The 259,083-nt window shown below is 41.6% G+C and overlaps 2 protein-coding genes across 2 annotated transcripts; one reads left to right on the top strand and one right to left on the bottom strand.

The window, feature by feature from the left end:
• Positions 1–52,682: 52,682 nt before the first annotated feature.
• On the top strand, positions 52,683–223,177 carry LOC104364630 (ras and Rab interactor 3). Its single transcript, XM_042790979.1, has 27 exons — positions 52,683–53,522; positions 55,932–56,042; positions 108,154–108,230; positions 109,431–109,505; positions 111,466–111,550; positions 115,539–115,642; positions 116,389–116,463; positions 117,475–117,500; positions 118,188–118,241; positions 119,294–119,436; positions 124,255–124,424; positions 126,427–126,571; positions 137,808–137,974; positions 140,272–140,386; positions 142,542–142,654; positions 143,287–143,352; positions 145,111–145,260; positions 155,525–155,610; positions 175,372–175,558; positions 179,525–179,639; positions 197,667–197,739; positions 200,772–200,863; positions 205,428–206,900; positions 209,205–209,513; positions 216,105–216,236; positions 219,813–219,976; positions 221,898–223,177. Exons 1-27 carry the CDS (start codon positions 52,838–52,840, stop codon positions 222,204–222,206), a joined length of 5,301 nt encoding a protein of 1,766 aa, XP_042646913.1. The 5' UTR covers positions 52,683–52,837; the 3' UTR covers positions 222,207–223,177.
• Positions 223,178–229,810: 6,633 nt separating this feature from the next.
• LGMN (legumain) lies at positions 229,811–257,061 on the bottom strand. The gene is made up of 14 exons (XM_042791164.1): positions 256,930–257,061; positions 250,440–250,619; positions 242,535–242,632; positions 241,586–241,667; positions 240,967–241,052; positions 238,273–238,348; positions 237,731–237,793; positions 236,764–236,830; positions 235,009–235,127; positions 234,236–234,325; positions 233,374–233,571; positions 232,536–232,706; positions 231,371–231,438; positions 229,811–230,575 (listed from the first exon to the last, which is right to left on the bottom strand). The coding sequence occupies exons 2-14, from the start codon at positions 250,575–250,577 to the stop codon at positions 230,536–230,538; spliced, it is 1,296 nt and encodes a 431-aa protein (XP_042647098.1). The 5' UTR covers positions 250,578–250,619; positions 256,930–257,061; the 3' UTR covers positions 229,811–230,535.
• Positions 257,062–259,083: the final 2,022 nt, after the last annotated feature.

Genomic DNA, 259,083 nt, shown 5'->3' on the forward strand with positions numbered 1-259,083 from the left:
AGGAGAGCTCCTCATGGGTGTGTTTATGCTTCTCCCCCCCTCTTCCCTGCCAGTGTTCAGATCGGTGATCAGAAGCTGGTGTTAATTGGCAATAAGTTAAACTAAGAAAGCATCTCCGGGTCCCCAGGCTGTTCCGCCTGTGGCTGCCGGCCTGGAGAGGGTCCCTTGAGGCCCACTGACCCGCTGCTGGGCGGGAGGGTTGGCGACCGGCACGTGTAAACGTTCAAAACGATGTTAGCCATTAGTCATTGATTAGCAACAGTACAGACCTCATCAAACATCACGTCGTTTGCTGTGGGTAGCTTTAAAAGGCTTATGCAGTGTATGATTTTTCACCAGATAAGTAAATTACATGGAATGTGGAATTTCTTGGAACCAAAATGCTGATGGGTTAGTTGTGTTGCTTGCGGTATGGTTAGGCAGGCGTGAGCCAGCTAGCATCAAAGCAACAGATAAACTTGTCATTTAGGAACAGACGCTAACAAAGTGTGAGCTGCAGCCATATGTGGAATAAACATCTTTATAGTGTCAGTCGTGACTTACTCCTTGCTCTTGTTGAGCTCAGCGCTGCGGAGCACCGTGTGCTCTGGGGGAGGCACATGGAGGGATCCTGGCTCAGTTAAGCAGTTAGAACAAAGCACTGAAAGTTAAGAGTTAGCACTGAAGTTTTGGGAGACGCGGGGTTTCTGATAGTTAAGAGAGAAAGATCTCTCTTTCTCATCTGGTGCTTACAGCCTCAAACATAAAGGTGCATTTCTGTGTGTCTAAATTTGTGTTATAGTGTGTCTTACTGATTTTTAGAATTGCATTGCCTACCATATTGTTAAACGGAATACATTTAACTACACATCTCTTGCATCTTCCATGATACTGATGCTTCTCTTTGCTATTGTTTTACCATTTGCAGTTGTGCTACTATTTATACCTGTTGGACAAAAGCCTAACAATTTCTTGGGATGGTGGACAGGGGAGAGAGTATGTTTATGTGGGGTGGGAGATGTTAATCTGGCTGCTGGAAAGCCAGGGCCTGTTCCAGGGAGACAGCAAGGTGAAATGGTGTTGGATGTGAGAGTCCCCCCACCCCTGGTGTGAACAAAATTCCTCCTTTACCTTTACTCACAGCGGAGCAGTCATATCGGTTCTAGCAGCTGGCTGAAGAAAGGGAAGAACCCTACCTGGTCAGGGAGAGAAGGCAGGGGCGAGGCCCACTGTCAGCCTACTAGCTTCTGTCTATATTAGCACCCTAGCTAGAGGGAGGTGGTGTCAGACTTTTTGGACTAGGTAATACAGAAATTTAGGTACTGTGATACAGTCACAAGCTCATAATTTTGGTATTGTGTATGCTTAGGCTTCAGGTATTGTCAGTCTAGTAGAGTATTGACTGTTGGTTGTGAGCTACATGCTTTGATGAATTACTTGATGAGAATCTACAGATGTTTTTTCTCTGTTGCTGCAGTTGATGTTTTAAACTAGCGAGTCTGGGAGGCCAGGGCTGGATAACTGTGGCCAGATACTTATCCAGCTTTTTGACTGCATTTTCCAACCCCTCCCAAGTTTTGTGTTCAGCATTAAAATTCTCACTTGGGTACAAAGTAATTACTTCTAGGACTAGTTGGCTGCAGCTATAAGGGTAACAACTAGTGATGTTCCATGCTGCTGTGGATACTAATGTGGTCACGTGTCAGTCTCTGAATATGTCCCACTGTGATACTAAAGCTGGATTTGATCAAGACGTATGAATGAATGTCAGCCTTAATGTAAGCAAACTGGACAGGAGCTGCAGACTTGTGATGGGTTAGTGATAAAATAAATGAGTTGTATTGACAGAAGGGGCCTGCCTGCTACTGCATTTAACATTGGTGGGACAGGAATGAAGTATGTGTCAAATGATTTAATCTAGCTTTTAGTGTGGAGCTGTTCAACTTCATTTTTATCTTGGGATATAATCTGGGCTCATAGGGCCTTGGGTTGGTGGAATTGTAAAGGTGGCTTTAAGTGACAGATGGGCCAAGAAACAGGGCGTGGACTGAGGAAAGAGCAGCATTTTCTGTTTGCTTTGGTGGTTTTTAGGGTTTTCTTTAATTTTATTCAGTGTACACAGACATGTAGCTCCAAAGTTCCTTCTGGGATATGTACTAAATTTGGATAGAAATGGGGGAAACAAGAGTTAATAGAAGAGTTGCACATACACTTTACTTCCTTGACTGACTTTCACATAAATAAAATGTGAATAAGAGACGCTGTTATACAAGATGTGATTCTGAGCTACTCTGTAAATCTTCCCAGCATGTCAGGAGTTCAGGAATCTTCTGACATGCACAGTCTTAATATTCACCTGACTTGGACTTGAGTGGTGAGTGAATTACTGGCACTTATGCATTAGTGTAGGTCATATGGAGAAACTCTGGATTTTTAGAGTGTATTAAATTCTGTAGCCATGGCCTTTGTAAATGGCCTTCACAGATCAGCAATTTGATAGTGCAGCATAAATATAACTCCTTATAATGATCACAGAAAAAATATCAGATGGTGAAAATTGGCCTCATCAAAGTAATTATAGTGATGGGATACAAGCATATTTTTTATTTTTTTAGCATGTAAATGGATTGCTTTCTCAATTTCTCTGCTTGTTTTTAATTCCACAAGACTTCAAAATCAGATATTCATTCTGATGGAACAAGTTATCAAACCTTGTTACAGTGACTATGTAGCGAATCATTCACTGGGGACCCACATGGATGAGTTACAGCAAGGTTAGAGTATCACTGTTGTCCCTGATCCCCCTTGTCATAGCAGGGAATTAAAATTAGGTTTGATGAGTGAGTTCAAAGGGATAGCCTCTGACAAAGCAGGCATCTCGCTGCAACTAGTGCCTAGAGCCATACGTGTAGATGAGATGAAGAACTGAACTGGGAGCATGAGCCCTTTCCCCAATAAATTGTTACGTGATGGCTCACATGGTGTCAGTGATATCACTTTGATTATGCGTTGATGTATGAAACAATTTTTTTTTTTTTTTTTTTTTTACCTAACTTTTCTCTTAAAGTGGTAGGAGAACTTGTAGACAGCAAAACAAGTCAGCTGGCCGAACTTTCCTTAGCTTTGCAATCAGAGGCTTTAAAACTAGGATGGGCATGGCATACAGGGGCATTTCCTCAGCAGAAAGTAGACATTTGTCTGTTCACCCCTAAGGGGATAAGGGAAGTTGTTAGGGAAAGAGAAATAATGAAATATTGAAGAACAAGGCCACACAGTGTGCAGGGAGTGGACTTAATTGATTGCACTGGGAAATCATCAAGAGAAGTCCCTCTTTTGATTTGACTGACTCCAGACTGTCTCTCTTCAGTTGTCACTTGCCTGTGTGTGTGGTAGATTAAATGGCATCTGCTTCATTTTGCTGTAGAAGTATGCCTGAACATATGAAGTGAAGTGTTTGGCTGATCACTTTTTTTTTTTTGTAGTGCAAGGTCTCCAAGGGATCATCCAATAAAAGCAGGAAAGTGCTACTGCTGGAAATAAAAGCAGAGCCCTCGAAATCAAGTGAAGCTTACATGTAATTATAAAACCCACATGGAGACAGAAAAGCAAAGCCAATTAGCAAAGGGTATCATTTGCCTGTCTCTGTGATTTTTAGCTTACAGTTTCCGCTCTTTGTTAATACCAAACATGACTGAAGATTTGATCGTCAGTAATGCTATACAGTTTTGCCTTAAGAAATAAGACACTGCATACTTCTGTGTGCCTATTTCAGAGACAGAAGTTTTCAACATCCTGGTGTGGTGGGTTGATCTCAGCCAGCAGTTAAGCACCCCCACAGCTGCTTGTTCACCACCTCCCCCAGTGGGATGGGGGAGAGAATTGGAAGAAAAAAATGCAAAAAAATGCCCGGGTCAAGGTAAAGACAGTTTAAAATTGAAGGAAAGAGGGTAAGAGGAAAGAGCTGCAAAGGTGCGCTCGCCATCTCATGATCAGAATGATGCACAGCCAATCTCTAAGAAATGGCTATGTTGGAAGATGCTCCACCTCCCTACCCCAAGTTTTTTATCACTGAGCATAACGTCATACACTATGAAATATCCCTGCGGTTGGTTTGGGTCAGCTGTTCCAGCTGTGTCTCCTCCCAGATCCTTGCCCACCCCTAGCCTACCTGCTCGGGAAGGCAGAGCGACAAACAAGAAAGTCTTGATGCTGTGCAAGCACTGTTCAGCAATAGCCAAAACCACTGGGGTGTCACCAACACTGTTTTAGTCACAAACTCAAACGCAGCAGGGCATGGTCTGCTATAAAGAAAGCAAACTCCGTTCTAGGCAGACCTGGTGCACCACATTTGGATGCCATCTCTCAAAATGAAGCACGCCTTCCTTGTTAGATGAATTAGGTGCTGCAGGTCTGATGACTGATGAGGATATTGGTGTTTCTGGCTATCTGGAGCAAGGTAAAATAAGAACAGTCTGGAAATGGGTGAAGTACCAAAAAAAGACTCAAAATGTTAGGTAAACCTTTACCTAAACTTAGGTTAAAAGTTTCACTGATATTTTTTTTCCCCCCCCTTCAAATGTGTAACATTTTTGTGGAAATAGCTTACAGATGGGCCTTAATCAAATGCCATGATGATTAATAGGAGGCTTTCTGATACATTTCCAAGGATAAACTCCAAAGAGATGAGGTAACATATGAGCACTGAGAAGAGGGAAGGACTCTTTATTGCTTAAAAATTAAAGCTGATGGGTGGCAAAAGGAAAAAAAAGAAGGTGAGAGAGAGAAGGAAAAAAGGCTTTTCTGATGAAATCTTACTAAACTTTCTGAAAGTGTGGCAAAATATCTAATGAAAAAACAGTGTCTGTAGGGAACAGAAGATCGGATTGACTGGGAGATCTAATACTAATTTTCATCCAAAGGTGGCACTAGTCTTTTGCAGTTGGAGTTTTTGTTGAGAGGTGGGAAATGCAGATACCAAGAAGGCCTCAACTAATCCAATGCTTACCATTAATCCCAAAGAAGCCATCATTAGTATCTGGTTTTATCCTGCTTAGTCCTTGCTGGTTAGTGAATTATGTAACCTTTGTTTTATTAACATTTAATGGAAGCTTATTATCAGGTAGGTTACCTCCAAAAAATGAGAGGGGGGGAAAAAAAATGCAAATTTTCTGCTTTCTGTTCTTTATTGTTTGTTCGAGGGATTTTCAATGACTTAAAGGAGTGGCTACTTCATGATAGTTCCATAAATAAACTGACTTAAAACTCACTGAGCACATTGCTTGGCAAAAAGCAACTGTTTGACAGATTACATGGTCTTTTCCTACTTAACTAGCAGATATTGTTGTCAAGCATAACTTAGAGAAGGACTGTAAAAACATATCTTTATGTCACACAAGAATTTGATCTGATATTTAGGTGCAAAAATAGATACTGATATTTAGGTGCGAAAATATATACTTTAAAGTCTTTTCAATGAATGCCTGTTCTTGTGTCCTCATACATTGTTGCAGACTGATTTTTAGTAGGTATAGTATGAATAAAATGACAGGATTTCCACGGGTGTGAAGTATGGCTCATTATGCCCAAGATCTTGGCCCTTTTTTAGGGGGAGGAGTTGGTGCTGGAGTTGTAAAAGGAAGTCACTAGGTGAGCATTGCAGGGTTTTGAGCTAAAGAATGTGAAAGAAAAAATTGTCCAGTGCCACAGGATGTTAGGATTTTGGCATATATATGACACAGTATTGCAGTGGCTGGTAAGCAAATAATTTCAGAGGATTTATCAGAGTTGCATCAGAATAAATGCTGGTAAAAAAGGAGAAAAAAAGTTTTGTAACCCGTGATGGAAACATGTATGCTGAGCAGCAGGCCTGCAGCAGGTACTCTGTGCGATTTGAGCACTTATAATTTGTGATAAGAAAATACGTTTAATTCCATTAGCCAGATGTTTACTTTGAATCTCTCATTTTTTCCCAAATGATAATGGTTCATTATCAAATTGTCAACATTTTCTCAGTATTGATATAACTCCAGAGACGGGAGAAGTCCCAGCAGTCCATGTATATAATTACTTCATGCCCACACTGAAAGAGATGCAGTAAGAGACTTTACTATGGCAGGTGTTGCTACAGTGCTCTCACCAAAACCATAAGCTGAGAAGTCCTGACTTGATGTGAAACCTGTAGAAGCTCACTGAGGATCTCCCTGAAGTGCACTTTCAGCTGTTGAGTCTTTTGTGTCCTCCTGAGCTCACTCACATAGCACTTCAGCTCCTGCAAAAGGCTGAAGATTTTAATTGTTGGAGCAAAATGTAAAAAGCCCTTTCCCTGCATATGTGAGGTGTTGCATCAAAGTTATGCCTGCTGTTGATTGCCACATCTGATATTATCACCTGACACACCTTGATAAAGCTTAAATGCCTTTCCAAAAGTGACAGATTAATCAAAAGGAAATTTATTTTTAAAGCTGCTCTTGGGAGGTTTCAGGTTTGGGGTTGTGTGGTTTTGTTTGTTTGTTTTGTTTTGTTGTTTTTTTTGTGTGTGTGTGTGGTTTTTTTTTGTTTTTTGTTTTTTTTTTTAATAAAAAAAAAAAGCTAGTTATTCTACTCACATAGTAAATGGATGACATCTTCAGTGTTGATGACAGACTGCTACAACTGTAGATAATTGTTCCTAATACTGAGTCACACTTACAGCCTGTGTCTTCTAGGAAATGTAGCACGTTGAGAATAGTATAAGGTTAGAGGAACTTCCATATCCTTTTGAAAGCAAAGTTTGATATAAACAGAGGTAGAAATGTTCTGAGGAATATGTTTGCAAGATGTTTTGTGATATTTGAATGATGAGAAACTGACTCAAGACATTTTGAAAATTTGCTAGAAAGAGAGCAGCTCTTTTATTAAATTGTATTTTCAAAAGATATCACAAACTTTTTTTTTTCATAAATATATCATTTTTTCTAATAAAAGATTCTGCTTTTAACAACAAATTTTATCTCTGGTATTGTTAGACCATCATAGCTACAGTAATGGTATATAGCCATGAGAAAAACTTTGAATCATACAGAATGCTGAGGAAGGTGTTTTGATAGTATCTTCAGAAAGTATTAGTTTAATCTGTCTATTGCAAAAAAAAAGTATACTAGGAATATCAAATCACTGAATTATTGGGAAAAATGCCAGTGATTTCACGAATTAAATAACACATAATTACATGAACTTTCCTGTGTTTGTTTTTATCTGTGAGCATTGGGTGTTTATTTAGTTTATTTTGAAAAGCTGAGAACAAAAAATTAAATTAGGTATTTTCCAGACACTCCCGATGACTGAATGCATTTAATTTCAGCAAGTGTGTTGTAGGACACCTAGAAAATGGTAGATTCAGCACACTAGATGATTTTGAAAACACTGGTGTTACTGTTGATTCTTAGATTAGATGAATCAAAGAATTGTTTCTGCAAATAATTCACTTTGATTTGATAATAATATGCAGTAAAACTCATAATGACCATTTCTTATCCTTTGAATCACAAGATACCTTTGCATTAGTTCATCTGAGCGAACAGTTTCCTAGCTGTCTAAAATACTGTTTTTATGATGGGTGTGTTCTTCTATGATCTTGCACTCTGTATGCTCAGAATTTCCAACACGTACCGACTTGCTGTGTTGCTGTTAAATAGTATTGGGAGAGAAGCAGAAATGTCAGTTTGTTCTTAAAAGAAACTAGTGTCAGGGACAGGAGTTTGAGCGTTGAGATCCTGCAAGGCATGCTTGACTCTGCTATTGCCCTGTTTAGGTTTCAGCCGTATCCCTTTTTCCTCTATTGGAAAATAGGAATGCAAGAGCGATAAAAGTATGGCTAGCTTAAAGGGAAGGTTAAGTGATAATTTATTCAGCTGATAAACATCCACATTGTGACACTTCTACTAATAGAGTGTGCTTTGCTTGGCAGCCGAAGGGATGATAATAGACCGTCATCTCTTGAAAATGAAATTACACTGGAGGTAAGATGCGAAACATTAACAGTGAAGGTAATTAACAATTGAGTGTAATGGCAGTTGACAGTGTAGTTTCCCCACTGGGTAGAATTTCAAATTGAAGCTGAGTATGTTGTGAAGGCTTGCTTCAACTCAGATTTCTGAGCCTTGTAAGTAGTGGATTCAGAACTGGAACAGTCATGTGAAATCCTCTGTGCTGAGTACTTGTACGTAAGATGATGGTATCGTGGGCACCTGATCATCCCTTAATAGGGAACTGTGAGCATGAATTATTATGCATGATGCTTGTAATGTGTTCTAGGACCCTTTGCTGAGATACAAATAATCATTTGTTGCAATTATTTAATCTACTTGATATCAAGTTAGATAAACTAAGTAAGCTTGAATTCATTCTGTCTTTTAAAATTATCTAAAAACTGAGAGTGTAGAATAAACTTTCTATTTTTGACATATTTTTTATTTCTGATATACCTGGATACAGGGGTGAATTATAAAGAACATGGACAGAGTTAAGCCACTGCATTAAAACAAGGATTGACTTCTGATCAGTTAAGGTTTCGTATCTTTCTGAATTAAAGCACCAGGAACTCATTGATCCTGGGAGGTAATATTGAGAAATCGCCAAGGATGTTAGCAGAGTCAAATTCTCTAATATAGGAATTGCATTCTGGAAACTTGGATTCAGCTGGGTTAGGTTATTCCCAGCAGGTGGAGTTGGTGCCAGCAGCATGTTGAGATGGCAGTGTGCTTGGAGTGGCTGGCAGCATGCAGTACTCTTTGGGTACCGGTGAAAACAGCGTCGTCTTATGCCAAATCTTGCAAAGGTCTGTGTGTGCCAATGTTCTGACATCCCCCAAAATGTGGGAATTCCTTTGGTTTTAAACAATTCAACAAGTTGCCAGCAGAAGTGCTAAAATATGGGGTTTATTTCTGCTCCCCACACCTCCTTTCTTTACTACAGGAATTACAGTAATGGAGAGAGATGTCCCATAGAATTCAGAATCCTCCTCCAGGTGGTTTTGACACCCTAGTGAAATACAGGAGACATTTAGTCTCTGGCATGGACTTCCAGACAAGAGGTTCAGCAAAAGAAACCCACTCTCTTGTAATTTGTATAAATACTCAATTAACTTTCTACAGATGTTGTTAAGCTTCCCTAAGAGTCAGCTCTATTATGTTTTTAGGGAGTTGTGCTGTACTCTATTACTTTATTTTCTGAATATCAGGTATCCTCTGCCCCAGATTTGACATGTTGGAATAATGCTGCAACTGGAGAGAGTCCTAAGGTGAAATACTCAGGCAGAGTGGAGAGCAATGGCTTCTTCACTAGCACTGGTTATATGCAGGCTGTGCTAGGTAGTGGCAAAGAGGTAAGTGTGCAGCCCGCTGCAGCTGCCGTCAACAGGATGGGTGACTCTGTTAAGAGATGTGTACTGAGCAACAAATACACGTGAAGTAGCAGGTGGTTGTCTGAGCCAAGTTAAGAACAATGTGCCTAGGCACATTAAATCCAGCTCAAATAATCTTCAACAGTGAGGACAGCAGATTTATGTTCCTATGAGCAGGCTGTGTCTGAAATAGCGGACACGGCTCCCAGAAGGGATTTTCACAGGCTTTGGCAGGCAGCCTCCGGAGGGATTTTCACTGGGTGGGTGTTCCCAGAACAGATCGTGTGCATTATTTTAAGGGAAAGTGAAGAAATGAAAGCGTTTCCCCTCTACCTGAACAGTTGGCCAAGTTTGAGACCCTTCCTTGTCACGTTCCTGCTCTCCTGACCTGGCTGCAAGATGTCTGTCAAGCGTAGATGAGGCTGGGAAAAGCTCTCCCAGTCTAATGTCCTTGCGTTAGGTGTCTGGGGACTGTCCTATGCCTATATGCCTGTGTGTAGGCCCAGTAAAGCTGAATCGAGGGAACTGGACGATGCTGGAGGAATGGGAGGGTGCTTTGCTCCCCCGACCATGAACTGGGTGCACACCCAGCTATCCTGCGAGCACTGCGTGGTGACTCTTTTCTAAGCCAGCCAGCACGACCAGCCGGGTGGCTGAGCAGAGGGGAAGCAATCAAGCAGCAGCACCAGGCACAGAAGCAGCAGAAAGGGAGGGCGTCTGGCTGAAGGCCACAGCCTTCCTCCTCTGCCCCTAGCACACGGGGAAACTTTCTCTGCCAGTAGCTGCTCCTCATGGCTCTGTGCCTAGTAGCAGACAATCCCCTGTGCTGACCACTGAGAAATCAGCTGCTAGCCAGTTTTACTGAGTGTCCTCCTCGCCAGACCCGGAGCTCCCGTTGTATCCACGTGCCGTCAGGCCAGCCCGGGCTCTGCATCTTTACTGGGCAAAATTGGATCTTGCCCTGGCAAGTTAATGCGATTGATCTGGCAGGTGATTTTCTGGGTCAGTTCTGATAACGCCAGGTAGGTGAGGCAGTGCAGACTGGGCAGCCAGTAGCGCTTGGGAATTATAGTGGTTTGTTTTGGTTTGGTTTGGTTTTTTTTTCCAGGGCCTGGGGAAATTTGTGAAAAACTCTTGGGTCCTTTGGCATTTAAGAAAGCTGCTTTACACTGACTGGCAAAAAGATGTATAACATTTCAGACATTAATAGCCACAGGCACAGACATTTTAAATTCTCAGTGATCATTGGAAGTAAGATGAGAGAGCTTGTCCTACTCTTGCATTCATTTTATCTAAATTCAGCGCCACTGGGTGCAGTAGCACTACCCCAGTTTTGTAAGTGTGTGAGTGGACACGGGGGCTTCTGTTCTGCCCCATGACATTTGGTGATGTTTGTACCTTACTTTCACCCATTTAAATCCTGATCAGAAACTGGGGAAGCAGTGGCAGACTGTTGCACTGTACTGCCCACTGGTGTGGTTTCTTACAATAGTTTTATGCCCTGTTCAGTTCAGGACATAGCTAACTGCTATTTAAGTGAGATTTGTTTTGGACACACTGTTGCTTGGAAAGCACCTCTGGATAATCAAGTAAATAAAAAAAAAATAATTGTCAGACTTCTGATAACTGACTGAAAGTCTCTCATAACAGTGGCTTTCCAGTTTAGCTAACTGGAAATACTAGAAAGCCTCTACACTCCTACAAAACGATACTCAAGTTTTTAATTAGTTCAGTATTTAATAGTTGCCTTTGTATGTAGCATTCTTTTTTTTTCTCTGTGATAACACAGAAAATGGGCCTTATGGTCTATTATCTATACTAGAAGACTCTTCTTGATGGTATCCATGCCAGGTGTTTGTGTTAAAAATCATAAATCAAGATTGGAAAATACATGGTTTGGGTTCTTTTATGTCTGCATTTTGGCTTCTGAACATGCTGCCCATGGAGGTTGTATAATCTCCAAATTTGGAGGCTTTCAAGCCCCAGCTAAACAAATCCATGGCTGACCTGATCCAGTGTTGGAAATGATCCTCCTTCAAGTGGGAGATTAGACAAGAGCTGTCCAACGGGCATTTCTGTTATTTTGAATCTGAATTATGTTTATCAGCTTTTTCCACAGTCATGAAAACTTAAAATTAACTTTTACAATTACATGAAGCCACGAAAGCATAAAGACAGTGCTAAAGGAGAGTGGTGCCTGAGATTCATTTCATAACAGACTCAAACACAGTCTCAGCAAGTTTCTAATTTGACCTTGAGAACTAGCCCAAAAAAGACACTTTCATACCTTATTTTAGGAACATTGGACTTGACAAAGTGACTGTCTGTCTTTAACATATCTGGTGTGATAATAAAGATCTATCCCAGCTGCATAACCTCAGGACTCTGTCCAGCAGGGGTTCAGTAAAAGTAATTCCCTGAGTAACACAAATACAAGCACCTTCCTCTTTATATACCCAAGAGGCATTCTTTCCCACATACTTCAATAATGTGCTGCGGAATCACCTGTGTAACAATTCTGATCAAAGCTGACACCTCCCATCTGTTTCTATATGCAGTCTGTTCAGCATAAATCACAAACAGATGGTGTCATGGTGTCAGTGTCTCACAAGTCATGCTGCAGTCACTGGGTGTTAGCTAGGGCTCAGTCACTGCCTAACTTTGCCACTTTACCCTTAATTGTTGAGTGTGTTTCATCCATTGAAATAACCTTTTATCCATCCAAAGCCAACTGCTTGCTGGTTTCCATGGTGTGGGTGGCCAGAGAACAGGTTTTTCCACCAGCCAAGCTGTTCATCTTCCAAAGCTGCCTAGCTGCAGTACCATTGTCAACAAGTTTTGCAGAGGATCAGGGGCTGGTAATGCGTACTGACTCCCTCCAACCCATTTCCCATCTCTTTGCCACCCACATAGTTAGCCTGATTCTCAGAGCAACACATGCTTTCACTCTCTCATCCTACTAATTTGTTAGATGGGGTAGCTAGTCATCTTGCTTTACTCCACTCAATCTCGCAAGCTAGGCAGAATGTTGGAAGAATAGCCTACCTTCACATAAAAAGCCTCCCATCAGTCAATGATTTTGAAGGATTGGATAATGGTGATGTAGGACTTAACCCTTATTATTTGTGACTACTGTAGAACATCTGGCACTTTAGTAGGAGTTGTTTATGGCTCAAAATCCAATCATCTAAATTCTTCCTCTCTAATTTCTCCCTGAAGTTGCAGCTGAGCATATTCAACTACATTTGAATGACTGAAATTAGTTTTTATCCTTTGTGGTTTCCTCTTTGGCCATATCAAGGATCGAGTTTGAAATTCATCTCTCTATTGCTCTGATTTAGAGCCCAATCAGCAAAGCTGGAGCAAACTCCAAAGTTTAATTCTCCTTGATATTGTTGAGATCCAGAGTCTTGGCTATGTCCTGTTCAGAGAGAGGTCGATGCTTCAAAGTTTGGATGTAAGTCCAAGCCTGTTGAGCTCGAATGGCTGAGAATCATCTGCTCCTCAGTTTAACTGATACCTCTATCAGACAACTGGGCAACCACTTTTAGCAATGCATCCTGCAATCTGATGTGGCGTTCACTAATGATGGCTCTGTCCATGGGATGGACCTTGTCCAAAGAGTAATGAATTATAGTTTACAGAGGTAAAGCTCCAGGAAATTAATTCCTCACCTCAGCAGCAGTTCTCCAAAGCCTATGAGGAAACCACCCTCTGAGTGTCAACAACACCTGAATGTCTTGCAAATCAAAACAGCCAAAGTTCAGGTGCTGTCCTCTCGCTTTGACATGTGTGTCTGTGTTCAGAAGTGAGGCGCCACATCAGTGATTTATTTCAAATAAAACAACAGCAGACAAAAATCCAAAGCAATTTTCAGCCTGAGTAATCACTGCAAATTTGCTCCAAATGTTGAACAGATGGCATCTGTATATGACTTCTCTGAGTATAAACACAAGCACCCTGTCATATTTCAATTGCTGATGTAACAACACAATGTGGCTCTTTCTAAAGGGAAAGTACATGAATTTGGGGGTCTGATTATTTGTTTTCTCAGTGCAGTAAAAGATCTGGTGTATTCACTTGCAAATAACACATGACAATTGCCAATTGGTTCCACTCCATTCAAATATTTGCTCAGCAAAGTGGTAGTATGAGCTCTCTGCAAAAGGTGTATCCTTCATGTCAAAACCAATTTATGCTTAATTTGGATCTGCTATTGCCACATTTGGTCACTTCCGATATGCAAACTGGCATGAGAACAGAAGTGGAAGAGAGGGTCTTTTCCTGAGTTGTGTCCTCCTCCCTGGTTGAAGAGGAAGGAGGCCTGGCAGTCCCCAAACAGGGTTCTCCTACTGTCTCCTCACTTGCTGTCTGGCTTTAGGAAGGTCTCTTACTAATTCATGCCTGTGTCTGTGAACTGAGGACAGGTGGTTGTTTTCCTTCCATAAAATGTTTTGAGATCTGTTGATGAAAAATACACAAGTTAATATTCTTACTGTTACGGCTTAGAAGATGGGGATTTCAAAGGGGGAGATTGAAGCTCTGCTCTACCTCTGCTGCTGGTGTTTGTGACCCTGCATAACCACTGTTGTAGCAGAGGACGAACAGGGGTAAGACCCCAGCTACTTCTCAAAGGAATGACTGGAGACTCTCTAGGCTGATGCTAGGTTGTCTGGGGCAGATTGTCCTGACCTTCCACGGGTGTTCCCCAGAAGGGACCTGTGCCCACCTCCCCAGTGCCTCCGTGGGTGACTGGGATCACAGTTTCCCTATGTTTGTGTGGAAACTGTTGCGGTTCCCTCCCTTGATGCCTGGCTTTAACCTCTCCGCGTTTTCCTTCTACTCCAAAGAATTAGCTGGGATATTCCTCCTACCTTCTTCCCCTCCACTGTGGTGGGTATCCTAGTGCTGTTTTCACCCTCTGAGCCCCTGGGATTGCCACCCCTTTCCCTCTTCCCCCTCTGCCAGCTCCAGGCCTGTGAGCGATGGGACGCATCCCAATACCACCCTCCTTGCTGTATCACCAGTGCAGCAGGACTCTTCCTTCAGAAAACTTACGCTGCTGCAGACAAGTCCCCTGAGCTTTCCCTGACACCTTTTTCCCAATCACATAAATTTATTACAGCCGAAACATATCCTGAATGGAAGAGAGGCCAAGCAGCCAGATGATTGCTGTAGCTGATTGCAGCGTCTGCTAGAGCCTCGTTAGTATTTTAGCTGTTGGATGTAGTTGTGAGATCGATTTGCTAGCTTCGTTTGCTTCCAGCAAAAGCTGCTTTAGGCTTACACATGTGAGGCCAGGTACCCCGAGGGAGGATTTAACATGGCAGGCCTATGTGTTAATGTTTTACATAATGTTTAATAAGAAAACCAGCTGTCATTTACTCTTTGTCAGTTGACTGGATCTTCAGCAGTTTCCAATACTTAACGGCAAACTTCTTTCCTGCTGGAAATGCTAAAGGCGTCAAAACCTCACACGTACTATAATGTTTGGGAATGTGCAATATTCTGAAATGTGTTCAGGAATTTCCAGCTTCCACTCTTTCTTTTTAGATCCTGCTAATATAATCTATATAAATACACAGACATGCAGATTTTCACACCTCAAACTTCCTTTCACTTCTCTGTTAGCCTCCTCCTCTCCTTTTTAATAGAAGTCCTAAATCTCTTTGCCGTTGGCAGGTTCTCATCACCAGCCTCCACTCTGGATCCAGTTATATCTGCCTGACTTTTTTTAAAATATTTTCCAGCTTTTTCCCTCCATTAGAAAAAGAGAGAAGGGAATGGAGGGTTAGAGCAGTGGTCCCAGTACAGCTATCCCAAGGGACATCTCCTCTTGCCGCTAGAACCTCTCAGCTCTGCCAGTGCTGTCACAAAGTGCAGAAGTTGGTTTGTGAGTTTCCTCAGTATCACTTGCTGACTCTGCTACCTTGTTTGTGAGCTCTGGCTGATCTGATATTTATGACTGGGGCTTGTTCTCTCTCCTTTGAAATCTATCGTACTGAAGAGCTGTCAAAATATTTATCAATAATATTGGTAACTGAGAAGCATTTAGTATAGGAGCTAAACAGCAATTGAAATTTTTTTTTTTCACCTCTGCTATTCCAAGTCTGTCCTCTGTGTGTGTGTTCCCTCTGACATGTGAGCAATTACTTTCAAGCATACAGATTCAGTCAGGTTTATTCTTGATCTGAATTGGTTTTTTGCTGTTTTTCAGTGATGGGTGCTGTGTCACGGCTCACAAGTCACAGGATGGTCTCCTGATTCTCATATGATCAAGTCAAGGAAATGTATTTTAGTGCCGCGAAGCCCCTACTAGTCCCTGCTTGCTCTCTGTCTTTTTCAGTTATGTTCTGAGTGGCTGCATAAACCTTTTCAGGCCACACCATTGCTGAGCTTCAACATCCTTTAACTGGAACTTCATCACCATAAATGCTCTTTGATCCTTGCTGGCTTGTTTCCATTTGACACTCTGCCACTGTGAATTGGGAACAGCTGAGTTTCATCCCACTGTTGCTACTGGGTGGATTTAATAACACTTTGCAATCTAATACGGCACCTTCCCAATACTAAGCTAGGTAATTCTATGTATGAGAATTAAATGAAAGCACATTCAAAGATCCAGTTATCTTCCAAGTGACAGAAAAGGATAGTCCTGTTTTTCACTTCACTCCCTGCTAGAGAAAGCAACAATTGCAGAAGATTAAGACTTTGGAAAATCAGTGATAAAATCTTTTTGAAAAAATTATCATTTATATGTTCGTGCCTAAGCTTTGTCTTGGACCTTGTGTAATGAATTCTGTGGGGAAGGTAGTACCAAATATTACTGGTCTGATGCTATGCTTTAGAGCTTTATGCCCCTTAATATCACTGTCCAGGGGCAGTCTCCAATACCATGGATCTAACTCATACTGCTTGCAACAGGAACAGTCTTTAACCCTGCATGTTTTTTACCCTGCTCCTAGGGAGGGGGCTTGGCTTGGTGGATTGATCTGGTTTAATTTTTCAAGACCCAGGTCATGAGCAAATATTTTTTCTCTTCATTAGTGCCAATGAGAAAGCATTCGCTTTTTCTTTTACGGTTTGGTATCAGATGGAAGATGCTTTACTGAAGAAAGAGCAAGGAATGGCATGCCCTGGGGACCTGACATCAGCCAGGATGTGATACTGCAGATGCTGCTGAAAGAGAGACTGACCACTTGACAGATCATGAGATTTGTGTGATGTTTCATAAGCTATCCGCTTGTTCATCCACGTGAAACATAGGTAAAAAGATCATGTTGTATTTTATTATATTGCTCTTCCAAAATCAGAGTGTTGTTTCCCAGGCTATGTAAGTTGCTCTACATGTGTTTTGTCATCTGAACACTATTTAGCCCCATTGGCACTTTTTAACTTTCTGCATATTTTAAACTGCTGCAGATTTTTAAATCCTTCCTACTTTATATAGTTTTCACTGTTTGAATCCTTGAAAAATACTTGAAGTTCCCTGTACTCACACTTTAGAGAGATGAAGCTGTGCCAGAATGCCTTCACAGATCCTGCAAATGGTAAATACAGAAATGGAAGTCACACGTATGCACCAGGAACCTGGAGAGCTGAGATGTTTATAGCTGCAAATAGATGGATGGCCTAGGAAAGTTTAGCGTGATGACTTGGTAACAGAGTGGCAAGTAAGAAATGTGGACCAAAGCAAGTACTTTTAAGTGCTTTTCTTTCTTTTCCCATTAATATTGTTATTTTCAGTATTACTTTTGGTCACACGTGGTTTCTCAGAGGAAAGCCCCCACTTAAGTCTCTTACTGGTCTCTACTCCCTAGAAGTTTATGTGACAATCTTAGCTGAGGAAGAAGAAGAGAAAGAGGGGCTATAATGGGGAGAACAGGACCAGAAAGCTGCTGGGTAAAATTCCAACTTAGACGTGATGAGAATTTCTCTTTCCTCTGTGGAAAATGCTAATTAAAAATAAAATTCATAAAAATCAGTGAATTTTTTCATTCTCAGCAATGGAGCTCCAGGAAACTGTCAGGTTCTGACTAGTTATCTATATTCTGGCTTTCCAAAGAAAAATATGTTTTTTAGAAGAGCTTTACTCAGAAAAGTGATTGGCTGAAACGTGCTTTAGTTTCTCTTCAGATCATATCAAACTTTCATATAAATCGTATACCGTCTGTTGAAAAAAAGTTTTCAAGTAAAATTTCTGGCCAGCTTCAATCTCTCTATGCAGCACTGCAGCTGGCCTGAGGCCTCGAATCAGACCGAGCGTGGATTGCAGCGATGCGGCAAACGACTTTCCTCCAGCATTTCTGAAGGCTGCTGGTTTTTCACCAAATATTTTTGTCTTGGTAGCTCCTGGCACGTGGCGGCTTTGCGCGTTACCAAAGCGTCTCTCCTGTGCTGTACCTAGCTAGCGCTGGAAGCGCTGTGTCTGGGGGTAAGAAAGCAGGCTGCCTTGGAGGATGAAAACCTAACGCCCAGGCAGCGGGCTGAGTTGTACTCGGTAGAGGAATCTAGAGTGCACAGAGAGGGCCCAGCACAGCTTTTGTGATTCCCAGGGTGTTGCTGTTCTCCCAGCAAGTGTTACAGCAGCCTCAGTGCTGCTCTGACTTGGCCTGGCTCATGACGGCTCCCAGCAGAACGCCTGTGCTGGGTAGATCTCCCCAGGGCCCTTCTGCAAGCACTTTCTCCCTACAGGGCGTGTGCCTTGGGCATTAGCAGCACACAGAGCTTATCTTGTCTTCTCAACACTACCTGAAGACTTCTCCGTGCAGAGGCAATGTGTACCTGCTTCCCAGAACAGGTTTACAGCTTCTTTGTGTTCCTGGAGCTGTGCACAGGTACTGTTTTGACAGCCAGGACCCAGTCTAGAGGAACTCACTAAGAGCCATTAGGTCAGCTTCTCTCATTAGTGAGGAATTTATATTAATGTTTGTATTCTCATCAAATACGTGATTTAGAGTAAAAGGACACATTTAGCTTGTGGTGTCCAGAAACACAATCCTGTCTTTGTTGAGTTGTGATGTCACTGGTGATGAAGGTCTTGCATCACTGATTTCAAACAAGAACATTTTCTGCAGCTAAATTTTGAATAGATGAGCAGATCCTCTAACAGACACCCTGAAGACATTTCCATATATTCTGAAACAAATTTAGTAGCTTGATAATTTTCCTAACAAATGATGAAATATTTATGATAATTAAAGTAATTGTTTTATTCTTTTTTTCGCCCATCATCTTGTTGTAAATCATTTCTTTAATCCATCACAAATCTATTGAGAGCATTCAAAGAAAAATTAAAACTTAAAAAGCCATGGCACCCAAAGTGCTGTGCTGCGTCACTGATCGTTCTCACAGCCGCTAGCTACTCACTGCCCCAGTTCAGTGGAGATGGCCTCTGAAAAGATTCCGGTTGTTTTCTAGAAACCTTTTTTTGTAAGAACAGTATCAAAAAGATGACAGGGAACATCCACATATATTATTCAGTTAATACCAATACCCTCTTTTGGTCTTTTTATAAGTGACACCAGGTGAAGAAATCTGTGACGACCTGCAACAGAGCAACCTACTTAGCCCTGCTTTGAGGTGGGCCTGTTCTTAAATAAAGGACAGCTCAAAACTTTTTGCAAACACTATTCAGGAACTTCTTTTTTTTTTTTTTTTTTTTTTTTTAATCACAGAGTCAGCATTGGGTTTTGTAAATGCCTTCCTTGCCTGCAATTGCTAAATTTCTCAGATTATGGAAAATGGGATTGTATAAGGAACTTTCCCTTGCTTTCCTCTGATCACCTTTTACATTTTGCCTGGAAATAATCTAATAAATTTCTTTGATTTTTTAAAATAGCCTTGCTGCTGCCAGTTTCCTTTGTAGGGCCATATACACTGGCACATTCATGTACAGCATGCTGCTGGCTCTGCATCACTGAGCTATGGCCCTTCTCAAAAAAACAACCTGAAAAGATAATTTAAATTGCAAAATCAACCCTTCGCTTCTAGATTCATCCTTCTCCACTGTAGCTAACTAGCCTAATTGAGGTTTTGTGTGAATCTTACAAAGTTGTGTCTCATTTCTCTTCATTAGCAGTAGAAGCCAGGGGTGACTGAGCTCCTAACTTGTTTAGTTCAAGTTGCATGACTGAAGTGTGGTGGGATGAACCCAGGTTACTGCCCCATGCCCTTTGTGCATCTGTAGTGGAGTTAAAAAACAGCACTGCAGAGCACCTGACCCAGTCTCGTGTGTTGGAGGCTGCTCTTGCTATTCACAGCAGGATTTGAAGCAGTAGTATTTCCTGTGTGCTCTTCGAGTCCCCTCTGAAAGCAGAAGTAGTGTTTTCTGGTCAGTCTTTTTCTTGACGCTTCTTGCCCTCTCCATGCCCTGTGGACTACAGCAAATTGATTGTCCCATCCCTGGTTTGCTATTATCCACTTTACACTGATGGGAAATTGAGGGAAGAAGAAAGTAAGGGCAAACATATCCATGAGATTGGGGCTCTTGGGGTAGCAAGGTTAGCCTCACTTTAAGGGCTAGTCCTTCTCCTGCTGAGATACAGCCTTTTTCTGGGCAAGTGTTTGGGTATATGACTCTGTGTCCATATAGCTAAATAAAACAACACCCAGTAGTGAACTTAAGCACTGGACAGTAATTATCCATATGACTTAGTTGGCACAATACTCCCTGCCATGGCCGGGCTATGCCAGCTGTCAGCCTGTTGAGGATAAGGGGAGATGGTGCTCCAGAGACCACCCCTCACAGGCAGGGTGGAAGACACTGGGCAGCATCTGACTCCCTCCTCAGTCCCCTCACACACTCCATCAAGGCTTGCTTCCTCAAACACTCCTGTATGCCCTTACGCCATGCCGCATGGCACATACATTTCACATGTGCTTGCTACAAAATTATCACTCTGCTGAAATCTCATGATGCGATCAAGTCCCATGATTTCAGGCATTTTGAATTAAATACCACGCCCTGTCCCACTGATGTCTTAGGGCCCCAAAGCATTACATGGGCCCCAGAGGTCGTTCAGGGCCAAGTTAAGCAGTGTGGATGTGACCCAGTGTGGTTCCTGTTGTTTAGCAGTACAGACACAGGCAGGGAGGCTGCAGGTCTGAGGCCAGGCACCTCTGTGGGGAAAGGGCAGGTGATGGGGTGCTAAGACCTGGAGCTGAGGGAGTTCCTGGTGTTTAGGACAACTGGGGAAGAGCCATCTGCAGCACAGAGGCACTGGCCAAAGGCTCTTCTTTGGGCCAGCAGTAATGTCATTTTGAGATTTATGCAAGCTGATGGTGCAGCCAGAAAGTGGTGCCCTGAAGGGAACGTTGAAACAGTCGTTGCCTGTTGGGATTTATCTGTGCTAGTCGTCCAGGTCTTCAGTCTAGGGTAAAAGTCACATGATTCATATGTCTTATTTTAAGCGTCTAAAAAGATCTTTAGATCTTAGTGAAGTGAAACACACCCAGAAATCAGGTAGACAGCTACACCTGGATGAATGACTCTCCCCTTTGTGCTGGGGCTTCTGGGGAAAGTCGACAGCCTGAGCCGTTTATTTATTTATTTTTTTTCTCCCCAACACTATTTGGTACCAGAGTTCAATGCAGCAGAATTTGATCCCAGTGGGAACTTCTGCACATTTGATGCTTCTCCAAGCTCTGGTACTAACAGCTAGGACAAAGCTAGGATGAATGGACTTGATCACAGGGGTAAATATCTGCCCCTATCAGAATATCGAAAAGAAAAAGGCAGTTATTTCTGATCATTTTCCTTCATGCAAGTCTGCAAGGCTTTTTCCCCACAGAAATAAAAAATGGGAAGTACTTTTTGGTCTGGCATGTCCTCTGTAAATTCTGTGGTTTGTGCTCCTTACAACTGTAGTTACTGACTAACAACAAGTGGTTACTATTTTCTATTGTTATTGTTAGAACCTAGATATAAATGGTGCAATAAAAGTAGAGGGGGAAAAAATAACATAGTGCTTCAGACTTGCAATGTTTTGTAACCAGCTACTTGAGTCAGAGGCTCATGCACTAAGCTCTGGTATACCTGGTAATACTGGCAGGAGTTGGGTATATATGTCTGAAATGTGGGGAGTTAACAGAAAATCTCAGGTGTCAAGTCTTGCAAATAAACCAGACATGACACCTGTAGATCACAACCTGTACCAAGCCCAGTGGCTGCATTTCATAAGGCTCACTAGGAGGCATAAGTCTGAAATTTTCAGTAGTAAGCCACCCACCTGAGGCCCTAACAGCTGCAAATTAGGGAGAATGTTACCAATCAGTGAATGCCCTGTCAACAGATCGCTGAATGCTAACACTTTGCTCCTGGCTTTGCCCTTGCAATGTTGGTCAGTGGTGAAGGTCCTTCCGTAACTAATTTAACCTTTGTAACTCCATTTCCTTGTCTGCAAAATAGGACAGTGGGTGATCGTGTTTGCAGAAAACATCCACTGATGAGAATAACTAGATTACAGATTTGGGGTATGGTGGTTTGTCCACATGCTGAGGAAGCCTTTTCTTTGTTCTTGTTTTGTAATGGCCTGCTTGTCCTTTCCTTCATCTTGCGTGTGGTGTTCCTCTAAAGGGAACCAAGTGGGAAGGGCAATATGAGACAGCCTTGGCTGCATCTGTATTCCTGTGCTGAGTATTATCTGTTAGCTGACTCCAGAAGGGTTTCCACTCAGCCCAGTGATAAGCTCAGCAAATCACCCTTTGGATGTGCCTTGTTCTCTTCACTGCCTAGATACTTTTGCCATGGCTGAACTAGGAAATATCTTTACTTCATTAGCTCAGTGGATTATCATATTTACTTACAATCACACACAGATGTGAACTTAGGTTTGGGAAATGGCTATATTTTATGTGGAAGGGTTAAACTGAATCAGTTCTTCCTGCAGAGTAGCCAGATGTGGTTATTTTCCTCTCCAGGCAGAAAAGCCTGGCAGTAGCCCTATGAGGATATAAATCACTGTGAAGACTCTGTGAAACTCATCAGTGTGGGCTGATATAATCCCAGCTTCATCCTTCTTTGATCAGCTGTGAAGCCAAGTCTGGTGAGGATATGGTCTTGTGCTACCTACAGGCTTGTTTGAGTTATTGGGGTGATTTTTCACTTCTTTATGTCTTAGTTCCAAGATCCTAAGTCTAGTTTAGTTGTTGACTGTAGACCATTACTTGCAGTAGTAAGTGTATGAATTGGACAGTAAAGCAGCTAGCACTGGAAAAAATACCCAGAGTCCCAGGTGCTACTTATAGACTCTTCAGATTAATTTTTGAAGTTGTCTTTTTAGCAATTATCAATTATTCAGATACTAACAAAACCCATAAAACATATTTTGAAGTATTGAGTTTTCTGCCTGTTCAGCAGCAATAGCTCTCTGTGCATAAAAACCCAGAGAGATTGAGTGGAAACAAGTGCAAACAACGTTACTTTTCAGCCAGTAGTGACTGATCAGATGAGCATGAGCAGTTGGTCCATCTCTGCTGTCATTTTCTCAGCAGTAACGTATCTGACTAAAAACTGTGTTCTCAGATTTTGCGTATGACTTGAGTCCCTCTCTCTGGGAACATGCAGTGCTGAGCAATACAGCTAATTTTTTGCATGAATCCAGTCATATTTACTACACCCTAATCTGTCCTAGTGGCATCTGTACCTGTTCTGGGGCCATCATGCCCTTTTGCTCGACTCTGATCAGGCACACAAGCTGCTACATAAGGATCAGCAAACATAGCACTTCCGGACCCTCAGCTCAAACTTGTGTTCTGTTCTCTTCTAATTTGGGAATTTTGGAGAAAAAATAAACCTCTGTGACATTAACTTGGTGAATACTCTTGATTAAGTTGAATTATCTTGAAAGGCGGAAGTAGGCTGGAACTGAAACTTCACAGCTGAAATTCTTCTATTATATCTATTTTGTTGGGCTGTACCTTGCTTGAAGGTAGCTTCGACCCACTGCATCTTTAGTTGATACTTAGAGAATTAGAGTTACAGCTATCTTGTGGAAACACAGATTTGATTCATACGTTAGTAATAGTTCTCTTTCATCTTCTCCACCTCTTGCTTGGTTGAAAACTTCTGTTATTGATATGTATGTGTCAGATGATACAAAATTTCTTTGGCACATCCACATGAAGGTTGTGGATGATGTTTATGGCTCCTCAGGCTGTAACAGTAATGCATCAAATGGCAGAGTGAAGCCTCTAGAGATTGGAAATTCCTTTAAAATATGAAGCTGGTGACAATGCTGTCCACTTTCTAATCATGTACTAATTACCTGTGTACACATAAACTTCTCCCTAATTTTATTTATGTGTTAAAAACATAATTTTTATTAAATCTTGTTCTGATTTAAGCACTAGTCTTTAAATGCCATTTTTAGATGTCAGTGATTTAATCCTCACCACACAAGAAGATGCTTTTATCCCAAAGTACAGATGGGAACCCTGCAGCAGAGAACTCCTATGTGGCTGCCAATAGGGAGGACTTGGTGAATAAGAGGCAGAGGAAGGCCCTGTGGGCGTACGGCTGTGCTTGAGTCCTGTCTGCCCAAGCACAGCTAGTGGGTTTTGCATTGTGGTGTGGGGCAATCATTGGTTCTCATACCTCTTACAACAGGGGAAACCAGGGGCCCTCACTCTCTGCTCTTCAGTGCCACCTTGTAAACAGAGCTTGAGGACCTGGGTAGTGCAGAGCCCGGATGATTTAAATTCATTATTTAAGGAGATGTAGTGATTATCTTATTGAATCTCAATGAACTGTTTATGTGTGAACCTCTGTTTGAAATGTTACCCCTAATCAAACACCAGGAAAAAAGCCTTAATGTTTTCATTGAGCCCAATGTTTCATTTTATCTCATAGTAACAGTTTCCCTATTTTATTTCCTTTGTATTGAGCCTGAGATCAACGCAGTAACTTCGTTTAAAAGCAATCAATTCTAATCAATTTAATAAACAGCAAAGGAATGGCTTTGACTAAATAAAAAGCTTTTAGCCAGGTCTCTGTGGCTATCAGACTGTGCTTGCTGGCATTGCTCTGTGCTGTGTGTCTCAGCTTCCCCTGGTCCCTGCCCCATTCACTCTCGGGCAGTACAGGGTCTGCCTTGCAGAGCTGCAGGTATCTGCGTGATTTTCCCTCTCTGGGAGTATGAGCAGCTTTAGTCTATTCAGCTCACATGAGAGAGGCCTGAATAATTACACCCTGGAGACTTTCCTGGACCTGAGGGTAAATAGCAGGCAAACAGAATTTTATTCACTTCTAATCTAAGCAAAATTTACCCAGCTCTTGGTATCCAGCATGGAACATTTCAGTTTATTACTTTTTTCACTTACCACTGCCCAGTCCAAAACCAAGTAAGTTGGTGCGTGTACTCAGGTCATTTACTTCCTGGGGGTTTCACATACCAGGGCCACATTTCTGGAATTCCTCCTATTCTTTATAACATACAGCTCCAGTTATCTGCAAGCTTCTGGTGTTAACTACCTTCCAGGCACCAAACTTTACCTTTTTGCAGACCGGTTAGGACAAGACATTCCTCCTCTAGAGGAGGCTTCTGTGAGCAAGGTAGACCAAAGTTCAACAACTTAATTTACTGTTCAAATTGTGCAGCTGATCTGGAATGCCAGGCAAGAAGGCGATGACTGACACTTGCATTAGCACTAGCTTCAGGATGGGAAGCAGCCTTTGCTGACTGGTTCTGCCTATTCTCTCCCAAAGGCTATTTCTGACATGCACAAGCCTGCAAAGAGGAGCAAGGTAGAAAAAGGAGGGAAGAGCAAATTAAATACACAAGACAAAGGCTGAAGCATCAAAAAAACATAGCTGTAGCCACAATTCAGATTAGCCAGTCATGCAGGACACTGGCAGCACCACAAAGAGATGCACTCTTTGCCACAGGCAATGCAGATATTGCACCAATGTATATATCCTGCTTACATCGGTAAAAAATTATGTAAAAACGGTAAGCATTTTTATTGCATGGCGTCAAAATCTCCTACAGAAATGCACCCTCAAAAATCCTTTCAGGTCTCAAATCTGACAAGAACAAAACTTTTACTTTTGTCTTTTTAAAATTAGAACAGCCTCAGATATCTTTGGTACAAAAGCACTATTTTAATAGCTTTAAAATTATAAAATCTGACAAAAACCTAGTAGAAAATGTCTTTATAATGTATTCTCACATGATCTTGGCAAGACACTTAAGAATGATTATAATGATCTATGGAGCTCGTACTCAGATTTAAAAGCAATAAATGATTGTAGTTCTTGAGCAGTGAGCAGCCAGCATTGTATCCTTGAAGGAAGCCAGAGAAGTGTTTTAAATGCTGTCAGTGGGAGTGTTAAATCCACTTAGGACTTTGTTAGTGTTTGCATGTTTTGTAAGACATTCAGATACTACTAAAGTGATGAGCAGCAAGACAAAACCACACACCGGAGTGGTAGTAATAGCTACCACTGTAATAGCTGTAGCTGGGTCAAGGACAGACTAAGTCCATTTGTCAGAAGCAAATTGTTAAGAGTTTACATTCACCTGGATTTATTTGATCTAATAGATTTTTGTGGTGAGCTGCCAGTAAGATTAACTCTCAGAAAGTGGATGTTAATGCAGAGTCTGTAGATTGCTTTGCCAGTGAGGTAGAAGTCCCAACTGTTTTGTGTTACCAACAGGGATTTCAGAAAAGCTTATCATGACCTGTATATATTTCCATTACACAAACAGATCTCAGACACACACAAGAAGCAAGTGTCTTGTAAAATGCTTTTTTTGTTCATTACATAATAATCTTTCAAAAAAAAAGTATATAAATAATGGAGAGATTCAATCACATTGAAGATATAGGTTGTAAAAATCCTATTCCTACCTCTCGATCTTAGTGCTACAGACTTCAAAGCACTACTTATTTAAGAACCATCCCTTACCCCCAAGGTGAATTGGTGGTAACTGTGCTTTAGGAGTTGCCTAATTACGTATTTAACTGTGAGTCTGGAAGTCTTCTGTCTCTTGGGTGAAAAACCTGCCTAAAATACATACTGACCCAAGATACAGTCTCTTAAGTAAATGAAAGACTGCTTAAAAATTTTCACATTGGATATTTGCCCTTGAGACTAGAATAGCTCACATGGGTCTTGTGGAGAGCATAGCAATGGCATGGAAGATTTGAGAACAGAACTGAATGCAAGAAAAGGAAATGTGTTTATTAAAGGGCCTGATCCAGCTATACTGTTGAAGGAAAGTGTTTTACAAATGCTTTTGAAAGAAAATTGGCTTGGACGAGATTTGAGAAGTTGCTGATGGATTCTGATACTGCTATTATAATTTTTAATCCCATATGTAGGCTGCTCTGACAAGCAGGTGATCGGGTGCAGTCAGCATGGCTACACCATGGGGAAGTCATGCTTGAGCAACCTGATAACCTTCTATGATGAAATGACTGTCCTGGTAGATGATTGTCAAGAGCAATGAATATTGTCTACCTTGACTTCAGCTGTTGACACTGTCTCCCAGAAGATCCACGTAGAAAAGCTGATGAAGTACAGGCTGAGTAAGTAGACAGTGAGGGGGATTAAAAATTGGCTGAATGGCCAGGCCCAGAGTGTGGTGATCAGTGGAACAAAGTTGGAAACCAGTAACTAGTGGTTTATGTGAGAGGTCAGCACTGTGTCCAATCCTGTTTAACATTTCATTAATGATCTGGCTGATAAGGCAGAGTATACCCTCAGCAAAACTGGGAAGAGTGGCTGATATACTTGAGGGTCATGCTGTCATCCAGAGCGACCTCCAGAGGCTGGAGAAGGTGGCTGACAAGAACCTCATCAAGTTCAACAGGGAGAAGAGCAAAGTCTGGCACCTGGGGACAAACAACCTCAGGCACCAACATATCCTGGGGGTCACCCAGCTGGAAAGCAGCTTGGGAGAAAAGAACCTGGGGGTCCTGGTGGACACCAAGTTGAACAGGAGCCAGGAATGTGCCCCCGTGGCAAAGATGGGCTAATGGTCTCCTGGGCTGCAGTAGGCAAAGTATTGTCAGCAGGTCCAGGGAGGTGATCCCTCCCTTCTACTCAGCACTGGTGAGGCCACACCTGAAGTACAGAACAGAGATGGACACACTGGAGAGTCCAGCAATGGGCCATTAAGTTGATTAAGGGATTGGAGTGTGTCTCCTACAAGGAAAGACTGAGAGAGGTGGGACTGTTCAGCCTGGAGGAGAGAAGGCTTGGGGTGGGGCTGACAGGTCTTATCAATGTACATAAATAGCTAAAGAGAATGGAGCCAGGCTCTTTTCAGTGGTGCCCAGTGACAGGGCCAGAGGCAATGGGCACAAACTGAAATATGGGAGGTTCCCTCTGAACATCAGGAAACACTGTTTTGCTGCGAGAGTGACTGAGCACTGGCACAGGTTGCCCCGAGAGGCTGTGGAGTCTCCAGCCTTGGAGATATTCAAAAGCCATCTAGACATGGTCCTGGGCAACCAGCTCTAGGTGGCCTTGCTTGAGCAAGAGGGTTGGATATTATGACTTCCAGAGATCCTTCCGACCTGGACCATCCTGCGATTCTGTGATTCTGCAGCCTTTCCCTGTAATGGGCTGTGAAGGCAGAGGATGAAATTATCATTTGATTAAAATTTAATTTTGAGCATCTCTGCTCTAGATAACTTAATATATGAGAACAATTTCTTGGTCTAATTACTTTCCCTGATCAAACAGTTTGAACTGGAGTATATTAAAGGAATCATTTACCTGAGACCTTTGGGAGTGAAGGAAGCACCCACATGAAGACGAAAGACTAAAAATAGCTGTGGCAGATGAACATGAGCATTTCTGGGTGCCAGATTACATGTTATATAATCATGCTCATCCTTTGCCACCTACGATTTCCTCTGGACACACACCTTATCTTGGGCAACACGAAAACAGCAGTGGGGATCTTGCATCCTTCTTCTTCAAAAGTATAAGGTGTAAAGAATTCAGCAAAAGGTGAATCTCAGACAGCTGATGACCGGGCAGGCCCAGGTAAAACAGGGTATTGTGAGGCAGTCTTACAGAGGGCAGAACTGTACACAGGCACTAACTAGTTCTTTACACTGTTAAAAGTCTCATGACGTGGCACTTGGACTGTGTTTTTCAAAGTACACTCTGCGTAATTGTATTTTTCATCGCAAAGCTGTATAGAGCTTTAGTACAAAAGTGTAATCAATCACTACTGTGTTTTCTGATGTTTGCTGGTGATCAGCTGTGATGTTATTTAATATGAAAGCAGGAAGTGTCTGCATTATTTCTACTATAGATTGACACTGAATAACCTGGCAAATATATTAACCCGTTCATTTGACTTTAGTTTGTCTAAATGCTTCAATCTAGACTGTGAATTATTTTACTTGGAGAGCATTCATCCCTTCTGAAATAGAGTATCCTACTTGCCTTCCCTTTTAAATACCTCTACTATCAAACAATTGCAAACACTAAAGTCAAACCAGCAAAACATTGTGAGAATCATCAGGTGAATACTCTTATTTTAAATTTACTTTCAGGTACTTTTTCAAATATCAGGGATATGCTTCTTGTATTTGGTAATACACAGCTTGCTGATAAGCCAGGTGTTATTTAACATACCCTGCATTTAAGATTCCCTAGTGGCAATCAAAGAACAAAGGTCTTGGGAATGATTAACAATCAAAGCTAAAGATAACAACTTCAGATCAATCTGATCTTTACCAGAATGCATTTGGCTACAAAGACATGAAGTAACCCCTGTAATCCTTTAAGTGAGGTTACTCCAATCATAAAGAGGCCATAAAAATAGCACTTGAAATTTAAGAGGTTTATGGTGGTCAGCACCCTAGACTAGTAGTTCTGAAGAAACACCAAAGGAAAATATTCATTATACATAAAGCCTGCTTAGGCTCGGAAGGCCATTTAACACCTATAGCACAGTTTTCAAGCCAGGGAAAATGCACTTCTCTTTCCTGTCCTCTGCACAATCAGTTAACTCTCAGTGCTATCTCTCCCTCTGCCCCCTCACCTTCAATAAATGCAAGAGATCTTCTTTTATACAACATTTAGGTGACTCTCTTTGGACTGTGCTGTTACACTCCCCTGTAAATATGTTCAACTCTTTGCTTTTTCACCTTAATGTTCTGCTTTAACCATGATGAATCCTAAAGCATACTCTATTTTGGGAGCATCCTAGCTTTCTGCATGCTTATATATCAAGTCCTCAGCAACCTGAAAGTAAAGTGATGGTTAGTGTCCAAGGCTGCAAATCAGCTTAGCTTGGTTACTGATAGGTATGACAGAAACATGTGTCTGCAACTACTGATTTTCTCTTGCCAGGACGTTTTTAGGGACAAAAAGGAAGATTTTAACACGTCCAATTGTAAATCTCTCTCTGATGCATTATCTACATATTCTTAACATACTGTTCTGGGTCTGTTCATGTAGAAAGAGCAGGAAGAACAATTTAAACCTTACTGAAATTGAGCAAATTGGATTGTGTTCGCTAAATTCAAGTGAAAGCTTCTTGTATATGAAGAGCTTACAGCTATTTGGCTGGCAGAAAGCCATGGGATGTTACTCTTATAATTAGGAGACTTCTAGATGGTGACAATTCCTACTGCTCCGCTGGCTGCACGTGTACAGTTGCAGAATCACAGAGGTACCGAAATGAATAGTGAGGGATGAACAGCAAGAAGGGAAGGCAGGATGCCACTGGTCTGTTGTCAGTGCTGCCACTTGCTCTCCCTATGACAATTCTGTCGCTGAAATTTCCCCTCTTACATATCACCATAATGCCAAAGACTCAGGAATGACGGACTTAGTTCCCAGTGTGGTAGATACACTGCAAACACAGGCCAAAAAGGCAATTTCTCTCTCTAACCCCCAGCTTGCCATCTAAGAATAAGATACGATCCAGCAGGATGCAGACAGCTAATTGGCAATACAAGGGATCCAGTGGAGACATAATGCTTAGTATCAGAGGCAGGAGGCTCCAGCTACCAGCAGTCTAGCTAGCTGGTAGCATTTTGGTGACATCATGGAAAAAGAGAATTTAAGAAGTATTAGAGGGTGCACATAAACATCTCTGTGGAAATTTATAGAGCACCTATTTTGTGTGAGGGACAAGATAAAGAGAGATGATGCGTGTTAGGGCTCCAAATCAGTGTGTCCTGACACATAGTGTGATTAGAAGCATGTTTTGATCCCTATGAGAATGACTACAAGACAAGAGCTAGGATAGGGTGGAGAGTTGAGGAGCTGGAAGTGGAAAGATGAGAAAGACACACGTGCAATGCAAGAGAAGAAGAAAGTGAAGGATCCAGGCAGCAGCACAGGAAAATTATCTTCTAGAATGATTTTGAATAAGACAAGTAGATAGCAGGGAGGCTGGTAAAAACGACTTACCAGTCTGAGATGTTGCCTGGATATGGGGACATATGAGAAGATGAGACACAGAGTGGCAGGGTGGAGAGGATGACAGTGTTATCCCAACTGAGCTAGTGAAGAGGAAGGAGACATGGTGGGATAGACTGTAGCCCTGTTGACTTTGTGTTAGAGATCACATATGTATAAGGAAGTACTAGAGAGACAGATTTGCATGCAAGTGAAAGACAGGCCCAGATGGAATAGAGCAATAGATCTGTCAAATATCTACACACAGACAGCATGTTGGCTAGTAACTGGTGAGATTACCAGGGAATAAGTATTGCTGGAGAGTAGGCAATCAGGGATGCAGTTCTGAGAAGGGTGGTCAAGTGACTGTTGATGCAGAGGGTGCAAAGGATGAGCAACTAGTGAGAGGAGAACCAGAAGTCACTGAAGCAAAGTTATGAAGTGAAGTGTGGTCAGCAGGAGCTGGCAGGTTGCAGGTGAGGAGGAGGCTGGTTCAGAGCTACTCCTTGAGCTGTGCTTTGAACCAGGTTGTTAGACAACCCAGTGAGCATAGCGCTGTCATTTTTTTTCCTCCATCACCCTCTCTTTCCTGACACACCAAGTTCTGCTGGGTGTGTTTTAGCAGGAACAGGCATCTGGTGAAGCCTTTTTCCATGCAGAGAGGAGGTGCTGTCCCAAGGGCATGAGCTCGGCCAGCCACAGTAGGCAGCAGATGTTTTGTGGGAGTTGTCACAGTGAAGCCCTTGCACTTTCCTGCCACCAGCAGTACCTGTTATCCCTTTCTTTTCTTCTCCATCTAACTTCTAGAATGAGACAGTGGAAGAAGAGAGGGATCAGATGCAGAGTCTGTCCAAAACAGAGCTGCTTCCTGGCAAGTTTGCACACAGAAAACAGCTGTGTTGAGTAGGACGAAGGTGAGAGAGGGTTGAGTGGGCAGAAGTGTTTGTGGAGAAGTTTTACTGAAGTGCTACAGAAGGAGAGCATCATTTTTATGGACAGAGGGCCAGGAGGAGAGGTTGGGGACTTCTGGTTTTAGTCCAAGTCCAGATCATGGTGTGAGTTTGAGTGAGTGTCCTACCCTCCTCTACACTCCCTGTCATTCAGCTACCTGTATAAGAGAAGGGTAGTGTTAATTGGATAGTATGAGGTTTAACTGATACATATACAGTGCTTAGAAATCTCTTCGTGATCCTGTTCTCAAAGAGCAAAATATTATTTACCCCAATCTTGCAAATACATTCTTCCCACTTTTCACAAGTTATTTTGGTAACTAGAGATCCTTCCACTTCCAAACACCCATTGTTGTTTCATTGCAGGTAGGAAAAAAAAAAAACAAAAAACCAAACCAACAACCAAACCAAAAACCTAGCTCCATGAATTTCAAGAAACTTTGCTAGTCTAAAGGATCAGTCTGAAGACCATGAGGCTGTGGGGAATGAAGATCTCATCGGTTTCCTTTATGAAGGACACCTTAATCCAGCCCAACTTCTCTCATGCATTAAGCCAACAGACCTTCAGTGGTTTCCCAGGTTACAGTTCATTAGTGTCTGTATTACAGAGAACCAAGAAGCACATTGAAATAAGGACACTGCAGATTTTATTGTTGCGTGGTGCTAACAGAGAACTCACTTCTCATATAGATGATTAGACAGGCTGTGATACTTCAAGTATTTTTAACTTGTGATCTGATGAGAGTTTTAGAAATAGGAGAGCTAGCATAAAGGATCACACATAAATCCACAGCTTGGAGCATAAGGTGGTGCTCTTCCAAGCTTATGGCATCTAACAGCCACTATAATATAAATGATAACCGTGGGTGGGGAGGATTAGTTTACTGAACATTGCTGGACTCCTCTTTCTAGAACCTGCATGCTGGCAGGTTTTCTGGCTACAGGAGGGATGGCTTGAAGCCTGGGGGACTGCTGGAAAACTGGCACTGTGGGCTATGACACCTACCCAAGCGTGTGGTCACAGAAAATAAACACACTTAGCACTCTCCCCACCCCAGTCCAAGGAAACACCTCCTTCAGCAACATGACAAACAAAGTGCCATTCAAAGGTCATGGGGAGACTGGGGAGATTTTCTGCATTTTTGTGAATTTAGAGGACCCAGTCTTGGAAGGTGCTTCCTGTGGGAAGACCACGGCATCTGCACAGGGCTCCAGCAACCTCAGTGGCCACCTTGTAGATGCAGTGATCCAGGCACACAGAGCATCCTCCAAGGACCAGGGCCATCAGTAGTCAGTCTAGGAGTTGGGACTGCTCATCTGCTCGGATCAGTGCTTGTCATACTAACTAGTGCTGCTTCCTTGGTCCCTGTATTCTGCTCCCTGGGTGTATCTCACCAGATGTCTTGTTCTAGCTCCTAATGACGTGCAGCTTTGATGGTCAGTGTTTAATAGTTCCCAACACCACAGGCTCCAGCACAGTATTGCCATAGAGTAACAGCAGTAACAGAAACAGACAGGAGGGGACAGTGCACCTTTTGTGCTTGATGCTGTTTCGAAATAACTAAATAGCTCAAGTCTGACTTCAAAGACAATAATAACTAAGCTTCATAGTGATTAAAAGCTACTGAAGGAAAAGATGAGGCTGGAAAATGAAAACAGGCTTCCTCAATCCCTTTTCCAACTGTCTTGCGAAGGAGGAAAAGGGATCTTGGTAGAAACTTTTAAACCAGTTTACTTTCCTGGATTTGCTGATGGATGGCACAGCTCACTGCAGAGGTTATTGGTACATTCAGACATCAGTTTCCTAGGCCTATTATTACTAGAATCTGTGGGCTAATTAATGCTTGTATGAGAAGTTAATGAAGGACAAAGATTCTTTACTGCTGATGGTCTCAGGGAAACAACTGTCTGGAACATACGAAAAAGCTATTGTCGGTAGCAAATTACCATTACAAGAACCACATGAATATAAATCTCTCAGAAAAGGTGGCATGCTCTTTATTTTGTGGCTCTTATTTTAATAGTTGCCCTATGGTCCATGTGCAGTATCTCCCTGACACACCCATCTGGCTTCTTGGTGGGCGTCTGTATAGTTCAACGTCTCATCATTCTGCAGTTCTGGCAGAGTCCTGTTGACCTGCCACCTGAGACTTTTTCTTCTGTCTAAAAACTCCTTGACTCTTCTCAGCCCAATTTAACTGCATCATGACTCATGTGATCCCTGAGCAAAATGCCCACATTTAACACCAGCATTTTAAGCAACATTAATGTCACTGTGTCACTGAGCAAACAAGTGTCATGTGCCCTTCACCTGTGCAAGGTACTTCTGTACGGTGTTGCTAACTTGAACTTTCATTTGGGTGGTAGCTTTATCTCTCTAATGGGTAAGTGCCAGCAAATCCTTGGACATGAGACTTGGAGGTACCTTAACTTCTATCTGCTAAATCAGACTGGATGGGAGTGTGCATTAGAGCATAAATCCTGTTTGAATTCAGGCAAACTAAGAGTAACAGGATAGAAGAATGTAGGTCTGGTTAACAGTGTTAACATCATCCTCAGAAGGGATCATTTCTGCTACTCAGTTTAGAAGAAATGTGACATACAAGCTGGATGTCACCAAAAGCTACTATATTTTCAGTTCTTTTTGTCCTCTCTTGCACATTTAAGAAAATGCTATATAAAACAGAATTGCTTTTCATTCCAAGAAAAAAAATCATAATTTCTGCTGAGTTCTACTTGGCTGGTTGATGAAATTACTTTCCACGTGGGACATGATTATCTGGCTGGCTGGGTATGAGCTGTTCCTCATCCCATCAGGCTGTGATTCTTCTGAGATTTCTACAAATCCCATGAAAATCCCTAAACTCTGAGTTTTATCATTATATTTAAGTTAGCTTAAAGACATGTAAAGCTGCCAGGGGAAAGGGACCTCCTTGTTCATTTGGCTGCTTGGGAAGTTCTTGTACATTATTTATCCCTTCTGGTACTTGAAATGATTTGCAAAGACAAATTGGTGCACGGTTTTACTCCGGTTGTCTGTGTGTTACTCAGAGTTAAACCCTGAAAATGCATACTAGCTAGGAAAAATGCCTTGAATGTGGCCAGTCAAGCTCTTTCACATAAAACTAAGCTTACAATAGAGAAAACTGGCTCATTCCACAAAAACTGTCTGCTACTTGAGGCTATAAGTGACCTTATGAGCATCCGACTTATTCTGTTTTGGAGGGTGGTTCATGTGTGGGCCTGCATTCTGGATCAAACCTTTATGGTGTCACTTCTGCTGCTCATTCTTCATTGATCTTGCTAAGACAGGAGCCTGTACTTTCTTCACAGAGAGGTTATTTTCATGTAATTAATTCACAGTTGTTACAGTTAAAGGAAACAGTGTTTTTACTGAAGAGGAAGGGAAGGGCTGCAATGCTTCTGTTATCATCTTCAGCCAGGTAAAGGCACACAATGTGCCCACACCGTCCCACCTGTATGGACCATTCTTATAGATATATACACACACATGAACTGCATCCAAGTCTGGTTGAAGGTTTATTAAAAGCTTATTTTGAAAATATCTTCAACATCGTAGAGAGAAAAACTGGCTTGATCTCTGTGTAGCCTTGAGGAGGAAGAAGGGAAACAATAGAAAGATTTTTTTTTTTCTGTCCTGTAATGGATCTGATTCGGCTTGAGGGGTAAGATACTGGTGACTCCTCTGATGCAAGCTTTCTTGACTTCATAACGGTCCCTGTGCATCTGTATCACTGTGGAACAGTCATTTTTGGCATAAATATCACAATTAAATATTTAGTAATCTCGGTGCAGACAAGACGATTGACTCGTCAAAGGTCATGCAGGAGGTGTAGAGCTGACCTCTGGTTTTCAATAGCCACTATTCCATATGGAAGCTGTTGAATGATTATACCTCAGAGGTCAGGGAATTCTACTTTCAGGAAGCGTTAGATGAGAGGACAAAGTAGTTGGATAAAGGACCAGACTGTTGCATGGCCTGGGATATCTGTCTGAATTAATACTATATAGCACAAAGGAAAAGAAGCAAAAAAAATAATCAAAGAAACCTGATTATAGCAACACCGTAGCTTTTCTACCCCTGCAGGGCTGGACTTAAGGGAAGATCACTTTAGTAGCACCAGTATTTAGGTACAATGCAAACCAGAGTAAGCTCAGCTACACCATCAGCTGCAATTGGTAAAAACTGCTACGTGTGTTTGCAGGAGCATTGATCCAAGACAAACTGTGTAAAATCCTAGTGACGCATTAAAAAACATTTAATCTTTCAAAAGATGTCATAAATAAAAGGTTTGTTTATGAGAGAAGATCTGGAGAAACAATAGACCAGCATATCACAAAATAGTCAGCTCCTGGATTGTCACTTCTAAAAAGGTGAATGAGTCAGAAATGATAGGGACAAGATGACTAAGACTGTTCAGGGAGCTCACATTAGCTTTACTAAGAGCCGTAGATATGTACACATGAATACATTAATCTGCAAATGCAGACAGTAAGTGGTGAAGACACTGAGGTAATTAGTTTGCTCATGAAAAGCAAGGAAAACATACCAATATTTGTGTAAATGCAAAAGGCGGAGCAAACAATTGAATAGAAAGGAAAACATGAAGATATGATGGAGAGTGGAAAATGGTAGTGGAATATATCCTGCATATTGGGTCATGTGCAGTAATTGTGGCGGAGTTTACAAATAACTAAAATGAAAAATAAAAAAGCACCATACCAAGGCAAAAAGCAGAAAATCCAAACGTGAGATTTGATACATCTATGATATGATGGAAGGTAAATAATTTTCAAACATCTGACTGATCTTAACTGCAGAGGTCAGGCAGTGATACACAAGCAAAAGTAGCCCAACATCAAAAGATGGTAAACAGTTTCCTTAAGATCAAGAGGAGAAACTGGAATTGTCACACAGCAAAAATGAGTCATGTAATGGAGATAACAGAGTGGAGATAGATTTTGGACCACAGAGAGGATGGGTAGCTTTCACATCAAAGTCAAGTAAAAGCCATCTATTAAGAGTGCTCAGAAAACTTATATGAACTCAGTAGAGAGCTGTAGACATCAGATTCTGTATTGCCAACAGCATAAAACTAGCCTGGACACAAAGGAGGGTATCCCACAATAGTATATTTTCATGTTAGGACTTAGACTCAGAAATCTAAGGACAAGGAGCAATTCAAAGCACTTCAGTGTTGCCACGAGGAACCCCAATTGTTTTTGGTGAATGCTATTGGAACTGCAACTCTGATCTACATTACAATAAAAGGAATGATGGGTGGGACAGATAGACAACTGTTGTCTTATCTAGAGCAGCCTTCTAGTATGGAAAGACAGCAACAGAAAATAAACTATGCAAACACTGCAGACACCACTTTCTTGTGAAACATCAATGAAACAGCAAGATAAATATAATATCTGTGCAAACCCAACTGAATCTACATACCCAGGTGATTCTTTCAAGTCTACCTCCGAATCACTCAAACACTGATACTTGGAAAATGAGCTATCAATTTTCCAGGTACATTGGTACGTTGGTACATTGGTACCTGGAAAATGAGAAAAGTTCTTTGCTGAAGCAAGATGAGAAAATATAGCAGAGATCTAACGAGCTAGGGTAAAGATATCTGGCAAAATATTAAGGCATTTTTAATTGCAAAAGATTAAGTAGCAAAGATACCCCACATTTCCAAAGCAATGATGTTGTCTCAAGAATGGGCAAAACTGAACAGGTAGGTAAAATTGCTAAGATTTTTAAAGAGTGCTCTAAAAACAAAGAAAATTGTCAATAAGCTGTTCACAGATAGAGGAACGTGTTGAATAGTTCTCAGTAAAAATAACTCAGCAAAATGGCAGCTGGTACTGTAGCTGGGCCTACAGCACCAGCACTGCTCCAGCTTGCAAAGATTTGAGACACTTGCTGATCAGTAAACTAAAGCACTCAGAACTGTGGGGTCAGGTAAGGATCTTACTGTTTGGGGGAAAAGGGATACACTTACATTTCATGAAGCCATGAATACATATAGTCACTACAAACACGAGGCAAAAACATGATGGGGGAAGATGGTGACTGTCTTGAGATTTGAGCACCAGGTCTTCGAAAGGACTTAGAAAGGACGTAGGCCAAACAACAGCTGATGGAGGGACCACTCAAACCAGAACTGCAGAGGCAGGACCAAGTGCCAGGGATTTCCTGCAGTTCCTGGGGACATGCACTCTTGCCACAAGTAACGTCTTTGGAAAACTATGTGGTAATAAATCATGAAGGAGCTACTGTTCTAAACTGGGAGGAAAATATTCTCTGTTGCTAAGGGAAGACAGGGCTTAGCTAACTTCACTTTTTTTATAGCGGATGCACATATATATGGATACAGAATATACCTCATGAGACACATTCATGGAATGGTTGCTATATGAATTTATTAATTCCTTTCATATATAACTCCTTTCATAGACATCAACTTCATGTTTAGTTTTGCTATTTACATTCTAGTAACTGCCATTCTTGACTGCAGTGTGTGGAGAAGTTCCTTTTCTAGCTTTGGGCACTGGATACTCTTAGCAACCCAGTGTAATGTTTGGTGGTGGCATGCGATCTGGGTATTTACATGGCTTCTTATGCATGTGACATTTAGCCACTGGGCTGTTCTTTTCACTGACATCCCTTCTTTAATTCGATATTCATAGAGACAGACAAGAATTCTGCATTTTGTATTTTGCAAATATGCCCATTTTAGGTAACAATTTAGCTCTTCCTGGGATAACAAAGTATCATCTGGTGTAGCGAAAAGTCCAAAGCACCAGTACTGTGATAACTGAATATTTTTGGCTACTAGTCTTGGATTTTCACTCCCAGGCAAAATGTACACACATCACAAATATAACTACAATGTAATGGCAACACTTGTCTTCTGCCTCCTTGGTACCAAGGAGTTTGAGGCTTAAAATAGTGATGTGCATGCCGCATGGATAGTATTAGACAGATGGTACGCTATTCTCACTTTGTAATCACACAACCCATATTTCCACGGACCTACGTAGACAAACACATATCACCTACTGCCTGGTAGTCAGCATGTGAGTACAAAAAGTTAACTTGCTAGGTGTGCCCCAGTAATTAGAGAATTGTCAAGTGTTTTCTGCACTGCTGAGCACATTGGTGCATGCTGATGATATTCTAGGCTTTATTTAATGTATCTTTCTCTTTCTGTTCTTTTATTAATTCCTGCTGGAATGGAAAAATGTAACAGAAACTGATGTGCACGCAAAAGAGACTTCCTTCTCCCTTACTGTTTATAAATATGCAGCTTGGAAAGTCATGTTCCCCTCATGCATTGTAGTTGATGGCTTAATTAGTGGTGTATCCTATAAATGAGGTCCAGTTTTCAGGGGAATTGTTACATTTACTTTAAGGCTCCTTCTCACACAGAGACTCACATTGTAAGTGTCCTAGTTTGTTCTTTGTTATTCTTTTTTTTGCATTAAAAAATTCAATCTGTTTTGTAAGTCATTCTCAATAGCAGCTGCAGCGATATCACTGTTTGGTTTAAGCACCTTTTCCCATTTAACTTTGCCAGGATTATACAACTTTCTATTCCAACTGTGTAAGCTCTGTAGCAGCTGTTTTGGTCCCTTTATTTGTAGCTAAGCTTATCTCAATGTGATTTCTATTTCTTTATTTCTGAAATGTTACCTTTATTAAACTTTCGCTTTCTTAGCTAAAATATGAAACAAGCATTGCAGAGGTGCTTAGGGAAATCTATCGTATAAACATGCAGTATCTTTTTCTGCAGATACAGAAAAATTCTGTTTAGGGAATTCCTCAGATATACGAAGGAAATGAAACTCTGCAGTTACTCTCCACACACACTCTGTTGGTTTTCCTGGGGTTTCTCCAAATAAAAAAAGCAAATTTTAATACTGGGTCATTACCCAGAAATATGTTGCCAGGGCTCTACAGAAGAGTTTTCCTTAATTCCCAGTTCTCTGAAATAGTCTTGTTATACAAGCCACAAAAATGCTCAAACAGAGCACTGGGAAGACTTGGTGAGGTATATTATCTCTGACTTTTTATGCCTTGTGTACAAGTTTATCTAATGAGGTGGTGATTTCAGAAGCCTGGATCCATCACAGTTATTAACATCAACTGAGGTTTGCTGAGTATTTCCTTTCATCTCTCTCAGCTTGTCCGCAGAGAGCAGTTTCCAAATTGATACAAAGCAGCTATCCTTCCAGGAATGACTATAAGGAATAGTTGGATAATGATGACTGGGCAGAATTAATTTATTAGTCTTATTCTTTTATGCAGAGTCAACTCTTTTCTATGGCTTGCTATGGTGTAAGGAAATGATCTGATTCATATTAAGAAAAAAAATAAAATCCCATCGATTTCTCTAGGTGCTGATTCAGATTCTGTGCCCCATTTTAGTCATAACCTTGTTCAGGGTCCTGTTCACAACAATTGGTGCATTGAACAATACAAATAACTTTCAAATGCTGAGCGCTGGAACAGTTGCTGAACTGACAAATGAATCCTCAGTTTTTATGTTCTTCAAAAATTTTGTAATATAGGGCTGGGAGCCATTCAAAGCTTCAAAGTTTTTCTGGCTAATGAGAGCTTTTTATACCTATATGTTTGCATATATGTGACAGTATGGACCAAGGAAAAATATCAGCCTTTTTAGTGACTCTTGAGTCCCATCTGTATTCTGCAGCACACAGCTCTTGTTCTCTATGTGTCTTCTGTAGGAAAGTATTTTAATTCCTACTGGAATTCCTACTGTGAAATCACTTTTGGAGAAGCAGAGAAACTGATACTGATGCAGAGGCTAATGCATCTGCCTTGAGGCTGTTCTTTGTTTTTCTTTTTTCTTTTAGGCCAGCCAGCCTAGCCCAGCAAAGGGAAATAAGATGTTAGAAAACTTAAATGCTTTCTTCATATCTTTGTTTTCATAAACAAACCAAAAGGACTACTGAAGAATCAAACTCCTCCACGTGTCATGATTTCAACTAATCTCCAGCTACCTGGCATTAAAAATGAGACTTCTTGATGAGACTCAATTTCCTCAACCTTCTTTTGCAACCTCCAGTACTAATTGGTGCTCAAGACACATGCTGGACTAGCTGCATTGTGTATTTGTTTCCACCTGCAAAGCCTCTCCCTATTTTTAATAAATTACACACTTCAGTCCTTTGCATGGATTGATGATTATTAATACTGATTCTCACTAAGCTTCTACATACACACATATATATTTGCAATGTGCAAATTACTTTCATTTTACTTGATGGAGTTATAGGGTGATCTATTGAGACATGACAGTGTGTGCATGTTGTAAATAATTCAAGAGTGAAAGAAGCTGCATGAGCCTTCAGAATAAATATTGCACATCACCTAAAATCAGATAGACATTTGATTTCACTTCCTTAAAATTCCTCAGGTAGCAAAACAGATATGACTGGGAAGTTGAAAAGTACAATTGAGCTAGAACTAAAACGTTTTATCTCCCTCCTCTCTACGCCCGCTTCGTAGCAAAAGTCTGAGACTGTAGGATGTTTTACTTGCTTAATAGCATTAGATTTTTAAAAGTGCGATGATGCCTTAGTACTTTTGAGTTCACCAGAGAAATCATGAGCATTCATACTAGCCAGATACTTTATCCAGGCAAAGAAAAGATCGTCAGTGTTCTGGATTCTGTGGTAATCATTGTCTTGTTATGGTTGTATCAACAGCCTGTAAGTAAGAAAAACAGCAGCTAGGGTACTTACCTGTTGTAAGTTAGCATTTGAAAATCACTGGTGAGAGTGTCAATGCTCCGTGTCTGTGGGTCACGAGTAACTCAGTGTAATTCCCGCCTCCCCCCCCCCCAAAGCTCTGAGCCAGGGGCACTGGGCCAGTGACAGCAAAACCCAGTCTGGGTTTCATGTAGCTCTGCTCAAATTAATTGGTTTGTCTGCCTCTTGAAACATGGAAAAAAAACTATCAGACCCTGGGCAGGATTATTATTCTGTGAGTGACTTTGAGTGTGTTTTTTCTGGATGACTGGCTTGTTCAGACTTGACAATGAGCTGCAAGATTTTTCTTCTCTTCGGAGTTGGTCCAGGGTCCATCGGAATCAATGAGCAGCAACTCAGACAGAAACACTGAGAAAAGCAGAAGGGTAAAAAGATTTTTCAGACAACAGACGTATTGGGTCTTTGTTCAGGAAGGGTGCTTGTTGTAAACACTCAAGAAAGAGTAGCAGGGTACACGCTTATTAGCTTCCACAAACCAGGCAGCAGTGCAAATCCCCGAGGCTGGGGGCTGCTGCGTTCCCACCTCGCGCACGGGGGGTCTGGCACGGCAGCTAACGTGCGCGGCGGCTGTCCCAGGCACCGAGCGGAAGGAAAGAGGGAGGCAGCCTGGCTCTGGAAGCTTCTGGTCTGTTCTAGGGGGGGACATAAACAACAAAAACAAAGCTGTGCCCTTTTGCTCGGTTTTTATGGAGAAGTCACAGCTAAGCCTCTGGAGATTTTGTGGTTTTGCTTTGCATATAATTAAAAATTCATTAATAACAGTTAATTTAAAAACTGAAAGTCAAATTGTAAGGCTAGTTAAGTCTTCCAGAATACTTGCCTTCTTTTTTTTTTTTTTTTAATTAATTTGTTAGAGTTTGGAAGGCTAAGATAGGAAATACAGTTCAGCTACAGAATATCTTGCTATGTAACATTCACCTCAGTGATCTGATTTATTTCCAGCTTATCAACCATCTTGATAATTTGGGCAGGAAAAGTAAGATAGATTTCCAACAGTGAGAAAAACAAATTGCATAAAACACAGCCCATCTCTTCTTTTCCTTTGCACAGTCAATGCCATCAGCATAACTAATTCTGTGAGACTATCAGTCACAAGGCTAAATGCAACTCAGTACTTTTTTTGCAAGATGGTGAAATGGACAGAAGATCAGTTTTCCCCAGACAAACATTTATTTAGCTGTATTGTTATAGTAGTTCAAAGAGATTTGATTTATTTATTCATTTTGAGTAGAGAATTGTATAAATTTTCTTTTATCAAAAGCTGTCAAGTGAATATATTTTATGATGGCCATTACAACCTGTCTGATGCCCTGATGCTCTGCCAACCTGTTGTGAACTGGCCTGGCTGTTCGCTTCCACCTGCTCCCAAGACATCTGGGTATGGATAGGATCTGGTCCTCGAGGTTTGCTGGTAGCAAGGTCCCACCAGTGTCCCAAGCCTCAGTAGACCAGTCCCCTCATGTTCCCTCACAGTTTAGTTAAGGTGTGGGTTATGTGGATATCTCACTTACCATCTGACCACCTGCCCAACACTCCAGGAGTAAGACACTCTCAACAGTGCGTGGTTAAATCAGTGTTTTAGGCTCATAGGATCTGGTCTGCCCTCTTCCTCCTCACGGGGCTCCTAACGTGCAGTGGCAGCTGTTTACTTGCGCAGAGTAGACTGCCAAGTCTCTGAACAAGGAGCTCCACCAGTAATGCTTCCATTTCCTTGTGGATCTATGTGAAGAAGAAGACTGTTGTTCCAAGGAGAAAGACCCTCGATAAAGCGAAAGTTGGTAAAATCTCAGTTGGTCCCAGGGGTGACCCTTTGAGCAGGTGCTGGGCACCCTCCCTGAAGAGGACCACTGGGGAGTGGGTGCTGTAGGCCACCCTGGGCACCGCCAGCCAGGTGCTCGGCATACAAGTCAAACCAGAGCTGTTGGTTTGCTAGAGAGGTATCCTACTCTGCCAGTCTACAATGATAGGATTTTTATAGTGGCCAGTGATGGTAGGAATGATTCTTCTTTTAATCCTCAAAAGAAGTTCCAGCCCTAGGGAGAAGTTTTAGACATCTCCCAGGACTCTTCCTTTGCCCACAAGTGAAAGTACGATGGTTTTAAGCATGATCTAAAGGGTTATGAAGAGCAACTAAAGCTTAAGTCTCTAATGTTCTGTTTCTGAATCTGTTCTGAACAGAACATTTTGTGTGGCATATTTAAATGTATTAAGTGTTTCTGCTATCAATTTGCCTGTGTGTGAAGTGAATATAATCTTCATTACCGGGCTGTTTTTGAGCTTGCCTGTCTAACGCATAGATGAAACATTGCATTTTCCTTTCTTACCTTCACTACAGGCAACATACAGTTCAGTAAAACTAAGGCTGTGTAAAGTTGTGGGAAATCGTTTTATGATGTGAGCACAGGCAATAGCCAAGATTTGTTCCTTCGCATGCTTGAGAGAGGTAATTATGGTATTTTAGGATATATGGTGACAGATTGACAAAGGTATGCTTTTATATTTATGCACAAGGATAATTTAATACCCACTTCTGAGCAGAATGGCTCTGTGTAGTCATTTGTATAATTGGAGGGGGCTTGCCATATCTAGCTGCATTTTTACTTCCACTAATGCTAATCTTCTTTTTCCCGTAGTCTGATTAAACTTTGCAAATATCTTGGATCACAACTCTCCAATGCTCACAGCCCACTGCTATCAGTAAGGATTGATTTGTTTGTGGCAGCTGGTGTTGCTGACCCTTGATACCATTTCAGTTGCCTGACCTTGCTGATAACTAACTCCAGTGGTCATCTCAAAAGACTGGTATTATCTCTTGTGTCAAAAAGGACCTTAGGTACTGAAAATTCTGCACAGGGAAATTTTATTTTTCCTTCGCAAGCAAAAAGGTGGCCTCTTGTCACTTACAAGAAAGCAGTAAGTACAAACACATGCTCAGCAGCAGCCCAATTAATTCTACATTTTTTAATTTCAAGTTACCCCAAAGCATGTCTCTGGGTTTACTGTTGGATGACTTTCTTTCATGTTTAGCTGCCTCCTCACTCCATCGTTTCCATGGTAACACCTCTGAAACATTGCTTCTTTCTGAGGAGGTGAAATGCAAAGTGGCTGGAATATTTCAGTGTTTAAATATTTAAATGAAAACAACAAAAAGATGGTGGGGTGAGTCAGGCATGACAGGTAAGTGACACCCACAATGGCTGCTATTAAACTGGGCTATGGGGTAGCGCTACCTGTTCTGTTCTCCTACTACAAGCTCAGAGGAGCTGTGCAGAACCTGAGGGGCAGCTGAGCACATTTATGACCGAGGCTAGCTGAAATAGCCTGCTGCTAACCTCTACAGGGAGTTAGGAATAGCAAAGTAATTAATTTGCAAGAGTGCTGTATTTATTATTTGCCAGTGATAAACACTTCTTGTTAAAATCGACAATAACTACTAGTTGTCTTAGCGATGTACTGTGAAGTCTGTTAGGAAGTTAACATGGAAATAAGAGTAATAAGTGTTCCTGCCACTGCTTGAAAGTACGCTGTTTGCTTTGACCATGACTTTTCATTAACAGTAACGAACATCAGCTATCTGGGTTTGGGGGAGGCTGTGCTGCAGATGTGGCAGTTTTTGTAAACTTAAAGGGGGCTTTTAGGGAGGACGTTCTTCTTAATGTACTGCAGCTACAGTGACGTCTCCTTCTCCTGCTACACCGACCCCGTTCAAATTCACAGTACAAGACTTGGCCTTCAAAGCAGATGTAGTGGTGCTCATTTCCCCATTTCAGTTCGTTTCACTTGCCCTTCCGATTCACGTTGTCTGCTCCCACGGATGGCTGTTCCTAGCTCACTTGCTTCAAACCATCTCCCTGTTCTTGTGTACCAAAGCCCTCCCTTCCTTCTCTTAAATGCCTCCTTAGAGAAACACATTTCCCCTTGCTGTTCTGAACCTGGACTCTGAAGCAGCCTTCTCTGTTCTCCCCTCTCTTGTCTGATCATAATGGGGAGAAAATTAACCCTTCTTTCTTATCCCTTCCACAGGAGACAACATGAAACAGCAATGAAATAAATGACCTGAATTCCTCATACAAAACACTCAATTGAGCACTGTTCCTACTCACTTGATTTCTCTGATTGCCATTCCCTGTAGACTATCCTTTTACATGATTTTATACACTGCATTTATCTTCCCAGGGCAAGGTTGTTTTCTGCCTACTGTCTATAAAGGAACATGATTTCCACTAGCTTTACAGAAATAAATGGTAAGAATATTCTTCACCTTCTGTGATTGACAGCTACGATTCCTCTTAGCTTTAACATGATAGGTATTCAATAGAATAAATTTTCTTTTATGAAAATCTGTGGTCAGATGAGGGAGAAAATTCCCAGAACTCTCTGAGCTCTGCTCACTAACGGTGTTAAAAAAAGATGCCAGCCAAAGTAGGAGGTGTAAATTTTCTTATTCACCATCATCTTATTTTAAAAGCTTTGATAGGCAGTCAAACAGTAATCGCAGTATCAAGATGGGTATTAAGTTTCAGAGCAAGCCCACTTAACATTAGGGAGAGTTGATAATGCCTCAGAAGAAGGGAATGAACAGAATGACCTCTCCGGGTTCCTTCAAGCATATGTTCTACAAGTCCCTGAATAAAGACAGCTCTCACCTTTTCAATATTGTTGTTTCAAGGACATCAGTTGCCAGGACATACATTCCTGCACTTGCTTATATAGCATTTGGAGCCTGCAGTTTGTTTTTTCCAGTCACTGAGGATGAATGCTTGTTCTTCTTTTCTTAATGATTTTGATGGACTAATCTAATGAGGGAAGGGAGCTGCCCTGTTGAATCTCTCTCTCAGCTGCCACAATAGGACGTTCACTGAACCTCTTCGGCCTCCAGGCTTTCAAGCCCTGACATCATCTGGGGCTTTTTCTGTGTGAGAATTCTCCACGGCTTCCTCCTGTGCATTCATAAAATCACAGCAGTCTGCGGCTTGGGCTAACAACACGTAGCTGTTGAAAGTTTTTCTCACTGTAATGAATCAATTTTTGCTTAGTTAATGATCCTTCTCATTCTGAGGGACTAGCAAAGGGTTTTGGAAACAGATCTCAGTAGGTATGAAAGCTGAACAAAAGTGTAGTTGATTGAGGTGTGTGAAGATGTCTCCTCAGTAACTGTTCTGAATTTCACTTATTTCACAGACATACAAAAACTTTCCAGAAAGAAAACAAATGGAGAGCATTTTACAGAACTAAATTTAGTTTCTTTATCTGGGAGAGGAATGAGATTATGGAGAGCAAACAAAGGTGCTGTATAGTGATGGAAGAGAGTGCTGCAGTTAACCTGCAGAGCTTTGACCAGCCAGAATCCCTCACATTTAGCATCATGTCAGCTAACCTCATTTCTCACAGTTATGGGTAAGCACAGTCAAATTTCCTCAAGCCTCTGGGAATAGGGTTTAGAGTCAATACTAAGCTCAAACCCATGCGTAGATTTAAGGGGAGATCTGAAGAGGAGGAAGGAATTCTGTTTACAGAAAGTGGAACAAATGAAAAGTTTACACTGGGCCTAGAAGATCAAGAAGTGGGGAACAAAGTCATGTGGAGCAAACAGAGGGAAAGAACAGGGGAAGCAGAGAAGTAGGCAGGAAAGATTGTGAGGACAGAGAGGAATAGAAAATCACGGGCAAAATGTAGAAAAATCAATTTGCAGTAAAATCAGTTGAGGCTGGGATTCATTGGAGGTAGCAGGCTTGAGAAACTGAGAAAGACAGAAATGGTATGTGTGTAGGGGAGGATATGCTGTGTAACAAGAGTGCCTGTAATTTAACCTCCATTTCAGCATGACTTTATGCATGTGCATCAGTTCTTCAAAGCTGGCAAGCATTTAAGCAGATGCCTATATCCCTGAAAAATCTAGTGGGCGTTAAACATAGATGCTGTAATGAATCTGGAGGGCTTAGACAATGCTGATTTAAGGAGACAAATATTGAGGTTTTTCTAACAAACTCTTTTTTAGGTAGATATTGACTGAAACCTTACGGGCAGAAGAAAAACACATTGGAATCTATTGATATGCATGTCTCTCATTCTGTCCTGCAGGAAGACATTTTGGTGGGCTTAGAAAAATTAATAGAGCCAATGCACCTAAATAAAAATGTGCTAACAGCACGCGTGGGACATCAGAATTCAACTGATCTTATTTCTTGTAGCTTAAAGCAGATCACATCAAGAGCCTAGATCTGGTTGGTACCATTTATTCTTATTGCATAGCAAGAAGGTTATATGTAGCAGCCTGACCTCCTTCCTGGGCTTATGTGAGGTTGTTTGTGGCATGTAGGATACGAGGAATCCTTGCTTGTAGCATTCCTGCATGCTGTGGGAGAATCCTACTATTGTTAAGTGACTATTGTTAAACTCCCAAGTAGGGACCAGGGGACTGCATGTAGCTGCTAGCTAGTGTAGGTTTTAAGGAGAGATGCTCATCAGAAATAGAAAGTAACATTACCCAAGATTATTAAAGATAAATGATCAGTAGAAAGACTGCAAGATATAAATGACAAGGGAGGAGTTGGGTAAGTTAAAGGAAGATGCAGCTCCATATGACGGTGTGAGACTGACTTCTTCATAGCGTTTAAATTCCAGTTCAGGGTTGAGTTTTTTATAGCCCTGGAAGCAAAACAAAGGTCTGACTTAAACTACAAAAATAACTCTGTATTAAGGAAAACTTCTGCCTTTGAAGTATGTAAAAATACAATATGATAATACGGCTGGCAACTGTCCACTAGAACTGGAAAATGGATGGGAGATAAACATCTAGAATGAGTAAAAAGACCTTGAGGACATTAGCACAAGGATGAGCCCTTTGATGGGTCCTACAGCTGGAGTTTCTCTGTAAATGCAGTGGTTCCTGTTCAGGGTTTACCCATCACAGAAATGCTGGTGGAACCCTCAGTGCTGATGCCAATGATGGATCTGCTTTCTAAATTTCAAGTATGGTTCAGCAAGCACCTTTCACCAATGCTTATAGAGCCACCTGGCTATATACCTAAGGATGTACGGTGTCCTGAGTTACGGTTCAACATTTAAATATTGATGTGCTAATATTTGCTTTCTGCAAGTTTGTATTGTCAAGTCATATTTGTGTGTGCTCCTTTTCCACAGACCAGGTCCTAAATAAGCAGAGGATTGCCCTCTTCTTAACAGGCGGGTGACTATGGACAGCACCAAGCTAAGGTTTTTTTTTTCTCCGTGGCTCCCTCATATAAACCACCTTGTCCAACGAACAAAAGCAGGATCCCACACTCCTCCTTCGCCAATGCCTTTCTTCTCAGTTGAGTTTTTATAGCTTAGGGGAGATTTTCTGGTCCTTTTTGAGGGAACGTTGTTGGCTTTTCTTTGGTATTACCTCTTGACCGTGTGGACTGAGATGCTGGTTATATCAGTTGGAAAAGCCGGACTTGAACAGGCTCCTAGGGCTGGTTGGGTACATGGCACAAACGATCACCTCCTAATCCTCTGGGTTTCTCAGCTCATGCACTCACCTCTCCTGTGCTGGAACAGCCTTCGTGGCCAGCTAACAGGGTCTCAGTTGCCAGTTACTCTGCTGTGCTGCTGCTGCTTTTCCTGCTCCTTTTAAGGGGGGCCACAGAGGAATAATCCAAACATGATACTTCTCCTTTGACTCTCAACAGCACTGATATTTTCTTCTCAGATTAGCTGCTTTCATGGATCTCCTGTGAGACACTTCCCTAATTCAAAGCCTTTTGACTGTTACTCAGTTCAAGATACTAATTGTGCTTGAGATGAAAAACAAGCAAATTTGGTGGTGCTAGCTGAAGCTAGCATTAGTCGGTGCTTCCAGTGGGACGTTATTAGCATGGGACATACACGAAAGTTAAAGGATCACAATGATAAGCACAGAAATAAGAAAGAAAGATTGTTTCTTGCGTCTGGCTCAGTTTAAGACAAGTGCTATTTAATATTTTCTTCCTCTACACTTTCTTTGATGATAATTGTCAAATACCTCTAATTTCCAAAATGTAATTCTTTCAGGAGAATCACTAGATCTAGTCTGGAAAACATTTTGTTTTGATTATAATGAAAGCAGAGAACATCTGGAGTATCACCAAACCACTCAATGTAGAGGTGCATCACTCAGAAAACCATGTGTGTCCTATTTTTTATCTTTTTTTTATTTTATTTTTTTTAGATTATTAATGGAAAGACCCCGTTGAATTTATATACGGTTGTTCTGGGTCCAGTAAGAGACAGCAATAATTTGAGATTTAAAAAATCAAATTTCTCTAATGCCTCCTTATGCAGAACACATTTGCTTTTTTTTTTGCCTCTGACATTTTACCACCACTGTATCATACGCAGCATGGATGTCTGAAAGCAGAAGAAAGCATTGGGACATCATTCCAGTAATGACCTTTGTGTGAATGGCTTGAATGTACACAAACAGACCCTCCAGGTGTGGGTCCTGCCCGCTGATGGGGTTGAGGTAACTGGAGCTGAATTCTGCAGCGCACCACTTCCCTTTGAGACATCCTACGCAAATAGTTACCTGACACATTTTCACAGGAAACCACAATAAAAGTGATCTGGCACTTTGCTCTGAAAGTTTAGTATTCAAGAACAATTTTGAGGCTGCCCTGTGATCACCAGACTGATTAAAAATGCTAATCAGAAGCTTGTATGATTAGGAGATTAGTGCTGTCTGAGCTTTGATCTGCCTCATTTGTGTACACGGAGAGGGAGAGACACACACAATCTCTCTGAGAACTGCTTTCGTGGGTAGCAGATTTCTTCACAAAAGATCTCTTCACTTTTTTGGTTTTTGTTTCTCACTTTCAGTTCCTCACAGGAATGGCCCACGGGTTCCTATCGTTACTAACTGTTACCTCTAAAACAGACAACTTCTTAACAGCCAGAAAAAGGAAAAACGCTATGTCAAAAAAGGCAATATTATACTTGCATTCCTGTAACTAACCATGTGTTTTGGTTTGATCCATGTGATGTTCATAGAACCTGACAGAATTAATGAAAATCCCTCACATGTGAAACTCAGGACCTCTAACAATGCTTCAATTCCATGGTCTTTGTGTAAACTACCTATAGACACAAATTAGGAGTATTTGTGAATCACAGACTCATCTCCAGACCCAAATTTACCTCGATTCCAGGCAAACTTGTCATTGCATGTCTTAACATCAGTAACTCCTCAGATCAGGAGTGACATGGCTTTGAAAATGTCTTCAGTGTAAAGAACAAGTAAGAGAATAAACCTGGTAGATATAAAAATTACAAGCAACTTCCATCAGCTGTGGGGAGAGACCCAGTCATCAGGACAGCCTCTCCGAAGCCATGGCCCTGGTCTGCCTTATCAGTGAAAAAGATTATAAACTTATGGCAAGTGGAATAGTGAAAAAATGATAAATCTCTGCAATCTCTTCCAGTGTCACCATTCTTCTATTGCTAGATAAAATCTTCATACAGAAAACTACAGTCTGGCCAGCACTGAAGCTCTTATTAAACACAGAACAAGAGGATGGCAGACTGATATTTGCATTACCAGTTTGAGTGGAAGGGGAGGCTTCAGTCCCACAAATGAGGTGATAAAAAGCCACAGGAAGAATTAGCTCTCAGGCGTTATGACAGCTGACGGAGTATGCAGTGGCATCTCTACTGACATGGCCAACCAACAACTTCACTGGAGCTTGAAGATCTTCAACAAAAAAACCAGTTGGCTATAAATAATGGTCCTGGTCTAAAGGGCTTCAGTTGCCTTTACCCAGCTTCCCACGCCTCTGCATCTAATTAGCCTGATAGTTCTTTCAGTCAGGGATGGCTTTTATCTTTCTGGGTTCACCCACGAGATTCCCTACATGGCCATGGAGAGAAATAAAGGGACACGAGCTGACTTGTAATCTTCTCTATTACCTTTTTTTGTAGTAGGCAAAAGCTTTCAGAGTTACATTTCCTCTCTCAGCAGCTGTAAAGGGAATGAAAGAGAAGCGGCTGGGGCATGTCTTAGTGCTATTCTTCTATCAGGCAGTTGTTTTCCTGCTTTAATGTAAATCAGAAGGTGAAAGGCCCATCAGTGCCTCGGTGCCCCTGGAGCTTGAACAGTTAAGGCACACAAATTTTTGTAGCTGTGTGCATGCAGGCAAGCAAGAAGGCTAACATAACTGCTTTTCTTTGGTTCTCCAGCTTGAGTAATCCCTTTTGCACTTGAGACAAGTAGGCAGCCTTCAGCATGAATCTAGAGCAATTTCACATGCGGTGTGTACCAGAGCGCCCTGAATGCTGCTGCTGCCACCTTAGTAGAGCAGATATAATTCATAAGCATAAGAAAAGGCCCACGTTTGCACAAAGATGGGGAAACACAGAGGATTAGTGATATTTTATTTGCGAAGATTTCCTTTAGCAGGCTAGGATATTTGTATTACAATCATGACCCCATTAGAAACAATGCCAGATATGAACACGTTGTATGTTTTGACGTACAAAGACAGACGTCCAGAGGGAATCACCTGAAACACCTTCCACGGTAAACCAAATGCTGTACTGAAAAGAAGATCGGATGAACTAATTCTGGTTTGTCTACGTGCGCTTCCTGACACGCACAGCATTTCTGGATACCTGGAAGGAATACAGAACCGGTGCCTGTGCTGTTGTAGGAAGTTCCCAAAACTGTTCTCCTTGGCTAACAGTAACCACTTAATTACCGTAAATACCAAATTTTAGTTAAATATATATATATAAAATCTGCTTTGTGGCAGTCTGGAACTAAACCGCTGTTTCACAAAACGGGTCATTCACTTTGTCATCCTGAACACCACGCGCTGGTTGCGGTGCAAACTAGTTACCGTGGGGATCGGAGCAAGTGCCATTTCCCCCCCGTGGAAGTCCATGCCGAAACGCCTCTCCTGCAGACCGGTGGAAGAACCCAGGTGCCATCAACACCCGGCCCCACGCACCCCCTCAGCCCCGCACCCCCTCCCCTCAGCCCCGCACCCCCTCAGCCCCGCACCCCCTCAGCCCCGCACCCCCTCCCCTCAGCCCCGCACCCCCTCAGCCCCGCACCCCCTCAGCCCCGCACCCCCTCCCCTCAGCCCCGCACCTCAGGCAGCTCTCGCCGAGCCCTGTCCTCCCCCTCGCCAGCGGCCCCCGCACCTCCGGCGGCGTCCCGCCGACCCCCGGCCCGCTCCCCGCCTCACGCCACACCGAGAGCGGGCGATTCCCGCGCCGTTTAGGGGAAAAAAAAAAAAAAAGATCGATTTAGCCGGTTAATTCCGCACCCCACCCCTCCACCGCAAAGAGGTGGGGGGCGGGTACCTGCGCGTTGCCATGGGTGCCGGAGGAGCACCCAGAAAGTTGCGGGAGAGAGGCGGGGAGAAGGGGGGCGGTCGGTCGGTAGGTCGGGGGGAGCTCCCGCCGCTCGGCACGGCGCTGGGAGCCCGCCTGCCGCCGGCGGGAGGGGGGGAAAGGGGTAAACTTCAAACTTGGAGCCCTCATGGATGCCGCCGTCCCCCGGCGCTGACTCGCAGCCCGCGGCGAGCTGCGGGGCGGGAGCGCGGGGCGCTGCCGCGGCGCCTCCTCCGCCGCCGGCCATGGGGCGTGTGGGGCGCGGGGCCCGGCCCGGCCCCTGAGAGCCGCCCTCCCGCCTCTCCGGCCTGCCGCCGCCGCCGCCTTCCCCCCGCCCGCCTCCGCCTCCCTCCCCGCTCCGCCGCCGCCGACCCGAGGCGCTGGGCAGCGGCTTCTCTCCGCGCTGCAGCCCGCCCGGCATGGAGCGGTCTGCGGGAAGCCGCCGGGAGTGATCCCCCGCTGGCCCGAGCGACCTGCCGGCCGTCCCCTCGGGCGCCCGCCCCTGCTCCGATGGAGCCGGACGAGACGCCGCTCGCCCCGCCGAAGACCATGCTGCTGATGCTGAGGAAAGTTCGCAAGAGGCGGGAGATGCTGCTGCCGCAGCTGGGCTTCATCTGCGCCATCCTCTTCTTCGCCTGGTGCATGTCCAGCCTGCTCTCCAGGCTGGGTGAGTGGCTGCGGCGGCGGGACCGGCGGGCCCCGGCAGGCTTGGGGGGGGGCCCCGGGGGCTGCCCGCCCCCCCGGGGGTCGGCGCGGTCAAAGCCGTTCCCGTTTCTGGGTGGAAGCGCCGAGGCGGGGGAGCGGCGCGGGTTCCTCAGGAGAAACCCCCGGGGCTGGCGCCCGGTGACCGAGGGCTTCCCGGCTCCGGGCCGGGGATGGAAGGGGACCCCCGGGGCAGCCGCGGGACCGGGAACGGCCCGGGAGCGGTTTCCCCCCCCCGGCCGCTGCGCCAGGGCTCCGTCCTCTCCAGCCCGTCGTGGTGCCCGCCGCAACTTCGGGCCACCTTTCGTTTTTATCCTTCGGTTGTAAACCTCCGTCAGCTAAAGCTGCTCCTTTTCTCCATCCTTTCCCTCTCACGCACCTCCTAAATTACAGTGTGGATTTGACAGAAAATTCTGTGTTCTAGGCAAGGAACAGTGCTAATCTCATGTTTTACAGAGAGAGTCTGTTGCATCCTCTGTGTTGGTAAACCGATGCATTTATAATTAACTACATAATCCCCATACGTGTTGTTTTTTTTTTTTTTTTTGTTTTGTTTGTTTGTTTGTTTGTTTTTTGTTTTTTTGTTTTTTGTTTTTTTTTCCCGCCTGCTGGCACAGTTTGGGCTGCAAGTGTGCAGCTTCAGGCCCTCTTCCTGCAATATTCTTTGCATCCCTCAGATACGAAGTCTAAGGTTGCTGGGACAGCACATGGGACTCGGCGTAGGACTGCCAGCAGTGCTTGAGGAATTAAGAACAAAATCAAACTCAGCCCTGGTCCTACGTCCGCGTTTAATATAAAACAATCAGATTTCAGCAAAATTAGGAAGGGTTGTATGCTTAAATCAAAGCTGAAGTTACAATGTGTGCTTTAGGGAAGAAAAATCTGGTGGAACTTGTCATACTTTCTAATGCTGTTGTGCTCAAATTATTGCCTGGGTTGTTTGAGATATATCTAGGATGGCAACAAGCCATCCATATAAGAATTCAATGTCTTAGACCATATTAGCATATTGCTCATCTTAGAACTTTCAATTTTTTTTTTAAATTGTGGTTTTAGAATATGCTGTTGCTTGCTTTATTTAGAACTGTTTGTCATACTTATGCCTTTTTTTTTTTTTTTTTTTTTCTTGCACCAGTACCTATTTTAATAAACTTACTGGTTTGTGAAAGCAAGTAATTGGGGTACACAGTTTGAGGTGTTGGGGTTTTTTTTGTTGCAGATAACAGTTTTCCTGAACTTTTTTAGGTTTACATGAAAAACGTCATGACTAATGAAAGTTCTTAATCTCCTGGGTTATCAGATAAATCCCTCATAACCTAATTTTTGATGGTATGCTCCATGAGGTAGTTTTTTTTCAGCTAACTAATTTACGGTATATTGTATCCATAAACACTGACCATGTGTTCTCTATGTTTCTTATAATTGTGGCATCAGAATACTTTAGCAAATAGTCTAGCCAAACTAACTTCCAAGCTAGATTTTTTTTTTTTTTTTGCAAGAGTCACTGTAACAAAGCACAGGCATTACATTATGACTGAATATAAACACTAAGATCAACTGTGGAAGAATTTTTGTTATTCTAATATGTGCATTTGAAATGGATAAGGTTGAGACAGAAGTGATTTAATTAAGAGGTTCTGTTCTTCCTTTGATTATTATAATTGCATATCCTGCATTATCACAAGTGCTCCATCTGTACTCTGTTCGGCAAGTTCCACCGAGAATGCTTCTGGAACATGAGTTTGGGCAAAAGCTGCAGTGACTTCTAAAGAAACTTGTTTTTCTTAAGACTTGTGGGGATCCACAGTACAGTTATTTTCCGTTTTGTTGGACAAGTTATTTAGGGATTGATATTATTGAGTATACTCAACACTGAAAAGATCAGCCCCTAGACTCAGAATAAACCAAAATGTAACAGGAACACGTCCATATGCGTTTTTGTTTTTTGAGAAATCAGTAATGTAATATGTGCAAGTGCAGATGACTAAATGGAAGTGTGATTGTTGCTCATGTCAGCATAGCTGGGCTGGTTTTATCTACAGGAACCAAGTGCTAAGTGTTGAGTTTCACAGGTGCAGGCTTCAGCATTTGCTTGCTGCAGAATATTTTCCCGTTGTGGGTCGCAGCCGGGTATTCTGATAGCCAGAACATGAGATCAGCTCTGACTCTGCACCTTCACAGCTAGTTTCACCCTTTGTAGCTAGGAGCACCTACTGTACATACGTTGGCATGTGCCCCAGTCACACCTTGATTTTGCCACGTTCACATACTGATGCGTGTCCGTGCTCTTTGCTGATGGGGGCGTATAGTCCAGTTGAGATGGTGCAAGAAAAAATTAATGACAGTAGGCATAACCTCTTTCTATTTAATATAGGACAAGAATCAGCTGTTGTAGACAGAAGCATTTTGTCAGAAATATGGAGGAATAGAAGGTTGATGGCATCACCTAATGGGACACATGAAGAAAAGAACTGTACAGAACCAGGTAAGATGGGAAAATTTTTCCATGTCTTAAAAGCTCTCAAGATGTATTGCGTAGTGCTGTCATGACCAAGCTGCAGTGATATGTTAGGGTAAACATAAAAGTGTCAAACTTAAAAAAAAAAGCAGGACTGTTCAGTGTAGAAATAAGGTTTATTGTGCCATATAATGCCGTGACTTTATCTATCAGAGGTAGAAGTTCAGCTATAAGAATGTTTTGGGGTCATTTTGAGACTCGTGCTGACAATTTGATTTCTCTAATTTGGTTCCTTTTGGTGATTATTCCTATCTAGTTGATGCTCTGAGTATCACACTGGTAATGAAAGGTGTACCCTTCTTGAAACTATGGGTAGCTAAGCATGCAGTGTTTGAGATACCACCTGAGCACAGTAATTTGTGTTCATTACCATTATACATTTAATCATGTTTTGATAGTTTAATGATAAACTATGTATTCAGAGTAGGATTTTATATTGTGTGGAGGAGGATGATGAGGTAAGTAGTATGGAAACCCTGGAATCCATTTTACTTCAGGATACCTAGCCTGGCCAGGCAATAATAATTGATTGAGAGCAGGGATAGATGACGCATTTTAATATCAGTGTTAGTCCACAATGCTTTCATCTTCCCATCTGTCTTTCCAGTGTGTATTTCCTTTCTCTCTCTCCTTGCCTCTCGGTGGTTTACAGTGTGTGGGAGATGAGACATTTTGCCAATGGCACTAGCCAGATTAATTTAAAGTTCAGATTTTATTTATTTTTTTTTAATTTTTTTTTTTTTTAAATATGACTCTCTGATCATCTCTTTGATCACAGCAGAGTCTGTGCGTTCTTGCAAACAGTGACAGCCTGACTTCTGGGATACTGTCAGCCCCAGGCACTGGAAGAGTTTGGAGCAGTACTCCCCCCACACCCCCCTTGGTTACATGTTTGTTGTAATGCTGAGGCCACTGTTGTACAGATTGAGGATCACTTCTGAGAGAGGAGTGGAAGAACATTGCGCAAAGTATGTAGTCCAAAAGCTTTAACTGTATCCTCTTGATGTCCAAGAGTTCCCCTGTGCTTCTGCTAAGAACTTCATGGGTTAGTTTGCTGTTGTCTGCATTCGTACCTTTATGATGATGTTGATTTGTCTGTCAGAATTGTTTACAGACAAGAAAGAAGACAAAACTGACCTTCTGGAAACATGTAATTATTCTTGACGAACAGTCAGAAAATACTATATTTTCCCAATCCTCTTCCATTTTTCTCCACATATGTGGGTGCATCAATGTGATCATGTCTGAACACATACTTGACTGCACATTTGGAGCCAAGCTAACAAAGGCCACAAAATTGCAGAAGCTGAATCAGAAAGATGCCCATCAAAGTTCTTGATGGGGATTTCCATTTAGTATGAATGAGAACTTTTTTACAATGATATGATACAGCTGCCAAGGGAAAATGTATGCTTATGTGCAAATTGGAATACCAGGAGCAGTGCTCATTTTTCCAGATATTTAGAACAAATGGCTCAGCTTCCTCCATTCCTCTAAAATTGTAAGAGTAGCTTAAGAACAATTGGAATAAATAAATACAGTTGGGTCATTTTGATATGCTTTCTGAAATTCAGGTTGTTGAGGTGCACTTTTCTCTGTAACCGCAAGAGCTAGACACAAGAGAGACCCAAATATCCCTTAGGATGCTGAGGTTTTAAGCATTAAATTAATGATTTCTAGCCACAGTGCTGGAATTATCCTTCTTTTTTTTTTTTTTTTAAAGGTGTTTCTTCTGTTAGAACACAGATTTACAGATCAAATGTGTCACAGGATTGCAATTCTAGCTTTTTTTTTTTAGTCACTTCCTGTTATTCTACAGTTACGTACAGCTTATCTTTGTATCTTCTGCAGCTGAAGGAGGGATTTAGATGCTGCAAGAGTGGCTAGATGTAAGATAGCTGCAAGTGAAGGAAGCTGAAAACGTCTGAAATTGATGTTTGTTGGATGGGAATGGGTCTATAAGAACCCATAATTGTTGTTGCTCAGTAACAACTTCTGTAGATTTGGTTGAGGTTTTTTGCTTGTGTGTGTGTGTATTTGTTTTTCCCTCCTCCATTCGTGTTTGGTAGCCAGAGATTGACATTTGCCCTGTAATGAGAAGAAGGTACAATGACCTAAAACCTATCAAAAAGAAGTAAGTAGCATTGCTCATTTCCATGAGCTTGTGTAACCCCATGACTACCTCTGGAGAAAGTAGTCCCGGGAAAGATCAAGAGACTTGATCAAGATTGCATAGCAAATTGGTGAGAGTGTGGATTTTTGGTTGAAATACGCAAGCTTTCAGTCATGCACTTATCCCAGTGTAATGAAAATCTCAGGAATGTGCTGTCAAACACATTAAATGTGTCGACTTTATTTTTGGGTTGTTGTTTTTGTCTTTTTTTGTGTTGTTTTTTTTTTTTTTTTCCTTCTAAATCTTAAGAACAGATAGTTAATATGCACGTGTTGTATGAATAGAGTGCTCTCTGTAGGGTCCTTTATGAGAAGTACTTTTTTCTACCTACGTAATTTCTGTATTTGCCTTAAGCACTAGGAGCCCTACAAATGCATGGGTATGTATATGGGTATGGTATATCACAGTTTTCTTATATTATGTGGATGTTTTTCTATGTGTGTTTAGGATACAAGAACTTTATAATATCTTGGGAAATGAAAGTTCTTGCTGAGAGCCTGTTAATCCTTTGTGTCATTGCAGCGCTACTGCTGTGCTCCCTCTTTATTAGCTTCCCACACAAGTCTGCAGCTTTACTTCTCTTTTCCCAAAGGCTTTCAACGAAGTTAATTTATTTACCACTTCACCCCCTTTTCTTACTTTCATGCAAATAAAAAAAAAATTCCCGAATGTCAGAAACTGCAGCTATAGAAGTTTATAAGACCATGAGATCTTTGCAGTTCATGACAGTAGTAAGAAAGGCTCACCCTTGGTAATATATCTTGGGAGAAAAACCTCCATAAGCTTCTGGAGGTAACGTTAGAAGCTTGTGGAAGCTGCTGCCTGCTAGAAGCCCACATAGCATACACTGTCTGAGATTGTGTAATTTACTGAGGAAGATCTTTTTGTATTGTGTTCTTCTGGAAACATTATTAATGCTTCTGGGGCCATTGTATCAGAACAGAAAAAACCTTGAAGTCTTGGCAATGCTGCTTTAAAAAAGAACCCCGAGGCTCTGACAAAGGAAAGGAAAAAATATATATGTGTGTCCTCTAGTGAAAACTAGAGGAGAAAAGTTTTTCTAACATTTGGAGGTTAGAGGGACTGATATTCATGAATATCTTAAGAAGTGCTACACATTTTTTCTGATACTAACTATTCTGCAGTCATAAGAAGTTATAGATGCTACCTATCCCATAACAGCATCAAAGGAACTGTAAGTCAGCTGCAGGAAGGAGGTGGAGCATTTGTGAGCATAAAGCCAACCTCAGTTCTAGTCTGGACTAAGACCAAATCCTCACCAAAGTTAACATGTTGTGTAACATTTTTCCATTAAAGATCTTTCCTGTCTTGAATCTTCCCCTTTGTTGTAAGCTCCTCTGCCATGATAAGGTACAAGTCTTTATACTGTCCTGGAGCCAGGCTGCAGGGCTTACAGATTGTGTGTAGAAGGCTCTGGACTTCAAAAATTTCATGAGAACCTGGGATTTTTGAATTATGAATTTTATGCTTATTTTGTATTGAGTAACTCTCTGGCTGGCTGCGGTATGTATCTCTCTGAGGGAAACCAAGCCGCCTTTTCTTTATGGCTCTGAAAACTTTTCCTGGGTAAATTTCTGTGGGAGGAGGGGTTGATCTGACCCTCAGTTAAAGCAGAGCTATCAGAAAGGGAGAGTAGTTGTCTCTAGCATCTTAACAAATCTCATTAGTTTGCAAAACCAATTTTTTTGCCTTATCCTAGCTCTCACTTCCATCTGCCATCAGTTCCCTAGCTTGCAGTGCCATCTGCCCAGCAAGTCTGATTTATAGCTTCTCTGATCCAATGGCTTGCCTCTTGTTTCAAAATGTTCCCATGTCTCCATGTCCTCCAGAACTCTGAGTAACGTTTCCAGAGCAATTACAAGCTGAGGGGACTGGGTGGTGCGATGTTTCTTGTGACTTCTCTGGGTTCTGCTAGGCTGTTAAAGCAGCTGATCTGGACTCCTTTCTGTTGCAAATATTTTCAAGTAATCTGTGTATACAGTACAGAGAATATTTAAACTACTTCTTGTGAATTAGAAATGTATCAGAATATATTTCTGTAAGCTCAGTGGGCAGTGAACTGCCTTGGAACTGAAAGAATCGGCAGGGTTTTCTGTCCAGTGGTTTGTCAGTCGTGGACAGTTCATGAGCTACATTGATTTTAAATAGCTGGGGATTTGGTTCAAATGTGCTCCTCCCATTGTTACCAGCGGGTAAAGATGAATGGTGCATTGGGGGAAAGGCAGGGGTTAGCATTTCCTTCTGAGCCATTCTGCCTTTTTACTTTCGAATTAAAAGGCACATTGTAGCAATGCTTTTTGCTCTTGCAGTGAGAGAGAAAGAATCAGTCCTCTACAGTGAAATAAAGCACATTTCCCAGCAGCATGTGTATAACTGAGTTCTGAGTCAGGATCAAAAGTCATTAAGTCTGTGTATATTTTACACTCTTAGTTATAACCTTGGGGACTCATGTAGGATGTGATGCATTGTAAAGAAACTACAGTCTTAGACAGTTTTGTTAACATACCGTAGAGGGTACAAGAGCCTGTTACTTTTTCTACAAAAATCGATGATGGTGTTTTCACTGATTAGAGAACACAGGCCTGACACTTCAAAGTAATTTTCCAGAAGGATAGAAAAAGCTATTTCTTGTACATTTGTAGTAAAGACACTATAGGAAGCATCAGTTTTATTTAACAAACACAATGCTTAGTTAAATACATCGTTCTCAGTATGCTAGGTTGTGATGTATCCTCTTTTTCTTAATCCTTACAGACACCTTAACACACAAGATCGTAAACTCAGTGTAACAAATGGGGATCTAAACATACTTTAGGTGGTGGTGGAGCATGTCATTTTGTACTGATGTAAATTGCCTTTAAACAATGTGATAATATGTATTTCTTTTAAACTGTGTTCTCATGATCTTCCTTAGATCAAAATTCCATTTTGTAGCAGGGATAAATGCCTTCGACCCTCACTTTTAAGGAGGTGGTAATAATAATTTCACTGTAACTCTTTGTTTCATGAACAGTCTAAACTGGTAATAAAAAAATTTTTAGTTGCTTTATGCATATGGTATTCGCATAACATGTAGACACCGTGTCCAATGAATGTGTGTGTGTATATATGCACAGATGCTTGTATTTATGTAGTGGAGAGACTTACTAACCAGCTAGCATGTAGTGTACTTCCCTAGCCACTAGTCACATGCTTGTGTGAGGCTTTGTTGGTTTTGGGTTGATCCCTGCCTGCACCCTGCCCCCCTCAGTGTCTCTGGACTCACTCTTGTCCCTGCAGGTGCTGAGCAGTAAACTTTATTGATTGTCATCTCACTTGGATGGTTTCTGTTTCCAGGGGGAGATAGACATGTGAAAATTTAAAACCACTTTTAGTGGACTTGTTGAAGGCAAATGACAAACATTTAATGTCAAGTTTTTCTTGTGTGGCTCCCAAGGTCTCCTAATGAGAATTCACACCTAGATTTAGTTTGAACTTCTGACACCCTTTGCCTGGCTTATTGATGTGGGTATTAAAAGGATTGACAGGTAGATGTCATTAAAGTTAATTGGGAAAAGCGTTCAGTTTATTTTTTTGTGAACCAGTTTAGGAAATGTGCTTTGTTTTGAATCCAGAATTTAAAAAATAACCAACCTTCTCTCTGAGCTGTTAATTTTCTAGCAGTGTACTAATACTGGCATCCAAAATAGTAGAAAGAAATGAGACAAACATCTCTCTGTGCTTCAGCTCAACCTGCCAGCGGCATCCCCTGGAGAGTTGAGAACAGAAAACGAACTCCAGGGTAATTTATCCATTTCCCCAGGTCTAGGTGCCAAGGTTGCAGGAAGTAGTTTAACACACAGTAAATAACTGTCTGACTAAAACACCATTTAGAGGTGTAGTAAACAAGGGCAAATGAAACGAAAATAAATGCTATTTAATATATTGCTGTATATTCTTAAACCTAATAAAAATGTTACTTGATATAATCTTTATTTCATATGACTCAGATATATTTACAGTTGGGTTTGGTCTAGTTGAAGCACACTGTGGATAAGGACTTCTACAAAATAGGTCTTTGCTCTGAAACCAAGAAGCAGGCTTGAAACAAAAATCAGATTTTCTAAAATGTAGCAACTTCAGAACCAAACTGATCATCTATGGACACAGGCCCTTACTTTCTTTGAATGGAACAAAACACCCAGGTTGAACGCTCTGGAGTGCTAGACTAAGATCTAAAGTTTCCCGTATTAGCCCAGCTCTTTTACATGTCTGATTGCCTTATTTCAAACCATGTTACCTAAGCATTTCTCAAATGTAAACGTAGCAATAGTACAGCATCTCTTTTTCTGTGGCTGCAGAAAACTCAGGCAGACACCAGCTGTGTAAATTAGTGACTTTAGGTCAAAGAGGAAATATGTGGTAGAACAAAGAATCAAATGCAGATGCCTCAGTCCTGGTCTGGGCTCCTGCAGAGATGATGTGTGAACAGAAGTTTGGACTAATATGACCTCCTGAGGTTCCATCCAACTTGAGTTTCCCGTGATCTGGTATGGAAACCAAATGAATTACATTTAACTCAGGACATAGTTGAAATCCTGAATTGAGGATTTCAAAATCAAAGTTAATGAGACTTGAGCATGCAGGTCTCCATGGTATTGCTGACTGTCTTATCCTTAGTGTAGGATAACGTGTGTATATTTAGATTTGATCTTCACTAGTATGACCATGCAGGTAGACCTTTCTGTGTGGAAATCTGCTCTGTTTTCCACTCACAAAATTGTGCTGTTGGTATAAAAGCCGGGTTTAAATTTACCCATCCTTATTCATAGCAATTTAATTTTCACTCCTCGCTTTTTATCTTACTGTCTGTGACATGTCACAGTGTACTGCAGTTGAGACAGAAAATGCTGCTGTCTTGCTTTACATCATGCACAGTTGTTACAACACCTCACTTACTGTTGTAGGAAGTGAGTTGAAAAGACATTGTAAATCAGTCTGTGAGCATTATTCCCTACTCTTGGGGTCAGTCTAGGACAGAGTCTTTATGAGGTACTGGACTGATAAGAAGTATGAAAAATCAAAATTGATTTTTTTGTATATGTATATAATAAGAGGTATGAAAAAAATCTCAAAGTGAGAGATTTGTTTTTGGTTGGGCAAGGAATCTAGAATGAAAAACAAAGGAAGTCTCTGAAAATGGCTTAGGTTACAAAAGAGCTACCTTTTAGCCTTGTGTTTGGCACATAAAACTGGAAGCATTAACAATTGATATAAAATTTTTGCTTTATTTTTTAGTTTGTTTTTTTGTTAGCATGTATTAGGTATCAATGAAGAACATTTTAAGAGGTTGTACTAATGACACCGTCTAGATATAAAGCAATTTAAAAGGCTTCACCAAAACCAGACCCTCATGGGGCTCAACTCTCTGAATCTCAGTGTTTGTTTTGAGGGTCAGAATAACAGATTTAAAATACATTTAGCCACAGTGTGCAATTTCATTACAGTAAATTAATTTTAAACTTTGTTCTGCTAATATTTCTGATAAGAAACCTCATAATTATTTTCTCAGAAGTTACAAAATTTTATTATACATATCGATTTCTGTATTCATTAGCACCAGTGACTTTTTACAGAATAGATGTGGTTATCCACCTAACAGGCTGAAAATATTCCATGAACCTGCTGACAATTAAACTGGCATCACTTCTGTTCTACTGGAAGGCAAGACCTTCAGGCAATGAAGAGTGATGGTTTTCTTTATTTTTTAAAGTTGACAGACATTGAAGACATTATAGTAGAAAATGTAATAGCCTTAGAAACTGAGTCAGGTTCCTTCCTGCTGAGACTCTACTGATCAGTTGAAGTACAGCAGAGCAGACACTGCAGGTAGAACACAGGCCACATGTATATGTACTCATTCAATTGTTTCCTTTTTTGCAACATTAAATTAATGGTTTAATGTTAATGACAGGCGCTGCATTAATGATCTCGAGAGAGTGACATTCTCTACCCTTAGTGGGGAGCAGTGACGAATGTCCCTTCCTGTGAGCAAGAAGATAATTTAGACTCTGCCTGCTCAGTTTCTGTACAAGCTTGTTTGCTGGACCGTTCTCAGAGATTGCTGAAATCTGATGAATTATTTTTCCCCTGCATATGATGCACTCACTTGTTCAGTGGGTTGAGGGTAATGTGACTGGATCTATTTCACAGAGGTATTTAAACCTTTGAATAGCAAGATGTAAATATTCACAGATGGTGGGAAACATTTAAACTTTGGGAACGGTAAAGATACAATGGATGAAACTTATGGTTAGAAGCTCAAAGAGACTGAAATGGGAAAAATAGATTTTTTTTTTCTTTGTTTTTTCATTTACTGTGAATCACCATGTGCTTTGAATTTTGTGAGTTCCTAGCCCACAACATAGACTCTTGAAGAGAGAGGTATTTGTTCTTTGGGGCTTCTGGGACTATGTCTGTGCTGATGTACACTGCCTTAACTCCACTATGATGTTACAGCCATGACAGTTTACAGCAGCTGAGGTTCTGCCCTGCAGATTTGATGCTGGATGGCATGATGCTGTTTCTGGTTTAGTTCTTTGGTGAGAATCTTCTTGCTTCAGGTACTTTTCATGCCTTCGTAAAGGTTGCATTCTTTGTCTGATATGTCACGTTTCTTTAAATCCCTCCACGGCATCTTTGGCTACTGTTGCCTAAAATTGTAAGCCTTTTTCTTACCTTCCTAAGACTTTCACAAACCTTCCCCTTCCCTCTTGCTGCTAGCCTTTGTCAGCTTCCTTTACCTGCACTGAAACTTGGAGATGAGTTTCCAGTGTCCATTTGCCTTGTTATTTTTACGTGTTCCCTTGCAGATTAGTATGTGAAGGAAACTATCTGGAATATGACAATTCCTTCCTTTTTTGAATCTCACTTTACGAGCCACGAGTATCATGGGACTCTCAGGAGATTGGCCAGCCAGGATTGGTTAGAGAGGGAAGAAGTCAAAGCTGACATATTAATTAGTTCTGTTTCAGCCATGCGCAGAGGCTTTGCTAGCTGAGGGTGGAGGAGGAAGAGAAGGGTCCCTATAGAGCTCGTCTGTCCTTGTTGTGAGATGCAATGGCAGCCTAAGAGAGCCTAATGGAAATGGAAAAGGAAAGATGTCTGAAAAAGGCAAAGTGACTTGCCCAAAATCTGCAGAGAGGGTCAGTAGCTAGGCTGCATTCCCCACACCCCTAAATTCTAGCCATACTATGTTCACTGAGCCTGGAGCTGTTGCTGCTACTACCTTCACCTCTCTGCTCTCCTTCCTGATCAGCTCATAATGACTTGACTCTCTTACTGTGTCTTTTTTTTTTTTTTTTTAAATGAGAAATATAACTCTTCACAATAGAAATGTGTTTTCCCCCACTGTATGTTTTTACAAAGCCTAACATGGGACACCAAGACTAATTACTACTATAAATGGGGCAAGGATATGCCCAAAACTGCTTCAGTATGGTGAATGTTTTTGATTTATAGTAATACATAAAAGTTGTCAAATGAAGTATCCAGCTTGCCTCTAGGAAGTAAAGTGGTTACCACTTCCCAGCCAGATATAGCAGGTAGCTGAATGCTACATTACAGAACAATTACCATTTCTCCTTCTCCTCCACTTAGAGGGAGAAGGACTGATGGAAGAACCTTGGAACGGTTGCAGGTCTCTGCTGTGGTGATGGTTCTACCACTGGGAAATGTATTTTTTGGGACTGCTGTGTGAGAGGGACTGTATAAAATACCAGCACTGATTTACCATACCAGGGATAAAAACGAACATCTCTTCTCGCTTGCAGGCTCAAAAAGGAAAGAAAGAGTTCAGTAGTATTTTCTCATGTGTGAGCAAATGCATGCTTGTGCCTGACACAAAGTTGTTTTTTTTTTTTTTTTATATTTGGGATTTTTTTTTTATTTGATTGGGGGCTGGGGAGTATCTTTATCTTGGCCGTAACTGACTTTTGAGTGAGGAACAAGTACTTCAGATTTAATGTTAAACATGTTTTTTAATTCTGCATAGGTTTACTATAGTTATTCGGTTGTCCAGGATTGATTAGTAACAGCACCTGATGGGAGAGTTCTTACTTGGAAAGACTATCTGGGATCATCTCCAGAACTGCTTTAATCTGTGGATATTCAGGGCAACTAAGTTTAGTAAGTACTACTTAGATAATTAAAGGTTGGAGCTGGGCTGCTTTCTGGGTAAGACAACGGATTGGTAAAGGGAAGTTAGTCAACTTGATTCAGTGTTATTTTCTGTATAGCACAGAGTCTGGTGCCGCTCAATTCAGTTTGATTGTCTAGTGTGTTATGGGGTTTTGACAGTAGAAATAATATTACTCTTCATGTAGTCTTGGAGGTAGGAAAACTAGCACAAATTGCTTGTGCTGAAAGGGGTATTTATAACTGTTTATGGAACAATCATGATACCTATTCTGCACTCTGGACTCAAATTTGTTTTAAATAAAAAAGAAAATACTGACTGACTAAGGAACAATTAAGTCCATGCTAAACAACTACTTGTGAAATTCTCTTTACTTTGTATCTGTTTCACCAGTTTGTACTCACAGATGTAGGTACAAGACCAATCAGTGGGTATAAGAGAGACGTTACATTGAAAAAAGGACAGTTGCCCTCATCCTACAAGCACTTCAGCACCCTAAAAAGTACTTTGTTTCTATTAGCTCAGTGGCTTTTGAAATTGGTCAGGTTCGGTGGAATGCATGAAATAATTTGCAGAATCTTTCGGTTTTGTTGACACTTTCAAAATTCTATGTTTTCTCCCCCATTCCAGCCCCTGCAGGGTTGAATGCTAGACAAATGCTACTAGCATTACTTTTCTAGTGCAAGGAGATTGCAGATGGGTTGGGAAGAGGGATGTGTGTACTATAGGCTTCTTAATGAATAAAATTATCATCTTCACAACTAAAATTCTTCCTTTCCATCCAGTAGCTGATTCCAAATATTTTGATCCTACCATGTGGCTGACTCCAGACTGGACTCTTACAGGTGAGCACTGCTGAGCAGCTCTGAGGAGGAGACATTGCCCCCCTGCCAGATACTTTTTGGCAGTGGCCCAGCTGTGGTCTGGGGGTCAATTCTGCCCATCTCCCAAGGCTTTTCAGCGGTGAGGGGCAGCACATCTGATAACTTGCAGGAGATGAGGACCTCCTGTGTTGAAAGTGTAGGGTGGAAAATGGCTGTGTTGGACAACGTTGGCTCTGTGCCTGTCTGTGCTAAGGCACTTAGCCCTGTGACATCTTTCTGTGCCCAGGCTGTGGCAGGGGGTGATACCTTACATGACCCCAAACTGACATTTTGATCAATATTATAAAAAACAGATTATCATCTGTTTTGTATAGAAAAATAAGTTCAGTTACCGTACTAAGTGGAGAGAGTTTTTTGTTCATCTAGTCTGGAGTTTCTATGACAAAATCTTGCTTCTCTTTTTGTAAATTACAGATAAGTTTATCTTTTGCTTTAATGACTATTTTAATGTAGTAGCTGAAGTTTGTGTTCAGTAGTTCTGTGCCTTGACACGAAATGCACAGGGCTGCATAATAACCTTATATCACCGATCTTTACTGCAAGAGACCCAGATCCAGTGTTTTAGCATGGCATGAGGACCAGGAAATCCTCAATTCTAGCTGTGACTGCAGCAGTGACTGCCTTTTGTGATTTTCCCCTGTATTTCTTCACAAAAAGTACTATTTTCTTTTTTTTTCCTTTTTCCTTTTTCCTTTTTTCCTTTTTTTCCTTTTTTCCTTTTTTCCTTTTTTCCTTTTTTCCTTTTTTCCTTTTTTCCTTTTTTCCTTTTTTCCTTTTTTCCTTTTTTCCTTTTTTCCTTTTTTCCTTTTTCCTTTTTTCCTTTTTTTCCTTTTTTCCTTTTTTCCTTTTTTCCTTTTTTTCCTTTTTTCCTTTTTTCCTTTTTTCCTTTTTTCCTTTTTTCCTTTTTTCCTTTTTTCCTTTTTTCCTTTTTTCCTTTTTTCCTTTTTTCCTTTTTTCCTTTTTTCCTTTTTTCCTTTTTTCCTTTTTTTCCTTTTTTCCTTTTTTCCTTTTTTTCCTTTTTTCCTTTTTTCCTTTTTTCCTTTTTCCTTTTTTCCTTTTTCCTTTTTTCCTTTTTTCCTTTTTTCCTTTTTTCCTTTTTTCCTTTTTTCCTTTTTCCTTTTTTCCTTTTTTTCCTTTTTTCCTTTTTTCCTTTTTTCCTTTTTCCTTTTTTCCTTTTTTTCCTTTTTTTCCTTTTTTCCTTTTTTCCTTTTTTCCTTTTTTCCTTTTTTCCTTTTTTTTCCTTTTTTCCTTTTTTCCTTTTTTCCTTTTTTCCTTTTTTCCTTTTTTCCCTTTCCTTTTCTCTTCCCTCTCCTCCCCCCTTTCCCTTTCCCTTTCCCTTTCCCTTTCCCTTTCCCTTTCCCTTTCCCTTTCCCTTTCCCTTTCCCTTTCCCTTTCCCTTTCCCTTTCCCTTTCCCTTTCCCTTTCCCTTTCCCTTTCCCTTTCCCTTTCCCTTTCCCTTTCCCTTTCCCTTTCCCTTTCCCTTTCCCTTTCCCTTTCCCTTTCCCTTTCCCTTTCCCTTTCCCTTTCCCTTTTTCATTCCCTCCACAGGGAACAAAAAATTAATTGAAGTCCAGTGGGAAACCTAGATAGATCCCTTTATCCCTTCAACAAATATTACTCAGATTGGGCTCTGAACATGAAAAGCATCTTTCTAATAGGAAGCCTTGTTCTCTGTAGAGGATGAAGATGATCCTGGCTTTCCCAATGGTAGATCTGCACCTACTTAGGTGCCACAGTATAAATTCTGGTTTAGAATGAGTGTAAATGCAGTGTAGCTTGTCAGTGAGACACCTGTTTCTTATCCACAGATTATTCAGTTCATTGCTCTGCTTATTTATTTTTTTTCCACTGAAAAAATACCTTTCCTTCTTTTCTGCCTATAAAATTTATCTTTAATATGTGAAAAACAAATGGATTGCTTGTTTTAAAATAGTGTATCAGATTAGGCATTTACAGAAGTAAAAATTCAAAGTTTTACAGCCATCATGTTCGCAATGAATACATTTATATTCTGCTAGTAAATATATTTGTGTGTTAAGGAAACAACAGTAATTCTTTTACAAGGGTAATTACCAAAAATGACCTTTCTGTTCTTTATGTAAATGGTGTAGCATACCCTTCAGTGACTTACTATTTTAGTTGCACAGTGACTTTATACACTTGGAGAGGCAATTTGAATTGTATTATTTAACGGCCATGGATAAAAGCCTCTTGCAATTATGAGATTAACCAGAGTTACACTATGCTTTAATTCTTACTGGAGTTTGATATGTGAATACATGTGTGCTTTGACTGGACATGCGTTTGACTTTTTTATTTTCTCTCTTGCTCCCTCCTCCTCCCTCCTTTTTTCTTTTTGCTTTAGAGAAAAATTATTACCTGAAAGATTTTAGAAGAATTTAAAAGGCTTAAATTCCATGGGTGTTCCTTCAGATGCTGCTATGAGTGTCAGGCAGCTTTACCACTGTAAAATACCAAAAAACAAGAATAGAAATTTGTCTTTACTGGCTATTGACCTGTATGTTTTATGAGAATATAATTCAGATAATTTAATTTTACTTGAAACAAACTCAGGAAATGAGTATGCTTTTTCTCACTTCTGGGAAAATGTTCACTCTGCGATATACGAAGATAGAAACACACAGTTAAAGTTATGACAAAAATCATACTGTTGTGAGTTATTAATTGATGATAAAAATATCTCAAATATTTTTTTTTTTTATTTTTTTTCGGTTTATTTTGTCTGTCCCCTCCTCCCCCCCCTCCCCTCTCCCCTTCTCCCAGCTTACGAAAAGTTAATGCTAGCTGTAAAATAGCTCTGGCTTTTTAGACCATGGTGCATCATTGTAATTATTTGTTCTTAATTAAAACATTTAACTTTATGATGTAAAATTATTTTATGGGGGAAAATATTTGTTGATTCAGATGCTTGAAAATAGGGCCATGTTGGCTTTCACAAATCAGCACAGTTTGTATTTCTTGATGTTGTGTAACAGCTATTGATGCGATGCTAGAATTTAACTTCTGAAAAAGCTGATTAGTGTAAACCTCCTACATAGTGTTGAGGACAGGAATGATATCTCTGCTAAAGTGAAATGACCCACACAAACATGCTTGCAATTCAGTATTACAGAAATAGTCTTATCTCTCAAAGTTAGTTTAAATGTATGGCTAGATTTAGAGGTTTGAATTTATTTACCTCTGGTGTTTGGATTACTTTTTCATTTAATTGACACTTTTTTTGTCCACTTTTTGGAAACAGAGACTATGGAATGGAGTTTTGCAGTTGAGGTACTAGCACAGAAACAGCAGTCCCTGGAGGGGACCACTTTTGCCTCAGGACAAAGCTGTCTAGAACTGGAAGTTTGTTATAATACCCCATACTACAGTACATTGATTTCAGTTTGAAAGACAGATTTTACAGTATACTCACAGTGGATCTAATTCATTATTTCACTTGGCTCACTTAAGCAAACATTCTGATTTAGTACAGAATTTATACACAACTTCAAGTTGACTACATGTTTAATTTTAAAGTTGTTGATCTTTCTCGAACTGAGACATTTCCAGTGCCTTGATCATCCATCAGGAAGGATCATTCATGTTTTAGCCTGTGTTAAGGTGAAATGGGGACTTAGACTTATGTAGGAATCAAGGGGTTTGAGTTTGGTTTTTGAGTTTATCTTGTTTTTTTTTCAAAGGAACATTTGAGTATTGTGGCCCCACTGGCCCTTCCTAAGCCACTGTTTACATCAGTAGGACTTCTCCATGCACAGCAAGTGCAGCATTGGACTGCTTCATCTCGTGGAAGATAGGATTTTGCTATTATTACCTGCATGTAGGTTCTCTGATTTACATCAAGGATGATACACTCCTAAGAAGCACTGCTACTTGAAATGGGGAATGGAGATTTTATGTGTCTTCGTCTATTATATTTACATGATCTTTAAAACTAGTGTGTGAGATGACCGTATAATGACCTTTAAAAATGCAGCCTTTGGAGAGATGACTACTGATTTGTTAGTTGGCAGATTTGTGCTAGCAAGCTCCAAGTTATTTACCAAGGTCTGGAATTCTGTGCTCTTGGATTTAAAGAATACTGTGTAATTCAGATCAAAGGCAAAGTAGTAAAATCTTAATTCCACTGAGAGAAATATCCTTTATTTTGGCATTCTCGGAGACACTATTTTTAATTCGTGTTACTACTGCACCTTATAAAAGACAAAAAATTTAAAGTTTTCTCTTAATTTATTGTGAAACTATTTTTCTTTCACAGCAGGTCTATGAGGTTTATTCATGTAACTTTAAACAGTGAAACTCTTTTGTGATATTAAATCATACAGGATCACAGAGTTTGCTGTCAGGTGTTTATTTCCTACATTAATTACATAGCAAAACCACTGACATGCTCAATTTTATTGTTAAAGTACTAAAATATCCCTGTGTCATCAAAATAATTAGAGAGCATATAGATAAGTAGGAGAAAGGAGGGGGAGCTAAGGGGAAGGACATTGCAAAACAGTTATTGTTGCTGTTCAAGAAGAGTGTTTAAATCAGTACAGATAGAAGAAGTTAAACTGGGTTTCTGTGGACTTTTACAACCAACTTAAAATTCATGGGTTGTACATCTGAAAAAGATTGCAGTGAAACTGATTTGTCTGGTGGTAAGCAAAGTAGCCGTTGCTTGAAGTACTTCCCTCTCAGAGAGGGAGATGATGAAAATGAATTACTTCCAGGCAATCTTCTGGTGCTATCTTTTGCATAGAAGTGCTTTGAATCATGGTAGATGACTTTGAGTGGTAGAGCAGAAACTGTAAATCTCCATGCTTGAGGCTGCTTGTTGTCCTTGGCCTGTGGAAAAGCTCCAGATGACATTAGCAAGTGTTGCATGTGGTCCAAAAGTACCGTGTCCCCCTTAAAAATTAATTTCTTTACCCATTTCTGTACATCCAAAGCTATGCAACTGATACTGGCAGCTTAATAAAGCAAAGTATTATTCTAGTGTGAGTTGTACCCCTGTCCATAGAAATTGTTTCTCTGACAGTGAAATAACTGGATATGTTACTAAAAAATAATTGATTCCATTCTCACTAAAGTCAGTAAGGAAAATTCCCTAGAACAGGAGAAAGAAATGTGGTATAGAGTAGGATTTTAAGGGCCTCAATACTTAGATATAGACAGATTCTCCGTGAAATCTTTGGAGTAAAGTTCCTCAGTTCTCTGCATCTTAGTTGGAGTTAGATATCTGTGGCAGTTTCACTAAGCCCATCCTTAGGTACCTGGACATCTTATCACTTCAACAATAGGGGAAAAGTTAAAGAAAACTTTCTGCCATGTTTTAGAACTGCATTTCCTCTGGAGTGCTGTAGGTCTCTAACCCCAAATCATACCTGCAGCACTCCCAGTGAAGTTGTGAGGACTTCTGAATACAGAATGGGTTTTTGACATGTACCTCAGGTAGGATCGGATGAATTGCCCTCAGAACAGAATCTTTCACACTAAACACAAGGAGCTGTTGACGTGGGGGGGTAGAGAAGCAGCTGAGAGCAAAGGTCTGACTATAGGAGAAGACTCATGTACAGAAGTTAGCAGTTCTCATGGAGCAGGTTGTGAACTGTAGAGCTGTTTTGCCTTGCTAGCAACACTTTCTCATTTTGGACTGACTTCCTAGTAAATATGCAAAGATGCAGAACTGTTATACTGTTACAGGTTTGTAGTTGAGAGAGTTATAATCCATATCTTTTGTTTTAGGGAGAGGTTGTACTTTCTTGAATTAGCAACCTGGGAGATGTGAGAGTGCTAGACTGGAAACTGAAGGACTTAGATTTAACTTTTTTTTTTTTTAAATTAAAACGGCCATTGTAACTGTGGTTTGTACTGAATTCAGTCTTACTGAGATGTGAAAGGAGTACTTGGAGCATACCTAGTTGATCTAGCCTCTCTAGGGGCTTTGGCAGATTTTAATGCTGTTTTACCTTGTTACTGGAGAGCAGTGTTGCTCAGGTATAAGCTAGTTGCCTCTTTTCCCAGCTGAAAGTAGCTCTGCGCAGGTGAAATTGTCTGGGGAACCTGCAAAATAAACAGGGAGGTGCTGAATTCCTGCTTTCTCCAGGGACAGGTAACTGCTAGTGCAGACTTTCTGAATTATTTCTTTAGACGTACTCATTCGTGTTCTGTATTAGTCCTGTTTTAGCCCTAAATTGGGTGGTTCTGTTCTAACCTTCTGTGTTGCAGGTGCCATTTATGGAGTTTGACTAAAAATACTTTTTTGTCTCGCAAAAGTACAATGAAGCTGCATGCATTAGACTGAGATGCTATGCTACAGTAATGCAAGCTGCAGAATACTACAAACAGACAGTTATAACCACAGAATACTTGACACTACACAGTTATGCATAGACAAGATACACTTAAATTGTTTCTCAAATTGAACATTGCATTTGAAATAACTCCTCCCTGAAAATATTTAATGACAAAATTACAGACCTTTCAAACAACATATCAAATCTTATGCTACAGCTATTGTATCTGCAAATTTAAAATAATATTCACCCATTCAAAAATAGTGATGACAGTGTTGTTTTTTTTTTTTAAACTGTTGAATATTTGGCTCTGTAGACAGTAGTGAACACTTCCCATTGAAAGTTTAGTTCCCTATAATGCACATCATGTTGGTTGTTTACGATGAGAGTAACTTCCATGTGACACTGGCCAGTTAAAATTCAGAATTCTAGTCATGTAGACCATGTTTATCCTCAGTGGAGACAGGCATCCCAAATAAATTGCACGCTCAGGGTTGGATGAATTTGGTGTATCTTACTTTTCTGTTCTAAAACAAGCATCCCTCATAGTCAGTGTTGTGAGACAAATTCAGTCTCCAGAGACACAATTCTAAATATGTTTTGGTAAAGGCCCAGTTAAGATGGCAGAATCATGACTAACTTATTTCTTAATTTGCTATTGCATTGTAGTTATTTACATTTTGCCTATGACTTCATTTTGGTTTACTTTGTCTTGGGCTTTTGTGAATTGCTTTCATTAAGAGACCCTTCTATTACCAATATGATTTTGGAAGAACTTGTGTATGTGTCACTTTGAAGGACATTTAGTTGTCTCGTTTGTGTTGCTGCAGGGGTTACTGCTCTGTCCCATAGAACCCAGGACAAACAAGTAACGAGATGTACAGTGTAACTTAGACTTTTCCATTATTCATTTCTTATTGTTTACATGTAGTAAAGGAATAGAGTTTAGAAAGTAAAAATTAGGATATTGTGCTTACTGTCACAACCTGCATATGGAAAATGTGATTTCAAAATGCCAGCTGATTCTTTCTCCCAGAGTCTGGCTCTCAGATAGGCCACTGGGAGTATTTTAGGACTCTTGTCCTTTTCTTGCTCTTCCAGGACTGGCAATTTACCCCCTAAGTGGGCTAATTAATATACAGTCCTGCAAATCTAATTTTCCCACCCGCTAGGCTGCACTAGAAGATGCAATTCTTCAGAAGCCCAAGTCTACAGAAGCCGAGCCTGTTCCTTAGACACTAATGTTGTACATCATCTTACTGGTTGTTATCTTCTACAGTGTAGCTCTGAGGGCTTTTTTAATAGATTTCTTTATTTCATCTACTGAGCATGGACACACGATCTATCAGTAGCAGCACTGTATATCTTGTTCATGCAATATATTTTTAAATTCTGTATTTAAATAATTGCCAGTCTTTGTATCCTCACTGTTATATTATCACTGTCTCCTGTGTGGAGTGCCACTAAAACATGGCAGGCTTTCTGCATGTCTCACTTGCAAAGTACATTACAGCTGAGTAGCTGAAGTAGTAATTAGATTTCATACTTTTTGGTCATGTATAGTGATGCTTCTTCCATCCAAAGAACACAAACTGTAGTAAACTCGGGGTACTTATTGTAGTGCGGATCTCTTTTTAACTAGAGGAGTTGAAGTGAGCATATTTCATGGAGATCGTGAGGAAATTGGGCCATCACCAGAGACTGAGGTGGTTGTGCCTCTCTCCTGCTGCACTTACAGCTCCCCCTCGTGTTCACTTATCCCTTTTTTGGGGAATGTCCATAACCTCCCAGTGCCACGTATGAATACCAACATGTAGTAAGTATGTTCTGATTGACTGTATTTGACCAGAAAACAAAGATTGTATTTTTTTTTCTGTAGGTAAGTATGCATGTTTGCTGAAACATCAAAGCTGAAATATTTTGTCCCCTTTCTTTATAGTTCTACCATGTTCTGTGTTCTCCCCTTTTTGTGAAAAGCAAGTCCACTTCCTACCAGTCAGGTGGGGTTGGTGTAGCACAGGAAACGGAAATTTGGCTGACCAGCCAAATTCATAAAAATAAATGGAAACATACAGCATCTGAGTAGATACATTCAAGAACAGTGCTCCACAGCCATGTTCCTCTGCTATAGCAGAGCATTTCCATTATGTCCTGTTACCTTTGGAACAGCAACCAAGCCTGTCCTTTTCAGGCACTCAGTGGTCAACATTAGTTTATGATTTAAGACACTTGTATGTAAATCATATGCCCTAGAGCACTTGTTAAATACAGTTTTCTTCAGGGAAGCACTCTGAATTTTGAACTCTGAGAAACAAGATTGCAAGGGCAAGTCATGTTACTCTGGCATAATTATCTAAAAACCCAAGGGCTAAAATGCCCAGTTGAGAGATCCTGTGATGTGTGTTACATGCCCACGATCACTGACTGTGCATGTGTGGCAAGTCACTGAAGCAGGAGCAGAATACACACTTGTGTTTTGTCATGTGAACATTTTGTTAGTGTTTCCAGTGTTTGAATATGCTAGTGAGTAATAGAGGCCATCCCAAATGAATTCTAATGAAACCTGTATAGTATACCTTATCCTACTCTGGTTTTGTTTACTTTAGATATTAAAGCAAAATTGCTCTTAAGTAAAATGTTTAGAAGGTTGTATTTTTTTCACAAAGGTGTTGTTTCCTGTCCTTCTCTACTAAGACAGGCTGCCTTAGCAACCATAAGTCCAACAGCACAAGCTTACACGTGGCAAATTAGTATTAGTACATTTTTGCAACCTCATTAAATGATCTAAAATAGCTTAATTATATAATTCTACATCTGTAGATGTTTTAAGGAAAAATTTTTAAATCAACTGCCAGCTTGATCTCATGCAATACATAATTTGATTATGTCCCGAATTCAGGAGAGCATTTAAGCACATTGTTTACAGGCTCTGCTGAAGGTAGAAATTTTGAGTGTTTTTAAACAAAGACCTCAGAGAAAATTTCTTATTTTTGAACTGGTATTACTGTGGTAGAGGGATGCCTTTTCAAAAATTGTGAAATTATACTATTGGAAAGAAAGATTGCTTGTATAAAAAGAAACAAAATCTATTTTATAATTAATACCTGTTCCATGCATACATTAGACTAAGCTCAAGATCAACACAGAGCAGTGCTTTGAATCTTAAGGAGTGAACATCGTGTCACTATTTCTTGTGTTCTGAGTTTACAACCAAAGCTGGAGGTTTCTTCTTGCATGATCTATTGATCTCATTCCAACTATTCCCCTCCAAGTCCCTCTACAGATCATGTAGCATCTGCAGAACTGATCAGCAGACATTGCTCCAGACTGAGAGCTCAGTGAAATATATGCTGTGTTAAAGTACCTTTTCTACATAGGTGACCTACAGCGTTCTCATATGTAAGCCCCTCACTTAATATTACTCCTTACTGTTAGATCTATTAAGTAATTTATTCTTACAACCTCTCTTCTCCCTAGAGCCAGAGAATGATTACTGGGCCCATTTTATAGACAGAGAACTGAGCTCAGAAACAAATTTAAGCACATAAAGGACTCAGGCTATGCAGAAGTTGAAACCAGAAGGGTTCAGACAGGATGTAAGGCAAAGGGTTTTCACCATGAGGGAAGCCAGGTGCTGGACCAGGTTGCCCAGAGAACTCATGTGGTGTCCATCCTCGGAGATTTCTCAAGATGTGACTGTATAAGCACTGAGCAATCTGGTCTGATTTCACAGCTCACGCCTGCTTTGAGCAGGAGGTTGGACTGAAGACCCCATGAGGTCCCTTCCAGACCAAGTTTTGCTATGATCTTGTGATCCACAACACGGATTGAAAGAAAGAGGCACTGAAATTTACATCAGAGTTCTGGTGTGCACCACGGGTATTGCCCATGTTCCGTTTCCAGGTGCCAACACTATTTGCAAACCCGAATTTCCCCAGCAGAAGCGGTGTAACCGTGTGCTTGGAGAGTATCGTTTCACTGAGCTTAGCCCAAAATAGGGAAACTATGGACATTTTCTCTCAAAGCTGTGGCTGAAGGAGAGCCAACAGTGCTTGCGTTTTGTGTAGCAGTCTAGGAGCCGAGAGGCTTGCTTGGGGAATTCGGACTGAGTCCCATTGCTTCCATCACAGCCTGAGTGGGTTCCGAGCCGCATTTCCTGGGAGCGTGCCCTAATGACAAGACTGTCGAGCAGTCTGGCTGAGAGCATGGTCCACCCTTCTGGCTGAAACTGGATGATTGTGCAGCCAAGGAAGTGGCACTAGTGTGCCCCAGGGTAAGCACAAGTAAAAGGAGTTTATTAATTTCTGCTTTGCATAGTTTACCACTTCTTGTCTCTCCTGGAAGTGACAGATTAATCTTTGATTAAGAAAGGGGCGCCTTACTCTGTAGCCTCTTGATTCAGCTGGCGAGTTGGATGGGATAGGTATAAAGGGAATTATTTGCACGTATCCTAGGTGCTACCTCAGCCAGCTGTTTTTCAACATCTGCATCCAGAACAGAGACAGACTATAAAACTCAGGAAAGAGGGGTGATTATTTTACTGATCCCTTTTGGCATACCACTGCTTCACTACCTCTGTTTCTAGGGCTGGTACCTAACAGATTAGCAGGCTGACGTTTAGTGTCATACCACCTAAGCATCTTTACAGCTGTTAGTTTAAGTAACTGAATTTCTTCATTTAGGCCATAAGCTCTTAGCCTAGAGCTATTCTTTGGCCAAAAATGAAAGCTTACAAAGTCTTTTTCTTATATTTTAAACAAAATGAAATAATTTCATGTGCTGTACGTTCAAATACAGGAGGAACTACTAACGTTTTACCCTGACTTCTTTTTGAAGTGTCTTCAAAACATTCCGCTTGGCAAAACCAGAAGCAGTTTTTTGCCAAGACGTTATTTTAGTGGATCTGTAGCCCTTTTAAATACATCTCTTAAATTCTTAGTGTATTAAAAATGGAAATTACACCTACCCAATCCATGATACGAAATGGGCAGTCAGCAAATCAAACATTTGGAGCTAGCAGAAAGCAAAGCAAAGAATTAAAAGAGTATGTACCTTACACTTATTATGGATCTCCCATCAGTATTTTCCCATTTTTCTCACTGTTTTTTCTATTAGCAAAAGCATTAAATAAGTATTTGTCAGAAAATCGAGTCATCTGTGAACACATGCTTAAAAGAGAAGAAATTGCAAAGTACATTTTGATCTAAAAAGCATTGTAATTGTGAACCACCAAAAGGTTTTCCAAATGTCTCTTGAAACAGCATGCCTACTGTACTGTAAGCAAGATAATGCCTGCTGTTTGATACTACTACAGATTACTAAATGTGCTATCTTACAGTATTAAAGCATCTAGCTGAAATTTTGTTCCCAACATAATATTTTTCACCTGATAAAGGGGGTGTTGTGATTCCGTTCGTATAGCGCTTTCTGGTCATATATACATGAGAAGTGCTGATAGCATAAGAAAATGGAGTGCAAGATGCTCATACACACAATTACTGAAATATGCATTTATTGCATACACAGGCATGGATGTCACATATCTGTTACACAGTTATGCCTCACACATATGACACAATTAAATGAGAGAAGAAATTCCAGTTAACCTCATAAAGGAAGATAGGGGGATCTGCAGCAGACCCTACTTTCATTTTTTGCAGTATTTGTGTCTGTGTGGGTGAGTGAAAGGATGTGTACAGCTTCCCCTATGCCAGTACAGGCAATCTGTCAGAATCCGGCCTTAGGCAAGAGTAGCAGTGCTAGGCTGCTACTTCTGGTGCTGTGCAGCTGGGTAGCAATAGTCTGGAAGTATGTGAAATCTTTAAGCTCCTTCTGTGAGATGCTGGCTATGGTGATAAAACTGACTTAAGAAGACCTAACCTTTGACGTTTTCTTTCTGATTCATTACTCCCATTTATTGTTACTGTTGTGCTGTAAAGCAGCTCAGGTAGAGCTCTAGGTGAAGAACTGGCTTTATTTGAAGGCACCTCAGAATAGATGTACACGCACAGCTTAGGTGATGGGGAGGACAAAAGTGGGAAAAAATTGTGTGGCAGGGCAGATACAAGACAGGAACTTCTTACTCCAGCTTTGTCACCACCTGAGACTTGGGGTTTTTTTAGTTGCCTGTAGAGTTATAGCCTTGGTGCAGCACCATCTGAGAAGGTGAATCTGCTTCCCGGGCCTGCCCAGCTCTGCACTGTGCAATACTGAAATGCCCATAGTGTGTCCACAAAAGTGCTTTGCCGATTCAGGGACTTACAAAAAAAAAATCTGAGCCTATAAGTGATTCTTCTTCTAGCGAGAAAATACCCCCTCCCCCTGCCCCAGGTAAACCAAGGACTGGGGGACACTTCCTGCTCTGAGATGTAAATCCAGAGCCATGAAAAAAATAGAATGACTTTAGCTTTTTAGAAGGAGAGTAGATACTGAGTGTAGATCTGATAACTACTGTAATTTGAAATCTGAGCAATGGTCATGAGTCTCTGATTCCTACCTTAATCCTGGGCAATACAAATATGAACTGTTCCTTACTGGGGATGTATTTTTTAAGGTTAAATATTCTTTCAACAGCTGTGATAAACACAACAGTGCAGTAGTGTTTATCACAGATCACATCAAGTGACCAGGTAGGTAGTAAAACAGAGCTGTTTCTCTGTCCCTCGTTGCTATGATATTTTCTTCTCTTTTTTTCTTCTACTTAGTGAATGCAGTTTGCAAGCACTATTTAGTCTTCTGTAGTAGCTAGAGTTTTGAAAGGTTGTTCTTGTCTTGAAGAAATTATCAATTTTTAAGGGCATAAATAATACCGACTAATTACTTTCTGTGCCACATTGAAAAAAGAATTAGTAGTCTTGCAGATAATTTCTTTCTGATGACACGGGTATTAAAATTTTCTAGTTGAAATACCTCCATGACAATTTGAGGAAGCTCTGAATATTAAACAGCAAAAAGTTTGTAGATGTGAGCAGGTAGGTGTGTGATTTAGTTGAGGCCAATGTTGCTATTTTGAAAATGAATATAAGAATTATGTTGGACTGGGAAGTAGCCTACTGTGTCTTTTGATGCTAGATATGGGCCTTCTCTACTCATCGGGACTGCCTTAGGGCCCAATTCAAAAAAGCTTCTAGACATTATTTAGGCTACTGGTATGTGCAAATTTAAGTGCTTTGTTGAAATGGCGTAAGAAAGAAATGCAAGCATAAAAGTTATACACAGCTGTTTATACTCAACATTTTATCACTGAAAACTACCATTAGATTATTAGTTCCTTCTGTCGATTCAGCTCAAAATGCTGTATCAGTTGTAACAGAGTCAGTCAAATGCAACTCTTCATTTTGTTGTAGGTTGGTACACTGATTATAACATATTTGTCTTCTGGGGAATGACAATGCATTTCAGAGGCCGCTTTAGAAAATGCTAAAATCACTATACTATATCTCAGGACCACTTAGTTTCCTTTCTTTTACTGACCAGATTAAGTGTAATGTGTTGGCTCTTCCCTCACAGCGCTTAAGGATTTCTCCATCTAAGCAGAATTTTAAAAATCTGCTCAGTTGCATGAATCAAACTTTCCTTGGCATCCATCATACGAAAGCCACTGGAACCAAAGAATTAAAGCTGAGACAGAACTCTTCTTTCTGCTCTCCACATGGCTAAGGGTTACGATTATATACAGTGCCTTCAGCATTAAATGGTGTTTGTCTTGTACAGTTGTTTCTCTTGTGCTCATTAGAAAGAACTTGGAGTTCATTGTTTAGGAAATTTGGTCTATTTCATATTGAATCAGAGCTCTGTTTGGCGACAGTCAGACAAGGTTTAGTGTGGATTTTCATTTTAGGACAAAGGTATGGCATTGTTGGGGCTTTCAGATGAAACTCAGTTTGTAACTAAGGAACATTACAGAGGTATTTTGTTGTGGCATTACTGGCTTTACCACTGTTCGCCACACTGTGGCTCTCACTTATTTGGTCATATGTAATAACTGAGGTGCATAAGCATTTTGTGCAAGGAAACAACTTGATTTTTATTGTTAGTAGAATGCCAGTACTCCAATAGTGATAAGGAGTAATGCTGGTCTACTTGATACATGTTTTCTTTGCACTTAAAAGTATTTTTATTCTCTAGAATTACCTTGGCTTCAATGCTGTAGGTATGTTCAACTCTTACTAAAAAGCATAACTTTTGTTTAAATCCATGAGTATTTTGTTTAGGCATTCTAGTAGCTATTCAAGCTTACGTATTTCTCTCTCAAGCCCACAAGTACTCCTCAGAGTGGTCTCGTCACAGTAGTGCCTAGTTCTCACGGCGCACTCAGGAAGTGATTAAAGAGAATTCCTGTACATCCATCTGAAGAAATTGTAAAGGGTGTCAGTGCATGAGGAGTGAAGAGAAGGATCTCTGCACCTATTGCTCTTTTAAATGCACTCATTTAAAGGATCTTCTCACAACATGTAAATAAAATGGGGTTTAGGTGTTTTTTTTTTTTTTTTTTTTGTTCATTTTGAAGCACTGTTAATGCCAGGTTTTTTTTTGAAAGTCATGTGTCACTGCTGTCTTCCTTTGGGATCCCTCAGGTGTCTGCCATTGGAATTCTTTTTTCTCTTCACTTTTTCACTGCCATTTTTGTGGCAGTGACTCTCACATCTTTCTTTTTGAGTTGTCCTCTGACTGTCACCAAAACCAAGCTGCTCCTAAGCTGTCTCTTCTCCAAATGCATTGGAAAATTTCCTTTTGTTCTGGCTATTGGCTTTGGTGAGATCTCAGGAGAGAGACAGCTTATAACTTCATCTCATGGCTTGTAGCCAAACACTTTTTTTTTTTTTTTGGTAACATTCTTATTAGGTAACAATAAGGAATGTGTGTGTGTGTGTACACACGCCACCGAATGTGTTTGGAAAGGTCTGTTTGGAACTGCATGCTCCTTAGCAAATCTCTGGTTCTTCTTTTTTTCCCACTCAGTCTTTTCTTCACTCTCTATTTTCCCCTCTAATGTAGATACTAGTTCCGAGTTGCTGAATTTGACCATTTCCCCATTATCTCTAAATTTTATCCTTCCTTTCATTCCCAATTTGCATTACTCCTGTACTCCTCCTGGGTCTGATACCATTCATGCATGCAACTTCAGTACTGTTACTTTCAGATAAGGAAAAGAGCTGAAATGTGTAAATACAACAGTCACCTGTTGTATGTGCACCTTTTTGATTTATATGCTTATTAGTAATGAGTAAATGCTAATTCAGATATATTTTTTTCTCTCGACATTGAAATCCTCTCTTTTAAAATGTTTTTGATATGGAGAATTTTGCTTATGTTGTATGATCTAGCCTATGGCTTCATTTTTCTTATTGAAATTATTCATGTGTATGTGCTTGATGGCAGAATTTGACCTTTTATTAAAATTAAGATCTTTTAAAATGCGCTATCGTCACACCAGCCTGAGATGACTCTGAGTACACACAGGAGCTCTCTGGATTCACCCGTTTTCTTCATTTTCCACAGTACAGTTTCACAGCAGTCTAGACTGTTTCGCAGTTCTGACAGGTGAGTGGTGCAGCTGGGGGTCCCCACCTCACCAGCAGCCCCACAGGGATCATGCGGTGTAAGCATCAGCCCCTCATCTCAGGCCACAAGCAAAGGACTCTTTCCAGCCTAAGTCACTGCAGCCATTTAACTGTGGTTAGCCTTCATATCTAAGCTGCAAATTACAGTTGTCCAGCTGAGGGAGGATTTTGGGGGTGTTCTGAAAAGACGTGGAGTGGGATGGTGCTTTCACTAAACAGGGTGCAGCAGGTGTTTACCTCTGGTTAGAATACCAAGGAATAGTGTCAGTCTTCCTCATGATCACTTTGTGCTATAATAGTACTGGTGTGGGCACATAAGCCTAGCAATCTCTCTTGTGAAACAATGAAGAAAACCGCAGATAAACGATCCTGCTTCATGTATATAAGACCTGGGTAACTGTTATTTTGCCTAAATAAGAAGTGAATTAACTTGCTGCATTTGGTAATCGCTTTATGTTTGTACAATGATGTCTAAATATGCGTCTGCAACTAACATATCCTGGGGTAATAGGATTTTACAGCACTAAATATAATACTTTATGTGTCTATAATTTGTAGATATATTACATTAGCCACTAAAACCCCCTGTCAGGAATAGAACCTGCTTTTTACAAACATTTATGGAGATAAGCTTGTGTTTGTGGCTCAGGGACACAGGAACAGCCATCCCTGCCAAAATAGCCCATCATCTTTTTTCTCGTTACAGAACTGAATGCCTCAATGACTATGTGCTTATCAGCAATTTGAAATAATTTATTAGATAAGTTGTTGAAAACCTTGTAGTTTTATATCTCATCATGTCTTAAGCAGTAATGATGCAGAACTGTACCCTGGGATATGAGATTCTTACTGGATATAAACCAGTATAACTGTCCTGAAGTCTTTGAAAAACTGACATTTTCATCCAGCAGGAAATGGAAATCACAAGCAAGTCTATGATAATTTCACAGTAAAAAGCCAATGAATGTTTTAACTATGAGTGCAATCCAGCTTCAAAAAAGATTACTTAGCGACATAATATTTTATCTTCAAATCCAGAGTGGATTAATATACAGATGATTATCATAGAATCACAGAATGGTTTGGGTTGGAATGGATCTTAAAGACCATCCAGTTCCACCCCCCCTGCCCCGGGCAGGGCCCCCTTCCCCCAGCCCAGGGGGCTCCCAGCCCCGTCCAACCTGGCCTGGAACCCTTCCAGGGAGGGGGCAGCCACAGCTGCTCTGGGCACCCTGGGCCAGCGCCTCACCACCCTCAATAGTGAAGAATTTCTTCCTTATATCTAACCCAAATCTACCCTCTTTCAGTTTAAAACCGTTACCCCTCTGCCTATCACTACTCTCCCTGACAAAGAGTCCCTCCCCACCTTTCCTGTAGCCCCCTTTAAATACTGGAAGGACGCTATCGGGTCTCCACAGAGCTTTGTCTCCTCCAGAGGACAACAATATTGCATTTCTGATTTGAACACTGGGAGAGCACTGAAGAAATGATCCCCTATCAAGCGGACCATTTAAAAGAAACCACACCAGTTGCTCTTTGGAAAAATAGTAGTTAACATTTAGAAACTGGATGTTTAGAAAGATCTTGCCCAATGTGTGAAAGAGGATCACTGCTGGATATTTTGTCTTTTTTTTTTTTTAGTTTTTTGTTTTTTGGTTTGTTGTTTTTTTTTTTTTTTTTTTTTTTTTTTTAATTTTCAACTTGGTTCCTAGGAAATGGGAAAGGAAAACACACTGAAATCCAATTTAAGAGTAGCTGAGAAAATAGGCACCTTCTCTCTTCATTTTTGGTGACTGCGGATGTTCAGATTCTTGGACACATGACCAGTCCCAGTTGAGTCTTTTTGTTTAAAGATTTCAGCCTTCCTGAAGCAGAACTGCTCACAAATGAAGAATGTAATTCTAATAATAGACTAAATGGTTTGTTTCTCCTTTCTAACATCAAAAACAGTGGGTCAGTAATCTGGAAGGCGTTTTTCCAAGATCCCTGTGTGCTAAGAGTTGCCAAGATGTTTCATATAGACCAGTTTAAATAAATAGGCAAAATGTTATATCACAGCAAGCTGGACACCTTATAGATTTAGCAGTTCCCAAGGACTGTGAGATTTCGCTAACCCGATTTTCACACATAATTGGTGTTATTAGGTAAATGTTTAGATTCCGATGATAGTTAAGTAGAATGGAGGTCATAATTTAAACCACCTTTCTGGCAGCTTGTAATGTTTTTAGTAAAAAAGCATCTTCAAGTTATTTTTATGGTAACATTGAAGGTGTGTTTGTTAAAATTAGGCATTAATGTTTAGATTTAGAAAATTTATACTATGGTTGGAATAGTGGTATACATTATTCATTAGTACAAGTCCAAAAGCACTTGATCTTTCCTTTTTTTTTTTTTTTTCTTTTTTGCTTTGTATTCGGATGAATCACATGTGACACACCAAAAGAGAAATTCGAAATTTCCAAGGCAAATTTGATCTTACTGAAGAGGTGAAAGGTTCTTGTCAGCTTACTTTATCAAAAGCATAGACCTAATTAGTTTTTCAGGGTGCTGACAAGGGGTTACAGATACTTTGCTCACTTAATTTTCTTGCAGAGAGTAGTTTCTTTGAAAATGATTTTCAAAATTGCCTGATATTGTTTTACCTGATTTAATTGCTGACAGTTGATGATATTTTGGTGATGCATATTTTCAACCTCAAAGAAAAGAAGCTGAAAAAATAAGCATAGACTGGTCCTAAGGGAAACTTTAATGACTTATATAGACATAAAATGCGAAATGAAGAGGAGAAACAAACAGCAAAATGAATTTTCAATTACCACTTGAGCATTGTATGTATTTGTGACTAACATTCATGCTTTTTTTTTCCTCTGAAACATACCCTTCTGTATTTCAGAAGAACTTGGCAGGTGGCATCGTTTGGATAACACAACTTCGAAATTAAAAATTTAATAAAGGAGATTTACTGGTTCCTTTAGGCTGTTTCAGCTTGAGTGACAGTGTTAATAGTCCATTTTTAGGGCGTTATCTTACGGGATAATGGGTGTTGTGTGTGCACAAACTTTTTGCATATAGACTCAGAACTTATGGATGTGATTTGGCTTACCGGATTCCTTTTTGTAAGGGCTTTGCAATTACAAAAAGACTATTTAAAAATTGCCAAAAGTGTCTGGCAGAATTTGAGAGGTAATTAGAAACTTAGCAAGCTTTTGATTGTAAAGAAAGGCCTGCCTGCAAGTTGCTTGGCCGTTATCCAAACTTGTGACAATGACATAGCAATAGTGTAGATAATATTACGATTGAGTGTTTTAGAAAGCAGCTGCATCCATCCTTCAGCGTTAGTTTCACCTTTTCTTTAGTACACATTTATAGTGAGATATGCCAGCTTATTCATGAAAGTTGTATTGTGATTTGTTGTCAAGAATGCTCTTCTCTTTGCAGAATGGAGGACAGTGGGTTATCGTGTACACAAAAATCAGTTTCACAGAATATTTAGCCACCAGAATTTGGCAGGATTAAATAAGATTTCCATGTTATGTTCTAAGTTTCAGCACTTCTGTGTGACTAGACAGACGCTGGCATGTTCTGTACCTAGCCAGAGATGCACCTTCCTACCCGCAGCCTGGGACAAAAAAGTAAACAGAAACACTCTAATATCTCTGTGTTAAAGAGAATCGGTGTAGCTGAGCACACCAACTCCTTTCTTGTCTCTGACAAGAGAAAGGTCTGGCTAACGGAGTAGGGGCTTTTGGGTCAGATTTTCTGCTAATCTATACCAGTTCACATTCTACTGGCTTTCATACAGTTATTCTTCATTTTTGACAGCACAAGAGATAAACAAGGCCCTTTGCTTTTTGGATTCTATGTGTCATAAAAGAACTTTTATTTTGTAACAAAGTAGGGAGGAAATAGACCGCTTTATAAAGCAGTGCATAGGGTGCCTGTGACCCAGACACGTAGATGTTTTATAGTGTTCCAAACATGCTTTACTAAGGCTGTTTATCCTAATATTGATAGAATAATGAAAGAATTAATTTCTGATTTATAATTTGCCAAGCAGCTAAACATGTAAACAGCTAAGCACAATGCAGCTGTGAGCTGTATCTGTGTAATCTCAGCAGAGTGCCCCTTTATCACCTGATAGAAAGACCTGCTCTCGTAGAATCTGAGGGGTGATGCTGCTTTGTATCTTGATCTTTGCTAATCCACCTTATGTTTTCATATTGGGTTTTCCTATTTTTCTGCTTGAAACACTTAATAAAGTTAAAGTTCTAAGAAGACAGTGGCATGTTTTCTTGCTTGCTTGACAGTCAACATGATGTGGGAGGTCATGGGGTTTACCAACAACGTATTTATTAATTAAAACTCAACTCTCAGTCTTGTAACTGGAATTTTATAAGCCACTTCAGATTTCTGCACAATATTTGATGCAGATTAGATATGGACTATGTCTTCCAAAACAAATAATTCAAAATGAAAAAGAAAATAAAACGCACCAAATGTATGTTATGGTGATGAATTCTGCACTTGTTGATGGGTAAATTAGATGACCCGGTAAGGTTTTGTCCACTTAGAGTTTGTATCCATGGTAAGACACACCAGGTGGTGCTGTAATACATAAGCTTGGCAATTCTTATTCCTAGCAAGTTAATGCTTTATTGGGAAGATAAACTGTATATTGGCACTTTATTTTTTTGTTCCAAATTCTCTCAAAAGGGAATAGTGCAAAGAGTAAGGGACTCATCTGGAGCCTTGATCTGATTATTCTTGAAGCATAATTTCTGAAAGAATAGATTTCTTAACATTCAGTTTGACTACCTCATTTTGCAAGCGGTATGTTTGGTCTGAATACATGTTTTAAATTTAGCATATATTAGTTATTAATAGAAACTATTTCTTCTCCTCTTCTAAGCACCCAGAAAGAGCTGGAAGGTCTGCCTTTGGCCTTGTAACAGATAGCTATAGAAACCTCAGAAAAGAGTGCTTCATATACAGCCAGGTAGTACTAATCACACCTTTCATGACTGAAAAAGTTTTCCAGGGTTCTGTTTACTGTATTTTCATCTCCTTTCTTTCTTTCTTCTTCTTTATCACTTTCTTCTCATCTTTTATATATTTTATTGTTCATTTGCTCCTTTTTTGATGAAGAAATGGAGCAACCTGCAAAAATTTTCTAAGTCTCTGATTCTTTACATACAGCGCTAGGAGCCAAACTCATAGGCTGTCAATATGGCAGCTTTTCAGCTGGAGATAATTATTCTGTTTTACATAACATTTGCAACTGGATTCTAAGGTAATTGGCCTGTTAAAAATGTTTAATTTGGTTACTTTACTTGAAAACATTCAAAGTACAATCTTAATGGCATTTCTTGTTAGATCCACTGAGTGTAGTATCTCTTGTATTACACTGCACATGGAACCCAGAATTTTCTATATAATTCCTCTAGTATCATAGATTCTGAACTTCCTAGCTGAAGATTTCACAGCTGATTAAGGGATTTGGATACACAGTTTCAATACAATCAAAATAGGACTAAATCCTCCAGTCATCTTTGAAAACTTACATCTTCATTCTTTTGCTACTAAGCATTCCTCTTTTGTGCTGCAGTTTTGTAAGACCAAGAATGATGCTTCTGGCTTCTTAATTGCTTCCTTTCATTGCAGGGGATAAAAGCTGTTTATCTTAGTCCTTCTGTATCCTGTTGTGACCAGAGTTACCTTAAAATAACTGGGTTTGAGACTTTTTCAAAGATGGGAATAGAAGGAGAGGGGGAATTATTAGCTATTTAGGGCTATATTGTAATACAGAAGAGAGCTGTATATTGAAAAGACTAGGAAGACCATATAGGAAAATTATATACACTCTTGCTCTTGCCAACAATCTCTTAAAATAAAAAGCCCCAAACACAAAAACCTCAACACAGTCTTGATTGTTTTCTTACAGCTGTGCTTTATTACCAGTTTTAAATATTCTAATTCAGTAAATTAAAAGGAACCTGAAATATTGTTCCCTCCTGTATTTTTCTTATTTCTAGGTGTCTGTAATTTTACAAGATGCCAAACAGGATAACTAGAAAGATATTTATTGCAACTGAAAAAAAAAAAAAACACCCTAGCTTCTAATAGGAAGCACAGCCCCAGACCTTGACTTAGTACAGCATGTGTTAATGTCTGTCTGTATTTGAGAAAGCACGCTTGCCCATGGTTTAAGGTGCTTCCCTAGATTAGGGCCTAAAATAAAATATAGAAAAGTGACTGAGATGGAAGAAGGTCCTGCGAATGCTGGACCTGAGACAGGAAGGCTGTGGATTAGAAGTGCAGTTTAAAAATAGCAAATTTGGTGCAAAGAGAGTAGGAATCTGGGGTAAGCTTGAGTGGCAAGATGGAATTGCGAAGCTGAGAGCTGGAGAAGTGACATCAAATGATCAGGTTGGGTTATTCCTTAGAAATAGGCATCTGGTTCTGATGCTCAGACTTTGTTTGGGGCACCTGCACTTGAATAAATCAGCCAGATGGAGCTTCTGCACCTCCAGTCAGAGAAACATAGAGACGGAAGAAGAATTTTGGGTCATCTAGATTCATTCTCCTTTGGGTCAGAACTGGAACAAACACTCGTATAGGAGATTCAGGTCTTAAAACTCCCAGTCTAAATACCTTCTGCCCTGTGGGCCCCCCCCCCCCCCCCCCAAGTTTTATTTGAATCAGTGTTATAATGGAATTTAGGGGCTGTTTCTTTGTAAATATAACTACAAGCTTTCTAATAGTTGGAACTTTGAAAGTGATGTTTGATGGTCTTTAAAAATTTGCACCCTATCCCTAATGCTGGGTTCTTCCTTTCTTAGTTTTGATAGAGTTGCTTTTAAGCATAGCTGTTCAGCACAGCACTGTCTTCTAATATGTCTTTGGTAACCCATTAGATTGCTTGCTTTATGTTTTAATAAAAGCTAGAGAGTGCAAGTTATCTTACATTGAACACAATTTGATCTCAGCTGATGAAATTCTTCTTTTTCTATTTTCCCTTCTTCAGGTGGGCTATATAATTTATATGGTTGAATGAGAGAGGGAAGATGTTATTAGTGGATTGAGTTAAGTGGGAGTTTACTTGTACATGGTAGCACAAGTGTTTCAAACCTGAGCTAACATGCTGTTTTACCTGGCTATGCAATTCAGGGAAGTCCAAGTAGAAGAGGATGCTTCCAGTTCATTCAACCTCATTTTTTGCTCAGCGTGGTCAGTGTCTGCTTCAACTCACCTGATAAAAAGCAGTATTGTTTTTGCTGTTGCAGTTCAGTGGCTTTTTGCTAGTAGAAAGGCAGGTGCTAACAGGATCAGATACTCTCAGAGTTTGTAGAGTTTAACAATTCAAAGCATGAAATGTAGCGTTGTCTAAACTTGTTTTCTCTGAGAAAATAATGGCTATTTTGTGCCTTTGCACATCATGTACTTACATTACAGTGCATTTTTTTCCTTTGACGAATTTCTATTTAAGAAAGAGGCAAAATCTTGAGACCATTATGTTTGGTATCACTAAAGTCTGGTGATTTTTCTGGAAATACTTCAAAACAAGATACACACATAAGCATATCTAGACACATATATGAAAAGCAGAAAAACACACCTAGCTCATGTGTGTTTGATATTGTTAACTAAGCTTTTACAGATAAAAAGCTTGAAGTAATAGCAAGTCCAGCTAACAAATATCTAAATAATCCACGTCTCCTACATCTCAGTAGATGTCTCAAAATTGTATTCTTTATTCTTACTGGTATGTTTATTTCTGATAACAAGGAAAATATTTTTTTAGCTTGCTATTTAATGTAGATACTATTATTTACCAGATCTTCAGTTGAAAAACCTCTTTGTATCCCTGTTGTCAGAAGAAACAAAATGGTGAGAAGGGAAACAGGTGATTCGAATCAAAGTGGTTTATTCAGGGTCATATGTCACGGTATTGCCTGACTTGAGAATAGAATAGTAGCCCAAGAGTTATTAATACTGTTCAAATGTCAGCCAAAAAGTAATTAGATTTTGGCAGAGAAAAGATTCTTAAATCTAAAGAAATATTATGCCGAGATGGGCCAAAATGTGCAGTCATTTTTCAGGTAAAAGCTACCATGAAAATAAATGGGCGTAAGTAAATACTGCTGTGCTTACTTTACTGTGTTTTAGAATTCAGTATTGCAAATTATTGAAGTCTTACAGATTACCTGCCCTGAACTCCTCTTTAGATGTTATTTATTTTTGTGCATTCTTTGATGACAATTACAGTTTGACTGTTTTGGTTAAAATGTTTTCAACATCTGTGATTCCCACAGCTATTGGATATCTCCTGCTTTGCTCATAGGTCCCTTGCCTCCTTTTTATATTTCTTTTGGCATAATTCATGTTTCTTTCTTCTGATGCCTCCTCTTCTTTATAACACCTTTATCTCTGATGGGTTCAATCATAACTTCTCTGATGGCAATTTCCAAGTATGTGTATCTGTGCTGGCTTCTTGCACGTTTTTCTCAGATCTTGAACCTTCAGGCATTTCTTCTGAGATGTCCTTGTGTCTCATTAGCACATCCCTGAATGTTTAGTCAAATATGGTACATCATTTTGCCTCTCAGTAGTTATTCCTTACTGTGCATGTTTTGTGTAATTTCCCACTCATTTTATTTTCTGTATTTCTCTCAATATGCTCTGTACTTGTTTCAGTCCTCTCTTTCTCAGGTCTTTGTGTCTTCAGAAAAAGTCTTTTTTTTTGTCCCTGTTACGTGCTCTTTTTTCCTTAAAACATTTTACTCCCATAGCAATTCCTTTATCAGTAATGTCTTCATCCTGTGCACTATTGTCTATGATTTCTTCTTGGTTTTATAACATTAACCATTGTGTTTAGTTGTATTATTATATATGTACCTTTTACAAATAGTCTATATGTAATAATGAATTTTAAAAATATTGTGAAGATAATACATGACTCCAGCTTCTCCTAACAAGGTGAATATGCCATAGTGATGACATGACTTTTGTGTGAACTGATTTGCAGCTCTACTTCGTTGAATTTGAATTGTGGGAAATTGCTTGTAAAATTAGGCTATTATTTTGATTTTTTTTAACATATACAGGTCTGTCATTTCACTTTCATGTCTCTAGGATGTCACTATGGTAGCATTGAGAGGCTAACTAGAAGTGCAGTTGGCATTTAAGACACATGCATGGAAACTGACTTTGTGGAATCTCCTCCAAACACTTCCCTCCTGCAGTCTGTATCCCTTAACACAGAGCTATGCCAATTGGGGTGGATTTTTTTTGTTTGAGGAAAAATGAAATATTTGATTGCATATCAGATGTGTGGAGAAATGTGACTTTTTAAAGTCTGTGCATGTATATTTTTTTTCCCATAGGCATTAACATTAATCTGTGTCCTATATCTAGTTTTCCTACAGTGCTCTTGCTGTCACTACCTTTAACAGTGCTTTATTCACTGAAGGTTAGTCAACGTTCTGATGCCTTTATGTGGCTGCATTATATTAGCAGGGAAAGATTCAACTCGGCTTGTGATTGTTCATGTCAGTTATTCATGGGTACAGTGTTCCTCCTTTAAATGTTAATTTTAGACAATTAACATCCCCTCCTCAGCTTCTTCCAGCTGCCACTGACACCTCCTCGGCCTGCTGGCACAGCAGTGCCATCCTTCTTCTCTTGGAAGCTGAGCCTGCTTTTGGGTTTCAAACAAATTTCTTCCCACTTGATGTTTTGGCAGAGGAGCCCTGTGGACAGTACTCCCTCACTCCTCCTTGCTTTCTTTGTCATTACTTTGTATTGCTGGTATTTGTTAAGGTCTACAGTTATTACTGTATGTATCAGCATCTGTGATTTCCCTACATTTCCACCATTCACAGCCCGGTCTTAAGTGTGTTGTACATCATCCAAAAACCAGGGCAGGCCTCTTCCAGTGTGAAATATCACTTGTGTCTTTAAGTCCTTTGATGATCTCTTGTGTTCCAAATATTTCCACAAAAAATTGAGTTTATTTCAGTCTGGTAATCACATTCCTTACTACCACAGAATCCCTTGAGTGAAAGGGGTGAGGCTTAGCTTGGGATGTTATCAGTGTATGTTACTGTATATGGCTGAAGTTCGCTAGCACTTGGACATTATCCCTGCTTCCTTAAGGGGTTATATTCTGATTGCTTTCTACAAGGAATTTGACTTAGGTGAGGCAGCTCTTTTGGCATCTCATTTTAAGAGAGTGCCTAAGTAGTTCAGATCATGTCTATCCAGGACTACCACTGGTTCACCACACAGTTAGCAGAGCGGTGCCCCCAATGCCTAGATTACACACCGGAATAAGGAGCCCGGCCTGACATAGGTGTCTCAGAACTTTTGCCCATCAATTGTGTAGAAAGCAGTACCTGGTGGTTCTGAAACATTTTAGCAGAGCCTGTGTGCTAGCTCAGCTTTATTTTGCCTGTGCTGTTTTTATAGCAGTTGCATGAACTGGACTTCTGTTAACCTTACTTGTGTGAATCCATTAGAAAAGGGCATCAGTGCCATTGATTGTAATTAATGGCTAAAATGTCAACATATGTTTCTCAATATGTAGGATTATGTTTGCTTATCAGTGATAATTCCTTATAATTATTCCTCAGTGTAAATAGTACTGTAGTCTAGTAGAATGTAGTTTTGCTGTTTAGTTACAACTTGGACTGTCTTCAGTGAAATAAACTGCAAAGGCAAATATGTCTTTGCATGGTGACTTTTTTTAGATCAGATCATCACAGGAGCTTTATCAGAGTACTTAAACAGGTGCTTGACTCAAAAAACCAAGAAGTCTAATTGAAATGGGACCAATATTAATTGTAATTGCTGTAAGAGGTGAGCAGGGTTTGTGCTGATGACCTTACAGGGACACAGCACTCATAGCCCGTTAAGGAATCCAGGTCCTTGATTTGTGCCTTGTAGTTGTTATGAAAAGCCATGAAAACTATGTTTCTCTCGTTTTTGAAATACATCATCTACACATTTTTTCTACTTCAGAATTCTTTTGTCTATTTCTAAACTCATACTTGAGAACAACATCATGCACTTATAGTGTTTGCACTGTTTATGCCTCTGAACCTTTCTAATTAAAGAAAAACACGTGGGCTGGAATCTCAAGCTGATGTAAATCAGCAAAGCCCCATTAACTTCTGTAGAGCCATCCTTCTTAATTTCAATATTAGCCTTTCAGCAGAAATATGGTGAAGAAATTAGAGTTAAGGAGAACAGAAATTGGAACCGAAATGAGTTTTAGTCAGATTTGTTATGTCTGCCAAGTGCAAATATGTTAAAATCCCCATGTTGACAAAAAAAAAATATCCATACAATTATTTTGCTCACTGAACCTTTTAAGCTGTTGATTCATCTGCAGACACATTCAAAATCTCCCAACTGTTAAATTTAGGAAAAAAACCTCGAACTGAAGAAAACAAGCTGTTACTTGGTCAAGTGCCCGGTCTTGTATTAAACCACAACCTATGCTTTCACAGTAAGAATGGGAAGAGGTCTGTCTAGCGGATGGAACAACTGCTGGAAATCAAACTACTACGTATCATTCCCAACTGTGGCATTAACTGCACCATGCAGTTGGGAGAATCATATTCTCTCATTCAGCTTGTGTCTTCACTTCAAAATTAACTTGAATGATCTATCTCGGATTAATTTAACAAAAATGAGAGCAACTGCACTGGAAAATAACTCAAGAGCTTCACACAGTGACTGAATGACTGCAGAGTGGTTGTGTTAGTGGCCGATGAGATCTGCTAATGTAAGCTGTAACCAGTGCTTTCTGACAGGCTAGCCAACTTGAATTGAAGCACCACTATGCTCAAATTAAGGATTTTAGAAGGTATAATCCATTATTAAACAAGAAAGATTTACCAGGCCTTACTGTTTTACAAACCAGGTACAACATTTTATGCCCAGTATTTGGTGACTGCAAGGTAACAGAAGCATTTTCACAGGACAGAAGACTAGAAAAATGTTACTCATCCGGTAATGTCCGTTGGTGTTTGTAACTGGTTTGCAAATTCTTGAATCCAAGCGTATCCAAATATACAGACAAGTCAGTCAGCTTGCTGCATTCATCAGCTATATTCAGCCAGACTGTTGAAGGGAGGTACAAACAGTATGAGGCATTTTCATACATTTAATCTTCCCTCTGACTATTAAAGAGATTGGCATTACATGACACAGTGACACTTGTAAGTTAAGTTAATAGATATAGTAATTCAAAATGGGCATATAAATAACTTTTGAAATGCCCTCTCTGGACAGGTGAGATAGTATTGATCAGATCAGCAGTTTAAAGCCATGACTCCTGCTCTGCTCTCCTTACATCAGCTGAAAGCAGATGAAGTTTGTGGTGAGGCTCTGCTATCTTTGAGTACTTACTGTCCTAGTCCATATTTCTTGTTCTTGTGATCACGCTGGTCTTTTAGCACCCTTCTGCTTCTGCAGCCATATTATCATTCTGGCTCTGTTTTCTGGTGCACAGCAGGAATACAAGCAACCACCTTATTTCTACATAGCAGGTTATTTTTGCCTAACATTTTGAGGCAAACCAAAATAGATATTTGTATAGAGAATATAAATAGAATAAGTATATATTTTTGTGTGTGTGTGTGTATTTCTAATATATATTGGGAAAGTGAGTTTTCCTCTACAGTTCATCTAAACAAATGGTAAGAGAGCAAAAACATCTTTTGAACCAGCTGATGCAATGAGACGAAGATGATACAATCTTATTTTAAGACAGAAGAGTAATGCAGTATTATTCCTATATGGGCAGATGTGAAAGCATTCTGTATGTTTTGTGGCTAGCTGTGTCTAGTGTGGTCCTACTGCATTGGGTGGCACTGTAAAGTATGATGTGGGTAACACTGGAGTCTAGCCTCATTCAGACCAGACTGAAAAAGGTCCCTTGAATCAGCTATTTCTAACTACATGTATTTTGCTGGGCACCATCTTGGTATGATGCTTCTTTGGAATATTGTAGATGGTGCACCTAGAGATTTTTTTAATTTGCTGTATACAGTCTCAGAAAGTGCTTTATAATGTATCTGTCTTAAATACCTGCTACTGTTTGGTATGATTAGATGTGTATGTAATTTTCCTATTTCTTCTCTTTCTAAGAACTTAGTGCATGTATTTAACTGATTTTTTTTTCCTTCCTTAGCTTTGAGACATTGATTCTTTTCCTGTCATGTTCTGAGATTCCCCATAATTCTTTGTCTTCATTTATATAGTTACCTCAGTGATATTTATACACAGTGATTGTTTCCCATGGGTGTCTTTCTGAGACTCCAGATAAATGTATCTTTTTTGCCTCTCAAGGCCAATGTAGTTTGGTGCCTGTTGAGCCAAGTGCAAATGTCCGTTGGGTACAAATACATTTCTGACATGCTGATTTGTGATTTTCTGCTGAGGGTTACACCATAGTCTATATGAATGCTGTGTAGTGAACCAGTGCAGAGTAAGCTGGAGAGAACTCTAGGTATCACTTCCATCAATTTGCTGGTCAGACAATGAAGTTTGGAAATAAATTTAAATAAAATCTGCGAGCACTCCTTAAATTGTTAGCACTGCTGATGGCTGCTTTGGCACGAGAGTGCTGTTCTCCGACTTGTTTTCAGACAGTGTATGTGCACGCAGGATTGTGGCAGTGTGTTGCTTGTTTTTAGAAAGCAACACTCCAAATTTACAGAGTATTTTTGCAGTAATGGAGAAATACCTGAGTGTAAGTGAACTAGCTGTGGTTCCAGCAGCAGTGAAGCAGAAGCTCCAGCTATGACCTATGTACCCAGGCTTCCAGCTGAGCTTGTACCATACGTGCTGAAGCCTGTGTGACAGTAGTTCTCCTGTTATTGGCAGTTGACCTGGTTAGAATAAAGAGATGTGTGTTGTATTAAACTATACATTCTTCTACACTTAACTTCTAAAGTCTAAAAAAACCCTACACTAATCTTTCATGACTGGGCTGTGACATCACTAAATCAATGTACTTTTTTTTCCCTCTTTCTTTCTTTTTGCTGATTTCACTTCTGTGGCCTTTGGCCTTGTACTCAGCTTTGTATATGCACTGCTCAAAGTGAAGATTATGTCTCTCCTTCTTCATGTGAATAGATATGAGCTTCATTACAACATTCATTTACAGATACTAAATAATCATGAAAGAGAATTTCACGTGGGCAAAGACAATGTGTGAGAGGGACTATAAATTTGGATTGTGGAATTATGGCAGTGTTTATCTTTTTACCTTCCATCAGTGGACTCTCCTGTATGTCTCTATTCTGGAGTCAGATCGCTATTATTCTGGAATAATTACTATGCATTTAGGAAAAAAATCACTTACCCTCCCTCAAATTTAAGTGGTGTTTAAGATGCTGCTAAATATGGGAAGTCTCCAAATCTTTTCAGAAGCTGTTTTTTACTTATCAGATTTCATATCAAATGTGAGGCTGCTGAAGCATATAGTAGAGGCTAGGATTTGAAAAGAGATTATTCCTGAAGTAATCCAGTAGTATTTACAGCTCCTTATTGAATTTCTAGAGTCAGGAGAAAATGCCCGAAGGGATATTGTCTGGGGAAAAATAGCAGAGAACTGTGCAAATATGCCATGTAAAAAATTATATATATAGTAAATGAATCATGACATAGGAGCTGGAGTATTAAATCTCGGTTTCTTTAGGTGGGATTACTTGTGTGGAGAAGGTGAAGTATGCTGTAGCCTATTGTATAAGAAACATGTTGGCATCATTTTATATCATTGGGCAGAAACTGCATGCTGGAAGGTGCATGTATTTGTGACTTTGAGCTGAAGCATATGAACTGAGGAGTAATGCTAGTCATCCTGTGTGCTCAGAAAGTGTAAACCTGGACCTGGAAAACTGGGATGTTTGTTTAAAAGATAAACAACAAGTCTGTGTCTCTTTTTTGTTTGTCTTCTGGGTTTTGTCAGTCTTTTAGATTTTTGGGCTTGGACCGTCTTTTACAAACACAAAGACCAGAAGCAGATTTTTTGTTTTAAGTGAAAGCTGATGTTCTTACATAATTGCATGATTCCAGGACCATGGCTTCAGGAAAAGTAAAAACCAAATATCACATGGTTTACAATGAAGTAATGAGAACTGGTTATGCCATATGCACACGGCTCACAGAGAGAAACTGTTGTGCTTCTGTTTGTCCATATGAAAATGAGTTTTTCAAAACACCAGGGGGTACATGGAACAAAAAATTGTCCTAAATACATGACTCCGAAACCTGACTTCATTATAGATCCAGTGTGTTTTTAACACTGTTTTTCTGAGAGCTTAGTATGTGCAATTTGAAACAATTTTTCAAAATTCAGCTTCCTTCCAAAATGAAGGTAAAATTCAGAGAATTAATCAGCTGATCTGAGCTGTGAACAGCCCGTTTTTTATAAGGGCTGGTCATGGGGTCTGTGGTGAGCTGAGTTCCTTTAAAACCTTGGCCTGCCTGTGCTGAACCCTCTTGGGAATTCTGGCCCCAGAAAGGTCACCTTAATGAAGAGCCTTGAGGGGCTTCCTCTGCCTTATTGTCGTGTCTGTGTATTTTACCTGTTCCCTCTTGACTGATGGAGCTTTTTGGACAAAGCACAAGAAAAGTCACTGTTGGAAACAATGCTGAATTGGCAGGGAGTAGAATAAATGTTCGAGCAGGTTTTTGTACTGCTGCCTTCCAGCATTTTCCTTCTATATCCAGAAAGAAAAACTTCTGAGTAAAGAAAGTTCAAGCAATGCCCATGCCTGAGTTTATTTTATGCCTTTCTCTGTTTGATCTCTGCAGGCCTGCTGTTGCTCTGCTACCTCGTGCTCATTTGTTTCTAGAAAATGTTTCTAGAAAACCAGTGTATTTAACTTAATTTTAGCCTGGTAGAAGATATCATCTATTGTTTTTGTGCCGTTTCAACTTGGAGATTAAAACAATTTTCCCAGATACTACTTGTATTTGGTATCAGAAATACAGTAGAAATACATATATTTTAAATATTGAATTTAATTTTCTTTTCCCTGCTTTTGGGAAAAAGGAATGATGTGTGCCAATACAGCTGCTTTTATATGAGCTGTACCGCAGCTTTGGCTGAAGTACAAGGGATTCAAAAGCCTATTATTATGCATTAACTGTGCTGGAGGCACAATATCACAGTTTCATTTAAAGTACGCTTCTCTTCTGAAGGATAGCTGCTCTGGCAGTTCTTGCCGTTGCTTGTTTCTTCCTTCTCAGGGTTTTCTACCTGTAATCTGTTCAGTTTTCAAGTAACCTGGTAGCTCTTTTCTGGCTGCCAGCAGTTCAAACTTAATCTGTGATTTCACTTTGATCAAGTCAAATTTTGCCAGTCGTTTTGCAGTTTGAATGGGGTTGTCACTTCTACTGAGGATGTACCAGGCAGGAAATAGCCTCGTATTCTGTGTTATTTGAGGTCTCTCTCCCGCAGGTGTAAGAAGGTAGTAACGCCTTATTTTATTCACTAAAGAAAGCTGGGAAGAAGGAATGGTGGGAAGTAATGAACGATTTCTTTGTTTTGCTTTACGTTGCATAGAAAAATATTTTTATAGTCAGTTTGCAAGCATAGTTCATTAAATAGTATCAGTGATATTTTCTAAGAAAAACTGTTATTTCCTGCAACTCCATCTATATCCATTCATAAATGTGATCATCTTTCATATTAGCTCTGTCACTGGTAGCCAGCTTTTCGTCTTTGAAGGGCAGTCTTGATCCCAGTGTTATGTGACATTAATGGATTAATAATGCATCCCAGTTCTGAAATGATTGACATCTGCCAGATGAGCTTTTCAGATGTGCTGGTTTTGGCTGGGATAGAGTTAGTTTTCTTCACAGTAGCTAGCATAGGGCTAGGTTTTGAATTTGTGCTGAAAACAGTGTTGATAACACTGAAGCTCAAAGTGAGAAACCAGAGGGAAATTCCATGTAGAAGACATTAGTTTTTATCGGTGACTGATGTCTGTGTTTAATTTACAGAACAATGAGGTAAAACAATTTAAACCTGTTCACATTGTTGCACAATAATTATTCAGTCCTGAATGGAGGATGAACCATATTATTCCCCCTAAGTTAGGAAATGACACGTCTGAATAAGCCACACCAGTGCTGGACCTTGCTTGTGTTTGAACTGCTCTGGTGACCTTGGCTCAGAGTAGCGTAAACATAGCTGAGGCCATATGAGACAGTAAGTAAAAAAGGAGAGGTGAAAAATGTTTTAGTATCCTGGTTTAGAAATCTGAGGCGTACAATAAAAGAGTTGGTGTCCTCGGATGGGGTTTTGAAGAATACACATGTACTTTGTGGAAAACCAGTATCATAATCATGGAAGATGTTAGCAAAGTTCAGAAATTCTGTGACTGGTCACCGAGACCAACAGCTTATTTCACTTAAGGACAGGGAGCTGTCAAACGGAGGCAGACTTAAGGCACTGCATGACACTGAATTCAAATCTTTTAATGTAGGTTGTTCTTAGACTGTAATAAAACCAGGTGTTAGTAATTTCAGGTCTGTTCAGCACTGATTTAGAAATGTTCGTGTCCTCATTCTTTGTTAATATGAGTGGATTTCACAGTTTGATAGCTGTACTGAAATCCTGGATTGTGGTAGAGGCGTTCCAGTCAGGTTCCAGCTGTCTTCTGTGGAACTGCTACTTTGCAGTAATAAGGTTGAGATACAGCTGTATGAAAGCATGAGGCAAGAGCTATCTGTATGAGAAAATAATGTGGAAAAACTAACTGTCATCAGAAAGAAAACTCATCATGAGGTTCTTGATCTCTAGCTCTTTTAAGGCAGTTTCTAGAGAGTGTATCAGCTGGAGGCCAGGGATACAAAAAAAATCTATGTTCCCAAACCCTTGGGGTCCTTTTAGAGTCATCTTGAGGACTTTGAAATGATTAACACAAAGCCCAGTACACGTGAAACGCTGCACTCTGATATGCTGATGTATCCCTATGTTGCAGTACGTGTGCAATCCATGTGTCGTCACTGACTCCCTAGATCGGGAGATGAGCTTTCATCATGCCTTTGAATTTTCTTTTTGTTGGCAGATGACTGTTAATGCCTTTTTATTTGATTGTCTGACATTGCTTTAATGAGTGCAAATACCTTTCTTTTTTATAAAAGAGAAAAGAAACTAAATGTAAGTCCGGGGTTTAATAAAGTATTAATGTTACTCTTTGCTGTAGCTAATCCAGTTTTGTATAGGTATTTTCAACATTTTGTACTGCTGGAAGGAGAGTTTTGAAGGCTATTTCATTAATACACCATCCTTTACAATACATACATTCAATGGATTTAATAGTTTAGAGTTGAGTCAGTTTTTTGCTTCACGAGCTGCCTCTTACCATTACACAGATAGTTGCATTTGGCAGTCCTCTTTTGGTTGAGCAATGTAAATTGAATTATTATCCAGCAGAGGTAGAATTTGCTCATAATTCTACTATTTTTAAGGTGAGAGCTATGAATAAAGGTGCTTACTGTGCCTCCTGCTATACGGTACTTTGCCTGCAAATAGAAAGCTTGACCTTTGGCATCACACAGTGTCACACTGGTGCACAAATGTCTCTCAGAGAAGTTGGGTGGTATTTGATATTGTTTCATTGCACTTCATTCGAATGCTCTGTTGCTGTCTAGGTGGTATAATCCATGAAACCAGTTTACTAAAGAGTTTATCTCTGAAGGAATTTCCTTGCAGAATTTTTCAAGTAAACATGTACGTTTCTTCGAATTGCCCATTCGTGATTTGTTTTAACATTGGTGCTTAGATTAGTATCCAGCAGAAGCTGAGCTCAGTATTTGAGGGACAATCCACATCATCCTGCTATAGAAAACTGGAAACAGCTGTCTAATAGGAATAGGATCTTAAAGGTTGGTAATTCTTATTTTTTCCAGATGTCATCCAGGATTATTACCAAATTGTTCGTTTTTTCCTTCTTTGGTCCTTGTAAGATTTTTAAGTTACCAGCATTCATGTATAAAACCATTTGCTGAGTATATATTTTTTTTCCACTGACAATTCAGAGTTAAGGGCATATTAGCTTGTGGTGTTAGAAAGGGATATTTTAAAATTTGAGATTTATGTGATTTTTTTTTGTTTGTTTGTTTGGTTTTTTTGTTTGTTTGTTTGTTTTTTGTTTTTTTGTTTTTTTTTGTCATTAATTTAGGCTTTCTGTAATTCTGTAAAAAATAGAGCTTTAATGTACTATGGCACATTTATTATTTTCTAATGACTTAGAATTTATTATATCTGATTTGGGAAGTAGTATTAAAAAGGAGGATTTTCATATGACATATTTTATATATGAGCAATCTAGTTTCACTGTGATAATATCATCTTCGAGTTGACTTTATTTCCAATGTTAACACTGGCATACATAACTAAAGTCAATCTTCTATGAGCAAAAGCAACCCTACTTTTCTTTTCTAGAGTACACAATTGCTGTCACAATACTGACAGTGCACAGGTTATGCAAGAGGATCAGATGAGTGTATTATGCTCTTCACCAAGACTGCCTACGTGTCTGGCTGTACTGAGCTCACCACAGTCATTTCTGGGGCTGTCACCACTTTAGCACCAGAGCTAATATGTGAAGCGTGACAGGGCACTGATCCCCTTGACATCAGTTTTAAAGAAGATACGGGAGGAATTTCTTCCATTGCCATCAGGATGCTTTCAAAGTGGCCAACCTTCTTTCTGTAAAGATCTTCCCAGGGCACTGATTTTGAAGAATAGTATGGGCCAAAGCCACAAATGTTTTGAAGGCAAAGGTGATTCTAAGATGTACTTATCCCATTCATTGCAACTCAGCTCATGTAGGACCCCTGGATTCAGAGAGATGTGGTTGGAAGGAGTGATGATTTTTTGACACTCACTCAAACCTTCTAACAGATTTTTTAGTACAGAATTATAAGTTAGTGCAAGTTGCAGTACTGTGAAGGCTGTTGCAAGTTCAACTCTTGATGCACAAACTGCTGGCATTTTACTGCTGACATCAGGTAACAATGCAGGCATTTGCTTGACAGGTATAAAGAAGGTAATTTCTGCACACGGTGAGGAGTTTGCTTTGCTATCACTAAGACACAAATACATGTGCGTGAATGCAACACCAGGCCTTGGGAAGATGGGGCTCTGCAATGTGAAAAGGGAATTGCACATAAGCAGAAATACACTAAGTACAGAGGTGCCTAAAGCTGCTGGAAGTGCTTAAACAAATGACACAAATTTGAAGTATTCAGTCTGGCTTGTCAGTATGATTATAGAGGGAGTAAAAGTAGAAGTATGTAATTGTGTCTTCTGTCTGCCCTTCTTCCCCTTATACCTCTGCCCTGGGTGAGTCTGACAATCAACAACTCCTGAATGCCGGGACAAAGTGGTAGGTATTGCAATCTGTAGATGTAGGATGTCCTGAAGGGACAGAACATGGGCAGAGGAATGAGATGCAGACATGAAAAGCAGAAGTGGGCTTCTGTGTACCTCATTGCCTAACCCCCTTCCTGCAAAGGCAGAGTGGAGCTGATTGCATGTGTCCTTTCAAAGAGCTACAGCTCCTTTCTTCCTATGAGGAGAAATTTAAGAGTTGTAACAGGCTTGAACACTTAGCAGGTATTAAGAGTTGTCACGTTTGCTGCCTCTGTGAGTAAATCAACTGCTGATAAGGTGAAGAAATCACGTGTCAAGGTAGGTTATAAAACCACAGTTTTTGAGATGTTCTGTCAGGCTTAGGAGATTTTGAAACTTAACTTCACTGGTGGGGTGCCTGCCACAGTATGGCCAGGGCACGTGGGAACAGTGCTCTGACGGTACCCAGCAGTAATCCGGTAACAGCCTGTGCTGGGGCAGGTGTCACTGGCATGCCTGGGTTACCCCGGCTGCTGCGTATCAGATCTCACTCCAGAGCCATGCAGACACCTTAAGTTGTGCAGCTGCTGTTATATTCTGTTCTGAGGCATGCTAGCTGCATGCCTTGTGTAGCTTTTTAGCCACAGAGAGCTCAGCCAGAGCTTTTCAAAGGTGAATCATCCTTTCTGATATGGCATAATCGAGGATTTTTTGTTTCCATGACTCAGAGAGAAAGGTGCTGGTGTCTCCTCCAAGTCGTGCCTGGATAAGCTGCTTTTGTTTCTCCACTCATTTATGTTTGGGGAGAGGGAATGAACTGTGGAATGATGACAGTTCCAATATAGACTTGGCTTTCTCAATGCCCTCCCTTCTCCCTCAATAAATCTGTGCTTGATAAGATGATCTGCAGGAGCCATGGGTTTGCAACAGTACCAGCAGGATAAATATTTCTGTATTTCTAGCTGATTTTAAGATGATTGGTGTATGTTCCCCTCCTTTTTTTGGCAAAGGTTAGCCCCATTAGATGTACCGCTCTTCATTTAATCTCCTTCTCCCATCTGTTCTGTCTCTTTTCAGTAGCAACCAAGGAGATGTAGCTCCCACTCAGGCTGCCAAATATCTCTGTCTCCCATACATGAGAAAATATCTCTGTGTGAAGTAGAGTGGTACCCTGCTGTGGACACACATCAGATTGTACCATGGGGGCAGACCTTGCTCTCTCAAACTCCGTGATAATGTCATATCCCCTCCATCAGCTCATACAGATGAGGGAATACCACTGCCCTCCTCAGTTAAGTGATGCTGATTCCCAGGCCTAAGCTAGGAGACAAGGGAATCCAAACAGTGTTTTCCTGACCAACCAGGTTATCATAGAAATAGGTAAGAAAACTAAATCTTTGTTTAAAATATTAAAACCATGATATAGCGAGTAAATAAAGAACAGTGCATGTAGATACGGTATACAGAGTTTATAGATGGCAGTTATACAAAACCTATGATTGTCTGGATAATAAAGCCATAAACACAGCAAATGCTTATACTGAAAAACTCCAGGCCTTACCTTGGAACTCAGTGGTAGGTGCCCATTTCATTAAGGAATAAATCTTACTTACCAACCTTCAGAGCCTTGCTTCATTTTCCTGGCTTTTAAAGAAGATTTTTCAGTGTCTCTATGTGAGAACAGTTGCATGCCATGAGTTCTGTGTAGAGAGGAGCATTATCTTTGAGAAAAGCTGTCTTCATGTTAATTCATTTGAAATTACCTGTGTGAGGCCAGCAGATATTTATTACAAGTAGTGATTTATTATGAATACTACATCATCAGACTATATACGAAGCAAGATGGTTTGCAGTGAAGCTGGTTTGCTTTTGCTTGGTGATCAGATGCCTGGGCTCATTTCTATCGTCTGGCTCTTATCTTTGACATGTGCTGGTCTTCTGATGTCCTATTTAGTATTAACTTCAAATAAGTAAAGTCACATTAGAAGGATTAGAAAGATAGTGACTTTTATCCATACTTCTTGGAACTTCAGTTTATACTGACAAATATGTCTTGCAGATTAATGCATCTTGATCAGTAGTTTGTGAATTATCCTGCACTGTCTTCCAGTAAATGAGTTTGAATGTCAACTGTAAATACACAGTGTCTCAAAACTACAATGCAACAAGTTTTCTCCCAGTTCACACATTTCCACTATCCCTTTCCATGTTTGAGGGTAACAGTGATGAAAACCAAACAGAAAGAAAGATGGCTTATTCACATATTTTGATTTTAGGAGTAGGTGAATTTGTTTGAGTCAACAGGTAGATGTCTTTTATGTATGGTGTGGTTTACATTTGTATAACAATACTATTTCCTCAGACTGTTTCGTTTGGTCACAAATCTCTTTACAGTGCAAATCACGGCCCTTGAAGACTGTGGAGTTCTGTAGCACCCCAGACCCACTTTCTTGAAGCTGGTCCTGCTAAACACTGGTGTGCTGATGGTCTTTAGTCACTGAAGTACTCTGCATACCCTTGAATGGTATTCCATAATCCAATGAGTGATTGGCTGTTGTGCTTTATTGTGCTGATGCATTTGTGTATTTATATCCCCTGTTGCTTTCATTTTTCCTGGTGATTACAGAAGAAAGACCAGGAATAGAACATTTACCTAGAAAAAGGAAATCGCATTCAGGTGCACCTAAGCAAAATTTAGTATAGCTTTATATAGTTTTTGTTGTCTGAAATTTAAAAGAAAATATGCACCTATATCTTGGGAAAGCTCTATTCAACATACCAAGTGCTGGTATTGATTCCAGTCAGAATAAAACAATAAGAATAGGTCTTATTGAAAACCTAATGAAAATCAGTAAAGGAACTGCAGTCAGTCATTGTTGATGAATTTTTATTTTATGCTAAATATTTTATAGACCCCTAGTAGTTTTAAACAAAACTTTAGTGGCTTTCAAATATTAGATTGGAGGATTTAGAGATTTCATAAAATGGTAACTTTGACTTTTGTAAGGTACAATTTATGTATATAAGGTTTTAAACACTGTCTGCTGCCCGTGTATTAATTAAAAAATAATACGTTTATGGCAGTCTAAGGAAAAGACAGAGGTATGGGGTGTTCAACTTTGCATGGAGACACATGTCAATTCTTTGTCAAGCTAGACATATGCAACTTCTGTAGGTGTGTATAGTACAGATGCGAAAAGTCATTCCTGTATTTATATAAAACTCAAAGATTAAGGAGATGAGAAGTCATTCAGATCTTTGAAACTAGATTGTCCTCTCACTGCAGCTAAGATTTTCAAGTGTGCTTGATGATTATAGGTAACACAAATTTAAGATACTCTAGGAAGTGTAATCTTCAAAGATTTACAGTGCAACATTTCCTGAAAATAAGTCTGGTTTAGAGTAGTTGAAGCTTAGTAGCTAAAAACATCAACCATACCTCAAACTACTGGTTTCTATGTTCATGGTTATTGTTTGCAGAATTATATTGAGAAATTGAGAAAATATGCCGTTGAGATTGAAAATGGAACAGCATAAATATCATGTATTTTGCTCTTAAGCATTTCTTTAAACTGGCAGACTTGAATATGGGGAAGATGATTGTATATTCCCTCTGTTTCCTTCCCTCAGTTTCAGTATATTATGGTAAATTCTTAAGAACCTTCTGTAGCCTATCATGTTGTCAACCTACACCTACAACTTTTTGCGGAAAGGAACACCTCTTTCTGAATAATAATTTAATAACTTCAGTTCATTTGGATTCCAGTGGCTCAAATACAGTGCCTCCTGTCTGAGGCACTGTAGATCTCTATCCCTGCCTGTCTTGTCAGTCTGGATGTTTTAAATCTCATATATTCCTTCAGGCCTTTGATTTAGTTGCTGTCTTTGTCTCTACCATCTGGAATATATTTTTCACTCTGTTGCCTTTGTGTGGAACATAGATCCCTTAAATGAGCTCCAGACAACTTCACTGTCACCCAGAAATAATCCCCAAACTCATATCTTTGCACATTCCTATCATCCACCTACCATTTCTGTTTCATTCCTTCCTTTGCCAGGTGTAGATCATAGACTTTCTGGAGAAAGTACTCGGAATCCCTTTAATCTTTCTGAAATGATTTGCAAGACTGTGGAGCCCTATAAGAGTTTGTAGTTAAGAACATGATGGAAGTTTACAACCATTGCATAATATTTCAGGCAAGGTACACTTAAAGCCAGGAATATTATTTCAGGATGAATTTTTGTGCCTGTGCCTATCCCTTTGGAAGTGTATTTAGAGGAGACACTGAGAAGATGATAGTAGAAATAAGGCATTAAGAATGTAAAACTCTTAGTACAGTGGAGGTTGGTTTAAGTCACTGGAATTACGATAATTAATAACACATAAGTATCAGTCCTCTGTTCTTCCTACAGAGCAGACAAGAGAATCTGAGGTGGCAAGCTATAATATAATATATTGGAAGATACTTTCACATATGGTCATATATTTCTACAGATGATCCTTATTTTTCAGTCATCCATTTATAAATGCTGTAAAATGAAAAAAAAAAAAAAAAGTAGTGTATTTCTCTTTCAGCCATTAATGAATTTCCTGAAGATGTATTTACAAATAAAGAACGGCAGCAAGGAGGAGTTCTGCTTCATATCACTGGCGTAAGTTTTCCTCTACTGTGCTTCATTTTTCTTTTCCTTTTATTTGTCTTGTAAGATGTTAATCATCTTAGTGGCCTTACTAAATAGAGCTCTGTATATATATCAGTGTGTTTCTAATACTTTGATCTCAGTATTTCTAATATGTCTATACGGGTACAAATGCTCTAAAGGTAACATCTTAGGGACATGGTCTAGTGGTGGACTTGGTAGTGTTAGGTTAATGCTTTGACTCAATGATCTTAAGGGTCTTTTCCAACCTGAGTGATTCTCTGATTCTATGATTTACTTAAGACAATGGTGCAGGTCTGAATTTGCAGTTCCTGTGCATTCATCCTCTTGGACATAAAATCCTGGCTGCATGGATCACCGACTTGTATTTGTTTGTATTTCATCCTGTATAAGCACAGTTTGGGATTCCTTTGTTGATAACCTCAAGCATGATGTGGAAGATTCTTGATTCTCTTTCTTTCCCATTGTGCCTCTATGCAAAAGGCGCAATTGTTATTATAAAAATAAATCCAACCCTGAAGAAATATAGAAAGTGTCATGTAGAGTTTTACATTTTATTGTAGGAAAACCAAAGCCAGTAATGCCTAAGGGCTCCAGTTTTCCATTTCCAACTCAGGGAAAGTAAAGTAAAAAAGAACTGTGTCTGATGAACAGCAGCAGGATTAGGCCCACTGCGTGAGCACACAACATAAAACCACATAAGACAGTGGGAGAATCACGTGTACGCAGGGAACCAGGATCATTCCTGAGAAGTTGGGTGCACTGAGGCATGGTCAGGCTCTGCTTATTTCCAGATGTGATTATTTCTTTAGTATTGTTAATCAACATGGTGTTACTTTCTATTTCATTACTTGGTCTGATAATTGAAAATATAGATGATGACTATGTAGCTTTTTAAGCTTACCCATTACTTTCCTTCATATATAATCTGTTGTGGCACCTTATTCTATCAAACTGTGGTACCTTTCATATTCTAGGGTCTGGCAAACATTCTTGGGTCTAAAGTCAATCTTACATTCAATAATCTGTTTTAATGCCATAAATTGATCAGCAGAAGAATTTTTATTTGGAATTGAATAAAAAATGAAGCTATATATTTCTGCTATTCTGGATAAATATAGCATTGAATTCTTTCCTCTTTTCATGTACAGGAAAAATCTGAAGTATTTCCTGAATCTATTCTCTTTACAGGCTCTTTATATGTTCTATGCTTTGGCTATAGTATGTGATGACTTCTTTGTTCCATCCTTAGAGAAAATTTGTGAGGTATGTTAAAGAACTTTATTCTCTTTTGGAAATTTATTTAGAGAATATTATAGAATCAGACATTTTGTGCCATTGTTGTATGGAGTTCATTCCTGTCAACTTTTGGCCTTGATCCTCTTCAAACGATTTGAGGTTTCCATCAAAAAATGTATCTATGGTCTGGGCACATTGATCCCTCTGGCCACACTCAAGGAGAAAAAATGAAAGATTTAATGAGATCAGATGGCAAAAATGACTCTTAAATATCTGAATCATGTAGCTAGAATGGATATGACATATGGATAAATTTTATTTATTAATGTACTCCTAGATTTAAAAAACAAATTAATGTGTTGGCTCTGCACATCTACCACTGTATCAGCAAGGAGAAAGCAAGTATATGTGGTCCTAGCGTAAGTGGAGAAACGTGAGAAGAGGGAGAATGCATGAGAAAAGTATGCACCTTGGTTTGATATGGACATAAAATACATGTTTTATATGCAAAAAATTAGTAAAGGAATGTAATTCTTGTTGAGAAGACTTTGCAAAATTCCATGTAGGATTCTAATTGAGTTGATCGGGGCAGGGTAGAATGTATACTTGGCATGAAAACGTTGTGTTAGGTAGGGCTTTGGTGAACGACTACAAAATGAATACAAAACACAAAAACAGATTTTAATTCCATTTTGAGGGAAAAATGAAAATTTCATCTCCTTTGCTTTTTAACAAAAATGTGTGACCATTTTTTGAAAAGCTACTGTAGCTAGTTAAAAAGACTATTTTCCTATGGATATGTGTACTGAATTCCTATTAGTGTTATTCAGAGCTATGTACTTACACTTATCAATAGAAGAACAAATAGAAGAATAAGGGAGGTGGCCAATAATAGGAAAATACTCAATAGGGATCTTTTCTTTCCCTTTTCAGATGTTCCGCCTTCAGCATGCACCTTATACATGATATTTAAGTTGTACCAGTTGGGTTGTACCAATTAAGTTGTCACTGATCTCATAAAATCTTTGCCTCTTGTCTCATGACAAGATAAGAAGTCAGATAGCACACTTACGTTTGAGCTTCTGCAACAGTATGACTGGTAATAGTTCCCATGGTACTGCAAGGGCTTGTGTTAATGTTTTGTCAAGTTCTGTAGGATGCCATTTTCATCAGCTCAAAATGTTGCATACTGCCTGAAAAATACCCAATTGCTCTACTGGTCCATTCGTCACTAATTGCTTTTCTATGCTTGGAAGAAAAATAAGTTACTAAAGATGAGTCTAGAGACTCAAAAAGGAAAAAAGCTCCTCCATAAAACCTTTCTAGATCAAGGGAAAGATCTTCAGACAGTATTAAATGATGCAGCCCACTTGTGGAGCTACACGTTTCTGCTGGTCTGAGAACTCTGTTATCTATATCCTATTAGAACTTAAGAGACACTGTCATAAAAATAGATTTGTCTACAGTACACAGGCCTCTCTGTGTCTAATTGGACTACTTTTGTCTGTGTCATTGGACTCGCTTTTGATTAACACAGTTGTAAAGTGAAGCCAGAATTAGGCATGCTGCTTGTATTTATTCCCAGAGGTTGTACTTTCCTCTTACAGATTTTTATTTTGAAATTTTAGAAGCCCCAAGAATCGCCCTTAATTCTTGAATGATTGTGTCTAGAGTTCCAAAAATAAATGAATGAAAACAATTTGAGAAGTTTACAATCTTTTTGAATCTGCAGAGATGCTTTTTAATTGGTTATTCAGTTATATATAAGTAGGTAATTTTATCTGACACTGCACTGAGTTAGGGTATAAACATTTTACTTGCCCAAAGTATATTTGCCTTCTCAAAAGGCAGTGTCTAATTTTGTATCAACTGTTCAACCTTTAGCAACACTGTGGCCAGAAAATGAAGCGCTTCTATCTTTGCAACTGTAGAACTGCGCAATGTAAATACAGTAGCAGTGATGAAATTAGCAATGCTTTTCTTCCAGAAACTACATTTGAGTGAAGATGTTGCTGGAGCCACATTCATGGCAGCAGGGAGCTCCACTCCAGAACTATTTGCATCTGTTATAGGTATGGAGCCCACACACTAGCTTTTATGAGACCTGCTGTTAAAAATTCAGCAGATCAAGCAGAGGTATCCAAAAGCGATACCATTCTTCTGTCAATTTATAATCAGCAATTGCAGCTGTCAGCTAGTCTGTGGTTCATGGTATAATTAAATACTCAAAATATCTCATGAAACTGTGAATCTCCTCTCAAAACACAGAGGGGAATGGCTGATTTTGAACATAGGAAGTAAAAGAATAGATTTATTGCAGTCCCCTGAGAGAGAATTTGAGATATTTGATGCCTCTTTGTCTTCTTTCTTCACAAATGAAGGGAATTAATTTTAGCAAGGAAGTAGGAGAACAGGGAACATGGGGAAAAGAACAAATTCATGTATAGATAAGTCAGATCTGTTAAAGGCAGAAGGACTTAATGTGCATTACTGACAGAATTATTTTAAGTAATCTCTGAAATATTAAAGATTATTGATATAGAGAGGAGGTCTAAATGGCAAAAGCAGTGCCTACTAAAAGAAGGAAGGATGCGGGATTATACCAATAGAGAAGTAGAAAAGCAGCAAATTTCATAGATTCATAGAAACATAGAATAGTTTGGGTTGGAAGGGACCTTTAAAGGTCATCTAGTCCAACTCCCCTGCAATGAGCAGGGACACCATCAACTAGATCAGACTGCTCAGAGCCCTGTCCAACCTGGCCTTGAATACTTCCAAGGATGAGGCATCTACCACCTCTTTGGGCAACCTGTTCCAGTGTTTCACTACCCTCATTGTAAAAAATTTCTTCCTTATATCTCATCTAAATCTACCCTCTTTTAGTTTAAAACCATTACCCCTTGTCCTTTCACAACAGGCCATACTAAAAAGTTTGTCTCTGTCTTTCTTATAAGCCCCCTTTAAGTATTTAAAGGCCTTGATAAAGTCTTCTTGGAGCCTGCTATTATCCAGGTTGAACAACCCCAATCTCTCAGCCTGTCTTCATAAGAGAGGTGTTCCATCCCTCTGATCACTTTTGTGGCATCCTCTGGATCTGCTCCAGCAGGTCCATGTCTTTCCTGTGCTGAGGGCTCCAGAGCTGGACACAGTACTCCACGTGGGGTCTCACCACAGTGGAATAGAGGGGCAGAATCACCTCCCTTGACCTGCTGGCCATGCTTCTTTTGATGAAGGGTATGGTTGGCTTGCTGGACTGTGAATGCACATTGGCAGCTCATGTCCAGCTTTTCATCCACCAGTACCCCCAAGTCCTCCACAGGACTCCTCTCAATCCCTTCATCCCCCAGCTTGTATTGATATTAGGGGTTGCAAGGACCTTGCACTTGGCCTTGTTGATCCTCATGAGGCTCACACAGGCCCACTTCTTGAGTTTGTCCAGGTTCTTCTAGATGGCATCCCATCTCTCAGGTATGTCAACCACACCACTCAGCTTGGTGTCATCTGAAAACTTGCTGAGGGTGCACTCAATCCCACTGTCTATGTCACTGATGAAGATATCACTCATTAGTTATCCCAGTATGGACCCTTGAGGGATACCACTTGTCACCGATATCCATGTGGACATTGAGCCGTTGACCACTACCCTCTGGCTGTGACCAGCCAGCCAATTCCTCATCCACCGAACAGTCCACCTACCAAATCCATATCTGTTCAATTTAGAGAGAAGGATGTTGTGGGGAGCCATGTCAAAGGCCTTACTGAAGTCCAGATAGATGACATCTGTAGCTCTTCCCTTGTCCACTAATGTAGTCACTTCATCACAGAAGGCCACTAGGTTGGTCAGGCAGGACTTGCCCTTGGTGAAGCCATGCTGGCTGTCTTGAATCACCTCCCTGTCCTCCATGTGCCTTAGCATAGCTTCTAGGAGGATATGTTCCATGATCTTCGCAGGCACAGAGGTGAGGCTGACTAATCAGGAGTTCCAAGGCTCCTCCTTTCTACCTTTTTTTAAAAATGGGTGCAATGTTTTCCTTTTCTAGTCTCTAGGGATTTCACCCAACTGCCATGACTTTTCAATTATTGTGGAGAGTGGCTTGGCAACTACATCAGCCAGTTGCATCAGGACTATGGGATGCTTCTCATCAGGTCCTATAGACTTATGTATGTTCAGGTTCCTCAGGTGGTCACAAACCTGATCTTCTTTTACAGTGGGAGGGACGTTGCTCTTCCACTCCCTGTCTTGCAGTCCATCCCTTTGAGGGGTATGGGAAGAGAGACTGCCAGTGGAGATTGAGGGCAAAAAGTTGTTGAGTACCTCAACCTTCTCCTTGTCTGTTGTTACCAGTTTGCCAGTCTTGCTCATTGGGGTGGTACACTTTTTTTGAACCTTCCTTTTCTGGGTGACATACCTGTAGAAGCCCTTCTTATTATTCTTTGTGTCCCTTGCCAAGTTCAGCTCCAGCCATGCCTTGGCCTCCCTGATGCCAGCCCTGCACAGCTGGGCAGTGCCCCTACACTGTTCCCAGGATAAGCAGTTTCCCAGGGGGTCCTACCGACCCACTCCTTGAACAGCTGGAAGTGTGCTTTTCTAGAATCCAGGGCCCAGACTTTACTCCTTGCCTGACCTATATTCCTCAGGACTGCAAACTCCACCAGTGCATGATCACTGCAGCCCAAGCTGCCTCCAAGCTTGATGTCACCAATTAGCTCACTTGTGTTGGTGACCAACAGGTCCAGCATCACATCCATCCCCTCTGGTAGGGCTGTCTATTACCTGGTTGAAGAAGTTATCCTCAGTGCACTCCAGGAGTCTCCTGGATTGTCTAAAGCTCATCATGCTACTTTTCCAGCTCATGTCAGATGGTTGAAGTCCTCCAGCAGGACGAGAACCAGTAAGTCTGATGCGTCCTGTAGGCCTCGTCAAGAGACTCCTCTTGATTGGGTGGCCTGTAGTAGACACCAACCACAAGGTTCCCTTTGTTACCTCTGCCTCTAATTCTTACCCATAAGCTTTCGATCAGCTCATAGGTATTCTTCAGAGACTTCCACCCCTCTTTCCTTGCCTGTCCCTTCTGAACAGCCCGTAGCCATCGATAGCCACACTCTAGTCATGGGATTTGTCCCACCAAGCTTCAGCAGTGGCAACTAGGTCGTAGCTTTCTAGCAGCACGGTAGCTAGAAATTTGATATATCTGTCTTTAGTAAAACCTTAGTAGGCTTTCTGCTACTATCCTGACTGACATTTTTACAAACTTTAGGGAAATACAGTCTAAAGGAATGCACTATAACCTCACATCCAACTTATTAAAAAGCAGGGAGTGTAAGCCTTTACTGCTCCCTTTAGAGAAAAATTTACAGTACAAGTAGACGCAGCTCTGCAGTACATTCACATTGTCTTTGTTTCTGTCTCAGTGCTGAAGATTACATTGGAAAATCCTCGGAATTCCACTCCAGCCACTAATTTTTCTCATTCTGAAACAATTATGTTACAGATAGATACCTGAGGTATAGAGGGATTCATTACTAAGGGAAATCTGAAAGTCGGTACAAGAACAGGTTAAGTCTGAGTGCTGGTTGTCTGTTTGAGTCATCAGGCACACATTACTGCATCCAAAGCAGCTACCACTTTTTGAGGGAAGAATCTCTTAATCCCATGAGGCATTGCAAGGAAGAACACAATATTAGGGCTCCTGTGCTCTATTATACTGCTTGAAATAAATTCCATGCTCCTGATGTGACTGGAGATGTTTTATACTCATTTGAATGGATTACTGCACCACTAACAACCAAGCTGTGAAATACAGGGCTTACTGTAGAGCTATCTAAGAAATCATTTACTTTTAATAAAAATATATATGTAGAGATGTTAAGCCAAAAATAGGGAGCTGCTAGTTAGACTAAAAGCACAAAATATTCCACAGAGATGTGAGCATTTATTATGAAACACGTTTTGGTTAAACTTTCAATCTCTTGTTCTCAGATAGTACATATTCTAAGTAATTATCTGTGACCTAAAATGAAATGACAGAGGTAGCAATGCATGTTTTGCTCCCTCTGCAGGTGTATTTATCACTCATGGAGATGTAGGAGTAGGGACCATTGTTGGTTCAGCAGTTTTCAACATTCTCTGCATTGTTGGTGTCTGCGGAATGTTTGCAGGACAGGTGAGTAAGAAAACTTTATGGAGATAAATTGCTTACAATTTAGAGGTTTCCATGAGCAAATGTTAAAAAAAAAAAAAAACCAAAACAAACGAGTATTAGTCAAAACCAAAAAATGAGCAGGCATTGTAACAAATGTCAAATATTGGAAAGAATTTACAAATACTTTACAAATAGCAAATGTTTCCAAAAAGTTCAGCTGTAGTTTCAGCACTCTGAACATGTAGCATACAGAGGAAACTGGTTCCGGATCCTCTTCATACAATACTGTATTCATAGTCAACTGATCAGTGGCATCTGCTAATCCTTCCTGGTACTGATGGTGATCAAAGAATGTAGGACACAAGCATCAGATTTGCTCCATCTTCTCAATAGATGTTTAGACTGTGTCATATTTTTTCAGGTATTAAGTCTGATATATCCACAAATATAATGAAGTGGGATCCACTGATTTGCTGCAGTACAATGAATTCTACTTTACAATTGAAATTATGACCAAATAAAATATCTTTAATAGGAAATGTATTTCATTAATGGAAGTTTCTATGTGATTTTTATTACTGGTAGTTATTATAGATCCATTTTCTAACAGACATATATGCCTTCCTGATAGCATAAAATTGCGATTGGTTCCAGGATTGTTGCTAATCATAATTCTACTCACACACCTAAGTGATTGCGAGGTAGAGGCTTTTGATTTGTCTTTAAAATTGCGTGGCTTTGTTGGCTGAAGGTGTGATATTTTTCAGGTGGTTTCTCTCACCCGGTGGGCTGTGTTCCGGGACTCTCTGTACTACACAGTATCTGTGATCGTACTTATTGTTGTAAGTAGTTCTCTTGCCAATTAATGTGTTTCATTGCTTAAATTTTTGGAGGAACAGCTTGGTAAGCACTGATATACATTGGTAAACAATTATTTTTGTAGCTAGTTCTAGTGACATCTGGAAGTGAGGGCTCAGCTCCACAGTATGGTCCAAATATGAAAACTTCATACAGCCCCACAGAATATGTGTCCATCATGTCCATCAATGTCCATTCATTTTGTACCTACACCCTGAAAAATTCTGCAGGCTACTGTTACACAGTGCAGTTAGCCCTCTCTTCTGACCTAGGGGACTGCTTGTTGTGGAGATGAAAAATTTTGATCTGCATTTCTATTTTAAATAGGAAAGGTGGCGGTTACTTGCTTCCGCACAGTAATTTTGTTTCATAGATTCTGGGCAAACTTTTCTAAATAGAGCACAGGTGAGATACCACTTTGTTCATCTAGAGCAGTGTAGTAATTCATGAACGTATGCATTTACTATGTTTGGTGGCAAGGAGGGGTGGAATCCACTTTGTTTTATAATAAATATGGAACACTGGCTGCTCACTCAGTTACAGGAGTTACATAGGGTGGAGGAAAGTGTGTATAACCACCCGGCCTAAGAGCAGAAGTAAAATGGCTGTCTTTTGTCTTTTCTGCTGAAACTAGGCTAGCTGTTAAAAGGACTCAGAGCTAGGTCTCTTCAGAATACATGACTTTGCTGTCATTTACACAGCACAGTGTGTTCTATACACAGGTGTGCATATTTGTCTGTCTGTCACACGCTCACACTGTTTTATTAAATAGTGTTTATAACAGTCACTGAGAGGGATCCAAGCCTTGTTCACAAGGTTTGTGCTTTTGTGAGGGGCACAATCCATACAATGAAAATTCTGGTTTGAAAGGGTCAAAACTCAAGTAGCTTCTGGCTAGGTATGACTGATGTTTATTAAATAACTTCTGTTTTTCAAGCTAGATCAGATAAATGGTTGATTTATGTATTTTTTTTTTTTTTCTTTCCTTCTTCTAGTTCATATATGATGAGAAAATAGAATGGTAAGTTTTGTAAATTAGCCCCTACAGTCCCATATTTGCCATGAGACTGATCAGTAAATAGATTTGCAGTGTAATTAGCTTTCATTCATACATGCTGGGAGTATGAGCTGGATTTGACAACTAGGAAATCCTATGGATTCACTTTGGTTATATTTTTTATGATGATCATGGAAAACTAAAATAAAATTTAAGAACCTGGAAACATTAGCAAAGTAAATAGGCTATATGTAAGGCCTAAAGACTCACATGTGCAGAGAGGTTAAGCAAAGTTCAGCTGCTCTGATTATGGCTATTAACATTTATGGGCGTGCTAGGTGTCCCAAAGAACAGTCCAAGGTGGGATCCTAGTGGAAGATCATAAGCATCTTCTAAAAGACTCCTCTCAGAGTGCCCGGCTTGTGCTTCAGCACTGAAATGACAAAAAGCCTTGTCATTATGATCCTCAGAGGGTAGCTGTGGTTTCAGTCTGCATAGCACATTCCTGAAATATTTTATTCGCATGTTTATTGGAACTTGAGTGTCTGCTTTCCCCCCATTCTGCTGAGACACCATCTAATCTTAATGATGTGAATCCCGTGCACACAAATGTGACTTGTGCCAGTTGTTTAATGCACTCCTACATAAAACTTGTAAAGCATACAGCCATTTGCATAGCCTTTTAACACTCTTTTTTTTTGTCTCTTTGAGGTGGGAAAGCCTTGTACTCATCATTATGTATTCCTTCTACATACTTATCATGAAGTAAGTGCTTTTCTCCTCTGTATGCTCTCTAGGTATTAATTGACCATCATTCTTCTGGCATGGTTTTGACCTTGGCCTTCCTGCTGAGGACAATACAGCCAGTCATGTTTCTGTGGAAGATCCCTCACTTTTTTGTGCTTACTCAGTTTCGCTCTAGATTTGTGCTCAGTCAACAGCAAATATTTTCATGCATCCTTTTTGCAGTACACTGAGGTAGAGTAGCTTTCAGAAAAAGTTGAGAGAAAATGTCATTTATGCAAAGATATATGAAAGAGTCCACTGGATACTCTGGATTGTAAGCACACAGCATGTCAGCTATTACACGTATTTTGTAACCTCTGGAGAACAAGGTCAATGAACATTAGACAGGCTGCTAAGCATGTGTTTATCTTCAGACCATCTCATACCAGATTGTACACTGACATCCTTCTGCAGTGCCACTGCCTCTGACAGGAGAGTCAGAGGTCTGACTGTTACTGCAAGGGTCTGTGAGTCCACCCTTCTACTGCAAGTTGCTTAGACTTATCCCTTGGTGCCCTCCCGTCACAAATCAGCCTTTTTGGAACTTCAGCCTCCCTTTCCTCCTGCATCAGGTCTTAGCAGAGTTCATTGACAGCCCGTTTCTTAGATCCCACCATAGTGCTAAAATAGATGCATTCTTTCTTTAGAACGGTATGATCAACAGTCCTAGAAATGCTCAAGCACCTGCCATGGGGAACACAGTACTGAGAGAAACAGTGAGGGGGATTGCGAGCTGCTGCAGGAGGAAAGAAGCCGTTGTACAGTGAATGTCCTGGCTCCAAAATCCACAGCTTCGGTGTTTTGCCTTCACCGAATCTGCTCTGGTGTCTTTTTAGTTTGCAGCATCTCATGAGAGATGGGTGCAGTCCCTGCTTTCCACTGAATTGGATAGTCTTTTTTTTTTAAACTTCCTGTTGTCAGACAACATGCATCTAGGCTTATACTGCTTGCCTGTATAAGTTAGACACTTAAAAGTTTGATGTGGAAATGCAACAGTCCAATCTTTTCAGATCTTTCCTTTACACTTTCAGGTACAATGTGAAGATGCAGAATTTCTTCACCCTTAAAAGCAAGAATGTTGGAAATGGTGACACAGTAAACAATGAGCTGGAAGATGGTAATAAATGTTATGCCTCTAGTTGTGATGACCCATCCATTCCATTACTATGGAAAGGTAAGGCTGAGCAGACAGGACTTGGAAAAAGAGTAGTTCACAGGATATCCTTTTTATTTCCTTAATGCAGATCAAAAGAGTGTTACTGTTCAATCATAAGCAAGAAGTTTTGTTGGGTTAACTTGACAATTCAGCAGTCAAACTGCGAGATGAAGAAAACCCAATCAAAAAATTTTTTTGATATTCTGAAAACAAGCTGCTTTGCACATTGGCAATTTTGCTCCCTTTTTATCTCCTGTTCAATGATGACCTACAACACTGTGAAGGAATTTTTTTTTTTTTTTTTTTTTGCCAGAAAGAAGGTAATTTTCACTTCAAAAATTAGTTTGGAACTAGAAGCTGAGACTTGGGTGTTGAAGATGGGCAGATCAGTGAGCAAGAGAGATTACATGCTGAGTTCATATCCTTAGAAGACTGGCTTTCACATGCCTAAATAGCTCTGCATACATTGCCAAGCATATATGTAAATTTGAGAAATGCAGGTTCTTTGCTTTCTATGTCTTTGTTATAAAGGGGAAGAAGATGATACCCAGCTTCTGGTACTGAAGGTAAGCAAATGTACCAGGATATTTTGGGCTTTTTTGTAAGCCTGTTTTTATCATTGTCTTATCCCTCTTCTCTTCCATTCCCTCTTTTCTCTGTAGAGCAAAATCATTCCTACTTTGAAAGCACAAACCATATAATTTAGTGAGCTCTTGGGCTACTCTTAACAAGTGAGGTCTCCTTGCTTCGTTCTTTGCAGACATCTCCCATTCTAGAAGACTGAGCTCAGCAGGATGTAGGTAGCATATGGAAAGGTCCTCATGTAATAACAGATAGTGACAAACAGGAATTTAGAGCAGCCTCAGAGAATCCCACTCTTTTCTGCTTTTAGTGTTTAGGCTGGTATCTCTTCAAGGTACTGTCACTTACTACAGGTCTGTGCAATGACACTGATACTCTGGTCTCAGATATGGTGTTTAGACAATAGTTCAATAGACATTTAAAATTACTTCTCACAGGACATTGTAGCATGATTAAATGAAGATGCCTTTGAAATACCTTGATCTCATTTTACAATTAATTTTTGTGAACATTGACTATGATATAGAGAAATTTGTTACTTTTACGTGGAGGTACATACATACAAGGTTCAGAGTATACTTACTAGGGCAGTTGTTACTGATGTGTTCGAGCAGGAACACAGGAAAAGGGTCATCCAGTGAAAGAACATAGATATTAGTGGGTTTTATTTCTGAGGCACTTGTTGGGTTCTGATGTTGTCTTCCTGCATGCTCTCGTCTCTAGCCACTGTGTGATAAAGAGATGATAGCACAGGGTACCTGCCTGTCCAACTATTTCCTTTTCAGGAACTGTGAAGACTATTTGATGCAGAGCTTTTAGGAAAAGGTGCAAGAAAGCTAATAAAAAAAACCTGGACTCATGAGAATGGTGTCTCCACTAGCAACTGTCCATAGCAGATACTTCTCCAGTTTCCCTCAAAGATGTGCTGATACTGCAGTTTCAGTCAGATTCCCTTTGCCTTCTCCAGCACCTGTTACACAAATACATGCGGCATTAGAGGGGTCATTGTTCAAAGTGTGAGAGTGTAGCTATTACAGCAAGCAGACCTACCTGGGAAGAGAGAGGATATGAAGAAGAGATTGAGGTGGCAGGGTTAGGAGCGAGCTGTGGGGGAGGAGGACAGCAGTGTTAGCCTAGCTGCTTTGTAGGTGGATGCTTTATATGTCAAGAAGTTGTCCTAGAAAACCATCACATGACTGCCCGTCGCATCTCTCCCTCCCGTTGAGTCAAAATACCAGTGACTTGCTGTTAGGTTCACAAGCTGAGCTGCACCTTCTCCAGCAGCAGCCTTCAGAAACAGGAGCACAGCTAGTAGCAGGGAGAGAACCAGAGCTGGCCTCTGCCTCACCTCCAACCAGTGGTTAGCAAGTTCCAGGATTCACTGAAAAACCTCCCTTGGCTTCACCAATGTGTAGGTCTAACATTAATCTGATTTTCCACAGGAGGAAAGTCTGATTACTTCCCAAAAAAAGAACAGCTGCTTTGAGTGAGGAACTTTCTTCCTACCAAGAATGGTTAGTCTGTTGTTCAAGGTGCAGATAGAAGGGCAGTTCGCATGTTGCACAGCGTTCTTTTATGCTTGTAAGTTTTACCACTTTTAAGAGCTTCCAGTGGTACAGTATAAAAGCTTCCATTACTCAAGTTTCAGAGAGAAAAAGGAGAGCTTTCCACCATAAGATAAGTTAAATTTCCAGGGCAAGTTCTACACACACAGGTAAAGGCCAAATATTTGTAGTTTGCGAATAATGCTTCTGTTTTAAAAGTACAAACATGTGGCTCACTGCCCTTGGCTTTTATTATGTTGACTTAAATTTCCAGCAGGTGGCATGATTTGATTCCTGCCTAAAACCATAAACTTGAAAAAAATGGGTTTCTGAGCCTGATCAGGAGTCAACTGAGGTCAGCAAGAAGCTTTCTGTTGATTGCAACAGGGTTGTTGGTGACCCTTCCTGGTGAGCAGGAAGTTTAGGTAGTTTGTTAAAAGGAAAAGCTGTTCTCAGAAGATATTTTTCTAAGGAATATCACAAAGGAGAAGCAAAAAAGGCTTTTCTCTGTCTCACATTTGTGAAAATCACCTTTGCAACTTTTAGGTGTAGCCTGTTTGTACCCTGTGGGGTCAAGGTATGTATGTTTATAGGCATAGGGATTGAGACTGAAGAGCTGTTATGAAAATATAAGAGCAATGTGCTGCAATCAATCAAAACAGCTGCAATTAGTTATATATATATATTTATAGTGGTGTATTCTACATCAGTACTGAGTGTTTTTATCATGGTATTTCATCAAAGCTGAGTATGTTTGGTCACTGTCTCCTTAGTGCTCTAAGGAACAGTTCTAGAGTAATTGCAGGGCTTCCATGTTTTTCATGACGCTGTAAGATAAAGAAGCACTTTGAACACTTCACTGGAGAAACTCACTTGAGGGCAGTTAATCTGATGAGACTGTTAAAAAGATATCTGGCCTTTTTGCCTTACCAGGATTGCTGTCAAACAATTCTTTTTCTTTGTCTAGCTAAAGCAAATGTTAAGCTACTGTGGTTGTGTCCTCTTCTGTGAGGACTGGTTCCTAGGTAGCCTGTTCTGAGAATTGGTTCCTAGGAAGCTTGTCTGGCTATATATTCCTTCACAGAAAAGCTGCTATACTCTAACTATAAGAGTCCTTGGAATGGATGTGCTCCTTATTTGAGTCATCAGCTGCAGTACTCAGCAAGGTTAATTTGTTTTAGATGTCTGGGTGGGGGTACAATAATTGCTCCTTTATGTTTACCGAATGCAATATTACTGCTGGTTCTATTCTCCATTGGTGATATTCAGCTGCAAGACAAGGCTACAGGATGAATTCTTTGAGTAGGGCATATTTCTGTGTGAAACCAAAGGTCTCTTTGTGTCACTTCAGGTGACCTCAGTGTACTCACTGACAACTTGTTTTAGTGAAAGGAAGCAAGGCACTCAAATGCTAAAGGATAAAACATACAGCTATTTGCTAGTGATCTACAGGCTTGCTAGGTTTTTCTTGTTGAATGATAATGGAAGGGTATATTTCTTCAACTTCAAATATGTTAGAAGATGCTTGAGACAGCAAGGTCTTTATTGCATGATGTGATTTACATGCATGAATGAATCCTGTCTTCTTTCTGAAAAACAAAAATATTTCAACACTGTAACAATGTAAAAAAAAAAAAAATATTTCTGTGTGTTTAGAAGAGGTCCATTTTAATTACTTTGTTTGAGTTGAATGTTTTCTTAGATTTCCTTTGCTTCCTGACTGGAACCATGCACTAATAATTATCTTTCACTTCTACCTCCTAAATTCTCTTCCTCTTCTTAATGTAAGTAACTTTATGCAAAAAGGGAGTGGGAGGGTGAAGCCAAGCTAAGCAAAGCAGAAAACAAGCAGCAAATAATTTTGTTGTTTTTTTCCCTCCATACATATAATTACATGTAATAATTAATATTTATTACAGTCATATGCATATTTCTTGCCCTGCTTTCTAACACCACATGGGTATGTCTCCTGTCTGCTGAGCCTTGCTCTGCTTGCTATGTGTAGTCTGTAGCATTTGTGAGAATATTAGTTTGTTGTTGAGCTCTGAAAGTCCTCACCTGTGCTTGTGTTGATTCCCAGTATGATTTTGTCTCTCTGTGTTCTTAACATGGTAGAACAAAACTCTTAACCTTGGTACAAGTTTCTTTATATTAACAAAGGCTTACTTATAACATACATTTGTTGTTGACAATTGTTTTTCATCATTTCAAATCTTGTCATGGTAGAGATATTGATAATAGTCTGTAAAAGCAAAGTGAAGATTTCCAAAAGGAGTGAGCAGAACATTAGGGACTTCTGGATGTGCAGGATGTTGATCCAATGGGATAGCTTTAGATGTTTCAGGAGCTCTGTCTACACTGCCACAGTTCAACTGCTTTTAGAGAAGGCTTACAAAACCATAGTGGGACATAAGCAAAGAAAACTGGTACTACAGCATGAGTGGCTGGGTAAAAACCGCTCCCACTCATCTCAGAGTGGGTTGGTGGCTACCTTAGCAGAGTGAAATCCCTTTTCAGCATGTAATCTAAACCAAGTGCGCAACTGATGAGCAGATTAGCTAGGCTGCAGAAATATTACAGGAATGTAATTTGTAAATTCAAGCATTCAGATGAATATTACCCCCACCTGAGCCTGAAAAGAATGACTCTGGGTGATGGGAAGTATGGTAAGATCAATTCCACAACTAACTCTGTCCATTATGATTATTAGTGAAGGGGATGCAGCAGTATGGCAAAAACAATGTTGTGATGGTGGATGAGATCATCTGCTCCAGTCCCCCCAAATACCGGTTCCCTGAAGCTGGATTACGAATTATGATTACAAATAAATTTGGACCACGCACCAGGATGCGGATGGCAAGCCGCCTCATCATTAACGAGGTAGGTTCATTAAGAAAATAATGAATGACTGCGAGGCAGAGACATTGCCAAAGAACTGTGCTCATAGTGATTCTGGAGTTCAGATTCTCCCATGTTGCTAAGGATGGGCTAGAACTCTGTCTTTCTCTAGCAGGTATGTCACAGCAGATTTGAAGATGGATTCCCAGTTGGTGATGCTGCCTGTCTTAACGGGAGGGCAGTCACCAAGGAGAGGCTCCCTTATCTCCCTGACAGAAGATGTTTCTCTGTGTGTGTGTGTGTGTGTGCACATTTGGATTTTATCTGCAGCAGAAGAATTGGTTTTAATCATTACAAAAGTGGTCAGGCTAAGAAAGGATAACAGACAGGGCAACCAAAGATCTGTTAGAACCACTTTTACATTAGCAGCACATCAGGTTCACATCACATATTTGCCCTCTTTAGACTTCATTGTAGACCTCAGCTCAAAATGAAAACGAACCAAAATATTTTAATGAGGGGACTTTGCCCTGGATGGTTTCAGTTAACTCTTACCTGATACATTGTCAGCACCATATATTGCTTGTTTCATACCCTGCAGCTGAAGTGACAGGGCTGGCCAACTGACACTGTTATGTGCTTATATGAAGTACTTGGGGTGAAATCTTTGGCCTGCCATCCTTGGCTTCTATGAAGACAGGATTTTATCCTTTCCCCCCTGCAGTGTCAAATATGAGAGGTTTTAACACTGGCAACTAAATTAATTGCAGTAGTTTAAGAAATGCAAGCTTTAGCAACTTCCTAGAATTTGAACATCATAACACAGGTCGTGTGTCTACCCAGCATTGTGAATACCCCAATGAAAGAAAGCAGCACTAATATATTTGTAGCAAAAGTTCAGTTTAACAGTAAAATAGCGAAATGTTTATTACCAAGTCAACTTGGTGGCATGCAGGCAAGAGCAGAAGATCAGATAGGGCACACAGGAGCAGTTGACTCTGTAGGAGTTTACTTTGAAGGCAATTCATTGATCAGAAAAAAATTCTTCCTTAATGGATATGTGCAGAGACCTGATACTTCCTAGTTCAACATCTGCAAAAAAACCTTCTCCTAAACAGAGCATTTTGAATCTATGTTCTTAGGTATTCTCACCGCCAAAGTTCTGCAAAGTATTCAGATATTAGTTTTCTCTATTTTTAATTACAGTATGTTAATACTAGTTTCAGAATTTTTTTGCATGTTGTGCAATTACTTTATTCTTCAAGGCATTTCAGAGCACTTTTTGGGAAGTTGCAACAATTTGTCATGAAAAAGAGAACACTTACCAACCCTGCATTATCTAACAAACTAAAAATAATTATTTTTTTTTTATAAAAGTAGGAAATTACTGTTACATCTCACATTCTCCAGTGTATTAATGGGTATATATACTGATGTTTAAAACCTATCCCTGTAATTGTTGTACTATCTATTGGAACTGTAGCAGTCATACGTGTCTGCAGGGACACTTACGAGCTTCATGAAAGTACATACTCAGACAAGGGTGACAGGAGGAGTCTTCCTTTTGGAATTATAAGTAGGATCTTTAAATGTACCTCAAGAAATGGGGATGTGAAGGGGGAAAAAGAGTTAGACTGGAGTAGGAGAGATCCTGGTTAGTGAGTCATTCATAAACCAGCTCTAATAGTGTGGAAATGTCTTGAGTGCTACCACCAGATTAAGGTGCTACTTCTGGTTTGAGTGTGAACTGTTGAGTGAGAAGTGCTTCAGAATAACCATGCTCATTAAAACATGGTGCAGAAGAACAGATGTGACAACTTTCTCCATCACGGCTTGAAAGACTCCCACCAGTAATTTTGAGGTCAACAGTGCCCTGATGAAGACAGGTAGGCCACAGACAGATTTGTTTGTTGCTGACTGGAAGGAAGGCTTTGTGGAGAAACGTCATGGCTCACGTGACTGGGGCTGGACAGGCAGTGAAACCCAGGTTTAACAAAGTCAATATTTTCCAAACTATGGCAGTTTTGTCTTTGACACTGTGCAGCGTCAGCGGTTAATCCAGTCTGCCAATGGCTCAAGCAAACCACTTCAGAACGGGAGACATGAGAATATTGAAAATGGGAACATACCTGTGGTGAACCAAGAGGAGGAAAATGAACAGGACAATCTATCTCCCTTTTCATTGCCAGGTAAGGTTTACTTTCCAGGTGTTTATAGTAAGGAAAAAAAAAGACAATTAAAACGCCTAACACTGGGTTGTAAGAAAAGACAAGATGTGGGGAGTGAGGAGGAAGGGGATTGATTTGACTGTCTGAAGGCTGGAATTGATACAGTAAAACTGGGATGGAGGCTGCATGGCTAAAAGCAGATCTTAGTAAAGTGTTTTCCAGTCATCATGCGCAAAACTGGTAGAAGTGCTGGTTTGCCAGAGGCAAAGGGAAAGCAGGTAAGGTAGTTTTATATTAAAAAAACATGTCATACCAATTGAATGAGCACTGCTGTCGTGGTTTAGGCCTGGTTGGCAGCCAACCACAATGCAGCAGCTCTCTCTCCCTTCCCCTCCGGCAATGAGAAGGGACAGAGAGCCAGGCTTGGGGTTCGAGATAGGACTGGGATGGGGAAAAATTTCCCCTTTATGATCACGAGCAAAAGGCAGACTCGTTAGGGGAAGAAAAAAACCCATATATTTATTACAGACACTAACAACACATAACAGAGTAGGACAGTGAGAAGCATTGCCACATCTTGAGAACACCTTCCCCCCACTCCTCCCTTCTTCCCGGGCTTAGCTCTGCTCCCGATATCTCTACCTCCTCCCCCAGTGGCGCAGGGGCAGGGAATGGGGGGTGCAGTCAGTGCTGCCACTTTCTCCATCTTCAGTGGAGGGAGCTTCTGGAACTTCTTCCCCCTGCTCCATCGTGGTCCCCCTCTCACAGGAGACAGCCCTCCACAAACTTTCTCCGACATGAGTCCCTCCCACGGGCCGCAGCGTTCCCCACACTGCTCCGTCATGGGTCACTAACTTCCTCCGACTGGATTCCCTCCCACGGCTGCAGCCCTTCCCGAGCTGCTCCGGCGTGGGACACCCCCACAGGCTGCAATCCTCCCAGCACTGAATTACAGCAGCGGGGCTGCCTTTTCCCATGAGACCCCGGCCTTCTTCGGGCACAGCACCTTGATTATACCAGGCAGAAGCCACAGGCCATAAATCAATGTCTGCTCCACCGTAGATCTTCATGGGTGGCAGGGGGGGGCTGCCCTGCCGTCTCCCCACAGGATACAGGGGGGTCTCTGCTCCGGCACACCTCCCCCCTCCTTTCTTCCTCCGTTCCTCCACTGACCTTGGTGTTCACGCAGCTGCAGCAACTCCTCCTCACCAGTCCCACTGCCCGTCACCACGTCCCTTCTTACATACGTTATCGCAGAGGCGCAGCCGATTGGCTCAATTTTCCAAACAGAAGTGGAGCTGGCTTGGAGCTGGGGGAGCTTCGAGAAGCTTCTCACAGGGGGCCGCCCCCATAGCCCCCTCCCCTGCCACCAAAAAAACTCCACCGCTCACTCAACCCAGGACAACTGCACTGCTAGTAATTTTGAAGTCAATAGTTAATAATGGCCAGCTGAAGATTGCTAGGCCAGAGGCAGCTAGAAGTATAAATATATAACTTGATTTAGTGACTGTAGGGAAGGCTTCTTGGATGAAGAGGAAGAAAGGTTTAGGGGGAGAAAGCCTGTTTAATGTCTTTGACAGTGTTTAAAATTCTTAGAATAGCAGTATGTAATAATATTCACCTTTTGAAATATTTTGGAAACTCTTTGGCTATATACAACCAACCTTATTATGTTGGTGCCCATAGCACATTGCAGGTTGACTGTCCCCCAAATGCTTTGGAGATTAGACAACAGAGATCAGCTCACCCCTCATAGACATGTAGTCAGTAGTCATCTGTCACACAGTTACTGTTTAATGCAAATATTACTTGGCATAAGTGAACATCACATGCAATGAAAAAGAAAGAAGAATTTTCCATGTTGTGTGAGATTCTATTTTCTTAGAGATCCCATTGCTTCATTTGCTATCATTTTAGAAGAGATGCTTGTGACTGAACTAACATTGAAGCATATTATGTGAAGACTGGATAAAACAGTATGTTTTCATATGTTACTGTACTGTGTGCTCTTACAGGAGCTTCTTGCAGTCAGCAGTTACAGACTTTTGTTGGGGGTAAAGAAAGGAAACAAACTGATTCACTGAAGATAGGCCCGCTAAATGGGCTCATGATAATCAATGAGATAACGAAAAAAAATGTTTTTATTGTATGGCGATATAAGTGGATCCAAGTCAGCAATATGCTTATGCACATGTTAATAACAACAACAGTCATAACAGAAATAGTAATAAACAACTTCTAAAAATCAAAGATGTCTCCCTAAACCATCTTAAAAATGCGGGACTCAATACATGTACTGGCAAAGAGTATGTTTTTAACTGAGTTGTTTTTAACAAGTTTTTGGATTCAGGTTTTAAATAGGGCGATCATGCATTTCTTCTTACATTTCAGGACAATGCAGAAATCTTAATATGTGGAAAATATTACCCAGAGATCATATTTGGATTTGTTCAAGACTCAGACAATTTTTTTTTATGCATAAAAAGTAGATTTCAGAGTAGATCTTCCTAAGTGTGTGACATTCACAATAGACAAAATGCATTGAACTAAGGAGAGAGTTATTAGTTATGCCATTAGCCTTTTTTAAATGCAGTTTTTCTGCATTTTTGAGAAAGTCTTTAAAGATAATTGAGGTGTAGCAGGCCAAAGTGGAACCACTGATGATACAATTCATAGTGGAATGGAGCCAAAGTTCAATATGAACTCGAGGAGTTGTGTAAAAGCCGTAGAGTGATTGTTTAAAATCCTGATCATTACCTTCAGGTTTTGTTATTCCTGTTGTCTCGAGATGATTATCTGTTGGTTGGATTCTCATTGCTTGACTCGTATATTCTGAAGGAATTCTCTATGTTTGCTTCCAGAAGTACCACTCTAATAACTTTGGAAAAAATGCAAAGAACCAGCACCATGCTTTGTTGTTGTTTAAGTACTGTGGCACAATCAGTAGCCTAAAAAAATCCGGACATTTAAAACTGGCTTTAGGGAAAAGGTAATTTGCAGTTTCCCAGAATCCCCTCTGTTTTTCTTTTGATATATTTTCAGGCCAGGAATAAGGCACATGCATTTTCTAAAGATCAGAAGTTCATGTGTTCTTTCAGTACTATAAAGAGCTCTGTGATGAATAGGCTTTCACTTTCCAATAGGACTTTCCAAGTCAACTCCTTGCAGTGTCCTAAATTGAAAATTCACTCCAGCATTTTAAGAGCTGCAATGGAAACTGCTATGAATTGGCCCAAACTCCTTTTTCTGCTGTTTTGCCATCACCTTTTTTGGCCTAGTTTGGGGTTTGACTTTCCTCTTTCAAACTGCATATTCTAGATCCTTTTGCAAGAACAAGTTTTTTCTGAAACAAAAATAAATGTCAGTGAAGTTTAAAGCACTACATCATCTCAGAGCGATTCTCAGTAATTGTTTGCCATCTATAAGTTTTGCTTATTGTTCTCTTTTATCCTCTATCGATGGCAGTGCTGAGCAATAGATGTAGAGCTTTAGCACATAGCCAATAAAATTATTACATGAAAACAGTTTCAAACTACAGCATCCAGTCTAGATCTCGTATGTCAAACATCCAGAGAGATTCACCCCCAGGGTGTGGTTCAGGCCACAGGAAACAGGAGACAACACACAGATTTTATGGAATTTACATATGGTATCATACAAATCAGACTTTGCCTTTGGTTTCTCTGTGGGAAGAAACATTAGTTTTAAAAGAGGAATTTCTTTCTTGACCTAATCTTTAGGCCATGGTGATTATCTTCCAAGAGAAAGGCTCATTTGATGCTTTATAATTTGATTACTTGGCAGTTGTTTGGAAACAGGTCTTAAACTTAAAAAACCCACACACAGATCAGAATAAAGCAGGATGACACTGAGCAGGCACATGCTATGAACAAAATGATGTGTAAAAGCCCTTGAATAGCTCGGTAGTTTTTTAGAGCCCAGGCTCAGAAAAGCACTTCTGTGCAGCTCTTAATGGATGCTTAAATCCCGTTCACTGTCACATGTACAGGATCTTTTAAAATGCTCATTGTTCTCAGATCCTGCTGGTTTCACAGAAATGAAGAACTCCTTCTCTTACAGGATTGGACCATGGATGCTTTATATAAGTTGATGGCGTTAGCTAAAATAGGAATAATAATTCCCAGAGCTAAAATGAGATGGCAATAAAGGAGATTAGCAATCCTACCCATTTTTTTATGGATCCAAAATACAAAGATAACATGTTAGGCTATAAGCAAAAAGGAATTAACAGTATATACTGAAAACATAAAAAATGTTTTTACTTGGTCAGACCAAATGTTTGTCTTCCTGATATTCTGTCTCCAGCCATGGCCTTATGAAGAAGCCTGGGGAAGAATGAGACACCGCAAGTTGGCCTTCAGCTATTTTCAGCTCAAGAAACTTTCCAGACTGGGTTTAATATCTGAGTATTTAAAAATCCTTAATGTATTTCTTCTTCATTAACCTGTCTAATTCTCAGTGAATCTTTGCAAACATTTAACACCCACAACATCACATGGTTGTGTGAAGAACCATCTCCTTTTACTTGCTTTGAACCTGGCTCCTACCAGCTTCATTTGATGTCTTCTTTTGTTGGAAAACACAGAGTGAACAAAGCAAACCCCATGTGTCTCACTTGAACACTCAGCATGCTGTAGCTCTTCATTATGTCCCCTATGGAGCCATATGTCCTCAAGGCTGAGCTAGAGACAGAGAAGAGTTCCATGTAGAAATCTCTATAATATCTGTCTCTGCAAACGCTGACGCAGAGTTCTCTGCAATGTCCCTATCTTCTCTCAGTGCTCCTTTATACTTTGATCACTAGTGGACCCAGCAGACTTCCCGCTCCTAATATAAGTAAGATTTATTGTGAATTTTGATTCCTCTTTGTAGCTGTTCTTCAGACTCTCTTTTTGGCCTGCTTTATGATGCTTTTGCCAAAGTTCAGAAACATGACTTATGTGGCTGAGTCGGGAAGAGAGCTAGTTTCTGTAGTGTCTTTGATGTTGCAGGAGAAAAGTTCTTCCAAGAAGGTAGTTCAGAGCAGGACCTAACTGGAGTATTCCAAAATGCTTTTTTGGAAGAGCTTCCTCTTGCCACCGCCTATGTAACGGCGCATCTACCTTAGAATTTTATTTCAGAACAGAAGTGTGCTTGTGAGGCACATCTCACTGTTGTCTTCATGTACTGAACTTTGATTTGCATAGTGTTCTTGTGGAAGTCATGAACCAGAATCCTTTCGTAGAAAAATAAACTGGAAAATGTGCTCCATAAGAGCAATGAGTGTGCTCTATCTTGGAGGAGGATACACATGATAAATTGGAAGAGAGGTGGGCAAGAATTTAATTTAGTAACTCATCACTTCATTCTGAAAGGGCAAAGAGGGACTTGAGGAAGTCTATAAATCCCAGTTCTTCTTAAAAAAAAAAAAAAAAAAAAAAAGATAAAGTAGATAGCAAGGTTAAAACATACAAAATAAACCTTGCCAAAATCCAGCCAAGTCAAACAAGATATGGGGAGTACCTCTGCTCGGTTACATTTTATTTTTATTGAACAATGTCCTGTGTAAACCTATAGTAACTATGAGAAGAAAGCTTGTTTCTGCATACTGGCACAAGATCTTTTTTCCGGAGCAGTTTGCACTGTAGCAAAAATGTGTCTTTAAGAAAAAATTATTGGCATAAATCCAAATATGCAAAGTGCGGTAAAGGCACAGGCTGAAAATAGAAATCTGAGTTGTTTTGCACAGATCTCATGGTCTGGAATTTGGAACTTGTATTCTGGAAAATGGAACTTCTGAGAAAAGTGTCAGTAGTTTGGAAAATAGTCTGTTTTGGATGAGGGTGAGAAGTAAAACCTCAGTATTTTCCACAGGAAAAGAAAAAAAAAAAAAAAAAAAAAAAAAGAATTGTTTTCAAAGCTCTGTTGCAGGAGTATTGCAATAAAAATGTTTTAATGTCAACTACCCACTTGGAAGGCTGTCAAAGGTTGGGCTGTCTTGGATACCCTTTTGCACACTACATAGCCTGTCTCTAGTGTGGTAACACAGAGAGTCTCTTGCTTCCACAATTCCTAGGGAAAATTGCAGAGCTAAAATCAATAAGGATTTTCCAAGAGGGTGGAGAGGCAGCTGCTGTGTTAATTTTCCTAACAGCAAGTTGAAAACCATTTTCTCGGAAATTTTTTATTTTGCAACAAGGGCATTTTACAGTGGAAAATAATTCTGATGGAAAATTCACAATGGATCTAGTTTGTTATATCTTTTTCGGTTGTTTCTATATTGAGTCCCATACTCAGGACAAAAATTTATATTCTTCTGTTGTGTTTTGGATACTGCATGTGCTCAGAAATTAATTAGGTTTTCAGATTGTCTAATTTACATATATTAAGGTTTACTAATCAGTCTCAACTCTGATGAACAACAGCACTTTCTAGCAGAAATTTACTTGCTGTCTGGGTTATTAGAAAGGTCCCAGTGTGGAGGCGTTTATGGTACTGTTACACATTTCGAGATCAAGATGTGAATTAATATTGGTAATGATATGTGGGTGTAAATATATCTTTGTAAATATACAGCCTAATTAGGACCAAGGGGACAGGTGATTTAAAAATCAGTTTTCACTGGGGGGAAAACCCGTTGGAGTTTTTATTTCAAATTAAAAATGGTAGAGAAATTTAAAAATTATAAAGTGGAGCACCAAAAAAATCTGCAGCAATATTCTTCCTAGACCAGACTGAACGTGCCTTATTTTTCTTCTGAGTTTACTACTGTCAAAATCAAAAGCAGAAAAATAGAAATCAATAGTAAATTCCAGGAAGCCTTTCTCATTTTGCAGCGAGACTTAAAGTAGAAGAAACATCTTCTGTTTTTTCAACTTACCTTACATTAGAGATTTATATCAATTCATAATAATACAGTTATGAAAAACCTGTGTGCCAATTAGATTCATGCTTTTCAGGGATGTCATAATTTTTTTTAGATCTGTCAGCTGCTTTGCTTTGTGTAAAGAGATACTTTTTTTACATGTGAAGATTTAGGCGTGTTCTGAAGTAGCTAATGTGCGGAGTGGTGGTCTATGCCCGACTGCTATATTTTTAAAGGGAAGACTAAGCGGAAAAGCTATGAGATTTAACTAACTACAATAACTTAGGTCTCACTCCTGATGGTGTAACTGCAGACTCCAGCTTGTCTAAACTCAAAAAAGTGTTTTCTATGCAGCTCCTTGACTAGGACATGTAGGCTGTCTGCACTACATGCGTTTGGAAGTTCTGTTTCAGACTAGCTCTGGCTTGGTCCCATGGACTAAATGACCATTATTATTTGGAGAAATTTTAAGTTTGTGCCTCTGGTTCAGCTTTATACCAGGGGGATCTCACTGGTGTGATGCAAGGCTGCTCCGTGTTACAAACCGAAATACAGTAAATTGCGAATGAAAATACAACAAAGGGGGGACAATCATGAGATTTACTTCAACGGTACACTCCTGGTCTGAATGAAAACACAAATGTAGTTTCACACTTTCATACTGAGCTTCTCTCAACTCTGTGAATGTTGCGAATAGGACAGTATTTTTTCTGTAAAAGGCACTTTCTTTAGGGCTTTAAGGAAATATTTGTTTCCTCTCAGTTCTGTGATGTGTGGTGTTGACTTCATTCACCAGGACACTGTCTGTATGTGAAAGTAATTATTGTGAGCATAACATCTGGAATGATGACAAGCCCAGAAATATACTGAAAATTAGCAAAGGGCTCTTTGTTGTAGGGCTGCTGCTTCGTTTTTGGAAACACTGTAATCAGGCTTTTCTGTAATGATACCTCTCTGAAATACTTGGCATGGTTGGCTGCCAAATATCTGAAGAAACAGAAGAATGGATGTATAAATTAGGAAGAACAACTTAATGCAAAAAAACCTCATCTTTCTGTTTTACAGCAGAGTGAAGTGACCAGAATATAGAACCAGTGTTGCTTTCTGTAATAAAGCAATATTCTTTAATTATTGTTGGGGGGGGGGGGGGGGGGTTGTGCAACAAACAAAATACACCTTTCCTCAGCTGTGTGGGTTGCTGCAGGAGCCTTCAGACCTGGGGCTCACAGGAGTGGCTGGTACTGCTATTAAAACAACTGAGCTAAGGTCTTGTAATGGGACTGTTTGTCTGTTTTTGCAGAACAGCTACGTATTGAATAATAGCCTTAATGAGGATGATCATTTTCTTCCTTGCAGATGTACTAGGGAGCTAAGCAACAATCATAAAACAATTTGTCATGAACTAAAGGCATACCCCAATTTAACAAATTTATCACTAAATCATTTTAATGATTATTTTAGAGTGGGTGGTGAAAAACTAAACAACAGAGCAGCACAAGAAGTAATTTTCAAAGAACTAAAAAAAAAAATAAAATAAAAATTCTCCAGCTGTATATGGTTTGTGCATTCATCGAAGCCAGGTGAAATTAATGAAGTAATTTGCTTCCTGAGGAAATAAAGTCTCACTTTAGTGAGGTTGCTGCTAAACTTACTTACTAAATTCTTACAAAACTATCAAGTTACAGCATAAGAATAGACTTCTTTAGCACCGGGTACCATACAAGTTCCATGACCCGGCATAGTAGGAGCTGAAGAAAATGGGCCAAGGCAGGACTGAGGCAAGATATATTTATGGCTGTATATAAAAGCTGGCAAACCCAGACTCAAAAGAGAAGCCAGTGTAGAGCGTGTCAAGTAGTCTGCCTTGGCCATGGTGGTTCAGAACTGTTCCAGGCTCACTGCAAATGGCCAGTCAGCTTCTCTGTTAACCCAGCAAACCCCAGAATTACATGCAGTTGTTCCCTGAAGTCTCAAGCGTGGTTGCCATGTAATGTATGCAAATGCCACTTCCAGAAACCATCTAGCTGTAAAAAACAGTTCTGACTCATGACGTTGTGTGGGTAAAGCATCACCACTAATAGAACCAGGAATTTTAATCTGACACACATCCATTCAAACTGAGCAAAGAGAAGGAAAAGGCCGGTCCTCCTCCATTAATATTTTGGTTTCCTGGAACTGAGCAAGCATAGCAATGCCAGTGAATTCTTACAGTTAAACATTTGTTTAAGTAATTCAGGGCACTAGACAGGATCCCTGACAAGATACATATTCCCCAGCATAGGCTGAGTGCATCTATTTATTCTCTGTTTGTTTTCCAGGCAATTTTATTCCTTTTATTCATATTATTGAAAAGAGAAATGGGACTGAATCTCCCGTGTGTAGCAGCAAAGTCAGTCAGATTACACCCACATCAGATCAGAATCAGATCCATAATTTTTCTCCTGTCAACCAGTCACCCACTCACCCTGCATTTGGAATTACACACTGAGGAAATTACTGGCCTAGGCCATGCTGACTTGTTTGACTATGAACCAAGCTCAACAACTTGGGTAGGCAAAGAGTACAAATTAACTAGTAGGAGTCTTTTAATGATCCAAACTGTAGCAAATTAAACAAGGGGAGATATAAATTACCACAGGATATTTACAGCCTTGTTAATAGTATTAAAGTGAGATGTGAGCTGAGAAGTGTCATTTTTTTGGACAGAACAGGTAAAAGATAACTGCTTTAAAAATCTGTATAGCAGTATATGTAACCAGAGAGAAAAAGGATTTTCCTGTAAAATCTGTAATGGACCCCCAGAGACATGTAAAATTCTAGAATTAGAATTGACCCTGGGAAACTTCAGGAGTTTTATGTGTTAGAAGTTCCACAGCCACAAGCTAAATGGGAATAAAGAGCCAAGCTTAGTCTAAAATTTCATGGTAGATTAATGGCATCTCAGAATTCACAAGGAAATCTCAGGATAAGGAGCTGATTCGTAATTTAAGCAAGACAATTTAGTACCAGAATATATACCAAAGTAAATGAATAAAGACTTGCATTTGGACTCACCAAGTTAAATTAGACTAGTAAGTAGCCTCATAAATTACAAAAATAATGCTAATTTTTAGATGTTTATTATTTTAAATTTCATTGCATCTGGTGCTCATTAGTCCAAAGGACAGATTTCAATCTAATTTTCACTGACAAAAACTCCCATTAAACGAGTCTTTGCTGAAAGAAAGTTCCTGGTGAAACTGATAGGAGCTTTTGCTGATTATTATCTGTCCTTTATAATTTAGCTAAATATCTTCACTGGAAGATATATCTGATAAATTTATTTAATGCGATCAACCATTTTATTCAAAATGGCATATTTTTTTAGATCTCATGCATATCATTATCAGTTAATGATGGAAATCCTTACTAGCATAGTTCTAAAACAACTTAAAGAAAACCCAAACAAAAAACACCAAGTTCCTGGCTGTGATACTCTGGTTTAGCCTGATAAACAAATTTGTTATCTTACTTACAAGATACCTCATGAAACATATAAATAGAAGTGTTCCATTTACTTATAGCCCAATTATAAAATAATTCTGTATATTGAGATTTGTGTGTGCATTTACAGTACTTCACATTTTTAAAACATGAGAAGGCATGTACTTGTCTTCAGTAATGGCAGTTCTTTGATATTTCTCACTGGTTGATTTTGGAGAGCTGTATGAGGGAAGTCAACATCTTCAGTTTCCTTTTACAGAGGATAAGAGACCATCTCAAGGTGGTGCTATATACAGTTGGAGAGAGTTAACAAGTCTAGATCTCCTAAGTACCAGTTTGAAGTTCTGCCCAAGTGACCACAGTGAGGCATGTGAAACAAGTCTGTCATGTTCATAGGTTGGGTCTGTGCTTCTGTTTTCTGTGAAAATGTTTTCTGTTGCTGCACAGAAGGTACAAGTTATTTTCACTACATGGTTTTCCATCTTCCTTTTTCAAATGTGAGGGGTGGGGGTTTTTTGGTTGTTCAGGTTTTTGTTGGCTTCTTTTTGGTTGTTGTTTTTGTTTGTTTGTTTATTTTAAATTTTGGAGTCATAGTAATACAGATATTTGAAAGAGCAACTAACCTGACTTAATTTTGGTTTTAAAATCAACCATGCTTTTAAATCATTTTAATTCTTTCATAGATTTACACAGACCTTGACGGGTTTAACTATAAGATTCTGGATGTACGTGCAGAACTTGGCTGAGAGTGACAAGACCAAGTGTAGGTGAAAGGTACACTGGAAAATGAGCTGACATGCACAGTTGTACACATCCTTCTGGGATCATCTGCTGTGTTCAAAGAGGTGTAACTGGGCCTGGGATAGTGATGGAAATGCTAAACTGGTTCTTTCCTTTCTTGTCCTGCAGATGGAAAAATGAACAAAATTAAATGGATTTTGTCATGGCCATTGATCTTCGTGCTCTTTTGCACCATTCCAAACTGCAGCAAACCACGCTGGGAGAGGTGTTTTATGATGACATTCATTTTATCCACTCTCTGGATTGCCTTGTTCTCCTACTTCATGGTGTGGATGGTGAGTGCATGTAGCAAGACTTCCCATACAGTGAAATGTGCATCTTAAAATAGATAATAGATCTTTTGTGTGTTTGTTAAAGAAAGGCATGTAATTGTAGTGCCATCTTTTCAGTTCATACTCTAAGTATTTTAATTCTAGCTTTCTGCTGCTTTTTTTCTGTACAAGTAATTGGGAATTTATTGTATAAGGTCCAATACAGTACAGGGATATGCCAGCTTGACTTTCAAGAGAATGTGGATGTTCGCGTCCTACTAGTAAAAGGGAGTTTAAATGAAAACATTTAACTCTCATCAGCTGAGACACCTTTAGAAATTTTACTACAGGGTCTGATACTGGAACATGCACAAAAGGCAGATGGATGGCACAATGTGAAGACTCGGATGTGGTGCAAAGCACCTTGAGTAGACTGGAATAGTGCAAGAAAATCCTTCTTAGTGAAGAGTATTTTGATTGCTGGTATGTTTTCATTTGCCCTAGATCTGGGAGAAGCAGTGCATCAGGTGTAGATCTGTAAATTGTTGTCAATTCAGGAACATGCTTAATTTTGAATAAGTTCCTATTTTTTTCTTTCCTCCCCTCTTTCAGTTTCTGAAGTTTACGTTTTCAGTCAGAGAAGAGGCGTGAATAGGAAAGCTCCTCAGATAGTTTCTGTGATGGAAAAATTAGCTATACATTTGAAGTAGAGAAAGGTAACCTTTTCTTCACTAAAAGATGGAAAACCTAAGAGTTGTATATACCTATGTTGGAAGATTGGTAGATTGTGCTGCTGAAGAACGTATACGCCCATTTTTTCCTTTTAAAGGAAAATATAGTGAAGAAACCTTCATCTGGTTTCATACTGGAATATATATAGTCTCACATATATATAGTCATAGTCATATATATATATACACACACACTCTTCTAGTCACACATATGGAAGAATTTTTGTTCATCAGCTTCTTACCTGCAAAATCTTTTTTGGGTGGAGAACATCTCTACCTTGTTCAAATGTGTCGGGTATTTGCAAACTGCTTTATATGTCTGTTTCCTCTCATGGAAGATTGTGTATTCTATATCCTTTTTGCAACTTTCTATACAAGTTCTGCATTGTAAAGTAATCCTCTTTTCTCTTAACATAGACTGTGCTGGAAAAATTCAATACGCCAGCCAATCATGCTGCCTGGCTTAACGGTGCCAAAGCCACGCATTCATTACATACCATATGTCCTTTGCAAGGCCACGCTCTGTACCTTGGTTCCATTTGTAGATATCCCCTTCACAAATGAGAGATGTGCTCACGAAGGCTACAATGCAGCTTATTTTAAGACGCAGCCAGACCTTAATAGCCCATTACCACTTGCAGCAGGAGAATCGTGCCCACTCCTATTTCTGAGTCACAGCTTGCCCCTGAGAATAAGGTTTGTGAGCAGGTTCCTAAAATACACCTTTTCTTTGGCAAAGGGTCCAGTTTTCTTGACGTAAGAGAGTGGCAAACTATTTCAAGAAAACAACACAGAGCCTGAAAGACTTCCACTCTTAACAGTCTCAGCAGGGAAGCAGCTGCCTGTCCCTGATTCAGTCTTCTCACTCTCACGAGGCTATTTCCTTTTCAGCTGCCTGTTCAGCCTTTTTTCTTGATGCTTTTTCAGCCTTCTTTGGATGTTCCAGCTAAATGCACTTCCCTGTCATTTCCAAGAGCTCTGTTGCAAGCTTCAGCCTTTCCCTAAGGTCTTTTAGAGCTGGATCTGGATTCTCAGGGGACAGTTTAACCAGACTTGCTTACTTTGTGATTATATCAGAAGTCGTGAAAAAAAACGGTTCCTCCTTCATGTGTTGGGATAAAATAAGTTCTTTATATCTCTGCCCCTATATCACAATATAAATTTGTTGTCTTCCTTTTGAGAATAGAACCAGCAAGAATTTTGCCATTCTTGGGAATAATAAAACAAAACAAAACAAAAATAAAACAAAACAAAAACCCCACAAAAAACAGAAAACAAAGAAACACAGGTTGGATTATGTCTATGCTCATCCTTAAAAGATCAGTACGCCCTGATAGAAGGACAGAAAATGGAGCTTTTTGTTTGCTCATAAAATGTTGTATAATATGACCCAAAGTACTTTTCCTTTTCACAGGGTTGGTTTTAGGCCGGTTATTCCACAATTATTTAATTGCAGAAATGGATGAGTATCCTAAATCTAATCCTGTTAGGGTCCACACCAGAAATCAAAGTAAACAGAATGCCACAACTGTACTGGCATGAGGAGACTTCCCAAATATGATAGATTAATCTATTTTCCTCACTGTTCAGGTGACTGTGATTGGATACACCCTTGGGATACCAGATGTGATCATGGGCATTACTTTCCTAGCTGCAGGAACAAGCGTCCCAGACTGCATGGCCAGCTTAATAGTAGCAAGACAAGGTACTGTGTCTGCTGAAGCATAACTGCAATCTTACATACATGCTCTGTGATTTGCTTCCCCCATACACAAATTCTCAATGCAATTTTATATTTTTTTTTTCTTTCAATTTTACAGTTTCAGGGCCTTGTTAAAAACGAAACCACTTTGCTAGTTATTGTGAACCAAAAAAAAAAAAAAAATTATCCCTGTCCTGTTACCTTTTACCTATTGGGACTGGGCACACCCTAGTGTTCTAGAAGGTCGTTCAACACTTTGATATCCCATGCGTTGTATGTATCAGGATAAAATGATAAAAGTAGTAGACAAAACTGGAATGACAACTATTAAAAAATGCATTTGAGAGTATGCTGACCAGCACTTGTCCATGTAAAACTTCTACTGATTTCTAGACAGCCTCTTGAACTCAGGGAAGTGAAGTGGTTTAAGAGGATGTGGCAGAAGTGATGTTGCTCCAGGCATACTTCTCTCCAAATGCAGACCTCTGTCCCATTGGGATATATGAATAGCCGCACTGAAAAGGGGTTTAGATAAATGTCAGCTATGTCCTCATCAGCTTTCCAATTGAAATTGTCAAAGACTTTCTCATGTATCTTTTAGTTTTGGTTAAAGTTGTTTACATTTCCTTTTTAACTTGAGAAATACCTGTAGCCATATCCCTTCCTGTTGTTGAAAAACATTAAACCTGACAGTGTGATGTCCTGTACTGCAGTAGAATAAGAAAAGGTCCTAACTGTATTCTTTCCCACTATTCTAATTCCCATAGTCTTTTATTTTCCAGATAATGAGATCTCCAGCACACATCATTGGGCAAACAACAAGGGTTGTGAAGTGATAAATTAAGTACTCAAAAGCCCCACCTTTGTAGATTGAGATAGGAGTAGTGCTGTTAAATGTTGCTTGATTGAAAAGAATTATATATTTAAAATATTTCCTTTTCCAGGTTGTATTATTTGTTGTGTGCAGGAAAATCTCACAAGAAAGCAGTACAAAAAAGTATTTCGGGTTCTCATGGAACCACGCTCCTGCTAAATTAGTTTTCCATATGTAGTATTAAAGTGAACAGATTTTTGCAAGAACAGAAAGAAAACATGTTACATTTTTAAATGAACAGGCTGCTTCTTTAGATTGGTTCTTCTTTAGTATTAGGCAAAACTACTGTAGGGATTGTTTCCTCTGAAAGTGAATGTAGGCACTAGCTTGGCAAAAAGCATCCCCATTCTCTCAGAGCCAATACAGGGACCTTGCACTACTTGGATTTGAGACAGGTGTTTACGGACAGATTGCAGACAAATATCTAAAAACTAGAGACAGATACTACAGTAATATGGACCAGAGCATAACCTTTCTCTCAGCAGCTTCCTGCAAGAAGATACTGTACTTATGATGTGGTAGTATCTATCTCCACTCTGTGTATTCTCAAAGTATTTGTGGAGCACAGTTCCATTGACATCAGAGTTCCTCTTCCTTTCCAGTATTTACTTTATGGAAGTGATTCAATAGTTAGGCCAAGTGCCTAAGGGGAATTAGCAAGGGCAGAGAAGAATTCTGCCTTCCTCACATCCATTGATCACTGTTCCAGAATGAGATGCCAGCCAGTGGTGAGCATTAGGAGTAGATTTTGAGTAATGCCTAAGGACTTCACCACCATTCACTCCATTTTTTCCTTTTCTGTAGCATTTTATTTTTCCTGAAGTGAAATCCTTGCTGAATAAGCCCCACAAAAGTGCTTAATATCTTTGACTACCATCTGGTTGGGTTCTTTTCAGGATCACTTTTCATCATTCATGTGAGATAAAGGCCACACGTCCACATGCTAAATACAGTACATAATCTCCAGGTTGCCTGTAGCTGCAGATTACCTAGAACAAGACTTGGTTTTTTAATTGGCATTGAACTCAGGTGCTGAAATGATACCATACACCCAGTAAAGCTCTCCAAGATACAAGGAAGATGTAGTTGGAATGAGCAATTTTTGCATACTTTTTTCAGAAGTCATGCAAAGGTTATAGAAACTGTCTCCCTGCCTCAGCTACTCTGGCCAGTCCAAGGGGGCTTGAGTCGATGCAGATCATTTCCCTTTAGTTTCCTCTAGTTCACAGAGTGATGGTTCTATACTTTGTTTTTACCCAAGAGTTTTGTTTATTTTCTCTGCAGGCCTTGGTGACATGGCAGTATCCAACACAATAGGGAGCAATGTCTTCGACATTCTGGTGGGCCTTGGCGTTCCATGGGGTTTGCAGACCATTGCGATTGATTGTGGATCAACTGTATGTATACTTGCAAATCTTTAAGTTGTTCTTTTCATCTATTTAAAGAAAAATCCTAGAAAGACAGTATGCAAATAAATTTTTTCCAAAAAAAAGCAACAACCTGCTAAACATGTTATTGGTTGCTAAATAAGGTGTTGTTTCTTTACCAAAGAACCAGGGGGTTAAGGAAACAATTCTCCTTCCACAAGCTGCAATTTGTCAACTGGAGCACATTATACCATATAGCAGAAAAATAATGCCATGGATGTCTGTTCATTGCTCTGTCATTTCCTCACTCCACAGCTTCAGTCACACCTGTCTGTCTCCCTGCACCTTAGTATTTTTGTCTATAAAATGAGAATAACAGCATATGTCTCTCTCCTGAGGATCTTTTAACATAAAATCCATTATAAATGCTGATTATTTTTTTATGGAAGTGGGATTATTTACACATTTGTTTTGATTCCTTAACCTTCCCGTTCTTATTTATGATAAATCTGTCGTGAATTTGCATAGATTAAAATGTGTAAGTCAGTTTCTATTCAAAGCAGAAGGTAGACCATAAATCAGGAAATTGATTTCTGATCTCCAAAGCACAGTAATTATATGCTGAGCATTTTAAAGGTCTCTACTCTGTTTAATTTCCACAGGTTAAGATAAACAGCAAAGGACTGGTCTATTCAGTTGCACTTTTGCTAGGATCAGTGGCACTTACTGTAAGTATTTGAGTGTCTCCAAGTATTCCAGTTGCAAAATACTTATTAGGTATTTGCATGTTATAGAAGGACGAAGTGGAAATACTTATTATCCCTGAAGCCTTGATTCTTGTAAAGTATCGTTCTTCTAGTAATACCATGAGTTGAGGAGCTACCGTTGTCCTCAGTGAGGACTGAAATCTTAGGTTTGGTGCAAGAGATGCTGGATACATGTAGGTCCCATCGATTTCAGTGGCAGTATTGAAATTGTGGGATGCAGTAATACTTCTGTTTCTGTGCTCCTGTGTCCAGCTGCATACCCCAGGCCTGTCTCTATGTTGGGACAAGACCCAGGTATGCTTCATCACCCTTTGCCTTTGTCTGATTTCCAAAACCAGTCTGGACTCAGCAAGTGCCATAGCCAAAACCCTTACTGAAGACTAGTCTTTGAAGGCTGCGCACGTCAGAACTTTGAATAGGCATGTGAATTGCCACTCAGCATAAGACACCCTTGTAACATATGACTTGTTAAGGTGAAACAATAATTCTGTTTCAAAAGTCAATTTTGCTGATACTTAAGGTCTGATCCTGCTGACTCCCAGGGAACTCTCTGTGGGAAGAATCAAATCCCAAAGGTATAAAAATATCCGTTTATACTAACGTCTTTCACTGATTGCCTGTGGAGGCTCTGTAGAGGCTCTGTAGAGGAGGGGATTATCACTGGAGATTTCACACTGTTGCATGGCTAGGTCTTACAAAACTCCACATCACCTGTGCACGACTTAAGTGATAGAATCACCAGGGCTGTTCACTCTGCCACTAACTTCCTAATGCATAGGATATACAAGCTGTGGGAGCCTGTTCTTTTCTTTTCTTATCCCCGGTTCTGCCATTCTGCATAGTGCCTGTGAAACAGCACAGATGTTCTGTAGACATTTGTATCCGATGTTGCTGCATGCATATTGGTAATCAGCACTCTGGAAATAAATGGGAGGATTATGCAGATGTGTTCCTATGCTAGCTGTTCGTGTTTTTCTGAAGAGTCTTCTCATAGCAGAAGCCATATCACCTGAATTTGAAACACCTATTATTGCCTCATTTGTTCTGCTGGATACCCTGATTTGCACAGACCCTCCCAGCAAAACTCAGTGGAGAGTTCTGAGCAAAACAAATAATGATTCAGAGACACTCAGCATTACTGAAAATAGATGCCTTTGTGAGGACTTCATTGCTTTGTTACCTGTAACTTGTAACTCCCCTTAGTTGTGGAGCTGAACAAAACATGAAAGAATGACCATTGGGTGCTAGTATACTACTGGGACATAAAGTGTCTATATGGGAGCACTGGAGGGAGAAGCATTGATGTAGTTCAGTGCATTCCTTTAGTTCACACTGAATCAGTGAATGAGTGCTGCCTGACTAGAACATGCCCCATGTACTGAAAATGCAGCTCAGACTGAAACTGAGCGCCTAGGGGCCTGTTTCTCAGTTACATAAAGAACCTGTGGAGGGGTGTTCAAGTGGGTTCATTTAATATCTTGTAAAAGGATCTTAGGAAAACTGAGTCAGGCCAAAGTCTGAGTTCTTAGTTTGGGCTTTTATATTAATTTTCTTGATCAGAAAAACATATATTGCCTTTTTGATCTATAAAAGATAGATAATATATTTTTATCTTAGTTCGGGATCTCTAATTCAAGAGACACTCATTTTTAGCTTACAATGATTGTTTCCAAAAGTCTCCCTTGGGGCTTAATTAACTAACATTTTGTTTGCTTGCAGGTGTTTGGCATCCATGTAAATAAGTGGAAACTTGACAGGAAATTAGGCATCTACGTGTTGTTTCTTTATGCTGTTTTCCTGTGTTTCTCTATATTGATAGAGTTTAATGTCTTCACCTTTGTCAACTTCCCTATGTGCCGAGAAGAACTTTAAACCACAACAAGGAGACTGAAATTCTTCTGAATACATGTGCTGTAAATGACAGGAGGCATTTCACATTTCTACCTTCTTCCATCAGTAATTTGAGTGTCATTCCTGCTTCATCAGCTAACAAGCACTTTTATCTGTGTGGAAGGAAAGCATTCCTTTCTTTTAACATGCTAGCTCAAGGCAACCAAAGCATTTTCTTCCCCTTTGGATATTGCTGCTCGGTCATAAAGCTGTGTGGATCTTATGCAGGACTCTAAAATGACCCATTTCTGGGACATTCTGTTGTGGTTTTCATTCTCCTTTTGCAGACAATCAACCACCACCACCAAGAGTAGCAAAAGGATGGGAGAAAACTCTTTACAGTTCTTTTGGTTTTGACATTTACTTTTCATGGAAGGATATGAGGCGAGTTCAGAACTTTTCTTGGCTCAGTCAAAATATCTCAACTACAGGACCAGAAAGTCCAAGGCACATATCATGGCATGCACTGTTGAGGACATCATTTCCCCCTTCAAGTGCTCTGCTTATAGAGGAACTGCACTGATGGTTTTCGATGACAGTATTGAATATTTATCGCTCTTTTCAATGAACATGAACAATGTGGCAGAGAAAGAAGAGGAAATGGTTCTATGTTGTATCACTTGTGATGATGCACACTAAAAGTCAGACTATCTGCATACACTGAAGAAGAGAATTACATGCAGAAATTCATACTTGAAAAATATGTTTTACCATTAATGAGGAATGCTGTATACATAAATATAAACTAACATTTGTGGAATATTACGCCACAGGATAAACTTTGCATTGGCCCTTGTATGCCCATTGTGTAAATTTAAAAGAAACTAAACAAATAAAATATAACTGGGTGCTCAGTAACTATCAGTTATTGTTATCAGCTGAGGGTAGTATCTGAACATAATCCAGACTTTCTAACAACAAAACCCACCCTGATTATGATCTGATTTGATTGGTGGGAGGAAGAAGCTTATTTCATCAGTCCAGAAGCTGGTGTATTCTTCTCCATTTTTTATTTATTCCCAGAAGCTTAATGAAGATGGGTGTCTGACACTGAGCAGTGCAAATAAGAAACACCTAGAGAAAAGCAAGTCTGTCAAGAGAATATGATCCTCGATTTAACTGCATGCAAGTTTTGAAGCATGATATACTTCTTTTTAATCCCTGGTAAAAGCCAAGTTTTGATATCCTTTCCACCAGCATAAATCTGATATAGGGAATTACTCTGGACATAATTGACAGCAAGATCTGGCCCAGTGTATTAAAAATAATGGGTAACATTCCACATTGTAGCAGTCATATGATTGCAAATCACTGAGACAGCATGTTTTAAATTGCTATTAAACTATAAAAATATTTTAAAGCTGTGTGTGAATGATCACACAAAGTTTCTAAGGAAGCACAGTTAACTTTATACGTAGATTTTTTTAATTTTTTAATGTTTATAAAACAAAACAAATATATCAACTAACAGTTGGTGCATTTTTAAATATATTAGTATTTTGCACTTAAGACTATATATAAAAAATCCCATTATTGCGTCAATGAGAACATGCTATAAAACCTTAGCAAATAAGCACTACTTATTCAGAAAGTTCCTTATTTTGACATATATGACAAATATTTATGTTTAGCCAGCTCACATGCAAAATACTGTTTACACCAAGCAATGTGTTTACAATTAAGGCTATTTTAAAAACTATTTTGGTACAAATTCAGGAGTGTATTCTGCTGGTGAATTTTTCTAGGAATTGGATCCTTTCAATGTAATCCTAAAGAAAAAAAGAGCAACATGTTTGTTATTTGCTTTCCACTTTGTTACAAATGTCAGTATTAGTATCCATGTCAGGTTTTTCACCTTAGTTAAGTAGTTACATAGTTAAACTAGCCAGTCCTAAAGATGGCAACAATACAGCATTATTAAAATGCTTTACTGAATAGGCAAGCATGACAGGGGACACGTTTGATCTCAAGTATGCTGGTGACCCCATATCCAGGCATTCAAGATATTTTTGCTGCAGTGTAAAGCTGACGAGATGGAAGTCATGTTCATCTTTATGAGTTTTCTGTTGCAGAAAGGCTGTGAAGATGCAGCATACTGCTGCACCACTGTAGGAGCATCCCTCTCTAGTCTTACCCTCTGCTATCTTTCAGGAGGACAGTTTGCTGCTGAAAAACTTGTGATGGCTTGGATGTGAGGCTGAAAGGAGCAGAGAGGGAGGCTGAGTCTTTTCCTATGTTCTGCCGTTGGGGGGGCTTGGAGAACTAGCTGTCTCCAAGCGAACATTTGCTCTTCTGCAAACAGTTCAGGCAGCTCAGATGTCTTTACACTACAGGAGAGTAGTTCCAAAATCTAGTTTTGAATTCCTAGGGATCATCTGAGTTGACAGTGATGAGGGCATCAACGTTTACAGTGCCAGACCTAACAAACTGTACTGTACCTTCATATTTTCTGAACTAAGCAACTTTAGAAAACTAGGGACACCAACTGGTTCTGCAGCAGATGATCCCCAGCCCAAATATGCATGAAATGATGTTTGCTAACGCCATGAATACTTCAGACGTAAATTAGAATTATTCTGTCTAGGTTGAAGATCATAGAATCACAGAATGGTTTGGGTTGGAACGGATCTTAAAGATCAACTAGTCCCAACCCCCCTGCCCCAGGCAGGGCCCCCTTCCCCCAGCCCAGGGGGCTCCCAGCCCCGTCCAACCTGGCCTTGAACCCTTCCAGGGAGGGGGCAGCTACAGCTTCTCTAGGGAACCTGTTCCAGGGTCTCACCACCCTCACATTGAAGGATTTCTTCCTTATATCTAATCTAAATCTACCTTCTTTCAGTTTAAAACCATTTCCCCTTGGCCTATCACTACACTCTCTGAGAAAGAATCCCTCCCTGGCTTTCCTATAGGGCCCCTTGAAGCACTGGAAGGCTGCTGTAAGGTCTCCCTGGACCTGCTCCAGAAAACCAGAGTGTTCTGTTGCAGCAAGAGACTGTCTCAGAAGGTAATACTGACCTTAAATCACATGGCTGGTCCTGTCATCTATTGCCCTCCCTAAAACATAGACCCACTTCAGGACATTTTATATTGAATTTTAATGCTACATTTCATGAGACGGTCTCATATGCAACTCGTCTGTACTATGAGACAGGTATCATGCCATGCTTGTCCTTATAAATAATATTTGTAGGAATCTCTTCTGACACCACCGCATGACCAGGGATGTATTGTTTGCCAAAGAATTATTAGATGCTCTATCAGGGCCTTGATGACACATAATCATATGAAATAGTTTAAAGAGTCTCTATATAGTCATTATCCATATGCTAAAATAAATAAAGATGGCAGTTATAGACCAACCCATGCAGATAAACTGAATGGCCCAAGAAAGATCTGATGGACAAATTGTTGTATGTCAGATAAAGCCACATCAGAATGTATCAGCAATTCAGGAGGTTATTGCCAAGTAATAGTGGACTAGTGCCTTTCATGTGTATACAAAAAAAAAAAAAAAAAAATAAAATTTGCTTGTGTGGTCAGGAAACCACTACAAATTTTGCCATTTTCTTATTAAGAAGAAGAATGATTTATGCTTTGCTCTCTGCAATTAGTACGGTTCTATATTGCATCTGTTCAGATTGTGTCTGTAAAATTTTGTAGCCATTTTGTTGTACTAACCATTGCAAAAGATAGCTGGCTGTGTTTGGAATGTATGTCACAATGTTGTATAAGTTAATGTTCAGCTCAAGAGTGAAAAGAAAGCTGGTGGATGTGAGAGGGAAAGCTGTTACTGTGATCTGAAAATTGTCAGCATACTAACACTGAAAAGTAATACAACTCAGAAAAAGATATCCCCTATCCAGCAAAGCTTAACTTCAGTAGGATTGATTCCATGCTTAAAGCTAAGTATATATCCAAGTGCCTTGCTGGATTGTGTCCTAAGATATCAGTGGAGCTTTGTTTCTGGGTTTTCTGTCTTATTCAGACCTTTTAATATTTTATGGGGTTTGTAGTCTAAAGATTCTATTTTTTCCTCAGAATCTTTGGACTTCTTCTCTGATGATACCACTTTGGATTTCCACTTTCATAAATCAGAGAATTGGTTCTTTGTCTCAGACTTCCAAACTGTGCATCTGCCCTGGTGTACAAGCAGGAACAAAATTGAATTACAGCTGGCCAAGGAGAACTTTTAGCAGCTCTTTTCCGCTGCAATTCCACTAGAGTAGCACAGTCCCAGATAGACCCAGAGGGTGCAGTCCTGTCTGTAGTGAGCAAGAGAGAGTGTTTCCACTGAGTTCAGCACTGTCTGATTCCATTTATATACCATAACAATTGTACTGCATTATAAAGTTGTGTGATGGAAGTCCAGCTCCTGGTACTCTGAATCCTGCTGATTCATGGAGAGTACTGCCTGAGTAAAGATTTCAGGCTCAGGATCTACATGTCTAAATCCAAAAAGGTACAGTTATGGTTATGTTAATGACTATTTGATGATCTAAAGGCTGCTCTTTGGGCTGAAGTCTATCCCAGAACACCACCTTAAGTCTTCCCAACAGGTACAACATAGTCAACTGTCTTTCTCCTGGCTCAGTCATTGGTGTGCCAATTTTATTTTATTTTTATATGCTTGCTGCAGCTGTAACAAACATAGAATTAGTTTCTGGGTTTAGATTATATTTGTAAACATTCAGTCAATGTGTAAACAAATGGAAAAGGTCTTTACTAGTCTAATACTTAGCAATTATGGAGAAGATTCTATTCTGTCTTTGATTTCCTTTGTGACCATGCTTTAATTACACACACTTGGTTCTATTACGTGTTTGCTCTAGTTGCACAAATCCCTCATGAGTTTTGTTGTCTTCCTTTCTTTGATTTCTTGCAATTGTAAAGCCATTTGTTTGTACCCTACAGTTAGATGGTTTTGGTAGAGCGCTTTAAGCTGTGTAAATACTGCCTGATTATTCATGCCAAGGAAAGTTCAGACCTAATGTAATATGAAACAGACACTAAAATAACACTGATAGCCAGGTGAAACCAAAGAATCTTCCTAATTGAAATGCATCACCTTTGAGCATAATGTTCTGTCGTTGTAAGCCTCAAATCTCTCAGTTACTTGTGTTTAAGCACTCAAAAGAAAATCTCTACAGCTCATGCATTTACTGCACAATTTCCTTTCTATTTCTTTGAGTCTGAACTCCAGATTTTTCATTTTCTTATGTGGTGAGATTTATATGATGGTTACACAGGTAAATGACAGCGTTTAGTTCCAGCAATCCTGTACCTAATATTTATTATTCCCTTGAACTATTTTGAAAACTCTGTATGCAGGTGATCAATGTTCTGCTGAAGAGAAGAATGTCTTTCAACTGACATGTGCATTCCAGTTTCTGAGCTACTGTTGTACATGTTTAAAAACCTCCTTTGAATAACTTGAGCATACGTTTTTCTCACGTTTCCCTCTGTGTGGGGTCCTGATATTTTCTCCAGAGAGAAAGAGGTGAAATCCTACACATCCTTGTCCTGAAATGTGGGATACATGTAGGTCCTTCTCCACAGGCTGAGGTGTGTAGCGACTGTGGCAATTTGTACCTCATGTTCTGCTTGCTACCTTGCTTCAGACGTACAGCGCACTGCCTGAAAGAAAGGAACGATTATGGGAAACTAATGTCATTTGGGTATTTTCTTACAAGAATTACCAGTTTGAATTTTAATTCCATTCCTTTTTAACTTGCTCAAAGAATATAAGGGATCATTGCCATCTTATCGCTGAGATAATCTTGGTAAACTTGAAAGACAAATATAAAGGCGGATTTGTAGCAATAGGGAAATGTGACAAAATCTAAAGGTAGCAGAATATATCAAAAGCAGATAGGCCTAATCTCTAGAATGGCTAATACCAACAGAGGTGTTTCCTCTTAGAGGGTTTTTACAGCAAGACTATGGCCTTCATTCATATACCAGTTGTGTATGCAAAGAACACTTGTAAATCTGCTTCCCCAGCAGCATCTATGTTTCAAATGGCTGAAACTCTGCAGCAAAGTTACGACCAAATTCTTGCCTTCGCATTCTTGGGTGTGGTGTCAGTGCTCATTAATGTCCTGGTAGTTGGTACAAATTTATATCGATGGAACTGAGAGTAGAACTTTCTCCTCCATTGCAAGAAAGTATTTGGAACCGTTCATGATTACTGGAATAACTTCTGAACCTTTTCAAATTCCCTGTATTTCATAATTGCAGGCATTTGCAGTGCACCCTTAAGAGGTGCAATACCTCTTTAAATGTTATTAAAACTTTATAGAACTGCTTACTTTGAAAACAGAAAGGGATGGGTTTGTAAACTGTAAATAACAGAAATCTATTTATCATGTTATTTATTTTTTCAATGACTGTGACCTTATGCACTGTGAATGCTCTGTGATATGGGGTCCTTTGTACAGATAAACATGTCATGAAATCCAAATGGATTTAATGTGATAATTTGTTACAAAATGTTGGCATGATATTTGATTATTTTTGCTGTGAAAATTAAAAAAAAAAAAAGAAAAAAAGTTAATTCAGCATTTATAAAAGATTATAGCAGTCAGTATTGTAATGCACTATACAAAAATATGTACACTATTAATAAATTATATAAACAACTAGAGTGCTGGGTTTTTTTCTCAGATAATGAGAACGTGTGAAACATTCTCATATTTATTGTTGAAAATCTAACATTTCAGGATGCACCTAGGATATGTGCCTGCACTTTCTTGGTGAAATCTGGACCCTGCTGAACTGAATGGCAGAACGCCCACATTTTCATCTATTCCAGGGGTTACCACTTGGATCAAGCCATTATTTGGGGTAAGTTAAGTGTATCAGTTTGATTTGCAGCAGTTCTGAAACACAGGGTCTGCTCTTTTGGGACGAGAAGTGTGTGGTTTGCTGAGAATACAGTTTGCTGTACCGAGGCACTGATCCAGAAGCAGTTATGACAGTCTTAGAAACACCCTGATCAACAGTATTTTGTCTGCTTCATCCCACGGCATGGCAGTATCCAGCAGATTCAGACTGGGAGTACTGGATGCTGACTAGAGGGGATGGAAGCAAGGGCCAAAAGCCACACAATACTACTTTCCTAGTTCCCTAGGCTCTGGAGATGCTGTGAGGAGAAGGAATAATCTCCCTTACCCTTGACTGCCCATTTCCAAGATCCCTGTAGTTCACCTCAGAGTCTGCGATCACTTCTGGTGTCTGTACGTAGTCTCTGGCACACTCAGTTCTGGGCTGACAAAAAGCTTTTCAATGCAGTTCTTGGAAAAAGAGGAGCTAAAAATTAACTTCGTTTCATGTGCTGCTGTCTTAACACTTTCATTAGACAAGAGTCCTCATGAATATTCCTAGCCAGTTCATTACCAGGAGATGCAAGTTAAAACAAAGCTTGACCTTATTTTTCTTAACCACAATGCACGTTTCTGGAATCCCTGTTGCTGTATAAACCTGTCATTAGCCACTGTGGGTTCTGTGCATTTACAGAAGAGTCCCAGTGAAGTGGAGAAAAGGGATATCCTGCATTCTTTGACTTTTGCGTAAGAAAAGATTCCTTCTCACACACAGAAATAACTTTTAAAAATCAAAATCTGAATGTGGAAAGTACCTTTTCTTTTAATCCCCCGTAGGTTTAACATGATAACACATCATGTTCTGTTATGTAATAGGCTCTATAAAAGGCACATAATCTATGGATTAGTGACACGATAGGCATGACAATTCCTACGGGCTGTTATCACATGCCACATGATTGATGCAGCCACTCCCTACTGTATGGAAAGCAGAACTGTCATACAATTTGTGCATATGCTAAAAGCACTTTATTATAGCCAAAGAGCTCATTGTACTTAAAGGCTTCCCCCATAAGCCATTTTTACACCTTTTCAACTCGGCTGCACAAAAACTAGCTGCAGCATGCTGTGGCTTAAGGTGGAAAAGGTGAATCAGTCCTAGAAAATAAAAGAATTCTCCCGTTCGGCTTGGATCTATCACAGGGAAGCGGCATTTTGCAGTAGCCGGATATTATTTTGTATAATTCTTTGCTTCCAAAGTCTGATACTAGAACACAATGTCACATTCCAAACCTGTCAAATCTCTGGCTTCAAAAAATACCCAGCAAATCTTGGACAAAAGTTCTTATGGTAAAATTTGTCTTTATTTTCATATTCTAAGTATTTTACAGAAATACTTAATTATGTTCCAGAAGTACTAAACATTTTGCAGAAAAATATGAGATTTTTTTCATGAAGTTTGGTCAACGTCTTTAACAAAACTAATTTCAAAACTTTAAATTCCTGAAACTCTACATTCTTCAAATTTCAAATACTGTGAAAGATCTAATGGAGGAAAAAAAAAAAAAAATGAAGAACGTCTCTCAAATCATGTGAAACTGAAATAGCACCACAGTACTGAATTTTTGTATTCTGTAATTTTGCCATTTTTTACCCGGGGTCTTTATAATAGTTCTAGTCCTTTAGTTTCTTCTTCCCTATCAACATCTTTGGAAATGCCTAACACTCTCTGAAAACTGATATTCTGCATTTGCAAAATCTTGGGTCTTTGCCTAGGATGGCTGCATATTTGTGTGAACACAGACTTTCCCTACCTGGGCAGGTCCATGCGAGGCAACACACCTTTACAGATGAGTGAATCTCAGTCAACCAGTTTGTCTAAGGGGGCTAAATTCTTCATTGAATGAGTTCACCATCAGTTGAAAATTACTACAAAGCTGGAGCAAAGAGCTCCTTAATTTAGTAAAAAAGAGCATTATGAGATACAGTAGCTTAAAATTTAAAAATAGACAAGTCAAGGCAAAAAATCAAGTGTGAATTTAAATAATATCAATAATTGATCACTAAGACACATAAAAGGGTACTGAATTTTCCATCGTGTAGCCTTTCAGTCAGACTTTTGATTTTCTAAGAGAAATCCTTCTAAAAGGTAGAAGATAAACTTTCTAATGTCATCAGAAACTACAGGCTTGATCAAAAAAACGCTGAGAAAAGTTTGGTTTGTGTTGCACAGAAGGTGTGACTAGATGATTGTAAAGGTCCCTCTGACTCCCTAGCTTAGTGCCAGCAGAATTGGGTCTCTGTTCTACACTGAGGTAAAGTTTTCCTCATGCTGACCCACTGGCAGCTGCCTGGCATTTTCATTTCTGCTGTGGGCTGTATGGCACAGTCTACTTACTCTTAGAAAGCTGGGGAATTCCTTCTAAAGATGAAAGGGACAAAAAGTTACCTTTGTCTCTCTCTCTCCATTCCATGCAATTGCTTTCCTCTGCCTCTGCTTCACACTTCTGCCTTATTTTTTTCCATTATGTGCTCTCCTAACATCAAATATTTCCGCAACAATAGGGCTGCCACATGAGTGCCACTAGCCCTGTCTAACAGCTCATGTGTCAGTCCCCAGGCTCCACAGCTGGTTCTATATTCAGTCGGGTTTCCCATACAGCAAACACTGCTCGACCACTCAAGTAACTCCAGGTCAAATATGCTCTGAGACGGACTGGAGCTTCACAGCACAGATAGCTGTTCACTTACTAGCAGTCTTACAACCTTATCATTAGCTTTCGCTTAAGTGGGAATTTCTTTGCAAAGCTGTCCTCTGCGAGTGTTAGACATTTCATTTTCTCAGGTCCTGTGTAAATACAAAGGTTTCCAAGCTCCATCTGGTTCCAGTTACTCAACCAATAGAAATACACATGCTTCAGGAATTTGCAGACAGAGACTTACTGCCTTGCTGCTTTGTAAAATCCTTTACAAAGTTCACCATGCTCTGTTGCCTCCTGATATACCTGTAGCCTGTAAAACAACTTTCCCCAAAGCTTACTCAAGTTAGAGAAACAAATAAGTTGACAGTCTCAGGCCCTTCTTTCTAATAAGGTTAACCTACCTTCACTACTGAATATGGCTTTATAGCACACACACGCATACACACACCCTTGACCACCAAAGACTGCCTCTTCCTGAAATCCCCCGTTCATATAAATACAGGAAGTAGAAATAAGAGAGGCTAAAATCAGACCTTCTTGGGAGTTTGCTTTCATTTCAGTGCTTGTTTAGTCCTCTGCCCTCTGATACTACTGAGCTTGAAGCTGTTTTTAAACATCCTCCCCCACCGCCCCTTGAAATATCATCTTCAGGACAAAACCTAAGGATGTGGAAGTTCTGCTCAGCGATGGAAAGGAATTGCTTTCTGTACCAAGGAACTCTAAAGCCACTGTGAAACAGAAAGTGTCTTAAAGTTTGCTGTAATGATGAAAACATCAGCAGGAGACAAGGGAGCCAGGGATGACTCAGGGTAAGTCCTGAATCTTTAGTGACTGCTCGTGTTTAATAACTGTCGCTTTCCTTTTCCTACTTAACAAAGAGCTCTCAGCTGCATTTGCGAGCTGGCTGCTGATTTATCAGCTACATAGTCAGAATGATGTGGCATGATTGTACTGTAATTTACAGTATTTCCTTTAGCTAACAGGTTCCAGCTGAAAATAAAATGCAGTACCTTTATTTAGCTCGAATCTCAGCTATTTAGGGAAAAAGAAGGATGAATTCCAAGCTGCAGTTTAGGGCAAAGGACAGAATAAGGGAGTTCTGTGCTTTTGGAAACATGACAAACCTTTTCTGGGAGGCTTGCTTTGTTTCTACTGAGATGCTGAGAAGTGGATAAGGGCTCGTCCCTATGAGCTGATGGTCACTCCAGCTCCAGCACGCTAAGGTATGCACCAGCCCTGTCCACACGCTCCCGGGAGACTTCATACGTGCTTTCTACTAGGAAAAAACTCCAGGCTTCCCTTGCTCCTCGCCAACAGACACTGCATCTCGCAGGATGGGGCCCCAAGAAATCATAGTGGGAGAGAAAATAGGTTTTGATTGGGAGGACAATCAGCTGCTGGGATTCCAGGATCAGGCTGGAATCTACCCAAGGCTCGGTTGTATCATAAAGCCCATGCTGAAGCTGAGCGTTTCTGTTTCCTGTTGAAAACAATCAAGGGAAAATTACATAGCTGCTGAAACCTTCAGTCAACCCCCCTTGGAAAAACATATCATACCAGATATTAAGAGTGCTTCTTATCTGTCTGACACACACAGCTTATTTCCCACGAATAAAAGCTCCCACATGTGTCTGTGATGGATGCAGTAGAAGAAGCTGTATAGGTAGATAGGGGATCCTTGCATTTTCAGTCACTGAATGTGCTGCAAGTCAGTCCCCTTTGATAAAACTGCTGCTGACAGGCTGGTGTGCTGGAGTTTCACTCCAGTATTTTTCCCAAATACACACATGGAGTGCGGGGGATGGAGGGAAAGCCCTGCAGTACAACTGTCACTGCTTTTGCCTTGTTCAGCTGTTTACAGTAAGTGGAACAATGACACTCCTGTTCCAAGGTACAATTCCTCAGTTCCACTTAATGCTAAACACTGAGGGACAAAGATCACACAGCCATAAAGAAAAACTGAAATAATCCAATCCCTCTAGACCAGGAAGAGGAACTTAATAGATGGTAATCCAAAGAATTTGCACTTTTCAGACATTCCCATCATTTGTGATAGTTAAGATGCCAAGTACTGAGAAACTGGAAGATTTATACAGTTTATCTGTTTCTCAGCTTGTCTGAAAGGAGTCACATGCTTGCAAAGGTTTGCTTTCAGCTTAGAGCTGCAGGGGAAAGTAAGCAAGCAATAGACCCTGAATTTGGACTGTAAATCAAGTGGTTGCAGGAATATCAAAACATGAATGGGCATGATACATGCGTTTTTCATAAATTTATGAGCATCTGAACAATTTAACAGAATGGCCTTTTATTTCAATAACAGATTGTCTTTATTTTCAGTCTATCTCCCAATTATAAAAAGGAACTTAGGCATTTAAAACAATCTATTTTAACTCTCTTTTTTTACATACCACAATATTGCTGAAGAGCCTCAAAATTACACTTCAGCATGCATACCGTGTGGCTTTCAACACATTACAGAATCAGAAATGTGTCTAAGGGATGTTTAGCTAATTTCCTGTAATGGTCACATTGAATTAGGCACCAATTTCACAAAGTATGTGTAGATGAAATTGGTAGCTTTCAAAAGAGATGGTAACATGAAGCAAGCTGCCGATGGAGAATTTTAACCCAGTTTCAAAATTATGTGCACAAAACCTGCATGAGCAATTGCTGACATTGCACCTTCATTCACCATAGTCTTCAGGTTATTAATTAAATGGGAAAGCTCACTGACATGCACAGAAACTATGACAATGCAGATTATCATAGAAGTACCCTAGCAACTTGGAAAGTATCCATGTATCCATTCCTAGTAATGACTGAAGGGTCTATTCTGCATATAGCAGTTCAATAAAAAGGTTTTGCTAACTACACTTCTGAAATGGCAGAAAGACACTGGGGAGAAATCTGCCTCCAGAAGTAGTAGCTCTCTAGAGAGGAACGTGGGGAGAAGTCTAGCTAGCGGCTGGATAGAAATCAGTCTAAACGAATTCTTCCAAAATGGATTGGGAGAGAAACAGGGAAATTTAACTGAGCTAGAGTCAAGCTAACTCCTAGAAACGTTAATAAGTGGTGAGATCACGAAACATCTGGAGAAATGTGAGCTGATTGAGCCTGGTGACCAGTTTCATGAAAAGGTATATGTCTTTATTCCAACATCTGGCAAATGTATGGAGGAGATGATGAGGAGAGCAGACAGGAGCTGAGACAGACACATAATACAGAAATATTAAATAGTCCTTTGGGATAACGACTGGTTCAGGTAGCTGGGATGGATCACAGTGGTTCTCATTTCTGGGGCACCAGGCTGCCTAATGAAGTAATGATTATGCATTTTTTTCAGTGAAATGTCTTTTTGACACAAAACCCAACATCACAGTTGACAGATTTCACGTGATGAATGTAGATGTAAAGAGTTAACGCACTGGAGGGATCTGGAAACAACTCTCATAAGTTCACAGATTTTATCTTCTAAAGGGACTGTTTTGACTGTCTAGTCCTATCTCCTGTGTAGAGCAGACCAGAGAACTGCTTTGGCATGCACCCTATCTAACCCATGACTTTGGCTGGAATGGGAGCTTTTAGATAACTTGTTGGCCACAAAAGCATTCTTATCAAATGACTCTTCTGTCCAGGCTACATATCTGTCTCTGCAGTGGGGTAAATAAATCTAATACTAGCATTTACAAGGCTTGAACTGAGAAAACAATTTTTAAAAACTCCTCAGGAGCCATCGTCTGTAAAAGACTTAATCTAAGCTTATTTTAATCAGTGGAACAAGTCCTGTTGGCCTCAGGACCCAATGCAAAGTACTGCTCAAAGAAAACCCCAACGTAGAACATATGAGATGCAGTGTTTAAGTGGAGAAGGGACAGTTAAGGAAACTGGAAACAAATCAGTGTCATCAAATGCCTCTGCTGTCTGTCAAGCTCTGATAAGGGATAAATTTTCCAGTCCTGAGGGACAGTGCTTCTCAGGAAGGAAATACTGTGCTCAAGATGCATTGCACCAAGATCAGAATATTACTGTAAAGACACAAAGAAGGAGGTGCTCCCCAAAGATACCCAAATTTGGTGCATCCAGAGAGGAGACACAAAAATCTGAAATTCATTTAACAGAAAAGCAAGTCTACAACCACACTGACTTGTCATGTGATCTTTTCAGCATGTCTCAGTATGTGAGTACTCGCCAAACTTAGCAGATGCTTTGAACACCTTGTGCGGTGATGCTGGTGGTAGCACAGAAGGCAACGATCGCTTTGTCTGCTAGAGGGTAGGACACTGGGCATAATGCCCTTGAGCAGAGAACTCCTTGTCACTGCAGACAGCCTCATACCAGTTTTCACAGGAATGGGGACACAAACGTAAGCAATATTCTGCTCATCTCCTTTCTACTACAATTTCAGCTAAATATCGTTTTTCACTTCCTGTCCTAAATGTCTCTGTGCTGGTTTGTATTGTTGACTTTCAAACCTAGAGGCAGCATAGGTCGAAAAATGTACACACATGTGTGCTGGCATCTCTCTTGCTCTGTGTGTACAGTTATACATGTAGAACAGTGTGTCCTGGGCAGTAGCTGTGAGGGTTGCTTGGCACAAATTTGGGCTGGCTTCGTCCCTTACCAAACCATGTGTACATAGTCCAGATATCTCAGAGACTGTGTATATTATAGCATTTTTCCAAATGATAGGAGGACTATATTTTAACTCATTCATCAGTAAACATAGGCAGCTTCTCAGAGATCAACAACATAGGTTTGTGAGATTCAGAAGGATCCCTAAAATGACCTGGAAAATAGACATAAAAGACAATGCTTAAAACCGATCCGTAAGTAAAAGAAGCTGCAGCAAGATTCACTTCCCAGAGTTTTAGATGCTTGCTTGCTTTCACTGCTAGAGCACAGATATCGAAGTGTCTTAGTGAAGCTAGAACAAAATATGGTCCATTGCAGACCTTTATCCATTATAATTTTGGAAGGGAGGAAGGTTTTTACATTTGGGAATAGAAATAAATAGTTCTTTGGAATGGTAATTAGGAAGAAGAAGCAGCTGTTTGGAATAACTGACCAAATTCTAGTGCAGATGGATCTGTGAGCAGAGGGTAGGTATGGTCACCAAAATCCCTGTGAGGTCCCAGAAGACTATCATACTTTCCCAATGGTATCACAAAATTATTCCCTCTGTGTAGGGAAGGGTGTTTGTGACTGTTTAGGTTGCCCCTTGTGAGGAATTACAATTGAATGACAATGAATGTAGATATTTAATAAGTCATTATGAGATTTAGAATTAGAAAGAACCACGGGAAAGAACATTTAGCACATGTTCTCTAGAAGACCAGGGAGAGGTTTTAATCCCTCTTGCCATATTATCATCAGTACAGAGGGGTCCTACAGTCAAAGGGCTGGGATGGACCTGGTCTTGGCAGCCCTGGTGTTCAGAGCAGCAACTAGATCATAGATCACTGTGCTGATCTGGGGCCTTACGTGGATGGGACTTCTGAGCATCTAAAGCAGAAATAGTTACAAAACTGAGGTGTTTGGTCATTTAAAAAAAAAAAAAAAAAGCAAAAAAAAAAAAGCATAATATTCTGTAGGTTTGAAATATTCATACTACCAAAGACTTCAGATTTATCTTTCTAAACAGTTATGGATCAAAACTGAGAAAACAAGAATGGAAGAAGTCTCACTGCAGAAGAATAGCTTTAAGAAGGCCTTCAAGAACCAATGGAAGCAGTTAACACAAAGTTGTGCTAAAAAAGCAATTAAGTAGCAATTCTTGGATCTCGAGGAGGCACTGGTCTAAGCAGTGGTCTGCAGTTGAGCCCGTCCCCTAGGTTACTTCCTAATCCTAATTTTGAGATTAATTTTTTCTGTGGTGTTGGTCAGGTATTTCACCATGAATAACTAAAGTGGAATTTCCAGAGTAAATCCTCATCTAGAGCCAGGTAGGAGCTAGACTAAATTGCTCAATTGTCTTTAATTCAACTTCTGTCCACCCACCCCCTCCTGACATGCACCCTCCAAGGAGCTCCTGTGACCTCTCACATCTACCAGACGGTTCTGGTAACCAAGCACAAAATCCACCCATCTCCTCCTCCAACTTCTTCATCCATGTGGTTCTGACTGGCTGGCAGCTCATCCCGGAGCTGGCCCCAAGGGCAGTGGGATCGTGCATGCGTTTCTCCTCCAAGATGCTGCAGCCACATCCATTTGCCACAGGTGACATTGAATTACTGAACCACTTTGAGGCAAGGGCCCTCTCCAGCAATGAGCACGCCCTTATCCTTAGGGAGGATTAGGGATGCTATTGCAATACAGATAAGTAAATAAGTGGATCCCTAAGTTAATGGTGCTTATCTTCAAAAATGAACCAAAAAGTCAAGACCTCGTGCTTGCTGATTTACTCTCCCTGTACCACAGTTGTCACAGATATGAATCATAATTGAGTAGCAGCACTACAATCACAGAAAAAAACCCATAAGAATTGATTAACTTAAAATTGTTAAGAGTTTTTAAGGTGGTAAAGGTAAGATGATACTGATGTTTAGAGGAGAAGAGCTTGAAAACCACTGTTCTGTTCAGAGGAAGTACATACATCAGTTGCTCAGGGTTGCAAGATCTATTGCAGAAATTCTGCTGGTCAATGAATTATGACTATTTTAGGAGAAATAATTTGCTCCTCTGGGACATTTAATTTGAGGATGAAGAGATCAAAATTCTGCCAATCTCTTGTTTTCCCAGTTACATTTCTGCAAGCTTTTAAGGGGATTTTATGTGGACTGGTAAGTAAATTTTTTGCCACTGTGAATATTTGTTGATCATTATGTCTGAGCTGGAGGGGTCTGCAGTGCTTGTTAGGTATTTTATAACGCTTAAAGCCTTAAAATGTTAAAAATCTAATATCATACCACCCTGTTTGCCTGTATGAGAAAATATCTGTCTTAAAATTTGGTCACAGGTGGTACACAAGAGATTTAGTGACGGTGCTTCCTTCTCCAGAATTTGCTGCATGAGAGGAGGCAATGCCTTTACAGCCCTGGTGGGCACGGTCTGGGTTACTGACTATGTTATCAGAGCTGTCGGACTTGTTTAAAGCTAGGTCAGTTTACTAGAATAACTAGCTATGGGCCACAGGGGACATTATGTGGCACTTGTGAGGTGAAATCAATAGGGGCTGCCCATGAATCTGAAGAGCAAAGTACTTGAGGACATACATATTGCTGAGCCCTGTTCTGTATGCACACTACTTGAATGAGGGTGTGCAGATCTTCGTGTAGAGCCAGCCAGCAGCAGAGTACTCTGAAATTCATGGTTACAGGGACAGGGTACATTCCTACTGCAAAGCGGGAGATGTAAGGGTGCTGGGCACACCCAGGCACTGGCATTGATCTAGCTCTACAAAGAGAAGTAGCAGTGAGAAGAGAGCTCAACAGATGGGCAGGCATCCATAGGAGGTATCTGCCAAAAAGGGTGCAAGGTGTCTGCAGAGGTTAAAACCTGGCTGTCAAATCATTTCTATAATTCCCTGCCAGAGAGGGCTGCCTGTGGTGTGCAGGGTAGGGAAGTGGTGTACTTCTGCGATCCTTGCACCCCATCTGCAGGGGAGGGGCGTGGGGCTGTCATACAAGGTTTCTTGTGTGTGTGCTGTTTTCTGCAGAGACCCTCAGCACTCGTTCCCCACCACTCTGTTTGGCATCCATGATCTGCTCTTATAATGTGCCAACCCACTCCTCCCCCCTGACAGAGGGAATCCCTAAAACACAAATATGCACATGGCTGGGTTGGAGCCATGTCCTGGTGGCAGCCTGGAGTAACCCTGGAGCTGGAGAGGGACTGAGTTCAGAATCCATCCGGGGTTGTCAGGGGCTTGCTTCTCAGAGAGGCAAGGCAAGCTTTCAGGTGGGTGAAGTTTGGTGTGTGCGGAAGCACCTGATAAAACAACACTACAAACCAGCTGCGGTCAAGCAAGCAGCTCTACTTAAGCTGTGTAATCATGATAAAGCTACAAGCATCTCCCAATATGGTAAATATTGTAGCCACAAACCTTTCCTCTGTCCATTTTGTACATCTCTGAGCTATCTAATGTAATTATGTACACCTCCAGAAATGAGATTCCTGCATCAATATACCTTCTTGGAGTGGAAATATCAAGGCAGTGCTCCCATCAAGATATCAGCTGCGAGAGGTTTAGAGCGTATGCTCATCTTTGCCTGCACCCAAAATTGTATAAATCTTTTTGCAAGTGAAGATGATGACTTGAGCAGCAAAGGATTAGCAGATGTGAGCATTGCATAGCTGGTTATGCTAGTCATATTTTCCTAAACAGATACTCTATTAGATGCACGCGAGCCAGAGAGTGCTATGGAATGCAGTTCTTTTCAAATAGATGAATATATACATGCATATCTCAGGGTGCCTTTCCCAGACTTTCTATCACCTTTCTGCTAAGCAGGGAATATATTTATGTCTGGATAAAGGATTTCTGCTTTCTGCATTACTGGTACCTTTAAAAGGGACAAGGTGCTTTCACTAATTGTGATGACATTGGATGATTAATATAAAGGCTTGTATGTATGAGAGGATCTCTGGGCGTTTCATGAATATTGAGCCTCCCAACAACCAGCTGAAGGCAGATCTCTACTACTGCCACTGTTGGAAGGGAAACTGAGACACGAGCTCATGGAACTGGTTTGATTATAGTCACTTACTTTGCAGCCCAATCCCCTGGATCCTTGTTAAACACTTAAACCCTGGCCTTGCCTCAGACCATCCTTTAAGTTTGGGGTGATGCCAGGAACAGAAACCAGTTCTCAGAAAGTCATTTCTTTTTGGTGGATGAGTTCCCTGTTGAATTACGGAGCTGAACCAGCTTCCTCAGCATTTACACAACCTCTACAGCTGAAGGAAGAGAAACAAAAGTGAAATTTTGGGAGTGTGTGCAAGTGGGTTCAGGGGACTGCCCTTTCAGCAGTACCCTGCCATTGCCCTGGGTGAGGAGGAGCATAAAACCACACACTGAGAGTTGTTCTCTCAGGCCAGGCTGCAATTCTGGCTCAGATTATAGTCCTGTGAGGGCTCGGGCTGTTGCTATTTGCTCTAGGTGACTCGTTGGGGTCTGTGGATCAGCACTGTTCCTCGTAGGGTTGTCTTACCGCTTGAAATTATCTCCTGGCCATGTTAATTAGTACTTTCTATTAGCTTTTGCACAGCTAATGAATTGTTGGGGAATTTTGAGTGCTTTATTGAAACAAACTGAATACATAAAACCTTTTGGATGCTGAGAAAACCTTGTCAAATCTAGGAAATCCACACAGCTCAGGTACACTCCTCCTGTGGCCCTCTGGAGAAAGCCGGTATTTTGAAGCCTTTGTTTTGTAAAAGCAGTTGTTGGGCAGAACTGGAAGCAGCTACAGCCCCTTGGAAACTGGATTAAATTTTGTGCTGCTTGGGAAAATTCAGTGAGGAAACAGAGAGAAACCAAAAAAAAAAAAGCAGAGTCTGGATACTGACAGCTCTGCTGGCTACCTGCAACACTGTTCTGCAAATTGCTAGCAGACTTCTAGGCAGAAGAAGGTTGTCCCACATTATTTGGCTAAATGACAGCCTGGGACCTGGCCCAACCTTTCATCGTGCCTGCCAGTAATTTTTCTCTCTCTTCTCTCCCTCCCTTTTTTTTCCCCCTTGAGTTCTCTCCAAGGAATTTTTCACTCCTGATACCCCACGCAAAACCAGGAATCAGGCAAAGCTCAGAGCTTCTCCTGCTGAATCAGCAGACAGGAAAGAGCTTGGCTTTGGGTGACTGTCCTTTCTGTCCAGAGGACAAATATGTAACACAGGACATTTTGGTGTAATTCTGTACTGAACTTCCATTCTAATCCTTTCTAATGATTAGAAGTTAGTTAGTTTTAGAGTGGGTCTGCCCGAGGGGCACCGTGAAGAGCAGCCTGTGACAGGGATAGATTGCAGAGGTTAGTCCCTCAGACTGGCATCCTGGCATCTCCATTTGCTATTAGACCTAGCTATCTAGGTCTACCTTGGATTCACCCTGCCTAACTTTAGACATTTAATTGTTGTGTCCTATTAGAAACCTGTGCACCCATGAGGATCTCTGGTCTTACTGGAAAAGCAGCACCTCCAGGGAGTAATTCAGGGTGACTAGTGCCAGTGGCCTGAATCCAAGACAAATACTTGTTCATGCCTCACTGAGCTGAGCAGGGAGCCAGGACAGAGAGCTATGTCCAGCACAAATCTTCCACCCTCCCACCCCCTGAGACAGACTGCCCCAGGGCCAGCCTGGAGGTGGGGGCGGGTGCAGCACTGATGTTTCAGGGAGGACATGACCAAGGTAGCCAAGGTTTGTCTTAAACTGCTGCGAACCCACAGCCTTTGGCTCATGTTTTATTTACATCATAGCCCTGGTGACCAAGTGACCATAAACACTGCTAAATGAACAAGCTTGAGGTCCCAGTAATGGTTTAGCTGGGTCTGCAAGGGATGACAGACTTGCCTTGCTGCTTGTCAGGTTTTGTAGTCACGAGTTGAGCTCCCAGCCACCACAGGGACATTTCAACAGTGTCTGACACTGCTCCACTAACCAGTCTTTTGGCCCCAGGCTGTCCCACCAGCACGTGATGATGAGGGCCCTGCCCACCCATGGGACAGGTCACTCCACTTAGCCCACCAAACTAGAACACCCCTCTCATCCTTGTGGCAGGGGACCATGCCCTTTCACCACCTTTCCATACCCCTGCAATATCTCAACAAGCCTTTTTCTTCTTCCTCTCCTTTCCCTAGGAAGGCAGATCTTTAACCTCGCCTCAGTGGCAGGCAAGGATGCTATCAGATCATAAGGCAAGAAATAAACACGTTTTTTCAACACCTAATCAAAATGAAATATGAGGATTATGAAATTGCAGGAGTAAGGACGACAGACAAAGAGTGCGTTCGCAGATTTAGGTATTTATTTTTTTTATTAACAGCATCATGTATTGAAATGTATTCACACTGACATTGGAAGGAAACTTTACTCAAAATATGAATATTTCTGTGTAAAAAAATCTGCAGTTCTGTGACAGATTAACTGGTTTGAAGATCTTTTGCATGGTGCTTTAACAAGAGGGGGGACCTCTGAAGGCCTGTGCTCTGCTCCTTGAGACACCACAAGATGAAAGTTCAATGGATGTATTTCCCTTGGCAAAATGGCCAGTTCTAGTTGCAAATCATGACTGAGATAAGTGTTTGCAGGTATTTATTAGAAGAGGGGAAGACTGCTTAGCTTTATGCAAGTCGGTGTGGTTAGCGCCTCATATCTTTTGTGTCTCATATGTCTACACTAAATTCACTCACAGGGCGAGGAAAGCCATTGCTTTTTATAAATTGTCTGACATTTCTCTTAATACTTTGCCAAGGGTTTTGGCTCTGATACATCATGAAGCTTCAAATAATTTTTAATATATAGGGCTCGAAACAAAATGGCTTTCTTTAAGCAAAACTACCGTATATTCTGAATGGAGTTTGAATTTGGGAATTTATCCCTCCCCTTTAATTTCCGTTTCCCTTTCCCCTCTTTGTTAAGCAAGTACAATAAAGACAGGCATTCCCCGGGTTTTCATTTCTGTCTTCCTTCCTGCCCAGATGAGCTGGGAAAAAGCAAACCCTCTGTCGATAGCCCTGGCCCTGCAGGCAAAACGGGGGTGCTCTGGGCTTCCAACACTTCAGGTGTTTTTCAAAGGTGCAGAACAAAACCCATCCATCTTCTGTCCAGCTGGTGGCTCTGCTGGGCCCTCCTGGTGCTCTGACACCATCCGGGGGCAAGGGCGGCGACTGCCTTCTGTTCTGACAGCCTAGGAAATTGTTTCTTTTCTTCCAGACATTTGCCTCTAGTTCCTGCACCTCACAAGCCTTTCTAGAGAAGTTAAAGTAGAATTATCCAGCAAACACTTTCTCAGCTTTTTGTTAAGGAAATGTGCTTTCTTTGGCTCCTCTGACCTTGCCAGAAAGGACTGCTGGCTAGGCCCGTGTTTCAGAAGCTCTCGTCTTTCCAGTGAAAAGGCCTTGCAGAAGTACGAATTATCCTTTGTTGACTGCACACAAAGAAAAATCTTTAGTTTTGCTGTTACGCTGAAATTCCTAAGAGAATAATTTGAGTTTGAAATAGGCAAAGGACAAGTAACCTGAAAAGCTCCAATTGTGAACATGGAGGAGAGGGGCTTATCTGTAATACAGCAACTGTCTGTTGTTAGTAAAGGAGCAGGCTAATAAAGCTTGCAAAATGGTTTTGACTTGCAAAAGTATGTTTTGACTGAGTAAAAAGGGAAAGACGGCTGATAAGATATTTTGAGACAAATTGTTGAATACAAAATATGTATGTGCAAGGTAACATAAAGATAGCAGTATAATTTGTGAGATGAATACAAGCCAAGTCATGTTACACTGGTAGGATATAGTAGCTCCAGTTCACTGCGGGGCCACAAGCTGCATATACCACCTGCACTAATAACTTCTGCATGAATGAATGCAGGAAACAGCTAGACTGGAGGGAAAAAGCAAAAAAAAAAAAAAAAAAAGGCTTTGAAAGAAGGTCTCTTCCTTCAGGGAATTTTTGGTGTTTGTTTCTTATCTTGTTTCTGCCTGTGTCACGGCTGCAAGTGAGAAGGCTTGTTTGTTAGTAGAGCCGACCTAGGTACTAGCAGTCATGTGAATTGGCTTGTATTTTGTTTGTTTTTTTACTGCATACGCAATTATTTATAATATACATACCTTTGTGTATGTAAATGGAAGGACAGACCTAATGAACCCAGGACACATAAGTCAGCAATTTAATAAGCATTTAGTTGCACCTATCTGCTCCTTGAGAGCACTCCTGTGCTGAAAGCCTGTTGACAGAGTCAAACAAGAGGCTTTGACAGGGGGGTTGTCACAGCTTCACTGCAGGCACTTACAACTAAGCGTGACTAATTTAGGGGGAAAAGCAGCTCTTCTAGAGAGCTGAGAGCTGGCCCCTAACACCTGAGATGGGCACCCCCGCAATGGGAGGTGAGTGACTCGAGCAGAAACCCAAGCAGGTAACGCAGCTGCTGCAGTTGGGTGGTTTACAAGAAGCCCCACAAGCACTCCCTCCTTCTCCACTTCTGACTGACTTGGCCCTGCTGCTCATGCTGTTAGAGAATGATCATCAGCCTGAATCACCAGGTTTGCGCTCTGATGAGTGGCAGTGGTTACGTGTCCCTCCCAACAGCAGTAGCTCCCATCCAGCAAATCTTCTTCCAAGCTGACCCGACTCCTGACTTTTGAATGGGGGCAAGATTCTGTTCAGTTCAAAATCCAAATAAGCTGAGGTCATGTCCTTTGACTGCATGATGTCAGTAATGAGGAAAAATACATGTGTTAGCTTTGACCCTGGTAACAGCAGCAGTCAGAGCACAAGAGTCCACACAGGTACTTCAGTGTGATGCTGGTCTATCAGACCTTCAAACTGAGCCCTGTACTGTGTAAGACAGCAATATGGTGTCATCTGTGAGCAGAAAACTGCCTGTGGCCACTTATTACTCAGTAGATGGACACATGAATTGGTGTTCTTCCACCTGCACAAGATGCCATTACACCCTTCCTCCCACAAGTACAATAGCACTTGCTCATTTTTGTGATTTCCTCTGTTGGCTTCTGTGACCAGCAAGGTGAGAGCTCAGTGAGGTGATGAGTGATTTAAGGCAGGTGAGCTGTCCCACACCTGATCCTTCTGTGCCCATTAGTGCAGCTCCCAGGAAGGGTGATGACTTGCTCCACTTTGGCAAACATGTGTGAACATGTGCAGGGTCCAGCTGGGGAGAGGTGGATGCATTTACTCTGCATAGCCTTCACAGAGGTGGGCAGTTTTGGAAATCTGTGGCAGGTACAGAAAAGCTCAGAGAAGTGAGCCTTCAATGGCAAGGTGCAAAACTTCACTGCTGAAATTGAGGGTATGTGTAACAGAAAGGGGAGTAGATGGGGAACAGAGAGGTTTGCTGAGCTATGAGGTGTCAGGGTGTTTGGGAGACCCGTGGTTTGCCTTACGCTTTGGCAGCTGGAACAGTTGCTGCCTTGGCTGCTAAGCGTGGGGGTTTCCAGGCTGAGCAGAAAGGCCTGGACATGCAGAACACCAAAGGGATGAAGGGTGGACATAAACATAGAGTAGAAACAAGGAGAGCAGTAAGCAAGAGGAAGTGCTCTGCCAACCGCAGGTTGTCCACAGACCGCAGTTTGAGCACAACTTCCTGAGCTATGCATTTGTCACCAAGGTGGACCGGTAGCAGAAGAATTCTGCAAGGTAGGAAGCACTACTGAACAAGAAAGTCTCCCTCAAGGGACACACTAAGCTTTTCATGGCACTTCCATTATCCAATTTTTCTGTACATCTGAGAACCTTACTGTGCAGGAAACTCCCATGGCTTGCTTAACCCCCTACAACTTTTCTCTTTCTTTTTGCCTATCAGACAGCAAGAAACTTGTGTTTTATTTCTGACTAAAGGGTGACCATCATCTGGGCGTGATTCCTGAAGATCTCAAGAACTTTCTTCTCTTTCTGCTTTTTGAGGTTTTCATTGTGTTTTTTTCCTGCTTGTTGGTTTGATTTTTATCAGATCTTTTCATTCAACTATGAAAAATCATTTATTAAAGCCTGATTTTTCTGCGAGGCAGTGTAAACATTTGGTGCACAAAGTTAACTGTTGTGCTATGTGTTTTTCCATGTGTCCCTTTGCTGCCTTCCCATCTTCCTAATATTCTGTTTTATGATGAAATGACTCAAGAAGTCTACAGATGATAGAGTTCTCCCTGCAGCAAGGTTGAGTACAGTGTCTCAGTTCTGCCACCTGTTGGAAGAAAAATGAGAACCCAGCAAGGTGACCCAAGCCAGATACAGAAAGTAAATGGATCCTTCTCCTCCATCTTGGATTAGTGTGATCTGAACTGATCAAGTGAGCAAAGACGGGCTGGTTTATGTAAAGGCATTGAGAAATCACCACATTTAAGATGGGAGCAAAATGAAGCTTGATGTCCTCTAGCTGGGGCACTGTATAACTTTCCTCCCAGTGAGCAGAAAGTAACAACACAGGCATTCACGTATGTCTGAACACAGATTTTAATGAGTTAATCTAATCAGAAGTGATATCAAACCACGGAAAGCACAGGTAGCTATGTATGTAGCAAGGGTCTAACTGATAAACCTTCTTGCACTTCTTTTGCTGCTACTCATGTAACTCTGGCTATTCTGTCTCCAGTGTCCTGGCTTCAGAACTTCATGACCTTTTCAGCATGAAGGTGGCTGTGAAAAAAAAGGGTCACAGAGATCTGCCTCTATCACCAGTGGCACAGAGCCCTGCAGCTGAGTCCAACCGAGTTGGTTGTGACATAGGATGTAAAATAGGGCTGTGAGTTTTCTGTCAGTCTTTTAATCTCAACGCCATAATCTGACCCATCTCCATGAAGCCCCATGCTCCCCACTCTCTCTTAACTACAGAGATTACCAGCACTGTCCATCTACTTCCAGTGGGACTGGTGTGTCAGCTTCAGGGGCTTCTGTCTTTTCATCTTGCTTCATGTGCTCCTTGTAAACTGTTGCTGTGTTTGAAGGGTTTCCATCTGTGAGCTTCAGACACAAGCTGGCTTGTCCTGAATGGTATCCCTTCAGGTACCAGGTCGCTTTGGTGCAAAAAGTTGCTCTTCACATGGTGCATGGAGTGTATGGCCCCTTGTCCATCTTTCTCCCTCAATAGCAAGCCAGCTGGCACACATTTTAAGAACTTTGGTGCCTGCTCTTCTATAAATGTAAATATACCAGTGCTCTTGATGTCTTCTAATATTCAGGGGGAGAAATAAAAGTAAAAAATCACAATAATAAAAAACTAGCTCCCAATTCTTACACCTGGTCTATTTAAACAATGCTGAGGTCCTCAGTCTTTACTTATCAGTGTACTCCAGAACATTTGCTTTCTGATTTAAGATTCAGATTTAATAACACCTGATGCATCTTCTCAGATCTAGTCTGGTGACACGCAGAAGCTGCAAATGTGCGGGAGTGAAGAAGTCATCGGGCAGTCCCTGCTCCTGTTGCACACAATTTCTGTGTGTCTCAGCTGCCCCAGGGAAATGCAGTCACCAGGTCTATACAGTACAGCCAGGAAGCCCATAGAGTCTCCAAGTTTGTGGCAATAATTCTAAAGACCCTTGCAAAGGTATGTCCAGGCCTGCACCTGCATGAAATTCAGTGGGTTATATCCCTTTGCAACTCTGATGATTTCTGGGAATATTCAGCTGCCAAGTGTGGCTCTTCATTTCTAAAGCAATGAGTCATGGTGGTGTCATTATTTCAGTGCACAGTCACTGTACAATAATTCAAATCACCATTGTCATTACTATTACTTCCAACAAGCAACCCGATACCTTCTGCCAAACTGGGGCAGGTGTGTGAATGTAATCACTGTGCAATTAATTAACCTGTGTTGCCAGTCAGTATGCAACACACAGCTCCCTGCATCCCACCTGAGCTCAATTGAGCAGAGAGGCCACAGGATTTAAAAGTACTTTTCAGTAAGAACTCAGTAAAAAAAAAAATGAAAAACAGGCAGCTCTAGGGCCAGCTTTTCAGCTTTGCATCACACCTAACAAAAATGAGCACCTGCCTGCATCAGTCAAAGGGTTTTGCAGCACTGTGGGAGAAGGAGGAGAGAGTTGCATGTTATTTCTGAAAACTGTGATCTTCAAAATCATCCGATGAGTGAATTCTGAGTGAGCAAAATAGCAAAGGCTGGCTTTTGTGGGCCCACAAATCCCTTCAACTGGCAGCACAGCCAGAACCTGGGAGCTGCTTGGGCTCCCTCCCCTCTGTGCAACTACAGAGCTATGGTGGAGCCAGATTAAATTGTGGGATTAAGCACTCCCGCAGCCCAGCAGCTGGATTTTTGTGACAGCTGTGCCCAGGAAAGAAGTCAAGAATTGGTGCCATAACTGTGTCAACTGGTGTGTCACGGGTCACAGCATTACAGCTGGAAAAGGTCTGTTAGATCGTTCAGTCCCATTTCTTAGCCAGCACAGGATTTTACTCAATAAAGTGTTTGCTACTGCTCTGAACATGGCACTTTAAGAGAATTGGGCCATGCAATCCTCTTCACCTTCTCTTGGGAATTAACCTATCATCTGTTATAACTTGCTGCCAGGGAGCATCTAGCCTAACATTACCCTGTTTTAATATGATCCTATTAATGACTCTTCTTGCCTTTCCTTTTTATCAAATCCTCCTCCTTCACAGAGCTGTCCTTTCCTCCCTCTGTACAGGTACAATAGCCTGCTTAGCTCCTTCTGGGCTGGGCTGGTTTTTGAGGGGAGGATACCCCACATGACAGCTTTCATTTCAGAGGGCCCCCAAAAGGCTGGAGTCTGCCAAAAAGCCTCATCCACTGCCCTTAATTATCTGCACTGAAAGACCCCACACACTCAAATCATGAGATGTTTCCATTAAGGCAAATATTTTCAGATTCTTCATTTTTCATCTTGTATGTCTAAGTATGGAATGATTTTCTATGTTCCACCCGTTCTCCAAAACTTAGATGACGGGCCCTACATGCAGCTGCATGCGTTGGAAGGTCAGTTCTCTTATTTTTCTTCACCAGGCCGTTGTTCTCATGGCCAAACGCACACCGCTGCTGCAAGCAGGGCTCCATCCCGATGTCGTGCCTGTCGGGGGGAGCAGAGGGCTGGCTGCCTCTGCCTGCATCAACCCTTGGCTCCCGGTGGGGAACACCGTGGCTGTCACTGCATGCCTGGTGCTCACCAGCCCCAAGCTGCTTTGTATTCCTTCCTTGTCTTTGTTGATATCCTTCATTTCCCTCCAAGCAACGGGATTCTTGTGCGTCAGTGTTTGGCTGGCCCTTTTCTTTTTGCCTTACATAATTAAGGGGTAACGAAGTGGCACAGCTGGAGCTATTGCAATGCATGTCACCTTCTGGTGCCACAGCAAGACATTATCAGCATTAGCCTCCTTTCGATCTAGGTTTCACACATCATTGGCAAGATCAGATTTGTGCTTGTGTGACTAATTTGGGGAGTAGATTTTGCTAACAGTTGTATGGAACATTATATTATAACTCACCTTTCTTTTCCTTCAGCTCATTACTTCCTTCCCATTACTGAGTATGCATGTTGCCATCCAACATTTTCCTTTCAAATGGCTACTAGGCATTTCTTTTGGTTTCTACTGTAAAGAAAGAAACTGAGATGAATCAGGTTAACTTCCAAAAGCTACCCTCCACTGTTTTACTTCGTATGCCCAGATGATACTGATTAAAATCATATGCTGTTGCATCTGAAAGAAATTTCCTCACCTGTGTGACAAGCTGGGCTTTTATCACAAGTGAAGAGAGAGTGTTTCACTTATTTCTATTTACTTTTGTCAGCACAGTTCTCTCATTCTTACTGTCTTGGCTATGATCTCAAGAACTGTTTAAAATCAAGATTCTGTGGACTAATACCCTGAATCAGCAACTGGGATTGCAGAGGAACATATATTTTCCAAGGAAGCTGTCTCTGTAGGGTTGCAAAAGAAAAAAGCTACTAAAAATAAAATCTCACTGTTGGTTTGGGGATTTGAAAGGCTATTTTTATAAAACTTAGTTTTTGGGATAAGCATGCTGTGTCAGGTTAGGTCTTTGAAGGGACTCTCTTTTAATGGTTTAAGTCCGACCATATTTGAAATGTACTACTTTAAGATCCGTATCTTTACAAATAAAAGGAAAAAAAAATAAGAATTGAAATAACACCAAACCAAAAATGAGAGTCCTCCTCTTTTCAGGTCTGACCTCTCAGCAGCAAAACTGGTACAGAAAAATGTATTTTCTGTATGTTCTCTTACATTTTCTTTACTTTTAAAGGTAATTAATCAAACGAATGACAAGCCAGTATCCATGAGGCTGTAGCCTAATCCAGTAGAGCTCTTATGACCAGACCTTTCAGCACAAGTATTCCCACTGACTGCAGTGCTAAGCACATGTACAAACACTTTGTTGAATCAGTGCCATTGCTAGAAACTAGCATTTAATACCAGTCTGCCATTAGACTGCAGGGACTCAAAATAAATAGAATTGGTTCTTTGTGCCTCTGATCAGAACAGCAATCTAAAGGAGAGCGTGTCCCAGATCTTTAATATTCTCAACAGCATAATTTCAGTATTCTTATGTCTTGTACAGATGAGAACAAGCTCTGAGACATAAGGTGCAACTGGGCACCTATTGTGAGGTGCCTCAGGATGGCCCCTTTCTTGTCACTCGGCATCTCCCATGCAGATTTTTGGAGCTTCCAACTATGTCTTTAGGACTGGTCAAAATGACAAATGTGGCAGGAAAATAAAGAAGGAAATCAGGTCTTCATTTCCTCCCTCCTGAAGGTCCCTCTGGTGTTTCTCCACACGTTTCCTGCGCTCCCTCCCATTCCCTTCCCTGGGCGCAGGGAAAGGGTTCGCTCTGTCTGTGTCCTTTCAGTGCTGTCCCGCAGGATGTGCTGCGTGGTGCTGAGCAGCCTAGAGCTGTTGGCAGGGCTGAACCCTGAACTATTCCAGTGCTGCAGATCAGCCTTTGGGAACCAGCAAAGAAACCTCTTTTGGAGTGGGTAGCTTGCTGCTGAATGCACCCTGACACATCCTCCTCCTGTGCTCTGTGAAGGGACGGTGGAGGTGGAGGATTTTCCCTTCCCCATGAGCAGCCACCGGTGGCTTCCTGGCTGCAGGGGTGGAGGAGTGCCCACCTCTGCAACCACCAGCACCGGCGCAGGCTAGTCAGTGGAGATGGGGAGCGCTGAGTGTTATTTTTAAACAGTGAGATGGTTTTAGTCTGCTTTTTTTTTCAGACTACCTAAGCAGAGGGCGGCTGCCAAAGTGTGAAAGCAGCTGGCGGTGCCGCTGGCTACTGCTGGCAAGCTTGGGAGCGGGGTGAGACACCGCACGGGTGCCCATCGCAGCTCCTGTGTGATGGGGGGAAGTGCTGGCAGTGGCGTGGGCACAAGGTGAGCTGCAGGCTGATGGCCCCTGCACACCTCGGATGGACAGTCTGGCTCGGGGTGCGCGTATTCCCAGCTTCTAGCGAGGCCCACGGCCCCTTTCCTCTGCCACCCCGCTCCCTTTGAAGCCATGAAACATTGCTCTGGCTCTTCAGTTGGAGGATGGTGTCCAGGGAACAGGCATGCTTCACCCTCTGCAGTGCTGGCTGCCTCTGTGCGTGCCCTGTCTCTGGGTACCTGTGCTTAGGCTATGCAGACAGATGAGCTGAAACCACCAGCTCAAAGCACCCTGCAAGCCTGTGGTCTGAAACCCAGGTGTGCACCGTTAGCACGAGGCTGTCGTCCTTACGATGGGGCATATCTCTGCCGAAGGCTTGTACAGGCAGTTTGCCTCTGTCTTAGCAAGGCATCTGGTCTGATGCCCCTCGAGGAACTCTCCTGGTGTGTAAATACCTCTGTGTGTGCCTGTGTGTTTGCATTTACAGTCTTTACTCTGACCAAGTTTTCCATTTGAAGTTCCGCTTACAAGGGACTCCCTTGTTGTGTTTCAGCCCCATCAGAGACACCAGTGAAGAGGGAAAAGAGACACATCTCTGTCAAGCCACTGCCCTGCAAAACTGCCTCCCGCTTCCAGGGATCAGCATCCTTGATAAACTCATTAAGACCTGTCCTGTCTGGCTTCAGCTGAACATGAATCAGGAAAGGGCTGGGGTGATACTTGGCAAAGAAACAGCAGGGGTAAGTCCAATGCGGTTTTGGTTCAGACAAACACATTTCCTGTCCTTGGTGAGGCTGGTTAGGAGAGCAGCAGTTTTTTTTGATGTGGAAGCAAAACTATTTAGCAGACTATGCTCTCTGTTTCCATTACCTTTCGATGCTTTATCCACTCACAGTGACGCAAGACAGATACAATTGCTTTGGGGAAGCAAGAAATCTCGTCTCCGGTTTTATTTACTTAGCATGTAGGTACATGGAGATGCCTTCCCATTCACCCGTAGGTATGTTGACTATTCTAATTTGGAGCAATAATAAAAAAAAATCCCTGAAGATAAGACCCTTAGATTTTGGGAGATGCTGGGTGTCGTTTTTATTGCAATAATTGGTATCTGATCCCCATAAGCTGAGTGTTAGGAAGTGGCAGACTTGTGCAAAGCTCAGCACTTGCTTAAGGGAAATGGCTGTGTAGGAAAGGGAGCTCCCCATTCCCAGGGTCTTGGAGGCGAGGCATGGCAGGGAGGAGGTGTCCCGGTTGGGTTATGGGGAAGGGCAGGTGTAAACGACCTGAGCTGATGCCAGAGCACAAGGGGAATTCACTCACTCCTGCTCTGAGGAGGTTTGGACCTGTCCCTTGGCTGAGTCAGCCTATCCCAGGGTTAAAAGCTGGCACAGCCGAGTGACAACCTCCAGTGGGACTCTCCTGACCCACCTGGACTGTGCAATGTGCCTCACAGGGAACCAGGCTTCTCAAATAAATTGGGAAAATTATTCTCTTTGGTTTTCCACGCTGACTGTAAAGGAAGACCTGAGCGAGTGTCTGACACAGCCGTGTATGGTCCCGAGCCTCCTCAGTCATTAGCCACTCCCTGCAAGCAGGGACGTTCCCCACCTCAGAGATTTAGGGATAAATCTTGCCTCTGATCCTCCTGCTCACACCATCCTTGGGCACCATCTTCAGCTGCAGCCCAAAGCAGGCAGGAGAAGAGCTGATGTACCAGAGGCGTCCCACGGCAAGGGCAGGCTCTCCTGCCCACTCTGAGCCCACCTGGAGCCAAATCAGCACCGCACATTTCCCATCGCCAGTGAAAATGGAAGAGATTGGTTTGTGTACTGGTCCTCACCAGGCAGTAGGGTTAGGTACAGCTGAGAAAACCCACCTCACTCTCATCTGAGCAGCCCCGGTCCAATTTTAGCTTTCGGAGCCATGGCAACGAGTCATGCTGATCAGGAAAACAGAAGTGATTCATTTCCAGGTTTCGCTTCTCTCATTGCTTAAATTTAATATCAGATGAGGCACTTGACAGATGCAATGTGAGATAGTGCCACCTGAGATCCAGGGGTGCGGTAGTGTCCCGAGGTGGGTTAGAGGGACGGTGTCGTGTGGGTGGTGGGACCTGGGGAAGGGAGAGCCTCCATGGCTTTTTCCTACCTACAGGTACTTTCTGCGATGTAAAAAAGTGTGGGATGCCCTCCCTGCGTTAGAAATAGGCCTGTTTCAGGCACGCACCTGTTTGCCATGCATTTATTTGGATTTTCTCTGCACTACTGGTAGACCTGAGCCCCTTATGAATGGCAGAGGCGAGGGAAACGGCACTGTGTGAGGTTGTGAAACTGCCTCAGAGCTGCGTGTTTAGCACGGGGGCTTCCAAGTCACAGGGGATGCTCTCATGACTGGGAATCATGCAGACAAAGGTCCTGACTTCCAGGCAAGCTTTTTTTAATTCCTCTGTCCGAGAAAGTAATGTTTTTTTGATATATTTCCACTGCATTATAGTTGATTAATCATTTTATCAACTCACACTTCGTCTTTCTAATATTAATATCCAGACTCTAGAATTAGCCCATTTTTTAAATTCAGTTATTATAAAAATACCTTGTCTCTCTCCTTCCCAAACCTGTTATCAAAGAACAGATAAAGGTGAAGTTTGCTTTGTCTTTGTATCTGCAGCTTCAAGGTACAAGCTAAAAATATTGTTGACAATAAGCTTTAATTAGAAACATACTTAGGAGCTCACACAATACAAAGAATGAGGTGTTTTGTGTTTTTTTTTTTTTTCTTTTATCTTTCTTTTTCTCCTTTCTCTTTTTCTTTTTCTTTTTATTCTTTTTCTTTCTCTTTTTATTTTTTCTTTTTCTTTTTCTTTTTCTTTTTCTTTTTTTTTCTTTTTCTTTTTCTTTTTCTTTTTCTTTTTCTTTTTCTTTTTCTTTTTCTTTTTCTTTTTCTTTTTCTTTTTCTTTTTCTTTTTCTTTTTCTTTTTCTTTTTCTTTTTCTTTTTCTTTTTCTTTTTCTTTTTTTTCTTTTTCTTTTTCTTTCTCTTTCTCTTTCTCTTTTTCTTTTTCTTTCTTTTCCTTTTTCCTTTTCTTTCTCTTTTTCTTTCTCTTTTTCCTTCTGTCTTCTTTGGTTTTTTCTTCTTTTTATTTTCTATTTTTTCTATTTTCATTTTTCTTTCCTCTTTCTTCTTCCCCTTTCCTCTGTCTTCTTTTTTCTTTTTTTTTTTTTTTTTTTTAAGAATTCACTGGTCCCATTGGTGGGAACCAATGGCTACAGTGATTCCACTGGTTCCAATTAGATACTCAGGGGCCTCTTATGAATGTGTATGAATACCTGATAGGAGAGAATACAGAAGATTGAGCCAGACCTTTGTGAGTAGTATCCAGTGAAAGGATGAGGCACAGTGGGCATAAATTGAAATACAGGAAATTCTGTTTAAACATTAAGAAAATCTTTTTTTTTTACTGTCAGGATTATTGAACAGAAGAACAGGTTGCCCAGGAGGCTGTAGACACTCCATCCTTGGAGATAATAAAATCCCAACGAGACACAATCCTGAGTGACCTGCTGTAGTCGACCTGTCTTTGAGCGTAGGGGTTGGACTAGATGATCTCCAGTGTTCCTTCCAACTGTATCTGATCTGTGATTTTGGGACCAGTCAATATACCTGAAGTCGGTATTGACATCCAGAGGGATTTTAGACAAGCTGGGGGGACAGGGCTAGCAGGAGCCTTCTGAAATTCAACAAGGGCAAAGGCAAAGCGCTGCCCCCCCAGGAAAGGCAGAGCCCCAGCAGCAATGCGGGCTGGCACTGCCTGGCTGGGCAGCTCCGTGGAAAAGGCCCTGCAGGGGTGGTGGGCAGCAAGCTGGGCAAAGACCCACTGGGGAGAGGCTGTAGGACCAGGGTTTGTTCAACCGGGAGGAGAGACAACTTCGGGGGGAGCACGGAGCAGCCCCCCCGGTACCTACAGCGAGGTCACGGAGAAGAGGGAGCCAGGCTCTGCTCGGCACTGCGTGGGGGGGGGGCAAGAGGCAACAGGCATACATTGAAACTGGAGAGGTTCGGACTGGGCACGGGGAAACACTTTGTCCCTCTGAGGAGAGTAAGTGGTGGGACAGGTTGTCTGAAGAGGTTGTGCAGCCTCCAACCTCTCTGGCCCCATGGTTTCACCCAGAGGGTTGGACAAGAACCCTCCTGGGGTCCCTGCCAGCATGAGTGAACTTCTGGTCCTGTGAAAAATCCCTGCCATGAGACACTGTGTTCACCAGAGCCTTTGGCCTTATGTTCCACTTGTGGACACTTGATTCCTTTCCCTCTCAATGTACAAGTGACTCCCTTGCTTTAGACCCAGCCTGGGACATTCTAGGGTGAGTTGGCCATGATTTAGGGCACTTACAGGAGGAGCGTCACTTGACAAATTGTGGGTGCAGCTTTATACTCTCCAGTTAGTGAAATAGTTTGCCTTAGACTTAAGTGGGACATCAGTGATGCACAGAAATTTTGCTGGTTCCTTTGCAGGTCCGAATTTCACACAAATGAAATGTCTCTTTGTTCATTATTTTTGTCATGTAAAGTTCAACCAAGTGGAATGAGGCTAAAATAAGATCATTTAAAGGTGGATTGTACTGATAAAAAACTTCATTACCAGTGACCTAAAATAAAGTTCAGAAGCTCATGGAATGTAGCTAAGATCTTGATTCCCTTCCATTTTCAGAAATTCTTGGTTAGAAAAGACCGTAACTTGAAAAACATGGTCCTTGCAGTCCGCCTGCCAGAGCAGAACGAGACTCCCGGTGTGGTGGAGTACAATATTAAAGAAGAAAAATCAAGTAAGTTCTTTACAGTTTTTGGTCTTGCTCTGATTATTTGTACTGAATTCTCTTGTGATCATCAGTATTTATGTCATCTCACTTGCAACGAGCGGGTTCCTTTTGTGACTGGCAGCAGATCTCACTTTTACCGTGTATTTCAGTTAATATTTCCTGCAGCTGCTTTACCTCAGCTCCCCTGTGGTTCTGCACCCTGTGTTATCATTCACAGACTCACAACAGGAAAATAAAGCACCCTCAGATGAGCAGGTCAGCGCTTTGATCAAGTGAGAGGAGCTGCCTTTCACCGGGTGGAAGTCCTGAGAAAAGCACAAGGCACTGACAGAATAAGCCTTGTTAACTCACTGAATCTGTCTCTATTTCTGTCACCGAATTTGGGGCCCAGCAGGCATCTGACATCTGCTACGTTCCCTTTCATGCACCTCATACAGTCATACTGAACAACTAGTTACTCCTAAACTGTTCGACTGTTTTCAACGCCTTGCTGTTTCTGGGAAGCATCTGGGTCTCGGGGCTGGTGGTATCGGTGCTGTTCCCGGTCGGACAGCCAAGGCTGCTGTGGGCGAGCCAAAATGAACCCAGTTCAGAGTCAGCCACGTCTGATGCAGCCCTCCGTGTAAAGGGACGGGTAAGGCATATGATTTCCACTTTCCAAGAAATATTTGTAAACATGGGAATTTTAGGATAGTCATAGAAACATGGACTTGAAAGGGTCCATCAAAATAACTTCACGCTATTTATTTATACGAACACATCCAAATCCCGTGTCACTGAGCTCTGCCCCAAAGCCAGCCCCCAGGGTATGTATATGCTTTACTCTCTGCTAAAACACTCATGTTTCCGCTGATCAACGTTGTGGCTTACTTCTTCCTCCTTGACACTTGCTCGAGTGAATTTTTTTCCTTCTCATATGTTGCTTTGCATAACTCTGCATCGTAAACAGACTTTAAAGCCAGAGGGACAAGGGATTCTCTTAATCTGCCCTAATCTCAAGCAGAGAGCAGAGGCTGTAGCAGCGTTGCTCCTGCACGGAGCGCAGCTGCCCGCGTGGCTGCGGCATAACCCCGGCCCCCAGGAAAGCTTTGTCTCTCATCTCTGTGCACCTTGGGGCACGCAATTGCAGAGATGCTGCACGTTGTTCGGGGCTCCTGCATGAGGGCAGGAATGGCAAACCTTTTGCCACAACTTCAGGCGTCCAGATTAAGAATACAAGGGGTTTTTTTTTTTCTTTATTTAGTTATTTGAAGTTGACCTAGGGCTTAGGTTTTGTGTGGTGGGGAATTGTTTTTTGCTGATTCAAGGTTTCCTTTGGATAAAAGTTTAAAAACTGAATCCTGCCATCCTAAAAAAGTCATTTATGGAAATGTTACCTCTTGACTTGTGTCCTGTTTCATAAAATCTAATTTCTTTGAGGACAGGCGAAGTAAAATGTAGTACAGAGATTTCACTGTGAGCTAGCCTATCTGGATAAGACTTTTCTTCCATGTTTTTTCCAACTTGCTTGCTATTTCTGATTGATCATAACTTAACACAAAGGATGGGTTCAGAGACACAGCTTTCTGGTAGGAACAAGAATTAAATCAGTCTCCACCCCTTTCAAACAAGCTGCAAATTAAGTGGAGAAGGGTAATTAAAAATTAGCTCTCGTTCAAAAAGCAGGAGAACTTCTATCACATGTGCAGCCATCAGGCTGATGCATTCCGATGGTGGATATTCACATTATTTTTAGCCTGAGTTCTGTCAGTGTTGAGCTGTAGAAAGCCTCTCAGTTCTCCATACTGCACTGTTTTGACAGAAACACATTGGGCAGAGAAACGATCGTGCTTTTACTTCCATTCTAATTTAGGGTAAGTAGCCTGGCTTTTGAGTTTAGAAAAAATCAAATTAATTCCTGTTAGTAAAGCCAAAGTAGTATCTGGTGCAAGGGGAGATGGTAAATCTTCTGTGTCTTGGTCTAATCTAATACATTAGCTTTGATTTATTCTCTGTGTTACTCCAGCTGCTTTCTAAACTTCTTTAGGAAATAAAATGGTAAGTTGTCTGAATGCTTTAAAAGAAAAAAGACTAAAATCTGAGCTTCCTTGCTAAATACCCTGGTATGTCTGGGTTGCTTTAGCTTAGTGAAGTGCCCTTCACTCTTCCCTGGTATTCTGTAAGGATCAGGGTAGGAGATGTCTGAGGCCCCCAGAGGTGCTAGCTTGCTGTGGAATGCAAGTCTGTTGAAAATTCAATGTTCTACTTCCTGAGGGTGTGTAAAGGACCACTGCAGACTGGCAGGGTTTCTCCAGGCACCCAGCCTTTAACTCCAGAAAGTCTCTCTTTAGTTCTTCTGTGCTTGCTGAAAGGAGGCTTCAGCTTGCTGCTGAGCATCGCAAAGAGAGAGGTGAATCCTCCTGACACCTGCCTGATCTCTGAGTCTGCAAGAAGTGGAGTAGAGTGGGTGCCCTTCCAGTGCCCTTCAAAAGCAGCAGCTGTAATTCCCCTGACATTTGAGAATCCCCCTTCCCAGCTGTACTGGGGACAAGCGGCTTTGGTTTCTCTGGCCTGCTCCTAGTATTTCCTTTCTGAGTATCACATAATCGACAATCTCTGCGATGTGCCCCACGGAGAGCTGTTTGTCCCTTTCTGAGAGCTGACTCCTCCTACAGAGTTGCAAGAAGTGGGAACAAGTTCTTCTCCCTATTACCTCGGTTCAGCTTGTTACGCTCCACAGACGTGATGCGTTCAGATGTAAACTGAATGCTGAATTTGCCTTGACATATATAGTTCAGATTTTATGGAAATCCTCCCTTCCATTTAAAATTCAGATTGCAGCCCATCCCAGCTTACTGTTTTGGAGAGCCTTGCCAGCTGATTTTTGTCCTTCTCATAAGGACTCAGTGTAATCTCAGATTCACAAATGACACAAAGAAAGATGTGTTATCCTTAGAGGTGACATGATGGCTCTGTGCCATCTCTACAGTGATGTCCATCTCTTATCTTCTGTAGCTTTAAACAGCAAGCTTTTCTGCTCAGCTGTTTGTGAAAAGCCATTTTCACCCCATCCTAATTTTTGGATAGCATCTGAAGAGGTTTTCCCCAGTATTGTAATGATGGTACAGAACTTGCTGCCCAGCCCATATATAGGTGGCCATTCCATGAAGTACAAACCCCAGAAGCTTCCTAGCATTGCACTGCCAAATAATGGTGGATAATTATATTTCTCTTTCTTTTCCCCATATCAGATCTGCTTTGTTGACATTTGATGAAATATTTAGGGAAGTATGGTATTCTGAGGGGAAGACCAGATCTAATTGTGATTTTTTTTTTTTTTTTTTTTTTTTTAAATAGAAATCCCCCAAAAACCCGCTAGGTAAGTGTCAAGAGATTAATTCCATTTCCATTTTTTCATGAGGAATTTTCACCTGTTCTGTGAAGTAGTCCTTAGAAACATAAAACAGGAGAATGAAGAGACTAGATTTTAAAATATTTCTTCTGATTCTTCATCTTTGGTTGTAATTCCTCCAGACACAGGAAGGCTAAAGCCTGTTCACAGCAGCAGGTATGGTAGAGACCCAACAGCAGACACCACGTGGTTCATCAGAAAGTTGTGAAACCTGGCAACTTTCAAAGCCTTGGATCTCTGTGGTTTTGCTTCCTGGCCTGAAGGATGCCTTACTTCTTACTCAGAACAGTGGAAACCTCCCAGAGAGAAGTCTTGTTATAAGATTTCTTCCATTTAGAGCTGCAGTGTTGGGAGATATCTCCCAAGCTCTGATAAAACCTCAACTACTTTGTGCACTTTCAGTTCTGAGAGTTGTCCCTTAATTCTGTTTCATCCCAAAATGGAACTCTGGCCTCCCATACCTCAAGAACTGAGCACCATTTCTTCAGCTGACTTCTACCCTTGGCTCTTCTCAGCAAACTGCTGGTAACCTCAGGTCCTGGTTCTCCTTCCCCTTTATGTGTATGCAGTCAGAAATCATGCCTCTGACGTCAATCATGTTGCAGCAGTATTAAAAATAAAAGAATCAGGTGTTTAAAGTAAATGTGCATGTTTGAAGTAACATATACTAAGAGCTTGAATGAAGCATCTGAGTATGATAGATGACTTTGTGCAGGTAGTGACAGTAACTTTTACATTCACAAAGATTTATGCCACAGGGGCAAAGTCCTTTAATAGAAGAATGCTCTAGCAGCATATACTGGGTGTAATGCTTCCTTTTTTTTCTGGGAAATCTTGTAAATTATAGGTGGAAATAATTTAATTTCATGAAACGCATGAGTTGACCATATACCTCTCAGGACTCTGCCACATACGCTTTGGTGCAGAATGTGTAGTAATTGTTTTCCAAACTCTTCTGTACCAAAAGAAGAGGCTGTGATTAATTTCCAAATATGCAAATTTATGTTAAACAGGAGAAGTATCTGCAATTGCACTGAATAAAGAAGAACATATTCATTTTGTTGGAAATTTTAATAGAAATAACTATGGAATTGATTTGTCAAGTCAGTATTGAACTCCTCGGGCTCATGTCCTATGGGGTTTGAGGCTGGACTGATCCTGCTACGGATGCCCGCTCTTGTAATCGTGTTCCTGCCTCCCCTGGCAGCTGGCTTTGCTCACTTGGAGGTTTATTTTCCCAAGGCTGTTCACATGAGCCTACACTGTGGAGTTGCTGTCCTTGTTCCTTATTTAAACTGTACCCGGGTGGGACAATCTGTCACCAGGTGTAGCTGTTCAGAAACATCTTTTCCAATGCACCGAGCCAAGGATGAGTTCAGCCCCCAAAATCAATGAGTGCACAGCTGAAGGAGGGGTTTGTAGTGAAGCCTTGTCTGTAGTGTAGTTATTTTGTTTATTACAAGAAAATTCTGAGATTTAAATTAAAACTGCCTCCTCTGACCTTCCTGGCTTCTCTGGAGATAAATATTGAACAAGCTGGATCATAACAGAGGTCTTGAAATAATCTTAACACAATCAAATAGGAAAGCCAAAATAAATGACCTCCAAGTAATACAAAAATGTCCAGATCGTGATAAATACCACCTTTGAAAAGTAAGACACAGTGCCATTGGACACAGTAGATTATATTCGATTTCTGGTTTATGGACAGCTTAAGGTTATATGTTATGGCCTTGTGGTAAGGACCCACTGTATACCTTGACAGAAAAGATACAGGCAATTATTACACTCAAAAGCAGTTTAAGAGCAAGCACTGAGTATTGCTGCAAAGTTGCAAGTCTGGTAGCAAAAAGAATGTTGATAAAGAAATCCAATGTACTGCTCTGATCACCTTATTTGACCTTTCTTAAAGTAAGACCCAGCTCAGGAAGTACAGGCTGAAGCCTAATACTAAATGCTTGAGATGGACAGTGGGGATTTAAAAGGACACAACTAAAGTGAAACTCACAGCAGCAGTTTACTTGCCTGGTTAATTCTCTAGCTGCTTTTACCAAAAGAGATCTGTTTGCCATGAAAGTTCGTGAGGACCTGACCACTTTGAACACCCATCACCCACTGAGCTCTGTCCTTCAGGACAGAAAGAAGAGTTACACCAGGTCTAGAGGCAGCAGGAAGGCTGGCCTTGCTGGGGAGTTGAAACAGCAATTTAGATGAGCAAAGGTGTTCCTTTGCACACTGGATTTTAGGAAGAGTGAAATCAATCGGAAAAGAGAAGAGATTATTTGAGGGCTTTCACAATCTACTTTCTTGCCTTAATAATCCCAAATAAGTACAGTCTAATGCTGTGAAAGCAAGCTTAACTCTCAAAGCCAACTTTGCCTATCATTACAAAGTTACTTCAGCCACTTCTACACTTCCATTCCTCCTTCCCAAGCACATATGGGGGTGGGGAAGTCTTTTTTATTATAGACTAATGTCATTTGCACAGGATAAAAAGGGCACGTGCAGTCATTCTGACTGTCCTGTAGCCATAACTGATGGTAATTAAACAACAGTAATCAGGCAGGAGCATGTTTAGAAGGACATTAGGGCAACACGGGGATGGACTTCGTTCATCTTTGCACACTGAGTTAGGAACAAAGCTGCTGAAAGCCCTGATCTTTACAGCCCAGCCAGCCTGAGGTGAGGGCTGTGAGCACGCCTGGCACGATGGCAGAGCTCAGATGCAAATGATAGAAATTCCTGCCTGTGTCCCTGCATGGGTCAGGAGGTCAGAGTGCTACGCGAGGGCACTCACCGAGTGAGCACAAGGCAGGAAAGAGGAGGAAGATTGACTAAGAACAACTCAGTAGATGCTTTTTGTTGGCTCAGACACCTTCAGATGCTGATAATGGACTTGCCTATTGCACTCCTCTGGCACCCTGGCCACTATGGCCATTATGGCAGATTTTCCTTTTTAATTTTGTTAACTTTTCTTTTAATACATGCTGTTGAGGCTGGATTAACAAATTCAGAGGCTGAAGGCCCTGTTGCTAACAGGGCACAGCATGGTCAGGTGGTATTTTCCCACATGAACTGCATTGAAGTCCATGCATGAGTGAGGTCATGGGAAAAAATGGGAGGATAGCCCAGTTACTGCAGCCTTCTCAAAATTTAGCTTCGTTAATAAGAGTGGCCAGTTGTGCAGATGATCTTTGTGATACAGATATTTTTGTGGAAGTGTTGGCAGCTCTTGCAATAACTTCCTCTGTTTTGCAAGTCTTTTTGCTAAGACCCTGCCTGCTGGAATCAGGAAGTAGAGTGAAGATAGACAGAAATCTTATTTTTTTTCCAGAAAGAGAAACAACCCTCACATTTGCAGAGAAAAACCTAAAGATGTAACCTTAACATTTCTTAAAGACTCAGAAAACATAGGAAAACAACCTCCCGTTTTTAAAATTAATTTTAATTGCATTTATTTTGGATCCCTTCTGAACTTGAGTGGAGATGAAAAAGGTGTAAATCTGTGATACCGGTTGAGGTCAGAAACATGGGATCTTTCACTTCATAGCTAAAGTGAATGAACTGAAGTATGTGCTGGTATTTGTGACACTGACTTCTCAGATGAAGCCATCTATTTAGGTAGCACCTGAAGACTTTCATGGGTGGTTTTCTAGACAGGGCTGGATGAAGCCTTGAGCAGGAGTTTGGGCTAGAGACCTCCTGGGGTCCCTGCCAGCCTGAGTGATCCCACGAGAGGGAACCAGCCTGTGAGACTGAGTCTGTCTGTGGACAAGCTCAGGACAGATGATAGTTCTCAGAAGGGATGTCTCAGTAGAGCAGCAAAAGCAGTTCCTATTCTTTAAGACTCAGGCAATGGAAGAAATACCGCTAAGATTTACAGAGGAATGGTGGTGAAAAAATAAATAAATCATAAATGGTTCCTGGTTTAGTGCCTCACCTGTGATTCCCCCCCAAAATATAACCTTCCTTTCTTTGGTAGATACCCTGTGTATGGAAGAAAGGAGGGAGTGTGCTCAGTCTATATAATCAGTGCAGATTTCCAATTGAATCAACTCACATGAGCTATCTTAAAGTGCTTGGAAAGGCCCAGTAGTGCCCTATAGATGCAATTGTATGCCCCTTGGCATATTACAGAGCTAAGCTTGTTGTGGGATGAGATAGACTCCATCACATGTAGTTCATATCACCACAAGGCTCCTGGACTGTTTATGAATAGGTGCTAAAGGGACTTTTCAGTTGGAGTAGGACAATCCAAGGAGCAAATGTACATCCTATCCTTACCAAGTCAAACCTCTTCAGACAACCTCTGACTCATCAGAGGGCAGGCAGAAGGACCCATCAGAAAGTACATTCAGTTACTTCTGTTATCATTGTAATGGTACCATAGTTCTATTTTAAATAGCCACTTTAACTGATAAGGTTGGACTCCTTGAGTGGAAACCCTGCAGCTTTCAACACCAGAAAGAAGAATTCTTAATACTGTAAACTGCATGAAAAGCAGGGTAGGACTATTTATAACTCTGATTTCCTCTGAATAGAGGAGAGACTAAACTTGACATTACAGAGTGAAAAGTTCAAGTGTTGTTTGTTTTTGGTTTTGTTTTTTTTTTTTTGTTTTCTTTTTTTTGTTTTTTTTTTTTTGTTTTTTTTTTTTTTTTTATGCTACATGCTGCTATTCAGCGATAAAGCAAAGAGGGGACTGCCTTGGTAACCACCTCATGAACTTCCCTGGAGCCTTGTCTGCCTGCCAGGAAGGTCATTAAGCATCTTCAACTTCAGGTTTACTATAGAATATGGTTTTACTGAATATATACATATATATATATTTATAAGGCAAAAACATCAGCAGTAACTAGTAGTTATGGTGCTGCAGCCTCATGAGCACAAGTAAAGCAGGTGGAAAAGGGTGTAGACACTGTCTGTAGGAGAGTCAGGAACCAGTTTTTAGGTGAGTTCAGGCTGTAACTTTGTGCTGACACTGCTGTCAGGAGAAACGCTCTCACCATCCCTCATCTGCCAGCTGTGTGTGTCCGTGTCCTCATGCCCTTCTGGTCCCAATCTTCCTCTTCCTCACGCAGGTTATGGCTGGCAAGGCGTGAGCAACATGGACATGGGGACGTGAAAGCCAGGACGGTGTGGTGGGGCAATGCTTCCTTCGAGATGCTACCATGTGCTGAGTGATGTGACGTAAAGCCTGGAAAGGAGAACAAAATACCAAGGGGGGCAGCTGATGGCTTTGGGAAGGGTGGGTGGTAGACTGGAGACAGAGGTCTGGGAACAGAGTAGAGAGGGGGAAGTAGGTGATCAAGGTTGGGGTCACATCCTGTAGCGCTGGATGACTGCACGAACCTTCAGGATGCTCTGGGCGAAGACAAAAGGAGGCTGCCCGTGCAGGCAGGAGCCCAGCAGAGTGCCTCGTGGTGCAAGGAGAGGAGGCTGCAGGCGGGAGGCAAGCACTGTCAGGATGGGTGGGAGGCCGGTGCCAAACGGCGGCGAAATGGCCCTGTGGCAGCCGACCTCCTCGAGGCCGAGCGTTGCAGGCAGCGTGCCGAGGAGCTGCCCCTTCCCCTCCACGCCGAGATGAATTCAGCTCAAATTTTCCCCGAGGAAGTCAGCGGCATTGCACCCGTTTTATAGACGGAGGGAGTCCTAAGGCACAGGTTGCTGATGGGGCTCGCCCAGCTGCCCACCAGTGGCCCTGAACAAGCCCAGCTCCTGGCCAGCGTTGTATTTGCTGGGCTGCAGAGAGGCCCTTTGTCTGCTGAGCACTCGAATTTGTTCAGCACTGAGGTACCAACACTACTGGTCAGATTTTTTTGTATGCTTTCTGTATAGCCTGACAGACAGCTGCGACTGTACTGTGAAGGAAGCCAATTTTTCTGATTTACTTCAGAGGAATGTTTTCCTTTATTGTTGTGTGATGGAGTGTGTGATTGAGGCAAAGTAAGAAACTGCTGTCGGCTCTAGGCACTGACTAGCCTTAAAATAGCAGAAGTGTGCTGGAAAAAATAACGACAGAGTTGTCAAAGCCCTTGAGAGAGAAGATCCCTCTTCCCTACTCTCACCAAAAATGGCTGATTCCACCTCAGTTAAACAAATCATATATTTCAGCAGCAGAACTTCTCCAAGGCTACTTTTTTCAAGGATTAGCCAGTCAATGAATAAAAGTTTGTGTATTTTCATTAGGGGAGGCTGGAAAATCTGAATATGTAGTTAACCTTAAGGTTCAAATTTTAAGCAGTTTAATTGCATACAAGGAGGCTTCTGGGCATGCAGACTAGTATCCTAGTTTCCTGTAGTAAATGACTCCTGTTCATTGTGGTAGACACTTTGCTGTTAAGGAGAGTAGACTGACGAATGTTGTCTTTTAATGCGGTTCCTGTTGCTGCCAATGGTGTGTCTGTGCCACAGCTCCGAAGAGGTAGAGCTACCCTAGTTATCTTCAGATTAGCCTCGTTCAGACACAGATAACAATCTGCCTGCACCACCCAGGGCTCAGCATGAGCTAATTTCCCCTGTTTATACATGTTTATCACTAGTGAGAAAAGTCTACCGTCACCTACACAGCTTCTTGGCACAGCAATCCTACCGCTGAACAAGTCTCCCCCATGGTGTGGGATAACTTGGCAGCTCTGCCCCAGCCCTGGCCCCCAGCTCAAGGCGTGCTGTTTTGCTGTGGCTTTCTGGTGGACCTCATCCACCTCCACAGGCAGTGCAAGGCCAAAGGCCACCTCTGCGTGGGCTGTGATAAGGACACCGGAGACATTATCATTTTCTGGTTTACCGTCTGTGGTTTGATTGGAGATAGGGACTGGATGATTTCTAGTGCCCTAAGGATGTCTAACTAGGCATCTCCTCCAGGTCAGTCTGCCTGCCAAGGACGAGCTCTCCATTATCCTTATTAATCCTGAAAATTGAGTTAGTGTCAAAAAGTTCCCACTCAGGAGACTCCTATGAAGTAGGAGCCCAGAGTCTTGGTTTGGCAAGAACAGTGACTGAGGGCTTGGGGGATATTGTAAAACATGGTATGAGGACACATTTTATAACCTGTTGTGCAAGTTCATCATTTCTCTTCTAAATGCACATGTGCACAAGGAAAGCAGAAAAGTCTCACCCAGTCCCTCTCATTTGAGCCTAGTTTAACATTGCTTCGATGCACTGCTTATTTTAAACCATAAAAACTTTTAAAACATAGGACATTTGTGCAGCTGCTTTTTCAAGATGTAACAGTGCCAGATTTCTGTGTGGTTTACAAGTTGTTTTGGAAACATTCTGGTTGCTTATAGCGGTTGGTATTTTTTTGTTGGTTGGTTGGTTTTTTTTTTTTTTTAAACTCTCATCCTGAAGAGTTGCCTCCCCTCTCTACATGCAAACATTTTCATTTTTACTTTAGGATTTAAACCAATAGGACTGTGAGGAAAGCATCTTGGAAAGAAGCCTTCAGGGTATTGTTAGCTTTGTTAATCATCACTTTGGCTTTTTTTTTGCTTTGTTATTCACTCCCAAGAGGCATAATGCAAAATCTGTGTGTAATCAGAGCTAGGCACTATGCATGCTGTTCTAGGATAATATTGTCTAACCCTTTTCTGCTTAATACCTTGAACATAACCCAAAAAGCTTACTCATTTTAAAATAGCTACTCTAAATCAGTACCCATGATACCAGTGCCCTTGTCTCAGTGGCTCAGTTGGAACAAATTATAATTTTTGCCCTTGGACAGTGTTTGCTATCTGGATATCTTAATGAGCTTAATTAACAAGAGTTTAGACTTGTAGATGAGGTAAATAAGACGCTGCTCAAAGTAAAATGAGGGCATTAAGGACCTCATGGTTTGACATTTGAGCAGGACCCTCAAAGTCAGCAAGAATGCAATATATTCCGCTCAGAAGAGAGGGAATCAGAAGATCTTCTTCCACCAGTTGGCAACTAGGTGGGATTGCAGCTCTCAAGCAGAAATATAATTTTTTCCTTTTATTGTCCACCCTATTGACCTCTGCCATTTCAGAGTGGGTTAGTCCCTTTCATCACTCACCTATGAAAAGTGTGGTATTTCTTCCTGGAAGTCTCTCACGCAGAATGTAGTTCTGGGTACCGGATGGTTTCCCTTAAAATGCTCAGAAAACTTCCTTTTTCTATATGATTAACTTCAACTCTGTGGTATTTCATGATGTATCTCAGAGCCAGAGAAACAAAATTTTCTCCAACGTAAATAGAAAAAAATGGTTCTCAATAGAACATAATTGTATGATAAAATATTTTTCACATAAAGATTGACCCTCAAGGTTATCTATATGACCTGGAAATTGTTGCTAAGAACTAAACCCCTAGAATTTCAAATCATAGCGTCATTTCCTGTTGCATGAGGCACAGGGGAGACCCTTTATATAGCTGAAAATTTTGTTTACTTCACAAAGTTTTACCAAAGGAATTTGCCTTCTGAGAGCAACTTGCAAGAATCTATATTCAGTTTGTCTTGCCAGCTATAACCCTGAACCCTGACAGTTTGAACCACCGTGCTGGGCACCATAAATCTTGTACTGCCGTTGTAATGTATGGGGGGATGCTGAATTACCTGTGAACACTTAACTTCTCCAGCAATGATCCCACAGTGCTCAACTGGTTACAGCAGGGACCTTGCCAGTCGAACTTGCCACCCTACTCCCCTTGGTGTCCTTGGGAGCCTCAACATTTCAGAAAGGCCACATTTCCCCCCTTATCTCTGTTGTGTGAGAGCAAGAAAACAGACCCTGCGTGGCTACATCTAAAACTCCAGCTAAACCTCACGTTGCCCTCTGGCCCTGGGAAGAAGTCCTGGATCTTCCCAACCTCTGCCTGAAAAAAACAGTGCAAACCAGGTATGGAATTTCCACAGACTTTATTCAAACACTGAAAATGAGATGCAAGGTGAGGATCTGACAAGGAAGGCAAGTGCTTTGAAACCGAACAGCCATTTGCCAGACTCTGCTCTGCTCTTAACCCACGGGCCTGCCAGGACTGCTCACGAGGATACCTGTAAGGAAAGCACTGAGGACCTGTGACACTCCTCTTTTAGTTGGGGTAGCTGTGCTTGAAGTACCCTTGAGCGCCAGCCTCCCAACCCCTGCTCAGACACTAATCACAATAAGGAGGAAACAGCAGCAAAACGCCGGTAACATGTTTCTGCTCAAGCTTCCTGCAGCAGGGGCGACGAGACCAGGCAGCAGCCAGATTTTGTGCTGAACTAAAGGCATAAGATCTAAGTGGACACCAAGGTGATGTCCATCTGCTTGGGTGAATGTGGATGAGCCAAAGTACAGTGGAGTGGCCAAGACTCCTGTGGCTGTTAGATGTGAGGACGGCACCAGGGTATGCACATGGTGTGCAGGGAAACAATCAGCTTTACTGAGTGTCCCCTCCACTCTACACCAGCCTGAGAAGAGTGCAAAAGCCTGTGTTTTACATCTCCTTTAATGGCATTAATTTTGTTCTGCCCAATACAATTACATTCTGTGAAGAACATAGTTTAAAAATAGTTTTCTCTTACACTCTAGACCCAATCTCATTAACACTTTATCACTTGCGTAATTCATTAGTCTCAATTTCCCAGGAACTGCCACCAGCAGTGATTCTTTTCATCATGGCCAGAAAGATTAAACTCTGTAGGAAACCATAAAATTGAATTCCTGTGATAAAGCCTGAGTTGGATGCACAACAGAAGGTTCTGGCAGAAGTACAAGCCAGGGAAGTTTTTGCCCTTCCTTGATGAGGGGAAAAACCAGAAACAACTGACAGTTTTATTAAAGAATCACTAGGAAAGACAAGAGAGATAAAACACTCCTGGGTTGCCTAAGACAGTCTAGAACTATGCAAACAAAAAGGAAACGACAGCTTAGACATCAGATGGAAGAAGCAGAGGTATCAGATTACAGAAGAAATAAAAAGGCCTTGAGAAGAGAAAACAGATAAACAGTGAGAGTGTTTTACAAAAACACAGCACTTGAAGGCCATACAGTACCATCCAGAAGGTCATGAAAAAGTAGTACAAGAAACAATGTTAGGAACAGATACTAGGAACTTCTGAACAAACACAGCTGTTGCAGAAAGACACCATAAACATCCTAAGGACTTCTACCAATGTAATCTAAATTTCCCTCTATCCAGCTAAAGCTTCTTCTCTTAATACCATCACCAGCCTAGTGCATGAATAAGGACCAGAGGGAGATTTACACGGGTTCAGGGAACTGAAGCAAAAAAGACGAAGGAATTACATCACTCTCTCACACATCTCTGTAAAGCACGGCAGGTATCGTGACAAATGCAACAGCCTCAGCACCGGGGCTATAGTGGTCACTGCAGGCCTCTACAACAACACCCAGTGCTCATTCCCCACTGTCAGGAAAGTGCTAACGTGGCCCATGCAACATCTAGATGCAATCAGCATCTGGGAGTGGGAAAGTCAGTAACCTCTGCCTTGGAGTGATCCCGTCCTGATTGCGAGTAAAGGGCTGAGGAGAGCAGAACAGCAGCAAAGCCAGCTGGTGCTCCTTACTGCAGAGGTCAGTGCAAGCAAGGTCATGGCAACTGTGGTATCAAGCCAGAGACTTTTATCACAGGAGGGAAACACCAACGAGAGGTCCAGTTAGGAAATTGTGGAGTTATAATCCTAAATCTTAAAACAGAAACAGAAAAATGGAATCACTCCCACGATGTCAAATCTCAGAGTTTGCCAGAATTTGGAAAGATAAGAACATCTCGAGTGCATCCACGCAGGACTTCTGAGGATGGTTGTGTTCTCAGTAGTCCTCTGTCAACACAACTGCTGCAGAATAAGGAATTCCTATCTTTGAATTCAGATGTCTCTGAAGGACTATACAGGTATCAGAAACGGTGAATAGGACTAACAGCACCCTTAGAGAAGAAGAAGCTGAAGTAATTGGGTCCCGTGAGCTTATATAAGCAGTAAGAAGATGAATATTGGGGTGGTTTGTCCATGTGACCAGAACAACAGGACTAGTGAACACAATTCTGCAGGGAAAAATCAAGGAGGAAAGGAAGGCAGAATTCCCAGGGACAGTGTGACTCAAAAACATCAGCATCTGGATGGAGAAATGATGGGAAGATCTAAAGAGTAAAGGAAACAGGAAGACAGATTCCGGTCAGTGCCTAAAGATGACACCCTTCAGAGCATGTTGGTGGAGTAAAGGGAAAGCTGAGACAATCATAAATATTTATAGGAGTTCATAACCTGGCCATGTCCTGTTCACTTATTGAGTTGCACAAAGGACACAGAACAGTATGGTCAACAGTAAACCACTAATTCATGTTACTAATGCTTCTGTCATCCATTAAAAAATTTTCAATTAATTCTGATATCTTTGTTGCAGACTGATCAAAATTTCCCGTTGATTTACACGTTTCCCCTTTTATTTCCTGAAGGTGACTGTTTTCTGTGGGCTTCTAAATATTGGGTAAAATTCAATGTGCTGTGGCACTATTTTAGTCTCACAGAACTCAGCCTATTTTTGCTATTGCTTTTGATCATATCCTTGATATCCTGATGCTGTTCTGGTGAGACAGATTTTCTTGCTCTTCAGGTGCTGTGGGTGTAGTTTTATGAGCCCAAGAAAGGTGAATTTTGTCTCTGCAGTTTTCAGCAGGATTACAGCGGTCTGGCAGAGAAGTGTCTGCTTGTAGTTTCTGCAAAAGTCCTGAGTTCCTATAAATGGCAACACCATGATCCCTTCCTGAGCAGCAGTGCTCATGTCAGTCAAATGTCTCCAGCTACCCACAACACATCCACAGCCAGAGAAAAACCTGGCTGTCTTCTCAGAGCAGGGTGCTTTGAGGTCAGTAATGACACTGGGGGAAAGATACGTTGTCCCCAACAGTCAGCAGAGCCCTTTCAGCTGTACAGACTTGCTATTTTCTGCACCTTTTCAAGAATCAGAAACATGCAGCAGGACCCACTTAATGGTTTCTGCAGGTGAATGACAACCATTCCCCCAAGAATGAACCCATCATCAGCCACCCAAGAGCAAAGCAGTCAGGGAGCAAGTACTTACCCGCGATGCCTGCTGGTGGTCAGCACGTGTCTAGATAAAAAACGGGCTAAGGAAAAAGTACTACAGTTTCTCCCAAAGAAGACCTTTCCCACAGGAGATTGCAAGGCTTTCTCCATGGGTGCTGTGCTGGGAGCGGGTCCGAGCGGCTGTGGTAGCCCTGCACAGGCTGCTTCACACTGTCACTGTTCAGAATAAATTTGGGGCAGAGTATTGGTCCTGATGGTGCTAGTATCTTGAGTAATGATTCATCCACAGCAGTATTTTTCTATTCTTACTTGTTTGCAGGCCATGCAAAAACATCCCAGCAGAGCTGTGGCTCTCTGTACGATGAATTCCAGCCTGCTGACAAATATGCTTCATTTTGTTACCTTCTATGACCTCTCAGAGCAGACCAGGGACAGTCTGGTTTCTATGTACCAGCTGCTGAAAACACCTGTCTTTAAGCTCCAGTAGCTTTTGTACCTAGACTGCTTTAGCTGTATGATTGTGATGTTCTGTGATATTTAACTATATATGGGTAGCTGTATGGTGACAGGGCACTTCTATGTGGATATTCCTGATGCTGAGGGGCTCAGACGAATACTCTCTTGCCTAAAATTCAATCTCCCAAATGGCAGAGCTTCCCGGCATAGAAACAATCATTAATCCCAGCCCAAGCGATCTGCTCATGTGTGTAAACATGTACAAGGGCAGCCTGCTCTCCTACATACACCTGCAACTTGGGATGCCAAAGTGAACATGTGGTTCTTAACAGAAAAAAACTCCCTAAAACTATTATCCGCACAAAGGGCTTTATTTAATTACTGGAGGTTCAAGTGAGTTCAGACTCTTGGGTTTTGGTTCATTCTCTGGAACAGCACTGAGTTTTGTCTTTATTTTTGTTTCCTGTGTCAGAGCTGCAAAGCAGATGGATTTCAAGCTATAGAAATTGTTCATGGTAGACGTTTAATGAAAATCCCTGACTGAAACATGATTCTTATTATGGAAAAAGAAAAAGCTTGATGAATATTTATTTTTCCAGTTTGTGGGATAAAAGCAAGGGAAAGGGAGTGCTTTGCTTAAAGTATGCTTTAAATTCCACACCGCAGCCTGGTATCAGTGCACACACCGAGGTTGATCTGTCCGTGCAAATCCAACACAAATTAACGTTAGGAGTGCCTTCTGAGAATTACATGGCCTTTGTCTCTAAAGAATGCCTGCCTTGGTGTGCGCAGCCCAAAATAGCAACCTGCCGGGCCTGGTCTAGGACAAAGAGAGAAGTAAAAGGAGGAAACGTCTTGTTTGGGGAACAAGTTGTGAAGCTGAACAGGAGACAAGCTTGAGCTTTTCCTTCCAGTGGGATTCCCTGCTGGCTGGAGAACAAGAGCCAGTGCAGGGAGCCGAGGAGAGCAGAGCCAGGGGGATGTCTCCCTCCCGCAGGTGCTGGCTCTGCTTTGTAGGGGAGCTAACACCCAGGCAGGCAGCGCGAGCAGCCGGGGATGCTTCCCAGGGCCGTGGATCGTGGCAGGCCAAGGGAAGTGAACCGTGACAGCTGAGGTTCCTGTCCACAGCTCTGGACCGTGGCCTGTAAATCAGAGCGAAGGCAGAGGCAGAGCGGCTGCGGGCGCCGCTGTGCGAGCGTGAGCCGGTGCCGCTCCCCGGGGAGCCCCGGTGCGCTCCCGCGGCAGGGACGGTGCAGCTCCGGGGCTCCGGTTCTCCACCACCAGCAAATGGGAATTGTGGAGAACCCACCACAGATTTCCTTAAACTTGTCGGTCGCTGTTTGGGATGGTGCGTTGTGTACACGCGGGCATAAGCGATTTGTGAGACTGCAAAGCTGAAGTAAAGACGGACGCTTCCCTCCTGCAGATTCATCTCTTTCTCTCTGCCTTGGGTTATCGGTCAATGTGAAATTTTCTCCACCAGCCAGTGATTTTATTCTAGTTTAGCAGCCAAAAGCTCTCTAATAACATGTGAGATTTGGGCTACCCAATGCCATAGCATGCTGTTATAAAGGAGGTCACCTTGAAGAGCTCTGCAATGTGGTGTAGATTGTATTTTGCCACTTAAAGGAAAGTGCTGTCGCTGTATAACACAATGGGAGGGAGAAGACAGAAAGGTACAAATAGGCTGTGCTCACACTGTCTGTGTGACCCAGGTCAGAGCCCACACACATGGTAATGAAACAGTAATTTCTATTTTTTTTCTCTTCAGAGCACTTTGTCCATCCAGACAAAACCAGATTCCAGCATGGAGAGTCACAAAATCAGCCCCATATGCACATCCTTAGAGATAGATGGGCTTGCAACTAACTGAACCCTTCTGCTGTGACTTGGATTTTTTTTTTTTTTCCCCATTGCTTCTATTACTGTAACAACACTCTGCTATCTTGAGCTAACCATTCAGAAAGCCAGGCTGAGACATTTCTTCTCTAGTGTTTCCCTGAAGAATCTCATTGCGTTTGGCTGCCTGAAAACAGTTCTTTATGCTTCTTCATATTAGTCCATGCAAATACTGGATAATGACACAGTACAAGAAGTGTGAGCCAAACCCACCAGCTTTTTTTGCCGTACAGCTCAAAGAAAACAGTTGTTGACTGTCTTTTTTGTTTTTCATCAGTCCTGTACCTGGAAGGATCTGTCCTTGTATTTGAGGATGTCTTCAAACTGGTTGCCTTCTACTGTGTCAGTAGGTGAGTTGGATTCATTGCTTCCACGGAGGGGCTGCTTCACTCTCCTCTCTGGGCTGCCCTTCCCCAGTATCCAGTCACAGCACAGCCCATGTTTCCTCCAGATTCCTCTAACCTGCCAGACCAGGAGGTATTTCAGATGTCAGTATCTATGATGGGGCGAGATCACCCAGTTTCTAGCCAGGCACACCATAACCACAGCTGTCCCTGAAGCTGAAAGCTTTGTCTGAGGAAGATCTGTAGGGCTGCACCCACAAAGACTGAGGCACAGGACTATGGCTAGCAGAGCAGGGAGGAAAATGGGTCCTGGATTAACCATCTCTAATTAAAAGCAGCTTTAAGTATCCAGACACATGTGGCAGTGACTTAACAAGCATGTTAGCACACTGTTGCCTGTGGGAGACTCAGAGCATTTTGTCACTTATGGGGAATCTGGCAGGGAAAGTAGCCCTGAAGTAATTTCTGTTCTATAGCCAAAATTTAAAAATAAACCAATAAAGAAGCGACCTTGTTTGTTTGCAGAAATGCCAAATATAGTGGGCACAGAGATGGGAAAGACCTGTAAGGTCATTTTCATTAGAGCAAGGTTTGGTCAGCAGCTGAGGAGAGCCTATGTGTAATTAAACACAGGTATCTGCAGTCTCCTCTAATCTGTGTGTTTGTGCTGAGCATGCTGCAGCAATACCTCCACAAGCTTTTTACCCCATTCCTGCTGCAGCAGGCCTGGTTTCGAGTTGGATGTGAGCTTTTGACCTCCCCTATATGAACTTAGGTAACTCTTAAGGTAGCTATTTCCATTTAAGAGGGGAAAGCATATTCAGGATATGTTTACAAGACATGCGTTAGTGCCTTGGTTAGGTCACATAGTAGGAACAGGCTATCTATGGTATGATACAGTGTGCTGCAGCTTACCCAGCCAATAATATTCATGCTATTTTGAGGGCTGCTTCTGCAGCCAGCTGAGTTCAACAGTGCTGGGCCAGGACTCCTACCCACATGCAAGGGACCACCTGCTCTCTCACCTCCATCAGTGAAGACATTTAGCCATCTAGATGTGTATACACCCTATAGGATGGGCATAAATTAACCCCTGGACCCATATAAAGACTTCTGTCTTACCAAAGCAAGGAAGAGCCCAAATGGAAACAAGAATTGGGCATTTCTAGTCAAATGGCTGGTGGGAGGGAAAATTTGCCTACTTTTGCTTTCCTGCAGAAGGGATCATAGCTTAAGAAAGAGTCTCAGAAAGAGAGAAAAGCTTTTCTGTTAATTCCTGTTGTCTATGTTACTTCTGAGTGTCAAATACACGTTCAGATGTTTCATGTGATTTCTCAGGTCACTGTCAAAAGACAATGTAAATAGGGAATAATTTTCTGAGAGAAGCAGGTAATCAAAAAGGCTGCTTAGGCACTGACCTACCATTTGATGGCAAGTTATAGGCGCTCTCTGTGATGGTGAGTGGAGAGGCCTGTTCTCAGCGCCGTAGTAAATAGTCATTTATAAATAGCTGGAAACAGCTTATCAGGGCTGACAGGCTCTTCTCAGAAGAAAGTTTGGCCTGGCTACATTATCTAGATCACAAAAATAACATCTGTAGGTAACAGGTAACTTGGTGGCTTGTCTGAAAGCTGCTTCCCCATGAATAAAACCAGACTTTTTTCTATTTGGATAATGTGTTAATTTTCCTGTTATTTAGATGTGTTTTTCTACCAAAATAATAATAATAAAAAAAATTAGAAGGGAACTACTCATGCATATAAGAATAACAAACAAAGAAAGAAGAAGGTCCATAGACTTTCTTCCTCTTTTAAACCTGATGTCTGCCACAAAAAAAATTAATCTTGGGATCACATCATTTTGTGTCAAACAATGTGACAACAGAGTGCTCAGTGGTGCACAGAGAACCCATGGAGTACACAGTACAACAGTAGGATATGTATCTGTTAGTAAGGGCAAAAATAGCCCCCCTGCATTCTTCTGCCAACAGATCAGTCCTCCCCAGGTCTGCAGTCACGGGAATTTTTGGGGTGTGTGTTTGTGCAGCAGAGACCATCTACTCACAAGGCTGGCTTTTTCTAAAATAATTACCTGCATCTTGCAGAACATCTTGTTAAACTTTTTAATGTGTAAAATGATCCTGCACCATTCCTTGTTACCTTTTAGGGACTATTATTACTGGCTTTTCTAGTCCTTGTTAAAATGAGAGTTTATGTAGGAACAGGTTTAGTGAATTAATGTTGACCAAGAAGCAAAACTGAACAGTTCACCACCAGCCCACAAGCTCCGTTAAATTATTTGAGACTTAGGGTGTGTTTCAGTGAAATCTAGCTAACATTCTCTGAGAAACTGTATCTTTTTTTTTTCAGTAAAATTACAGCATCTTTCCAGAAACCAAGCAGTCAGAAATCTGAGTGAAGAGTAGAGTTATATATGTGTTTTCTTAGTGACATGCAGCACTTCATTGCTGTCTGTCACTTCACCCAGGGGCTACCCTTCCCCGGGAGGGGTCTTCCTTCCTTAAATCCACTGTGTCTTGCCCTGTCTCTGTGCCTTACACTTACACTGATTGTTAAAAGAAGAAGCAGGGTGGGAAGAGAGGGCTACACAGAAAGGAAAAGGACTTCAAATCCCCTCCACACCAAAAAGAATGCCTTTTCTAATTACAATAATTCCCATTTGCAAACCCTCACTTTTCATGGGAAGGTATTTCAACTCTTGTGGCCTCCCCTGTGGTGAGAGGCGTTCCTGCTGGTTTTGGAGGAGGAAGCTGAGATGCTGTGATTAAGCCAGCGGCACCTCATGAAGCATCACCACAGGAGCTGGTGATCTTTTGTGAAATCAGAACAAGCCAGGCCAGCACCATGTCCACATTGCCTTATCGGCTATGAGATCTTCCTTTGACAACGTCCAGGACATTGCAAAACAGGGCAGAAACTGTGAGCCAATTCAATTACTAACACCAACAGTAAATTTAGGAGTTCCTAACAATTGTGGGGTTTATTCTTTTGTTGATTTTTCACTGTTTCTTTTTACAGGGATTTGCTGCCCTTCACCCTGAAGCTGCCACAAGCAATATTAGAAGCCAGTAACTTTCAAGACCTTGAAATTATCTCTAGTCTGGGGATAGGTAAGTCCCTCAAAACCGCCAGAGTTTCACTCAGACTTGTGAGAACCATGGTGTCTCACACAAGACATAATGCAACTGGAGGACAGGTGAACTGCCTTCAGAATAGCTGAGGCCTGAATGCAAGAGAGACAACGTTTATGATGTTCGTATTTGTAGAAGCACACTGAAAAAAAAGGCCAGTTGCCCATTTGGACATAAACCTCCACTTGGACTTCTGTGCAGGGTATGGGACCTACAGTCTCACTGTATGAGCTGGGGCTTTCAACAGCAGAAGAACAGCACAGCCTCTCAGGAGAGCTTACACACATTGGAAGCAGTTGGCATCTGAGGTAGATGAAAAGAGGAAAACACCTTTGTAATTTCCCCTTCTGATGTGTGGGGGCAAAGATGATGGAAGCGTGATGTTTTTGAATGTTGATATTTCTGCTTCCTCTTGCAGGATTTCCAATTGGTAGGGAAACATTTAGTGTCCCAGCATGTTCTCTCACCTCACACTAATCAGATACAAAAATGAATGTTGTTTTTAGTGACAGCACCAAGCGAGCAAATTTTACATCAGATGTATAAAGTTACAGAGTTGGGAAATGCAGTTCTGTTGACTAAAGGAGGTCTCCTTCCTATTCCTTCCCATTTGATGCACTCCACTTGAGACAGCAATTACAGTTAACCACTCTCCTGCTGCTTTGCTTTTTAGTTTTCCCTCAGTTGTTGAAAACAGCCGAAGGATGGTGAAAGCTGAAGAGTTAACTCACTTAAGAGGTAGTCACTAGAACACCCTGGGGCTATTTTGGGATCTTCTGCATTATACCTCCCAGAAGCCATGGGCAAACCCCACTGGTTTCAGTTCAGGCAGCTTTGTTGAATTTGACCATCAGATTTGCGTCTAATACTTTTGACATCCTCTATTTTGAATATGTTCCAATTTGTCAGATTATCCTTGAGTATGGGTGTCCAGCCAGCACCTATTGCTTAAAGGAAGGTACTTTGTAACTTGAGATAGCAAGTTGCAAATTTATTATTAATTTTATTATAGTAAGTGTAAAAGTTTGGATTAAAATGTAAGAAGTGTATCATGATTCTCAAACCTTCGGTCTAATTTGAGTCAACAAAGGAGGTCCTCACTCAGGCAATAGTCTCCAGCAGCTTCTGAAATGAAGGATTAACTAAAGCACAAGAGCCAAAACAATGTTGGTTACAGTCTTCTTCCTTCTGTCCTGCACACTGGTGGTCTTAAAAGTGGTGATGTTTGGAGGTTTGCTTGTCATAGTACATTGTACGCCAGGAAAGTTTCTGACAACAGAAGAAAATCTACTGTTGTGTAAAGGTTTCCTGGGAAGCGATGGTAGCTTCTTGGAGTGCCATGCTGTCTCAGCAAAGTCCAACAGGTTGAAGTAATGAGTGATGATGTTTACTGCTTCATGGAACAAAATTTTGTGGGTAAAAACAGCAAGTGCTGCCCAAATTGGCACTCTCAAATGAAAGCTAGCATTGTTTGAGATTCTAGTATGTCGCTTTTTATTTATTTCAAAGTGATATGTTTTTTGAGGGGGTAGAAATAACATGCCTTCCTGTGATCTGGATTGTTCCACAGAGGATCTGGCTGTTACGTGTATTGTCAAAGAGGATGTACTGCAGGTCCTCGAGTCCTGACCTCAGTGGTACAGAAGGCATTTTAGCAGGAGAATTGCCATGATTGCACTGCACGAAGAACACATACCATCATAGACCTGTCAAAGTCTGAGAGCTGTTTAATTATCCCTCTCAGAGTGTAAACTAAGGGAAGAGCCAGGACAGCAATAGGAGATGATCATACTGCATTTCAGGCTGTATGAGACAGTGTGGCTGGGCCGGGAGACACCTTCTCTGGGGTGGCTGTGTAACCCTGGGTAGGGACCTCTCATCGGCTCCTTTGCAGTCTGAGTGGAGCACGGCATTTTCATCAGTGTCTTATTCTGACCACTACTGAGAAAAATAACTAACTTCCCTTTAGTAGATTGGTTTACTCACCATTTCCTCAGCCCATGAGACTCCACAGCGTTATGTTCTGACTTAAACAAGCAACTTCCATTGTCCTGCATTTGCTGATACCCAGCAGAGTTAGAGTGTCTAAAGGAAATCGTACCCCAGAGTCTCAGACATGAGGGTGTTGGCAGCATGATGCTAATAGTGCAGTTGCATCTGCACGCCTACTCCTGAATTCTGTTGTCAAGAGTGCTCTTGTGCTGCTGTTCCTGGAAACATTTTAATTTTAAGCTTCTTTTTTTGTCCTCCCTCTCACGGTGGGAAATCAGAGAATAAAGCTGCTCAAACTTCAGCCTCCCCTAAGAAAACATGCTGACATGCTTATAAAGCTGAATTAGCCACGGGCACTAGCCCAGTCTGCGAGAGGCTACACTGTCAATTTTATCCTGATGGGAATGGTCAAGCTTTTAGTTCACCTGCGCATGGCTTACTCTGTGCCTGTGTTGTAGAAATGCTTGGTTCAAGGGAGCGGAGGGGCAGCGAGGAGTCAGCCTTGCCCGTCCTGCCCTGCTTGCAGCACTTGCACCCACCACTGGGACGGGAACAGCCCCTGTCCCCGGGGGGGGCTGGCTGTGGCCCAGGGCACCACATCGCTGGCAGAAGGAGACAAGGCCAGCGATGGGCTCAGGGCACTGAGGGGAAAAGGCAGAGTCCCGCAGAGGGCAGGTCATGGCAGCGGCAGAAAGAAGATGGTTTTTCCAGCAATAGCGTGGAGCCAACTGCAGGCAGGAAGCCATCAAACTTCACCGCTGCACCAGGGAGCAAAACGGGAAGAAAGGGCCTGACTTTGGGGATGCAAAGGGAGAGATTTCACCCCAATGTGTTTCACCCGAGTTCTGCGCTGGCTTTAGTTGAAGAGTTTCTTTGTTCTGTGTTGAGTTCTGCTATGACCTTCTTAACTGAAAGTCCCTTTGAGCTGTTCTGGGGTGCTAGTGTTTAGGAAGAGGCACAGGTAGACACTGCCCAGGGCTCTGGCCAGCTCAGCCTTGTTCCCCCTTCCCTGTGATGGGCTGGGAGCTCTGCTGGTGCAGGTGACAGGAGAATGGGGTCCTGGCAAGGCACAGCTGAAGGCACCATCCCGAGAACCGGACTGCATGCTCAGCCCTGAGGTTCATCCCGCATGCGTGCAGCCCCATCCATCCCCTCTCAGGCCCAGCACGTGATGTTTTTGCAGTGAGAAAGGCTTGACGCCAAACACAGGGCAGGGTTTGGGCAGCCCTATTCGTGTCCCCTGTAAGTCCACCCAGAAGAGTGTGCTCTGTATCCAGGGACCAAGCATATTGAAATAGTTATTTAGTTATCTGCATCCTCGTGCTTCCAGGATTTCCCTTCTTCCCCTTGTCCCTAAATCTATGGGCATCTGTACAGTTCTCACCCGGTGAATACTCTGAGAACTTTATACCCTTTTCCTTGGTCAGAACACACGATGTTTGCAGGATCCTATTTCCTGATGCTTCCAGTAGTGGACCCTGAATTAGCAGCTCTAAGGAGTGATTAAAAGCAATTAGACTGGTAAGGCAAGCAGGCTTGGAAACTCACCTCAGGGGAAGGGAAAAAAATTAAATATGCTACTGAATCTATTCAAAGGATGTACAAAGGTTTTGTAATTTTTGAAAACAAGTTATTCAAAGATAATTTCTAATAAGAGATTTGTGACATACAGAAGTGGTTACTTGCATCTGAAACACCATCTTCCTTTTCCAGTCACAGTTGATGGCACTGAAGTACTTAACTATTCTTTAGTCCTTCAGTATGCAACCTTTCTGTGTACACAGTCTTTTCCACCATCTTTCCTCTCTTAGACCTTCAGGCAGGCAGTCTCAAAGAAAGGTGCGAGACAAAGAGGGGGACCGGCTATGGATAATCATCATCCAGTGCTATAGACTTTAATAGTAACTTTAACATGTGGAAGGTATTTGAAATCATATGTTTCCAGACTGGTTGTACTGCAGAGCAGGATCAGACATCTGTGTAGAACACAGTCGGCCGCATGAACTTGCTGCATAGTAGAGTCACCTTCATCTGATGTCTCTTGTGCTCCCGGTGCGCGTTGGGTCCAGGCTGTATATCTCAGCCCTGCACCTTCCCATGGTCAGCAAGAGGGAGATGGAACTCGCCTGGGGTCTTCACACCCTCACCTCAGGTATCCACAGCTGTTTGCATCTGGAGGGCAGTGGTCACTGAACAAGCCATAGACCCTTTTTCACAATCATTCGTATTTGTTACTTGTACCTTCCTGCTCACAATGCATAAACTGCACAGCGTTAACAGTTTTCACTAGATGAGTGTCCTGTAATTGGCAAGAAAGAGGTTTCTGGTGAAGTTTCTAAGCTTGTCCCCTGGTCTGAAGCATCTCACACACATAGACTAGGCAACCCTTTCTTCACACTGTTTTGTGCAGAGGTGTGAAAGCTTTTGTACTGTTTCTTTTAACAAAAAGTAAGACTTTTACATACTGTTAGCAGCTAAAATTGTCTCAGAGCATTATTTCATTCTTCTTTCTTTCTTTCTTTCTTTCTTTCTTTTTTTTTTTTTTTGAAAGATTTCTGGGATTCTTCCCTAAACCACAGAAGAAGAGGAGAGGAATTATCCCACCCTGCAAAAGACTCAGCTTTCAGCACGGCCCAGGCAGGCAGTTTAAGATCTACCCAGTGTTTTGCAAGTAGCACAAACCACTGCTCATGTGAAATTGAGCTGTCAATAGGAAATGACAGGCTGTGGTTCGTGAATCCTATTTTTATAGAAGAGTGCAGTAATCCTTTTCCTCCAGATGTAACTCCTCCTAAAAGCCATGCTGTGAGCACTGATCTCCCCCCTGCCACCACACTCACGGAAAAGAGGTCTCCCTGCCGCCCCCCTCCACCTCCACCTTCACACGCTCTCATTCAGAAATCTCTGAAGCTCCTGCAGGATCCCATGACTGCCTGTGAAAACGAAGTGCTTCTTCAGCCACTGGGAAAGAGCATCAAGGAAATGAAAATTGAGGGCGGTGACAGTAAAGAAGAAGGGAAGCAGAGCTGCTCAGTCAATGAGCCCTCGGCAGTGAGCCCCAAGAAGGGCTCCCAGCCCTCTGTTCCCCCACGGAGGCGGCTGTGTGAGAAGACCTCAGAGGAGAGCTGTGTGGGTAAGCCTGGAAATTGTGAAACGCTGAAAGGGGAACGGACAGAAGAAAAACAAGACACAAGTACAGAGAGCAGAGATAAAAGGTTGCTGTGCAAAAAGACTGTAGAAATGCCCGGGGAGGTTCCTGAAAGGGCTGTATCACAGTTTCAGGAGACAAAGCCCGAACCTGCAGAGAAGAAGGAGGACATGCCGGAGATACAAAGCAATGCCATTGAGAAAGGAAAGTCACCTCCTATCCCACCACCAAGAAGGAAGAGGCTTTCCCAGGTTCCAAGGATTCCCAGCTCCTGCCAGTTGAAGCAAAGAACAGTGGCAGAGACAGCCGCGGCGCAGGCTCTGTGCAAGAGCAGCTCAGCTACAGTGGCAGGAGGTGCCACTCGCACACACACCAAGACTGGACCAAGACATGGCCGCAAATCTGTCAGCTCAGCCGAACTGAAAGGTTCTCACTCCTCCCTGGATGGCCCAGGAGGCAGCTCCGTGGCTCAGGTGTCAGTGTCCGAGCCGGACTCCTACTCCACCAGCAGCACAGAGGATGACCTGGAGATGCTGAGCAGTTCGTCTGGTAAAAAGACACACTCCATGATCTTGGGCAAGGCCAAGAACAGGCTGTCCTTTGTGAGCCTGTCCAACGTCTTCACAGTCTTTTTGTCTAGTGACAGGAAGCTGCAGAAGAAGATAGTGGAGCTGGCACAGGACAAGGATTCATACTTTGGCAACCTGGTGCAGGACTACAAAGTGTACAGTTTAGAGATGATGGCAAAGCAGAGCTCCAGCACAGAGATGCTACAAGAAATCCGGATGATGATGACACAGCTGAAGAGCTACTTAGTGCAGAGCACCGAGTTGAAATCTCTGATAGACCCAGCCTCCTACACTGAGGAACAGCTAGGTAGGTGACTGTGCTTTACTGATCCTTGGGCAGGATTTGGGAATTGAAGGAGGAAGACAGTATTATGGAGACACAGGTTCTGGTTTATAAAATTATAAACCATCTCCTAAAAGCTGAGGGCTGTGAATTGAAGTCTACTCTGTGCTTGCCAGCACTTTGAAGAGCAGCTCTAAAAAATGAGAGACCAATGAGGGGGAAAATCCCGTTATGAATGTTTTAAAGGGAAGAGTTTAAGAAGAAATGTGTGTGAGAGAGAGATGTATATGTATGTATACACTCATATGCTTATACACACTTAAAAATGTAAGTGTGTCCATATGTGTGTGTATATCTATGTGTACACATAGGCATGTACACCCAGAGCTGAGACAACACTACAGTGATGTTGAGTGGCAGGTTGGAGGAATCACTTGATCCTGCTTTGCGCTCCTCAGAGCTCGGAGGCATGGAAGGACAGACTGCTACAAGACCACTGCTGGCTCCAAAATGCAGCGCTCACCTCTCTTTTTCACAGACATAGTTTGCATTTGTGGAGGAAAAATAGTATTTCGGGCTGTTTAGGGGTGTTTGGTTGCTTCTATTTCAGTGTGCTGTGAGGGAGTAATGTGTTACTTCCCTCCTTGCTAAGAAATAGACTGGAATGTTTAATATACATTCATGAGGGAATATACAAACAGCTGTAGGAGCTTTTATCCCAGTCAAAGCCGCACAGACAGAAACAGCATGCATGCATGCACTCACATGCTCTTTTGACTTAAAACTGTTTCTTGAGGACCTGAGAACCAATGCAGAGCTATTTATGAGGTTCCTAAGTTGGCTTAAAGCAAACTGGGAGCTGGAAGACCCACGACACAAAACATGGTCAACCACAGACCAGGGATTCCAAGGGATCTTGCAGCTCCAGTGGGACCCCACTAAGTGGTGAGTCAGGACCCAGGGGCATTCAGCTGTCAGTCTCAGCAGGCCCTTCTGACTTCTTTCTCACTCAGCAAAGGCTTTATGTGATTCTGCAGTTTCCCCAGCAGAACAGACCTGCTGCCTGCCCCTTGCCATAGCTAGGAGAAGGGAGCTACAGTTTCGCTTCTCATGCACCTCATGTAACACCTACAATTTTTGTCCCAATAACCCCTTTCTTCAAGGCAGAGGGGGTGTCGGCACAGAGAAGTCTGTCTCGAATCTTGATTAAGGAAGGTGAACAGGAGGCAGAAAGAAGAAGTGTCCTTGTTCTGCTTGGAAGATTTGCGTGAGTGCAAGGGTCCCCTCACCTTCACACCGACATGCCTGGTTAGATCTAGCCCTGTTCACTGGCTGTTCCTTAACAGGATGATATGGCCCAGACAGCATAGGGAGGACTGTCTTCTCCTGTGGAGAATAGCAGTTCCCACTATCTGAATCTGTCCTGCTTCAGCCTAACTAATTCTCTGGATTTGTTAAACTGGTTGCAGTTTGTATACATAAATGTTACTGCCCTCTGTTTCATTCCTCACTGACTGAGCAGATGAACTCTTGTGCCCGTGAACTTTTAGCCTCGGTGCAGGGGTGACAAGAATCCCCTTGCAGTCCCTCTAGCTCTGCCTCTGGTTTCCAGGAATCAGACAGCAGACTTTCTCATAGTCTCTCATGCTTCCTTTTGTCTCCTGCTAAATATTAAGCAAGCACCCAACCCACACAGACTGTTTCCTTATCCACAGGTAGCCTAAGAGGTGATTTACGTATCAGTAAGTTAGAGTTATCTGAGCAGTAAGGGTTAGAAACTTCTGGCCAGGTGTTGGTGTCTGCCCCTGAGCTGGTGGCTGCAGCCCCTTTTCAATCACCGTGGAGAAAGGGGCACTTTGAGGATGAAATTAATTTCATCCCAAAGTGAATAGCTCAAACAGGTCAGAGGGAGATGTTAGAAGGATCATGAGATGAATCCCACCTGGGCATCTGTAAGGGCAGGGCTGTGAAAGAAGCACAGTTAGGTGAAGCTCTGCATTTCTTCCCAGAGTTGGCTTTCCTGCTGCCTGGCAGTGCCATGCCAGCCAGCCAGGAGTCAGGCAGAGACAGCAGCGGCTGCTGGTAGCAGGACCTCTCCGACAGCCCCAGAGACCACACGTTGATCTTCATCTCAAGCCTATCCAGGACTTCTGGAGGGTGTTCGTAATGAAACGTTTACTTTCTGGAATGTAATTTCTGTTCTCAGCTCACAGCTACGTACCAGTGTATGACTAACCAGCCACATGCTTTCTTAGGAGTTTTACTTGCACCTGTATCATTGTATGGATTATTTATCATGGACTTTTGTGTTCTTCATTCCCTATGCAGAAGTGATTGCTGAGACGGCTTTGTACAAATGTGTCCTGAAACCTTTAAAAGAAGCCATTGATTCTTACTTGAAGGAAATCCACAACAAAGACAGATCTTTACAGCAGCTAAAAGAGAACCAACTTGTGATACAAAACACAACTACCACTGACCTAGGCATCACAACCAGTGTGCCTGAAACAGTTGTGCTGGAAAAGATCCTTCACAAGTTCACAACCATGCACAAGGCCTACTCCCCAGAAAAGAAGATTGCCATCTTGCTGAAGTCCTGCAAACTCATCTATGACTCCATGGCTCAGGGAAACCCAGGTACAGCACTCCTACTGAAATGGTATCCCTCACTGGTCTTTCTCCGTGGATGAAAGGGATAGAGTTTATGATACAGCTGATGTGGTGATATCCAAATTGGATGTGGCAGTGATGGTCAGTGTGATTGGTATCAGCTGTCTACAGGTTGTGTTCAGAATGGGCTGGTTAGTGACCGTGAAGCTCTCTGTACTAACAACAGGTGTAAGATGTTATCTGGTTAACTTTAAGCTCCATAACTCCAAAAACAGATGCCTGTAAGTATGTGTTTCATGGGTAATGTCCTTTTTGCACGGGTCTTCACACAGGTCTCCTTAAATCCTCAGATCTCTGTCCCAGCTTATAGCAGCTTAATGGTAAATTCTAGGAATTGTTGTTTGGGAAAAGTCTCTTGATTTGATCTTTTCCAAAGTTTTGCTTAAATTGAGGAGATGTAGAATGCTAGTACTGTTTGATTACTAATTCTTGATGCTCCGGTAAATTCCCAAAACCACTACTATGCTTCTTTGGTGTGAGGAAGTATGTGCTCTGAGTATAAATATAACTTGGGCCTCAGGCCAACCACTAAAAGCACATGTTAAGCCCATGGCCTGCAGACAGCGTGCATATTTGCAGATAGACCAGGAAGCTCCTCTCTCCTTGCTCTGCCAGTTTAAGAGCTTTCCTTGTATACTGATGACCAGCCATGCATAAATTTGGAGAGAAAACAGATATTAATTTGCAACAACCTGCAGTTGCTCAAGAACTCACAATCTCCAAATGTGCTTTTAGCTGTTCTGCTTTATTTTGTGCTGACAACAGCCTTGGAGCACTCATACAGGAATTGTTGTGTCCCTTCTGAGCCTCACACAGGGTCGTCCCTCGGACAGTACGCAGCAAAGTCCAGTGGCTAATCTAGCCACATTAACAGCAGAGCAAGAAGCCACCCCAGGGCTAAGCTGCAGGGTGGGTAGGACCGCTGAAAGTCTTCAAGTATTATGAGAAGATTTGGACACATGTAGGGGAATTTACTATAACTTTGTTAAAACAGTTTTGTTAAGTTTGAGAGTAAACTTAGTATAGATGAAAGACTTTCATGCCTTGTTAAAACCCACGTAGGAGACACGGTCTCATTTAGATGTTGCTAGTACATTACCTGTCACACATCAGCTCGGGGCTGAAATTTCTCTGTTGCAGGAAATGCTGTTGGGTCATTTTATGTAACAGAAATTAGGGGTCACGGAAAAAAGTTATAAAACCCCTACCTGTTTTAAAAGATTGGCATTCATGAAATCAGAAGATTTCACTGTGGCTTGCTATGCTAACTAAAGCACTTCATTTCAGCCAGCTCAGCTGTTTTCTCTTGAGTACTACTGCAAGCAGGGTGTAGGTCAGACGATGACTTCACCCCTGTGCATCCAGTTCCCCCTCCAGTATACGTGATCAGTGATGCATATCAAGGCCTGGTCAGAAGAAAACTGGCCTGGCATTAAGGAGATGTACCCCAATTAATTCAGACCAGAAAAAGAAATTAAGGGGAGGAGAATGTTATAGCCTAACTCCTGGAAGACTGTGGACTTGGAGAGCAATTGAGTGAAATGTTCTGTAGACCCGCTTAGAAGTGAAATGTGTGAAACATTCTTCAACAGAATGAAGTGGCCCCAGATCACTTTGATTTTTCACCTGGCAAAGGCAAACATTCAGCAAACAGAAAAATTTTTCTGTCAGGGAATTCCCAGCCGGTGGTGTGCAGAAGCGCGCAGTGTGGGCTGCTCAGACCAGATTTCAGTGGGTGGGAATGCTCCTCCTGCTCTCTGCCCATCTGAGAGCAGCGGCCCAGGGCTCCTTTTGCTTTCAGGCAGCCCTGGGGCAGCACGGTGCTCTTCGCACAGGAAGAGCAGAGGCCATGCTTGGCTTCCTGTGCAATAGTCTGTTCTTCTTTTAGCTCCTTTTACTCACTGCTGACTTATAAAGTTCCCTCCTCCTCCAAGATCAGAGCAGGTGGAACACAAAACTAATCATTCCCTCTGCCACAGGACCAAAATCAGTCTATCTCTGTCAGAAAAATTATCTGTTTCTTAACTTTTAGGATGAAGTTTGTCATCTCCCATGGAACTGAGCAGCTGGATATTAGTTGCCTTGATGCACTTTTACATGGCTTTGCAGTTGTCAAAGGCATGGCCATGAAGCAGCCTGTCTTCAGTGGGATAGTGGAGCCTGTGGAAAGGAAATTTGCCTCAAATACTTCAGTAGCCAGTGTAGAACTAATGCTAGAAGTTCCAAAAACTGAGTCAGAGCAATCCCACCACACTGCTCTCTTCTGAAAAGGATAATAAAGCTGTACATAACAGTTTTGCTTTGTTATCTTTAGGAAGAAGAAATTTGCATATAAGTTATTATTAATGAAAGCTGATGGACTAGAGATTGTATCTTTTTTTTCTGACTAGCACAATTGCTACACTTGAATTAAAGAGTCAGTTCAAATTTTTCAAGGGGAACAAATTCCTCTGATCTGTAAAACATGCGTTTTTGAAGCGGATTCATGCTGCTGGCATGTATTAACTCTCTTAATTCAACTATACCGTAAGTTGAACCTTGCTGAAGTGGTATGGGAGGACAAGCGACAGCAAAATGCTAGGAAGTGGAAGGATGGTCACAATCTTTTCTTATGACCTTTCTGTACCTCAGGTTTCCCAGATATAAACTGAGGCTAAAATTCGTATTTCCTGGAGATCTGCTGTTAGACATCATTCCAGCGTTTGTAAAATATTAGAGCAAGATGCAGAGCATCATCACTGTCTGCTGCTTGTCAGAACATACATGGAGGGAAAAGAAATGCATGAATGTGTTAAAATAGCCTGTAATTTCTTTATGGAGGCTTGGGCAGAATTCCAGTTGCTTTAAATCACGTTTTTAATTAATACCCATTCCATTCAAGTGCTGCATCCAAGCCAGGAGATGACATTGTATTTGCTTTGCTATAAACATAATAGGATGAATTTGTGGCAGAAGAGAAGGCTTATTTTAAGCTTCTTATAGATATTTATGAAATAAATGTTTCCTGATCCTGCAGGGAAAAGGGAGAAATAAAGCAAGCAAGTCATAGATGGAGTAGGACAACACCACCTTGAACAAGCAAGCTCAGACCCAGTGTCACTGAGACCACTGGCAGGGTCAGAGCTAGATTTAACTCTGTCAGCAGCAAACACAACCCTCTGTGAGAGACCACAGATGCAGCTAGACGTGCAGCTCTCGGAGCTTGTCTCTGGCCCAGGTTGAAAGTGGAGCTGAGGAGGCAGCAGGCTGCAGGGAGCACCCCTGCTGCAGCTCCCAGCTGGATGCTGGTTAGTGCCCTGGTGCCTTCCATGGCACAGGGGGCATGTGGGTTGCAGGATGCTGAGCAGCACCAGCCTCTCGGGTGTCTTGGTTCACAGGTATTGTTTCACATATCTTTGTGCCTCCTGCTTCTGGTCATTTTTTGAGTTGCTGGCAGCACCTATTACCCCCATGGATGGACTGAGATACAAGGCATCTCAGGGCCATACTCTGATGGCTTTACGTGTCTAAGCTAGTCCCTGTGCCTGTTGTGACATCCAAGGCCAGGAGAACAAGAGGAGGCTCAGAGTCCTGCCCTCTTAGGCACCTATCCTTGTCTCCATGTACAGTCAGTGGAGAGAAGCTGTTGCAACACCTACAAGGAGTAGGCACAATATATATACTATGCCTGACCTGCCCTGGGCAACACTGGAAGTTGTGGCAACACAAGGAGTCAGAGGCAGATCCTTGAGGATTATCTTTGCTTTTCTCTTGACACCTATAGCTGATTTCAGCTTCAGCTACAGATGTGGGTATTTAAGAATCAGGCCTCATATTCCCACAAGTGGATTCAAATTATATCTAGTAATTTATGCAGGTTATGAACATACAGCATATGAAGAATGAGCACGCCTTCCATTGTTGCAGTCAGACATCCCTACTCTGAGTTTATTAATCAAAAAGAAATTGTATATCAGATTTTTGTATTTAAGCCATATAAACAGCTGGGAGTCCAATAATGTTTCTATGAAATCTTAAAGTTGAGAAAGGTTTATAACAAGGACTGGTGAGCAGAGCAGCTAAATCAGCTTATAGAAATCAGATAGAGAGCAGTGAAAAATAATTGACTCGGTGCCTGTTTGTACATACAGTCACTTCTCAGCCAACAAAAAAGAAATAGAGAGATTATGTATGAGTTCTTGAAAAGTGTCCTCTAACTTCCATTTCAGTTGACACTAGAAGTTGACGGCTGGGGACATGGAATTGTTTAGTTCCAAGTTTCTGCTTCCACTCTGCATTGGTTGATCAGTCTGTTGGCTAGTTGGTGAACTCTCTTGGTGATACTTTATTAAAAAAACAGCACTTTTTTTTTTTCCAGTGGGTAGGACTTCATGTTGTGAAGTAGTAACTTTCTTGGATGCCCTAGCAGACACAACATTGATTGGTCATGAAAATGAAGTTGTAGGGAAAAGAAAATTCTGTTACTGTTGTTGCACTGGAAATCCCTTGGCCTTCAGGAAATCAGAAGCACCCAATCCATGTCAGTGGTCAGTAACTCCTACATCATAATGTAAAAGTTTTTAAAGAAGGGAAGAAAATGAGCCTAGTAATCTCTTTGGCATTTCATCTTCCTTTACACTAGTGTTATACAGAAGTAACCATTGGCATCTGATTTACTTAGGTCAAAGGGAGAACAGGGATTTTCTCTATGCAGTTTTTCTAGTACATTGTCTCAGTTGTGTCATCTCTTTTTACTAGACAATATTAAATAGCTGTAATACTAAGCTGCTTGTAATAAGGTAACATATATGGCAGTAATGGATTGGACACTTCACATAGCTGAAGCTTTCGCAGAGACATACACCAAGGCAACGGCAGACAAAATGTCCATCCAGATGTTAATGAAACAATACAGTCCTTTTACTGTTTGGCTGAAGACCTAAGGTTATATCATTTAACTAAAGACAGCCATAATAAAGCAAACAGAATTCAAAGTGTTAATCCAGCTTTCGTTAAATAAATTGTCTATGTTGTGGTGTGTGTGGACTCTGTTAGAAACAGGCTGAATTACAGCCCTGACAATCTCTCATCATCCAACACTTTGTTTTAACTGGATCAACTCTCTGTTCACTAGATATATTACTGGGTTTATTTTAAATCCATACTTTTACTTTTTTTTTTTTTTAAATCAGGGGTTAAGCTCATATTTATTTGAGGCTTCAGAAGAGTATCTTTGTTTGCCAGTGGAGAATCTGTGTCAGCTATGAATGACAAAAAAGGAAAGCTGACTCATGGCAAAGATTTTAAGTAAGTCAGTGGGAACATTTGAGAAATAGGAATTTATGCCCTACCATGGAAGGGCATGTGGACTATGGGCCAAAAATGGCTAAGGCATAATTTCCCCGAAGCTACATCAAGGGTAGCTTTGGTTCTTTGAGGTGAAGCAAATGGTTCTCAAGTGAGACACGTATGGCCCATGAAACCAACACATCCAAGTGCTCAGGTGAGGAAAACTGCCCACTGTCTGCGGGAGGATATTCAGAATGAAGGCAGTCTGGGCCTAGGTTCAGAGGAATGGTCAACCCTGAATGGTCGGAAGATAGGCCTGGTAAGCAACTTGTTATTATGGGTTGTCCACTACATGTTGGTAGAAAGTAAAAGCATCTTTCAAATAAGAAAAGTTATCCTTGTGTTCTTTGCCATTTATGCTGTGAAGCTTTGGTTTGGATTCCATTTTAAGTAGTATTTATTTGTAATGATGACTGTTAACATGCACGCTTTTTTGCCTTCAGAGTTCCCAAAGAGCTTTTACAGATTACATATAGGATCACTTTGTTGATACAAATGTTTTAAACACAGGAAATTTTGAGCCCATGAGGATCTGTTCCTGTAGCACCTGCTGCACACCAAGTCCAACAACTAGTCTAAGTCCAGTGTGAAAGGCTTTTTGTTTTCTTAGCTAGTCACCATGGCTGGAAAGATGTTTGCTCTTAGATCCTAGCTCTTGGGAGACTGTTTTAGTCAGGAGCATGTAGTGTGATGTTTTGCCTTCTGAAAGAACATAAACACAGAAGTCCTCAGTCCTAAAAGCCACTGTCTCAAATTCTGTTTTCTGCTCTTTGGTCTCAAACATGGAGCAAATCTAAGAGAATAAATACCCTTAATGCATGTAGACGACTTTGCTGCTAATATTGAAAATGTGAATTGTAGTCTTGATGGCAATGTCAAATCAGAGGGCCGAGCTGGCAGCCTTTGCACTCTTCGAGGATTGTCCCTTGTCTATTATCCATAAAGTTTAAATTTCTCTTTCTCCAGCTAATAAAGAATGACAGTAATGGAGCTCACTAAAAATTTTCAAGCTCCTATTCTGGGCTTGAAGCAAGTTTACTTACTTTTTCGGTGAACTAACTTTCCCTCTTTTGTCATTTTTTCTTTGCTCGTGCTTTCAAGCTTTAACTCTTCACATAATGTAAGCTGAAGTCTGCAAAGGCCATGCTGGGTGAGAAGTTGTCACTGTTGTGTGGGAACGTGTCTTTGTGGTGAGTTTTTTAGGACCATTCTGTGTTTCTCTTTGCTCAGGGAAACCATACGGTGCAGATGACTTCCTTCCCGTGCTCATGTATGTGTTGGCCCGCAGCAACTTGACTGAAGTCCTTCTGAATGTGGAATATATGATGGAGCTCATGGACCCTGCTCTGCAGCTAGGGGAAGGTAGAGTACAGTGTTTGCTCCTGGGATATTCACTTTGGAAATCATTATTCACCTCACTTCACTGTTTGTAAAAGTGGGGCAGCAAGGTGCTGGCTAGGCTTTATGGATAAGCTTTGGTCAAGCTTTTCAAACCTGAGGCTCTAAAATTATTGTCAATCTTTAACTGTGTTTAGTAGTGTAGTGCCCTTAGACACCAGCTAGAAAAGCAAGGACCAGGCATAAATGAGAACCAAGTTGCTGGATCAGTAACTGAAACAGAGACACCTAGTGTTTCTTGGCCCAAAAGCTGAAAACTTAAAAGGTCTGCCTAAAATTAAACTACTGTTGCAATGCATTGTATGGACACTTTTATTTATTCCAATGAGAAAAGAGCACATTTCTTAAACTGCACTGTATACCTGGGGCCATGCACCATTCTCATGATCACTCTACTCTTAAATTTGGGTGACCCCTTTGACAACGTTCTTTGGCTGGGTGCCACAGTGAGGCAGAGAAAGGAAGGTTGGGTTAGACAGGAATATTGGGTTTGGATGTGAATAAAGACCTCTGCTATTAGAGGGATAAACACTCCAGGGAACTGTGGACCTTTAGTTTCTTAAATATAGCTTGGGAAGCAAAAGCTACTAACAGTGACAGGGTCGCTCACTCTGAATTAGGAACACTGATCATTTTTCACAAAGCAGTCACCAAACCAATATAATGGGTTTTATTTTAGAGTTTGTTTTGGTAAGTACTGAGGTTCTAGGATGGAGTCCTGGATAAACAACAGCAGACTAGTTTTATTTATATTAAATGGAAGTATAAGTCTGTAACGGAGCAGAGGTGGGCAAAAGTAAGTACTAATAGAATGAGCAGTAACAACACAATCATATTAGTGAGGGGTTTCTGCACAGGCTAATTTTCCTGCTGAAAAGAATTGTTAGCAGAAAAAAAAAGTTAGCCTAAGCACAGCATTTTGCTGACATAACTAACCTGGTTTTGGTGACTATGCTGCCCACAGGTTCTTCATTTCAAAAGGGCACCCTACCAGGCTGGTTACTGAAGTCAGCTGCATTGGGAAGCTCAGGCTATCGAAGGCAAAGCTGGCTGGAAGTTCTCTTAAGTCAAAGATGCAAAGGCTGTGGGAAATCTGTAATCCAGTCAAATGGGAAAAATTTTGTGAGGGAGTTCCAGATCAAACTGGCTAAATAAACACATCAGAAAGGAGACTGAAAGTAACTGTAAATACAGGGAACGGAAAGAAAAAAGAATGCGTCAGTGAAGACAACTATGAGATTGCGAAGCACAGGGCTAAAACAGGAACTGTCAAACATCAACTTGAGCTAGGCCTTTCAAAGTTAAATGGGAAAAGGTGTTCCAAGCACAGAAATAAAAGGAAAAAAAAGGAAAGTATAAGTGAGAAAACCATGAAATTACATCAGGTCAATATACAAAATAATTTAAATCTGGCCTCCAAATTAAAAATGTACTTTGAATTAATTTTACAACAGTGATGTTGACTACTGGGACATTGACAAGGGCAGATGATGGTGAATGGCTGTGTGGAAGTGAAGATCCTGGCAAGTGGAAGAAAAATTAGTTCTTGAAGATGATGTAATGAATTCCTGTCATGGGGTACTGGGAGATCTTTCTCCTTGTATTATAAGGGAAGGGCGACACCAGGTTGCAGGTGCCATCACCTACAGCCCTGACTGCCAGAGCAGAAAAAATGCTGAATGACAGACAAGGGAGGGTAGTAACTGTATTTAAAAGTGGCACTTGTGGGCCCGTTAGCCTGTTCCTCAGCAGCACTTTCTGGGAGACTGTAAAGAAAGAGTGGGTTTGGTGTATGCAGACCCACGTAACTATTTGACATTCCTCATCAGATACACCAGAGTATGGAAAGCCAAATGACAGTGTCTTGGTCTCCCCTTTGCTACACCAAACGTTAACGGTTCTCTAAAAATACTGCTCTTAAATAAAATGCTGCTTTAGCCACTACTTACACAACAAGCCACAATGACCGTGAAGCTCATCAGAACCTAAGGAAGGTCTATGAAACCACAGGCGGGCTGGTGTGAGATTTGGGTGATGTGGAAGTGCCATCTAGAGGCAACTAACTGCAAATTATTATAAAACCTGTTAAAAAGAGGAAGCGATTTTTATTTCTCCCTGTTTTCCTGGCACCAGGGGTGAGGGGAACAGGATCAGGGGATTGTGCAGAGGCCAGGGCGATGGACCTGGCCCACCTTGGGGCTTGCAGACGACGTGGGCACCGCCAGCCCCCACGGAGGCCTGGCCCCTCGCCCCGCTCCAGCCCAGGCAGGCTCTTGCCTGGAGGCCCAGGGGACGCGTCCTTGTCCCCGCTGCCTCCGGGACACTGCGCTGCTGCTCGAGCAGCTCTGCAGGCTGACTCCTTCCCTCTGTTCAGGGGAGACCTGGCCCGAGCCTCTTGCTCATCAGCAGAGCTGAGCCTGGGAGGCAGCTGGGAAAAGGAGTACTTTTAATTAACCCAGCGCTGGGCCCGTGCCCGGACACGGGACTACCCCACAACCAAAGCAGCCTCTTCCTCATATTCAACTCTGTCCTCTTATCGGGTCTTATATTCATCTCTATTGATGAAGCCTGTTCTTATCATGGTCCAGCTGCTTCCCTGGCTGCTGCAGTTGGTTATTTATTACCTGCTGCAGCCAACACCACAGCAGTCAGGGAGTTTCTGACAGAAAAGGACTGGTTGCAGGCTTTTACTGCTTTTTCCTCTGTTTCTCTGTTTTATCAAGATTTATCCCACAGCTTTAAACAATCCAGGAATTACTCGCAGCCAAACACCTGGGCTCCCTGACTCATCAATAGAGATGGACTAAGGAGAGGGTGACTTGTGCTTGCAGGTCTGAGACAGCCTTCAACAGTGCTGAGCCCTCAGGGGACCCAGGCTCTAAATGCTGTCAACTGTCTCCTGGGCTGCATCACGAGAAGCGTGGCCAGCAGGTCGAGAGAGGGGATTCTCCCCCTCTACTCTGCTCTGGTGAGACCCCTCCTGCAGTGCTGGGTCCAGCTCTGGAGTCCTCAGCACAAGACAGACATGGACGTGTTGGAGTGGGTCCGGAGGAGGCCATACAAGGGACCAGAGGGCTGGAGCACCTCTCCCGTGAAGACAGGCTGAGAGAGCTGGGGTCATTCAGCCAGGAGAAGAGAAGGCTTCAGGGAGACCTTATGGCATCCTTTCAATATATAAAGACAGAGAAAGGTTTTTTTACCAAGACCGGTAGTGACAAGACAAGAGGCAACGGTTTGGATTTGTTTGTGAAAGTTTTGTAGTAGTTTGTCGTTGGTCTGTGTTTACTCTTAGGGCATCTACAACCTCAGCAGTCTGGGCAGTGACATTACTGTGAAGCAGAACGGGGTGGAGGACGCTGTGGTCATTAGGTCTTGTTTCTCTTGGGTTAACCTCAGACACCCTTGCACGCCTTGCAGCAAGGCACAGACAGTGCAAACGTTAAACAGCTGCCGCTGCATGGGCACAAGCAGGCAGGATGGAAGTGGAAATGTATGGCCCGTGCAAGTGTGATGTTCATACAAGACCGTCTCCTTTCACAGGCTCTTATTATCTAACCACCACCTATGGGGCCCTGGAGCACATCAAGAACTACGACAAAATCACCGTCACGCGGCAGCTGAGCACGGAGGTGCAGGACTCCATTCACCGTTGGGAGCGACGGAGGACGCTGAACAAGGCCCGGGCTTCCCGATCATCAGTGCAGGTAGCTGGCATTACTTTCTAGGGAAAACGCCTGGAAGATGAACGTGTTCTCTCCATGCTTACTAATTTTTAACATGATAATGATTTTAAAACAAAATTAACCCAGATCATTATTCAAAAATGAGAGTACATATGGTACAAGATTTCCAAACCCCAAAAAAGCACACCTCGTTTGAAATGCATATTACTTACAAAATACACTTTGAAGTCTTGAAGTACCCTCATAATAATATAATTCTAAATACGATCGCAGCGTGATTTCATCGTGCATTCTCAAAGGAGGCGTGCTAGGAGCCTTCGCATGTGGAGAGCTGTGGCAGGGAGCCCCCCTGCTCCACGTCCCTGGGGCCTGGGGAACTCCTGGGCTAAGCTGAGGAGATGTGAGCAGTCTACACAGGGACGGTTCCTAGGTGGTATAAAGCTGTAGGAGGATCGGAGACATCCCAAAGGCGGGTCAGACAAGTGTCTTGCAGAGCCCGGCTTCTCCTGTCCAGCGGCAGGGCAGACCCAACAACGACCATGCTGTGCATGGCCCGGTGAAGACCTCCCCATGCCCCAGCGAGAGAGGGTCCTGGGAGGGATGGGTGCTCTGGGCCCCCAGCCACGGTGAGGCTGGGTGCAGGACCACGCAGGTGGGATGCCCTGCCGGCCTCATGTCCTGTGATCAAATTATCACCCACAGGGAGGCAGCAAAGGCCAGGGCTCGGGTTCTGTAAAGCCTTGGCCGGGCAAAACTGAAAGATGTGCACGCCCAGGGGAACGCTAGGGGAAAGTCTCCTGATGGGTGGATACAGTCTGTACAGCCCTGTGAAAGCGTGGGGTTTGATATGCTTCACGTGTTGCAGTCAAAACAGTCCCTGATGATCTCAGAACCTGTGAATGGTGGCTGAGACGCATCAAATATCCATCCAGCCCCAAGTGCTGCTCTGGCAGCAGCTCATAGAAAGTACCTAGCGTGGAGCATAATAGCTGGGGAAAAAAATGTCACATTTCTCCAGAAGATTCCCACCACCTCCAGCAGCGTAAGGGCCATTTTCCATTCCTCTGAATGAGGGGTAATATCAGAGACATGTGAGCCCATCCTGGCGGAGGTGAACAGCCTGCTGAGATGGCCAGTGTGCCCCTGCACACCCCTCTGGCTGCCTTACTCATCTGCAGTGATACTCCACAAACGCAGTTTGGAAACCCATAGTCCAAATATTTGGCAAATCTCACTTCTGCTGGGGAACCTGAGTATTTTCTTGACAAAAAGGCTGGGAAGTTTTTTTAAACCTCACAGATACAAATCAAACATGCAGGTTTCCCCCGTGGCCAAAGGTTCTCTAGATTCTGTTCCTCGTGAGTTTGGCAAGGGGAAAGTTGTCCCAACAGTCATTACCGCCTGAAACAGGATACAAGTAAATCAGCCTTCTCAGGATAACTTCTTCTGATGATTCCTTACTGATGGAAAGAAGTTTGGAGGCGCTCTTTGAGTGATAATAGTTACAAGGGTCACTGCACTGCCAGCCCTTTCCTTTTTCTGTGAGACAAGGGGTGTACAGGCCAGATCTCTGAGAGTTCTGGTTTGTTATTCTGGTCTGGCACTTCTTTGCATCCTGTTCCTTCAGGAGCTCTAGAAAGGTGGGAGAAGGAATTGCTGCAGACTCATCACTAAGGATATTCAAAATCAGAAAAAAGCTTTCACTTATGTGTCTTTACAGGGCTAATTATTTTGTTAAGTGTTAGTTTAAGTATTTGCTGATTCCGAGCTTGTTCATCAGAGGGGAGAAAGGAGAGAATAACTAGGGCATTGGAGAATGATTAGAAGATATTTGAGAGCATTTAGGAGCTCTACGTGGCTAGAGCTTTGGGGCTGAATTCTACCTCCCTCAGTCCTAAGTCACTATGTTAACTGCAAGTTATATCCTCATGTTTCTTGGCAGGATTTCATCTCTATTTCCTTTCTGGAAATTGGTGCTCAATCAAGGACACTTGCTTCCCGGAATGACACCACAGCTGAGCAGCTGAGCCAGCAGTGTGCTGAAAAGTTTGAAGTCTCTCATCCCAAGGACTATGGGCTCTTTGTTTATGTTGATGACCAGTGGCTGCAGCTGGACAAAGATGCCCTTCCTCACCATATCAAAGCCTCCCTGCTGAAGAGTGAAACCAAGAAAGATTTCCATTTTATTTATAAACCAATAGACCATAAGACCCCACCAGTTCCAATTGTCAAAGAGTCAGACTTTCCTTAAGGGCCGAGCTGCTCTTTTGTTGTGTTTGCTGTCATCCTAGAAGGGCTGGATAGTTTATCTCGTGAGATCCTCTGGTATCTGCAGACCTCAGAAGGTCTCTGGAGCATGGTCTTCGACACAGGGCAGATGTGCTAATTGTAGATGCTGGGCATTTCTCAGCAGAGTTCATTTGCAGAAATAAACGGAGCATTCAGGAGAACATTCATCCTCTGGAAAACTTGAAGTATCAAACCTCAGAACCTTCCACTGGCAACCAGCTGACATCACAGAATGTAAATGGACAGTGGAGAAAATCTGGAGATCTTGCGGAAAAGTGGACGTTTACTCCATAATAAATTATGGCAGGTGCGAATCCCTTCTGTGCACAAGGCCTGTGAAAGGTCTGCACACACCTCAGTCTGTCTGGAGGTAAGACTGCATTTATGCCTTACAGTATCTGTTCACCCAGTCTGAATAATCTGAATCATGTTTGAAGTATTCAGTGAATAGGGCTGCCACCTATAGCAGAACTCCATCTCTGCCTTGCCCTCTACAACATGTCATTGCCTTTAAAATCCACTTAATTACAGACCATGCAAGATGAACCTGTCTGTTCACTTAGAATACATCTTCTGCCATCTATTTGTCACTGAAATCAGGTAGCATAAACATTTTCATCAATGTGTTTTTCTTAAAGATTGAAAGTCTTCACCATCAGTTTTACATGTACAGAAATTTTAATCAAATTGGTTGTACAATAGTGTCTGGTTAATTGTATATTTATTTCCATGTGTGATATGGTGCAATTATTTTAAAATAAACATTTGTAAAGAACTTAATAATTTGCCCCAGTAGCAAACCGGATTAAAATTTGAAAGTCAAAAAGAGCTAGAATTAAATACCCATCCCTTTTAATACAGATGTCATTTTCTCTAGTGGTTTTGTAAGTCCCACCAGGTTATTACTTTAATAAATTCAGGCCATTGCAGACAGAACTCACTAACTATCTTCTCTGCCTGTGCTTTCAGTCATTCAGTCACTGCAGAATTAAATTTCCCTGCAAACCTAAATTCCCACAGAATAAACTGTACTAATGCAAAAATGCATTCTGTGAAATTTGAAGACAATTTTCCAGAGCTAGAAAATGGAAGTGAGAGCCTTAATTGCAAGACAGATCCACGTCTTCTGGGTGCCTTCATTCAGGCAAGATTCCCAGTACGGACACTGGATTGTCTGCACACAGGAGACAAAGCAACTTCCACTGCAGTGACACAAAATTGGGATCAGGCCAGGCAAAGCCCTGATTAGAAAGAAAGGGTGTTTTACTGTGGGTTTTGCTCAAAGCTGTTATTGTTTCCTCCCATTAACGTTCAAAAAAAAATAATTGGGACACGTCGCCCAAGCTCCCTGCCTTACTCCTGAGACCCCAAAGGTAAAAGGGTATATCGCGTGTCACTCGCTCAATCTCTGGGGCTTGAAATGTCCGTGTCTACATCCCCCAGCTGTAGAGTGCACTGGCCAAACCTGCAGACAGAGAGGAAACCAGGGCCGTGCACCTGCAGGCCTGGGACGCGCGCGCGTCTTGTCAGGAAGGGACAACAACCGAGAATGAGGAACAGTGAATAACAGCGGTCTTGGTTTTGAGGACATCCACGCACAGACTCTGCCGTGTGTGACACCGGCGCTGAGCTGACTCCAAACTCACAGTTATTTCTGCTCACGTGCAGCTGTGGAGCCGAACCCCTCCCTCAAGCCATTGGCCTCTTGCAGGGCAGCGTGTTCCTCCTGGGAGGATACGCTGCTCCCAGGGGGACACTGGGAACGCCAGGACCAAACCTGAAATACACGTTTCCATCTGCGGAAGGAGGTGCTGCTCTCGGGGCCCTGAGGGCACCCACAGGCCGTTGCTGCCTCCAGCGCCTCCCCAGAGCAACCCCACCCTGTCCCACAGCCCAGGACCTCATTTCACCCTCCCAGGGCTGTCAGTCCCTGCCCCGGTGATGCTGAGGCGGGGCTGCTCTCCAGCTCCCCGCAGCCCTGCCCTGCCCGGCCCCCAGCCTGTCCCCATCCCCAGGGAAGTGCCCGAGACCCAGGACTGGGGCTGCCCCTGCTGCTCCCGGCTGTCCCACTCCTGGCTGTAGCAGTGGGACAGGCCCCCAGGGAGCCCCCACGGCCCCAGGGACCCGCCGGCCTCTCCGCCCCAACAGCAGCTTCCCCGCGTCCATCCCGCAGGCCGCGGCAAGGACGCCAGCCCTTGCCCTTCTGCCGTGCCGCCCTGGATGCCGTGTGCCGACGGCTGGGCGGCAGGCCCGGCTCCTCGGCCCACCACCATCCCTGCGTGTTGGGGGAGCTCGTGGCGGTTTCCCCCTCTGGTGGAAGCACTGCCAGCAAATCCCCGACACGTGGCACAGGGAGGCCGGTGGTTGTATTTCCGCCGTCGGTACCACCACTGATACCATGCCTTGAGGGCTGATCTGCTCTGTGTTGGCCGTACTGCGGGCGGTCTCAGCTGGCACCCCTGGGGCTGCGGCAGCGGGAACGTCCAACCTCTGCGCAGCATCACTTACGAACCTTCCTTTTTTTTTTTTTTCTCAACCCCACCACCCCACACACACTCTCTAAATGCTCCCACAGGAGACACGCACCCCCCTCCTCCTTTCCCCACCCAAACTGTGGGCCCAGACTAGCTCTCTGGCCCACCTCCCACCAGCCTCCCCACCCCACCTTGGTAGGACTCCAAGCCATGTACCCACCTCACCTCCCATCACCTCTGCACAAGTATCACTGCATGGGGTCCATGCAGAGCAGAATTAGGGGTCCCCACCACCAGACCCGGAGTTATAGAAGGTCTGACCAGCAGCTTAGTTCTGCCGTGGCTGCTGCAAGTTATTTTAAGCACCAGGAACAAATTTATATATGTCTGCCCAACCCATTGGCCTGATCGGGTTATCTTCATACTGTAGCATTCACGGTTAATGAGTCTAAAGTAATCTGATGGGATGAGGCTAAAGTAGAAACGTGCGAGGAAGGAAGCTAGAACTGATCTTCTGCTGGATATTTCCAGAGAGCAACCGGACTTTGCACCGGCCAGGGTCAAGCCGGATGATAGTTGATTGATGAAGTGCTCCGGCACCTCACAAAGTCCTGGGACATCTGAGTCAGGAGCTGGCCCTTGGGGTGAGGGAGAACCACGTATTATACAGGCTAGTCAGTAGACCCTGTGGAAATTGCATCAGACTAAAATTTAGCTAAATTTAGCAAAGCTTACCTGGTTCCAAAATCAGACCTGCAGATTCCCTTTTTCAAAATGCAAGGACTGCCAGCTGAATTTCTGTGGACTTTTACAAAGGTTCTCAAATTTCACGTGCGACATTTTCCTCTGGCATGACAACTGCAAAGCTCTGATTTGATTTGCAAAGGTTTCCACGGCTCTCCTGGACTCATAATTATTGACAGTAATGCACGTTACTGTGACTGGCTGTGAGCTGCTGGAATGCAACCCCTGTGCTGGGGCTCGGTGCAGAGCAGGGCTTGCTGAGAGGCCGTGGGGCACCTGGCCTGTTTGGTCACATTATATAGACGACCAGTAACAACATACATCTCTAGGGTACAGGGGTGACCTGGCTTCTCCAGGGCCTGACCACAGCTGTCCCTTGTCAGGGAATGAAAGCTGGGAGATGACCCAAGTGATGGGATCCTGGAGGACCCAGGACAGAGTTTGCTGCCGCCTCGCCAAGCTCACAGCTCAGCGGTGGGACTCAGGCTCTGCCTGTGCCAGGGTCATGCAGAAGCAGTCTGTCTGGAACAAATGTGCTGCTGTTTTGGTGACCCTGGCAAAGCTCTGAGTCCCCAGCATGGAGACAGCTGGAGCAGTTCAGCATGTTCCTCCCTCCAGACAGACCCTGGTGCCCAGGGTCCCGCGCTGCTTTCGGCTGGTATCTGACATTTCAGGTGGTGAGAAAAAAAAGAAGTCGCATGTGGGAATGAAATGGATGTTTTTAAATGCTCCGTGGGATTTTATTAATTTGCTTTGCCATGGGGTTTCCTCATGCCGCAGCCCAGGATAAGGAGGAAGCAGTCCAGTCTGGTGATCTGCGGCCTCCCCTGGTTAGTCAAGACGGTCACGCCCTGAGTCATGCTCTGGCCCTCACATGAGCCATCAGCAGACAGGAGTGTTTCAGGAGACTTTGAACAAGTAGGGTTGTGCAATCCAGCCAAGGCATTCTCAAACACTCATTTGCAGAGAAAGGTTGAGCAACGAGCACTCATTTACTCGCAAAGAAAGGCTCCCCCGCGTGAGAGAGAGGAAGAGGGAAACCTGCTGAACCTGGCAACTTCTGCAAAGAAAAGACAAAAAGCCCACGTGGCCACTTCGTGCACAGAGCTGATTTAACGCCACTTTGAACCCAGTGATACAATTTGACAATAATTAACTGAATTAATTATATCTAACAGGTCATATATAACCTTAAATAAAAGCCATTGAAATCACAGGCAGTTTTCCTGCTGAATTCAATAACTTTTGGGCCTCAGCATGCATCAGGCACCAACTGTACTTTGAAATCTGGCACAAGGCCATCTTTCTTTCACAGGCTTGTGGAGTGATCCAGGCTGGCAGAGGGAGCCCTGGAGGTCACCAGTCCACCCCCAGCTCTAGTGGGGCTGCCTTCCAAGGTTGCTCAGGGCCCCATCTTTTCAGGGCTGGAGATCATACAGCCTTGCTGGGGCCCTGGTCCAGCATTTCAACCCCTTGCACTGTGAAAAACAGTTTCCTCCTGTTGCAAAGATACTGCCTGTCCCACCAGAGTTGCTCCTTGGGTGGGTGTTGCTACTGTGGGATACTGGCCAGCTCTGCTGGCAGTGCACAGGACTTGTAATATTTATGCTGTCTCCTGCCTCTTTTGGGGTATCGTGTCCCTAGAAAAGAAGTGGCCTCTGATTCAGAATTGCCTGAGCTCTTGGCACGAAATGCTGACTTAGTCAGGACTTGAGCTTAAGGGTCCTTCCCCTATGAGGCTCCTCCAACCCTGTTCTCACAGGGGAGAAGCTGAGCACAGGAATGAGACACCTTCAGCCTCCTGCCCTGCGGTGGGCACGGCTGCTCAGCACTTACCTTACTCCATCCTGGTAAGAGAAGATGCAACTTGGTTTGGGCAGAGCTAAAATACTACTACTTACTGGTATCTCTAAAAAAGTGTATTATCTTCAACTCCAGGTGAATTGCATTCTGCTTTATTGCAAGTAGAGAAGGGAGGGTGGTTACAGGCACTCTGAACAAAACTGTGTGTTTTAAGTTTGCATTATATAGAAATAGCATACAGCATACTGTGGAGGCTGATGGTGCCTCCTGCCCCCCAGATCCTCTCAAAGGAAAGGTGATGAACTGCTGTGAGCAGCAGGATGGTGGGTTGAAACACGCGGCAGATTTGGCACAGAATGGCTGGGAAAAGGGCCTTGAACTGCTAGCAGCAAGGATGAGGAGGACAGGAAGCCCTGGCTGGTGCAAATTACGCTGTTCCCAGGGGTTACGGACAGAGCTAGCTATTCTGCTCGGGAAAGGCTTTTGTAAATTACACAACCTGAACTTGGCCCTGTTCTGCCCAGCGGTGACAATTTGCGGGGAACCTGACAGTTTTCCATATTCTGCAGATGCCATCCCTGCACCCTGGCATTCTAGGAATGGCAGCCCGAGGAGCTGCATGCCAGCAGGAAGAGTGAGGGTGTCTGTGCTTGCCCAATACACCACAAGATGCTCTGTCGCAAGACTGACCTTGCACAATCTTGAAATTATTTTCTCATCAGGTTCTACCACCATCTCAAAATAAACAGCCGCCATGCAGGCACTAAGCCTGCGTGGTGCTATTTGGAGGCCTTAAAAAACAAATGTATTGATCAGCACAGGTGAAGGTTGTTGGTTTTTTCTTCTGCGGGGCTGTTCCCTGAGTGACTGCAAAGGAAATGGGTCTCTGGCTGCGCACTGGAAATCCAATAGCACATTAATGCTTTTTATGGGGCATGGATAAGAATCTGCTGCATCTCAGACAGCATCGTGGGTGCAGTGACATATTCAGCAGGTTGCTTCTTGCTTTCCTTTCGGCACATCCCCGAGGGGAGGGTTAACAACACCATGGGCAGCACTTAGGGTGGTGAAGCTCTGAAAACCACTCTCGCAGGAGGAAACAGAACAACCCCACTCTTTCATGTTTCAGCTTTGTATCCTCAGAGCTACGACGGTCTGCAGGAAGGCCAGGACAATATGATGATAGTGAGGTGCAAGTGCCACCTGGGTGTCAGTAATGTGTGAAAATAAAAATGTGTGCCAGCAGCCAATTTTTCATCTGGTAATTACTTTTTGAGGCCTACTTAGTACGGCTGGAGGCTCTTGGCTGTAAAGTGATGCTATCTGCGGAGAACCTGGAAGGACCTTTTTCCCCTCCACATTCTAGATATGAAAATTCAAAAGGCCAAAAGCCTCTTCTGGATACTTCAGAAGAAAATGGGCATTTTTAAAGAGTGAAGAAAATTGTTAAAAACTACAAACTGATGATGCTAGGTGCTTGAGAAGCAGGCTGGATTTCTAGGGCACAGAACACCTCTAAAAGCAGAAATGTGTAAAACTTAGCAGATTTAATGTATATATTCAAACAGGGCGTTGGAGGAGCCATTTTTTTCTGTTCTTTCAAAGTGATTTGGGGCTTTTGGCACCCTCTTTTGTGATAGCAGCCAGACTGCCTAAAAGCTGTCCTATGTGGCCAACCCCCTCCACCTGCCATCAGGGGAACACCTGCAACACATTCAGGCACTCGAGAATTTCATACTCTTATTTTTAGATTTCTGCTAAAAAAAAAAACAGCTTTACAGCTGAAAAGAAACAAGAAGTAACTCAAAAGCAGCTCATATCTGAACTTTCAACAACCCCCAAGGTGCAAACTTTCATTTCTTAATTCAGTAAATGCTAATTCCATATACATTTACCTTTTCCCATCCCACTTAACACTAGCTGTGCTCAGGGATTTCTCTCACTCACTCACTCACTCACTCAGCTGAAGGCGATAATGCTCCTGGCCTTGCCTGGCTCTTCTTTATATAAAAGCAGTTTCAGTTACACCCCCCCACAGTCCCTCTCCTCTGCGTGGAGCTACCTAGAACTCTCCATCCTGGAGATGTTAGTTTAGTTTTTGTCAAAGTTTGTTCTTTTCTTGTGGAGATAAGGTAATTTTTCATATTTTAACACACTTTGGAAAGAACCCTGAAGTATTTCTGTATCTTGTCTCCATGTGTAAGAAGGCATAGGCAACCTGCAACTATTTTGAATCCCTTCATAACCTCTAATTTGCCCCTTGCTTGTCATTTACTGAGTCACCTCAAAGGAATAGTGCCTTCAAATGTGATTTGGGGCTTTTGATATTTTTTGTTATTGTTGCTTTTGGGTTGAGGTTTTGGGGTTTGTTTTGATTTTTGTTGGCTTGGTTTTGTTTGTTTGTTTTTTGTTGGTTTTTTTTTTTTTTTTTTTAATGACCTGTCTTATAAAAGGCAGACAGGGGATGGATAATCTACTAATGCAATATCATAAAATTAATTTGCTCTCATTCATCTTCAAGACACAATATATCTATGTTGCCTTGTAGGTTGATGAAACAGTCAACTTTATTTTTATTCCCACAGGTTTGTGTGTACATACATTTAATTATAGCATACTGGTGCTAAATTTACAGCATTAGGTATTTGTCTTTTTTCTTTGGGCAACAGCGCTTTCTACCCACAAAGGCTTTTACTGTTCACAGTTTAACTGTGCTGTTCACATCCGATAGTTCTTGAATGCAACTAATTTCTTTAAACTGTTAAGGAGTTAAAGCTTAAAGAACAGGCTTTGGTTTCTTCACTCTTTAACCCATCTGCAAATTAGTCACTGTAATACAATTCATTAACTCTTTTAAAAAGCTAATAGTTAGCTCTAGTATAAGAACATCTTCCAGAATTAATGACTCAATGTTTAAATTTTACACAGATGTAGCAATCACTCATAGGCGGCTTGTAGTGTTCATCCAGAGATTCTTAAGAGCATTGCGCTTCGAAGCAAATCATCCAGAGATTCTTAAGAGCATTGCGCTTTGAAACAAATCACCTATCTTGAAAGCTGCAGGTGGTCTGTCAGGATGCCTCTGTCAAACCAGCAGACTGTCAGCAGGTGGGGGTGCAAGGGAGAGCACCGTCAATCGCCTCAGCTCCCGGTACAGTTCCTGTGCAGCGGTTGGCTCTCTTCGTGTTGCATGCATGTAAAGTCTAGATTATTACAGTTATGAAAAGTTATGATTTGTAGAAAGGGTTATATGAGGAACTGTTGTTTCCGTCAATGCCCAAGGCACACTTGATCCATGGCCAGGCATATTCTGCAACAGAGAACAGTAATGATGAGACATTCTATAGGGGCCCTGCTCTCAAACTAGTTCCCAAACGGACTGCAGCAGGATGCCCCCAGGAGCGGAGGCAGCAGTTCTTCAGCTTCTGGGCTGCATGTGCACGCTGCCTAAACTACCACTCCACCCTCCCATTCCCTACCCCTCTGCTCTCCTCTCTCCCTTTTCATCCTCTCGCATGATTCACAAGCTAGGATCGTATCCTCCACCACAAACTGCAAAGACGGACTTTCAACACTATGCTTCCCTTGTCCCTACCACACCACCGTAAGGGTCAGCCTGGACCATTATTTCCCTGCTTTCCTACCACACTCTCACAGATGAGGGCCCTAGCACCATTATTTCCTCACCAGAACGCAGCAGTGCTGTGGTGTTCTGAGCCAGCGGCGGAGAAAATACAGCAGTTCTCAACCTTGCTTCAGTGTAAGATCACACAGGAGTTACAGGGCAACACCCTTGCACCAGTGATGCTATTATATGTTATGTGGTGCAGTGGGATCCTCTGACTGGCTGTAATTTCCCCTGAGAGTCTTCGACAATGAAATTAAAGGGTTACTGGGGAAGTGGATCATTACAAGTGGGATGGGACTAATAATGGTATGTTTTCCAAAATAAGCATTCATAACTTTAGAGTGAGAACTTTACTGACAAAATGTTCAACAGAGCAGAACAGGTGAGAAGCCTTTGATATTTGGCTTTATCTGTCTATTAGCTTCTGCTTCTTTAGTCACAGATAATCCTACACAGTGTATCTGGGAACCTCATTACCTGTCAATGGAGTATCCTCCTTCACAAAGGTTGACCAAGATATACAGCTGTCTCAGTGCATACTCATACTGAAATAAACAAACATTGTTAATAATATCAGTGATGAAGAGCAGGTATTGCTTATCCAAACTAAACTGTGGAAGTAATTTAGAGATACTATTAATATTCACAGTGTTTAATCGATCATCTCGATGACCCAGTACTAGGCTAAATCTATCTTTCTTCTGTGCACTTTGCTCTTTGGAATTCATTGGGAAAATTCAGCTGTTGCCGCACAATGGCCCCTTAGGCAAAGCTCACCCATCGAACCAATTTCATTCAGAAAACCCACAAAACCAAAAAAGCACTAAAGAGGAGCTAAAAGTATAAGTGAGCAGTGTGGCCTCCTAACAACCTGGTTGATTAGAAGCTCCAGGGGAAGGAGTGCATCTCCTTTAGATCTGTATACAGTACTTAATCTTGGCTAACTACAAGGTTTCTACTTTCTGCTAAAATCAGTTGACTCATCTTGCCACACACCACTGCCTGCTTGGGCTATCCTGCCTGACATCAGGACTGGTGTTTCTGGAATAGCAACTGACCTTTCTTATTCTTGTCTAAACAGTGTTTACCACAACAGGATTTGGTTCTCAACCAGGATCCCAGGCAGAGTAGACAGTGATAAAACCCCTAAACTAAAAAGAGGCTCTCAGGAATTCAACAAGACCATGGAAGTAGTGGCTACGTTGTCACAAGGAACTAATGCCACATGCAGTCGTAATACAGAAATCTGAATATACCAGGATTATGAATTCACAGTGGTGGTGCCTGTATTTCTGTTCTGCCAGTAGAGATGTTTCAAGCAGAAATACAACATGACTTATTTAATATTGGGATTTCTGGGGAGGGAGTTGATGAAGGGACAGCACTAACTAATAAAAATTAGGGATTATTTTTGGTTTTGTTTTTACTAAAAGTATTTTTAGTAATCTTCTTGCTTATCTACAGGCGTAGTGGAAGTGGTTTCCTGCTTCCAGAAACATTACTTAGCCTTTCCTCCAAAATTAAGGTATATGACTTCCCCCAAGCTTATTTTTTAAGAAAAACTGATTTTGCAGATGTGCTCATGACTACTGTGCTCATTTTACCAGTACGTTTATCAGGTTATATCTAATGCTTGACTTACCATGGGCAGGTGCCAGTTAAAACAACGAGCTTTGAGGTTGTTCACCACTGCCTGGTGGCAGTCATAATTGCTGATGATCAGCCTGTCTGACAGAATTTGGTTGGTCTGTTCTATTGATCCTGTTACTAAGGTGACTATCTTCCGCATGGATTCTTGGATAAATTCTTTCACCTGCACATAAAACAACAAGATCTTAAAACATGTTTTTTTTTTAAAACCTGATTTGAAGGGTTTGAATGAAATTTCTCTTTCTTTAAACCTCCCTCAACTCTTGGGAGTTTTAGAGAACCCAATTTTGCCATTTTTTATAGCACGGTCTTTTGGACCGGTCTCTTAACACACAAATGAAAACTAGGGAGACAGAAAGTCAGACTCCTGGCACCAAAAATCACTCACTGTCCTTCTAGTGTTCTACCAGAAGAAAGAAAACACCAATACCACCAATACTGACTACCATCCTGCAGGAGCTATTTATTTTGGGAGACTTCAGTTCTACCGAGACAAGAGTTTCTTTAATACCAAAGAAAAACTCCTCCCAACCAGAATCCCTACGGATGCAGATGAGGAACTTCCTGGCAATAAAATCTATGAGACTGATTTCTGCATTTGCTTACATTTGCCTAGATAATCACTACTCAATGTGCCTTGTGGAACAGATCCCTGAATTTTAAAGGGAGAGTAAACCATCAGCTAGACATTACCAGTGTGAAGAATAATTTTGTTGTAATTTGCAAAACCAGGATGCAATCCCCTTGGCTTCAGGGGTGCTATTTCTGCTGTTGCTTATGATGGAAACAAATTTGAGCTGATGTGTACTTCAAAGTTTTTCTTTGTTTACCTCCAGGTGTGCTTTCATCTCTGCAGCAATCTTCTTAGCCTCATCAGCGTCACTGGCAGCCATCAGCTTTCGTTTCATGATTGCAAAAGGCATATCAGTAGTAGGGGTCAGGTCATAGTGTCCTACAGGTGGCAGAGAAATGGGGATGGCTTTCTTCCCCATGCCCTGAAACTGCATCAATTTCATGGAGGAGATGCTCTGAAGGTTAGAAAGTAAACAAATGGAAACTGTCAATCACCTCTAGTAGGTAATCTGTCTTTGCTTTGCCATGCAAATCTAACTCTCTAAACTTGCTTTATTAGAAAATATAAGGGAGGTCATAGGGTTGTGTGTGTGCACACGTTGGGTTTTTAAAAACAAAGTCAAGACTGCCAAAAATCAGGGAACTTTTATTTCTAAAACTCACTGTGGGGAAAAAAGACTGTCAGGTTAAGTAACCTGACTTCTTTTTTTAATAAATATTTATTCCGCTGAATAATGGGACTATTATAAATGATATATCACCTCTTAGCTCTTCCCATTCGAGAGATCAATGTACTTACTAACATTTCATTAACATTCATAATATGCCTGGAAGTGGTAAATACCCTTCTTAGATTAGATCGAGGTGTTAAATTATTGGCAGATCTTGGACAATTCGTATCCTGACTCCTTGGATTGAAGTGTAAGAAGGCTGTATTTCCTTTAGCAGCAGGACCATCACCACTTAAGTGGTCTTCCAAGATGAAGTTTCATTTTCTAAATCAACCCTACCTGTTTACAGTGATTTGATTTTTTTTTTTTTCATTTTTTTAAGGGATGAAAGAATAGGGCACAGAAGTTTTAAAATATATCCGACCAGGCAGCCCACTCAAATACACACCTTGTTTCCATACTGCATCACGTGGCTGGTGTTGGTGCGTTTTTTCACTAGCTGAAACTGCTTATGGAGTGTTTCTTTCCTTAGATCCTCCTGCATGAAGAAACTTCCATGTGGTCACAGATACTTAAATTCAGCCATTCTAAAAATGCAAGGAAACCTGGCAAGAGTCTTAGCTGCCAGTACGCAGAAGAACGTACAGGGAGAGCTATGCAACCTTTGAAAGACATAAAAGTAAAAACTGGAAAATTTTGACAGGATATTTGCAAATTGCTCTTAATGATCTCCTAATCTCCCAGAAAATGGGCGAGAAGGCAGTGGGCTAGCGTACAAATCCCAGATTTGTTTAATTAGTACGGTTTTCCATTATGCTAACACGTGGGTTAGCCACAGTTCAGTATTTAAAGATCCCCGAAGCAGAGGTACAACCTACTGAACTACCCAATTTGTTTCACAGATTTGGAGATGTGGTCTCACATTAGCAAATCAAGATCATGTGAATTTGAAGCTAGAAGTTAGACAGTTTCTGATCTTATAAATAATAAAAGAAGACAACGTTTCTAAAAGTTACTTTCAGAAATAAATTTTGTGGCCCAAGCGAATAAAGATTATATATGGTTCTGAGTAGTAGATAAATACTTTTAACAACTCAGTCTGTTGATTTCAGTCTCACATAAACCCAGGTATTTTCAAACATCCTCTAAAGGAGATATTTTTTAAAAGCCTAGTGATTTTTCATGCATGGAAATGCAGAAAACCCCATCTAAGGTACTTGCCATATCTGAATCTTCCATCCAATTGACACTGTACCAGTCCCCAAGATAAGTCTGCCTTTCGTCATCGTAGTAACATGCGTAAGATGACTCTCTGGCATTGGAAGCTGTTGTTGCATAAACTGTAAGACACAGAGAAAGTAATTTTCTTCAACTCCCCCTCATGATTTAGTACTTAGCTGCACATGATATATTTGTCTAAGTATTCTGGCTTTCAAACTTTTGCTTCTAAATAGCAGGAAGGAAAGAAGCCTTTTAATCATTCTGTTCAGTCTGCCCAAGGAGTGTTGTAAGAGCTCCTTCCTTACTGCCAAATGTGTGGTCTGGGGTGTTTTAAGAAGAATATGTGCTTCTGAGGGAAACATCTACTATTCAAAGTTCTGCCTGAGAACACTGTGCACTGACAACCACCTATACACTCATTCTCTTTATTACAATAATGAGGACTTTATCCCAAACTTGGAGTAAATTCCCTAAATCACCTTTTCTTCCAGAAAATGCTACCTTCTAAGTAATATCTATTATTGGATGACACTGGAGAGAAAAGCAAAGCAAACCTCTACGACACCTGCCCCAAGCACAGTGTTCCCAGTAAGTCTTCTCTAATGCAACAGGAATACTGTAAACACCTCTTTACAGGTATTAAGGCCAAAGTCAATTCAAACCTTACTTGTGCAACTGAAGGAAAGTCCGAGTTTCAAAATGAGAAAGTGTAAGGCATGCTTTTATACAGCTATAGTGTTGTTTCTACTCAGAGTGTACCTGAGGTTCAAAAGGCAAAAGAAGTCTTAAATCCTGTCTTTATAGTAAAGTGCTGCTCTTAGCATCCTTTTAAATGCTTACTAAGTAACCAGTTAAGCTTTGCAGCTCACTATTGAAGGCTGCCAAAGACACCTTCAGAGTGTAATACATCAATTGTCAATTTTCTGCTTTTGTAAGTCTGTGACAGAGCTGGTGGTAAATCCAGAGTTCTCAGACTGGAAATTTCTAATAGAACAAACTTTGAAAAATGCTGATTCACCGAGCATTTATCATGAACAATTCTCAATATGAAACATCCTATGTAAACCTTCTGTAAATCCTTGACAGAGCTTTAAGAAGTCTAGGTGGGTGCCAGGCAGCATACTCCAGGGACAAAGACCCAGGAAGCCATGGACGGGCACGTGGTTGGTCTTCCCTGGAATCACAGCTTCAAGACTACAAGAAAGTCAGAGCACTCAGTCTCCCAGCTACGGAACAGGAGTTTGAAAAGATTGTGATTCCTCATCCTAATCAAGGCTGAGCTCCCAGCTCTGCAGCAGAGAGTTTAGAAACCCTGAAAAATCAGAGTTCCGCTTCCTGGGTTATTGTGCAAATGAGTGTAGCAAAATTTCCTGGCAGTGGTGTCTCACAAGTGCCTTTGCTACTCAATGAAAGTGACGGCAGGAACTTCACACCTGCTGCTAGCAGTGCTGAGGCTGAGAAATGCCAGTATAACCTAACTGCTACCAGCTAAGGGCAACCACATAGTTCCTGAAAATAAACACTTTTTCAACATCTCATTTGCAAGAAACTGAGAGCCCTGTTAAGTCTGTATAAGACTCCATTAATTATTTAAAAGGAACTTCCCATAAATGAAAAATATTACTTTCTCCAATTCTTGTGCTCCCCTGATAAAACTCGAGATAAAAATGCTTTGAACCTATCCCTGACACAGTATCCGTTTAGGTCTGCAACAAGTTGTGACATTTCAGTCCAGTAAGTTAACTGATCGCTCACCATTGATATTATCAGCCAAATGATGCATCATAGATCCAGACTCACATGCTTCAATGTAAAACACCATCTATAAAATAAATCAGAGATCTTAAATTCCATGAGGAAATGGACAAAAGTCCTTCAGTGCTTTTCAGCTGTAGCTAGTTGGCCTGTACTGCTATCCTTGAAAGAAAAGCTATCCGTAAGGCTACAAAATAAAACACAAAAGCAAACGGATCAATTTTTCATTTTGGGGAACTAAACTATGTGGAAAGGGGAAACAATCGTGATTAAAAAATGCTATTAATCTCTACAGAATCCACAGGTATCTACTGACCAATGTACAAAGCACAGACCAAATATACAGCCACTCTTTAGGCACAGCAATGTACCACTACTGAAGGTAGTATTTCAAGAATCAGTAGCCATCTATGTGTTCCTAAATACAGCCGTCCACAGTAGATGGATTACCACAGAAAGCTGCTTAAAAAAGGCAAGCTACTACAATGTTTTAAATATTAATTTTTCTGCTAAAAAACTACATGTGATGAACTAAATGCACAGAATTTTCTGACAAGAGGTACAATCTCTTAAACTATATTAGTAACTGCAAGAGAAACATGAGGTACAAGCTTCCTGTAGTAACAGTGCCGTCTGAAGTGAACAAAGCACAGGAAGAAAGAGTCAGGTACATATTATGAGGGTTCAGTAGTTACGGATGTTATTTCTCCACCACTGGTCAGAACATATACCGTTATCAAAAGGCAGTACACCACACCTCAACATTGGCTGCAAATATATAGTAAACTAAAAATGGCAAGAGAAAATTTCGAAAGGATCAATCCTTTTATGTGCAAAATCCTAATCCAAATTGCACTGCATGGCAACAGCTTCCTCCTGCTTGATGCAGCTCTCAAAATGAAGATAAATCTCTCTCTCCCATGCCAGCTGATCTTTTAATCTCACAACTTCTGATATGCTTGCTTACCTTCCGGTATTTTTTGTGATGATACATATGCCAAATAGTCTTATTCAAGTCCTTTACATGAAGCTGTAAAATAAGAAGGCTTGTATTAAAACCACTTATGTTCAATAGACACACAATTCACTTAATAGGAATAAATACCGTTGTGAATACGTATACTGTTTCCCATTAGATATATCCAGTGCTTCATCCTTCTGAAATAAAACGTTCTAGTATTTACCACTCTGGAAAAGATGAGTAATGGTCCCAGATGATATGTACAGTGCACCAGAAAGCCAAGTCATAAACTGTGTGAAACAGCCTGCTTGGACCACACCAAAATCCAATGAAATATTAAATGACATAACTTAATTTCAACTGAATTCTTCAGATTCAAACTGGAAAAAATTCAAACTGCAGCGATGAGGAGAACATTGCTCTTTCTCTGCCTCCACCGTCAATACGACAGTGCATTAAACATTCTTGTGCGTTTTACATTTATTATCATTTTAGTATGTCACTAAAAGGATGTTTTTTATGACAAAGTAATCCCGCAAAATGCTTACATCATCATCAGGAAAAGCCAGAAGTCCTGGAGCTCCATGGTCAGTGAAATAAACAAACACATGATCCTTGGGACCACTGTAACAGAAAAATTGCAAACGAATTCTTTCTAACCACTCCAACCAAATCTTCATTACAACAACAATCATCCGCTTCTCAATGCCAAGACATGTCAATATTTGAAAACGATACAGCTGAAGCACCTCCTCCTCTTGGTAATATTTTTTTCCTCCCAAAGCATACCACTTAGGGTGCTTATGAGAGGAGACGAGTGTCGGCAAAAGGAGTGAAAACAGGGCTACAGGCTAGTCCCTCAAACATGGGGAATACGGAAATTACACGACATGTTTCAAACTGTAAACTGACTGCCAGTGAGGCAGGGGCTGGTACGCCAAGTGTGGCGGGAGAGCGATTGTTTTTTCATGCATACCTGAGGAATCTGTCATACTGTGGGCATTTGCAGCAGTCTGGTAAAACAGAAAGACTTTTATAACTAAGTTATACCAAGGCACCAACAACACAGGGATAAACCATAAAAACTTCTTTGGTGAGATCCTTGGGCATGTTTATGTACCACCTCGTTGTGATCGGTGTGGCCATTCTTTGCCAGATCAGCGCCAGCCTACGCCTCCGTGAGGAACTGATGCGCGCCCAAACCCCCCGGTTAGGCTGGACTGGCGTTTGCACTGAGTGGCTCTCAGTCGGCTGAGCACTGCCTGCTCACGGGCTTGGATTCCCCAACGTCGGTGTAGCACGCTGTTTGCCGTAGATTTTTACTGTACTCTAAAGCAAACAGATGACGTTTGGGTGATCTTCGGGTCTTGCCCCGACAGCCAGATCTGCAAAGGGATTTTGCTTTTAAACTCTATTCAGGGACAATTAAATATAAAATATGTGAACAGATTGGAAGGAGTCCCCCAAGCCCTCCTCTTTTCCTCTGTGTCGGTGGTCCAGGAATACGTATCTGCCTTTGCTCTTTCCTGACTGCAAAGAGGTACAACTACAGCAGCTCAAGGGGACATTGCCCAGCCTTCCGCCTGGCCGATAACCTGCTGGTTAGGAAACAACCTGGAAGATGATCTAGAAGTGTTCTGGGCAGAGGGTAACTGAGTTCTTGTCCATTGTCCCCCCCCAATAGCAGAAGTCAGGCTGCTGGGAAACTCCCACAACAGAGCCTAACAAAGAAGGGCTCGGTGTTATTTTTCTGGGTCCCACTCTTGACCCTAAGCGCAAAAAATTTGACCACTGAAACGTAAATAACTAGGACTTTTACATGTGGGTTCAAGATGTCCTCCTGAGTAGCTAAGGGTCTTCGGCCCTCTGCATAGCCACTCCCTTATTTGACTTGTAACATCAAGCTTCCACAGGTGAGGTGTGTTCTGAAGTACTTTTTTTTTAATGAAAAATATTTTATAGCCACTCTTGACTCATTCCAGCTACTGGAAGAGAACAATCTAGTCAATGTGCAGCAGTTTATTAACTTCTTCCCTATAATGATATTTGCCTTGCATATACCATTTTCTATCTCAGCTTTTCAGGATGAAGTTTAAACAATTGAGCGATAGCTTATTCAATTCCTGTCCCGATCCTTCTTTTTTTTTTACTGTCCCCAATGCCAGGGCAGGATTCTTCTGTTCCGTTTCATTGCTTTGCCTCTAAAATTAAACTGTCAGATGAAGATAGGTACTTCCACAATTTTTCTTTAACTAGGTTAGTCCTTCCAAGTGGTCAAATTTAAATTCTTAAAGGTTTTACAGGAAATACTGTACATAGAAAAATATAATATAACTCTTTACCAGCAGTATTGAGTCAGAAATATAAAGCACCTTAGGTAAATAGGCATCATATTTTCATATCCCAAACTCTGTAGAAGCAAGAAGAATAACCGATACCAGGTCTCTTTGCAAGAGGTCTTCTAGTTAGGCCGTCAAATGTATTGCTTTTATTCTTAAATCGTCTAAATTATAAACTACACTCATTAATTACAGATCTTACATTCTACTTAGCCAGTCTACAATTTATTATTGTTTGTATACTAGAATATTGCCAAACTTACAATCATTTCTGTAACTTAGTTTACAAATACCTTAACTACAATACATAAATTACAAGGTCAATTGCTTATACTACTCTTCCAATCACAAATAGTTTTTTCGCATTAAATATAAACCATAATTCAATTTCATTACATTCAAAGACTCACTAACCTTACATCTGCCACAAAGACCAAGGCTGGGATTAGATATGCAATTCTTTCAACTGCTTAAGCTATCTCTGTTCCTCTGCCACTGACTGCTAAGTCTCACCACTTCAGGTGACTAATACAACTGCTCGTGTACATTAAGTCAAGCCTTGGCAAACCCTTTCTAGAAGTCTCCAAACTGTAATAAAACTCTTTTTGAATATCCACTCTTGCAAAAGACAATAGTCTAGAGAAAAAATACCTTAATACAGTTGAACCTATCTTCTAGAGTTTTTATACCCTAATCTATTCCGGACCAGTCAAGTATCAGCAGTTGCTTCTTGGTGCTGGATAGTTTAAGAAACAAGAACCGTTGTATTTCTAATGTGAATGGCCTGGAATTGCCATCAATAGTCTTGCTGGATTCTCAAGTTGCTCTAATTTACCCTCTTCTTTTGTTGAAAACAGTGCCAATGCACAACCATACAATTACTTTCTAAATTAAACCTCTTACCTTTTCAGTACTTTTCCTGATCCCACACCCTTCACTGCTTCCACATCTCCTCGGAGAACAGCAAGGAAATTCTTTGAAGTAACATCCTAAGGTTTTAAGAGAATTAAAGTTTAATCTCAAAACAAAAACAACAAAATCTTCATTTACAAAGATGGCTTCTGGAAGTCAGAATCCATGCATGAAGGGCGAGTTTAGCTGTCCATTCTTTTCAATCCATCATTATATAATGCATTAGCCACTGATGACTCACTTGGATACTGAATCGCGAAATCACCGAGTGATTGGATTACTGTTCTGATTTGATAAAACAGCCTTACACAACTGTTCTTCAAACTGAGTTACAATATTTATGAATGCAAGACTTTTCCTCCTTTTATTTGGTGTGTTAGCACAGAAACGGTGTAAAGGTTTACTCTTATGGTTGCTGCTTCATTTCAAAGCATCTACTCTTTATAATTATCTTATGAACACCAAACCCTGCCAAACCATGCAGGTGAATAAGCTTTACACTACGTGTCTTTTGGAGTGTAAGCTACTCCTTTCAGTGTAGGCTGAAAGGATTTATTCAGAATATTGGCTAATGCTGAACCTTCCCTGGGGAATGGCATTGCATTCGTACCTCCTTTGTATAGTCCTTGGGCACTCCAGCATACACATCTGTGCCATTAGGTCTATTGATGACAATGCCTTTTGTTGGATTTCTGAAAGTTAAACAGAACATAAATATGAATAATCAGCCACATGCCATACAAAGACCTGAGAATAACCAGGAAACCATTTAAACTGCCCTGACTGGCCAGCTTGCCTGAGAGAGAGTATGGGTGCTTGCACCATGTGTCGTTAAGTGATCTCAGAATATGAAGGCCTTTTCACTTCAGTCAGTTATGTATGCTTGCCTCAAGTGTCCTTATCCTCAGAGTACCTTCAAGTATCCTGCCTCAGACCACGTCGATTAATCTGAAGATGCAGGCAGGTGGCCTCTTACACTACCATCTCTCTACCTTCAGTCTTGCCTTCAGTCCCCTCTACTTTTTGCTCCCAGTGCTGCTGTGCATGTGAAGCCCGCTGATCTCTGCTGAAGTTGTCTCAGAATCAGAGGCTGTGTAACTGAACTGCTTCATATAGGAAGCAGTGATACACTCTAGATAATCACCAAGAACGGGACATGTGCACTTTGTTGAAGGTACATTCTGGGAATTAATCCGATAATGTCCTTTCAAAAAAGCCCTGCAAGTAATACACAGAGCTTCCCTATGTTTGTGGTTTTAGGCTATATACTCGCTGTAAAACGTTATGCCTGGGAGTTAAGATCACTTACTCTCCTAACAATGAAGTTCTGCAGTCCTCAGTGCCACAGCTGATGCTGAGTTGTGGAGCAAGGCTTGGAAAGCCCATGAGCACATTTCAAAGGAGAATTATTGTGCTGACGGATAAAACCTCTCTATGCATATCACAGGTAGTTTTAAAGGCTTTCCTTACAAAACTACTACAAACCCAGAACTCTGTGGTGACGATGGCATGTTTGTAGTAACCATATAGTTTGTGACTTAGGCACATTCATCACTTACTCATCATTATCAGCAATGTCATCATACATCATGACAATGATCTGTTCATCTGGAATTCCATTTCGGTGTACGATCTGGTACGCATGGCACACGTCTGCCTGAAATTAAGCAGATTTTCATTACTAGCTTAACAGAGATGTCACCTTTGAGACCAAAAGAAAAATAGCTTTGCAGGCCTAAGAGCAGGCTATTGTCCAAAAGAAAGTGCATTCAAATATAAGAGACTGAGGGTTGCTAGAGGACTGAAGGGCATAGGTTAAACCAAAACTCAATGTCTTTAACTAGGAGTATTTGCATTAATAATAGAGACTATGATTAAAATTTCTCTCTAATTTGCCTATTTCCATTTCTTATTTAAACACAAAACTGAAGTTACTTTAGACTTGGTACAGATAACAAAATTTAACAAAAGGTTCTCAATAATGTTCCGTGTTCTGTGAGAAAATCTAAATGAAAACCTTGTGCACTGACAGACAAATCCAAAGTGTGCCAAGCAGAAGAAAAGAGTTGGATTTCCACCAATTTCAATTAGTTCTGCACCAAGCCTGCATGACTAAGCATGAAAGACTGTCCTTGGCTTAAGCAAGTATGGTTTACCAATCTCATCTCTCCAATGATTTTATTAAGTTTTGTTTTATTAGATGAGAATTTTGTTTAAGGAAAATTTCATTTTTAATTATATATTTCTTGTAGAGTAAAACTGAAGCAACTTCAGGGCAAGAAAACAGATTTCTGTGGAATACAGAATTGCAGAATTTCTGTTGAGGCTCTTTTCCTGACTTGCACAGGATATGAATAAGCAGATTTTCTTTACAGAACCATCTTCCCATGATGCAGAAATAACAGTACTCATCAAAGTGATATTACAGTAAATGTAAACCTCTATCAGAATGCTAAATTCTTAGTAATCCCAGCCCAAATAATTCTACTCTTTTAGACTTGCAGTCTGTGAATGACCTAATGGGATATTAACAATCATTCCTAAACTCTAGAACTACAACCTACCACATGCTAGAAAAAGCTGTGCAGATTTAATGGAAGAAATCTCATCTAAAAAATGCACACTCCAAATGCAGGCAAGAAGCAAGTCTTAAAGCTTGCTTCTGCTGAACTCCTCTAATTTGCTGGTTTGTAAACCAAACTGAAGTGGTTTAAGTGGACCTACGTAGGTTTAGATGGCTTAGGAGTACTAGTGATTTTGACTAGTTTAACTGAAAGGGCACTGTAAAATCCCGTCACTTTATAATCCCTGGTCTTCTAAATGTCGCTGAAGCTGAAAAGGAAGGGTAGCTGTGCAAGACTCTGGGAAGGGTGAGGAACATTCAATGCCAATGATCTCTCCCTCAGCAAAATACGTTCACATGACTGACCCTGAACATTAAATTATCCTTACTAAAGCAGTTCCATTTCCTACTACACAGATCAGCCTACGTTCTCTTCCACCTGTCCCAGACAATCTCCACTGTTTCTAGTTCTCCACTTCCTTGCACGTCCTTACACCAGCTGCTGCTTCAGCAAGTCAAAAGGTAGAGGTTAAATGGAGTTAAGGCATCACATATAATATGAAACAGCAGAGTGCAGGTTTGACTAAACACGTGCTTGATTTTCAGAAGCAACCCAAGCAGAAGAAAACACTAATCAGGGCTTCTCTACACTGATTGATGAGTAGATCATAGATCCCTCTTCATTCTCAAGACATAATACACTTTCATTATGCTGACAGAAACAGTTACAGGCTGGCAACACTATTGTGACATATCAATATACTCAATCAGCAAGTGTCTGTGCTCCCAGACACATGTGGCTGGCCAGCTAGGGACTTCAGAGGTGGTTTTAATTAATACCAAAATACCCCAAATTAGTTAAGCTTGTAAATGCAAATAATCGGGGTTTTTTTGTCTCCTCTCTCCTCCCTTCCAATTCATTGGCCATTTGCTCACTGTGTCCTGTCTTAGTAAAGTAGATATTGGTGGTAAGTTTAAATGGCTTAAATTCTCTAGTGTGGAGGGAAACAGATCAACGTAATCGACTCCTCTCAACCTTAACTCATGCCCATTTGGGGATTGACCCAGCCTTTTAAGGCTTTTGCTAAGTGAACTGTGCCCACTGGTAGCATAATAATATCACCAACGTAGGCTAGAACAGCAAAAGCAACTCCATTGGCTAAAGTAGGGCAGTTCTGAGTAAACAGTTGTGGGGTTTTGCATAGAATTTGCTGACCTGACTAGCCTTTGATCTTGGTCACATGCTCCTCCTGTTCCCTCCATACACATAAAAAAAAATATCTATAAACCAGAATAGAGACAGTCTGCTGCTAGAGTGGGGAGGCGTATGTGAACCTGGAGTATTTCCTGTTGATGTGCAACTGCCTCTCAAATACAGATATTTGAGCCTTGTTTCTTCCAGAAATATTTTTGGCCTATCTGTACCTGTAAACTACCCTAAAAGAAGCAGTTAGTGTTACTCCAGATCTCTTGCTGGTATTATTCTTGTTGGTTTAGTATGTGGAATGAATGCCATAAACGTTTACTAGATAAATCATCGCTAAATGCAAATCACACTTTGGCGGCTGTGATTTGGAGTGAGTAGCAGCTGCCCTGCACAGAAGAACAGAAGAGAAGGCGTAGCTGTACAGCTGCTCCTTCACAACTGATCTCCCATCCCAGTTCCAAAATGGACACTGTTAATGGCATGGCTCAGACCTTTCATCCCCACGTTACTCTAAACCTGTTGCTGTATCAGCAAATTTACATGGAAGATCTATGCTTAAACGTGCTTTAATAATTAACTCCTAGGTTTTGAAAGCACGGGGATCAGAGGGGGAATTCCCCTCGTTTCTTGGGATGGGCATTTTATTTCCCAAAATGTACATTTGGGGGAAATTCTAAATGGAAAACAAAAACAAAACCACCCCAACTCTCCTCTGTCATACAGGTGTTTACACATTTGAGTGACACAGCTTTCAAGTAGACTGATGGGGGGGGTGGCAGATTTTTGGAAAAATCAAGTTGTTTCATGACACATGTATACATAAATAGTTCCTAAAGGAAAAAGCTTGGACTTCTGTGAAATTGGTTACTTCTAGTCTTATGACTGCTAGGTTCATGGCTAAAAAGCATGTGAAATGAACGGTCAGCTTCATTGCAAAGTGGTACTGTTCCTGTTACAGGTATGCTGAAATACCACAGCCTAAAACAGAATGAACTCTAATGTATAAGTATGGTAGAATACATCTGAAATGACAGTCAAGTTTCATTCCTTTGCTTAAACATACATCAATGAATCAGCCAAAAACTGTATTAAGAACTCAGGAAAGGTTATCGTGTAGCTTCAGTTACAATTTTGTAAGCACTATGAAGAAATGTTAAAGCCAGGTAGCCAAGGCATCCTTAATGTTGGTTACCTGCAAGACTAGAGAGTTGAGGACTGTCACAGACTAAGATACTGCACTGCCTGGTAGTGTCCAAAACCCTGAATAAATATAGCCCCTGGCCCATAAAGCTTGGTAACTATAAGACTAAAAACAACTGAAATCAGACCCATGTATGCAAATTCAAAAAAATTTTTTTTTTTTTCAGAATTTAAATTTTGCTAGATCTTTTCAGCTTTTTTCACCTTTAGTAAGACTCTGTGAAGCATAGGCTTTTCCACTGACTATGTCTTTTGGAACATGCAGCAAGCATTGGTCTGTCTCTTTCTGATCTGTTTGTGAAGCCAGCTTTAGGTTTGAGTTAGGTGGTACAATCAGCTCCCAAGAGAGGCGGAAGTATATACAAAATTCTATTTCTCTTAAGGAGAACTAGTTTGTTGGCTCATTCTCTAAATCTACAAGTGGCATCTACCGCTGTATCTGCTCATGCATGTCACGAAGCTTTTCGTCTAGCTCTTTGCATAGTAGAGAGCTGAGCCACTTTCCCAGGGAAAGGAGGAATACTCCTGGTATATATTACAAACGCTTAGTTGCATTTAGGGAATAGAAGCAAGTCTGGTAACAAAAAAAGCTGCTATAGAAAAGTCAGAACTGCTGAGGAGCAGAAAGGAGCAAGTTGATAGTCCTTCCACAGCCCAAGCAACTCTAATCAAAACCACTAAGATATAGGTGAAAACACTGAACTGAGAAGCCACAAGCACAAGGCAATATACAAGCCAGCTCTGCAATGACAGTAAGTGACAGTATTGGGCCGTGTCCTATTCAAAACACTGCAGATTTATTTTAGGAACTTGAGACAAACCTGTAAGACAACATTAGATTATTCTGATTAGGAAGCAGTCCCAGCTCAGCCATCAGAAGAACCAAGTGTCTGCAAGGTGTGAATCTCACTCATTGATAAGTGCAAGCAGTGGGTTTTTATCCTCATCTTGTCTATACTTGAGGTTTGCACCGCTGATAGTGGATCCCAACCACTGAAGGCTGAATTACACGTCTTTGAAGGAGGTTCAGATTCCTTGAGGTTACAGGTGCAAACTCGGTGTTCCCAGGGTCTGCATCATCTTTACAAATTTAGTGTTCAGGAGGTCTGTACAGCACATAACGATGGACTCTTTTCCCTACAACTTTTCATGTATGAAATTAGAGATGTTTTTGAAGATATTTTTGAAGGTATAATCATCTTTTATGGTTTAGTCAGATGAACACATACTGCCACCAGGTAACTACTGCAGAAGGCAAGAGAGTGTCTTTTGACTGTGTTGTATGCAGACAGCATGCAAAACAGCTGGAGCTCACAAAATACAAATATGCAACATCATGTATTAACTGTATCCTGAACAACTGAACTGAGCAATTGAAACCCAGAGATGTAATTTGAGACCTCAGCAGACACAAAGGGATATTTAAAAGCACTTAGTAGCACATAGGGAATAGCAAACAGTTCAGTAATAGAAACAGTCTCATTGAGTAACTACTTAGAAGAACGTTCACATCTACAAATTCACATGCACACAGGCTAGGATCAGAGAAGTTCTGAGGAAGAAAGGCGATGGCAGAAAGAAAGTGAGTACAACATATTTTCTTCTGCAGTTTCTCCACTGGAAAGCAAAGCATTACACAAATCTGCAATCCTGGAGCACTCCTTTGCTTTCTGGCAGTACAGGTATTCTACTGAAAAACAGCATGTGTTTCTGCACGTGTTCACTATAGAATGACTTTCACAACAGATGAAATGCAGAACTGGAAGTCCAAGTTCTAGTCCTGGTTCTACTGTAAGTGATCTGAGCGGATAATTTAAATACTTACAGTGCTATTGCTTCCACTGCTGGAAGACAGGGAGCACTAACACACAAAAACACGGTGATCAGTCTGCATAATGTTTCCAAGAATGTTATATATATATATATACACCTGTATTTACATCTGGGATTTCTGTAGTACCTTTCCCTCCTCCATATAACTCTCCTAAAAGCTGATGGTTCAGCCGGTTTTGCTGTGAATAAATTTCCCTGTTTTTTTGATACCGAAGGCACCCTTCTTTGGATTACACTTCGTGGCACACACAGAGTGGATTTTCCATGACTGTTGGGTCCCTCTCACTGAATGCCCTCCCACCACGGATGCTCACTCCTGCCAGGCCCTTAAGGTCGGCCACAAAAGGTCTAGGCAAGCCAGCACAGGCTGCTGATGTGCTGCATCCTGGAGGAATGGATTCTTTCAGTGACAAGTTAGAGGCACAGTATCTTGCCCAGGACAGGTAAGTAGAAGCTCAGCCCCATTCTGAAGAATCCTTCACACAGACTCTTATTTTATAATGCTGACTTCACAACTTCCATAGGATTATTAGTGGTGCCCCAATTTTCCTTTTTTCCAAATGTTAATACTGTACCTGAAGCAAGTAGTAGAGGTTAAAATACTGAAACTTAAGACTGAAATGCCGAACAATCTGATATTGCAGATATTTTGCACTGTTAGTTGACATTATCTTCAAAATTAAGGTCTTTAAAGAAATCCTGGTCTCATTTTTCTAACCTTGAAAAGCAATTACTTAACTTTCTGCAAAGCATGACCACACTCAAAAGTTGATTTGCTTCTGTGAAACTGGCATGTTAAATCACATTTGTGTCCAACAATAAGTAAGTGTTCATCTTGTGTTCTTCATAACTACATTACAACTGGCAGATATACTTGACACTGAAGGCTCACTAAAAGGTTGAAAACTCTATGCTTGGGCAACTGTAGAAAACAAATCCTCATGAGCCAGAGCTTTAAAAAACAGTTTTATTTAAAGAATTAACTTCTAGAGGGGAAAGGAGACAGCAAGACTGGTTATACAGCAATAGCAACAACCAGAGCACAAGTCAGTAATTGTATTTCGAAACTCCAGGGCAGGCAGTGATCAAGTACAACACCAGTATTTTTATAATTGTTTTCCAATTTCAACTTTAAAAATCTCTTTTTCAGACTTAATTTGAACTAGGAATAGTTTATATTAAGGATGTAACATTCCAACTATGGCATCAGGTAATAGCTACCGTGCAAGGAGCTGGTAAAATCCAGCTAAACCCAGTTTGTCAAAGTGTTGAGCTAGCATTTGCCAGTAACAGGTTATTCTTCAGATGCAACAAGGCTGTCAGTCTGGTTCATTCAGTTTTAAGCTCATCACTGCACTGCAAATTACAAACTGATGGTGAGCTGAGGGGGAGGAGAAATACAGACATAAACCCCAGTGTGCCCAACACAGGGAAGGCTCATTTCTTCCTCAATCAACATAGAGAGGATGAAGCCTCTTTAGATCTTTACAGGAAGTTACATTAAAAATAATAACCACTTAAAGAGTTTCAGTGCTCAGCAAATCAGCTGTACCCAGTACATTTAATACAGTTTAACTTTTAAAATGCTGGGTTTATATACTAGTGTTTCAATCTCTGTTTAAGTTCACTTTAAACAGTAGTCTAATAAACTGTTTTTCTAACATTTAGAAATATACAAGTGTGTACATTAATCAGAATTAAAAGGACCCTGTTCTCCAGGAAAGCAAGAGGTAGTTTCAAGTTTAGAGCAAACACTGCCTTTAAGTGGCAATTAATCTGTTTAAGGGATCGCCCAAGAATTCTCCGAAGGGAAAAACTGCTATAGTCTCCTGACTGCTGATTACAAGTCTTGAACTTAATCAGAGTTAAGTCACTTGGATGTAATCCTGTCCATCCCAACACTCACACTTAGACCACAATTCCACAGCACACTGGCTTTGACAGCAGTGTCAAACTCAGGAGTTCCTGTTCCCTTTTCTCCTCCTTCTGCCATTCTCTGATCCCTCCACCCCAGTGCACCGTACCCTTGTTTTGCCAACACACCTCTGAGGCCATGATGTTGAACAGAGGGACGAAACTGATTCAGGACAAAAAGAACCCCGTTCTGCATGTCCTCCACCCCACAAAAACATACGGTGCATTTGAGCCTTTGCAGATTTTTTTAACTGAAGGGAACTTTTCCGTAAGATAAGGAAAAGAGGAAAACAAATGGAAAGAAACATGCATGTGTCTCAAAATGAGATTTAATTCTAGACATCATTTGTTCACCTGCAAGTTGGGGTCAGATCATCTAGACTAGTAACAGTATATAGCCTAAATAATACAGGTCTCCCAGGATGCAGAAGCATGATTAGAGGAAGAATACTGCTGCTCCTGATAATGACAGCTTTTCAAGAGATGAAAGACTGGACAAAGTTGTAAGCAAAAAAATTTCAACTAGTAAAAGGAGCAGTGGAGGGGAATTCTTGTTGTGGGAATATCAAGAATTAAGACCAGGCTTTGAGTGAACCCTGCTGCTGTTTGTTTTGAAAAACCTCCACACACTCCTGGAAGTCTAGAAAAGGGCTAAACTAGTCTAGGCAGCTATCAGCTCCCTGCAAGTCCAGAAAATGCCTGCTCTGGGAGTGTCTGACATCAGCACGTGGGACCAGTGGTACTTACCTGGTGTCGGTAGTTGTACCAGCCGTTCGAACCCGCAACAAGCACCACCCAGTGCTTGCCTCCATCTTCAGGCTCTTCCATGGGGAATGTGCTGATGCTCAGAGCACAGCCCAGCAGCACAACTGCTTTCAATATCATCTCTCTTCCTTAATTAAGCCACAAACAGGAGAAAGAAAATCCCTAATGAAGAAGTTTGAGAGAAGTAAATCAGAGGACATCAGTCAAAAATAAAACTAATGCAGACTAAACATCAGCGGTATCACAACTAGAAGCTCTTCTTGCTTGTAGGTATTTGTGTTTTACAGAACACAATCCACAGTACAATTTCTGGTCATATCTTCCTTTAGCACCAAGCTGCTACTATTACAAGAGTTTTCTGTCAGCTTTCAAATCTGACTGAAAGCAATTCTGTATGGGACAACCAAGTCTTTCAGCTCCCTCTGGTTGTTCTGTTCTATAATAGCTGGTAATGAATAAGCCTCAAATACAGAGCAAGCTTCACTATCAAGTATTTCACAGATAAAACCTTTTCACATTAACTTTTTCTTGTTCTCTGCTTATGTAGTCCCCTGATTTCCATTCACTGGCATTTAGCCCATTCTTACTGAGTCAAATCCCAGGTGAGGTAGGCAGAAGGATGCATCGACATGGAGAACTGCCTGGGAGTTGGAAGGTCAGTGTCACAAAAGCTCTCTGTGCCTGCAAAGCCAGAGCGGGTGGAGAGAGGCCACGCTGCTTTTCTGCCCAAGATACAGCCCTAACTGCTGGGGCTGGGGGGGAAGTGCAGACTTGGATTGCCTCACGCTATTTGTGCAACCTGTTATGCTCGTGGAGAGCAAATGCGAACCAGTACCACATGAAAGAGTAGCATTTTCATCTCTTTTGCACAATGGTTAAGTGTTTGCACAAGGTAGATGAGAGAATCTGGTCTGAGTCTGTAGATGTTGAATTCAAGCCTCCTCTCAGGTTCTGCTTTTCCAAGCCTGTGCAGAAATGGCTCTTTCTACTTTCTTGAAGTGGACACTAGAGGTAGTGGCCCTACTAATGAACTTCCTGATTGTCTGATAAAGTATTTGCTCTAAAAGCAAACAATCTGGCCATATCAAATCAAAGGTTCACTTTTTGGGCAGTTTTTTTTCCTTGGGAACAGGGGAAAGCAGGTAATGTGTGTTGGTCAGTCTCAGGTCTGCTGCATCCAACACGTAGCTCAAAACAAACCCCCCTGAAGAATGGCACGCGCTTGGCACACAAAGATTACATATTTCCCCATACACTGAGAGACAGGACGTTACACTGGTCTACTTACAAAAAAGAGATTCTAGAGGTTGATCATCACTGCTATCTATGGAAGAGGTGCTGTATTAAGAACTGGAGTAGTCTACTTCGGCATGGCTTTCTCTGGAAACTCCCAAGCCATATGACACAGTCACAAGGCACAATGTCAAAGCTGCCACTAAACCAAATAACTAAACAGTATCTAAGTCAGCCTCGGGGCCCCACAGTCAAAACCATCCATCTGCAGCCACTCCAATGAGGCTGAAACAGAAAAGTAGCCTGCTCATCTCCAAAGCAGCTGTGTACAGTGAGGACTGCTAACGTAACATGTAGCGTAGGTCTTTCCAAGACTGGATCTAGTAATCACTGAGATAAAGTCTTGCAGGCAGTTGTAGGAAAATATATTTCATATATATAATGGAAGTTCACTTTTTTTTTTAAATGGGGCTAGCACAAAGTAAAGGAAGTCATGCTAACATATCAGCTCCTATAGGAAGAGCTGTTAGCACACGCAAAAACTCCAGAACAGAACAGAAAATCCGGAACTAAATGTTAAGTGCTATGACACCTCTTCTTCCAAAAACTCATTTGAATCTAGAAAACGTCTTTCAGGAATAAACCACTCCTGTCATTGCCTGGAAGCGTGAGATTCAGGAGGGAGAAAAATACATGATAATTTAACAATTTAGGGTTTTTTGAATTATTAGCTATTTCAGCAGTTAAGCAGATAAGAAGGAATAAGTAGAATTTTCCTGCAGTTTGATAAACAGTTATAATCTCTCATGTGGATCTGGAATTATAAATTCTTGTCTTTGTTGTTGCCAAACAGTGACAGGTGACTTTTTATGAAAACTCTGCCTTGTCTATCTTGTCAATTCTTCACATGGTTAAGACAAATAACATACTAACAACTGTGTTAAAAATATACCATTTTTACATATATACCATGTTACAACATCCACAAAAACTGCCTATTCTGTTGCCTACAACATAGCTAGGATTCAGACCAAGTTGTTTAAAAACTTTTATAATGTGTCACAATACACCATGGGCCAACAAGCCTATTCACTCCCAATATTCAGTGTCAGGTATCTCTAACTCCTGAAATATTAGACAAGAAAAGAAATTCAATATATTTTAGGCGATCTGCTTAAAAATCTTAACTGAGTTTGACTTACTGGAATATGGAGCCGAAATTCATGCAAACAGATCCCTCACAGCTGAGTATCTGTTTCATGAGAAGAAACTTTGTTCCTTGTTCATTAAAGCATAACTACTAATTTCTCCAACTAAAAACATTATTTACATTAAAAATACAATGGGAAAATAAATGGTTCAAATGATTGCTGAAGGGCAGGAGATCCTTGCACACGATGCTTAGCTCTTAGAGATGTAAATCATTAGTTTGAATCCAGGACATATCAATAGAAGCCGTGTTGCTGCCAGCTGTTCACTGGGCCATATAACACGAAGGCTAATGTCAAGGCAGATCCTAGCAGACAGGCATCCATCACATGGAAGGAGTCACTGTCACCGGCTGTCAGTCACTGATACACCACACAACCGAGGCTGAAGCTGCTTCAGAAAAAAAAAAAAAAAAATACACTGTGGAATGCTAAATCCTGAACTGGAAACAGTTTGCTGGGACTGTCTTTCCTGACAAGTTCACGCTCCAGACTATACTAACAGGGACCTAGAGCTCTCAGTACCCCAGCAGGCAGCCACGCATTGCAGGATGCAGGTGTACCAGATACCAGCCCTGCATTCTGCCTGCAAATGGGCCCCCAGCAGAAAAACCCAGGGCCAGATCAGGAACAGACTTAAGCTATCAAGCCTCTCAGGCAGTCCCTCCGTGGGGGATTCGACAGTCTCCCATATGGAATGCGGATATCCAGACCGTCGGGTTTCTTACCTCTGCTGAGACAAAGTTGTGAATGATGCAGAAGGCCCAGGGAAAAAAAATAAAACAAACAACCAAACACCAAGAAACATTCGCACTGCATTAGAAAACTATGTATGTTTTGTCATGGGTTATTTATAGTAGAAAAAAACCTTCTCTTTTATACTAATAACATAATCCCACTTACCTGTCTTTTCCTATACTGTAATTAAATCAAATTAACACTAGAAAGAAGGGAGGAAAAAAACCCAGACATACCACAGTGCACTAAAACCATGATCAATAAATGCTCAGCTCCCCAAGGTTCTCCAAGCAGCATTTAAAATAGGTTTAACCATTAAGCACATGTGCTGTGGGAATAAGTCTCTCATTGCTTGTTTCCAACTACTAAAAAAATAAAAAAAAAAAGAAGCAAAAAACCACCCAAACCTCTCATGTTTTTTTGTTTTGTTTTAAAGACAGTCTTTGAGTGCTCAGGCAGGAAATTTGAAAGACTGTGCTCTGGGCTGCATTGAATGAGTTCTTGACCTACAGTTGAGAAGAGAAAGTTCCCATCACATGCTATGTCTTCAGGTCATATCAGAAGAGAAACCAGCTCAGCTGACCAGCTTACTACAGGTACACAAAAAGCCTTTTTCTGAAAGCGAAGAACCAAAGATCTGTCACGCTCCATCCTAAATGCATGCCGAGTGAGACTACATGGAAGAACTGAAAAATTACAAGATCATTTTAGAGCTTTGGCTGACCCCCAAAAATATGAATATATTTGATCAGCTCTGCCTAGTCTTTCTCATAGAAGAGTTATTTAACTTTTTTTTTTGGAGACTGTGCCAGGAAAAAGGCGCATCTTGCAGACATGTTGGGTTCAGCATGAGAACCACAGCATGTACACACACAGGTAGGCTGCTGCACAGCCCCTGGAAGCAGCATGGCCGGAACTGTTTGGCTCTTGCAGAACAATTCACTTGGCTCTTAAAGCCTGGTTTTCCTGACAGAGGTATCTTGACCACTTCCCATTGCATGGCTAGCACACAGGGATCTGACTCGATAAGGGAGGGATGCTTAAGGCAGACAGCATCTGGAAGTGGCCAGCTGCTGCTAGAACAACTCTTCTGGTCAACAGCCTGTTCCCCAAGTTCCCTTTGAGAAAACAGTCCACTAAGATCAGAAATCTTAGAAAAACAAGATACCACCCTAAAGAAAGGTGTTTATGTTGATCAAAGTATCTTCCACTAGTGTTTAGGGTGATGTTGACACTTTGGTAGCTTAAACTCCAAATACCTCGAGCACAGCCTCTAAGTGCTATATAAACAGAAACCACATACCCATTTTCCCTTCACGTGAAGCAAGTTAATTAACAATAATCTTGGGGAGAAATTACAGCCTTAAACTAATCAGCTGATCATTCCAGTTTTTCTTGGAAATGTCTATTTCTTTTCAGCCGTTCTTATAACTACCAGACTTCTAGTTTTCAAAATCAAGTCACAATTCCTTTTACCACACAGTGCTTGCATATTGCCTGTTACTGTAATATTTAGATGCTGATTTCCATAAAATGTGACTCACGATAGCCCTCCTCACAGGAAACTAATGTTTGCAGTTCTCTGTCAGCAATGTTCTGCCTACATGTTGTGCTGGCTGCTATGCAAACTGAAGCACCTAAACCCGTGATTAAGCCCCTGCAGAAGTAGTCTGGTTTTCTTTATGCATTTGTATGGTAGCAAGAAAAAGTCTTTATCACTGTAAACTCTGATAAGGTACATTTTGAAGGAGATTATGGTCTGCGTTGCAAAACAATTCTTTACAAAGTCTACTAGTAACCATTCTGTGAATCAACTTAATTTGATTAGAGCTCATAGTAATATAGTTTGGTATAGCTACTGAAGATATATGTCATTCTTGCTTTAAAAACAAGAATTTGTAATTATATTAACTCGGAATGGTTTTAAACATTTTAAGGGTTAAATAAAGGTAATTTAAAAGTAATTTTAAATAAAGCTCATTTTCTTCTTTGTAGATTTGTCTCTCAGCAGCATAGAGATGGCATCATTTACCAGGGTGGAAGGGGAATAAAAATCACTCCTTATGCTTCTTAGAATGATGACAATATAATAAACCTGGTTTAAGGGATATTTCCCGCCCCCCCCATACACTTCAAAAAGCCTAGATTGAAATTTGGCAGATCTTAAGGCTTCAGGAAAACACTTTCTGCTACTTACTTTCAGATCTGTCTACAAATATACAAAGCACCTGGAAACATATTCTGATGGTACAAAAACCAGCTACTGCAACACTGCATAAATAACTTCACATTTCATGATTCAGGGCAGGGGGGTGGGGGGTTGAGGGTAGAAGAATAAACCAGATGAGGGTAAGCATTTCTGCTCAACAAACATGGAAGCGTTTGGACAGAATGAAATTCTGGAGAAACGACTACACATAAAGTCTGAGATTCCTGCACCCTGAACGTCTTTTACTATGGTTTATCTTAGCATTTCAGACCTTCACTGCAGCATTTGTTTTAACCCCCAAATACAGACACCCGACACAGGGCTGGCCCATCCTAATTAGGAACGAGTGGTGCTACCAACTCAGAGCAGACCTCGGTGTTACAGCAGGTTCGCCTACCAGCTATAAACAACCGCAGGGCAGTACCTTACAGGCACCATCAGCTCTTTCCAAAAAAAAAAAAAAAAACCCGTCAATCCTTATTCCACCCTCTTCCTCCGTTAAAAACGTATTACGGGGGACTCAACCTGCGCTGCTGCTGCTGCTACTGCTGCCCCCCCAGGCCCCCCCGCCCTCCTGCGCCAGCCCCGAGCAACGCCCGCCTGCCCCTCTCCCCCCGGCGAAGCCTTTTCCCGCAGGGGCGAGCTCAGAGGCGGCTCCGAGGGCCGGGGGGGCCCCGCCGCGCCCCAGCGCCTTGTCCTGGGGCAGCACCGCCGGCGCGGCTCGGCGCTCCGCGGCCGCGGGAGAGGGGGGGGGGGGTGTGGGGGGGGACACCCTGCAAACCGGCCCGGCCCCCGCCGCTGACTAACGGCCGCAGCCCCCGGGAGGGCGCCGGGGGCGAGCGCTCGCAACCGGGGAGGGGAAACCGGCGGCTCCGGGCCGCTCCCCCAGAGCCGGTGGGGACTCACACCCCCGCCCCGGGCAGCTCTGCCGCCGGGGCCGGTAAGCCCTCACGGCTCCCCTCGCCCAGGCATACCCCTGCCGCCACCCTCCTCCTCCTCCTCCTCCTCCTCCTCCTCCTCCCCGCCGCCAGCAGCGACGGGACCCTCCCCAGGCACCGCGGAGCCACCGCCGGCCGGCCCTTACCGCGCTGCCCGCGGAGCCGTCCCTGCGCGGCCGCTGTGATTGCGGAGCGGCGCGGAGCGGAGAGGGGCGAGATAACCCCCGGGCCGCGCTGGGCGGAGGCCGGCGCCGGCCAATGGCGGCCGGGCGGAGGAGGGGCCGGACACCCTCTCGGCCGCACTACGTGTCCCGGCGAGCCCTGCGCTCCCCCGGCCTCATAAGACCGCGGGCCTGGCACGCAAAGCACGGTGGGAGATGTAGTCCCCTCGCCCTGGGTGCAGCTGGGGAGCGCGTCTCGCGTGGGTCGGGCAGCCCGGCGCGGGGAGGGGGTGGGTGGATTGGAGCCCGCGGGGAGCCCCCCCCCCCGCCTCCACGGGCCGTGGGCGCCCGTGGCGTGTGTGTATGCTGTGCGCTGGGCACGGAGGGGGCTCAGCGCCGGCTGCGCTTTACCGTCGGAACTGCCCTCCTGTGCTTTGGGGGCAGGATGGGGGCAGGAGGCCCAGGGCGGGAATGTGGAGGAACGGGTGGAAGGGTAGTTCATGAAATAGGGAAAAACTCCTGCCCCTGCATCGTCCTTGTGTGCTTCTGCAGCGATGGCCTGCAGAGTCCCGGCTTCTCGCTGCAGGCTGTGCCAGCCCGTGCGGCCTGGTGGCTGGGGCGCGGGACGGAAAGCGGCGCGGACCCGCAGGAGCGGTGCCGGGGGTTTTGGTTACATGCTATGAAAAAGCCTCAGAAACGCTGCTGTGAAGTCTTTCCCATTTTTAATGGGAGAAAGAGAAGCATGGATCCGTTTCAGAAGTAGAGGCACAGGCTTTTTGCCTATTAAACCACAGAGAAAGGTGCACACCAGCTTCCCCCTTGCATGCTATCAGTTAAAAAAAAACAAGTTCACGTTTTGCTATCGACCAACTGTGTTTTTGACCATCTGCAGAAAGTCATAGTTTTGCTCTGAGTTTGCCATTTGCATTATTTGCACGGTTTCAGCTTTGCTGATGATCATAAATATGAAAGGTCACGACGGGTTAGACGTCGCTACCTTTCCAGAAGTTGGAGACCCCAGTAACCCGGCATAACCCCTGACACAATCAAGCTGTTAAAATTCCAGTTGGTTCAGAGATGACTTTCTGAACTGACAAAAACCATCATGCTGACTATCCAACAGGAAAGAACAAGCCCTAAACCTTCTTTTCCCCACTGTTTAATTTGAGCTTAGTAGCCACATGGGTTATGCTTATGTTTTGAATATTATCCTCCTGCCCTAAAAGTTACCTAATATCAGTTAAAAGCATTGCTGACCTGTCATCCAAGTCCAACGGTGTTTTTCAAATTGTTTGTCATAGCTGGGCTACATGAGGTAAGTATACCTTGTGTCAGCTGTCACTTCTAAAAAGTGTCGTAATATCTTTGTCAAATAACCTGTCTATAAATTCTGTCTGGTGTTCATTAAACATCAACGGCATGTCCCTTACTGTGAAACAAAACAGATGGGAAGACCAATGGAGGAATCCTACATCTCAGTCAAAACGTATCAGACAGATACTAAAGACACCCAAGTAATACTCATATTTTTCCTATGGAATATGATTGTTTCTTTGATGATGTTAGAAAGTTAGCAAGCCTTTCTGAATCAGGTGGGAAGTTAGTGTCTAAGATATGAAATGGTGTCGCTGGGTATGTGGGCTGAAGTAAGCAGAAAGATTGCTGAAATACAGTTGTGGGGAGTCTCAAACAGAAGCAGCTAGTTCTGCAAAAGGAATCCAGCATGATCCTTACAACTGCTGCTACCATGGAAGAGAAATGAAAGAAATGATGTTTTCTCAGTCAAACAAACACCTATTTTATGTCTATGTAAACAAGCTTACATATAATATTTTTCAAAACAGGAAAGCATATAAGTAGGTAGAAACATGATTGATTTATGAAACGTTTAGCTCCTTGCTCTGACAGCACTAAAAAGCAAAAGTAGCCATCACCCACACGTCTCATAACAAAACTTCAACGTTCTGGAATGCAGTTCCACCAACCCACCAAAGCCACATGCTACAAATGAGAACTAAGATGCTAGCAACTCTGAAAGTGTTGACTGAATAAGAACAAAAAAAACCACCCAAATGTGAAACTTAAAAACTGCAGATAAGCATGGGTTCTTTCTTAATAGAGAGATTTTACCAACCAGGG

Source organism: Tyto alba, unplaced genomic scaffold (assembly GCF_018691265.1).
Source record: "Tyto alba isolate M040663 unplaced genomic scaffold, T.alba_DEE_v4.0 Super-Scaffold_18, whole genome shotgun sequence".
Lineage (NCBI taxonomy): Eukaryota > Metazoa > Chordata > Aves > Strigiformes > Tytonidae > Tyto > Tyto alba.

What these genes read in the sequence shown, in the direction of transcription:
- LOC104364630 (XM_042790979.1), top strand. Translation starts at nt 52,838, where the DNA reads ATGGGTGCCGGAGGAGCACCCAGAAAGTTGCGGGAGAGAGGCGGGGAG. An exon ending in CTTAATAGTAGCAAGACAAG is followed by an intron (nt 140,387 to 142,541) that starts GTACTGTGTCTG and finishes TTTTCTCTGCAG; the next exon opens with GCCTTGGTGACATGGCAGTA. An exon ending in TATCTCTAGTCTGGGGATAG is followed by an intron (nt 200,864 to 205,427) that starts GTAAGTCCCTCA and finishes TTTTTTTGAAAG; the next exon opens with ATTTCTGGGATTCTTCCCTA.
- LGMN (XM_042791164.1), bottom strand. Translation starts at nt 250,577, where the DNA reads ATGATATTGAAAGCAGTTGTGCTGCTGGGCTGTGCTCTGAGCATCAGC. An exon ending in GGTACAACTACCGACACCAG is followed by an intron (nt 242,633 to 250,439) that starts GTAAGTACCACT and finishes GCTTAATTTCAG; the next exon opens with GCAGACGTGTGCCATGCGTA. An exon ending in TTAACTGGCACCTGCCCATG is followed by an intron (nt 231,439 to 232,535) that starts GTAAGTCAAGCA and finishes TGTTTATTTCAG; the next exon opens with TATGAGTATGCACTGAGACA.